Raw genomic sequence first — 288,358 nt, 5'->3', positions numbered from 1 at the left:
CAATCGAATACTATTCAGCCATACCCAGAGATAATTCTGTTATTTGTGACAACATGAATGTACCTGGAGGACATGATGCTAAGTAAAATAAGCCAAGCACAGACAAAGACTATATGATCTCACGTGTAGAATCTAAAAATGTTAAACCTAGAAGCAGAAAAGTAGAAAGATGGCTATCAGAGGCTAGAGCTAGGGTATTGGAAGTATTTGATAAAAAAAATAGAGAGATGTTGGTCAAAGTGTATCAAGTTTTAGTTAGAAGAAATAAATTCTAGAAATCTGCTACACAGCAAGGTGACCGGTTAATGATAACAGATTGCATATTTCAAAAGTATATATGGCACAGGCTTTTGGAGTCAGAATACATGCAGTTTGGAGAAGGCTTCTGAAGGCTGCTCAGAGGCTGCAGTCTCAGATTTAAGAACTCTCTGCCCATTGATTCTTATGGGTAAAACTCTTTGTATGTCAGTGCAGATCCATTTCTCTATACTCACTTGGAGGAGAAGACTCTGCAATAAAGAATAAATCATTTTTCAGTTTAATGGGAAAGTCCAAGTATTAAAGTAACTCTTAATTATTTGAAGAATTAGTAAAAGACTGTGTTACTTAAAACAACAGTAAGTCATAAAACACCATCAACTTAGTAAAGTTCAAAAGGGCACTTTGAAACCACATTTTGTGCAAACTTGTCACTCATCTCCTCCATCAGGATAAAGGAGAGAGTCAGCCTGTTAATTGGCAGATGTCCCTCCACCAAAGCAGCCAGGAACTGGCTGTGGAAAGCCATGCAGAGAGCTGCTCACAAAAAAAAAAAAAAAAAAAAAAAAAATTGGAACAAGCCCTTCAAATCCTTCAAATGCCTGAGCAGACGTGACATGCCTTCCTCCCCCTAATTAAAGAAATAAAGACCCAAAAACAAACTAATAAGCCCAGGGGCAAGTGGTCAATAATTAACAGAGCCATGGGAAAAAAAAGCATAATACTCGATAGGCTTTAGGGTGCACACATCCAAGAAATTGAGACTAATTCTCCCAGTGACTCTTAAAAAGCAAAAATTAATATAGTGTTTTGAACATCTAATTACAGAGAAAGTTCTAAATTATTCAAAACTTAAGACATGCTGATAATGGAGCAATTTCAAATTTTTTAGTTTGAATTTGACATTCTTTTTGAGAAATAAAGGGCTTTCTGAGAAGCAATCTTGAAGAAGACTGGCTGTTTATGTCAAAGACCAGCATTGTAGGACCATAACTGTTTGGATTCAGGAGACTAACATTGATATTATTTTTTATATTAAGTGTTTATTACCCTACATGGAATATCAAAATTTCTAATGAAAAAAAAATGTGAAGCCCCAGAAGTCATGGATTTTTCTTACATATTAGCTTTGCTTATATTTTCCTTATGTTTATCTGTAACCTTAATACTCCTGTGGTTTTGAAACATAATTTCTCAATTACTTATTTTCCATTATGAGATGCAACGTGAGATTAGAAAGTTGCCTGCTGCCACCCCAATTAATGAAAATCTGCAGGACATACCACTTGCCGGGTGCACCTCACCTTGAGCTTTCTCAGAGCCTTCAGGAGCCTCTGGATCCTGGGGTGTCTCTGTATCCTGGGACCCTTCTGGGTCCTGTGTGGACTGAGATGACACTGAGGACCTGGATGTCTTTGGTGTCTTCTTGTCGGAATCAGCTCGCTGCTGCTGTAACCATTCATCTTTATAGCCATTGCTAATAAGTTTGGAAAAGTTTGTTGGGGAACTGGTTTTTTGACCAGGCCTCAAAAAGAAAAATGAATGTTAAACTTAATTACAAAGGTTAATGAAAAAACCAGAAACAGTATTCAGGGAACACACTGATAATAAGTCAGCTGCCTAACTAGCTCTTGAGCGTTCTCTCTCCCATTCCTTCTCTCTCTCTCTCTCTTTTCTGACTCTCCCATCTATCTTTATCTCTCTGGGTCTGTCTCCCTTTGTCTTTCTCTCATCTCCTTCTTCATTTTTTAGGATAAAAATCGTATTTGAAAAATATCCCTTGTACATGGGTGAGAATATGTTTATTCCAGTTTCCAAAACTTTTCTTGCTGTTAGCCAATTACAAGTTAATAATCATTCAAACATTTGACAGGGAAATTTCAAAAACACCACTGTTAATCCACAATGGATTGCTCAGAATTATCACACCTTTAAATAATGATTTTTTTCTTAATTAGTTCTCTCTTGTCCTTATTAAAGATTATCTGCCACCATTTTGACATGGCTTTATCTCCTATCATTTGTCATTGTTCACTTAGACTTTCACCAGCTGCTGGAGCTCCATGGATCAGGGCAGTTGATGTGGTGGAGGCTGCGTGAGTGTTCAACTCAAGCAGGTGACAAGTGCAAAAATACCTGTTCCCTATGAGCCTCAAGTTTCTTACTTATAAATCACTTCATTGTCAAAAGAGTATTATTCTAATGGTTTTCTCCCTCTCCACGCCTTTCCATATTTACATATATATGTCTTTTTTTCTTTCTCTCCCTCCCAGTCTTATGGCATTTATTACAGTATAATTAATATAACTGGTTTTCCCCCCATTGGATGAGAGCTATTTGAAGAATTAGTCAGGCAATTAATGACATCTATTTTAGCTGTGTACCAGAATTCTGGGAAAGGGAGGAGACACAGAGGCCTCAGAGTTTCCCTTTCCAGCCGGAAGATCAACAGATGGCAGCATGCCTAATGTACCCTCCAGCTGAACACAGAGATGATCACAGGCACAAACCTCTGGGTTAAGGTCTTGGTGACAGAAAACATCAAGATAAGCAGCGTGAGTGTGCAAAGATGAGTGGCCCAAAATGCAAACTTGCACAGCAAACAATGCAGAAGGGAAGACATGCGCTCAAAGTTGCAAAATCAATGTCAGGAAGAAATGAAAGCACAGCTGTGGGGAGAAGGCGAGGCTGGGCCAGAGCCTTGAGGGCTGGACTGCAGGAAGTTGTCTGGATGTTGTCATTGTCATGCTTAGACAGAAGTGGGAAGAGCAACTCCAAATCTCATTTACAGATCTGTCAGCATAGTTTGAGCACTTACATGGGAGGGAAAGACAGTCTGCTTCCAGCAGTGTCTTTAGGGCCAAGCGGGGTCCCCGTTTTGCTTGGATATTTTGAGTTAATGGCTGGCAGCCTCACCTGTATGCAGAAACACAAATCCCCAAGTCAAGAGATGAAAATTCACCAAGAGTAGCAAACAAACAAACTGTATAGGACTAGCCTTTCAACGGGGTAACTATTTAATAGATTTAGTTACAATGAAATGTAACCCAACAATAATCCCATTCAATAAAAGGGCTTTGTAAAAGGGACAAGGCGTTTTGCATTCCAGTAAAGATGCCATCTACTCAAGAATGAAATGATTAACAACTTATTGGGAAATGCTGGAGGCTCTATGAGAGGTCCCATCCAGATGGAACTTCCAGAGGAAATTGGAACATATGTTCCCACAAAAGCCATGCATGCCAAGGTTCACAGCGGTTTTAGTAATAATCACCAAGAACTGCAAGTGACCTGAATGTCCATTGACAGGTCAATGGACAAACTGCACCATAATAGTACAAATGGCCCATAACGAAACACCTCTCCACAATACAGAGGAACCAGGCTCAGACACTCCTAACAGTTTGGCTGCATCGCAAATGCATAAGGCCACATGGCAGGTGGCAGAGCCAGGTGTCAAGGACTACATAACACTAAAAAAACGGATCATTGCCTGCCAGGGTTAGGAGTCATGACGTGTTGATGAAAAAGGGGCTGAGAAACTCGGGTGGTGACAGAACTGCTCTATAGCTCAATGGCTGTGGTGTTCACACAAAGCATACATTAGTCAAAACGTATCCAACAGTACTATACAAACAGGGACCTGTATTCAATTTGTATCTTATTTTTAAAAACAGACATAAATGGTAGTAGAAACAGAAAAAAAAAAAAAGCAAGCAAAACCCATGGAAGTATATCAGCATTTACAAGAAGAAAAGATGCTAACAAAACCCTTCTAATCTCCCAGCAAGTGAGCAGATCCTTTGAGTTCTGGCTAACAACCAGTAGCATATTTGCCCTAAATACTCTCAAGCATCTTCCACATGCTGAGGGAGGGGTCAGGGCATGGTTGTGGAAAGTGCTGCATCCCATAATCTTTCCTAGGACATAGATGACAGGCTTCAGAGTGGCAGGAGGAAATTCAAGTACAACCTGCTAGTTCAGTGTTGTGATACTTCTCAGGTTCAAGTTCTCACTGTACCTTTGCCAAAAGGACTTGCAAGATACAGGAAGAAAATCAAATCAAAGAACTCCCCCACCTTAGCCTAATAAATACACCTAGGTAATCTTTGTCCTAAGTGAGGATGATGTGATCTTGCTGAGGCAGTCTGGGCCCTTCTCCGATGTGGCTCATGCCTGAGTTACCCAATACCACATGCCTTCAGCTGTTACCTATTCAGTGTCAGTGTCTTGAACTCTTGGACATCGTAACTCCTCAGCATGCTAGGCAAGGGAAGACAGATTGGCTTCAGGCATTTGTGTAGCCCTCAGCACAATTTTTTAAAGGGGTTACTAAATAAATAACCCCATTTAATTTGTCAGTGATGCAGCATTTACTGTTTTAAAATTTCTCTAGCTCTGTACTTTAACCGTGGTTAACATCCATGTGCTCAAGATTGCAGCTCAGTGTAACTGGTCACTTAAATACCACTGAGTAACAGGCCTGATCCCTAAGAGTCCATTCCACTTTCATACACATGCTAATGGCCCCAAGCCAGAATGACAGTGGAACACTGGGGATGGCTTGAAGAATAAACAAGCAGCCCATTGCAGCCAACTCATGCTGTACTTTGTACTCAGCCACTCAAGTCTCCAAATAAACTGAGGGTCCTCTATATACCAGGATACTGATAAGTGAGGCCTGGGAATCAGTAGGATGTGCCTAAGATACACCTAGTTTCCCCGGTACTCAAATAACAATGGTGTTGGCTCTCATTCTCAGTATCAAAACAGTATTGCCATATTTAATACAAACTTTATCGTTTCACTCATAAATCCCAATGTCTCAAGCACTAAGACTAATTTCAGACCTTAATACTAATAGCAATGTCAAGCCCTCATTGGTGCTAGGGGCCTGACTGTGGTCCCTGGAGACCCTGGAGGCACCCAAGAGAAAGCCAGGAGACCAGACAGGCTTCTCTTAAGAGATCACAACCACCCATCAACCAACTCAGTCTCTCTGATATGCGGATGCTAACACATAATGGTGGGGTGGGGGATAGAAGTTCATTGGAGTAGACAAAGGGGAATAAGGGAAGGGAATAAGGGGAAGGGAATAGGAATGACAGTAGAATGAATCAGACATAATTTCATATGTTCATATATGAGTATGTGACCAGTGAAACTCCACATCACATAACAACCACAAAATGGGTTCCTAATTAGAATATTATACTCCATATATTATATGTATAATATGTCAAAATATACTCTATTGTCATGTATATCTAAAAGGAACAGATAAAAATACTAAGTATTGAATATAGAACATTAGGAGACAAGTCTCCAAAATTACTCTTTTATAAGACATCTAGCTTGGAAATTGTCTTGGAAATTGATTACCACTTTGTAAATATTTGCACATTCAAAAAATGCAAATTGCCTAAGAAGTCTTCTGTTCAGAGATCTGTCTCCCCTTTGTAATCAAATATACCCCTGGGAGTTTATACAGAAAAAAAGAATTCCTTTTCTCTTACTTTATTACTAGTGAGGAAATTCCAGGAAAAAAAATTCAACTTAAAGACTTAAAGTGCAAAGATATCAGAAGCAAGACATCCTTCCTACATGTACCAAATCATAGTGCTATGCCATATTTCCCCTACATATGTATTAACTGGTTGAAAAACACTTAGTAAAAAGTAACCTCACCTATAAAATCAACATTTACAAAAAGAAAACGACAACAGTGTCACGCTTGCCTTTTAGTAGAATGAAACTTAAAATTCTGAGTACAAGAACAATGTTATGGGCATCTTAAGACACACTGGCAGGAGCTAACAAGTTCATTCCTTAATTACTCAGGGAGACATGGAAACAAAGCAGATGCAGATGCCACCTATTTATGAGGGCACCTTTTTCTTCTCCTTTTCTAGTTCCTCGGCCTCTCTTTGCCAAACCGTTTTCATGTCAAAGTCAAAGGGCCCTCTTCTGGATTCATAGTTACTGTTGGCCTGACCAGGGTTGAATTCTTCATACACCATGTAGTCTGGCATGGAGACCACAGGAACTCTGCCGGAACAGAAGAGACAGTTATGGCCTGGTACCTAGCACCATTTCATTCCCTCTCTCTTCTCTTCCCAACCCCTTTCCCACTCTTTCTATAAGAATCATCCATCTTCCTCAAAGACACAGACGGCTTCCCTCCACTCTGCTCCTGCTGAATAAACCCATGCACCCTTCTCCAGGACAGCCCCCCAGGATCAGGAGGTCAACTCAGAAATCAGTCTCATGTGACTAAAAAAGGGTATATTAAAATACGAATTTATAAAGCAGATAACTTATAATTATTTCTTTTAGAATAGCATCTACTATTTTGTCCTTTTCAAAGAGCTGAACATCCCTAAACATTTACCACTTAACATTATAATTAAGATAATATTTTTTGTTGTTGGACAGTCATTTTTAATGTATGTATTTAAATTTAAATTTAAACTTAAACTGATCTTCCCTCACTGACACCATACCCGGAAGAGTCATCTCCAAAGTTCTCTGCACCCCTTTCTGTTTTACAGTGTCTCATTCATTTTTCCTACTGAACTTAGTACAGATTATTCTTGTATGTGTGTGGCAGGAGGGGGGGGGCATCAAACCCAGGACCTTATGCAAGTCAGGCAAACAGCATATTCATTTTTTAAAATGGGAGAAGTCTAATGTTCCCATGCCTTAGGCATGGCATAAATTTTATGTGTTCTTTTTACCTATCCAAACAAACAAAAACAAAACACAACAAAAACAGGAAAATCAGAATCCTGAACACAAAAATCACTCTGTGACCATGAACAGAACCCTCAGTCAGATGACATCAGATAATAGCTTAGAAGCATGTCTATGGTGGTCCTATCTTACAAGGAAAATAGAGACAAAAAACCAGAATGATTTTTCGTGTTTCCTCTCAGTCCAAGAGAGGTGGTTTGGAGGGTCAAGTTTACATAACACAAACAGGAATTCATTTCAAACATTGTGGGGGACGGACAACAGCTCCCTACAATTCTATAATCATTATAGAAACTTAGATGTACCTCCATTTCTAGCTGTATCTAGTGTATTTCATCTGTATCAGAAAGCTTTAGACAGGCTGCTGTTTCTGTAGCCAACAGACATGGGGATATCCCATGTGTCAGAAAATAGAAAATCTGAAGCTATTTACCAATAAGCAGCCAAAGACCCACACCTCAAAGGGGACACAAGATGCTCCATGTTTCCCCAACTTTGGTTTTCTGACAACTCTGCTATATTCCCTAAAGAGCTAGCTATTGAAAAATAGTACCTGGACCTGTGATATCACACACTTGCTCTCAGTATTAGATATTTATATTTTTAAAAATACAAATCGGACTGTTTTTTCAATTAAAAAAATGTGGGTGCTTCAAGATACTCACTCATGCTGGTGGGCTGTGGGTGGCTTGCTGTGGTGGATGTACCAGTCGGGTAGGGCATAGGCCACCGGGGAGCCTTGCCTCGTGCCAGGGGCAAAATGCTTCAGCAGATCTCAAAAAGAATGAGACAGGGTTGCGTGTGGGCCTGTTGCTCACACAATAGAAGGCACAACCAGTGGAAGTGTAACAAGAGGAACTGTGCCATCACCCTGAGGTTGCCTCAGGACTGGGGGCTACCAGAGCATTCCTGACCCCCCACCTGCCTCTGCATGGGCTAACTGGTGAAGGTCCAAAGGGTCCAGTTTCACATTCAGATAGGGATGACCCATGCGAACCCCTCACCCCCATCTCTCTTTTCCTCAAGGATCTGGAAAGATCTCCTGGTCCTGAGCGGGCACCTATGCCAATACCATCACTACTCTCCTTAGGTCCCCAGAAGCTGTGCTTGCTGCTCCCCTACCTCAGTTACTCCTAGGCCATTCTCTGAGCCTAGAACAATCCAAGCCTAGATGGCCTCTTTTATCATTGTCAGGCTGTCCTTGACTCCTCCCTCCACCCAATACAACTATTTCCAGAAGAACCCCTCCTCTTCAGGTTTCCAGGTGGGTAGTCCCTGGGGAATTTATCTTGGCTTTTCTAGCCAATCTTGAAGGGGAAAAATCTCAAGGCTCCTTCTCAGAGACTCAGGTTGGTTCCTGACTCACCAGCTGACTTTCTAGCTTGTATCACTCCCCTCTGCTGCTATGAAAAGGCTTCTGGTGGGAAGAACTGATTTTGCCAGATAATACCAACAGCAAAATGATAATAATAATACCCGTGACAGCAGAGAAAATGTATTAATTTAATAATCCCAGTAAGAAATTTTTAATCTCCCATTTTTCACTTTAAAAATTTTTATTGTTAAATATTTCAGACTTGTAGAAAAGTTGCAATAGTATGGGTTCCTCCTCTGACCTTCACTTCATTTTATCACATTTGCTTGATCATTTTCTTTCTCTATGTTTTAATCATCATCATCATTATTATCATTATGGGGCAATAACAAAATAAAAAACTTGCCTGTAATCCCAGAAACTCAGAAGACTGAGGCACAAGAATCACAAGTTCAAGGACAGTCTTAGCACCTTAGGAAGACTCTCAGCAATTCAGTGAGACTCTATCTTAAAGTCAAATATAAAAAGGACTTGTATGTAGCCTAGTGGTAAAGAATCTTTGGGTTTAACCTCCACTACCAAAAATGTCATTGTGATTACTGTTTTCAGAACTGTTGAGTAATCTGTTGCAGACAGCATTCCCCTTCATCCTCAGTTTCAGTGGATGTTTCAAAAAGACAGTCCTTACATAATCACAGCATGATGATCAAACTGAGAATATTGCTATTTGTTATAATTTGAATTTTAAATGTTCCCCAAAAACTCATGTGTTAAAGACTTGGACTCCAGCTCATGGTGCTACTGGGAGGCAATGAAAATTTTAGGAGGTAGGGCCTAGCTGGATAAAGTAGGTCATTGGTGGTGAGTTCCTAAAGGTAACATTGGGAAGCAGCCCCTTTTCTCTTTCTGCTTGGTGGCCACAATGAAATAAGCATCGTTTTCTACCATGTGCTTCCATCATGATGTACTGCCTCACAGTCCTCAAAACAACTGGGCCAAGTGACCATGCATGGCAACTCCTGAAACTGTGAGCTAAAATCCACCTTTCCTCCTCCCCAGTTGTTTATCTCAGGGATTTTGTCAGAGTGTTGCAAAGATGATTGAGGCAGTATTGATGCAATACTTTTATCTAATTTACAGAACTCATTCCAATTTTGCCAGTTATCCCACTAGTGTTCTGTCAACCAATGGCAGGGGAAGGCAGTGTCTAGGTCTTCTACCTACTTTAGGCGTAGTCAGGTAAATGGGTTGTTATGGACTTTTTAATGTTAAAGCAGCACAGATGTGGCCATTTTGTTTTTCATTATCCCTATGACATTCTCTGTAGGGATGATAGCAGGCAAAGGGGAAAAAAGAAAAGTTTAGTACTTGTCATTGCCACTTGTCCCAAAGGCTAGCAGTGAGACATTTGGGAGATGTTCCCTCAACCCTCTGATCAGTGATTTCTACTGAACTCAATATGCCTCAGTTTTCAAATATTCAATCAGAACTTTTTCAATTAAATCTTGCATTAAAATTGACTTTCATCAACATTACCATTGAAACATGTTGGTTGTCTTCATTATTTAAAATCTATTTATAATAAGGATAGAGGAAATGACAATAAGCAAGAAAAAAAAAACAAAAACTTTTCACAAATTAGCCAGGAATTGGTTGAATCAAACAAGGGACATTACAGGGCAAAAGTAGATCTCTTGAAATGCGCAACTTCCTGAGATTCTCCTGGCAATAACAAAATAAAAGGGGGTGGGGCGATGGAAATAATGATTCCAAAGGTAACACTCAGAAAAAATATCTTACATAACCAATTGTGTGAATCCAAAGTCTTTTCAGTCTAACATCACAAAAACCATTTCCCCCTGGAGATTATACACATCTTCAACCTACTCAGTGAGTCTAAACTTCTAAAGGCCTTGGGCAAAAGTTATGGATTTTATAGTAAATATATTTTATATATTTTTGTATGGATGAAATTATAACACCCCTACCCTGCTCACAAAGCCACTGAGCATGCAGAGGGCTTACCAGGTCTGCCACCTTGTTTTGCAAGCTTCACATATTCTGAATCCGTTTCTTTTATCCAGTACTTCCTAGTCCCAGGTATGTTCCCATTGTGTGATTCTTCCAGATTACTGAGTCCTGGGATCTGGGACGCTGGTGGGACATCCACAGCTTTCTCAGAGCGCTTTGTGGGCAGGTGGTAATACCAATCTAGACAGGAGGGAAGCAGAGCTTCACTGTTAAGTGTGGGTTGTAGGAGGATGCTGGCATCAGGGAAGGGCTCCAGTCCCCTCTGAGACTGTGCAGACCAAGCAGTCAGGGCAGCACACATGACAGAGCAGAGCACATGAGCCCTCTCTGAACACCTGGGACCAGGAGGACAATTAAATCCCCAGAGACGACAAGAATGTCAACCACCAGCCCAGGTGCAATAATCCCAGAGACTCAGGAGGCTGAGGCAGGAGGATTGGAAGTTTGAGATCAGCCTGGGCCTTTCTGTATCAAAATAGAAAATAAAAATATCAGTGGACATAGGTTAGTGGTAGAGCACCCCTGGGTTCAATACCCAGAACTGCAAAATAATGATAATAATAATAATATGCCAACCACTCTTGCCAAGAGAAGGAAAAGCACCTCCTACTCAGCCCTGCCAGTCCTGTTTCTCTGATGTGGTTTGACCTTCCTCCCAAAGAGCCCCAGTTTCTTCCACAGGTGTGCTAGCTTCCTAGACAGGTATCCAAGGCCGTCTGTCTGTCTCAATCTCTCACCTACATAAAATGAAGACTTAAGTGTATTCCTAGTTATGTTGGAAGTATGCAATCCTTAAAAATTTTAGTTCACACAAAACATTTCAGGTAAGTCTATGAAGTATGTGGTAAAATGTTGACCAACATTTGATAAACTTAATATGTTAAAAATACTGAAGTATAAATTCAGTCACAGGAACAACAGTCTGATTAAACATGTTTACCAATTTTATAAGAGCAGGAAGGCAAGCAAGGGGGTTAAAGAAGCCTCATGAAATGAACACCTGTGATGGCAGCTCCTGCCTGGCTCCCTTCCACCAGGGTGGCAGCAGACTGCAAACTGTTGTTTTGGAGTCAGCAACCCATTTCCACACAAGCCCCTCAGCTGGCTTCACTGTGCCAGAGGCCACAGTGGGCAGGAAAAGGTATCAGAGGCCTGGATGAGTATTAAAGAGGGAAAGGAGGCAATGAGGGAATCATTTCACCCGAACAAACACATATTCTAGAAAACCTTCTCAGGCCTGATATTCCTAAGGACTTTCCTTTGGGAAAGACTAAGTTGGATGAGTATAGATCATGTGGCTTTTACTGTGACATAGGCAAAATAGTGCAGGGAGCGGGAAGGACAGGAAAATGAGAGAGCTTGCCCTCTGTTTTTCCTCTGCACTGTGACATGAGTTCAACACAGAAAGGGACAGGAACTCTGTGGGCATGACCCAGAGAAGTAAGGAGGCTGCCTGAGCCTTGAGCTGATGGCATCCAGAGCAGACCCCATAGGCTTGCCTATAAGGCTCCATGGAGAATAGATGGAGGAGCTTCTGTAAATAGCTGGGGAGGTTGGCAAAATCTCAGGACCTGGGGTAGTTAGTGCTTATTTATGACCTTACAGAGAGAAGAGGTCTGGGGCATCAAGTCTGTAGGTGATTTTAGGTACTTCTTTGCATTCAAAGTTGATTATTCAGATGCCCAAATGTAAGAAAAAAATTCTCACAATTGATTAAAAAGTTTATAAACAAAATCTAGGAAAAATACTATATACAAAAGATCCAAATTCTTTGTGGCATAGTGACAGAGTATATGTGATAGCACTTATCAGATTGTACTGTGACAAAATTCATGACATTAAGACAATACCCAGTTCATGACAGATGTGAGGCAAACTTTTTGTATCAGTGTGACTGCAACACAGTACCCAGATATTGGTTCAGCATTATTCTAGATGTTTCAATTAAGGTATATTTTTAAATAAAAATAACATTTAAATCACTGGACAAGCCAGAGATGGTAGTGCACTTCTGTAATCCTAGAAACTCGGCAGCTGAGGCAGAAGTGACTGTGTGAGAGTTCAAAGCCAGCCTCAGCAACTTAGTGAGGCCCTAAGCAACTTAGTGAGACCTTGTCTCAAAATTTAAAAAACAAATAAATAAAAGGATGTTGACGTGGCTCAGTGGTCAAGTGCCTCTGGGTTTAATCCCTGGTACCAAAAAAAAAAAAAAAAACCCAAAAAATAAATCAGTGGACTTTGAGTAAAGCAGATGATCCTCCACAATATGGGTGAGCTCCATCCAATTATTTAAAAGTCTTAAGGAGAAGAATGAGATCCTCTGAGGAAGAGGCCTTTTGCCTCAGATGGATTTTTTAACTTGAACTGCAATCTACTCCCAGCCTGCCCTGCAGATTTCATCTTATTGCTGAATAATTGTTTGAGCCAGTTCCTTAAAATAAGACTCCCTTTCTCCATATATAGGTAGATATCCTATTGATTATGTCACTGGGACAAACCTTAACAGTCATACATTGGAAAATAGTACGAATCAATCAGTTCACTCAGGGCCTGGAAACAAGAAGTTATCATCCTTTAAAGCTTGATATCATCCTTTAAAGCTTGATAGCTTAGACATCCAATTTCTACTAAAGCTGGGTTCACTGCATAAAAATGAATGATATTTAACATGGAAAATCTTTTAAGTATCTAAAGGACATTAAACAGCTAAATCAATACTATAAGGTTTTGAAAATTGAAGAAACATTGGGAAAGCCTTAAAGAATTACACAAAAGATCACAGAAAATCAATCTAATAATTAAAAATAAGAAATTAGCAGCTTCATGCTCTGATCAGGTTCAGCTCAAAGATTTCCTCTCTTGGAGAGAGAATATTTGATTCTTGCTTTATTTTTCCTCTCTCTGTTTGATTACTAATTAATCCACAGAGAACAGTGTATCTTCTACCTTCTCATTACTGGAAGCTTGGGCAAGCACTGAACTATAATCCATTTATAAATATATGCAAAGGAGGAGCTCAGAGAGAAAGGGCTCAAATAAGTAAAGACCAAGAGTCACCACCTGTCCCACATACACAAAAGGATAGGGGGAGAAAGAGCTCCAGGAGAAGGCTGTCTAAGAATCCATGCCCTTCTCCTCCAACACACAGCATGGCCTGGGTTGCCAATAGTGGTAACAATCAGACCTAGAGGTTCTTTTATATGAAGGGCCTTTGTTTCCTTTCTGACCAATATAAGAACTGCTCCAACTTGTCTCATACATCTGAACACCTGTACTCTCTTCTCTATTCTCTTCCTTCCAAAATAAAGTAGAGTAAAAACAAAAAGAAGACAGCATCTCAAGACTTCTTCCTTCCCTTCTCAACTTCATCCCCTGGTACATAAGCCATGAACCTCCACTGAATACTTGTTTTCTGCATCCAGCCACTTAAAACAAGAAATATTTAATTTGGTTAGGGTTTTAGAAGTCAATAAAATACCTGGGAAATACAACTGGGGGGGCGGGGGAAGTTCCCTAGTCGACATTCAGGAAAACAACGTGAGATTTATACAGGGTTAACTATTACAAAGAAATGTTCAAGCATTATTTCTAGCTCCCGATCTCCACCATCTGAACAACTCACTCACCACAGGGAGCATAGCGGTGTGAGACACCCTGCACCTCCTTGCTGGTGTTCCTCATGGCCAGAAGCAGAGAGCGCTGCGGGAAGAGACAGATAACGCACTTGTGAGGCATCTTCAGGCATAAAAGGTGGAGGCGGGTAGAACTTGCTAGATGCGGGGTCGGGGTGGGGTGGGGGACAGGGGACACTCTACAGATGCAGCTCCCAGGGTTCGCTGCTGGCCTGACTCTCTGGGAGCTGCATCTGCAGAGTTGCCCACCCCACTCCATCTAGCAAGTCCTACCCATCTCCACCTCTTATGCCTGAAGATGCCTCACAACACACAAGTGCTTATACATCCATGCAGGATACACAGCAGGTACAAACGCACGCCAAACACCCAGCAAGGTTCAGTCCACACTGGATACACAACACAGCAGGGGCACATCATACAGGTTATACAGTCGGGACACAAGCAGCCAGGCACTTGAATGCATGCTGGGCGTACAGAAGGGGGCAGGTCGTGCGGATAAACAGCAAGATCAAGGAATCATCACAACTAGGAGAACTTGCACTCCCAGTACTCAGCAAGTACATATTGGGTATACCACAGATAATCAAAGGCTGCAAGACTTGGGACTGCACCAAGGTCCCGCGGTGGTCTCCGCCCCCGCCGGTCAGGCTCACCTGTCCGCCCAGGGTCTCCTTGGCTGCTGCCTACTGCACTCAGGACTAAATTTTGTGTGCGGCGGGCGGGTGGGCGGGAACCAACCCGAAACTCCCAGCGCGGCGGGAAACCACAACAGCCCCTCGTTGCCAGGACAACGTCCAGCAGCCAACCCACAGGTGCAGTAAGAGTGCCACCGGCCAATAGGGAAAACCTGAGGAGTGCCAGTAGGCCAATCAGGACCTGGGCAGAGCGCAGGCGCCACCTGTCAACCGTCTGGAGCTTGGGGAGGGGTCTCATTGGGGCTAGGGCGTGGTGTGACGAAGCGTGGTGGGGCGGGGCGGGGCCGGGCTTAGGACCTCCTCGTGTCACACCGCCCCACCCACCCACTGGAACCCCAGTTACTGCACAGTAGTCCAAAAACTGCACAGTGGTCCAGAAAAAGGAATTTCTGCCACGCTCGCCAAGCAAGGGTAACTGACCTTAAGAAAAAACCTTCAATAGATAAACCTTTACCAGGCAAATGAGAGAGTAATGTTGCATCTAACAAAAGAATTTAGAAAGAATTTGCTTACTAAGTCTCTTGCTTATTTAGTGCGTCAGAGAGAGAGAGAGAGAAATGCATACTTGGTAAAACTCAGCAAATAGACATGTCTGCCAGTTGCATATTAGTGGTAAAATTATCATGTAAATGTTCTTCCTTATACCTTCATTTTTGGGGAACTTTTTAAAAAAGTTCTTAACTATATTTCTACAGTATAGTGTTTACAGTTTCAAACCCTTGACTTTAATAGTGAACCTTTGCTGGATTAAGGTTCACAAAAACCCCAATAATTATATTAGGAATTATGTTTCACAAGAATGGGAATTATCTGGCAAGTGCTTGATGAAGTCAGTGGGCAACAATAGCTTTGGCAGAGGTAGGGAGGAGACACTTAGTCAGAAAGCTTCATGCCCACCTGGGCCAGATGGTGGGGTAATTTCCCAGGGTTAACCCCTTGGGAAAGTTAAGGATATACTATTAGAACCTTCATAGAAAGGTTACCACAGCTGAGGCAACTGTAAGTAGACTTGATTTTCTCTTATTGAATATTTTTTTTCTTTTGGTGCTGGGGATTGAACCCAGGGTCTTGTGCATGCTAGGCAAACACTCTACCAACTGAGCTATATCCCCAGCCCTTGAATTTTTTTTAAATCAAAGCATTTTATAATGGTGATTATTGAAACACTTGAACAAAACAAAGTACTGCTTCTGTTACTCAAGTGTAGCCTTTATAAATCTAGTAGAAGGCAGTAATATAGGAACTGGGTAAATAGAAGATAATTTTTGTGGAAGGAATTAATCCTAACTCTGACCTAATATATATTACTATATATGTAATAATAGAATAATTAATGATGTAGTAATTAATAATATTGTAATGATCATATTGTAATGAATGTACAATATTAATATTAATTATTAATATCATTATTGTATAAGAATTATATATTATTATATAACAATATTAATTAACATTGTGTACAATATTAATATTGCACATTAATTACAATATTAATCTGATATAATATTGTAATATAATATTGTAATGAATTCTAGGGAGCTTCAGCTGACTCCCTCATGTAGGTAATCAAGACTTCGTATTCATTGGATTAGACATAGGGGAATGAAGGGAAGGGAGAGGGGATGGGAATAGGAAAGACTAGAATGAATTGGACATAACTTTCCTATATTTATTTATGAATACACCACCAGTGTAACTCCATATCATGTTCTCAACCATAAGAGTTGAATCCTAGTTAGAATAAGTTATATTCATGTTTATATATTTCAAAATATATTATTCTGTCATGTACTTGAAAAAAAATCAATAAAAAACAAGAAATAATTAAAATGAAATTAGTAATACAAGATTTAAAAAAAGACTTCCTACTGCAATGATAAGTTTATTCCACTGCATAGAGAGGCACTCAAGTTATCACCAAGCATAACAAGTGCTTCCATTTCTGTAAATCAAACATTATCTGGATAAGGGTTATACAGACAAGAGAGCTTATTTTTAAAAATAACTGATTTTAGTAACTGGAACTGACATGACTATAGAGTATCTGTTTCTCACTTCGGTTAATAAGAGAGTGCAGCATTTATCCAACCTGACACACTTCTATTCTAGCTGAAATCATAGACTGAAGAAGAAAGCTTTGACCTTTGGAGTGTTATTGAAACTATAGGTATTTGTTGATGCCAGGCAAATAAGAATCTAGGTAATGATGCCAACCAGAAGAAAACATGAAACAAGGATAATCCATTTATAGTAAAAAAAAAATCTCTGTGTCTTTATTTCCTAAACTTTTTCATATGTCTTTCTATCACATAATATCCCTCAGGATTTAGAAGGATCTAACATACACACCCTCAAATATAGTCTCACTTCATGCTCAGTTTTATCCAATTTTATTCCCACATTGCTCCTTTGCTGGAAACTGGCATTCCATTCTGATTCTATAAATTTCTTCACCTCATTGATTGTTTCTTTTGCTGAGAAGATTTTTAATTTCACAATACCAGACCTTAAACTATACAAAGCTATAGTAACAAAACAGCATAGTATTGACAACAAAATAGATATGTAGACCAATGGTACAGAATAGAAAACACAGAGACAAACCCACATAAATATAGTTATCTCTTGTTGTTAATTTCTATTTCATACCATTGTGTTCAGAAAAATAACTTGATATGATTTCAATTTTAAATTTGTTACAGTTTGTTTTTTGGCCTGGCATATCACTTGTCCTGAAGACTGCTCTATCAAGGAATTTTCTTAAAAACTCGAGAGGACTTCTCAAGATTGTGTATTCTGCTACTATTGGATGGAGTGTTTATGTCTCTATATGTCTGTTTGATCCATAGTGTTATTCAAGTCCTCCATTTCCTTATGGATATTTTCTCTAAATAATCTGTTGCTGAAAGCATAGTTTTGAAGTTTCCTAATATTATTGCATTGTTATTTGTCTTTTCAAATCTATTAATATTTGCTTTATATATTTATATTTTTCTGACATTATGTGCGTATATATTTACATCTGTTATATCCAATTGAAGTATGCATGCCTTTATACAGTGACTTTATTTTTCACTAGTGGCTGATTTTTGACTGAAAGTCTGTTTTTTTTTTCTATGAGATGTGCATTAATACCTGCTCTTTGAGTTACCATTTCCATGAAATATCTTTTTTTTATTCTTTTTCTTTAATTCTATAAAAGTTAGAGTTTCTCATAGACAGCATTAAGTTGGACCTTGTAATATATTTTTCCCAATTAAACCATTCTGTATTTTGGAGATTTTAATCGATTTGTATTTATATCAGTTATTAAGATTTAAGGACTTATAATTGCCATTGTTGATTTGTTTCTTTGTTCCTGTCTTCTCATTGGTCTTGCTTTTTTATTTGTTGATTTTTTTTGTAATGGTGTGCTAAAGTTCCTTCTTCATTACCTTTTACATATCTATACAGTTTTTCTTATTTCTTATCCTATTGAAGAATTCTTCTTTTGCTCATTCATTATTTTTTTAATTTTGTGTGTGATTACCATGATGTCTACATAAAACATACTATAGTTTTAATGGTCTATCTTAAGCTGATAACTTCAACCACAAACAAAAGCTCCATTTTTTTTTTTTTTTTTTTTTTTTTTTTTGTGATGCTGGCAATTGAATCCAGGGAATTGTGCATGCCAGGCAAGCAGTCTACCAACTGAGCTATATCCCCATCCCAGAAGCTCCACTTTTACTTGTCCTCTTCACATCTTTTTTATGCTGTTAATATTATACTTTATACCTTTTAATATTGTGTATTCATTAACAAGTTATCATAGCTATATTTGTTTTTTATCTATCTTTTAACTTTTATAATAGAGTTAATAGTGATTTTCCCACTGTCTTTTCATTGCTGCTGAATTCTGAATTTGACTATGTATTTACTTTTACCAGTTTTATATTTTTATTTTGTTACTTACCTTTTATCTTAGTTTGAATATTTCCTTTTGCATTTCTTGCAAGGCAAGCCTTACACAGCATCACAAGCAGTGAAGACATTCTCAGCTCCTATTTGTCTGAAATGTCTTTATCTCATTTATTTCTGAATGAAAGCTTTGCCAAATAAAAATTCCTGGGTGACAGTTTTCTTTCTTCTTTAGGTCACCACTGTGAATAATCTTATGATGGCCATTGAATGTGACAAGTCACTTTTCTCTTGCTACTTCAAAATTCTATTTTTGTTTTAACTTTCGACAATTCAATTATAATGTGTGTCTAGGTAAGCTTCTTTGAATTTATCTTACTTAGCAACTTTTAAGCTTCATGAATCTGTTTATATCACTGCCAAAATTTGGGGAATTTCCTACAATTATTTCTTTAAATAATCTTTCTATATTTTTGTCACTCTCTTCTACTTTGGTATTCCCATAATGCAAATATTCATTCATTTTATGGCATATTACAGGTCCTACTTCTCCCTTTCTTCACTCTTTTTCTTTCCTTTTTCCCCTTCTAACTAACATCAAGTGACCTATTTTTGAGTTTACTGATTCTTTTTCCACATGATTGAGTCTGCTGTTGCAATTCTCTGTGGAACTTTTCAGTATGTCATGGTATTCTTTTGCTCAAGTGTTTCTGATTAGTTGTATATTTTTTTGTATATGTTACTTTATCAAGTTTCTTCTTTTGCTCATGCATTATTTTCTTAATTTTGTTTAGTTATCTGTGTTATCTTTCATCTCATTGAGCTTCTTTAAAATGATTATTTTGAATTCTCCATCTTCATTTATATCTCAATTTTTTAGAGTCAGTTATTGGAGTTTATTAATCTCCTCTGATGATGTTATGCTTGCCTACGTCTTTATCATCCTTTCAGAGGTGTCTGCATCATTAAGACAGCAAACAGCTTTTCCAGTTTTTACAGAATGGTTTCAGTAGGTAAAGACCTTATTCTGTCAGACCCTCAGCTAATGGGAATGCATCCAGTATTATGGCCAAGCAGGTTGCAATCAAATAACATGTCTACTCCCAAGTCTTCACTTGTCATACCTGTTATGAGTGGTGTGGGTACCTGGTTCCTGGGTGAATATGAATGCTTCTAGGACATTGTTAAATAGGGATTTTACTGGGACCAGGGTCCACATCAGGACCACAATTGTATCTGCAGATTCAGGTCTGTTACCAGGTTCTTGGGCAGATGTGACTCCTGCTGAGTGCCTGGGAGGGATTATGCTGGCTCACTGAACAGGTTCCTGAACAAGCATAACTGTCCCTAAGTCATGCCTGACTGGGCTGGAAGCAAGTCACAGAACTGCTTCAGGGTTTACAGCTGGAGCCAATATCAGCAGCTCAGCCTTTGGATGTACAGATGAGTTCATCTCCCATTGAATTATTAGGTGGACATAACTACCCTCAAAACTCAGCTGAGATAGACTGGAGCACAGTTGCATACCTTTGTTAGTATATTCTATGGGAATAAACTCAGTGGCCTGCCCCTGGGGACATGAGTGAGCATGTCTCTTTCTGGTTGTCTGGGCAACCTGAATGACTCCCAGATCATGGCTGAGGGGGTCTAGAGCTGGGTTGCATAGATACTTCAGGATCTGTATTTGAATGACTGCCATGCCTATGTCAGGCATGTAGGTAGGTGTGTCTACTGCATTGTTCTTGTGTGGGCAGAACTATGGGAGGTGCTATAAGTGGGTCATAAGCTACTTTGATGTCTACTTGTAGGACTGGAGTCAGCAGGTCTATGATTCTAGGCATGGGTGGGTGTGACTCTTCCCAGGTAGTAGACCAAGAGGCTATATCCAAACCAAGGGAGGAAGGGCTGTTTCTAGGTCTTTAACTGGGGCCATGTTCCATGATCTTGCCACCTGTGCATGGGTCTGCCTTTTCAGAATAACCCTCCTCAGTCTAAGGTTCCATTGGGATTTCACAGCTTCCCACTTGGATCTCAGAGCTCCCATATAAACCTTTCCCCCACAATATCTACCAAATTATTGTTGCTATGGGGAGATACAAGCAGGGGCCCTCTTCTGTCATCTTGTTGACATCACTCCAAAAAATTCACTGTAAAACAGATTAAGATGCCATTAACTACTGAGAGTAAAATAGCTATCACTCTAGAATTATATACCCCAAATAAGCTAACTAATCTTTTCATCTAGCAATTCCATTCCTAGGTATATACAAAACAATGTACTGAGCATTATAACCTAAGTGTAAATGATTAGTAGGAAAGGTGTAAATGAATTATGATTTATATGTGATGAAACACAAAGAACAGGTAAAAGGAATAACCTAGGCTAATATATCTCAAGATATATAATGTTGAAAAAAACAGAGTAGCATATTATATATTTTAAGTCCAACATGAAAAATTTTTATGATTTGTGGATATATATTTATGTTGTAAAATATCACAAAACACATGAGAGAGGAGTATATCAATTTTCAGGTTGGAGTTATCTGTGGGGAAAAAAAGGAAAGATGTGAGACTGGGGTATATTTGGGGGGGGGTCTTCCATTGTATTTCTTCTATATTTTTAAGTACTGAAGCAAATAGCAAAATATCCAGATTTGCTATAGCAAAATAGCAGGTACATGGGGGAACCTTTAGGTTTCTCAGTGGATTTCAAATATGGTACAATAAAAAATGGAAAGCAGAGAGGTGACTGTGTATATAGCACCTGGATGGGCGTGGTGGCCTGTCTATCTTTATGAGGTGTCACAGAGAATGATGCAATAGAAGAGTCACAGGCTTTTCAAAATTTGCTTACTCACAGTTTCCCCCTTGAAGGAGAAATACCTGTGAAGTAAGAAGACCTAAAAACAAACCAAAAACTATTATGGGTAGCTTCATGTTTTCCATAAAATAGGAAAGAGACAACAAATGGTATCTTTCATTCCATGAGCTCTATGCTACTTGGTGGGGGAAGATGAATGGCAGAACAAAAATGAGAAGGGGTGCACGGTTTTTTCGAGGTCATTCTGAAGAACCTGGCAGCAGTGCAAGTTTTAATGTTTTGCTTTCAGAGCATGAAAACCCTGATGGAAATGGGTATGTAACTTCCAGAATGGTTTCTGTAAGAGCTTATGTTGTACATGTCATGTGTGAAGTTTGGGTCCTGTTTACCTGGAAAATAACTGAACAGATGTTGTAACTTCCTTTTAGAGAAAATCATTTCCAGTTTCTATCAGTCACCATGTTTCCTGTGGCATGCTCTCTTCTTTCTATGTCAGTGGTATTTAGATTAATTATAGAAGTCTGGGGACAAGGACTATGAAAGAGAAGCCATATTTTATTTTATTTTTTATTTATTTTTTTTTATTGTTGGTCGTTCAAAACATTACATAGTTCCTCATACATCATATTTCACAGTTTGATTCAAATGAGTTATGAACTCCCAATTTTATCCCGTATACAGATTGCTGCATCACATCAGTTACCCTTCCATTGATTGACATATTGCCTTTCTAGTGTCTGATGTATTCTGCTGTCTATATTATTCTCTACTATCCCCCCTCCCCTCCCCTCCCCTCCCCTTTTCTCTCTCTACCCCTTCTACTGTAAATCACTTCTTCCATTTGAATTATCTTGTCTTACCCCTCCTTTCCTCTTATATGTCATTTTGTATAACCCTGAGGATCGCCTTCCATTTCCATGCGATTCCCCTTCTCGTTTCCTTTCCCTCCCACCTCTCAACCCTGTTAATGAAAATCTTCGTCTCAAGCTCTTCGTCCCTACCCTGTCCTTGTTTCCTCCCCTTATATCAGAGGAGTCATTTGGTATTTGTTTTAGTTCAATGCAATGCCAATCAAAATCCCAGCTGCATTTCTTGTAGAAATAGATAAAAGAATCATGAAATTCATATGGAATAATAAAAGACCCAGAATAGCAAAAACAATACTAAGCAGGAAGTGTGAATCAGGCGGTATAGCGATACCAGACTTCAAACTATACTACAGAGCAATAGTAACGAAAACAGCATGGTACTGGTACCAAAACAGGCGGGTGGACCAATGGTATAGAATAGAGGACACAGTAACCAATCCACAAAACTACAACTATCTTATATTTGATAAAGGGGCTAAAAGCATGCAATGGAGGAAGGATAGCATCTTCAACAAATGGTGCTGGGAAAACTGGAAATCCATTTGCATCAAAATGAATCTGAATCCCTATCTCTCGCCTTGCACAAAAGTTAACTCAAAATGGATCAAGGAGCTTGATATTAAATCAGAGACACGGCATCTGATAGAAGAAAAAGTTGGTTATGATCTACATACTGTGGGAGCAGGCTCCAAATTCCTCAATAGGACACCCATAGCGCAAGAGTTAACAACTAGAATCAACAAACGGGACTTACTCAAACTACAAAGTTTTTTCTCAGCAAAAGAAACAATAAGAGAGATAAACAGGGAGCCTACATCCTGGGAACAAATCTTTACTCCACACACTTCAGATAGAGCCCTAATAACCAGAATATATAAAGAACTCAAAAAATTAGACAATAAGACAACAAGTAACCCAATCAATAAATGGGCCAAGGACCTGAACAGACACTTCTCAGAAGAGGACATACAATCAATCAATAAGTACATGAAAAAATGCTCACCATCGCTAGCAGTCAGAGAAATGCAAATCAAAACTACCCTAAGATACCATCTCACTCCAGTAAGATTGGCAGCCATTAGGAAGTCAAACAACAATAAGTGCTGGAGAGGATGTGGGGAAAAGGACACTCTTGTTCATTGCTGGTGGGACTGCAAATTGGTGCAGCCAATTTGGAAAGCAGTATGGAGATTTCTTGGAAAGCTGGGAATGGAACCACCATTTGACCCAGCTATTCCCCTTCTCGGTCTATTCCCTAAAGACCTAATAAGAGCATGCTACAGGGACACTGCTACATCGATGTTCATAGCAGCACAATTCACGATAGCAAGATTGTGGAATCAGCCTAGATGCCCTTCAATAGATGAATGGATTAAAAAAATGTGGCATTTATACACAATGGAGTATTACTCTGCATTTAAAAATGACAAAATCATAGAATTTGGAGGGAAATGGATGGCATTAGAGCAGATTATGCTAAGTGAAGCTAGTCAATCTTTAAGAGAAGCCATATTTTAAAAAAATGAACCTCAGCAGCAGTAATTTAAACCTTAGAGATGACTCAATTTTCACTGAAGGCCTAACTATCCAGTCTCCGTGGTATACAGAGCTCAATGCTGGACAGAAAGTGCTGGCTATAGAGTGGCGTTTGTTACACTCTCAGATGAGAATTGACTAAACAGCTTGATAATGGATACACATTTTGAGCTAATAACTGAGTTTCCCTTGTAAACATTACATAGTGCCTGGACAGAGTTTGCAGGGAAGCCCTGTCCACTTGGATGGGCCAATTATGCTGCCTGATGGGACAAGAAAACTGAAAATAATGAAATAACCATCCCAATAGTACCAATAAAGCACTTGCATAGAAACAAAACTGTGTGTAAAAAATGTAAGAATTGCTACAGAGTTATAAGTACAAGAAAAACAGCATTTTAAAATCAGTCAATAATAAAGCATGCTTTGCTCAAATGGCAGAATCCCACAGGCTAGGTGAAGGCATAGAAGGACTTTTGCAAAGCAGAGCCTGGCAGCCAGGCTTAAAAAAAAAGCTGTATTAATCTTTGATAAATATTATAATATAATAATTTTAATCAAACCAGTCCTCCAGCAGAGACCATAATTAACCTTTGAATACCTTTCTTTAGATAGTGGGCTCTACCACTTCCTATATGACCAGTAATAATTAAAGGATTGAATGATTTCAAGAACATACTTTCTGGAAGTAAGAGTGAGGAAAACTCTCTTAGCTACTTTGGGGGAGGTGAGGCACATAGAACTTCTGTTAAGGAACTGGGTGACTCATTCTAAGTCTCCCTGTGTATTGAAGCTGTAGGTTTACAAAGCTCAACTGACATTATAACTCAAGAGCAGATCAGTAAAGAGTAAATTTGTACAACATTTCATCAACTAACTCAAAAAACATTAAGTAATCTATTTAATGATAGTTGAATACAATTAAGTAAAATTTAAGGAAATACTGGTATCTAAATATGAATCACATCATTTCCAGACTTTAAGGTTACCTTCTTAGACATTCCTTGTAGACCTGGGCAGGGAATTGTGCTTTTCAGTTGATGGAGACTAGTTCAGAGCCAGTAGGTGAACCAAAGTGCTGAGAAAATTGATGTTCTGGGAGCATGTCACCAGTCTTTCCTAAATTGCGACACAGATCTTCCCCTGTTGCTTCCAACTTACAGCCTTGTGTTCTAGCTCAAATTATTTAAGCAATCCCCTTTTCCTTTAGTGCTTTTTTAAAAGGTTGAGTGTGAGGGTTGGTGATGTCACTTATTGGTAGAGCATTTGCCTAGCATGCATGAGGCCCTGCATTTTTTCCTTAACCTCCACCAAAAAAAAAAAAAAAAAAAAAAAAGTTGAGTGTGAAAAGGTTATGACTACAACTGCTTTGTAAAACTGTTTGGCAAATCTGCTGCAGTTAAATATGCACATATCCTATGACCCAGCAATTCCTCTCTTGGGAATATACCTAAATGACATGCATACAGGTGTTCATCAACAAATCATGTATGAGAATGTCCATAGTAGCATTGCTTAAGAATATTTGTGAAATAATTGTCCTAGTCCCAAATGCCCATCGATTTTAGAATAGACACCAGGGTTATATCCACATGGTGGGAGACTAGAGAGTCATGAGAATGAATGAAGCACAACCACACACAACAGTGTAATGACTTACAAGCATATGCTGAGGAAAGGCAGACAGAGCACATACACACGGAGTTCCACCTAGGTACATGACAAAACTGAGCACACCTAGTTGGGATAGAGCTCAAGAGAGCTGTTACCTTCAGAGGAAGAAGACATAGATATGAGAGGGCTTTCTGATGGACTGGGTATATTCATCTGATTTTAAAATAGATGGAAGAGTTAAACAGAAGACATTTATTTTCTTAGAGTTTTGGAGGCAGAGATCAAGGTTCCAGTTGATTTAATCTCTGGTGAGGACTCCTTTCCTGCCTTGCAGACAGCCACCATGCTTATGTCCTCGTGTGGCCCTTCTTTTGTGTGCACAGAGACAAAGTGCTCTGGACTCGTCCTCTTCCCCTTCTTCTAAGGACATCAGCCCTATCCATTTAGGGCTCACTCCCATGAACTCATTTAACCTTAATTAGCCTCTAAAGATCCTGCACATTCCCTATGACATTTACAGATTCTGTCTTCAAATATAGTCACACGGTGGGGGAAGTGCTTCAACATCTGTATGCAGGGGGGCAGGAGTGCAATTTAGAGTCCACAGCACTGAGGATGCTCTACTTCACACAATGATGTGCTATACAATTATTATTTGTGTACTTCTGTGTGCATGCTCTCTATATCTTAATGCAAAGTGGAAAGAGGCTTATGATGACTTAACATTTATTAAATAATTTTTATCATTGTACTTAAGTTTAATACCTAATTCCTGCAAAATCAAAGCCATACTTGACACTTTCAGGATACCTGTCTTCATTTTTTTTTCTCATCAGCATTTAAAGAATATAGATAGGCATATAATATGACCACAGTTATATATGTGTGAATAAGGACCATGTAAGTATGGAAGTGTATACCTTAAGAAAATTATTTTCTCTCTATTTCAAGAATAATGGATTAGGGATTAAGTTAACTCACAGAATCTATGTAGAATAAGCATGAATGTGAATAGCAAGCGTGTTTACTTGGGAGTAGTGGCTAAAGTCCAAGTTAAAGCTTAATAGTAATGGATTACACTGTAAATTTCTTCTTCTCTTTTATTTTTTACTGGCTTTTTTTTGTAGGTTAACTCGATCATGGAAGATTATCTTAAGTACAATATTTATATTTACTTTTCTTCTTGTGGGTAAGTTTTAACTAATGATCCTTAAAGCAGTTTCACAGGATATATCTGTACAGTAAGAGAGATCTCAGAGGAATGGCTTGTATTTGTAATTAAGTGCCACAGAAAACACTGTAAGGGAACTGCACATTTTGGAAGCATTTTTTTTTGTCTCTCATTGTAAAAGAAATATGTTTCTTTATAGAAAAATTTAAAAAGTTTTTTCTCTTAGAATTGTAGTTTAAAATAACAGAAGTTGTAAAATTTAGAGTCCTTAATATATATAGTGCAAATACATTTTACATTTTCTAAAATTGAATGGCTCAGTTTGGACAGCCAAAGACTTAGTCATCACATGGTTCCAAAGATATTGCTGTTTTACATGCAGTTTTTGGCTTTTGACTGACCAATATTACAAATCACAACCCCTGGACATTAGAAAGTTTCTCTTGAATATGTTGACAACTTAAGATATGGAATTCCTACTGAAACCAGGGTTTCAATTTGGTTAATTCCACAAAATGTTATTTATAATATAGCAGTATTGTGTGTGCTGTTATTGTTTTTGTTGTTGTTGCATATGTATACCTGAACTGCTGCCTTAGCCTGACCCTACATCAGCTCAAAGTGAGCATGGCTGCATCCTCTATCTGTAGCTTTAGTGAACTGAAAGCACCCCTCCCAACTCAGGGGATCTCCACTAGGTCTTGAATGTTCTTGTTTCTGGTAAGAACTGCACACTTCTTGACTTGCTTTGTTTCCTGGCTGTTTTTTCTTCATCTCAGTTAACCTTGAAACTGTTACCTTCATCTTTTCTTCCCCCTCTGGTTGCTGCTACCACTGTCTTGTCATCCCTGTGGATGAAATATCCTCACAGCTCTGGCCCAGGCTCATATGTAGTGATATAAACCTGTTTTATTCTGGCTCCACTTCAGTGCCTGAGTTAGGTGCACACAGTGTGGGAAGTAGAGCTTTTTAGGTTCAGAATATTTCTCACTCTAGAAATTAGATTTTATATTCCTCTGACATCTGTGTTGGTCAGTTTTATATTACCATGACAATATATCTGAGATAATCAACTTAAAAGAAGAAAGGTTTGTTTTAAGCTTATTAATTTCAAAAGTTTCAGACAATGACCAGTTTGCCCATTGCTTTTGGGCTGATGACAAGGCAGAACATCATGGTGGGAGCATGTGATAGAAGAAACTGATGATCTCATGGTGTCCAGGAAGTGAAAGAGAGAGAAAACATAGGCCTTAGTCCAGGATCCCCTTTGGCCTTTGGGGAACACTTATACAAACTGTAGCAACATCTTGTAAGATACACATATATCTTGGATACAAACTGTTTATTTTTATTTTCTTAATTTCAAGCTGGCTAATTTACCAACAAATGTGCTAGATCCATTTTAGATCCTACTGATGCATTAATGATTTCAGTAGGATTAAGTTGGATTCTGATACTCTTGTTCTGTACTGAGATGAAATTACATAATAAAAAATTAACTATTTTTTAAAGGGAATACCATGCTCCAAACATTTTTTATTTTCATTTATTTGTTTTTATGTGATGCTGAGGATCGAACCCAGTGTCTCACACATGCCGGGCAAGCACTCCATCACACCACTGAGCTACAACCCTAGCCAAATTAACTATTTTTGAATGAATAATTCAGAGGCATTTAGTACACTCACAATGTTGTGTAATCACTTTCTCTCTGTACTCACTAAACATTTTCATCCGTCCCAAAGGAATTACCCTGTACCCAATGAGCAGTTTGCTTCCCATTTCCCCTCTACTCAGACCCTGGTAGTCACCAATCTGTATTCTGTCTCTACACACTTACTTCTTTTGGAATCATACAACATGTGTCCTTTCTTGTCTCGTTTCTTTGGCTTAGCATAATATTTTGAAGGGTCATGCATATTGTAGGGTGTATCAGTCAGTCCTTCATTCATTTTCATATCTAAATAATACTTTGTTATATGTATGTACTGCATTTTATTTATCCTTCTATCTACTGATGGACACTTGGACTACTTCCACCTTTTGGTTATTGTGGATAGTGGTGCTATTGTGGATAGTGGTGTTTGTTTGAATATCTGCTTTCAATTATTTTGAGTGCATACGAAACAGTGGAGTTGCCAAGAAAGAACTGGCAGACTGTTTTTCACAGTGGCTGCACCACTATGAATTTCCACCAGCATTATATGATGAGCCTGATTGTTCCACATCTCTCCAACTCATTTTATTTTCCATGTATTTTTCGTGATATCCATCCTGGTAGATATGCAAAGGTATCTCACTGTGGTTATGATTTGCATTTCCCTAATGACTAATGCTAGACATCTTTTCTTTTTTTATTTGTTCTTTTTAGATATACATGACAGTAGAGTGTATCTTGACAATATTATGCATACATGGAATATAACTTATTCTAATTAGGATCTCATTTTTATGGTTATTACTGATGTGGAGTTGCACTGGTGATGTATTCACATATGAACATAGGAAAGTTATGTCTAATTCCTTTAATTGTCTTTCCTATTCCCATTTCCCCTCCCTTCCCTTCATTCCCCTTTGTCTAATTCACTGAACTTTTCTTCCATCCCCCCTCCTTGTTGTGTGTTAGTATCCACATATCAGAGAACATTTAGCCTTTGTACTCACTAAACATTTTCATCCCTCCCAAAGGAATCACCCTATACCCAATGAGCAGTTTGCTGAATTCATTTATGACTTCTGGAAGTTTTCTAGTGGAGGTTTTTGGGTCTTCTAAACATAGAATCATGTCATCAGCAAATAGGGATAGTTTGAGCTCTTCTTTTCCTCTTCATATCCTTTTACTTTCTTCTGTATAATTTGCTCTGGCTAGAGTTTTAATGACTGTGTTGAATAGAAGTGACGAAAGAGGGCATCCCTGTCTTGTTCTAGTTTTTAAAGGGAATGTGTTCTTTATCTTTATTTAGAATGTTGTTGGCCTGGGTTTAGCATATATGGCTTTTACAATGATGCTTTTTCTGCATCTATTGTGATGATCATATGATTCTTATCTTTAAGTCTATTGATATGATAAATTACATTTATTGATTTCCTTATGTTGAACCAAACTTGCATCCCTGGGATGAACCCCACTTGATCATAGTGCACTATCTTTTTAATATGCTTTTGTATGTAATTTGCCAGTATTTTATTAAGAATTTTTGCATCTGTGTTTATCAGCGATATTGGTCTGCAGTTTTCTTTCCTTGGTGTGTCTGTGTCTGGTTTTGGTATTAAGGTGATACTAGCTCATAGAATGAGTTGGAAGGGTTCCTTCCTTTTCTATTTCATAGAATATTTTGAGGAAAATTGGTGTTAGTTCTTCTTCAAGGGTCTGGTAGAAATGTGATGATCATTACTATCCAAAGTACATGTATGAAGACACGAATTGATGTGAATATACTATGTATACAACCAGAGATATGAAAAATTGTGGTCTATATATGTAATAAGAATCGTAATGCATTCTGCTGTCATATATAAATTTTAAAAAATTTACATTATTAAAAAAGGTCTGGTAGAACTCAGCTGAGAATCCTTTTGATCCTGAGCTTTTCTTTGTTGGTAGGTTATTTTGTTGTTATTTTTAGTTGTTTAGTTGTAGATAGATGATACCTTTAATTTGTCTATTTATTTATTTTTATATGGTACTGGGGAAGAAATCCAGTGTCTCACACGTGCGAGGCAATCACTCTGTGGCTGAGCCACAACCCAGCCCCCATTAGTAGGTTTTTTTTTTTTTTTAAAGAGAGAGTGAGAGAGGAGAGAGAGAGAGAGAGAGAGAGAGAGAGAGAGAGAGAGAGAGAGAATTTTTAATATATTTTTTTTTAGTTCTCGGCGGACACATCTTTGTTGGTATGTGGTGCTGAGGATCGAACCCGGGCCGAACGCATGCCAGGCGAGCGCGCTACCGCTGAGCCACATCCCCAGCCCCCATTAGTAGGTTTTTGATGGCGTTTTCAGTTTCATTGTTAAGCATCTTCTCATGAGCTTGTTGGCCATTTTTAAATGTCCTTGAAGGCCTGTCTATTATCTTTGGCTCATTTTTGAATTTTTTGGTCCTTCCATTGTTGAGTAGTAAGAGTTCTTTATATTCTTTGTATATTAAAAACCTTCCTAGACATACAATTTGAAAATATATTTTTTTCATTCTGTGAGTTGTCTTTTCACTTTTTTATAATGTCCTCGAGGCACAAAAGTTTATAATTTTGCTGCTGTCTTGTTGAAGAATTGCCAAATCCCAAATCTGAATATTTAATATGTTTTAGTAGTAATCTTGTAGTTCTAGCCTTTATATTAGGTAATTTATCTCTTTTGAGTTTGTTTTTGTGTTTGGTGCAAGGTAACGGCCCAACTCCCATTATTTTGCATGTGAATATTCAGTCAACCCAGCATTATTTGTTAAAACAGATAATTCTTTCCTCATAGAAATCTTTGAATAGTATTTGCACCTTTGCCCAAAATTCACTTGGCCATAGATGTATAGATTTATTTTGGGATTCATAATTCTATCCAATTTTTCTGAACATCTATTATTTATACCAGTATTACATTGGTAGGATTTCAATGGGATTGCTTTGATAGCTTTGGATATTATTGCCATCTTAACCATAGTAAATCTTCCAGCTCATGAACATGGATTGATGGATTCCCTTTCTATTTATGTAGTTCTTTGATTTCTTTCAACAAATTGTTTTAAGACTGGGTTCTAAAATGAGTCTCATATGAGCAGTTGAATCGTGTTTTTAAGTCCATTTTCACAGTCTCTACTTTTTACTTGGAGAGTTTAATTAATTTACATTTAAATTACCAATAAAGAAAGTTTTTTTCTGCCTTCTTTAAAATTTTATTTTTAATTTTAGTTTTTATTTTGGAAGTAATAGTGATTAAACCCAGGGGTGCTCTACCACTGGGTTATATCCTTGGCCCCTCTTAGACAGGGTCTCACTAATTGCCAAGGCTGACCTCCAATTTTCCATCCTTCTGCTTTGGCCTCCCAAGTCACTGGCATTACAGACATGTACCACTGAGCCTCACTTTTTATTTTTTTTCTATGTTATATATTATTTTTTGTTCCTCATTTCCTCTGTTATTGCCTTTATCTGTGTTTAATTGATTTGTTGTGGTATACTGTTTTATCTTCTATTACATGAGTAGACAATTTCTTAGTGTTTACCATGGGAGTTATGAATGAACATGCTCAGTTCATAACAATATAGTTTGAGTTGATAGCAACAAGTTTTAATAGTATCAAAATAATTCTGTTTCTCTACAACTCTGCGCTTCTTTATATACTGTGTATGAATTAATATGGATTTATAATTATGTTTTGTACATTTGTCTTTTAAATCATGTAGGAAATTTTAAAAGGAGTTACCAACCGAAAATACAATAATGCTGTTCTTCCTATGTTGTTACCTTTACAGAAAAATCTTGAGTTCTTTATATGGAACTGAATTACTCTTTTGAACATCCTTTCACTTCTGCCTGAAGGACTCCCCTTAGCATTTTTTAATAGGATAGGTCTAATGATAATGATGCTCTCAGATTTTTTTCTGGGAATGTCTTAAATTTTTATTTTCATTTATAAGGATAGTTTTGCTGGATATATAATTTCTATTGTTTTGGCACCCATGTCATTATTTTTTATTTTTGGCACTTTAAATATTATCTCACTGCTTTCTGTCCTCCATGACTTCTAAAGAGAAAGCAAGTGATAATCCTACTGAGAAGGCATTTCTCTCTTGCCGTTTTCAGGTTTCTTTTTATGTCTTTGTCTTTTAACAGTCTGAGTGTAAAGTGTTGTCATGTGGATATCTTTGAAGTTTGTCTACTTGGAGTTTAATGAACTTCTTGAATGTGCAGATCATGTTTTCCATAAAATTTGGAAAGTTTTCAGCCATTATTCCTTTACATATTCTTTCTGTCCCTTTCACATTCCTCCTTCAGGGACTGCCACAGTGCCTGTGTTGATCTTTTTGTTCCTTAGACTACAGAATTTCAATAGTCCCAGCTTCAAGTTCACTGGTTGTTTTTTTTTTTCCTCTCCCATCTCAAATCTGCTGTAGATCAGGATTCTAGAGTTAATCCTTTTAGTCTTTTTGTGCTCTGATTGTTTCTGTGGATGACTGATTCTTTGAATGTCCTGTTCTGCCATTTTCTATGTTGTTACCCAAGGACCTTATAGAGTATCTATTTGCCTTATCTATCTATGTCCTCCTGCTTAGAAAAAATACTGTTAATGCATGTGAAATATTTACAGATAAATTCTTTAACCAGAATTGTCTTTTCTGTAACAGGACTTCTAAACCATCAGTGGCTTAAACAAACAGAGTTTCATCAGAAATCCAGTCAATTATATGCCATGATTGCAGAATATGGTTCAAGACTTTATAATTACCAGGTGATGTTTTTTTAAGCTATTGTTGTATGTCACTCATTTAAAACTTAATATGCTACAGGACGGGTCTAGCTTGCAGTATGTGATTTGGTTTTGTGTGAGACTATCTTATAGAAATAATACATGAAGAAGAGTTCTTTTAAGTGGCCCTTTCCAAAGAGGCCCTAAAAATTCTCCACAGCTTCTGATCCTTACAAGTTCCCCACTAGAAGCTCCAGCATAAAGAAAAATGGCAGATCAATGTTTATTGTTAAATTTTCTGATACTCTGAGCAGTATAGTATTTTCTTTCACCCTGAAGTTAGTTTGATCTCAGTGGGTTTAGATGGAGGCGAGTCCTTGACTATCTATCCTCTTCTGCTCCACCCCAGCCCAAGCACACCTCCCTAACATTTCACACTGAGCTTTATCCATTCTGTACTTAGACCTCAGAAAAAGAGAGGGAAAAAGTTGATGGAACCATGGCCTGGTCTCCACTGCACCATGGGAAGAGGCAGGCGAATTGACTTGCGTCAACTCATGTGCTGACCTTTTAACACAGAGGTGGCTCCATCCTGATCCTGGACCTGAGTGCTTAGATATACTTCTTGCCCTTTTCCCTAAGGCAGGTCTTCTGACATCCTCTACTTCCCAGTTCATCCAGAAATGGTTATATTCCAATGTGTTTTGCCATGTGGAAACCCTAAAGAAAGGCAATCGAACAGGATGGTTCCTGCAGGATTCAAGGCCAGTGAAACATTTCCCTGGAAGTTCATGGGTTGACACCTGTAATCACTCCAAATCATAAAAATGTTTCTCTTTGTATATTCTGAGAATCTCTGAGCCCAAGTCCTGGACAAAAGTACAGTCTTGTGGAAACTCCACAGGGAGTCAGCCTCTGACAGATGGGCATCCTCACAGCAAAGACCAGAACCCAAGCCATTGGGAGCTGGGCCAGATAGTTAGCTCATTCCCAATAAAACAGTTATGAACATTCAGGATGGACAGTAGAGGATCCAGTTATTGTCTGTTTATGACTTACCCTCATTGTGAAGGTTAATTTTATATGTCTTCTTGGCTAAGCCACAGTGCCTCAATATTTGCTCAAGCCCAATGTAAATGTTACTATGAAGGAGTTTTTCAGATCTGATCAGCATGTAATCAATAGGCTTTAAATAAAGGAGATTACCCTCTCTAATATGGGTGGGATTTATCCAGCCAGTTGAGTAGCTCAAAAGAAAAAAATAAAAAATGAGATCTCCTAGGGAAGAGGGAATTCTGCCCCCATATGATATTTTTAAAATTTTATTTATTTTATTCATTTTAGTTGTTGATGGACTTTTATTATTTATTTATATGTGGTTCTGAGAATCGAACCCAGTGCCTCACACATTTGAGGCAAGCACTCTACTACTGAACCACAACCCCAGCTCTCTCCATATGATCTTTAAATTTGAACTACAGCATCAACTCTTCCTTGGATCTCCATCCTGCCAATTTTCCCTAACAATTTCAGACTTGCAAACCCCACAATTGCATGACCAGTTCCTTAAAAGAAAATCACACACATACACCCCAGATTAATTCTGTTTTTCTGAAATCCCCTAATACATTCATAAATATGTCTGGCAGGTTAAATATGTCTGGCAGGTGCTGCTAGGGCCTGAGTATTGGGTAACCCCTCTGATCAGCATCCTCAACAGTGTTCTCCCTTTAAAAAGTGCCTAAGGCTCTAAGGGCAGTATTTTTATGAGACTGAATTTGAGGATTAGTTACAATCATTTCACTTTTGCCCAGTGTTTTGCTGGTTTTCACACACACAAAAGCCATCAGAAATCACTGGGGACTGATTGTGATTTAGTTCTATGTGAGCACTTTATAGATCCCAAGCTACATGCAGTAGATACTGTTCCATAGCTTGCTTTGGTCAGCTTAATAACAATAGATTACACATGTTCCCTGTCTTTAGATATTATTTTATAATATCATTTTAAGGCTTATAAATAATATTTTCAGTTAATACTTATATCTGAACAATTGAACTGTTTCTAATTTTTCAGTATTATAAACATGAACATCTTGTGGCTAAATGTCTTCAATCATCTTTGATTATTTACTTAGGATATGCTTCTTTTTTTGTTCAAATTACTTACACATGATAGCAGAATGTATTTAGATTCATTGTATACAAATGAAGAACAACTTTTAATTTCTCTGGTTGTACACGATGTAGAGTTGCCCCATATGTGCAGTCATACATGTACCTAGAGTAATGATGTTCATCTCATTCCACCATTTTTCCTGTCCCCTGTCCCCTCCCCATCCCTCCCTCCCCTTTGCCCAATCAAAGTTCCTCCATTCTCCCCATGCACCACCCCCCACCACCATTATGGATCAGCATCCACTTATCTGAGAGAACATTCAGCTTTTGGTTTTTTTGTTTGTTTCTTTCTTTCTTTTTTGGAATGACTTACTTTGCTTAGCATGATATTCTCCACCTCCATCCATGAACCTGATAATACCATAATTTTATTCTCTTTTAATCCTGAGTAATATTTCATTGGGTATATATACCACAGTTTCTTTTTCCATTCATCTATTGAAGGACATCTAGGTTGGTTCCACAGTTTAGGTATTGTAAATTGAGCTGCTATGAACATTGTTGTGGCTGTGTCACTATAATATACACTTCTTAAAAAAGGATAAACATGGAGTATTTGCAATCCTGAGGTAATATTTTTATGTTAATGACTTAATTCACCTTTTCAAAAAAAGCTAGATATGCTTCCTACTCTCCCACCATGAAGAACAGGATAACATCATGCATCCGAACCAGTCCTAAGCACATCAAATACATGTTTCACTTTAGCCTCAAAACAACCCTTTAAGAAAAGTCTTACTAGATCCATGAATAAATTAGGAAGCTTGTATCAGAGCAAGGAAATGCAGCAGCCTGAGGTTGTACAGCTACAAATCCTGAAGCTGAAATCTAAACACAAGACTTGGCTGCGACTCAACCTGCCAACTGCTCCCTGCTTACATGAAGGATGAAATCTTATTGTCACAAACAGTGTAGCCTCAGAAACCGTCTATTTACTGGATGAATTTAAGACCATTATTTCAAATTATTTGCTCCAGCATTTAACTGGTTTATATCTAAAGTCCCACATTAAGCAGCAAGCTTAATTATTTACTCAGGGACACAGACTGCAATCATTATGTCTTCTAGTATTCACCTGGAAGTTATACAGTTTAAAATTAAACATCTTAATGAATTTTGTAGTGAGAATAAAATTAACAGCCATATGGCCAAATTTCATACACCTTACTGAATTTGTCCAAGCTAAATTATCAGAGCTATAGGTTTTAAGGCATAAAATGTTGGGTTAGCAGTCAACATTATCTTAATAAAACAAAACAGTACTGGGGCTATAGTTTAGTAGCAGAGCGGTTGCCTAGCATTACCCAATACTAGGGAAGATTTTTAAAAAGGCTAAGCAAATAAAGCTGAGGCTCTCTCTGCCTGTAGCCTTCTCTTGGCTGCCTCCACTTGCTGCCTTTATACCCCAGGAGGCTGTAAATCCTCTATCTGCTCAATTGGCTGCACATGCAGACAGATTCTCTCTTAATTCATGATTAGAATTAACTACAGGAGTTCTGCCAGGAGTCCATCTTTGTTGCAGAAACAGTTTTCCTGCAGGCTGTGCACCTTGGATGCTGTGGCTGTCTTACACTCTTGGGGATTTGCCTGCCTGCAGCTTTGTGGTGAGGCTGCCTATCCGCAGGGAGGGACGGAAAGGACAGGTTCTTAGAAAGCTGAATATCAGTCCTATTTCCAGAAGTGTTGCAGAGGGATTACAAACTGTACACAAAGCAGCCTCTGCAGTATTTTTCTTTTTAAAAAATTTTTTGCGGTACTGGGAATAGTACCCAAAGCCTTGGGCATCTTAGGCAAGTGCTCTGTCATGGAGCTACACCTTCAGTCCTGAATCTGTTTCTGTTTTATACACTGTGGATGCTGTGAATTTTGATCATTCCTATTCCCACTCGAGTTAGTTGCCATGATTCTCAAAAACAAATTTATGACCCATAGCTAATGACTTCTGAGAATTTAAGACCCATGTATGTTCAAACATGCTTCTAGCACCATTTTACTTTTCCAACCTTTATTTTTTCTTTGCTTTTATGTCCTTGTTTATTTTTTGTCCTGCATGTTTTTATTCTACACACACACACACACACACACACACACACATATATACATACACCTTCCTATAATGGATCAAACCTGAAAAGCTTTTGGGAATGGAGCAAAATACAAATGTTTTAAAAACTGTAGAAAGTTTTATTGTTTAAGGAGCTCTCAAATTCATTTATCAGCAAATTAATTAAGGAGTCTTTTCTATAGTTCTTTTAAGGCCAGAACAGAAGAAAGAAACATTGAAAACACAGCCCCTACTGATAGGGAACTTACTCAAACAAACTGAAAAGCTAGAAATGAGAATTTCTACCTAGCTATAATTAGCTCCCAAATCCACATCCCTGCCAAAAGAAAAATATTGAGGAGAGCCTATAAAAGATTGTATTGTTCAGCAGGGGAGAACATGCCAGGTAGTTTTTTTCCTGGGTGCCACCCTGCATTCCTTCCTGATGCTGTTATCACACATTGCACAACAGCATTTGTAAAATGTCCCTCTGTGTTGCTTGGAGTAAACTGAGAAAAAATGATGGGAACTGAGATTCTTTGTAACAAAAAAGCAAATTAATCAGAGAAGAAAGATGGAGCAATATTTCCCAGATAACATTGTGTGTGTTAGGGGAGAAGGGGGCTGGTGATTAAACCCAGGGTTTTGTGCATGATAGGCAAGTGCTTTACACTAAGCCAAAACTCCCAGGCCCAGATAACATTGATGTTTTCTGCAGGGAGTTGAAAGGTGACCCCCTCAAAAGATAAGTCTACATCCTAACCCTCAGAATCTGCGCGACCTTAATTTGGAAAAAGGGATCTTTGCAGATGTAATTAATATTCAATCAATCTGGATAATGGGCCTTGAATCCAACAAGTGTCCCTATAAAAGACACATGGAGGAGAGAAACATGGAGAATAGAGGCTGAGATTGGAGTGATGTAGCCACAATCAAGAATGACAAGAGCCCTCAGAAGTTGGAGGAAATAAGAAACAACTCTCCCTGAGGGCCTTTCAAAGGTACCCTGTTGGCACCTTAATGTCTAACTCCTGGCCTTCAGAAAGAACTGTGAGAGAATACATTTTTGGTGTTTCAAGCAATCCCATTTGCAACCATTTGTTATAGCAGCCCCAGAGACCTCATTGTGAGTTTTCTTTGGAACTCCTGAAAGGTGGGCTTTGTTACCAAAAGGAAATGACCAATAAGTACATGGATGCCTCTTTCAGACTGACAGGAGAAATTTTCACTTAGGACAGAAGTTCAGGAAAAAACTGATGGAATCCTACACAATGGAAGCTATAATTTATCCAATGGAGTTATTGCTTGAGTCAGACCTGGTTTTTATTCCTCCACTCTGGTTTGTGCTATTTTCCTAACATAGTGAAATGTACCATACTCCTGAACCAACAATAAACATGTTCAGTAAATATATATGTCAGTGAAAGTGAGTTCTGAACCAGAAAGAAAGAATGGAGGCCATGAGTGCTGCTGACCATTTGTATCAGGATCCTCTTTTTACATGTCTCCTCTGTCTGCTACTAACTGCTCTTGTTGGCTCCCACACAGACCCTCTCTGAGCATTCTGTGTTAGAGTAGGTGCTAGGCGTGCATGCATGTGTGTGTGTGAGTGTATATGTATGCTTTTAAATGGGTGTATATGTGTGCTAAGAGCACGTGTGTATGTGTAAAAGTGTGTATATGAATGTGCATAATTGTGTTTGAGTATGCCTGTGTGAGTACGTAGATGTGTGTGTGCTAATCCCACGCTTGAGTACAGGTGGATGGGAAGGATGTAGGGAGCTTCAGGTTGCTCCCAGGTCTGTAATCTTACGGTGTCTGAAATGGGAGCATCCAGTCACCATCACACATGGGAGAGCCTGGAAAAGACAGAACAGGATGAGCTCATGGGAACAGAGGCACTGGCTGCCCTGCTGAGGTCTTTTCAGAGGGGGGAAATGGCAACTGGGCTACATCCTGGACAGAGGCACAGGGTGTGCAGCAGCCCTTTGTGCACTTCCAGAGTGCAGACCCCACAATCCTACACCATCTCTCCATTGTTTGTCTCCTTACAGATGCTTCATAATGCCTCCCTCCCACGCACATCAAGTGTGTCCAACCACCAAATTCATTTCCCCTGATCTCATCTTGGCTAGGGCACCACCTGCCCAATCCTTACCCAGATGCCTTGTCAAGATTAGACACGACTGCTGTTCTGATTTTTATTGCTGACCTAACCCAAAGTTAATCACATCCTTTTTTTTTTTTTTTTTTTTTTTTAGAAATGGAGGATTCCAGGGCTCCCTGTTTACAGGGATAAGCCAAAGGGCTCAGCATGATACTCTAGGCTCTAAATCATCCTAGACTCTTACCCTTCCTCTCCCTCCTTCCCCCTGTCCTTCTCTTCCTCTCCCACTCTTATACCCTGTTTAGCACTTTCATCATTTTAAAAAACAGGAAAGGATAACACCATCTTAGAGTTTCAGTTGGATGCCCCTCTTGATTAAGTAGATCTCTGTGTCACTCTTCTTCTCCTAGAATAATAACCATGCACAGGTGAGACTGAGAAAGATGTGGACACTTTGGAGGATACTCCTATGTCTCCCATCATCTCATGTTCTGAGCCCCAAGGGTTCAAGTGTGATTTCAAAAGAAAACTCAGTCAAATAGGCAGGATTCCTAATGACTTACCATTTATCTATCTACCTATCTACTTATTTATTTATTTCAGATCAGACTTCGTATGCCTAAAGAGCAACTGGAACTCTTAAAGTAAGTAAGATATTTGTCACTCTGGTGTGGTTCCAATGCTGAAATGTTTTTGTACAATGATAAAACTAAAGTCATTTCCCCATATTGTCAAGCCATATTTCTTCATGCCAGTCAAGAACATATTTTCCTGGCCATTTCCTCTTTTCTCCCATAAAAAAAGCAGTTTGCTTTAAAATAACATATATGCATGAGTGAGGGAGAGCAATTTTCTTGGGTTATTTCCTTATATAAATTCAAATAAAATTAAACATACTAATTGTAAATTAGAAATGATACACACAGACCAATTTACTTCTAACCCTCTAGTTGTTTTCATTTTTTTCTTTCTCTTCTTCTTTCCTTTCCATCTGTAATGTGTGCACAGAGAAATGCTAGGCATAGTGTCACGAAATATGAATGATGATAAATTCTAGGAGTGAAGTTTTGGGAAATATTATTTCTTATATTTCTCTGTTGTGTTTTTTTTCTTTATAGTAAGTATGTTTCTGTAAACCAAAAAAATAGCATTTTTATTGCTTTAGGAAATTACTTGCCCTTTGATATGTCTCTACTTCCATGGATCATTCCTTAAGAAAAATATATATTTGATGTGCTTCCAATATTATTTTTGATTATAAAAAATGGAAGACAACCTAGATGAGAAAAATAGGCCATTATTTAAATACACTAGAGTCTACTCATGTAATGGGGAATTATGAAGCCATTAAAATAATTCTAAAATATATTTAGTGATTTTAGAATGTTTTAGAACACACAATTACAAATATGGTCTCTATTTTGTTACTGATTTTTTTGCATGGAATAAAAATGATTAAAAGCCCACCAAAATTTAAAATTTGTTTGCTTCTTTGAAATATTTGTATTTTCCCAATTTTAAACATGTATTTAACAATTTTGGGAAAAATACTAGAGATATAGTGCTTATATTTATATCAATATCAAGAAATACCTGTTCACTTGACATTTTCTTATTCTCTTTATGAGTAATTTTCAAGCTGTAAAAGTAGTACAAAAAGTTCTTGGAAACAACATCTTGCACATTTGGACTGTAAAACCAGCGAAAGCACTTCTAAGAACTTCCACAGAACTCTAGGCCACAGTTTGAAAATCGGTGCTTTGTACTGCTCTTGAAATGCAAGGTGTCTCAATTTGAAGGAGTATGACATTTGTGATTTAGGATTCACATGTGTAAAGTCACCCAACTGAAGGACAATCAAAGTTGAGCCTTGCCTGCCCCAAGTGGAGCACAGTGAAGCATCAGGACACCCTCAAGACATGTCTTCTGAATGCCTTTGCTTATTTTACGTAGTGAAATATAATGCTTTTGACAAATGTGCCTTCCCTTCTCTGTCCTTCCTCATATGATTATGTTTCCCATTGCTGGCATGGAAGCCCAGCACCCTCAGATGACAGGGACTTTAAGTCTCACTTCTTTACCTTATAATTCTCCATGTACAGGAAGGAAAGCCAGACTTTGGAAAACAATTTTCGTGAAATTCTATTTTTAATTGAACAAATAGATGTTCTGAAAGCATTACTTAGAGATATGAAGGCCGGCACATACAATTACAGCTGGAACGTCCAAGGAGACACTGCCCAGGACCAGGACAGCTCAGAGATGCTGGATGAGGCAAGGCGGGCTGGAGGCATGGGAGGCTGGGGTGATATTAAACAGGATTTCCCATTGCTAATCCCACTGCTCCTCTGCCCTGAGACCCTACTTCCGACTGTTTAGCTTGTGTCCTTTTTGACATTCTCCCCTGATACTTTCTTTCACTAGAGCTTGCCCTGGGAAATTCACTTTTTCACCAGTGCTGTGTCACAAGAAGATGCTGGATTGCAGTATGACTTAATTGCCACAAAAATCAATTGATTCAGTTTCATTTTCCAAAATGTTGTTTAGAATTAAAATATCTGTACAAAATATATTTCCACAAAAACAAAGTATTTAGAATTAAATATTTGTACACAAATATTTAGATAGTAAGAAATTTTTATTTCCCATCCTGTTAAGCTAGTAATTTAGGTCAGATTTTGACAAAAGCTTGACTTTGCTTCTCTTCTGCTGACACCAGCACAACCATCTTTCTCTTCCTCACTGTTTTGAAATTCGTTGAGATCTGACACTGACCTTCTGCTGTGTCCTGGGCCCATTTTATCCTTGTCACTGTGACAAAGTATTACAGTGAGAACTAGAACTGCTATACCTGCTCAGGATACTTGTGTATTTTAAAAGCAGAACATCCTTCAGAATTCAGTAAATTAATTCAAGTAGATGGAAATTTTCTAATGTAAGCAATCATCCATTCTTTGTAAACTGCCTGAGTACCAAATAAGTACAGAATGTTCAAGTCTTTATTGTTACCAAATAAGGACAGAATGTTCAAGTCTTTATTGTTAAACATCAGGACACCAATGAACAGCTCACATAGCACAACCCTATCTCACACTCCACAGGGGAATGCTATGGTGTGCTGGACAGGGATTCAGATGGGGCCCTGGTCAACCTTGCTGTGTGGCTATGGGGAGTCCCTGAAAATATCGTAGCTTTAGTTACTTCATGTGTCTGAGAAGGGCCATTTCCACAGAATTGTGAAAGTGTCATTCCAAATGCATATACCATGCCTAGATCATAAGCAGTTTGAGAGCTGTTCAAACTGTTATTATTTTACAGAATTGGGAACTTAGGTTCAGATCAATAGTAAATAGCCAAAACTCAAGCAGTTGATAGATATTGTTAAAAAGAAAATTTTTTACAATTTTTACAGGAAATGTCAAACTTGGTACATTATGTACTCAAAAAGTTGAGAGGGGACATGGTACAAATGGCTGATTATGCCCTGAAGTCAGCTGGTGAGTACAGAAAATGTGGAAAGCTAATTATAAAAAAAATAAGGAATCCTTTAAGTAGGATCTCTCTATTCTTTAAATGTCTTTATTAGTAAAATGTATTTATCCACATGTAACTTACAAGAGGGCAAGCCTAATCAAACCAGGTAATAAAAAAGAGATTAGAAATGATTGTCTTTTATGTTTTCTGAATGCAAATCTTAAAGGTCATGAAAACTGTGCATCTTCATTAGCATGCAACTAAAAGGACCATAAGGAAAGTAAAGATACGGGCTGGAGTTGTGGCTCAGCCGTAGAGCGCTCACCTAGCACATTCGAAGCCCTGGGTTCGATCCTCAGCACCACATAAAAATAAATATGCAAAATAAAGGTATTGTGTACAACTAAAAAATAAATATTTAGAGGAAAAAAAGTTGAGAGGCCACAAAGAAATTAGGGAAGGCACAAAATATTTTAAGCATAGCAAACAGAAAAATATTTTATATTATTATATACTAAAATGACTTGTACATGTAATAAATCTAAATGGATTATTAGTGACTAAGTACCAGTGTTTAAATGTCATTTACTTTGAACAACCAACAATAAAAATTAAAGAAAAAAATACACCTGAAGCTGGACAGTTAATTAAAAAGAGGTAAATTTGCCAGGCATAGTGGGACACATGTGTAATCCCAGTGACTCCAGAGGCTGGGGCAGGGAGATTCCAAGTTTGAAAGCAGTTTTAGTAATTTAGACGAGGTAACTTAGTGAGGCCCTGTATCAAAAAAAAAAAAAAAAAAAAAAAAAGACTAGGGATATAGCTTATGGTAAAGTGCCTCTGGGTTCAGTTTCCCAGTAATCTCCTTACCTCTCAAAAAGAGGCTTATTGAGCCTATAATTCTGAAGGTTCAAGAGTATGGCCCTCTACTGAGTGCCTCATGGTAGATGGCATCGAAGTTATGGTTGCTCATAAAGAGTTTACACGGCTATACTGAAAGGGGTAGAGCCAGTCTTGCTTTTTTTTTTTTTCTTTTTTAATAAGGGCTGCTTTTGCATGAACTCATTCCTGAGGACCTTCATCCCTTCTAAGGGCAATGCCCCTAGTGACCTAATTACCTTCCATTTCTCCTTACCTTTTAAAGTGTCTACCACCTTTCCCTACCACTACACTGAGGACCAAGCCTTCAATACATGAACCCTTGGAAGACAAACTGCATTCAAACAATAGCAGGTGTTGTTTACATGCCATAAAATTCACCTATATTAAGTGTACAGTTCAAAGACTTTCAACAAATTTTCTGATTATGTGCAAAATATATCACAGTCCAATTTTAGGAAGATATTCATCATCTCAGTAAAGATCCCTCATACTCTTTTATACTTAATTCTTATTTTCATCTCTAGCCTTAGGTAACCAATCAGTTAACTTTTTATGTTTGTACATTTTCCTTCTGGATATTTTATGTAAATTGAATCAGACAGTGTATAGTCTTTTGTGTCTGACCTGTTCGACTTAGTAAAATATATTTAAAGTTCATTCATGTTGCTGAATTTGTTCATCAGCTTGTGTATATTTGAATTCTTTCAGGTTGGAGGATATTATTATAAATAAATAATGTTTACATGACATTTGCATTCAAAAAAATAAAATAAATGTCATTTACAAAATAATATTCTTAATATCTTCCAGTTGAAATTAATTCTTAAGAGCTAAAGCTATGAGTCATTAACCTTAGTAATCTCTACAATGTCCTGCCTATTAACAATCTATCAGCAGTATGTGTTCAATGAGCAATGGATAAGGAAAGAGAGGAGGGGAAGAAAAAGTACAAGAAACAATTTAGAGGAAGTGGCCTAATTCTTGAAATATGCAAACTATCAAAGGTCACTTAAGAAGAAGTAGATAATGATAATGTACATTTATTAGAGGAATAGTTAAAAACTCTTTTTAAAAAAAAACAACAACTCTGGGAGTAGGAATGTAATGCAGTAGTAGAGTGCTTACACAGCATATGCAAAGTCTTGGGTTGATGTCCAACACTGCAAATAAATAAATAAAATGAGAATAGAAAACACTTAAGCCTAAAAGTTTCACTTTTGCCACTTTTATCAACATGTAATATCCTTCAATAAATATTATCAAATTGAGTCCAATAATACATAAGAATGATAATACAGCATGACTAAGCAGGGTTTCTCCTAGAACTACAAGTCCAGTTTATCCTTTGAAAAATAAATCCATTTACTTGCTACACCAACAGATTAAAAATATAGTCATCAGATCATCAAATTAGATCCACTGAAGTACCTTAACAAAGCTCACTGCATCAACAACTTATCTATTCAACTAAAAAGAAACTTCCCTCAGCTTGACAAAGGATACCTGAAAAATTCCTTCAGCTAGTAACACACTTATTTTTGAAACAGATAAGTGTGAATGTTTTTCCCCTGAGATTTAAAACAAAGTAATATTATCTACTCTCACCATTTTTTTAATTTCCTTTTTTTATTAGCTACACATGACATTACAATGATCTTGGTATCTACTCTCACCATTTCTAATCAACATTGTAATTAAAGTTCTAAACAGTAAGATGAGGCAGGAAGCAAGATAGGTACAGAGAGGAAGAGATAGGGAAAGAAAAGGCAAATTGGAAAGAAAGTAATAAAAACCTCTCTACTCATAGATAACATGATTGTTTACAGAGAAAATTACAAAATAAAATCTAGAATAAGTGAGGCTTGAACCAGTGTGTATGTGTGTGCGAAATATGAAATACTTAAGTGTAAGTCTTAACAAAATACGTGGGGGATCTGTGTGCTAAAAACTAAAAACATTTATAAAACAAAAGAAGACCTAAGTAAATGGATAGATATACCATGTTCATGAGTTAGAAGACTCAATGCCATGAAGATCTCAATACTCTTGAAGTTTGTAGAAATTGACAAACTATTTCTAAAATGTATATGCAGTGGCAAAGGAATTGCAATATCCAAGACAGTTTTGAAAAAACAATGTTGGAACTCATACTACCTGATTTTAAAACTTATTATAAAGTTACAGTAATCAAGAGATCATGGAGTTAATTTTGAAATAAGCCTGTAGGACACCTATAGGACAGACAAAATATAAGGCTGACTTCTAGTACTAATACTGACCCCAATTAAGTGGAAGGAATAAGTAACTGTAAAGTTATAGACATTAAAGTTTAAACCCAGTACTCCCACTTTAAGACTGATGAAACTGACCTGCTGGATGTTTAAAACCAAAACAATCAAAAAAGGTAAAGGGCTAAAAAAAAAAAAAAAAAAGTCAATATTTTGGCTCTTGCCCTCTGAGGTCAGCTAGTTCCTAGGGAGCTTGAGACTTCTCTAAGGGCTGAACCCTACCACTTTGGTGTGTCAACTGATCTACCAATTAGGGGGATTCTGCAGAGAAGAAGGTCATTGGAGAGGGAAATGTCCCTGATGCTTCCAAGGGAAGTCACATGTGGTCAGCAAGACTCCGACCCATCCTGGAAGATGCCACTAAAAAAGCTAAGAGGCAAGTTCCCAAAGTGACCCTAAGGAATCTCAGCTGACTTTTAGTAATAGATAGAAGGAACAAGCTCAATTTTTACCAACTTGGTCTTAACTAGCTGGCATAAGAGTTTAACCAAAGCATAGTCCATTACATGGGCATTTAAATGAAAAGATAATGGTTCTTTTAATGTAACTAGAGATGTACATTTGTGTGAGGCCTCCCCAAAATAAGTAAAACTGTGAAGTTATCTTAAAAAAAAAAAAGGCTTTTTTTTGTACAGGAGTGCCTGATGCACAATGCACAAGTTTGTTTTGAGTCAGCTTGAGACCTGTCTTTTCTTTTTTTCCTGGTATGATTACTACCAACTGTTACTCAGATTCCCCTCTAGAATTTACAGTTCATCACTTCCTGCCTGGGACTTGATTTTAATCAAGACCTGGAGAAAAGACAGGGTTGATGTCCAACACTGCAAATAAATAAATAAAATGAGAATAGAAAACACTTAAGCCTAAAAGTTTCACTTTTGCCCCTTTTATCATCATGTAATATCCTTCAATAAATATTATCAAATTGAGTCCAATAATACATAAGAATGATAATACAGCATGACTAAGCAGGGTTTCTCCTAGAACTACAAGTCCAGTTTCAACCAAGCTGGAAAGGACCTTACCAAGTGCTCCTGATCACCAAGATTGCTATCTGAATTGCTAAAAAAAAAAAAAAAAAAAAAAAAGGAATTAAGAAGAAGGAAGAACTCATTACCAGGGGTGATTTTCACCTCAAAAAGTTAATATGTCTAGGATGGTTGGCAATACCAGAAGGTGTAATGAAAATGAAACCAAAAGGTGTAAAAAGAAAAAAGGGAGGATTTGTGAGAAGTAAAAAGTCTGGTGGTCCAATTTCAGAATATAGTGTTCAGGCTTAATTGGATCCAATTGTAGCCATTTTAATTACAGTCCTTCCCTTTTGCCCATCCCAATTTTAAAATTAGCCAATCATGTAGACTGTACCCCTGAGTCCTCCAGTCAGGGCAAAGGGTAGTCCACATTAGGTATATAAACCAGCAGATTGCCTGCCCAGGGTGCTTGCTAGCTAGGTTCAGGTAGCACACCCTTCTGGCAGAAGTAAAGGTGTGCCTTGCTTACCCACTTTGACCACATCTTTGATTTCTTGTAGCACCTCATTATTTCTAACAATGAATTCAATGGAATAATAGAAAGTCCAGAAATAATTTACCATACATGTGGTAAATTGATTTTTGACAAAGTAGAAAAGTCAAAAGACATTTATTTGCAAAAAAAAAATAAAATAAAATAAAAATAAACCTTCATTCACATTTACAAAATAGCTCACATTTTATAAAAATGAACCCCAAATGGGTCACTGGTCTAAATGCACAGGTTAAAGATATGAAACTTATAGAAAAAAGAGAATATTTTTAGTCTTGTATTAGAGAAAAAATTCTTAAACATGACACCAAAAAACATGATCCATAAAAAGAAAATAATGGATGATTAGGGGCCCCTCAAAATTAACTTCTACTCTGCAAAAGACAAACAAGAATTAAAAGACAAGTCACAGGCTTAGAGAGAACATTTGCAAACCACACAGAACAAACATGACTTCTCAAAAGACAGACTTTCAGTGGTAATAAAAAATGTCATTTTTCCTACCTATTCCTGAGAATGAGTTTTATCTCCATTATAATTTGCCCAGTAATAATTTTCCAAGGTCATCATTAAAATGATATATTTTGAATTATGTATTTAATTTTTTATTTTAAAAATATTTTATAATTTTAGGAGCCTCTATCATTGAAGCTGGGACCTCAGCAAGTTACAAAAATAATAAAGCAAAACTGTACTGGCATGGGATAGGATTCCTAAATTATGAAATGCCTCCAGATATTATTCTTCAGGTAAAAGTGAAATTAAGAAGAACCAAGTTCCATTTGATTTTATGATAATTTATCATGAAAATGTTAACATTTAAAATGGAGGCAGTGTGACATTGTTCAAACTCATTACACACCTGAAATCTTCTTACATTTTAAGTAATTATACTGCATTAATCCCTTCTTGTTTTATAGTCATTAAATTATCATTGATGACCATATGTGATTTAGAGACAAGTGAACTAGATTATTTGATTCTCAAATAGAAAATATAAATTCCATATCTTTTAAAAGTTGATTCTGTGGCCTCTTTTCCATTGAAAATTTCAGTTGTTCAGACAACATTTATCAAAAGTGCTTGTGTTCTCAATTCTAGTGTTTTGATAAATGCTATTCACATCATATGTTCTTAAGTCCATTTACAACTAAAGCAATAACTAAGTAAGATTTCCACTGAAACTTTCAGATACATCCCAAAGGCAGTAGATGTTAACAGACTGTAGGGCATGTCTTAACTATAATCCACATATCTGAAGTTGGTTTCAGATTCAGAAATACCTCCAGGGACAACTCTGAATCTTATTCCAAGTCTTATTTTGGATTTAGACAGTGAAACACACCTCATTTTCCTTTACCATCATCATCCCCTCAACCACCACAATCATTACTGCCACCATTGTCTTTAGCACAACCGTCTCCATCACTACCATTACCACCATCATGTCACTTCCACCCATGCATCACTGACTTCTCATTCACTACCATCACCATGATCTCTACCACATCACTTCTGTTGCTACCATTATTAACCACCATCGCCATCACCACTATTACCACGATCATTTCCACTATTGTCACTGTGGTCATTCCCAAATTTACCACCACCACCATCACCATCACCATCACCATCACCACCTCCACCACCATCACTTCCACTGCTATTATTATTACCACCATCATCACTACCACCACCACTACTGTCTTCATTAGTGTCATCAGCACTACCACCATTCATCTCCTTCAGCTGCCTTTTCGTATTTCAAGGTCCAACTAGAGCAGTGAAAGAAACATACTCGTATGATAAAGAGCTCTGATTAATAGAAAAATAAAGTACTCTGGAAAAACAATCAAACCTAAGGGGTATCTTAGAAATTTTTCTTTTGATATATATCTTGAACAAAGGATCTGCAGTCAATAGTGATTGGTTCCCCTGTATTCCAGGGTAGATTTACATACCCAAAGAAGAGATTAATTTGATGTTTTCTTTCCAGCCAGATGTCCATCCTGGAAAATGCTGGGCCTTTCCAGGTTCCCAGGGTCATATTCTAATCAAGCTTGCCAGGAAAATCACACCAACGGCTGTTACCATGGAGCACATTTCAGAGAAGGTGTCACCCTCAGGAAACATCTCCAGTGCACCCAAGGAATTTTCTGTCTATGTGAGAAACTATCTAAATATGTCATTAAAAGCTGGATTATCATATTAATGATACAACTAATTAGTTGTATTACTTACTTCCTGGGCCTTGGCCTTATTATCCTCAAAGTGACAGGGTTAAACCAGATGATTTCTATTGCTTAGTTTTACTTTTTACTTTTATCAGTTATATGTGTACAAAAAGTTATACATGTCCATAAAGTTTATATTATCTCACTTCTCCTTGTTCCCAATTCTTTCCCACAGTTTTAGCTGTTTTGGAGGGTCCTTGTCTTCATATTTGCTTGTCCATTATTTCTTCATTTTTCAGTTTTGGTTCTTAACTATTCAGTTTTGCTGACATCCTCCAGTAGAAAATGAATGATTAACTCTCTTCCGTGGGTTCCCCATCATCCTCCCAGGATCTTTTTGTTAAATTCACATAACATTTAGTTTACTCATTTGAAGTGCACACTTAGGAGCCTTTGGTATATATACAAAATCACGTACCTATCACCACAATCAACTTTAGAACATTTTCATTGCCCCCCAAAAAAATCTCCACATGACTTAGCTGTCACCTCTAATTCCCTCATCACAAGCCTAGTCCTGACAACCACTAATCTACTTTGTCTCCATAATTTTACCTATTTTGGACATTTTATATAAACAAAATCATATTAAATGTGGTCTTTAGTGAATAATGTTTTAAGGCTCATCCATGCTGTAATGTGTCAATATTTGATTTCTTTTTAAATTGCTGAATAATATTTCATTGTATAAATAAACCACATTTTGTTTATTCTTCAATTGGTGAACATTTGAATTATTTACAGTTTTTTTTTTTTTGCTATTATGAATGACGCTGTTGTCAACATTTGTGTAAGAATTTGTGTGTGGACATTGTTCTTTGTTTCTTTAGAGTATATACCGAAGATTGAAATTGCTAGATTTCACGTGGTAGATTTATATTTAATGTTTGAGGTACTGCCAAGATGTATATCTTACTTTTTGTTTGAATCAATATTCAGTGGTAATGAATTTCATGGTAACTGTGTGAACAATATTGTTCTCAGTTGAGTTGTATTAGGTACTTGAATACTATTCTCTTTTTTGCATGATTTTTGATGTGCCTTATTTTTTATTTAATTTGCTTGGTTTGCTATAGTTCTATCAGTAACATTACCAGTCTCTTAAGCAGAAGTATAAATATTCTCCCTTTATTTAATTCATGTCATATAATTTGTTTCCTCTTCCCTTCCCTTCCCTGACCTTCCTCTTTCCTTCCAGGATATTCCTTATGTAGCTCTGCCATTCTGCCGGTGGTTGCTAGGTGGGCCTGATGCTTACCTATTCTTATGGGATTTCATTTCTGCCAACTGAGGCTTTAACTTATATAACCTATTTTTTGTTTTTATTTGTTTCTCTCTTATTTTCCCTCTCTGTTTTTGTTCTACTTCTGAGTGACTATCCATTTGCATCTTAATCCCCATGTTGAATATTTAATTTCTGCTATCACATTGTACTTGTTAAGACATTGGTTGCCATAAATATTCCCTTTCTTAGGCTCTGAGTTTTTCTTTCATGGATGAAATATCTTCTCTTAATGCTTCTGAAGAAATTAATTGATAATAGTTATAGTTTTATTTAATTTTTTCCTGCTCCCTCCTATTTTTATTTCCAGGTATCCTTTGTCCTGCTTGTTTATAGGATCTCTATTCTTTTTGAAAAAGTCCTTCCTCAAATGTCTGTGAGGCTTTTCTATCACATTAAGAGTTTGCTAATAGCCAGGCGTGGTGGTGCGCACTTGTAATCCCAGCAGCTCAGGAGGATCAAGAGGTCAGAGCCAGTTTTAGCAAAAGTGAGGTGCTAAGCAACTCAGTGAGACACTGTCTCTAAATAAAATACAAAATAGGGCTGGGGATGTGTCTCAGTGGTCAAGTGCCTCTGAGTTCAATTCCTGGTAGCCTCCTCTCCAAAAAATTTTCTGATAAAAATTTGGCCACAAGCTCTGTGCTCATGGTGGGGCTTATGAACAGCAAGTTCCATAGGTGGAATGTCTGGTTAGCTATTTCTTCTGGAGCCCCAGAATGTGGAATCGGGCAAGTTGACCCTGAGAGGAGTCCTGCAACAGGAGGTACAGGCTTGGCTGAGAACACACTGGAGCTGCTGGGGAGGAAGGGGAGGTACAATACCAATTCAGGACATAGGACAGGATCAGCCCTTTTATTTTAGCTGTATTAGGGCTGTGCCTGTCAGAGCTGGAGATAGACCAGAGATCCTGCAGAGCCAGGTAAGAGCAGAAACCTACCATGGACTAGGAGTCTAACCTCTTTTTTAAAAAACTATCCCAGGCCTCAGATCTTCGTCTCTCTTCTCAACCCATAGCCCCAATCCCTGGGCTTTTCTGGGACTAGCACTGTAAGTCCATGTGCTGCTGATTTCATCTCTTAACAAGAGAAGTTTATGTTTCCTTCAGATCCCATTTAGCCATTTCCACACTTTTTTTTTTGTCTGAGAGTGTAATCACCCCTCACCCCACCACCCACCATTGGGTTCATGCTTTTTCAATCCTGTGATATTACTTGCTAGAGGTGGCCTCAGTGTTAAACAGCTTGCCTCCTGTGTCCTCTGAAGGCATCTAGCTTCTGGGGCTCTGAGGCTGCTAGGCAGAAGACCATTGTGTTCTTATGCCAGCCTATACCCCAATCGCAGGTGTACCCTAGAAGTTGAGTTAGGGTGAAGTTGAACAGATCCAGTCCTGTCTCAGACCATGCACATAGCTGCTCATTGTGTAGGGGAATTTGAGTGGATTCTGCAGGCAGGAATCTTCAGGTAGTCAAGATTACTTCTTGTCATTTTTATTATATATTAGAGAATTTATTGACCATGTGAAATTTAAAAACAGGTCTTATAAATGTGAATATAAAATTAGCACTCCTCTATTAGCAAGCTAAAGGAACTCTATGAGGCTTAAACCGTATCTACGTATATGTAATGTATATATGTAACTGTGAGTACATTATGCAATCATGATGTCCCTAATTATTTTAATAAAATGGTGCTGTTTTAATATTAATACTTTCACTATAAAATGATTAAACTTCCATAATTTAAGGAGTCTAGTAATAATCTTCAAGTTCTCAAAATAAATTCATTTGCACCAGTTCATTCTCCTCTCACAGATCTTCAATTTGAGGGGTAGAAAAAGAAGGGAAAAGACACAGAGGAATTGCATACAAAGACCAAAATTTCTGTTCAGTAACAAAAGCTGGATATAGAAGGGTCAACAAGGATGTTCTTGTCTAAATTTTATTCAAACTATGTTGACTTCAAATTGTCAGTGTGGATGCTGGGATTCATTTTACATCTATCTGTCTTATCTATCATCCATCTTCTCCCTAGCCATCTCATTATCATCTGTCTTTCATCTATCTCCCTTTCTATCTTTCTGTCATGCTCTGTCATGTATCTACCTATCTTATTTATTTATTTTTTTTAGCACTGGGGCTTGAACCCAAGGTTAGGTAGATGCTAGCAAGCACTCTACCATTGATCCACACTCCACCCCACCACATCTTCCTATCAGTCATCTACCTATCATCTGTCACTCTACCTATCAGCAATCTTTGATCTGTCTCCTTACACACACACACACACACACACACACACACGTAGCTCTCATCTACTTTCATCGATCTCTTTCTATTTATATATCAGCCTACCTACCTTCCTGTCCAGCTCTGTAATCAGCCTCTGGCCTCATTAACCCTCAAGGTTAAGGTTCTTTGGGTGTATAAGCCAATCCTGACTCTAGCACAGCACTCAGCCCTTCACAGAAAAACACAAAGTGCCTAGTACATTGTTGCTATTTGAACAACTACATCCATTTGTTTTAACCAAGTTTGTAACTTCCAAATCCATTGGTTTCTTTATAGGGCATCGCAAAAAAATGTGAAGGAGAAGAAATTTTCCTAGGTCAATTTATATACAACAAGACAGAAAACACCATTCAAACATTTGAACTCCAGGTAATGTCTGCTCTGGGAAAATAAGATATGTTTGTTTTCATCACTGGGAGAGTTCTGCTGGAATTGCTGCATGGTGTGCAATAATAAGTATGACAAAACATGAGCTAGGCAAGGCTTATCAGAATTTCACTTCTTTGCTCAGGTTTTACATTGATTTTAATGCAAAAGAAGAGAAATTACAAAAGCAATTTCTAAGCAAAACTCTTCCTCATCTGCTGTCTTTATGTTAGGTTTCTTAGTCCTTTCTCTCATTTATTTATTTACTTATTTATTCATTTATTTATTTTGGGGACACTGGGCATCAAACCCAGGGATCCCACATATAGGAGGTAAACACAACCACTGTGCTTCATCCCCAGCCCCTCAATCCTTCTTTTAACTCTTGAACCCTTGAAACTGCTACATTTGATATTCACTATTTTATCTTTCTTGGAGAAAGGGACTGGGATGATGGTGCAGAATGAGGTAGATAGGGGCAGGAGGAACTTAGAGGAAGAGAGGATATTTAATACTAGTGGAAAGGAAGAATGCCAGCTATTAACTTTATAACTCCCCTGAAACTCACTATGGTATATGAAAACTATTTTCATTATTTCTCATTATCCATAGGAAGTAACTGAAGAGATGTAGAAATTCAACTCATACCATGTAAAAATAAACCTTTTATGAAACTTTGTGGCCAATGGTGAGAAAAATCTAAGCCAAAAATAATATATAGTCAGCCCATCATATCCATGGGTTCTGTGTCCATGGGTTCAGTGAACTACAGATCAAAAATATTTGACGTAGGTGCCCTTCAACAAATGAATGGATTAAAAACTGTGATATATATATACATATATATATATGTATGTATGTGTGTGTGTGTGTGTGTGTGTGTGTGTGTGTATATATATATATATATATATATATATATATATATATATTAGCCTTAAAGAAGAAGAATGAAATCATGGTAAATGGATGGAGCTGGAGAATATCATGCTAAGCAAAATAAGCCAACCCCCCCCAAACCAAAATCTGAATGTTTTCTCTATTATGTGGATGATAATTCACAATGGGGATGGCTTGAGAAGAATAGAGTTACTTTAGATTAGGTAGAGGGGAGTGAAGGGGAGGGGAGGGCCTATAGGGGGTAGGAAGGATAGTAAAATGAATCAGACATTATTACCCTATGTACATATATAACTATATGACCAGTGTATTCAATATCATGTACAAGCAGAATGAGAAATGATACTCCATTATATATGATGAATCAAAGGGCATTCTACTGTCATTGTATAACTAAAACAAATTTTAAAAATTAAAAAATAAACAAATCCTACCTTAGTTGTAACTAAAGCTTTTTAAAAAATTGAAAAATTAATTGCATTTGAATCGAACATGTAAAGGCTTTTTTTTTTCTTATCTCACTGTAACCTAAACAATACAGTATAACAACTATTTACATAGTGTTCACATTAAATTAGATGTTATAAGTACTTTAGAGGTTTTAAAGTACATGGGATGATGTGCATAGGCTATATATTGACCATATATTTTATACAAGGAACTTGAGCCTCCACAGATTTTGGTATTAGCAGGGGGTCCCAGAGCCATTCTCTCTCAGATACCAAGTAACGGTCATAAGCATTAGAAATTAAGGTGTTTGTACAGTTTTATATTTGATTGCATAATCACATGCATTTGGGCTCATACACTCACATTCACTTTTATAGTTGACTTCATAGATCTGTTTTCATACAACCAACACTCTGTGTTCCTTGTGAAGCCAGTAGGAGCACTCAAGAGACAGCACAGTAGTGACAGACACTTGACATCAGACCACCTTATTATCTTTCTCCCCCTAATTGTCTTTTCTTTCCTTTCAGAAGCTCTTTCTCTTGTCCATTTGACAGTATCTGAAAATACTTATGTTAGGGAGAAAAGAAAATTTTAATTTTCCATTACGTAAGCATTCATTGAGATTCAATGGGATTTCTTTACAAGGCATTAATTTTTTTTCTTTTCTTTATTTGCAGCATGAAGTTTCTGAACCTTTATTATGTGTGAATCTTAAAATCCTTAGCAACTGGGGACACCCGAAGTATACTTGTTTGTATCGATTCAGGGTTCATGGTGTCCCCACTGATCACACCTAGAGAACTGGCACAGAAGGCCAAGACCACATGTCCAGAATATTTTAGGATTCTCATTCCCTGAGATTAGACTGCACCCCTAGAAGTCAAAAATTGGGAGTGGGAAAGAAACCTCAAAGTAGTTCCTACTTGCCAGTGAAAAGTGAATGAATTTTACTAATAAAAATATAAAAAATTCAACATCCTTGTACTATATTTCTGTTTAGGTTGTATCGTGTTGTTAGAGCACTGAAAGGTGATTTTTATACTTAGACTGTTATATATATTTAACAGCCAGGCTCATAATAGCACCTTCTGTTATTCATTATCTATACCAGGTATGAATGTTCACTGTTACCACTAATATTAACACTGGTTAAGGTAATAAGAGAAAAGACATTTTTAAATTAGTAAAGAGTTCTGGCCATGACTTATTTGCAGATTATGTGATCAATTCCATGAAATACAATGAAGTCTATTAAAAAAAACATAAACAGGGCTGGGGATGTGGCTCAAGCGGTAGCGCACTCGCCTGGCATGGGTGCGGCCCGGGTTCGATCCTCAGCACCACATACCAACAAAGATGTTGTGTCCGCCGAGAACTAAAAAAAAATAATAATAAATATTAAAAATTCTCTCTCTCTCTCTCTCTCTCTCTCTCTCTCTCTCTCTCTCTCCTCTCTCACTCTCTCTTTAAAAAAAAAACAAACAAGTAAAAACTGCAATAAGTTGGTATATACAACATTCTCACATATAAATCAAGATCATTCATAAGTAAAACAAGAAGAAGTATAATTTACAAAAACCACAACAAAGATAAACATCAAGTAAAAAAGGTAGTAAAATTCCTATGGGAAGAAAACTCCCAAACAGCAGTAAATTACCAAATTTTGGTAAATGAAAGACATGTCATATTCTTGACAAGAAAACTCAATTATCAGGATATTACTACTTCCTAAGTTAATCTATAAATGTATCTTACTAATCTTGATATTAAAAATGGGGAAACTACATTTTGGAGGCAGTTATGAAACATAAAAGAATTGTTTAAAAACAATTTTAGATGTCTATGTAATTGTATTATAATTTTGTTTTAAAAAGAATTCTTGGACTAGAGACATGCAAGAGCCTGATTTCTATTCCTAGTGCCACCAAAAGAAAAAAAAAGACTTATCTTTGTTTTGATTTATATATTTAAATATTTTCAGATGAAATTATATATCTGGGATCTTTTTCAAAGAAAAATAAATGGATAAGAAGATGGATGATAAAGATTGGCCATGAAATTATCCCAAAGCTTTATGTTGCCTCTCCATGGGGGCTCATTAAGCTATTCTGTCTAAATTTTTATGTTTTGATTTTTCAGTTTCAAAAGGAGTTGGAAGATAAAACACATATTTGTATTTTTAAAACCTCAAAGGAGTGTGTTTTAAACTAACTTGATTCTGAACTTCAGATGGAAATAATAAGCCTAGTATAAAGCTAGGAAACCTCTAAAAAATAAAAAAAGAGAAACAGCTCTGTGACATAGGTATGATAATTAAAAACCATGTGGTGCTAGCACATTGATAGATTAATGGAACAAAGTGTAAAAAAATTACATCTGGGAATTTGGTATATGATAAAAATGGCATCTCAAAAGGGTATGGTGTTTTAGCTCATTTCTCTTGCTAATAATAGCATGGACTGGATAAGTTACAAATAAAAGAAGTTTATCTTGGCTGGCAGTTCTGATCTTCCTGATTGAGAAGATGCATTTATTTGTTAATAGCCTTCTTGCTGGCAGAGGGCAAGACACTGGCTGTCTCATGGTGAAACACAGAGAGCTATAGAGACCTAGCCAAACCGGCTTTTATAGCAAATCTACTCTTAATCCATGGTTCATCACACAGATGGGTTACTCAATCCATGAGGGAGGAGTTCTAATCACCTTTTAAAAGCTCCATTTCTTACAGCTCTTAGTAGGAGTAGGGATTAAATTTCAACATGAGTTTGAGAAGGATATTCAAATCATAGCTTATGGTAAAAAGGAAATACAAATGAGTTAGGAAAATTATCTGTTCATTAAGAAAATAAATTTGCATCGTTACTTCTTACTTCACAACATGAAAAATTCCAAATTCAACATGGTAAAAGATTCACAAGTGAATGAAACTAACAAATTTTAAGATAATTCCTATATAGTACTGGATAGAAGAAGGCCTTTCTAAGTACGATTCAAAATTTAGAAGCCACAAAGAATAAAACTAAAGTCTATTACATAAAAAAATCAAGAACTTCTGCATGACAAAAAGAAAAAAATAACAAGTTAAAGAAAGTGTTTAAGTAGTAATATTACAAAACTAAATCTTTCTAGTAAAACTTCAAAAAAGCAACAACATCATTAACCCTTTAGAAAAATGGCCAAAGAGTATGAACACTATTCAAATTTATTCATTGAAGAAAAATGACAAAAATTAAATTGCAGTATAATTTTATACCAATGAAATCAGAAAACTCCAGAAATCTGGTAATTTATTCTGAGATGCAAGAGAAGTAAGATCTCTAACACATTGTTGGCACAGATGCAAATAAGTACAACTTTATGGAGAGAACTTGGCAATATCTTTCAAAATTAAATATGCATACACCCTTTGACTCAAAAAATTATCACATATAACAAACATAAAAAGTTATTCATCAGCAATGCTTCCCAGGAGAAAAGGGAGTAAGAGATGGGGATGGGGTAGGTGGACCCCAAATAGATAGGACCAAAGTATTTCATTGTATATTTATAGTAGTTTTAAACTATGTGAATATATTACCTATTTAGACATTAAACAAGTTTTATTAGACCTCTCTCTCTCTCTCTCTCTCTCTCTCTCTCTCTCTCTCTCTGTCTGTCTCATAGTGGTCAAGAGAGGAAAGTTACATAAAGAGTGAGTGATGTAAAGGAAAAAAAAAATGGACATAGGAAGGCAGGGGCCTTAGCCAGGAAAGTGAGCAAGATCCTGCAGGAGAAAAGATTTGTGAAAGTGTTCTCAGGCTGTGCTCAGTGTCAACCCAGGGGGGTATATGAGGGAAATTCACTGTATATTTTGAAACAACAAAGAGCTAGAAAGATGGGAAATGGAGAAAACAGACACTGAGGTGCTGTCTGTGCATATTCTGGGAGCTTCAAGATGTGGCTATGATGCAATGATATGAAAACAGAAAAATCCCATATACCTTTCATGAAGCATAATCATAGTAACCCTCCCTTTTTATTATAGAAAAGCAGTGCTTCAGCTCAAAATTCCAGTCCTCAGTTCCACCTGAAACCCTCCCTTGAGCACAGGGTCTTAGTCACCTAACTATATTTTAGTTCCTGCTGAATGAATTGAAAGCATTAGTGAACACTTCCTTATACCCGCCCTCTCCTTGGACCACTGTCCTTGTAAACAAGGTGGGTTAGCCAGCTGAATGATGAGAGGCCATAGTGAATGAGATGCCAAGGAAACACCCAGCACCAGTTTTCAGACAGGTAAAGTGAATCTCCCAGATTAGCTGATCCTCACCTGAATGCAGCCTCCCGAAGAAGCCCAGGGGAAGCAGTGGAGGGACCACTCAGCCCAAAACATAAGTCCTTGTTGAAGTCATGTGCTTTGGGGTAGTGTCTTATACATTAATAGGTAACGGATAAACTCCTCATTTTCCCACTGCTACAATTTCCTAGAATCTTATTCCCAGTCCCTAAAAGAAGATTACAAATTGGCTGAGTTCCATCTCTACTTTTTTATTTTTATAGGTAAGGACCAGACCATACATAATAATAGAACTCTGTCACACAATCTGTGGCAAAGAGCTCAGGAAACCAATCCATTTTCTACAGTAACCTGTCCTGGACTTCAGTCTTCTTTCTTACAAATTAGACTTGTGGGAAGTCAGAACACTGAGCCAAGAAGCCAAACAACAGCTTCTATAATAATTGGTCCCAAATGGCCAGCACTTGATTAGTAACTGACAGCTTCCTTAATATTTGGTCTCATTTCCAACTTAGGATCAATTAGGGATGCTTAAATATGCTCCCTTAGCCAAATCACATGAAAGGACCCTACTCTAGCCTTTATCAGGGCATGCCTGGAACCCTCTCTTCCCAAAGTGAGCTGAATCACTCCTCTGCCTGCCTGTGAATCTCAGCCCTGTGTCACAAGGATGGCCAACTGCAAATAAACAGGTTTTTCCTTATTCTCATTTGGGTGGTCTCTCTGTTTAATTCTGTGCTATCAATCGTCTTCCTGAAGGTCAAATGTAAATAAACCTGGTTCAATGAGCAGAAACTTGTGGGTCTCTGTCCATTTACAACCTGCTGATTCAAATTCTCATAAAGGGGGGCATTTATGTTTCTGCTGATGTTATCAGCATACTGTACTATAAAATAATCTAGAAATCACCAATTAAAAATATTTAAATGAGTGGAAAATAGACCAGTAGGGTAGAAGAAGGACGATGGGGGAGAGAAGAGGAGGGGGTGAGGGAGGGCACCGGGGACTGAAATGGAATAAATTAAATTCCATGCATGTACAATTACCTTGCTGATAGACAATATACTTTTTAAAAATTCAGCATCCATTCTTTTTTTAAGTTATTTTTATACCTTATTTATTTTTATGTGGTGCTGAGGTTTGAACCCAGTGCCTCACACATGCTAGGCAAGCACTCTACCACTGAACTATAGCCTCAGCCTATGATGGACATATTTTTAAAATTTTTTTAATGAAACATACTCAACAAATGCTGGGCTTTCTCCTTCTGCATATGGGTTAGTCCCCCTCCTCAGATGCTCCTCCTTCCCGACTATGGCTGGTACTTCGTATGTACTCCACAGACATAAATTTAAAAATAGACTGAATTTCAGAAGTATTTTTTCTTTGAGTGTCAAAGATGAGCCGAGTCTGTGAAGAGTTGCTTAAGCAAAACTGCATCCTTTAAGTGAGGGCAGCTTTTATAAAATGATCATTAGGGCCATCTCTGGAGTTCCCTCCCTTTACATTTTTCTCATGTTAAAAAAAATAAATATCTCCTTTAGGTTTGATGTAGAACCTCTGAGCAATGCCAGTTTCTTTCCCTGGGGGCAGGGGGGTAATTTTTCCTACAATACCTACTAACAACAGGGCTGCAAATAGTCACTCCTTCCTCAGGGACTAGTGAAGATGAGCAAGCATCTGAAGGACAGCAGCCAAACACAGCTTTGGCTTACAGCTGTAAAAACACACTGCTTATCCAGTTGGAGTTTACTTTTTCTGCAGCTCTAAAGAAGTAACTTTCCTTACTTCCAATCATACATCTAGACACTTTACATCCACCTACAGGTTAGGCAAGTGGTACATCCCCCACCAGATATATTTTTTTAAGTCCTTTGCAATAGGAGCATAGAATATTGTATTTGGGTTCCTAAGACAGGAATAAGATAAACAAATATAACTAACAACATCAACACTATTCTCCAGATTCATGCATGATGAATTGCTAAACCCTGAGGTTAGAACTTTTTTATTTTTTTTTTTTTAAACCAGAAAGCTGGTTCCTAGCTAGACCAAAAACAACATGAACATAATATTGTTTTAAAAAACAGGCACATGGGGATTAGAGAGCTCTCTCGAGACTCATTTCTGGACTCAAAACCATTTGGAAAGAAAATAGGAAAGCAGTGTCCATGTTGAATTAATTTGCTAAACTTATTTAGTTAAGAAAACTGCAAGAGCACACAGAAGATGCCCCCCCCCCTTTTTTTTTCCTAAGGGGGGAAAAATATATTATAGCCCAATTTTAAACTCATTGAGTAAAAAATCCTATATTATTTGGGTTTTGGCAATAAAGAATGCATAATCAGACACCTTTTAGGAAGTTTAAAAAATGTCTTATTTTTATGGCATAATAATAAGCCGTTTTACATAAAGTTCAGATGCAATGAAACATTACTTACAAAGCTGACTTAATCATATCTGTGCTCTACTTAGCAATCACATTATTTCATAAGGGATAGTTTTTATTTCAAATTAATTTGTAAGTTAACTTTTAAAAGCACATTTTGTTGGGTGCTTGAAGTCCTTTACAAATAGAAATTTAGGACATTTAGTGACTCGGGAGTTTCCTATCCCCAGATGTGGGGAAATGCTTCTAAGAATTCACATTTTGAAAAAACTTTGACATCTAGCTCAAGTTTTGTGTTAAAATACTTGAATAAAAGCAAACTTTAAGAATTAAATAAAGTATATTTTAGATACAATTTTTTAAGGCAGCTTTAAATCCTTTCCAACTGATAGTACTGCTATCTCTGCAGACTGGTATCTTAAGGTTTTGAAAATTGTTTTAAATATTTATAATTTCAAACATAATACTGAATAGTTGTTAAAGACAGGATGGTTAAAGAACAATGATGTTAAATGATAATTCTGCATCTTTTTCTCAATAGGAACTTCACCAAATTCGAAAAAAAGTTATTTTAAGTAATTAGAATTTTTTTAAGAGGAATTTTAAAGGGGTAACGGAAAAATTGCATCCAATAAAGTTTGGTAGATAATCAAACTTTATTGATTATCTATGTAAAGATTTTCTTTTCTTTTTATGCTGGGGATGAAACATGCCAGGCCTCCTACAGGCTAGGCAAGTGGTACATCCCCGACCCAAGATATTTTTTTTAAAGTCCTTTGCAAATAGGAGCATAGAATACTCTATGCAGTTCAGCACCGCAAAAAAGACAAAAGGCAGACCTTTTTTTGTAGGTGGAGTGGGGATGGGGATGGAGGTCAGGAGACTAGGAACCCTGTTTCGCCCGGAGCATGACTCGGCAAAAATCGCGGAACGGCTCTCCGGCGGAACCTCTGTGAACGCCGCCGCGTTTCCGAGAAGGGAGGCTCTGGGAGGGACACGTATCCGTCGCCCGTCAGACGCCCCCGCCAGGGCTTGGTGCGGCAATGAAGTTTCGTGCCAAAATCGTGGACGCTGCCTGCCTGAATCAGTTCACGCGTGAGCTGGGAGGGCTGCGGGGAGTCGGGGAGAACCGGAAGTAGGCCGACTTGGCGAGCAGCAGCCTTGCGGGACGTTGGGGGTGGGGCTCGGAGTGCTGGACGTTGGCCGTGGATTGCAGGCGGGTACTGTGGGAAGAAGGACAGTTACAGGACCTATTTCTGATCACATGGTCCTTCTTTTGTACTACTGCTCCCATCGACGTCTGGCATAGACATCCCTTTGCGTTAGGCCCCATTCCTCCTTCCACCCGACTGTGGCCAACATTGCTTTGAACGGTGTGCTGCAGCACCCGGCGGTCCATAAGTTTGTGTTGAATGTATGAATGGCCCTTACGTGCCAATTAGCCTCCGAACCTCAGTTTCCGTATTGAACATGAGTGGTGTGTGCTGCAAGCCTTGCCGGGTTATTGTAAGACTGGCATGACATGCGTGGTACTGAAATATTTTCCATCGTGATCCCAACATACACTGTTTTTCCACCTGCAATTTGCACTTCGATGAACTAGAAGTTCCGCAAGGCAAGGTGACTTCTAGGAAACATGATGTGTGTCTTAGTTACACCTTAGTTTACTCCCTGTTACAGGAGTCAGTAACATGATAGCCAAGCTTTCGAAAACCTGCACCCTCCGAATCAGCCCCAATAAGCTGAACTTCATCCTTTCTGATAAACTGGCCAGTGGAGGGGTGAGCATGTGGTGTGAGCTGGAGCAGGTAAGCAGAAGTTCCCAAAAGGCCCCAGACTTCACCTAATGCCATTGGAAAACCCACAAATACCCATTTTCTTTCCTTAGGAGAACTTTTTCAGCGAATTTCAAATGGAGGGTGTTTCGGCAGAAAACAATGAGATTTATTTAGAGCTAACATCGGAAAACTTATCTCGAGCTTTGAAAACTACCCAGAATGCCAGATCCTTGAAAATCAAGCTGACTAATAAACACTTTCCCTGCCTCACAATCTCTGTAGAGCTGGTGAGTAGGAAGAACAGGGTTTCACAAGCTTTCCACAAAGGTCTTGGCCCCTAAAGGATACAAGTAGTTAAAAACCCAGGCTTTTCTTTTTCTTTTTCTTTTTTTTTTAATTGGTTGTTCAAACATTACAAAGCTCTTGACATATCATATTTCATACATTTGATTCAAGTGGGTTATAAATAGTATGGTTGAAAGATAATTGGTTTGTTTTATAAAGATCTGTTGCATTCCTATTTTTTCTCTCACTTACACTCAGTTCTTCTTTGTTATGTTAATGTTCTGATCACACAGTATTCAACTAGGATGCTGCCTTTTCCAAACAGTGAAACTTCCACATCTCTTGTTTCTTTTAGTGGTATCATTAGCTACTCTAGAAATCATGATTTTTATTCATTTTCACCTTTGGTGTGCTCTCCTCCCCCATCACCACCTTTGTTGTAGTACCTTTCAGTAACAGTCATTCTTTAGTAAACATACTGTCTCACATACTGCCAGATGGGTTTAGTGCATAGTTATCAGAACACACACATGATGAAGTTTGGTTTCTTAACATGATATTCAAAGCTTTTGACATAGCCCAAGCCATCTTGGAACTATATTCCAAATTACCACCCTCTGGTTCTCTGGATGTGTCCAGTTCATTCCCAACTCACAGAACAGTGACATTGGCCCTTCTACTTGGAGTCTTTCTCCTCTCTTAAACTTTCTCTTTCTTTGGCACACAGCATCAGTACTGCCTCCTCCACAGTCTCCCTTGTCCTTACAGTTCTCTCCTTGTTTTGTTTGTGCTTGGTAATCTATATGAGTATTATTTACAATTTCAAATGTTCTATGGAAGAAGATTTTTTTTTTTAATAACTGTTTCTCAGCTCTTTGCAGTTAGGCAGATCTTAGAGCTCATCAGTATATTTCCATGTCACAATATTAAGTATGGAGTTTTCTTCCACTTCTTAAGGGAAAGCGGGGTAATAAAATATAATAGTTTTTCTATTTCAAAATGCAAGATACTTTTATCTGAGTCTCACAAAAGCCCCTAGAAATAAACATAGTTTATTCTTTTAGCAGTGTAGAAACTGCAGCACTCTGAACATCCTGTGCTCAAAGAATGGTCTCTGGGTTGCTTCAACATAGTAAGCTTGCTTGTTTCTGTCTCAGAACTAGGTATTTTGTTCTGTGCCTGAAACCATGTCTCCTCATCCCCATCTTCCCATAGTCATCTTCCTCTAGTTTTTGTGTCACCTCCTAAGAGAGGCCTACGTGGGCCCCCCAGTCTAGGAACCTCCTTCATGCTTAGCCTGGTCATTGCTCTGTTTTCTTGAAGGCTTTAATGAGTATCTCTTATGATATTTTTTTTTTCTTATTGATCCATTCATTCCACTGGAGCATCAGGGAACCTGTTGTTTGTTCACCACATTTGCCAGCTACTCCTAGAACCCAGAGCAGAACTGATAATGCCAGTATAGGTTGAATGGATTTTAAGTGAATGAATTGAGAACATTCCACTTAGATTTGATATTTTCAGTTTTCTTATGCTTAATCCTTTGCTTTTGATTTTGTTTTTAATATTGACAACATAAAATATATTTTGAATTCTTTTCTTGGCAGTTATCTGTGTCAAGCAGTAGTCGCATTGTGACCCATGACATCCCCATAACGATTATTCCTAGAAGATTGTGGAAGGACTTACAAGAACCCTCAGTCCCAGATTCTGATGTGAGTGAGGCCTGCAGTCTTGTTGCTCATTGCATATTAAAGGGTGTGTGTGTGTGTGTGTGTGTGTGTGTGTGTGTGTGTAAGTGAATGAATTCTTTTAATTTTAATTGTCTTGCAGTACATTTTATTTGAAGGTTGTGTAGTACCTGAAATGAAAGTGGTATTATTTATTTTTAAAGGAAAAAAAATTAGAATGTTTTCTTTGATTTATTTAAGCCATCTTAAATCACTGTTGCATATAATAGAAATGCGATCCTCTCTACATATAAGAGGTAGAATATCTTGCTCAGATAATTTATATTTATTAGAATTCTTGGTCTTAGGCACCAAGTTGAGTTTTACAGGACTTGAGGGCCAAATATGTGTTAAAAAGCCACAAGGATAGACATTTGCATGACCTGGAACTTGATAGGAACCCTGGAGCTACTGAGAACAATGATGAAGCCAAAGAGTCCTTTGCTTTTTGCTCACAATTACAAACATATACTGGAAATTATAATTATACTGGATAGAACATGTACTTGTTTTTTCACTAGGAAACAACTACACAAACTAGGAAAAAGCCAACCTGTTGTAAAGCACTGCTAATGACAGCCCCAGGTGAGAAGCAGTGGCTGCTGCACTGTATTTTTGTGCAGAGTGCACAAAAGGCCCCTGAGACCTGGCTGTGTACATCCCTCAGGGCAAGTCTTCTGCTCAGTGCTTGAATTTTATTCCCTTGGGCTCATATACAGGCATCTCAGTTGCGGCACTCTGGTCCTCAAACCAAAGGAATGCCCATAGGGATATAGTCGCTGAGGTAACCAGAGGCAGGCATTCATTTCTTTAATTTTACTCAAATGCCTGTGAGTTAATGAAATTATACAGTTGTTTTCCTTTTGGTATTTAAAAAAGAACTCTATTCAGAAAATTAAAAACCAGGAATTCGGAGTTCTTAAGCATGTGTGCAATCCCAAATTAGTTATTGAGTAACTTTTTGTAACTAGAATGTATTAATTTTTTTTATACTTGTGATTGCTGTTATTGGTTTTGTAGGTGAGTATTTATTTACCAGTCTTGAAGACTATGAGGAGTGTTGTAGAAAAAATGAAAAACATCAGCAATCATCTTGTAAGTAATAACTTTTTTTTTTTCCTATAATGTTAGCCTTCTTTTGGGAGGACAGCCTACCATGGACCTGGGTATGGTGCTCCTGTGCCACTATGAGACTTCTGAGGCATCTCACTAAAATCCTTGTGAGGCCTCGCCTGGTGCTAAGAACAAGCAGTTTTACAGTTGCCTTTAGAAACCTCTTCTAGTGTGTTTCAACTATCATTCACTGGTGAAGGCTTTCTTTTTATTCTTAATCCCTCATGTCTATGGGTATAGTTTATTATGAATATGTTTAACAGTTCTTCTTTTTCTTTATTTTAGACAGCAACTTCCATCTTTTATCTGCTAATGTGTATATGTTTTTAAAAATGAATCATGGATTCCATTGACAGTATAAAATGTTCTATCTGCTTGCCAAATGTCTTTCAGTAAACCATAAAGATCCCTCACACCTCAGCAGTTTTTTAATTCCAAAAGATCTCACACCAAACCAATGGATGCTTGTATTTTTCTATTTATTCTGTGAAGGTCTCCTTCTGCCATGCTCAAAATACTACAATATGCGGCAGTGATGAAGAATTGTGTGGATAGTCCTCCTACACAGCAGGGCTTATCCTGAATTTTACTTTCACATCCCCACCCCCAAAAAAGGAAAAAAAAAAAAAACACATTTATATCCTTCTATCTTTAAAAGCCACATTTCACTTTATAAACTTAAACCTCTGATCTTCCCAGTCTCATGGAGATGTGGCTGGGCCATATCTCTATATCTCTATGGGACCAGGCTACACTGGGTTCTGTGGGTTCTGTGGGCTATAGGTCCACACTGGGCTCTACCACATCTAACAGTTCCTCTCTTCTTTTTGGGTTTTGTTTCTTAGCCATTTCACACTCAGTTTCTTATGTCTGTCATTTCCTGGGAAGCGCTTAAACATTCTCACTGTTCACCCCAGACCCTTTCCCACTGTTTGGCATAAAGCCCCTCCTCCACTGAACTCCTTTCTTCAGTGTACACCATAAACCTGCCAGTATCAGAACTTCAACTGCCATCTTCTAGAAAGGAGAGAACCTGTCTTATTCTGTGTTCCAGGACCCAGGGTACAATTGTCACTTGGTGTGCAGTAATTAATATTGCTGCATGGATCTGGTGTGAAATTTAGCTTGGAGTTTTAAAAAAAGAAAAGTTTCTTTTGAAGCCTAGAAAATGTTCATGGGCCGTTTTATCTCTTTGAGTTCTGCTCACTTAAAAACAGTGCTGACATTAGGCTTATCCAGCTGAAAGCTTTCTCATGTAATTTAATCTTCACAGAACCCATTTGAGGCTAAAATCTGTTTCCCATGAAGCAATGCATTGTGCTTACAATGGTGTCCACCATGGTGCTGATCCAGATGTCAGGCTGGGTTTCTCTAGGATCTCCTGGGATTTCCAGAGAGTTTCAGAGAGACCCAGGGGAGAAGATGTGGCAATTATCAGAAGGGCATATTTGTTCTTTCTGTTCCATGGAAATGAGTCAGCAAAATAGAGAGGTGGAAAGTGGCTTAGATAAAACCAGAGATGTTAGTTTTCCTTTTCAGGAGTGTTTAAAAATGTCTATAAGTTTTTTTGGAGTGACTATTATAATGTGAAATTGCTAAATGGAAGCTTACCAAGTTAGATTAGCTGAGTGCTTAATGAGATTAACCTGGATAACCAGAAGTCTGTGTCTGAAAATAGGTAGTAGAATTAAGGAAAATGAATGAGACTCAACACACTAAAATTGTCTACCCTCCCCTAAGAGATGCTTGATCCCTACCTTCCTTCATTTAAGGCAAGAAGGCTGATAGGATTGGGTTGTATATGTGAATCACGTAGAAAAAGGAGCAAATACCACCAGGAGTCCATGCCATCTTCTGACACATTGCTTCTAAGCCACCTGTGCACAAGAATCCCTGAGATCTGGTTAGAATCTGGTTTGAATTTGGGAGGAATGGGCTTGGGCAAGGCTCTGCACTTCTGACCAGCTCACGGTGCTGATGCTGCCTGTCTTTGAATCACTCCCAGCAGCAATATTTAGTGATGCATGCCATGCTATAGGTCATTTGAGAGAAAGGGCCTTCACAAGATCAACTTAATGATTAAAATACCTTTGTAGAAATCTAATAACAAATGATACCCTATCTAATATGCCCCACATTAGCAATAAAACAAAGTAGTACCTGCAAAAAAAAAAAAAGGGTAGGAAGCACAGTGATATGTGGTGGAGGAGGGGTGGCATTGTGAACCTTAGTGCAGAGTATTATTACCCTAAATTGGACAATAGTAGAGCTATAATGGGTTTTGTCACTTATTGTCGCGACCCCTCGCCAGCAAGGGAAACACGACACAGGATTCTTCTTTCGGCAGTTAACTCAGGACCTTTGAATCATGATGAGAAAACAGGAACAAGAGAGCGAGCGGTTGGTCTGCCCTAGCTTAAGTACCCAGCCTCGCCAATGAACTAGCACCACGTGGAGGAGTCTAGTAGGTACAGCGCAGCGGAAGCAGGCCAGAGCCCAGCCCACAGCCTTACAAGGAGTTGTTTACTTCTAACAACTCTAACCGCTAAGTCATCAGAAGCAGGAAGCCAGCGCCATTTTCAGGGTGCGGTCGCCGGCTCCCAACAATTTATTATAAATTGAGAGATAATAATTTGTAGAAGGTGTCCAGGATAGTTCATTGGCGTTCAATGAATGGAAGGTAACAATTATTAAGGAAATCATTGAAAGAAGTAAGATCCTGTCCTCATAATTAAGAAATTGATTATGTTGATGCACATAGTAGTTCAGATAACTGAATCATAAAAATCAGTGATTGATGTTCAGAGAATTGGCTGTTAATTCCTTCAGAGTGTTAATTGAATGCTACCATGTGCCAGACTGGGTGGTATCAGAAACAAATTTGAATCTAATGTTCCATTACACATATTTTAGGAATTGGAAAAAGGCATAAGAGCCTGAATGTAATTTAGAACCAATGCAAGTTGCTTTTTTGACCAAGAATTTGTTTCTAAAACCACTCTCCTTCAAAAGCAATGGGAATTTACAGATCTCCGGTATGTGGTTGTTTGAAACAAATAGGTATATGTCATGTGCTAGCTCTAAAGAGCCCCACTGAGTGATCCAGAACATTCACAAGGATGGTTTTATTTATTTTATTTTATTAAATATTGTTCCAGATTAGAGGACAGTAGGTAAATAAATATACCAGTATATTTCTGTGCTAATGAAAGACTTACGATGAATGTTTTTTATTCAAAAGTAAATTTACAAGATTATACAAAAAGTGAGTTTAAGGGGGATTATTCTGATGTCAAAAGCTCAGAAATAAGAGTTCACTCAAGTTCATAAAAACTTTTTGTTTCTGGAATCTGAATGATTTAGATTTTGGCAGTTTTAAGGCATGAGAATGAGAAACACTAAGTGATATTCCCTAAACATGGGTGCTCTAGCAGAGTTGTGCAGAAGGGTACTCTTCCGCTCCTCCAAAGATCTCTCTGCCCCTCTCCCAATAGCACTTTCAAGGATGTGTGGGGCCTACTAAATCAAAGGCCTGTACTCACCTGTACTCTAAACTCTAGTTTAGCTGGCACATTTCACTACTGGTTGGCAGAGTGCTGACAGCAAACTCTATACAGGCTTTAACAATAGGCAGATGCCAACATCCAAAATAGAAATACAGTGTCCCTGTGGTCATGGTGGTGCATACCTGTAATCCCAGTGCCTCGGGAGACTGAGGCAGGAATTTGAGGCCAGCCTCAGCAATTTAGCAAGGCCCTTAGCAACTTAGTGAGAACCCTATCTCAAAAGGGGCTCAGGATGTAGCTTCCCTGGGTTCAATCTCCAGTACCAAAAAAAGAAAACGAAAGACAGTGTCCTATGAGCAGGTTAGCAAGACTCAACGCACATTGTGCTTGTATTTCACTTCAGTTACAATAACCAGTAAGTTGGTGGAGTGAAGGGAAGAACTTGAAAGGAAAGGAACCCCCTGTAACCTTTGTGGCCAGTCCCAGGATGGGAAGAGCAGGAGTGAGCTGGGTGTGCCTATAATCCCAGAGGCTCAGGAGGCTGGACAGGAGAATTCGCAAATTCAAAGCCAGCCTCAGCAACCTAACGAGCTCCTGAGCAACTTGATGGGATTCTGTCTAAAAATAAAATATAAAAAGGGCTGGGGATGTAGCTCCATGTTTAAGCACCCGTGGGTTCAATCCTTGGTACCAAAGCAGGGGAAAAAGATCAGAAGTTGCAGAGAGGCCTGTGATAGAGGAGAAGGGAGGGACAAAGGTCTTAGTCCTCTCCCCAAGCTGTGCTATGGGTGCAGAGACTAGCCACCAGCAATATTGTGTCTTGCTCAGTACTCGTTACATGACAGCAGCCCCCTACCTTTTTGAATCTGGAAATCTCATTTGCCAATATCTAAAGAATTTTCAGGATAAATTATTCTCATAAAACTCTGAATGTCTCTATGGTCATACTAAATTTGTAATTATGCCAGATAGTTTGGTCCATTTATAGAAATAAGGCACTAATTTCTATGTTCCCTTCCCAATCTCCCTGCTCCTGCTTTTTAGTAATTGTGTTTAAGTCTACATTGTCATAGAGTACAATGATTGTACCTTATTATCTTCCCTTATTATTAATTTTGGCTTTACAGATAAAAGCAGCCATATCTGTCTTTGTGTTGTAACTGCAATAATTTTTTGTTATCTGAAGCTTATTCTCTAGCATCTCATTCTGGAAGGACTTGAAGGCCGAAGAATTTCATTAGCTGGCCCATGTTCATGATGTCATTTTGTTCATGATGTTCATTTGTCACTTCTTGGCTTACTGTACTTTATTGTCTTTGTTATATAATGCTGCTGTCAGAGAGACTGATGTCATTCTGATTTTGTTTCATTTTTTAATAAGTTGGATTATTAATCTGAGGTGAGGGGACATGAATACCCAAGTTTGTTTTGTTTTTGATGTGTGTGTTGCTTTTATTTTCTTTGAATCCCATTGTCTTGACACCTGGTCCACTTCATCAGGTGTAGGGAGTGTACCTTCTGTGTGTTAGCCAGCCTTCCTTCACATCAGGAACGTTTTGAACTATGACTGTTAGCCCCCCCCCCCTTTTTTTTTTGGATTGAACCTAGGGGTGCTTAACCACTGAGCCACATCCCAGCCCTTTTTATATTTTATTTAGAGTCAGGGTCTCGGTGAATTGTAAAGCGCCTCACTAAATTGCTGAGGCTGGCTTTGAAATCACAATCCCCCTGCCTCAGCCTCCAGAGCTGCTGGGATTTCAGGAGTGCACCACTGTGCTAGCTAGCATTTCTTTGTACCCAATCCTTTGATTTTCTTCTTCTGGGACTCATTGGACTTGGATCTTCTTCACTTCCATATCTGTTTTCTTTCAGATTCTTTTTAGCCCTTTATTTCTCTTTGGTAATTTTTACATTTTTACCTTTCTATTACAGCTTTACTTACTGTGATCTTTGGTGCTTATTTGTTCTTCTCTTTCTTCAAGTTTAGTTTACTTTTGGAAATTTTCTTATATTTCTAACCATTTCCTGAGCTCTGCCAGCTCTTTTTTTTTTTTTTTTTAATGGATTTGCTATGTGGTCTTCTCATTTCTAATCTTCCCTAATTCTGATTTACTGCTATTCTTTCCTTGCTTCTATTGTTTGTTTATTCAAGTCCATTTTCTGCATTTGCTTGTGGAGTATTTTCAGGTCTTTTCATATGCTATTTGGGTATTATTATTTCTGTTTCTCTTTTTTCTTCGAATACATATAGAATTCAGTCACAGTCTGAATTTTTATTGATTTTTTAAAAATAAATGACAGTGGAATGCATTGCAATTTCTATTACACATTTAGAGCACAATTTTTCATATCTCTGGCTTATGAAAAATTGTGCTCTAAATGTGTAATAGAAATTATAATATACAATTGTAATAGAAATTGTATATACAGTATATTCACACCAATTCATGTCTTTATACATGCAATTTGGATAATGATGTCCATCACATTCCACCATCATTGCCAACCCCATGCTCCCTTCCCCTCCCACCCGTCTGCCGTATCTAGAGTTCATCTATTCCTCCCATGCTCCTCCTACTACCCCACTATGAATCAGTCTCCTTATATCAGAGATAACATTCAGCATTTGTTTTTTTGGTATTAGCTAACTTCATTTAGCATTATCCTCTCCAAGTCCATCCATTTACCTGCAAATGCCATGATTTTATTCTCTCTTATTGCTGAGTAACATTCCATTGTGTATATATGCCACATTTTAAAAATCCATTCTACTATTCAGCTATTGTGAATTGTGCTGCTATAAACATTGATGTGGCTGTGTCCTGTAGTATGCTGTTTTTAAGTCCTTTGGGTATAGACCAAGGGGAGGGATAGCTGAGTCAAATGGTGGTTCCATTCCCAGTTGTCCAAGGAATCTCCATACTGCTTTCAATATTGGCTGCACCAATTTGCAGTCCCGCCAGCAATGTATGAGTGTATCCTTTTCCCCACATCCTCGCCAACTCTTATTGTTGTTGTCACCAAACAATAAAAAGTTGTTGTTGTGTTTTTGGTTCTTTTAAGAAGTTTCATTGTAGATGTGTGAATGAAGACAGTTTTCTAACTTCACAGCTTCTTTATTCTTTAAAATATTAAGGCATACAGACTGGGACCATCTCCCTAGGACTTTGAGACTTGTCCCTCTTTTCCTCCCCTTATAAAACCTTCCTTCACTTTACTTCCAAGAGTGTGCCTCCTGTTAATTGTGTTTTTACTTTTCTCTGTTCCTTTTCAGTGTAGGGCTTCCTTATCCTGTAAGGGAGCCCTCTGCCCAGGCTTCCAGAGCCAGGTCCCACAGTCATTGTTTCCAGCAAGGCCCCTCCCACTACCCCTGTTTTCATGTCTCCCACTGAGTTCTCCACTAAGGGAACCTTTCTTTTGGTGTCTTAGGGGAATATCTGAGTTCTGGGCTCTGAGGACTTATTTCCTCTCTTGTCCTTGACATCACCATGATCTAAGTGCCTGAGGTGTTCTGAGGTTTAACGGGTTGCCTGGTCACCTGACTTTGTGGAAGCTAATATCCGTGGGGTTCTTTTCTTTTGCCTTCCTTGTTTTTTTAAGACAATTTTACATTATTCAATTTGTAGATTATTGAAGCAAACCTAAATGGAGATTTGAACTTGAAGATAGAAACTGAATTAGTATGTATTACAACTCATTTTAAAGATCTTGGAAATCCTTCATTAGGTAAGTTTTCTTGTGGATTATATTTTTCTGTTGATAAGTTATTTCAGGTAACATGAGGTCTCAATGCAGAAAAGTTGAAATTCAGTTTATTCAGTTTCATGCTTGAGAAGTCCAAGCATTTCCTGCTATCTGTTCCTACCCTGTAGTGGGACATTAGCCATTGGGGGAAGGGGCTGAGACACCAGGCAGCTGAGGGAACTGCACAGGGGATTCTTCCACCTCTCTAGAACTCAGATCATACTAAATGGGCTCCAAGATCCTTTCTAGCTTGTCAGTCCATTCTGCTCTGAGAGATTTCAGTTTCCGTACTGGAATATGCTCAGAAAGGCAGGTATATTTCTTATTTTCTCCTTCTTTAGTCACTTCAATATTTATAAAATTAGATTAGCAGATATAAAATGTGATACAGATATACTTAGTCACGTAATGAAGGACTGTGGAGTTGGTTCAGCAAGCAGTGAAGGAGGAGATTGAACAGCATGCTGAGCAGTGAGGCTAGAGGAGCTGGCACATGTGGCTCAAGCAGACAAGCAAAAGACCAAAGAAAAAGTATCTGCAAACAATGTGAAAATATTTCCTGACATATATATTTATTTGGAAACAGGTGAAATAGTTCCCAGTCACCTTTGAAATTAAAATTTATTACTACATTTGCTTATCTATACATAGATAAGCAATTTTAGCATAACACTGCAAAGGATTTTTACTTTGTAGTGAAGTGTATACTACTCTAGCAGAGTAAAATCTGTATGATTAAAGTTGAACAGTACTGCATGGAATGACTTATTTTGGCATTATTTTATTTATTTATTTTTTAGTACAAGGGATTAAAGCCAGGGGCTTAAACTTAACCATTGAGTCACATTCCAAGCCCTTTTTATTTTTTATTTTGAGACAGAGTGTCACTAAGTTGGTAAAGGTCTCGCTAAGTTGTTGAGACTGGCTTTGAACTTGTGATCCTCCTGCCTTAGGGACTCTGGGATTACAGATGAGCACCACCACACCTGGCTATTTTGTTTATTTTAATAAATACAAAACAGAACTACTTTTGGTACTTTCCCAGAAGTTGAAAGACTCTTTTATTGCATTCTACTTTAGAATAAGAGGTTTTGTATTAGCTATCTACATTTCAGCTTTTAAATACATAGTAAGGAGCTAAGTGTGGTGGTGCATACCTGTAATCCAAGGTATTCAGAAGACTGAGGCAGGAGGATCAACAAGTTCAAGGTCAGCCTGGGTAACTTAGCAAGACTCCTTCTCAAAATAAAATAAGATGAATTTTCTAAAGAGAAGGAGATGGAGAAGTGGCTCAGTGGGAAAGGGCTCATGCAAGAGATCCTGGGTTCAGTACACAACACCAAAAATAAATAAATAGTGAATATCAAATATAATTTTCTTTCACATAAAGGGGAGGTTGAACCATATTTCAAGTTCTTGTAAATGAAGATGCCCTGGAAATTATCACAGTACTATTTATTTATTTATTTATTTATTTATTGGTTCCAGGTATTGAACCCAGAGGCACATAAGTACTGAGCCATATCCCCAGCCCTTTTTATATTTAGAGAAGATAGGGTCTCATTGAGTTGCTAAGGAGCTCACTAAATTGCTGAGGCCGGCTCTGAACTTGAAATCCTCCTGAATCAGCCTCCTGAGCTGCTGGGATTACAGGCGTGCACCACTGTATTTGGCTTATTACAGTATTTTAAATAGTTAGGACCAAATAAATACTCATGCAATGAGTGACAACATTTACAAGTTGTTATATTTCTCTAGGGTACTAAAATCAATTGCAAGATGAAACATTTATTTAAGTAAGCATGTTTTGCATATTTCTGGATTCTGTTACTTCCAAGGATGTTATACTTTAAAACATTTGTGTCATTTTAGCCTCTGAAAATACTTCTCAGAACAGAAACCCAGAAGAGATGGCTGAGGTGCAAATAGATATCAAGAAGCTCCTCCAATTTCTTGCTGGACAGCAGGTGAATCCTACAAAGGCCATATGCAGTGAGTTTGCTTCTCTGTTTTTTGTTTTTGGGTTTTTTTTTGTTTTTTGTTTTTTGTTTTTATCTTAGGCAGTTTAGTCACTCTAGTCCAACAGATTGCATGCCATCTTATAAATGCAAAATTATCTCAAGTATATGGATTTAAGCTTTCTAGGACAGTCAAGTTCTTAAAATTTGCCTGGATTTAGAAGCATCTAGAGGAAAGCCTACAGACACACTGGGTAGGCATGTGGCCTGCCTCATGTGGCCACCACGCAGCAGGTCATTCTTGCAGAGACACTGTCAGGAGGACCACACAGATGACTTCTGTTCACCAGGTTCCTCAGATTTTACACATTCAGAGTCCCCTGTATGCTGTGCTTGGATCTGAATTTTCATTCACAGTGTTTTGCTTCCTTTTTTTGTCCACCTTACCTGTGCTCACCACCAGAATCTCCTTCTCAGATGCTGGTTATTACTGATTACCTCTCAATTCTGGCTTAATCCCGACTCTGAGGTCACACACCTACCCTGGCTCTTCTTATCTACTGGCCACATGTAGGCAGGACATTCTTGTCAAGGGCTTCTCAGGGTGTTTTCTGCCTCCTTGCAGCAATCTAAAAGAAATTGTGGCCTGGATATGAAGCTCCTCCTTTTGTGGAATAGCTCCAAGGCTGACCCTTCAGACACTAGTGGATAAAGCTGAGGAGAATGGCCCAGAACAGTACCTTAGAACATTTGGATCTTCACTACACTATAGAGAAAAAATAGAAAATTCTGGGTGACTCTGTCAAAGAGAGACACAGAGAAAGCACTAAGAATAGAAAAGAGGGACTCTGGAAGGGGTGGTGGCGTCAGGTACTCAGGGAAGGTGGCAGATGGAGTATGTAGCACAGTTTGCCCAGTGTAAGGGGAATGTGGGCACTTGGGCCTTCTCTACATTGTGTCACTCACTGGCGAGCAGCAGCTTTTCCATGGAAGGGTGTGATTGACTCTGTGTGGTTTACTGGGAAGCCTGCCTTTTGGGTTTGAACCTAAGACCTGGGAAGCTGTGTTCTTCTCTCATTTTTTTCCCCTGAGAGATGACAGTTGCCTGTGTTGTGACCTCTTAAGGGACCTGCTGAGAAGACAGAGACCTTCCATAGGAGGTGTTCAGTGTGGAAAAACTGCTCTGATGGGGGGCATGTGTGTTTTGTGATGAGTCTTTAAAATAGTGGCTCTTCTCTCCCCAGATATTGTGAATAATAGGATTGTTCATTTTGATTTGCTTCATGAAGACGTCTCCCTACAGTATTTCATCCCAGCATTGTCCTAGCACCACCTTGCCAGATTTGAAAGCCCAGAGGCCTTTGTCCTGATGGGAGAGGCAGTGGGGCAATGTGTTCTGAGTCACTTGTCTGTCCTCACAACACCACAAATCTCCACACCATGCTTATTCTTCCTCTATAATATTTTAACTAAAAATGAAATCAGTGCAACATAGTTGGATAAGCATATTACTTTATATTATTTATGTCTGTTTTGTTTTTTTATTTTTTATTTGCTTTTAAGACATTGAGAAGAAGAGCTAAAATTTATCCAGTTTTTATTTATTTTGTGGTGCTGGGAATGGACCCTAGCACTCTACTGCTGAGCTACACCTGGCACTCTCCTCTTTAAACAGCAGTTTCTCATTGAAGTTATAAAAATCCTCACACATGTGGAATCAGTGTCATAGAATTCATAAGAGTGTTGCCCACAGAGCTTGGAGTTTTCCCTCAAGTACAACCTCTAGTTCAGCACACTGTTGGCCACTCTCAAATTTTAGCATGTTTCTCTCTCCTTGCTCCCATCCCCAAGAGCCCAGTGATAGAAAAGATGGTCCTTCTGTCCCCCACAGCACCTGTGGTTATTTAGTGCTCAATAACTGCAGCATAGGACCCTCTGTCCAACTTGCAAAGAACTCGAGCCCACTTGCCTCTCTGCACCCCGAGAGCTGGCCCAGACAACATGGTTCTCAGCTGCAAGCTTGTCCCTTCCTTCTGCTGCTCTCACTGTCTCCCTGGGGCCAATTTTGCTCTTAAGTTGTTTTTTGCAGTGCCAGGAGTTGAACCAAGGGCCTTGCATGTGCTACACTGAGCTACATCCCCAGTCCTTTGGTTTATAATTCTTTATAGTGTTTTTTTCTCTGTGGTATATCAGATCTTTCATTTTGAGAAGAATTTGCATTTAGAGTAGAAAAAAGGAATTTCTAAGTTAGCTTTTGTGTTAAATGATGAGACCTTGTTTCTGTTTATGTATCAAAGCTGATGCAGTTATGATGGATGTGCTTCCTCATTCTCCCTGAAGCACATTCCATCATATTTCCTATTTTAATTAAATCTCATGTGACCTATGGAGGTGGACATAATACATAGAGTATTGTAATGTCTCATTACAAAGTCAAGACCTATTTTGTTTAGGATAAGATGAAGAAATGGAACATCAGCAAAAATGAAAATCTCTTTTGGCTTTATTATTTGATAAAACCAATGTATGTGAATGACTTTTCTGGTTTTTAGTAATGTTAGTTTCAGTAGGATGTTCTATTTTGTGAGGCTAACGTTTTAAAATCAGACATTTTAGTTTTGAAATGCTGTCTCCCTTCTTGGCTTGTAATAAAATCAATTCCCACTATAGTCATAAAACCTAAAAATCATGATGCAAAATAGAATGATATCTGAAAATTATTTTATAAAAAATTATGTTTGTGAAAATGTGTTATGACTTACCAGTTGTATAACATTTATTATCAGTGTATCTGAACTGTATGATTTTATGGATAGTTCAGGATTTCCTGTCCTTGGAATGTGGCTAAAGAAGTCCTCATTGGCAGTGGGGAGGCTACAGTCTTTCTGATTTTTGTCACAACTTGCTTTTTTTTGTTCATCAAGTCTCCTACTCTTTGCTTCTCACAGACCTAGGGAGGGAACTAGTAGAAAACCACAAACTTAGGAAGTGTATGGGGTTGCTTTATTGAACAGTGTGCCAAGATAAGATTATATGAACAAGAAATAGCAACTTAGTTCATTTAGAGGACCAAAGATAACTTCTGGATTTTGGAAACACACTTTTACTGGCTGTGCATGTGTAAGAATTTAGGTTTGAGGAGCACTGTCCTAAATGTCAGAGCCAGTAAGGCATCCTCTTGCCTTGCCTGCATGGGCTCAGAGCCCAACTTACTTTTGGTAGCCCCATCTTTTGTTGTTGTTGAACTGGGCATTGGACTTAGGGGCACTTTACCACTGAGTTACATCCTCAGTGGATTTTATTTTTAATTTTGAGACAGCATCTTGCTAAGTTACTGGGGTATCCCTAAGTTAACTGAGGCTGGCTTCAGACGTTTAATCCTCCTGCCTCAGCTTCCTGAGTTGCTGGAATTACAGGGTGCTTCACCATGTGCAACTGATAGCCACATCTTGAACTGAGTTTTGAGACCATCCTGAGTAGATCAGGGAGACATAAGAATTGCTGATCCAGGTACTCAAGCTCACATCCAAGTGGCTTTGCCATCTTCCAGCAGCCTTTCCTTAGTTCAGCAGGGAATTGCTTACCCATCAGGTCTCAGATATAGTTTATTGGATAATGCTTCCCTAGCACAAAGGACCCTGCTCTTGCCCTGAAAAGTGGCATCAGCATTAGTTCTGGAGCAGGAATTCTGGTTCTGTCTCAGTGAAATTTCTTAATGATGTTCATATTCTTGGTATATGCTGCCAAATGGATAGAGTATTCATTTTTTTGAAGAGAGATACAATTCTATACATTTTTATTTTAAAAACTTTATTGAAAGTCACTGATCATACAGTTAATCCATTAAAGTATTCAATCTGGTGGGGTTTAGTTTGTTCACAGGCCTTGTGCAGCCACCACCACAATTTTAGAACTTTGTCATTACCCAATAAGGAAAATCCCAAACCACTCAGTCATTCCCGTTTCCCACCCCTGCTCCACTTTTCCTTGCAGGCAACCCAGTTGACTACTTTTCTGCCTCTGTACATTTGTCTTTTCTGGACATCTTTTTAAAGCTCCTCCTTTCTAACTGTAATTAGATATACTTCGATCAGTATTTCCACATACCTACCTTCGCTACAGCCACACAACCCCTGGTGAACACTATTCTACTCTCTACTTCTACGATTCCACATACGAATCACATGAGCAAAAACATACAATGTTTGTCTTTCCATGCCTGATTTATTTTACTTCACATAACTTCTCCAGGTTCATTCATTCATGTTGCTGCAAATAATTATAAAAGGTTATTTTAAACTGAACTTTGGTCACTAAAAAAATCTTTTAAATAATGTAAGTCTTCTTATCCTCACATTATTATTGTTGTTGTTGTTATTGTGTGTGATACTAAAGGCCTCACATATGTTAGGTAAGTGCTTTACTGCTGAACTACAACTCCAACCCTTTTTTAAAAATTTATTTTGGGTTTCACTAGGTAGTCCAGCCTGGCCTTAAGCTTGTGATCTTCTTGCCTCAGCCTCCTGAGTAGCTGGGATTACAGGTGTGCACCACTGAGTCTGGCACATTTTGAATTTTTGATGTCACAGTGTATAACTTTTTATATTACATAACCCTTAACCATTTGTAATTGGTGGGGAATACAAATGCCATCTCCCGCTTACTTTTTCTACAGTAGAAATCATCAATTCAGGGAAATTTGCTGCAGGTGGCACTCCATTGCCTTGATGGGGAGGAGCCTCACAGAGAACTTTCTCTTAACATATGATTGCAGTTTTTCTCATATCTGTGATTCAAGGGGCAACACAGCTTCACTGAGTTCTGGAGTACTCAGGGTGGTAATCTTGCCACTGAATAGTTGCTGGTAGAAATTCTGTGGGCATGAAAAGAAGCTGAGAACTCCACCATTTTGCTGACATTACTCTTTAATTCTGAACTTTGTAAGGATTCCGATAGGGAAAGTCTGAAAGGAAGCTCAAATTTTTTGGACTTTCAGAGCTACTTCTAAATACAGTTGTTGAACTAAGACAAAATCATTTTTTATAACTGGTAATACCCTGAGATTACAGAGAAATCAATTAATCCCACTTGGACATTGCTGATGGTATTGTGAATTGATATCACTTGTTGGAGTCCAGTTTGGTGTTTATTATATATGAAAAGCCTTAAAAAAATGTGTGATTTCCTTTGATAATACTTCTTCCTATAAGAATTTACATAAAGATTATAATCAAAGATATTCTAGTACTGTTATATGAAAACCACAAAATGTCTTAAATATAAATCAATGGGTAATTGGTTTTATGATCCATGCTTTGATATGTTTCATACTGTGAAAATAATGTTACAGAAAAAAGTATACCAAGATGACAAAATGTTTATGACTTGATAGTCAAGTTTAAAAAGCAGTTTAGGGCTGGGGATATAGCTCAGTGGTTGAGTGCTTGCCTAGCATGTGTGAGATCCTAGATTCAATCCCCAGTACTGAAAAAGAAAAAAAGTGGATTAGATGTTAGTATGAACCAGGTGTGTTAGAAAAAGACTGGGAAGATACATATATACCAACATCCAAACCTGGCTATTTCTGGGTGATTCTGATTTCAATCTTTGTATAATTATGTATTTTCTAACAATTTTATAACCAATTGTAACAAAAAATACTTTCATTGGACTGAATAATAAATATTTATTATTTGAATATTTGTTATTTGAATATTTATTATTTGTACATATTTAGCTGTCATTTTCAGTTTCCTGAACTTCAGGCTTAATTTCCTGAACTTCTGCACATATTCATTCTCATGAGTAGAAAATTAAAACTTATATGTCATATTGAAATTATACCAAGTTCAGAATGCTGGAGCATGGACCAATAAAATGGTATTACATTGAAGAATGGCCTCATTTTATCCCATGTGAATGTGTTAGCTTTCTGTCACTGTGACAGAATACTGAGATAACAAGAGAAAGGTGTATTTGGCTCACAATTTGGGGAGTTTCAGTCTACAGTCTTTGACGTAATGCTTTTATGCCTGTGGTGAGGCAGTAGTTTTAGTCTGAAAAATTCTGAGAGAGACCAGCTAGGTCAGAGGGCTTAAAAAAAAAAAATCACTGAATGATAACAATAAGATAACCCCAATGGTAACATGAGGAAATAAAGCACCTGTTTCTGGTCTAGGTCCTGTACATATAGCATTACCCAGCTGAGCCAGTTTGGTAATCACATGCAACATGCATGGCTCTGAAAGATGCTGAATCCCACGTCTGAATACCCAGTGATAGATCCTGCTTCTTCCCAGCCTCCTAATATTAGGTAAGTCAGTTAACATCTTAGAGAGGTGGCTTCTCTAACAGTGATTAATAATGTTCACCACCTGTGTGGTTGGAATATCAAGGAATTAAATTCCTCAGAGACACAGTTCTCAATTGGGAAGTATAAGATGTCAGCATTTGTAAGCCTTACCAAAAAAAGAAAAGAAAAAGTAAACCAGTGGATCCATGCTGCTTTATAGCAACCAGCAGGGCAGACCCAGTGCTTCCACTATTTCTCTGAAGCTCACAGAGACTTGGTCAGCACTGCCCAGAACACTGACATCATCCAGTGACCTTAGGGCTGACAATCTGTGTTCCCAGCCTAGAGTTATTTTAAAATTTAGGCTCTTAAAAAGTCTACATGTAAATATCATAACCATTGAATTTCCCATTTGAAATGTCTGTGTGATCCACTTTCTTAGAAAATCCTACTTGGGTCACCTGGGCGAGGTACTTCCCCTCAAGGGGATAAAAAGCAGGCCACCAAACAGATGCAGGAACCAGCATTGGGTCTTGAGCTTCTTCCTGGTGTTTTTGTGCTTTGTTCACTGTTTTCACTCTTTGCAAATAAATCCTGCTGAGGAGTCAGCAGGTGTAAGGAAGGAGCCCTCATAAGAGGGCAAGGCTTGGCAGCAGCTTCTCCTAGTTAACACTTCACTGTTCATATACAGGTTTCCCAAAGCAGCTTCACTAACTGGGACTTCACCAATTTCTGGAGCATGCAATCTTGTCAAATCAGGAATGTGATGCTAAGTATGACTCTTGGATGTTATTTGTCCTCAAAGACAAAAGGTGGACCTAAAATAACCAAGAGAAACAGTGGCCACTTCACCCCAGCTCTGTGGGGGAAGCTTAAAGGAACCATGCCCAACCAGGGGTGTTTACCGTGAGTCTGTTTTGCATATTCTCACATTATATACGTGATCTAGTAGCATAGGTTTCTCAAGAAGACTTTAATCAGAATTTATGATATGTTGGACCAAATAATACTTATTTACTCGATGTGGAAAAAACACTCTAGACAAAAAGAAAAAAAAAGTGGGGAAGCAAGGCTGGCAGGTGGGGGGTGAGCACAGGAATCATGAGGATAAAGAGAGTTGTTCACAAATCAAATTGAAAATATGTGCTTCAGATGAAATTATGGCATTTGCAGGTACATGGATCTAGCTGGAGAATATCATGCTAAGTGAAATAAGCCAAACCCCAAAACCAAAGGCTGAATATTTTCTCTGATCAGTGGATACTGATCCATAATGGGGGCAGGGGTGGGTAGGGAAGAATGAAGAAACTTTGGATTGGGCAGAGGGAAACTCGGGGAGGTGAGAGGGTGTGGGAATGGGAAGGATGATGGAATGAGATGGACATTATTACCCTATATACATGTATGATTATATTACCGGTGTGATTCTTTCTGTACTATGTTCAGCCAGAGGAATATGAAGTTGTGTTCCATTTGTGTACAATGTTTGAAAATGCATTCTACTATCCTATAACTACTTAGAACAATTTTTTAAAAATAAAAAATAATGTGCTTCAGAACCTAATAAATTCCCATAGAGAGTGTGTGTGTATGTGTGTGTTGGTTGGTTTCTTTTTCTTTTTCTTTTTTTTAGCAAATGTATTGGACAACATAGGTGGTTATTTAATTACCCACTCAAAATAAATCAAAGTGATAAAGTGATCACTGAACCCTGCAATCCTAAGAGATGATCCCTACTGTGATAACTGCAGCCCTCCTGTGGAGTTGCAGCATGTGATTTTGCAGAGAGAACAGGACATTGATGTCCTCCCTACATTCCAAATGGCTGAAAGACCAAAAGCATCTGGGGGAAACTTATCAAGGTGTTAGTTATGTGATAGACTGAGTTATAGACATATTTATTTTGAAGCCAATGGGAAGCATGCATGATTATAGATGAAATGGGCATCCTTTGTAATCCAACAAGTATTTATGATTTGTGTAAGACAAAATTACCATTTTTATCCCTGTTTATTGGTGCAGGGGATTGAACCTAAGATCTTGAGCATGTTAGACACATGTTCTACCACTGAGTCACAGCCCACAGCCTCTGAACGCTCACTTTTAGTCCCTGCTGTACAAAATTGTGCTTTTACTAACTTGAAAATGGCCTTCAAAGTGCTCTGGTGTCTCTCCATTACAAATTACAAGGCACCCAGCTATTTTTTCACAAAATCATGTTATAACCATGTTTAATGGAGCTACTGTTGAGCCTCAAAGATGGTTAACACCCTTTTCCCTGAAAATTAGCACCTTTTGGGACATATTTATGTTAGGGAAAACAGCCCAGAAAATGTTGGGAGGGCATAAGATCCCAGACCCCCGCTGGGGAGGATGTTTGTTTCCCAGGACCATCTCATGATTGGCTGATTGTTCCAGTTGCTGGGTGGGGTGGGGACTGGGAAGGCTCCCTGCTCTGGCCATGGACAAGGGAAGCCCAGTTCCCTTCTGTGCTTCAGAACCCCCTTCTAGCCATTCTCCTGCTTGCACTCATTTACCCAAAGCCATCTGTGATTTTGATGCTGAACCAGAGGACCCATGGGAGCATTTTGCTTGAGACCGGGGTGGAGGGTGCTAATTGGAGCATTATCCCTATTCTCTTTGGTGCAATCCACTCCAGGGATTGGCTCAGCAAGTGGTAAGTTGCACATTCTACCAAGATCTTTCCCTTATTTATTTATTTATGCCACAATTTCATTACCAAAAATTGGCCTTGGTGCTGTGTTTGGTACTCTGTGTGTTGGGACCTCAAGTGCTTCTGAAGGTGGGGTGGCTGCTGTGCAGGATTCAGAGTATCTAGAGATAGACAATAGTGTCCTCATTGGACAAGGTGCTTCTAGGAATGTTACAGAAATGTAGTGACTGCCAATTTGCTAAGACCCTTATGGAGTGAAAGTCATTGCCATCCCAGGAAACACCATTTGAAGGTAAGAAACTGAGGCATGAAGGTCATGAGGTAATAATAATCAGAGCCTGGGCTTATGACCTGAGAAGCAAGGTTGATTACTCATGAGAAACATCATTCTAAAATTAATTTCCCCCTGTATGTTTTACATATGCACTTGTCTAAGTTGCAAATATACTCGCCCAAATCATTAAATGCCATCCATGACATGGGAGAACAGTTCCTCACCTTTTCATTTTAGCAAGAACCCTATTCAGTTGAAACAGCAGCTACCTTTTTATTATTATTATTATTATTACACTGAATCCTCTAAACAATCCTGTTTGCTTTTTTCTTAGATGTTGAAACTCTTCAGGTGACATTACCCACCTTCTAGTATCCATTTATCTTTTAAATTATGAACATCTAAATACCCTAAGTTTTGTGTGCAGTAAGTCACAGTGTGATTGGATAAATTATTATTCAAGAAGCAGGATAAAAAAATTGAGTATTAAATTTGAAATAATCCTAAGCTTTTGTTCCAAGCTTACCCATGGTGAAGGGGAGAGGATAGTTCTATTCCATTCTCTGCCTTCCAGAAGGATCTCCCAAAGCTCCTTCTTGCTTTCACCAAGGTGGGGGAATCGAAGTGGGGGAGCTGGTATCTGTCCTTGCACATGAATTTTGTGCAAAAAAAGAACTTCTTTTCTTGTCCCTTTTTCTCCCTTTATCAAAGTCATTTCTAGAACTCCACATGATGTTTTCCAGCTCACTTGATCATGTCCAGGTCTAACCTTAAGTGATATGTCTCTCTGTCCTCAAGAGTGACACAGTATGACTTTGGCTTTGTATTGGGCTCCATGTTGTACTAACAAAGTGTCCAGCAGACCCTAGGTCACAGGGAAAAAGCAGAGGGTGTGGATGACTGGGTAACTCCATTCCCTGGCTTCACCCTTTCTGAGGATGGGATGCCCACAGCACTGCTAGGAAAGGGAGGAGCTGCCCAGCCTAGAATAGGCTACCAGGATGTTCTGTGATGATGGAAATGCTCTGTACCATTGCTGTTGATTCCTTTCATTTGACTACGGTGACTGGCCATTGATGGGGAAGCTAATTCTCAATTTACTTCATTTAAGCTCCAATAGCTCCAAGTGCCTGGGGCTCTTACTCAGGACAGGGCAGTCACATTTCTTCTCCCAATTATGTTACTTTTTTTGCTCTTCACCATTTCCCAGTGTCTTTGATTAGCAATGTTGGCTTCACGCACTGAATTTAGGTCATGGTTCTCATTACATCCAGCCCCAAGACTGGGTGGGGGTGGGGAGGCAACAGAGCAAGGTGGGCTATTGATATCTGATCTGCAGATGTGGGTGCCAACCCAGCAGGCCCAGAGGCAGGTGTCTTTACTTAGGAACTCTCTTTGGACATGAGCCTTTAGATTTGACAGGAAGGTGTCAGAGCAAACAGCAGGGCTTTTTAGAGGTTTTGTTTGCTTACAAACAAATTGCAATTGGCAACTTGTCCATCCTTGGGCCCAAGTACATTTGAAAGTATGCCACTAACAATACATGTCCCCAGATCTCTGGGATTTATGCTCAGCAAACATAGTGGGGAGAAAACTAGAGGGGCTGATATGGCAAGGAGAGGAGATAAGAAGGCAGTCTCCTGGGAAGTGTGGCCCATGGGGCTTCTGGGCTGTTCTGAGGAGCTGCAGTAAATTTCTAGCAAATATAGGATTTAGACAAATTTGCCCAGGGCCAAATCCTACAGGCTTTTTCCTCATCCTCCCGGGGTGTTCTTCCCTTTTCCATCTGAAAAGGAAGGGGTTATGTCCCCAACTTGTTCCCATTCTTCTGGGTATCACTCTCTTTTCCTATTAAATACAAATTCACAAACAATTCTAGAATGGAGAGAAATCTAATTTCCTAGGTAAAACACAAAACTAAGTTTTGTAAACTTTCTATGAAATGTTGATGTAAAGAATTAAAGAACTAACAAATACCTTATAAAAAGAAATAAAAAGAATGTTTTATAACCAATAGGACATAATCCCACCCTTTGAACTGCAAATGAGGAAATGGGCTGAGGGCTACAGAGAGCAGCTCGGTCCTAGGGTCCATGTAGAGGGAGAGGCAAGCTGTGGGAGTAGACAGCTCCTTCCCTGCAAGTCTGCCCTGTGAATACTCTTCTGTAAGGTGTCCTATTTTTATTATCAGATTTCTCTCAGATTTCATGTACAGCCTCTCCTGTAAGGAGTGATCTGTTTCAGGCAGCCACACAAAGATCCCTATCTAAATCATGCCTCAGAAGAAGTTGTCTAAAAGGATTGGGAGAACAAAAGCTGTTTCAGATTATAGGAAAATAGTATTGAAGTGTATTTTTTTCTCCATGTATGACATGTGTCCTGATGTGAGGTTCCAGTGAAGAAGCTCGAAGCATTGAAGCCCCCCATTTCACTGTCTTCCAGGAAATGTTGGAGAAAGCTGGTGTCCTTACCGCTGTATCCAAGACAGGCCAACACAAGGCATGGGTGAGGTGAAGGCCAAGGGCATTTGTGATGGCCAGGAAAGGTGAGCCAGGGCAGTTCTCTAGGGGCTTGATAATCTGGACTACACAGTATGCCCTCAAAAATGTTACTTTCAAAAGAAATGTTTTACTTTAAAAAAAAAATGTGTGTGTGTGGGGGGTGGTTTTAAAGCAGTTGCCCAGATTGAAGAATTGTACATATCTAGAATTAAAGTTTAGCTGTCTTTGTGATGTTCTAAGTAGGACACCTGTGATTGGCCTATGATATCACAAAGATTGACTCCAAAGAAAACAGACACTTGGTATGTTAATTAGGCAAATCCAGATTCTTTCTACCTTCCCACCTCTCTGCCACAAGAGGGTCTGTGCTCTGATGTGGCATTCTGGTCCTCAAAACTCTTAGGGTTGTTCCTGGGAAAATGATCTAAAGGACATTCTGGGCTCACTCTGGTGGGGAGGTGGGGGATGAGGGCTGCTGTAGCAGCAGGTGCGCTGGGAATGCATACATCCCTGAAGGCATCTGAGAGGACTCTTCTAAGGCTGCCTTCATCACTGAGCAGTGCCAACTACTCTTCCTGTCAAAGATGCCCACCACATTCCCAGGCCCACCTGCTGCCAGAAGAGGACACTGTTAGTGTCACATCATGTCACCAGCAGGCAGCTGGCGGCAGAGTTTGTAATGTCACAGGCTTCAACACAGCATTCTGTACACACAGGGTGTGGGCAAGAGGGTTAAGATATAAGACATATGGGCTGAATCCCTGTGACCTCACACCATACTCTACCATCAGCTCTCTGCTGGTGGCAAGATGTGGAATTAATGTCTTCCACAATCCCTTCCCCAGGTCTGGGACAGTGTTGTGACCTGGCTGTGGGACCTGGCGTGAGGGAGAGATACCTGTTCCATAGACTCTGTCCAGGTGGGCAGGTACCCCAATGCTGTGAGTTCAGAGTCAGAACACTGGTCCTGAGTGTACCCCACATCCTAGCAGGGGACCTTAGCAGGATGCTTCACCTCTTTTTCCCCAGGGTTCTCACCCTGAGAATCTGAACAGCTGTCCCATCTGTACTCTCCATGGGGTCCTTACAGACAACAGTGAAGCAATAACCTTAGGAAATGTTTGCCTTCCTGCCTTATTTACTTTACTGTTTGCTTCTGCATCCCCTACATCATTTTTCTAAAGAAACCAAGGCAACCTGTGATCAGGACAATTAGGCTGCCCAGATTGTTGGGTTGGCCACATATATGCTTGGAAATTTCTTTATATTGTGTTGTTTCTGCCAAAGATTGGTCAATTTTATCTACAGGGTTTTTTCCTTGACTTTTTTTTTTTAAATTATCTTTCCTTTTATCCCAAATTCACTTCTTCTTGCCAATTCCCCAAGCCTTGGTTGGCATATTTGACATTCACTGTTATCAGCCAAGGAATTAGAAGAGATTATCCCTTTATTCATAGTAGTATATGAAGGGTCCTTCATCTGTGGCCTGTAGGATCCACAGAATGGATAAAAGTTAGGTTGGCTTTTCCCTTAGTTTTATCTGCTTTCCAAATCTTTGCAGAAATCCTTCAGATTTGGTAGTATGATTTGCATGTTTCCAAAGTTTTCCCATTTTTTTCATTTTCATTTTCCCATTTTCCTGGCCTTTGGAACTTAAGCATGCTTAAAGTAAGACAAGAAAATCCTTGGAATTATTCAGTAGCTTATAGAGTTCTTTTACTTAGTGACCATCTTCATCTTCAAAGTTTAGCTTTACGCTTCTCTTTAAATATGCAAGGTGCTCGTCTGCCCTCTAGTGGCGGCTTCTTGGTTACTGCATCAAGAACCAAGCTTGTAGAAGCCTTGACGAAATTAAAATATATGTCTTCTAGATTTCATAGACATCCTAGAGAGAGATTAAAAATACTGCAAAACTGAAAGCATCTTCATGGGAGAGGGAACCTAGGATGTTAAAATGAGGATAACACTTACCTGTATTGAACACTTAGCACAAGCAGCTTTCTAGAATGACAATCCTGGCAGCAGCCTCATGAAATAATTTCCTGTCGTTCCCATCCTACGGAGTAGGATGAGGAGGACAAGGAGAAGGAGGCTGTCAGAGAGGTGGAGTAACTGCTCTGTCTAGGAAGAGGCAGATGTGGGGCCTGTTCTTTACATGGGCACAATAGCCCATGTGGAAACTGGAGGCCAGTAGAGGTTTCCATTACTCCATTGCAGCCCTGCTCTGCAGCTGGGAGCTGACATGGACAAGAAACCCAAATCACACCATCGGTTTCTGTCTACGACCAGAACCCAGGGTACCTGCATCAGGGATATTTCATTTGCTGTACACGGATCTTCTTAATGTTGTTGACTAGGTGTCAGATACAGATTATCCAGGTTTTGAGGAGCCAGAGCCTGGAGGGCAAGGACCAGGCGCCTGGTGCTAACAACTATCTGATAAACTGAGAGTGGATGAAGTCTTCCAGGCCTAAGGAATCCTAGAGAAGTCAGCACCACTGTGCCAAGGCAGATAACACCCGGAGGCTGACTGTGCACTGCAACTTGAACTCTGGAAGAACCTGCAGGAAACATAGGTAGAAGATGGCATGGACCTGAAATTGGCTTTGGGTGCTTAAGGACTAGTGTAAATGTTGGTGCTGCCACTTACAAATTGGTATGAACTTGGATAAATTAACTCAACCACCTGGTCCTCCACAATCCCCTCTTACAAAGTAATTGCTCTTAACTCTGTGTTAATTTTCTGTTGCCTTCAGTAAGGCTTTGAAATAACCAACTTATAAAGAGAAAATTTTGTTTTGCTCCCAGTTTTGGAGGTCCAGTCCCTGATGGGTTGACCCTGTCACTTTTAGGCAGCACAGCCCTCAGGGAACACGTTGCAGAGCAAAACTCCTAATCTCGTGATCAGGAAGTAGGAAGCCAGAAAGACCTGGGTCTCACAGTCCCCTTTGAGGACTCACCCCCAATGACCCAAAGACCTCCCAGTAGGCCCCACCTCTCAAAGGTTCCATTGCTTCCCCATTGTGCCACTCTGGGGACCACGACTTCATCTCACTGGGCTTTGGGAGACACCGAAGATCCAAACTGCAGCATCCTCTCCAATTTTCTGTAAAGATTAAGGAGGATGTCAGGGTGTACCCCGTTGTGTTGGCAGTGTTGCACATTCACGTGACCACGAACTGGCATTGCTACTGTCTACAGCCTGCCCAATCCACACAGGGCTAGAAGAATGTGGCCTCAGCCTGAGAGTGAACTGCAAGATCCACAGAAGGTGAAGCATGAGATGGGAGTGTCACCGGATGAGGTCTGAGGAGGTCCCAGAAGGGAAAAGAACACTTCAGTTCAGCTTTGGCAGGTTTTTACTTACACTATAGAAAGGAATTTCAGGGTGCACCAAAAGAGGCACAAATAGAGACTTGTTCAGGGAAGCAAGGAGATTTATTCAGCAATAGAGCAGGATTTGCACTAAAAGGGAGGAGTGCTTTGGGGCAGCAAAACAACTTCACCTCCATCCTCTTAGGGACTTACCAGCGGGTGAGGTATTGGGGGTCCCTGGCTTCTTTTAAAGGAAAGGAAACCTTGTAAAAGGCAAACATGAGAAATGTAAGGGGATGCCATCAGGCTAATGAACTCGATTCCTTGGATTGTGGAGCACAGAGCAGGCCGTGGTGGTCTGGTTCTTCTCAGAATCTTCTGGTTGACACTGTCTCGTTAATACGTAGCACTTGGAGGGGCACCATATCATGGGTCTTTAATGATGTCTCTCTAGTCTTTTAAAAATCCGTCTAAAAATACATTTTGTAAACAACGATATGTAGGCACTAATTAACTGGACTTGTGGTACTATAAAATTTATTGACCCTTTTAAGAATTTAGACCTGGAGCAAAATAGGCCTGAGGGGTGAAAGTGAAGGTGTTCATGGAGCTTCCATACTTAAAGTTTGAGTCCCTGTTTTCTTCTGTCTCCTTTCTACTTAGCCTCATTTTTCCATCCTATTTCAGAAGCAAGTGGAGTCCTGGAAAGGTGGCAGCTTCGGGGCTTAGCATGAGGGCCAGCTCTTTGCATCTGAGCAGTCCAGGCCTGGGGACAGCTGGGAAATAGAAAATAGAATACAATTGAACCCATAGGCAAAATTCTTCCTTTTTATTTTTTTAATTAAAAAAAATTAAATTCTTTACTGAGTTGCTGAGTCTGATCTCAAACTTGTGATCCTCCTTTGCCTCAGCCTCCCAACATTACAGGTGTGCACAATCATGCTGGCTTGAGCATGGTTTTAACAGATGGGAACCGACTGATTTTAACAGTCAGATGGGAACTGAATTTCAGTGAACTCTGGCAAACAACCCTCAAATTTGGAAGACCCAAGTGCACCTAGAAGCAGTTGCTCCTTGCATGTGTGGCAGCCAATTTTGTGCTTAAGTAATCTGTGACAGAAATATAGATGGCTACAGGATGGTTGTGATTAAACAATGGTGATTAAATTAATGGCCTTCTATTTATTTCCACCCCTTCAGGTGTCTCCAGGACGCTTGCTACCTTTCTTGGTACTGCCAGACCCCTATAGAGGCTCAGAAGAATAGAAGTCTTCGACTGTGCAGCTACAGCCTTTGCCTTCCTTATAGCCAAGGGCCAGTGGGTGAGGTGTTGGGAAAGGGACATGGCTACCAAATCCTGGCCAAGGGCACCCACAAGCTGGAGGGTTTCAACCCTTTCCCACAGGAGGAGACAAGGACTCTGTGCAGCACCACCCGTGGTGGGAGGCGGCCTTGGGGTTTAGAACACATGTCTGAACCTAAGCCTGTGGGCTCAGCTCTTCCCCTGAGGATTCCCTTCACTGGGAAGTGGGGTGGGATCTTAGTAACATATTACACCTGTAATCCCACTGGCTCAGGAGGCTGAAGCAGGAGGATCGTGAGTTCAAAGCCAGCCTCAGCAATGGTGAGGCGCTAAGCAACTCAGTGAGACCCTGTCTCTAAATAATAAATACAAAACAGGGCTGGGGATGTGACTCAGTGGCTAGTGCCCCTGAGTTCAATCCACAGTACTCCTCACCCCTACCCCCACCCAAAAATATATATATATATATAAGTTACTGTTATAGGGGCAGCAAAACAACTGCACCTCCATCCTTTTAGGGACTTATCTGGGCCTGCAAATAAACTGGTCTAAGAAGATTAAAGGGGGAAAACTTAAAAATTTATTTTATACAAGTTTTATGTGTCCTGGGAACCCTCATAAGAAAATGAAGACCTGAAGAAGAGTTAGTCAGTGACTTCCATATTCAGTTGGACAGAGATTGGCAAATTTTGGAAATGTCATAAGGCCAAGGCTATTGAGGAAGACCAGGAAGATAAGGGTTAGTTTAACAAGCCTGTTTATATAGGATTCTCTTGGCCTTAACATTGGTGATAAGAATGTTGCTTTTATTGCTTGCATAGGAAGGGCATCTTTCACATGGGAATTTCATCTACTGCTTTTGAGAAAGAGATGAAGGTCACAGTGATCTTGCACTTGTGGTTTTCAGAGCTTTTAACTTAACAATCAATAGGCCAGGGTTGTATATTTTAACTCCTTCTCTGGGGCATACCACAGACCTTCTGTTCCAGGAAGGATACAGAGGCCAACCCTGAGAACCCCTATGTCTATAGTGGGGCCTCCAGAGGCCAGTAAGGGGAATGCTAATGTTCTAAGAAGTTCCATTTGTATTGGGGTAGAGGCTAGAGGGCATTCTTGTTCCTCCTTCACCCAGGGAATATTTCCAGTTTTTTTGTTTTGTTTTGTTTTTGTTTTTCAGTATTGAGGATAGAACCCAGAGCCTTCAGCATGCCAGGCAAGTACCCTTCCACAGAACTACATTCCCAGACCCAAGTGTTAATTTTTTAGATAATAGTAATAAAATAGTTGACTGAAATTTAATTCCCCATATTCCTTTAAGTAGAAATAACTTTTTCAACTTCGATTATGCATTTCATAGATAAGAGGAGCTAAAAAAATACTGACTTTAAATTTTTAAAGAAAATGTCAAGGACACATCAGTTTGTTTTAACAGGTCAGACTTTTCTTCACATCACTGAAACACAGTAGCTTTGAAGACTGATGACTTTAGAAGACACAAAAGGAACTTACTATTCTGATTAATTCCCAAAAAATTCTAAATATTTTCCCCCACAGGTATATCCAGTTCAAGAAATGATTTCATACCTGAGTGGTTACATCCATCCTGTGGTTGACAGCTGAATCAAACTCCTAAATTACTTTTAAAGAACAGGATCATAGCCTTAAGTTTTTATCTCCAGTGTTTATTATCACAAGATATTAATACACTGGATTCTTGATAGTAAATTGTAATGCTGACTCCAAATGTTTAAACTGGATTCAACATTGTTCTAGAAAGTTGAGTGAGTGTTCTGGAAAACTAGGGGAAGCTGACAGCCTGTGATACTGCCCAAGTGGAACCCTGAAATTAACAAATACCACTTTGAAGCATTACCCTCTATTGGCCAGGGCCTGCCCTGCCCTGGTGCAGCTCCAAAACTTGCCACTCAAAGTGTAGCATGGGACCTGGGACTGGGTTCTTTGTATTGCAAATTTCAAGAATGGAATCCACAGATACAAGGGTGAGAGCAAAGTAACAGGATTTATTAGAGTAACCAAAGGAAAGAAAGCAGAGCTCCCAAAGGGGAGAGGTCCCAAGGGAGGGATGCCACAGTGTGGCTGTTGTCTAGGGTTTATGTAGATCTCTAGGGTTAAGCTAACCTCCTCCCCAGTCCTGGGTAAGGCACTCAGTGTCCACAAGCTCTTCACATACCCTTTCTCCAATCAGGTTACTGTGCCTTTTTTGGTGATGGTGGTGGAGTCTGGGTACTAGGCAGCAAGTGCCTCACTATCAGCTACTTTTTCTGCATACACAGGAGTTTGCATGACTTTGATGAGGTCTGGCTTGTGTCTGTAGTTTCTCAGTCCTGCAACACAGAAAACTGACCTTGAAGGAGCCCCGGTTTCCTGCTTGCTCATTTTAACTTTTCTCCTGCCTCAAAAGCAGCCTGCAGAGCTTCAGTTTCTTCCCCCTGTGAGTGCCTCTGGTCCATGTAAGAGGCTGGGGTTAAAGGAGCATAGACCTATGGGTTCTCTTATAGGATTGGAGGTCAAACAGAACAGCAGCACTGTGCTCCCCTCCCCTCTGCAGCCCTCCAGTCCCACCTCCCACCCTCCTGCTCTGGGGACAAGGACTCTGTGAGGGGAGAAACAGGCTGCAAAAAGGGCAGCTCTTGCACGAGGAACACTGCCTGGCTTCTCACTCAGGGTGGCTCTGTGCAGGGCCAACTGAAGCAGAAACATTTTTCTTTGATTATGAACAAATTCAAATACTCACACAAGTAGGAAGAATGGTATCATGAATACCTTTGAACATGGGTCAAGATCTTCCTACATCTGTTCTCCACAGACATGGAAGGCAACATCGCCCTTCTTCCCTTGCCAGGTGGAGGCTGGCCCCTGTGCCTTCTGCTTGCCTGTGGTCACAGCCAGATTGCCTGTGTGTACTCCTAGCTGTAACTTTAGGACATCCTCATTGCTCTTCCTTTTTTCTTTTCCACAGTTCCTCTGGACTGTGGTTTCCTCCCCTTTGCTACACACCCCTGAGTTGTGACCCCTTTACCCCCATCATTTTAGAGTTGGTCTATCAATGTATTTCTGCCAGAGACATTCTTCCTGGTGTGGCCAGTAGTAGAGCCTTCCCGACATTGCCTACTACGTTACACCTGATGTCACCATACATCCCAAGGAGTCCAGTCTTCTTAATTAGCCTATAGTCCAGGGCAGCCTTGACCTGGCATAGAGACCAAGTCTTTGTCTCTGCTTTTATCTCCCTGCCCATTGCCGCCTTCCAAATATGCTTTTCTCTTTCTATAGATACCCATGCTCATTCCATGCTCTTGGTGAGCAATGAGCAGTGTAGCTGTCCTTCCTGTGCTCTGAAAGGGATGACAGGAAACTTCAAGTTCCAGAAGCTGCCACCATGGGCTCCCAGGGAGAAGGTGTGCCTTACACCAAGCTGCTCCTATGTCCGGGGAAATGTAGCTTTTCTTCCGGAGAACACTACGTGTGCACCATGCTGCTTGGAAAGCTTGTGTATTCCAGCAGTTTGTCAGGTACTGTGTTCCCATCATGCAAATTTGTGCACAAGAGACAAGCCTAAGTTATAGAGCTTTCATTCTGTAGTGACAACCAGAACGTAGCTCCACAGTTAAGAAATGTGGAGAAGGCAGCCTTGGCCCAGGGGAGGGGGACTACAGCTCAGGTGGAGAGTGGGGCTGACCCTCAGGTAGGAGGTGGGACAGTTCCCCAGGTTGGGAATGGAGTTGTTCCCCAAATGGGGAGTGGACTGTCCCCCAGGTGGAGAATGGGGCTGTGCCTCAGGTAGAGAGAGGGGCTATCATGGGAGAAGAGATGTCTCTGAAGAATGATCCTAGGAGTTCCAGAAAGAAAGGAGAATTTGACTCAGGACCAATGGGTATCTTAGCATAGATGTTAGATCAGAATTTCAGCATGTACCAGTTAAAGGCATAGAGAGAAGTTTATTTGGAAAAGTAATTATGTTTTCAAGGGACAATGGGGGCAAACTCAAGAGAAAGAGAGGCCAGTGACTCAGGGGGTGGCTGAGGGAAGAGGATAACAAGCTCGAGGCCAGCCTCAGCAACTTAGCAATGCTTTGTCTCAAAATAAAAAATAAGGATGAGATATAGCACCCTTGGGTTCATTCCACAAAGATGTGGGGAAGGGAAAGGGAGTGGGAGGGAAAGGAGGAGGAAGAGAGACTCTCTACTCTCCAGATATAAAATATATACCCTATAGCCACATACCCAATGAATCACTTCTTCCAGCCACAGCCCTACTGCCTCCAGTTACCACTCAGTTAAACCCATGAGGGATTAATTCACTGATTAGGTTAAGGCTACAACCCAATTAGTTCTCTGATTCTTCTTGTATTGTCTCACATGTGAGCTTTTGGGGGATACCTCACTTCAAAACCATAACAGTTTCTCAGAAGTTGCAATTATTCATGGGCACTTTCTGTATTTCAGTGTTTCATGTGTGTTTCCTACATTTTAATAGTTCAAGGATGCTTTCTTTGGGACTCAGTATCTCTCCCTGTATTACCAAATTTCTTTCTCAGGGCTGTTCCCCAAGTAGGAAAGGAGGTCATCCTTCAGGCAAGGTGGGGTCCAGTCTCACAGATGGGGGTGGTACTCCCTCTCAGAATGCTCCAACTAGAAAAGGCTGCTAGCAGCTGAGAGCACAGGAAGCATGTTTTCTTTGAGGGGTGTGGGGAAGCTCTTTGAAGTCCCTATTAATAAAGTTCTGATTACCTGGAAGTACAGGAGTTCATTGATACCTGTTTGTCAGAGGACTGACAGAGATGGGGTCTAAAAGCTGGGATAAGGGGGCAGGCACTGGCAGTCAATAGAAATGAGAACACAGGGGGATATCCTAAGGATGGGGAAGGTGGAGGGTGGTTGCCATACTGGGGGTGGGGCAGGAAGAAGAACAAAAACTACCTGGACTGATATGCTTTTAACCAATGCTTTTGACTCCAGTTACACAAAATCAACCCAGAATTGGTGCTTCTGTGTTTCAAATTCCAGGAGCCAGTTCTCTGGGGAAGCTCCCCGATTGTCTGCTGGCCTTGGGAAAAATTACTCTGGAGTTAATTTTTTTTCAAATTCTTTATGGAGGCAACATTACAAGACTTTCCCTGTCTTATGTGTAGTACATCCAACAGCATTTGTGTTGAAAATGAACTTGAATTCAATCTGCATTGTTCATATTTGGAAGCCCTTCTATTCTAAGATATCACTTCTGGCTAGGAATAAAGTTCAAAAAGGTATTTTGGAGGTTCTCAAGAAAGAATGTTTAAGCAAAGGTGAATGTTAAATGATAGTCTTATGAGTCCAATGGTGGAAGAAGAAGGACCTGCATTTCTCATGTTACACAATGCCAATAGCTCCATCTGATGACTCTTACTGGTCCTCAGCACCACCCCACCCCTAGTCCCCACCTGCAATTTACACACAAGGGGCAAACAGACCTCATGCCTCTTGAGCACTTGGTGAAGATCTATTATGCAGGGTAACCTGTGGAGCTTCAAAATCAACAGACTGTTAGAAATACCCAGGTGCTGCAAATCAAACACCTGCTGGGAAGTGGTCCAAAATGAGTGGGCAAGGCAAATTTTACTTGTGTTGGGATACCTGGCTAGTAAGTGTTCCAGGAGGGCAGTCAGCCTGCTTTCATTCCTAATGCATTGCTTCCCTTTGTCCTGATAGGAGGATCTCAGGGTTACAATCTATGCAATTATCTAATTTTAAAATTGGGGAGGACAAAGGGAAGGGACATAATTAAAATGGCTACTATTCAAGTGGATCTTACATCCCAATTAAAACTAAATACTATCTTCTGCTACTTCTTATATAAGACCAAGTCAATCAGGCCCAACCCCTACCTGTACATATTCTAACAGGATAAGTCTGGCATGGTTCTGTGCCTTGATGCATCCCTCTCCCTCCCCACCACCACCTGGACCTCAGCTGTCAGCACAGATGGATGCCTTCAGAATTTGACCATCAGAGTTCTGGGAGTCTCCATACTGAAATGTGCACCAAGGGGCTCTCTAGTTCTTGCTATGAGACCACCCTCTTCACTGTTCTCTGGCAGTTTCCTCTCCATAGCCTCAGCAGATTGCCAGTTCATGCTCAAGTGAAGGCCACAGGAAGTCATGATCCAGGGCAACTTGTTGATGGGGCTTAGTTACAGGCTCATTCATGTCCTGCAAAATTAAGATTCTGCATGGAGTTTTAAAAATCCTTCTGCTGCAAGAGAAAATCAAATATGTCTTTTTAACTTCCAGAGGATTTGAAGAGTTTTTTTTTATTGGTGGAACTGATTACAATGAATTAAAGTCATAGTTGGTAGGTTAAATGTTATAAGGTTAAGAAACATTCAATTTTCTAGTTCCAACATAAAAGGAGTAAATACCTCTCATCAGGTCTACTATCTCAGTAGAACCTTATGGATTATGGAAGACTAAGAGAAAGGGAAAGTGGAATTTCTCCAGCAGGCTTGAACCCCAGCAGTTTGAAGGTGCCTGTATGTGGTTTTCCTAGCCGTACTGCTCTTGTTCATACTTTGGGACACTCTGTACTTGCCTCAGGCATGGTGATAACCCCTGCAGATGCTTGATCAGCATGACCTCTTTGTCATAGCACCTTCAGGTATGTTGAGTGCATGGGTTTTGGAGTTTGTCACTTTCTGAATTCTGTTGGAGATGTGAGCATCTCGATTGTGTTCTTGAAGGAAGCAGATTCAGGACTTCTGAGCCTAGCACTGCACTGATTCAGACCACAGCCACTCTGGGTATTGCACCTCTCCCCATGCTCAGTGGAGGACCCAAGGATCCTGAGAATGAACTGGAAAAGGCCCTGCCCTCAAGAAACTCATGGCCAAGAAAGGAAGAGAAACACCATGCCCATGAAAAATATCACCAAAGAACTCTGTCCAGAGGCTACAAGGAGCCCAAGAGGGTAACACCTCCTCTTGGAGACTGGGGGTAATGAATACTAAGGCTGAACTTTGATGGATGAACAAGGGTTAGATGAAAGTAGAATTTGGAAGAGGCACTGACTGCAAAGAGCAACATGATATTTTTGGAGGAATATTTGAAGTAAAATATGTGGAGAAGAGCTGTGATAAAAAAATTAAGCTAAAAAGATAATCAGAGTAGATCCAGAGATTTCTTATACTAAATTTAGGAGGCTATCATCTAATTTTAGAACTTCAATAGTTATCAGAGAGTTTATCAATATTTTCATAGCTGTGTTTTTAACAATGTTTTTGGAGAGCAGGTACTGGGAATTGAACTCAGAGTTGCTTTACCACTGAGCTACATCTCCAGCCTTTTTATTGTTTACTGTGCCACAGGGCCTCACCAAGTTGCAAAGGCTGGTCTCAAACTTGCCATCCTCCTGCCTCAGGTTCCCAAGAACCATTAAACAATTCTAAAATGTGTAATTTGGTGGCATTTAGTACATTCACAATGTTGTGCTACAGTTATCACTGTCTGTTTCAGAGCACTTCATCACCCCAAAAGGAGGCCTGATACTCATTAAGCAGTCACTCCTGGCCTCTCCTCCCCTCCCTCTGGAAACCACTAACCTGCCTTCTGTGTCTGTATATTTGCTTTTTCTGGATATTTCATGCAAATGGTTAGAGTTGGAAGATAAATCTAGGCCTTAAAATTGTCTTAGACACAAGCTTCTGTGAAAAAAATAAAATCTGTAGAAAAGACTCTCTGTTCTGGGAACTACAGAGAGAAACAATAGCTAGAAGGGGGATTTGGAGGCTTCTGGGGCTCTCTGGATCCCTCTCCTTTGCTGACCAGCTCCTCTTGCCTGTTAGCATTTGCAGACAGGTGGAGCTGCCTTGGTTTCTGGGTTGGATATTTTCAGAAAGGGTCAGAATCAGCCCAGGCCCTGCACCAGGTGGGGTATTCCTGTTCTTGCTGTAGAAGAGATGAGACAGGAGCTGTCATGTAACCAGGTGTGAGTTGGCATCTCAGCCTCCACCGTGGCTTTCCTGAATTTTCTCCTGGGAGCTGAAGCATCTGGAAGCTGGCAGTTACAGATCTGTAAAATACTTGGAAAGTCAGTGCTTGTACAGTTCCATGTGCATGTTCCAGAGAGGGGAAGGGCCAACTTCTATACCAATGTTAATTTCCTGGAAATGCTGGTTTAAAAAAAAAATGTCAAGAAGCAAAAATGAAGTTCTGGGCCCTCAATCTGAGGCATGGTGACTGCTTTCCATATGTAAGTTCACAATGGGTATTGTTTGGGGACAGAGCTTTCAGTGTGGGAGCAAATGAGTGGCCAGCTTTGACTCCTTCCCATGTAGGCACCTCCCTGCCTACAGCATGGGAATTGTAGTTTTATTACAAGGAGAGCTGCAGGGATCAAAGCAGAGGTGTCAAATCCTCATGGCCTGATGGGTTCCAGGCATACCAACCCCCACTCCCAGGCCCAAGTTCTGACTATGCTTAGGTCAAGCACATTGTTATCCTGGCATTCTCTCAGTCTAGCAACCAGTCCATCTGTCCTAGCTTCACAGGCATCTGTCCAACACTGTCTCCTTGGCTACTCTAGGTGGGCTGCTATCAGCTCCCATCCAAATGGGTCCCCTGCCTTCCACTCCCCATTGTTTTTTTTCATACAGCAGCCAGACTGATGCTTCTGTAGCACAGGTTGATGAGGACACATGTACCCAGAGCCCTCCACCTCTTTCAGAATGAAACTCTGTGTCCTCCATCTGTCCACTCCCATCCTCCACTTATTCTGAGGTCAACTTCTGTTACCCTCAGGTCACTGCAGCCCACCACACTCTCTGACACTCCTCCAATGGGACAGGCATCCTCCTGCAGCTTCAGCTTTCTTCAGCTCCATTCAGATGTCTCACCACAGAGTAGCCTTTTGGTAACAGCCCCCCAAACCAACTGACTCTAACCCTCGCCCTCTGTGCTCTCTGGCAGCACTGGGGAACAGAGCCCATCTGTCCTCCTTGCTGCCTTTTCTAGAGTCCAGGGCAGTACCTGGCATGCATCAGAGATCAGTGCTATTTTGTGAGTGGAGATTGTTACTTTCCCAGATGTTGTCATAAGCAACTCTGACACTATTTTATTTTTTTTCTCACAGAGCTTTTTGAAAACAACTAGGAAAGAAGCATTAAGTGCTATTAACAAAAGAACACAAGCTCTTTGTGGTTGTGAGACCAGTGCTGACAGGTACGTCCATGAACCATAGCTAAGTCAGGTTTTCCTGAACATTGCACATGGCATGGGACTTGCAAAGAACCAGTCTTATGTCAAAGTCAAAGCTGGCTTCACAAGCCAAGAGTGGATTAGAAAATGTACCCCTTAGCTCCAATGGGAAAAAAAAAGAATGGAACTTTGAACTAGTATGCAAAATTGGACCAAGTAGCATGATGAATTTAACCTTGAGTGTTGGGGGTTACACAAGGTGATTTCAGATAAGATTCCTCCTGTCACTGTAGGGAACTCTGGGAACTACACAGTGAGCCTTAGCTGGGTGCAAGTACTAGATTTCATGGGTGCAGAGCATGTGGACCTGAAAAGAGTAGAATTAGGTGAATCTCACAAGTGCTATGATTTGTGAAATAGCCAGTCATTTAAAAAGACAAATATTTTAGTTGCTTCTCTTTATGAGATGCTTAGAGAGGTCTAATTCATACAGACAGAAAGCAGAATGATGGTGTCAGGGGAAGGGCATTGGAAGGACAGTGGGTAAATAGGTGCCTGCTACAGCCCCAGTTTCGAAGTTTGGGCCGAGCAGTCTTCCCCAACGGTAGGTTCAAGAGCTGAAGCATTTCAGTTTATCTTAAAAAGTTGTTTAGGAATTAACCAAAGTGTAACTCTGTTCAATTAAAGAGAAATCTTCAACTAGAATTAGTGTTCCCTCTGGGCTGCCTTGGGAAATGTCTTTCTTGTCTCTGCCACCCATGTGTGACCTGAGAATGAGCAGTCAACCAGGGCAGCGGTGACATTCTCCCTGTGCTGAGCTTCTGGGCTCCATTTCCCACCCACCATTTGGCTGGCACAGTCCTTCCTTGGCCTGCAGTGGTGGTTGGGTGAGCTAACCTCTGGACAGTGTGCTTGGTTGGCCTTCCTTTCTGGAAACAGAAGGCCTCTTAGCTTTGAGCAGAGTGAGGGTGTCTGTGGGGTACCTGTTGTCTGCCTCCTGCTGTCTATGAGGACACTCCCCATGTCAGCCCCTTGCTCAGAGGCCATCACACTTACACAAACAGGCACACGTACCTTTTTCCTTCTTTCCTGGAGCTCAACTAAGACAGCAGGATTTTTCCTTTTTTAAAGAACCTTACTACATTAAGAACTAAAAAAAGTAAATATAAATATAGAAAGCAAGTTAGCAGGCTGATGAACAGATTAGAAAATATGTCACATTCCTAAGAAGGGCAAAACTAACTTGAGATATTCCTTCTGGAAAAGAGAAGGGTCAGGAGGACTGGCCATCAAAAGTTCCCGAGATCAGGTTTCAGATGAAGGAGAGAACAGCGCATGTGTTCTGCACCTTAAGCTCCAAAGTTCAAGGAAGGCCATGATGGAGAAGGGCATAGGGAGGCAGATGCTGAGAGTTCAGGAACCAGTGCTACCTTCTGATTTTAACCAATAATAACAGTTCACTCTCTTCACTGGGCAAGTCTGTTCCCCTGCAGAGCTCTGGCATGTTGCAAACACTGATAGTAAACAGAGTTAAGGCCCCAGAGGCTGACTAATGTGGATGGTGGCTTGAGGCGCCAGCTAATCCCACCCACCCACCCAGGGCTCAAACCTGCCACCCTTAACCTCAAAACTCTAGGCCTGTGTCCCTTGCCTATGGCCATATACTTCAGTGCTTTTCAGTCAACCCAGGCCAACGTCCAGACCCCACAGGACAGACAGGGCATGTATAGAAAGTGATTTGCTCATTTCATGAAACTTCCAAAGCAGCGTTTTAGGTGGGCACAAATTTTTGTAAATGGCTCTAAATGTGCTCCCCTCTATCATGAGAACTTCTCCTGGAGCACCTGACCCAGCACTGTCTATTTTACTTTCTAAGCAGATCATATCTCTGTTGGTCCTTTGGGAAGGACTCCTGGAAATAGACCTCAGGTCACAGTGAGGGTCTTTCCAGCAGACTGGGATGATTAGAATCAGGTACCAAATGCATGACAGAAACAACACCAGATTTCCTTCTCATTCTGCCTTTTCTTTCATGATCAGAGCCCCTCACAAGCTTTCTGCCGTGATCAGGAACCTCCGGAACAGCTGTGGCCCCAGCTTCTGTTGTCAGCAGCTGCATGCCCCTAGGAAAGCAGATGGCACATTCTCTGGTCTGTGGGAGGTTGGTGTCTGATCCCTGCCACACTGAACTTTATCAGAAAGCTACTGGTGAGAGTCTGGGAAACTGTCCTTGGAGTTTGTCAGTGACCCCTTTTTTGCTTTTCTAAGTTCTTTGGACACTGCACAAGCAGTTTTAAGGTATGAATAAAATTTGTCACTGCAATAAGGGAAAATCTACAATTTTATTGTCTGAAAGAGTGTCATTTCTGAGCTATTGGCTTCAATTATAGAAGGTCATGTAAAATACCTGAATTCCTATCAGCTTAGCATGAATGGATAAGAAATGATCCTGAAATTCCTGATAAGACCTGCCTCCTATGTAGTGTGAGCCAGTCCCTGCTGGGTGCACTATCCTGTCATCTTTATTAAGCTGGCTTTTGACTATGGAGAATATCCAGTGCTGGGGCCAGGCCAGGCTATTGGAGAAGCCCTCCCTTCTCATTGAACTTTTAAGTTTCAGGGCACCTCTTCTGCAACAGTCCCTGGCAACTTGAAGACAGAGATTTACTGCTGTGATACGGGACTGCTGTGCTTTGCAGAGGATACAGCCAAGGCACCACCTTCTGGGACTGTCACCATGGGGACCCCCACCAAGGCAGCTGGGTCCCCACAGATCACCAGCGCTCAGCCAGCTCTTCTGAGATGGCTTTCCTGTCTCTCCACTATCCCTAGAAGGTAGGGTGAGGTTGGTGGAGGTGTGCACTTTCCCACCCACTGTCACTACCCAGGCAGTTGGTGACTTTAGCGTCTTTTTGAGTCACCATGCAGGGATGACAGGCCTGGCTACCCTTTGCCATCAGTGTCCCTTGTCCCATGGTTCCCTTTGTTTTTTCAGATCAGTCAGTTATCCAGACTGAATCTGATCATCTGAACTTGTTTCTAACGGGACACACACAGCACTTGTGAGACAAGGGAAGTGCCAGGAACATGAAAATTGCCCGTTAAGATACTCAGGCCATTTCTCCTCTCTTCTCTGGGGGCTTTACATTTTGCCTGTGCTGCCAGCTATCTAATTGTACCAACACCATGGGCTTCACCTGTAACTGCTTTTAATCGTTAATCGAAGTCCTTTAATATTGAAAGCTGAAGGTTGAGTAGTCTAGACTGTTTCCAAACCCCAACTTACTTATAGCACCAGGGACTGCATGTGGGAATGTGAAAATGATGGCACTCGTGTACAGAACCATAGCAAGTCGTGACTTGTGGAAGACACCATCTTTTAATTCCACTCATTGAGTGAAGAGAGAAAATATTTATATTTTACTCTTATTTCTGCAGCTAGAACAGTAGTTCTCAGATTTCTGCTGACCTCAGAGTCTCTTAGGAGCTTCCTGACCCAGCCTAGTCTGTGACTCAGTGGGTCTGGGGTGCCTGTCTCACAAGAGTCCAGTGATGCTGGTGCTGTTGGCCTAGAGGGCACTGTGAGGACCAGCTAATGAAGTCATTCCTTGGCTTGTCCACACCTTGCTTCCTACTTCCAAGAGGCTCATTCCTACCCTCCTTGGGGCATGTTCCTGTGACCCTATCAGACTGTTCTGAGATCTGAAGTCTCTGCCTCTCTTCCACAGCTCCCTGGGCCCTCTACCTGAAGATTCCTGCACCCCCAGCTTCCCCAAGTCCATGTCTGTTCCAGAGATGCCCTGTCCCCTCACACAGTGTCCTCCAGGGACCATCCCAGCGAGAGGACTGGACAATGCCATGACCTCTGCCATCTGTTGCTTACTTGAAAGGGATGCTCAGGCACCTCCAACTCTGGGATTTCGAGTCCACATGGCTTCTGGAATGGCTGTTTGTCTGCTGATGGAATTTGGTGATGGTTCTGGAGTTGAAATGAGCCTCTATAACATGTCCACAACAACAGAGGTGACTGCCTACCACCAGTACAGGAAAGGTATGTTACCAGTGTCCTCCAGAGTCTGGCGATATAGAAGCAGTGTTGGCACATTAGCCAGAAATGAAGCCCTACTCTATTCTTCTGGACCCCTCCCAGCAGGTCTGGTGGTAGCCTGTGCATGAGTCAGTCTGTGCCCTGCGTGCAAGGCTTTGCAAGCATCATCTCATTTAATTTTTCCATCAGCCCTCTGGGATAGGTGGGTGGGTTGAAGACTAGCCCTGGAGATTGCACAGCTAAAATAGTAGGGCTTCCTACATAAGGCAAAATTCTAGAAAGGTACTACTAATGAAAATCACTTAAATTGTCCTTCATGGACAGATATATAATATCACAATTTTTCATGCTTAAATTTTCAACATCCTTTGTTTTGATCAAAGTAAGGAAAAAATAAAAACTTTATACGAACATTCTAAAGTTGGACTTATTCTAAAGCTCTAGAGTGAATGGGAATCGGGGTGAGTGGAGAATTCTGACACTTTTCTTCCTTTCTGGTAGGACTTAATATTTTCCTTTTTTAAAATTAGTTTTTGAACATGGTCCATTTTCATGGTGCAAGCCCATGCATTCTAGAAAGATGTACAGTGAAAGAACCTCTTCCCATTAACCCACTGTTTGCTATTTCTTGTATCTTATGCACATTTAAGCAAGCATAAATATTATTTTCCCTCTTTTCCACAACTGGCAGTATACTATACATGGTGTCTGGCTCTTTGCCCTCTTAAATGCAAACTTACATCTTGGAAAAACTTCAGGGTCTGCACAGAAAGAGAATCCCTGTCTTACTTTGTGACTGACTAGTAGGGCATTAATTTAATTTAGTTATTGCTAAATTGCTCTTAGGGTTGCCTGGTCTATACTCCTGTGAGCAGTATAGACATAAATACAATAGGTGGAAGCAGTCTGTTTATAACATTTTAATTTGCATGTTACTAGGTACATCCACATTAAAGTGCCAATATTTGACCATATTTACCCAAGAAAAGAACTTTCATGGTTCTACTTAATGTGGTACTTTGTATGAATTCTTTTCATCACTGAGAAAATTAGTCCTTTCAGTATGATATAAGTTGCAAATATTTCTCAGTTTGTTGTATGTGTTTTGGCTTTGCTTATAGGTTTTTTCTGTTCATGTGGAATATTTAATTTTTATCAAATTTCATCAACTTCTTCTTTTCTAGTGTCTGAATTCTATGTCATAGTTAGAAATGCTTTCCATACTATGTGAAACTGTCTTTCCTGTTTTGTGAAACTATCTTCTCTTGGTTTCTTCTAGTATTTTTTTATAATCTTATTTTGCACATTTAAATATTTAATACATTTGGATGTATATTTGTACATGAAATCTGAGGCATAGATTGTATTTTCTTGATTCCTTAGTGTCCTCTGTTTGCCAATGATCCCTCTCCTGCACGATCCAGAATGCTCCCTTCATTACATATTAGCTTCCTGCAGCTCTCAGGCCACTTTCATGCTTTCTGTCTAGTCCAGCTGACCCATCTGTATGCTGCATCGTTGCCATGAAGCTTTGTTTCTCACAGTCATAGGGCTAGTTCCCCTGGTCACCCTTTTCTCTAGGACTAGTTTGACCATTTTTACTGGTGATTTTTCCAAATGAACTTTAGACTCACACTGACTGGTATAAACATATCTTATTAATTCTATTAGCAAAATATTTAATTTATAAGTTAATATATGAAGAATCTTTGTATTTGAGAGTCTCTCTTTGTTAGAATACATCCTGCACCTTTCAATCCTTCCTTATATCTTTAGAAGCATTCAAAAAAATTCTTCATGTGGAACTTATTTACTTCTTGTATGACATTTTATTTTTGTGCTGTTAAAAGTGATCTATTTTCCTCCATTTTATCTTCAAACAAGTCATCATTGGGATATAGAAAAGTTGCTCATATTTGCTTTCATTTTGTGGCTTTTCCATCTTACTGAATTCTCATATGGTTTGTAGTTATCCTAAAATATATTCTTTGTTATTTTTTCCAACTGCATGAGGATATCACTTACAAATGGTGATATATCAACCTCTCATTTCCATTGCAACACTCTAGTTCCTTTCTCTTGTTTAATTACATTGGCTGGCACTGAGGCATAGATTGCATTTTGGCTCATTAAATTAACGCCCTACTAGTCAGTCACAAAGTAAAATAGGGGTGTTTTTTCTGTGTACACCTTGGAGTTTCTCCAAGATGTCAGTTTGCATTTAAGTGGGCAAAGAGTCAGATACCATGTATTAGACATATATTCATCCAAATATATATCCAAATGTATTAAATATTTAAATGAGATTAATAAATGATGGTGGGCATGTTCCTCTCCATATCCTTCTACTGTTTTCCATTAAATTGGAAACTGGACTACAGCAGATATAATTTATTATAACAAGTAAATGTTTTAGTTATCGTTTTTTGCTGCTGTGACTAAAAGACCTAACAAGAACAACTTTAGAAGAGGAAAATTTATTGGGGGACTCACAGTTTCAGAAGTCTCAATCTATAGGCTGTCTCCACTCCTTGGGGCTCGAGGTGAGGCAAGACATCATGGCAGAAGAGTATGGTAGGGGAAGTGGCTCACATGGTGATCAGAAAGCCTAGAGAGACTCTGCTCGCCAGATGCAAAATACATACCCCAAAGGCACACCCCCAATGACCCACCTCCTCCATTCACACTGTACCTGTCTTCACCCCCCACCCAGTTAATCCCATTGGGTATTAATTCACTGATTAGGTTAAGGCTGTCATAACCCAATCATTTCTCCTCTAAACCTTCTTGCATTGTCTCACAAATAAGCTTTTGTGGGTCACCTAACATCCAAACCACAATAGTAAGTTTCATCTTTTCCTCTTTTATTAGGGGCTTTTTTTAAAAAAGTGAGAGTTTTGAATTTTTTTAAATACTCAGCATTTGTGGAATGATCTTAAATTTTTTTTTCTTTTTTGCTTAAGACAATGCATGTCATGAGCTTTATTACTGATATCTTAATATTGAATCATTCTTAAATTTCTAGGGGGAGGGCAACCTTTTTTGAATGTGCTGCTGAATTCAGTTTCTTAACATTGTCTTCATGGTCCACTGGTACTCATGAATAGGATTGGTCTTTAGTCACTGATTATTTTAAATATAGAATATAGAAGTGTAGAATATATTTGTATATCAAAATATGAAATATAGAATAATATATATGATATATGTATAATATAGAACATTTCATACATCAACAACTAGATTCACTTTCCTCTCAGTGACACATGGAGCATTTTATATAGATCATAGTTTAGGTCCCAAAGCAAATCTCTACAAACACAAAAATTGAGATAATACCCTGCATACTATCAGATCACAATAGCATGAAACCAGAAATTGGCAACAAGATAAAAAACAGAAACCATTACCACACTTGAAGACCAAATAATATAATTTTTTAAGAGAGAGAGAGAAAGAGAATTTTTTAATATTTATTTTTTAGTTTTCCCCAGACACAACATCTTTGTTTATATGTGGTGCTGAGGATTGAACCAGGGCCACACGCATGCCAGGCGAGCGCGCTACGGCTTGAGCCACATCCCCACCCCCAAATAATATAATTTTTAAAAAAATTTTATTTATTTGTTCTAATTAGGTATATATGATAGCAGAATCTTTTTGTGTACAAATGGAGTGCAATTTTTCATTTCTCTGGTTGAACATGATGTAGGGTTGCACCACATGTGCAGCCATACATGTACCTAGTATAATGATGTCTGTCTCATTCCATCATCTTTCTTGCCCCCATGGTCCCTCCCTTCCAATCAAAGTTCCTGCATTCTTCCCATGCCTCCACCCCCCATTATAGATCAGCATCCACTTATCAGAGAAAACATTCAGTCTTTGTTTTTTTGGGATTGGCTTACTTCGCTCAGCATGATATTTTCCAACTCCATCCATTTACCTGCAAATGCCATAATTTTATTCTCTTTTAATATCTCTTTCAGTAATATTCCATTGGGTATATATACCACAGTTTCTTTATCCATCTATTGAAGGGCATCTAGGTTGCTTTCACAATTTAGCTATTGTGAATTGAGCTGCTATAAACATTGATGTGGCTGTGTCACTAGAGTATGCTGATTTCAAATCCTTTGGGTAAAGACCAAGGTGTGGGATAGCTGGATCAAATGGTGGTTCCATTCCATACTGTTTTCCAGAGTGGTTGCACTAATTTACAGTGCAATCAGCAATGTATGAGTTGTACCTTTTCCCCCACATCCTCACCAACATTTATTATTGCCTGTATTCTTGATAATTGCCATTCTGACTGGAGTGAGATGAAATCATAGAGTAGTTTTGATTGCATTTCTCTAATTACTAGAGAAGTGAACATTTTTTCATGTATTTGTTGATCGAATGTATATCTTCTTCTGAGAAGTGACTGCTCAGTTCCTTAGCCCATTTATTGATTGCGTTATTTAATTTTTTGGTGTTAAGTTTTTTGAGTTCTTTATATATCCTGGAAATTAGTGCTCTACATGATGTGCATATAGTAAAGATGTTCTCCCACTTTGTGGGCTCTCTCTTTACATTATTGTTTCCTTTGCTGAGAAGAAGCTTTTTAGTTTGAATCCATCCTATTTATTAATTAATTTATTAATTCTTGATTTTATTTCTGTGCTTTAGGAATCTGGTTAGGGAAGTCAGGACCTAATCCAACATAATGAAGATTTGGGCCCACTTTTTCTTCTATTAGGCACAGGGTCTCTGGTCTAATTCCAAGTTCCTTGATCCACTTTGAGTTGAGTTTTGTGCCTGGTCTAATTCCAAGGTCCTTGATCCACTTTGAGTTGAGTTTTGTGCATGGTGAGAGATAGTGATTTAATTTCATTTTGCTGTGTATGGATTTCCAGTTCTCCTAGCACCATGTTTTCACCAATATATGTTACCAGTGCCTTTGTCTAGTATGAGATAACTATATTTATGTGGTATTGTCTCTGTGCCCTCTATTCTGTGCCATTGGTCTACATGCTGTTTTGGTGCCAATACCTTGCTATTTTTGTTATTATGGCTCTGTAGTATAGTTTAAGGTCTGGTATTGTGATGCCTCCTGATTTACTCTTCTTGCTAAGGATTGCTGTGGCTATTCTAGATTTCTTATTTTTCCAAATAAATTTCATGATTGCTTTTTCTATTTCTATGAGGAGTGTTGTTGGGATTTTAAGTGAAATTGTGTAACACTTTTGGTAGTATGGCCATTTTGACAATATTAATTCTTTCTATCCAAGAACAAGTCACTGATTTTTTTTTAAATAGTTTTGGACTTTGGTATTAATGTTATACAGGGGTTTTCTTTTCTTTTCTTTGTCCCAAAACCGTTTAAATAGCATTAAAATAATTATTGTCTTTTGAAGAATTTCCTTATCAGCCCTCTGAGACTGGTTGTTTTCTTCATTGTCTTGGTATGGCTCTACACCTTCCTCTATTTCATTTGTTGAGATTTTCCTATTTCTCTGGTAGTTAGTTCTTCTAAGTTATTTGTTCTTAGAAAAGTAACTCTTTAATCAAGGTTTTCTAATTTATTGGCCTAGAGGTCAATAAAGTTAGCTCATTGTTTTCATTAGTATCTATAGTTATTTCCTTCCATCATTTTTATTTGTGAGCTTTATTCTTTCTCCTATTTTTCTTAATCAAGTTGACTACATTTTTATTAGTCTATGTAGAAAACTAGCTTTGGAATTTTGTTTATTCTATATTTCCCTAATTTATTAGTTTCTGCTTTGAAATTAGGGGTTTTTTTTCCTTTCTTCCTGCTTTTTGTTTTCCATTTTGAGTTGGATGCTTAAATTTAACATTCCTACATCTTGTTTGGCTTTTTATTGTTGTGGTTCTGGTTCTGCTATTAATTTCCACTCCTATCCACCATGATAAGCAAATATTTTTCTCTACTATTTTGATTTTATTAAAAATTCTGTGATATTTGTGATTTAAAATACAGTCAGTGTTAAAAATGAAAATTCATGATTGTCCAGCAGCTTCTGGTGAGTCACAACCCCCTTATCCAGTTCCCTACTGTTCAGCCAAGGTGTGTGGGCTGAACAACATTAAGTAAGATGGGGCCAGAGGATCAGCAATGGTGGGATGTAACTCTCCTATGTGCTTAGCACCCTGTCTTAAGTAGGATGACCAAGCCCTCTCCTTACCCTTTCTCCTCACCCCTTATTTATTTATTACTGGGGATTGAACCCAGAGGCATTTTACCACTGAACTACATTCCCAGCCCTTTTTAAACTGAGACAATAAATAACTGAGGCTGGCCCCAAACTTACAATCCTCCTGCCTTAGCCTCCTGAGTTGATGGAATTACAGGTGTGCACTACAATGCCTGGGTTTCTCCCTTTTTAAAATCTTTGTGTGTGTGTGTGTGTGTGTGCATTGTAGAGGGATACTCTTCCTTTTATTGTGCATTCTAATTCCTTGAATAAACCCAGGTGGCCTAGGAATCTTACTTTTTTGTGTCACATATGGGCAGGCTCTGGCTACATGGATCAATTCCCATCTCACTACACAGCCTACCATAATTCTGGACATCCTTGTAGTCACTGTCATAATGTTTCTCTTGGAAGCCAGCTTTGTTGTGTGAGCCCTTCTGGTAATGCTAAATTTTCATAGATGAGATGAGTGCATTTGTCTTTACTGACATAACAGGTGTTCAGCCTTAGATCTGTCATATTTTACATTATGGGCTCTGCGAATTTTAAAATATGCTTCATTGAATGACTTCCCCTGCCCCTTTTGCATGTTTGTCCAAGTTAGTGTTCTGTTATATGGAAGGCTTGTGGCCTTGTCTTAGTTGATCTCTTTTATTTATAAAGAGGTTTTTATAAAGTGTCCTTTTTTAAAAAAAATATTTATTCTTAAGTTTTAGGTGGACACAATATCTTTATTTTACATTTATGTGGTGCTGAGGATCAAACCCAGTACCTCGTGCATGCTAGGCAAGCGCTCTACCACTGAGCCACAACCCCAGCCCCTATAAAGTGCCCTTTTTGCTCTACTTCTTTAGAGCACCCATTCATTATCCACTATGAGCAATAACAAAATTTAGTATGGTCTGCTTTCTCTCTCCACATCACCAATTTTCATCAATTAAATGATCTTCATGAGTATTTTTATTTTTGCTCTTATATATGCTTACATACTTCTTAATTGTTTGGTTACGTTTTCATGCTTTTATTTTATTTTTATTTTTTATATATTTATTTAATTTATTTATTTATATGTGGTACTGAGGATCGAACCCAGGACCTCACTCATGCTAGGCAAGTGCTCTACTGCTGAGCCACAACCCCAGTCCCTCATGCTTTTAAATTTCTAGCAATTACTTACAAGCAAGCTGTGTTATTTTACAACTCCACCTTCTCTTTCCACCCAACTGTGTCTTGCTGTATCATTTCCCACTGTCAAGGTATACATTTATATGTTTTTCTGTCACCTGTTCTTCCACCTGTAGTTTAATCCTAGATCCAGAGTTAGATACATTTTCTCACTCTTAGTCCTGCCATGCTGTTCTCACCTGACTCACTGAAGTTTGTCCCCAGTAGACCCTTTAATGTTTCAGGAAAAATTTCTTCAATTATATCTCTATTTTTCTGTTCCAATATTTAAGCTTTCTTTTTGGAAGATTCTGGTCATACATATGTTGGGTCTATTTTGTCTTTTTCTAATTTTTTTTTGTTCTTTATTTTTAATTCATCTCTCCTGCCTTTATCATTATTTCCTTTATGTTTCTTCTTTTGCATTTGCAGTTTCTATTCTCTGTTATGCTCTTTGAAATGCTGCCTTCATTTTTTGCACTTCCTGTCTGTCTTATATCATAGAAGCTAATGATTTCCCAAGTAGTTATATCCTTTTATCTTCTTGTGAACAATGGCTTTCTGGCAAATGATCTTACTCTGTTATGAGAATCTCTTGAATTTGTCCTCTTAACTCTTGTAGTATCTTCTGAATGGTCTTTCCTTCTTCCTTCCTTACTTTTGTCCCTTTCCCTTTTCTCTTCATCAGTATTACTCATAATTAAAAGAGTTGCTGTTTTCTAAAATGGCTGTCTGAAAGTGCTATGCATGTGCGCTATATGTGTTCATGACATTCACAGTCACTGAGTCCTTTTGCCTCTGGGTTCTCACTTCAGGATACTTTCCCTGTGCTTCCCCCAGCATGGTTCTTGCTCATTCATGCTTAATTTTTGCTTAATTTTAGCAACTCTTGCATCTATTTTATATCTCAAACATATTAGCTAACTTCTGTTTATCAAAAAAAAAAGTTTTCATTTTTCATTGCTGTTTTCCTTATCACCTTTGGATAATGCCTAGAAGAGTTGATTGGAAGCTGGCTGTAGTTATATTCAAATCAGCAATTGCTCTATTAATGTTAAATATCTACAACTTTAATACATATGCATTGATTTTTTTGTTGTGGTTGCTTTAAAACTAAAATGAGAAGTTGATTTTTTTATCTCCTACTAGAGGTCAAGTCTAAAGCCAACTTTTAGGTAAAGGATACCTAAGATCTGACTACATAATATTCTAGCACCTAACAAGCCTGTGGAGGGGTCTCCTAACTACTAGACAAATTGCCTTTCTGACCTGGTAGACATGAAATTCTTCTTTTAAAATGAAGCAGGAACAATATATTGGTTCACACAAAGCACAGCTCTTAATTAAATGAGATGATTAGCACAAATGTACTTTAAATGTAATGATCAGCACAAATGTCCCTTTCACTTTCTATTTATTAAAATCCACATGCAGATTTTCTTTTTGACACAGATGTGAGAGGAAGTGTTATAAGATATTTGGGGTAAAACTATCAATGATGTTTCAGCATTTAATATGTAGCTTCCAAGTGAGATTACAATTTGGGAAAGTGTACCTATTCTTGCACATGTAATGTGACCAGATGCCTTCCCTCTGGCCTTCACTCAGTACAGTATCCCCCAGGCCCTGGTACTCCACAACCACATTCATTACTCTTCCCCATAGATGTTTAATTCCTTAAAGTACTTCCCTCCTTTTTACATATTCTGCTGTTATTTGCAACCTTCTGGGAAAGTGAAGAGAGGAAAGACCATCTGAATTCCTAAGAAATAATTGCATACTCTGTGCCTAGAAAAAATGATTTAACATTTGGGCTTCCCATCCTGAAAAACTTGACTGGTCATTTCATAAGCATTTATTGTGTATCTATTGATTGATTACTTTCCTGACTAGATAGTTAAGTCTGAAAGTGAAGCATAACCCAAATTCTGCAGACAAATGACAGATGTAGCCACCATTCTTCCTGGGTCATTAAAAGAGGGTCATAGTAGGGGTAAGTTGGCCAGATAAAGGCATAAAGAAGGAATCTGTGGCCCAGAGAAGATCATGCACAAGGCCGAATTTCAACAGATATCAGCAGAGCACTAAACCACACACAGAGCCAAGTTGAGTGTGGGGCTCTGTGAACTGTGTGAGTGCATGCTTAAATGGATATGCTGCTGCTGCAAGATTTCCCAGACTAGTCCCCCCATTGTGACCAGTCTGCAGATGTTAACTATTATGCTTATCTTTAAAAGTTCACCAAGTTCTTCCTCTGTCTTCTTTTTCCAGAAGGAGTCTATATGCTCAGGACTGTTATTTATGAGTTTCATGGAACCAAAGTGGAGCTTGGACCTTATTATGTGGAAATAGGTTGTGAGGCTGTGTCTGTGTTCATGAATTCCAGCAGTGTCCACCAGGGTGAAGTCCTTGTTTTTGCTGGCTCCCGCCTGAAGCAGAAAAGTAAGACCCATGTCTGGAGGCTGAGCAACCAGACCTCAGCTCTAAATACAGGATGACTCTCTGAGTTATTTACCATCCAAGTTTTAACAGTACAACATTTGACATCACTTTCATGTTGTAATCTTCCCTTATTCAGAACATAGTTATTACAGAACATTGTGTGCTGGGGGAATATGACAATGAAATCTCACAAGGTCTTGGACTCAAGGAATTTATAATCTAGAAAAGATATTAAGACAAATACATGAAAATAAGGAGATGGAACAGAAAAGTTTCTTAAGAATGGCTATGAACGTTCAGAAGAGGAGGATTATGTGTAACTGTGGGAACTGGGACTGCCTGAGGTATTGTTGTCACATATGATGAGCCATGAAGGACAGGTGTGCGGGGACATTCCAGGAAGATGGTGCAGCCATAGCCACTGCCCAGGCTGAGGAGCAATGCTGAGTCCTCACAGTATATCAGGAGCTTTCTAATTTCCTTCCTGTCTACTTACATTCTCCTCACACCCAGCTGTAACGTAGATGATCTGTCCCTTTATGTCAATGTTATAGAGGAGGAACCCCAAGGTCAGAGGAGGAACCCCAAGCTGGTAGGAGGACTCCAGCCATGTGTTATAGAGGGAAGAGTGCAGAGTGGTCCAAGTAGATGGAATTATGGAATTATAGAATTTCCCAGAAATAATAAAAGGAGAACCCAGAGGGGCATGCATCTCAGTGAACTTATTCATGACAAATTCTTATAATTTGTCCTGCACTTTTTCCATACAGGTAGCCTAGTGAGAAACTCTCCATCCAAGAGTTGTAGAAAATATAGAGAATAATTGTTTTTAACCTATTAGCACACTCTAACCAGCCATGATCGTTCATTTGACTTGTCTCACCTAAACTCTGAATAAATAAGTAGCCTGTCAGGATCTAGAATTGGGAGATCTGAGTTTTAATCCAGCCCAACTGATCAATGACTGGATAATCTTTGCTAAATCCATTAATTGTACTTTCCTTACTTTTGGACTGACAGATTGTGGTCAGGATTAATTTTTAGTTGTTGTTAATTAGAATATCACTGTTATTTACGGGTTTTTTAAAAAAAATTCTAGTGTATTAATGAAGAACGAAAAATAGAAGTTTTCTCTTTATAAACTAAAAAGCCATGCAAAGTAACAGCAACATAATGTATAACATCATATAATATCCCTTTATTATAATGAGTTGTTTCAAATCATAGCCCTCTTCTGAATCTGATTCAGTGTTTGGTATCTGCCTCTTAATATACACTATGTGTGTGTGATGCATGTGTGTGTGCATATGCAAAATATGCATTGCATTTTAGAGGACTAGAATGCATGAGACTTGTCTTTGGATCTCCATTTATCCTTGTGATGTGAAGGCTTTTCAGAGTATACACTGGAGAAACACTTTTAAAACAAGATCATCTAGCAAAGCAATGAATATATTTTAAAAGAATTAACTTACTCACTACCATGAAGGGAGTTCTCTGGAGAGAGAGAAAACATTTACGGAAAATTTTAATGAAAGAAATTCTGTGACATGGTTTATATTTTCCAAGCCTGTTTGATTCCAGAGCACTTGCTTCAAATTTTGAAATGCATTGGAACTCAAAGAGGGAAAACTGAAAATGGATAATATTGATGTGTGTTGCATGAGAAAACTGAACTAATTGTAAGCCTGTTTTTCTTTCACTATGCTTTTTCTTGTTTCAGGCACTGTTGTGATACATCATATCCCATCTACCTCTTCATATAAAGTGTCCTTTGTTTCTCAAACCCTAGTGGGTGACTGTCAGACTTGGACCAGCATGACTGTTTGGTACAAGATGCAACGTATGTTTTCACTTTAATTCCAGATTTAACAAAATCTCCCTCATGTGTCAGTTGGGGTTTTTGGAGCCACTGGCAGCACAGGCTCTGGTATCAGCTCTACCTGAGGCCCATCACCTTTGCCCTTAAGCAGGTTCTTGGTTCCCCTGCAGTTTGTTCTAGAAATTTTCTAGAAACCATGGCACAAGGGTCCCATTGAAAGGTATAAAAAGGTGGGCTATCATCACTCACAGCTCTCATCCCATACCCTGGAGTCAGCCATCTTGCCTGGTGAGCTATTACCAGGCTTTCAAATTCAGTTTCCTACCAGAAAAGTTCCTACCAGGCCCCTGCAGCTGTACCCTTGGTGTAGCCCTGCACTCACATTAGCTCACTGCCCTCACACAGTCTTTGACTTTAAGTGGGAAAGTAGAGACGATGACTCTCTGGATGGATTCCAGTCCTCCATGTTGATGTCCCTGCACCTCTCCTTCTTTGCCATAGCTGTCTCTGTTTACACAAATGGAACAGTGTTTGCTACAGATTCAGACATCACCTTCATAGCTGTTACCAAGGAAACCATACCCCTAGAGTTTGCATGGTATTTTGGAGATGATCCACCAGTGAGGACAACTTCAAGAAGCATTCGGAGAAAGCTCCACATCCCCCAGTGGTTCGTAAACATGGTGGTCATGATGGGTGTGGCTGATGGTGATGCAGCTGGTACTCGGGTGGAACATTATCCTGGTGCTACCAAAATAATTTTAAGGGTGTCATGTTTGTGTTTTAACAAGCCAATGAGTGCTTTTGTAAATTGAGCTCAAGCATAAGATTTAAAAGGAGAGAGACTCGCTTTCCTTCAATGGGCACTATGAAAGAGTGCTGGGCTTTGAAATCAAGCAATCCCAAGTTCAAGTTCCATCTCAGCCACCAGTGTGACCTAAGACTGTGCTCACCCCGCCCCCCCCCCCCCGCTTGAAGAAACTAACTAATAAGAAGGGGAGGCCAAAAATATTACTCCCCTTTTCCCATAAGGCAGATATCACTGGGTACTCTGATAACTATACAAATTAAGTCCCCGATCCTTCTGCCTTTATTTTTTTATTATTATTATTTTTTATTTTTTGGTATCAGGGATTTAACCCAGGGATGCTTTACTACTGAGCTACATCCCCAGCCCTTTCTATTTTGTTAAAATTTTGAGACAGGGTCCCACTAAATTGCTGAGGCTAACCTCGAACTTGCAATCCTCCTGCCTTGGCCTCCCAAGTCATTAGTATTATAGGCACGTGCCACCTCACCCAGCTCCCCCTGCCTTTCTGTTGAAATGACATAATTTCTCTCCTGCCCTACTCTCCTATCCCATAGGTACCATGTGAAGGTCAAGGCCTCCAGCAGGATTAGCAGTGTAGTCTCCAAGCCCCACATCATCAGGGTGCAGAAGAGAATTGTAGCCAACCGGCTCATGTCTACCACCTCAGCCCTAGTAAACACCAGCATGGCCTTTGAGTGCAGAATCAACTTTGGCACGGATGTTGCCTTCCTGTGGAATTTTGGGGATGGCACTATCAGCATGGGGAGTGGCTCCAATAGTCACATCTATAGCAGGTAAATCATGTGGGGGCAGGTGGCAGCTTGCTGCAGATAGCAACTGGACTCAGGGTTTCAGGGATCAGCTCTAAGGTTCCTCCCAGCTCTCCTGGCTTTCAGGTGATGTAGAGACAAATGCGATCTGGCTATGACTCTGCATAAGCTTGAAATCCAGGAAAAAGATGGAGAGAAAGAGCTGTCTTCAGAGTGGGGGTGGGGGTGGGGGTGGAGTTCCTGTTCCAAAAGAGGTACAAGGTGTGGTGGTGACAACTCATTTTGCTTCAGAAAACAGGGAACCACACATATGAGCATTTACACATGAGCCCAAGGGGGAATCCTGAGCAGGAGCTTGCCAGAGGGAAAGTGGGGAGGGGGAGTGCTTTCCAACAGACAGCAGCGCAGGTGAGACCCAAGGAGAGGGCACCAGTGGGAGAGGTCTGAATGTAAGAGCAAATGGAGAGGTGGCAGATAAAAGTTTAAGGTGTCTGGGACAGATTGTAGAAGGCCTTCAGTGTCGCTCAGAGGAGCATGCATTCTGTCCTTTAGTTTAGTCTTTACTGAATACCTACTGTTTATCTGCAACAAAGCATTATGGAGATAGTCATGAGTCACTTAATGAGGAGGATATACTCTGAGAAACATGTTTCTATCTGATTTTGTCATTGTGCAAACCTTACAGACCATGTTTGCACAAACCTAGATATATAAGTCAGGCACTTGCTGTCAAGAAACGAAATAAATGAGATGTACAGGACCAGTGCTGGGGAAGACAGCTTAGTGTTCACAGAGTACTTTTCTAAGTAGAAGGAGTGCACTCTGAAATAATAATGAAAGTATTATATACTGATTACATAAACCAATAACATAGTCATTTGCTATCTTTATTAAGTGTTCTAGGCCATGTAATTCCTTCTGCTATACTTTTATATAAAAGCAGCACAGTAGTTGTGTTTTCACCAGCATCACTACAGACATGTGAGTGATATGCTGCACTACTGCATTGTGACAGCTATGACATCATGAGGAGATAGGAATTCTTTCTGCCCATTATAATCTTGTGGGACCACTCCTGTGTATGTGGTCACTATACAGTGCATGACCAGATGAAAAAGTGGCACCAATGCTTCCATCCAAAATAAATGTAGCGTTTCTTAGAGAAGATGGACAAGGCCATGGGAACCAAAGATACAAACCATAGGATTGCACATCTCAAGATTAGGAGTGTAATCAAGTGGTTCCCGAGTCTCTGGCTAGTGTGAGTTCTGAGTTGAGACCTCCCAGTGAGCATCCAGCCATGAAACAAGTATGGCCAAGGTTGAACATGGAGGCTTCATGCTGGTGCAGGGGCATATTGGAATATGCACAAGCATCCAGAAATCAAGCCTTGTATAAGCAGTAGCACCAGAGAAATGTTGCAAAATTCCTCTAATGCAAGGTTACTACGAGAACACAAGCCACCTCTGCTGCTTTGATGGGCCTCCTGAATAGTCTATTGCTTCACCACTGGAAAAAGATTCTCATGTGTGGAAGGAAGGAATTGAGCAAGAGTATCTGGTGGACAGGTGCATAGTGAGGCAGGTATCTAGGGCCTACACCCCTAGCAGCGTGCTCTTCTGCTCCAGGACATGCCCTCTGGAAGGTGGTGTTTGGTGCCATCTCTAGTGTTTTCCCCGGGCTTACCAACAATCTGAGACCAATCTGCAGCCTTATTGCCTCAGTAGGACTTGCCTTTCTTTTGAATCTCCAGGGTAGTAAGTGACATTCTGGTCCCTGGAAACTCAAATTTGTGATCTTATGATGGGACTATTTTTCTGTTTCCAATTCAAAAGTTTTGAATGATAATCCCTTTTGCATCATTCCCAAATCAACATACTTTTCCTTAGTGAAACGCAACCTGCTGGGTCCAGTGTTGCCTGTTCACATACTCCTCCTGTGCCGCATCCTTCATAGCTGAGACCCTCCAGCCTCTCCTGGAACTGGATTCTGGTCCATGTTGAGGACCTATTCTGTTTTCAGGACTCTAGGAGTTTGTTCAGGAAACCTGACCCCTGAAATAGACTAAAACAGAAAGACCCTGCTGATTAGGTCAGTTGCACTCGTCACACAAGGAATAACCTTGTGTGTCTCTCTGGTCAACAGAAAAGGCTGCTTGGAGCAGCAGGTCCTCACCTGGCTGTGCTGTTTTGTTTGGAATGTGTGACAGCAGTTTGGGGTTGGGCACTAGGCTTGACCACTAGGTGGACAACTGATCCATCACATTAGATAATGAATAACCTCTGTGAATTATCAACCTGTGTCTCTTCTGTCCCTACTCCTTGGGATGACTTGCCATCAAATACTGTAACTATGAAGATCTAGGATGGTTGTGAACAGTGAATGAGCTTAATGTATGGCAACTTTGATCTTCTTTATTTACTTTCTGCCCTTCCAGGGAAGGAGAATTTATAGTGGAGGTTCTTGTCTTCAACAATGTCAGCTCTGCCACCCTAAGAAAGCAGCTTTTCATTGTGCGTGAACCCTGCCAGCCACCCCCAGTGAAGAACATGGGACCTGGGCGGGTCCAGGTAGGACCAGGGTCTGAGGAGTCCTTCCCAGCTGTGCTGCCACACTCCCAGCACCGCTCCACACTGTTGGAGCGGTGTCAGGATCAGCCAGCCCTTTGCAGAATGAAGGAGGCTTTGTGGAGTCTAGACTGCTACATTTTACACAAAAGAACCCCTGTCAGGACTTGGAGAGGGTGGGCCAGTCCTACGGGGGACAAGGCCCACCCCTAGCCTGACGGGAAGGGAAAGCCTGATTTCTGGTATGTGAATAAGTCCTTTATTTGCCTATATGATACTGGCATTCAGCACAGCTTGCTTTGAGGAGCTTTTTTTTTTTTTTCTTTTTCTTTCTTTCTTTTGTTGATTATGCAGAGAACTGTAGCATTTTCAGGAGAAAGGAAAATTTAACACCAAAATGAAAAAAAAAATGATCAATTGTTGAGCACCACCTACAGGTTAGGAAAAATTGTGGGATTTTTTCCTTTTTTTTTTTTTTTAATTTCTTGCATTCCTTTGAGGTCTTTGATTTAAAGCAGATTTTACATCTTGGGGCAAAGGTGCTCAGATGACATGTGGGAATTAAAATCCATGACTGAGCATTTGCCAAAACGTTTTCTGTGACAAGCAGAAAGGCCTGTCGCAGCTTAGGCCTCAGCATTCCCAGAGGGTGCAGTAGAGTCAGCAGCACTTGCCATTGCCTGGGGCAGGCCTGAGTCTGCTCAGGAAATCCAGAGCTTTCCAGGCTAGACCCCTGCCCACCCTCCAGGCCAGCACACACCAATGCTGTCAGGCAGCTTTATGTACTGGGTGCTCATATTATCTGGGGTGGGAGACAGACCAAAAGTCCAGGGGTCTTGAGTAAATTAATATAATTCATAGTAGAAGCAACAAAAAATAACTGAGAAGTAATTTAAATAATAACTAAATAACGCCTAGGCAGAGCACAAGTCCCAGGCCAGAGGCTCTGGAGTGAACCCTGGCTCTGGTCTGAAGCCAAGCCATGGGACACTGCTTTTTTTTTTTTTTTTTTTTTTTTTTTAATTTATGACCTGCACATTAAAAAAAATTGTACATATTAATGATTCTGGTTTTTCAAATCTTTTAAAACATTTTCTTATCTGTAAAACAAAGAAAACAATTCTAACAACTCTGTTTTCTTTATAGTTTATTTTGTACATTTAAAGTATAAAGAAAAAATGAAATCACCTTAATTCCATCCTGCAGGACATAGCTACCATTCATCATCATCTGATGTATTTATATTTATATTCAGTATTTTTCTAAGGTTTTTTTATATGTGGAGAGTGTCCAGGTTCACATGGGCTATAGCAAATTTATGTGGAGCTTTTTATATGTGTTTGTGAGTGTGTGTGATTATGATAAAATTGGGTTCACTGGTGGGTTATCATGTGATTACTTTCTCTTTTTAAGGAATCTTGAGCTGGGCATGATGGCACACACCTGTAATCCCAGCAATTCAGGAGGCTGAGGCAAGAGGATCTCAAGTTCAAAGCCAGCCTCAGAAAAAGCAAGGCACTAAGCAATTCAATGAGACCTTATTTCAAAATTCAATACAAAATAGGGCTGGGAATGGCTCATGGTCAAGTGCCCCTGAGTTAAATCCCCAGTACAGGGCTGAGGCTGTAGCTCAGTGGTAGAGTGCTCACCTCACATGTGGAAGACACTGGGTTCAATCCTCAGCACTACATAAAAATAAAATAAAGGTACTGTGTCTACCTACAACTAAAAAAAATTTTAAAAAATCCCTAGTACAAAAAAAAAGCATCTTGATTACATGATTTTAAAGGCAGCATAATGTTAAGTCCTTCACATAAATTATATATCATTAACAGTATCTTCATTATGAAATATTGGTTATTTCCATCTTCTATCAGTACACATGCCTTGACAACGATGTTCTGTGCCAACCTCCTTCTGTCTGTCCATGGCATTTCCATAGCAATAATCCCTACATGTCTCAGAGCTGAAAGACAGAGCACCTTCAGAAGGACCATGGCCAACCAGCTAGCATCCTCCCATGCTCTCACATGTTGATGCATAGGGACTTGCTCATAGCTCCATAAGGATTATATGTTTTTAATGTTTGTTATTAATATGTTGAAAATTGGCATCTAAGTATTAAAATTTGCTATAGCCTATGTGAACCTGGACAGTTTTGTGGCAAATTCTAGAATGACACCATAATTCGTAGTAGAAGCAACAAAAAAATAATTGAGAAGTAATTTAAATAATAACTAAAGCCATTAGATAATGCTAAAGATAAAATCCCATTTATAATGATCACCAATATTTCTTAAATTCCCATTTCTCGACTCTCTATATAAAAGTTTTTAACTTTTCCAATTTTCATGGAATATTCAGGTAAAAATTATCCTCTTGGGGGAGCCCTTACATCCAGCATGGACTTCCCATGTCAAGGTCCCCTAGCCTGGATTGCTTCTCCACACTCTGGGAGTAAGGAATAAGGTTAGGCCCACAGTGTCCAGAAAGGGCCAGGCTGGCGGGGTGGGGGTGGGGGGTTACTTGGGAAGGACAGATCCAGCAAGATCTGAAAGGCAAGATCCGGACTATGGATCCATAGTCACTAAGATTCCTTCTGTATTATTGGTGTTTTTAGCTTATTAATGTTACCAAATATGTTTTTATATTTTTATTAACTACTGTTTACATTAAAATTTTTATTATAGAAATGTTTAAGCATGAATAAAAGTAGAAATAATAGTGCAACAAACCCATCACTTTCAAAGACCAGTGGGATCATATCAAAAGGCCACCAGAGCCAGTCCAAAGAGAGTCCCCCAGGTCCCAAATATGCTACTGCCAGCATCTAAAAGATGTCCACAATTGAATTAATAATATTAATGTTTTTTTTAAAAAATCAATGATGTTAAAAGAGAGAGAGCAGCTTTTCCTGTCTCCCTGAAACAGCAGATACACAGCTCACGACTCACCATTAGAAGTAGCCAGTGACCCAGTCTCTTATTCTGAATGTAATAAATAAAATAAAGAATTAGGCATTTATTCTTGCTTTCCTTAACAAACTATAGTTTAAGAAACCTCATAGTTCTAGCAGATGAAAAAAAAAACGTTTTTTTCTCCTCCCCCTACTTTTTTTTTTTAATAAAAGAATGTCTGTACCTCCCCAAACAGTTGCAAAACAATGTGTTTTAGAAATAATAAGAAATATTTGATTATGGACTAGGTTTTAAATTGTTTAAAAAATTCATTCTTAATTGTTAAGGTGAGATACTAGCTTTGTGTCTGAGAAAACGCAGCACTAAAAAATGACAAAATCATGGAATTTGCAGGGAAATGGATGGCATTAGAGCAGATTATGCTAAGTGAAGCTAGCCAATCCTAAAGAACAAATGCCAAATGTCTTCTTTGATATAATGAGAGCAACTAAGAACAGAGCAGGGAGGAAGAGCAGGAGGAAAAGATTAACATTGAACAGAGATATGAGGTGGGAGGGAAAGGGAGAGAAAAGGGAAATTGCATGGAAATGGAAGGAGACCCTCATTGTTATACAAAATTACATATAAGAGGTTGTGAGGGGAAAGGGAAAAAAAAAAACAAGGGAGAGAATTAAATTACAGCAGATGGGATATAGAGAGAAGATGGGAGGGGAGGGGGGATAGTAGAGGATAGGAAAGGTAGCAGAATACAACAGTTACTAATATGGCATTATGTAAAAATGTGGATGAGTAGCCGATGTGATTCTGCAATCTGTATACGGAGTAAAAATGGGAGTTCATAACCTACTTCAATCTAAAGTATGAAATATGATATGTCAAGAGCTATGTAATGTTTTGAACAACCAATTAAAAAAATAAATAAAAGAAAAGAAAAAACTCTTAGGTTTTAGAGATATATATTGAGTACTTAAAGGTTTAAATGTCATAATTTCTGGTAATGACTTTAGAATGTTTCAGCAAAGTAAAAAATAGAGAAAACAAATACCTCTCAAAAAATTGCAAACAATTTTCTTTTTTATTCTATTGTTTTTCTGAATTTTTTATTTTTGACATTCAGAAGTTCAGAATTTTTATGTAATGAAATCTAGTTACCTTCTCCTTTTATATTTTCCCCTTAATTTCATGCTTCAAAAGTTCTCTTTTTTTTTCCAGTAGGAATATGTAAGAAAAAATACTTATTATTCTTATTTTTCCATTTGTACTTTTTACTTTTTTCTATGAAATAGAGGCAGTATTTGCTCTGTTACTGTCTCAAGTCCAGCCCTAGATTCCACCCTGTGATTCATAAACAAAATAATTGGGGATTTGAGAGAATGAGTTTCTAGAATTTACTGTGTCATTAGATATGATGGACATCTTCTCTTGTCAATACTTAGATATGGAGGTCTCAGCCCCTGAGACTGGGAGTCACATTTGAAGCTGCTGTCCTCTGTGACATTTCTCAAGGTCTTTCTTACACCTGGAGCTTTATGGACTCTGATGGGTCCCCCGTCCTCCTCCCTGCTGCCATCAATGTCCACAGACAAACTATCATTCTCCCAAGCTACACGCTGTCGTGCGGGAACTACACTGCCATCGCCAAGGTGAGCTCACTGCCTGGTGCCATTGCCAGTTCACTGAAACCAATGCTTTCCACCCTGTGTTGGAGTAAGAGCTCAGCATTTGTAATCCTAAATCTGTTCTACCAACAAATAGGGGTTGTTAAGAGTGTGGGTAGGATTTTAGAAGAAATGTTTCAATTCTCCCCAAAGAATGTATGTTCAAATGCTAACGTAATCGATGAAAAACTCCTTCTAGTTTATTTAATTAAACCTTCCTGTGCACCAGAAGAATATATGACTTGACCATGTAGGAGCTTGTCACCCACAAAAGGCGGAAGGACTACCACCAGAGGGCAGGGCCATGAGAACAGTATCCACAGTGACCACCTGGCACTTTGGCCCTCTGCCAGCTTTTAGTGTATTTTTGCTAGAAAAAAATAGTGAAAATGTGTGGATTAGAAGAAGGAATCATTGCCATTACAAGAGTGGGCTCCATGAAAGAGGGGTCTTGAAAACAGTTGGTGCACAGGCATAGAAAGTGGGGTGTGGGGAGCAGCTTGGCCAGGCATAGTGCGCAATAGCTGTCAGACTATAGTTAGGTGGGAAGGCAAGACTGAGGAGATGCTCCTTGAGACTAGACTGGGAACCCAAAAATCTCTGCAGTAGAGGAATGGTGTTCTTTTACTCTGTGGGGTGCATAGTCCTGTTGAGCCTTGGTCCCAGCTCAGGCCACAGACAGCTCACCATAGGGTCCCTGGACTCACACACTAGCCTCAAGGACAATCAAGGAAGGGAGCCCACTGGATCTGTGCTGGATGTCATGAACGGAGCCCTCACATGCTTCCTCTTGATCCTGTACTTAGTGAGAACTAGACACACCATGGATTAGCCGAGTGACAGAAGGCCACAGACCACACTGTGAGGAACTCTGTTAGCTACAGGTCATAAGAAAAAACAATGCTTCTGAACATGATGCATGTTCTTCTCTAGAAGTATTAACGAGAAAGAATCGGAAACTGATTGAAGGATGGGTTTCTGGGTGAGTGTTCTAAAAGCCAAGTCAAGAAATACTTAGGGGCTGAAACAGGTAATGACGATGGAATAAAGAGAAAAGCAGGATAGATAGGAGCAGTTGATTTGCCATGATAACTAATTGTGAGAGTTCAAGGGAAAATTCAAAGAGAATCTGTAAGACCTGGTGAGTGGAGCTGAGTAATGGAAACCAAGTACCTATGAGTGTGCTGGGAAGGGATGCAAAGAGAAATAAGGTCTTTGCTTACTTGGGCACATGACGTATTGGGGGAGATAGACGGACCCCAACAAGCTACAGAAGATATGATTCATGTCTAAACAGTGATGGGAAACTCTGAGGGAGGAGCGGCCCTGAACCCTCAGCCACATCTTTGTTGACCAGGATCAACAATTATCGGAAAATGCCCCCTAATGTGAGTCACATGCATGGGGAGGGGGATGATCATGCTGAAGCAGTTGGGGCTTATAGGCAGAATGGTGGGAAATGGTCTGAAAATGGGCTTCAGTGGGGGGTCTTCTGAAGATGACCAGAGACCTGGGGTGGATTGTGACTTCAATGTTAAGAGGTTGAGCTTGACAGTTCTGGAGAGTATTCAGGCGCCATGTCTGTCAAGACAACAGAATAGAAAGTGGGTGGTAGCTAAAGTGGATCGGATACAGCCATCTAGCCAGAGGAGAGCCAGCAGAGGACAGGGAGCACAGCCCCCAACTGGCAAGGAGTGCAGATGGAGAGAGCTATGCCAGAAAGCCACATCTTCAGGGGGAGGGAGAAAAGAGGCTCAAAAAGGAGGCAAGGTTTTTGGTATTTCTGTGCAATATAAAAAGCACCATGAGTATTCATGTTATTTCTTTTTCTTAAGCTTAATTTTCAAATACTGGAAATGTTTTAGTAGGTATATTCTAGAAAATGGTATGTGCTCCTGATTCAAGCTGCTTGGTTTATCTCAATTTGTAATCTGTACTGTTCATTGTCGCACACAAGAACAAGAAGATTTTCTGTGCCTGTGGCTAAACGTGGGGTATCTTAGGCACTGGCCTTGGTGGAAGCAGATTCTTGGTGGAAGATTGAGGTCAACATGAAGTAGTCCAGAGGCAGGGTCCTGTGAGGTCACTGAGGGAGCTGTCCTCTAGCAATTTTGGTGCCCTGGTGGAGGCATGAGTGGGTGGGAGGATGCTCCCTAGATGGGCTATGATCAGCCTCCAGAAGATACCTCATACTGCTGTTCATCTACTCTGCAGACCTTAAGTACCAGTGTCATCACCATTCTTTAGGTCTATTTGTGACCAGGAAATCAGGAGGATTTTGGAAAAATCCTCCTTCCAACCGGGAAATCAGTTGGCAGTGTAGCCAAGGGATTCTCTTTCCATCCACCAGCTTCATGAGAGTAGGGGTACAGCAAGGGAGATGGGATGAAACAGCTAATAAGGCAGGCATTGAAGCCTGGCATGTCCAGCTCAGGGTTCTGACCAACTGGCTTAAGAACCCTGCTGGCCATGTGAGGGGTCAGGGCTGGGTCCATGCTCTGACATCAACATCTATTGGTACATTTGTTCCTTAGCTATGTCCTACCCTCCAGCAGCCTCCTGTCCTGCCTCTGCCTTCTAATTGATTGCTTTTCCATCTCTGCTCTCATCTGGATGTTATATTTGTGATCAGACCCTCGGGCTCTGAGCTTTTCCCATCTCTTCACCTTCCAGCACCTCCCACATTGAGCTCACAGGCTTGGAGCCTTCTCAGGGCTTCCTTGGTGCTGGAGGAACTGAGTAAATACAGGTTGGGGGTGTAAATCATAGTTTTGATCATGCGGTCATTATGCTATCTCTGGTTATACTCAGGCGCCTGACCAGCAGGGTGCATTTGTAGGAGGAAAATCCAGAAGGGATGAGCCCAAGTCCAGGGAAAAGTACAGCAAGGGTTAGACTATATCTTTTCAAACACTGCTCACAGCTTACCATCAAAATTTTAAAAGAATGTTTTGAATGCCTTATTTATAAATTGTTTTATGTTTTCTAAATTTAGAAGTATTTGTCTGACACAGGCATGGTGGCACATGCCTGTAATTCCAGTGGCTAGAGAGTCTAAGGCAGGAGAATCACAAGTTCAAAGTCAGCCTCAACCACTTATTGAGGCCCTAAACAACTTAGCAAGACCCTGTTTCAAAATAAAAAATAAAAAGAATTGGAGATGTAACTCGGTGGTAAAGCATTCTTGGGTTTAATCCCTAGTACCAAAACAAACAAAAAAAGCACTTGTCTGAAATTTCATTTACAGTTCTTAAAGTGCATTACACATTTGGATGAAAGTCAGAAAAATGTTAACAGAAGAGGTTTGAGAATTGTCACAAAATGGCATACATGGAATATTGCTATTTGAGGTTCTATGTTCACAAGCCCAGGCAACTTTGCAGATTAAACCTGACTTGATAGGAAAATGCTCATATTCTCGCTTCAGCCATGTCTCCAATGGGTGCACAGTAGGTGGTTTATTTTGACAATAGGGACTGGTTTAGTTGAACCCAAGAATGCATATATACACACCCCTATTCCCTTTCTAGTGTCATGTGTATAGATCCAGCGAGCACCTGCTTTGACCCTGTGTGATACGCCCCTGTCGTTGACCCTTTAGGTTCAGATCCAGGGCAGTGTGGTGCACAGCAACTACTGCGTGGGTGTGGAAGTGCAAAGCAGGGCACCTGTCAGTGTGATCTCGGAGGGCACACACCTCTTCATCCCCAGGGCTACCTTGACCCCCATCATCCTCCAAGGATCCCAGTCCTATGACCCAGACTATCCGGGGGCTGCTCTCAGGTGAGATGGGGAGCTTTGCTCCTCTCAGACTCTGACTCCTTCAACCTCAGGAATGTTGGGAAAAAAATCATTTGAGAATTCTGTATAACATTTTTAAGAAATGAAAGTCCATCTGCTTTCATAAGCCAAACTGTTTTATTTAGATCAAAACATAAGATAATTTAGAAAAGAGGGGAGAGAAATGTGAATAGCTTTTAAAGGTGGTATTTAAAATATGATTTTGGAAGGTGATGTCTAACCATTACCCTTTCATTAAAATTTCTGGGTGGTGAGAGGCCTTGTGTGGGAGAGGAGAGTACTACATGTCCCTGTGGGAGTTTCTTGCTATTGGAGGCTCCGACACAGGCCTTGTCCCCATAGCCATCTGCAGCCTGACTTGGGGACCTACTCAGTCTCCTACTTGAGTCCGTCCATGATCCTTGTACATGCATCCTCCCTGGACCCATCCCTGCCCAGTAGCCACAGACATGCATCCTCAGTAGGGAGCACTCCAGGCTATATGTCCCTGTCCCATTTCAGCACTCCCTTTTCTGTGCCTTGAGAACTCTCAGCCACAGTTCCTACTTCCTCACATTCAGTCTCCCCCATCTCCACTTGAGGAACAATTCTCCCTGCTAATGGTTTTGGCTGAGTGATTCCTCTTTGTCTCTCTGACTTCTCTCTCACACACACTTCATGTTCCCTCTGTCAAGATCTTGTCAGCCTTACCTGAAACACCAGCTCCACATATCTTCTCTGCTTCATTGTGCTGAACCCCCAGGGCCTTAGCTCATCTTCGAGACAGCCTCTCCTTAGAGACCTCCATGGCTCCATCCTCCCCTTGCAGCCGATTCTCCAAGGCAGAGGATGGATTCTTCTAGAACAAGTTAGGTGCTCTCACTTCACTGTTCTAATCTTCCAGAACTCTCTTTTTACTCCAAGTAGAAATCAACATCCTCAGCTGAGGCCGACATGCCCTTTTAGCTCCAGTTGCAACTGTCCCCGACTCCTACGCTGTTCACTCCTAGCCAGAGTAATCTTCCCTGAGCTCCTGGCAGTCAGGTTCCTTCTGTAGTTCTTCTCTCAGTGGTGAGTCTGTCACCACCTCCTTCCTTTGATTCAATGAATGCTCAAGCATCACTTTCCCAGTGAGGCCCATTTAAAATGATGAATCCTGGCTTTCTTTGTTATGGTTTCACTTATGTGGCCACTGTTCACTATCATCCTGCATTGAGTATGAGCTCCAGAGGACAGGGCTCTCCCTTAATATATCCCTTGTGCATGGCACACAGTGCCTACTTTACTAATACTTTATAAATAATTAGAAGAATCGCTTTGTTGTCTTAACCCCTGAGATACCATATGTGTTTGCTGCTCTACAGTGGTGGGATTCGGTGTTCTTTTAATCCAAAAGAGGAGAGAGATTACTATCTCCCACCCCACCCCATTCCCCCAACTTCCATATCCTCTTGAGTACCCCACCATTTGAAAATTCCATCTGTGTACATGCTCCAGGCAAAGAGACAAAGCTATCTCTACTCTGGGCCTAAGAGACCAACTGGGTCTTGTTTATCATTATACCTCTCAGCACCCAGGTTCATGTCTGAAAACAAGATATCAGTGCATGGCTGCTGAAAAGTGCTGAATTTGCTTCCAGGGAATGCAGAATAGCCCAGCTGATCCCAGGTTCACTTGCTCTTCCCAGCATGTAAGTCAGAGGATGCTGCCACCCTGTGGGGTGATTAAAGGGCTATCATAATGCCGCCTCATATGGTTTGGAAACAGGTCTAGAATGTGGTACCTTCACACCATGTAGGGAGAGCCACCTTTAAAGCACAATGATGGCTCAGACTTAAGTAGCACCTGAAGAAACGGCTCTACTGTCAGATTGGTCCTGGACCCTCCAGCCATGCATTTCTAAGCCAGCAATTCTTCCCTGCCAAACTGCTTGTTTAGCTGTCCCTCAGGAATGAGACTGCTCAGGGTTAGGGATGACGCTGTCTGTCTGCTTGCTTGATCTTGATAAAGCAAACACATTTGTCTTGCTGAATATGACAGTTTCCTTGCAGGAAGATAGTGAGATTAGAGCAGAGATATCTAGAGTCATCCATCTGCTTATCCCATCTTTCACCAGCTCTGAAATAGGGCAGCTCTCTGAGGCCTCTGGAAATGCATTTTCTTCCTAAATTTGGGTCAATATGGCATTCCTGTATGTCGTGAAATTGTCACAAAGATGAGATACAGTGTTGGCAGACTGCTTGAGGCGAGCATGCTGTGTAGTAGAAGCATGTTGAGGTAGCAGAAGTGTGAGCAGAGGGAGTCACTGTGTGCAGGAAGGGTGGCAGCAGCTACCAGGTTGGTATGGAAAGTGAGGGTCCCCAGGGATGAAGTTGGGGTTACACATCAGTGAGTGGGAGGAGCTAGTCTGAGAATCCAATGATTGACACCTCACTGATGGAAAAGAACAAGGGGACATCATCTCTTCCCCATGCCCACATCCCTTTGACATCAGAGGTGCCATGACTGTCCGTTCAACAGGTATCATTGGACCTGCACTGCTGCCAACTCACCTGGACAGCCCTGCTTTGACAATTCCACTCCACACCAACTGGACACTGGGGCTCCCACCATTTCCTTCACAGCAAAATGGCTTAGCAAATGCTGTGACCAGTTTCTCGTGACACTCATGGTTTCCAGCTCTGGCAGGAATTCTTCCAAGGCTGAGGTGTTCCTTTCCATCAGTCTTGCTTTTGCCTTCAGGTATGTGACTTGGAGCTGAGCTGAGCTGAGCTGAGTGGTCCTGGCTGGTGTTGGTAACCAGGAAAGTAATCCATGCATATGGAAGGCAGTTTGGGGTTTGGTCATGTGGGATCATGCTGCTAAAGAGGAGGAAGGCATTGTCAAGAAGGGGCTAGGGACTGATCTCTGGGAAGCTCCTGATAGGCTAAGCATGCCAGCACAGCGGGAATCTCTGAGTAGGGTCTCAGAGGGTTCCCTCTGTTTCAGAATATGCCTCTAAGACAGGAGACTGTCCCAGTTCTTGGGGCTGATGGCAGAGGAGGCAAAGCCATCTGAGTCCCAAGGTAGGCATTTGGGGAGCCCAGTTTAACCCTTCTATACATCTCAGGTTCATCCCAAGAATGAACCCAGTTGTTCCATCTGAGACTATGAGAGGTTGCAGAAGAAATGAAATGTTATGACCAAAACCCAAAAGCCCTGCATCACCCTTAGTCCATGTGTAGCTCCCAAACATCAGTACCAGGATCAAGTCGAGTAGCCAGGGTGGGCATGGGCACAGCAGTTCACTGACCTCCCCCTCTGGAGATAAGAGTCATTAGACCTAAGTGAGAAGGAGGTGTTGCCCAGGGCCCACCACTTTGAGATGATACAAAATTTTACTACACCACTCAGAATGGCACAATTTAATCCTTATGAATTTATCCTGGAATTTTCCATTTGCTTCAGTGGCCATAGGTATCTGAAAAGGTAGAAAGTGAAACTGTGGATGGGGGGGAACCACTGTGTACAAGTATACACAGAGATACACAGGCACACAAACACACACATGGACAAGCTGGACATGGTTCCCTGCAAGGAAGCTGTGCGGCCCTTTGTACCGTGACACCTCTCATCTCCTGCACAGGGAGCTGCATGTTGAGGCTGTGGTCTGAGAAATGGGGCACAGTGCATGGGGTGTTTGCATGGGAAACACTGCAAACCACTTAGTCTTTATCATTCCTGGACCTTTAGAGGCTCGCCAAGTCCTACAGAAAAGAAAGCTGTTTGACAGGGCCTGACAGTCTCCAGCCATATGGTAACATTTGGAAGAACCCCTGTCCACAAAATGTGCTTTCCAAAGTGCTGGTCATCAGAGAGACTAGAGAAATTGTCAGGAGGTGGCTGTGGTGGCACTGGGCTGTGTGGAGGGTAGAGTTACATATGGAGTTGTGTGTGGTAAGGGGCGGTGGTGGGGTGGGGGATCCCACCACCATTGACCCTGCACAGAGAGGAGGTAAAGCCAAGGCAGATGGCAGCATCTTTCTTTGTGAGCTCCTGAGACTAGGTGAGAATCACAAAGGTGCACGGTTTGGCAGGTCTGCATGAGGGTGGTTTTGAAGACTGAGCTGAGGAGATGAGAAGATTACTTAGGCATCAGCTGTTCTCTATAGAGGGCTTGGCCAGAGCCCAAGCTGAAGGCCATGAGTCTCAAAAAAGTCACATAGCCTCTCTGAACTGAGCCAGGTTATAGTGTGCTTGCTGGTCTGTTAGATCAAATCATGTGTCCAGTATGGCGCAGCTGGTCACATGCCATGTGCTCCATCATACGGACTTGAGTTCCCATGATGAAGAGACAGCTTGGGCAGTTTGGGCATGCCCAGCATGAACACATGCAGCCAAGGACCCATACATTTTCCTAAAATATCAAACTGATTTGTATATTTCAGATTCATCCACATCTCCTGGGTCAATTTTAAAGACATCTATGTCAATTGGAATGAAGAACTGTCTCTCCAAGCTGTGTGTGAAGACTGTGGAGAAATACAAAATCTCTCTTATTCCTGGGATCTTTTTTTAGTCAATGCAACAGAAAAGAACAGAATTGAAGGTGAAATGTTTGCTTTATTTTACTGACTGAGGAGAAAGCTCGGGGTTGTCTTGCATTTGCCAAGAGTTTGGTCTGACCCAGTATGTCTGATTTGCCTGGTTGATGGCTTCTGCTTCCCTAGTACCTCTTGTTTTCACCCTCCAAAAGATAGGAAGGAATCAACTGCTACTCTCAAGCACCCTGTGGAAGTGACAGAAGGCTATGTGCAGCATTCACTGAGACAGTTTTATTTTTTTAAAGCCACAGTGATCTATTGAAAAGGACACATGATGTGACTCACCTTTCAGAGGACTGTGTCCCTATGATATTGTGAAGTATATATTCGGTCTACATCCCTGGCATATAACTCATCCCTGGCATAATCCCCAAATCCTTGGAATCCTCAAAGTAATAGTGCCTTTTTGTATGCTAATGAGGTGACTGATGACTGGCAGTTCTCAGGTAGCTTCAGGATGAGAGTTGGTCTTCAGAAAGACCAAGGTGGGATGGCCAAGGTTGGGAGTTTCAGCCCCAGTTGGTCACCAAGGGCCAATGATTTAATCAGTCATGCTTGTGTAATGAGGTTGTCATGGGAACCCCTGATTTATAGCTGATTAGTCAGAAGCACAGGTAAAACCATCAGGGGCTCGCAATTGGCACCCAAAATAGGCACAGTCTTGAGGCTTAACCTGTGAGGTCTGAGGTTACCTCCAGTAACATAATGTGAGAATTGAACTGAATTGAGGAATACAAGTGGATGTCTTCTGCAGAACTGCTTGCTTTCTTGTTAGTGGGGAGAACTCACACCATTTAGGATCACTGAAGTGATCTGTGTTGTAAGAGTATAGTACGAGAAACTGAGTCTGATTTTTCTACACAGTCTGCATGGTGAGGGCTGGTTCTGAGCCTCTTTCCTGCACTGCCAGCTGGTGATTATAACCTCTTCTCCAAGATTCACTGAAAGATGGGTACCCTTCTTGTCAGCCCAAAAGACAAGTTGAGGCATGCCGAGTATGGGAACAAAGAGTTTATGCAAGGCAGAATGAGGATGGCCACTAAGGTAGAGCACACAACTTTAGTTGCCCAGAGTAAGGGCTCATAAAATGATATCCAAGAGACTGGGTTTTATAGGTTAAAACAGAAGAAAGAAATTGCAATTGATGAGAAAGACACAGCATGTGGATTAATGGTCAGTCACTGATTAATGGTCAGTCCAAGTAGGAATTGCAGTAAACAGGAAGGGGCTTTTACCTGGGTTATTGATTATCATTGTGGTGTTGGGAAATCTGCAGAAATGAGCTGTGTGCTGGGTCAGAATGACCTAGGAAACTATGGTCTAATGCCCCAGGATTAAAGAATTTTTTAACATCATTCTTGACACATTTAAGTCCTTTCTCATACTGTTCCACAGAGTGGTGATAAGACTAAGTAAAATAATGTGTACGAACATGCTGGGTGTGTGGGCTGGTTGGCTCGAAGTTCCGGTGGGACACTTAGGTGTGAACCAGGATCAAGACTGAGTTCTCATGTGGTGATGACTGTGATAAGGGGGACAGTTCCCATGGCAAACAGAGCAGCTTTGTTTGTGAGCTGGCAGCCAGTTCTTTCAGCACAGCTCCTGCCAAACCCCTATTGGCCTTCTGCCATTTAAAAACAATCTGTTCAATGGGGCGATACAAAGCTCCTGAAAGTAGAACTCTGAGTACAGCTAGTCTCAGTGGCTAAGGGGACATGAAGACATTGATGCAGTCATGCCCTGCATTGCAGGAGATGAATTCTTTAATTCTTTTGGGGTATGTTGAATTTTCTGGAATCAAAGCCAGAGGGTGTCCAGAGGTTAAATTTCCAGGAAAAGAAACATTGCCCTAGATGGATGAATCTCAAGATCCTGGCTCCCCCATAGTCAAAAGCAACAGCATGATTGACAGTTCATTTATATGCCCATGGCTATTTTTTTTCTTTGCTCCTGATTCTTCATCATAAATTTGATGTTTTTTGGAATTGTAATATTCTGTCCTTACTGTCAGGTAGGGAAGTGAGGATTGGGAGAAATTCCATGTTCCCCAAATTGTTTCTATAATACATGAAAAACCAATACAGAGGGTGTGGAGAATCTGGCAGGCTCCCCTTCAGTCTCTATGGATCCTGGGGAAAGCAAATCCCCCCCTACATGTTTGCTGCAATTGATCTCCAGACTATCTGATGAAAACCACGTTCCATGGGTTTATCTCTCAAGTGCGGGTTTTGAATTCACATCAGACTTGTTGAAAGCAGAGCAGTCTTACAAAATTTACAGACTTTTAAAAAGCTAATTTTTCCTATTTGGTCCAGAATTTTAACACTGTCATATGTGTGTTTAAGTTCCCTTTTGTAGCACTGTGGGGCTGCTGGGTGCCTCAGCACTCGGAACGACTTTGAAGTCATCAGAGTCAAATCTTCTGACCACTGAGCCAAATATGACAGATTCCAGTGGATCACCCACGCTGTCTTCACGAGAGCCTTCACCCATGATCCACGGTCGGCTTGCCCTTTTAGTCACTAGGAGCACCTCTACAGAGTCCACTGTGGGTGGCCACCAGATTCCTGCTTCTGGTGACAACACAGCCCTGGAGGATCCTTCTGAGGATGAGCCACTGGGCCCAGAGCTGGGGTCCCTTGGTGAAGGAGCCTCAACTGTGAGCCTCTCTGAGAGAAGCTGGTCTCAACCCAGCTTCTCACCTGCCCTTGATGGCAAGTACCTCCATCTCTGCAGGTTGTCCCCTTATTTGGGCACCAGGTTTATCTTGGGAAGGGTGCATCTGGTGGGTCAGGTTTGAAGTCACATGCACAATGACCTTGAATCACAGAGTGCTGGATTCACACCCACTATTTGTTAATTGTGGCTTTAAGTGAAACATTGTGATTTTGTCTCATAGATTTTGAAGCCTATTACAGTGATATCCAAGAAGCAATGCCATCTAGAGGAAGACAGAGAGGTAACTGCTTCTATGATTGTTCCATGTAGGCCCTGCATCCTGGCCCACTGTTCTCCATCTCTTCTCCACACCCTTCGCTGAAGGCTAGATTCATGTGCTTCTCCCTTACATCAAGGCCACCTGGAGCTCCCAGAGTCAGAGGGAAAGTTTAAACTCCTCTGCCTGGAACTGGTTGGCCCAAAACTTTGATTCTAGCTTACCTCCTTCTGCACTTCTTGTACTCTGCTCCAAAAATCTCTCAGTACCCTCAGGCCTGATGATGAGCGTTCCAGCTCTCCCAGACCCTGTCAGGGGGTTCCTCTGCCTAAAATGCCTCCCCCACACTCTCCCAAGTTGCCTACTTACCAAGCATCTTCCCTGAAGATCTGCTCTATTTACCAGTCTCTGAAGCATTTCTCAGTCTGATGATGACCCCCCACCAGCCAAGGGTATTTCCTCCTAACCGTTTAATGCAGAGGGCACTGGCCTAATCATCTCTTTGTCAGTCTCTTTTACCCTGAGATCTTCAGAGAAAGCTTCCGTGACTAGCTTCTGCTAGTGTCCCCAGAGCTATTGCAGTGCTTGGCACATTAGCATCCAGTAAGGGTATTATCCAATGATGACCAGAAAATGATTTATTTATCTATCAAGTGAATGGATGACCCATTAGTAGATGATTTATCTGTCAGGAGAATAAACGGATCAAGTGAACACTTGATTAGTCTGTCTAATGAGTAGATGGAGGATTCAAGAATGATTTATCTGTCAATGAATAGGTGGACAATTTATTTGTTGACAGAACAGATAGATGGATGGTGAGTGAGTGATTTATTTCTGGAGTGAATGGCTGGATGAGTGAGATCATGTGGCCTGGTGTCACTCTGCTTCTGTTCCTGCTGCATGTTGTCATTTCACTGCATAGCAGACAGAGTTCTTTCCCCACCACAAGCCACACTGTCACCTCCAGACAGTACCTCCAGTGGCTTCCCATCACACACAGGACAGAGGCTGTGGGCTGTGTCCCCTAGCATGACCCCCAACCTCGTAGGCCACCATCCCACTTTATTGACTCCCTCTGACTGCCCTTGGAAGACCCTCCCCGTGGCAATTAACAAACCACACCATAACAGTGTGGTTTTAACTCAGTATGGAAACTTCCTCCTCCAGATTTTCAAAGAGCTTCTTCCATCCTGTGTTCTGAAGCCACTCTAGAGAGGAGCTCCCCACCACTTTTCCACTCCCTGCACTCTCTTTCTCTGCAAATCCTGTTTTATTTTTCTTTATCACACTTATCATTAGGTGATTTGCATTATCTATGTATTTACTTGTTTGTTTTTCTGACTCTTTTGCTCTATTGGTTTGGTTCACTCTATCTCTAGTTCTTAGACCTGGACCTGGTAGACCATAATAAATATTTGTTGAATAAATAAAGGAAGGAAGGAACATGTGATTAGGTCAATAATTACATAATAACAAAGTGCATTGCTTGAATATGTTTTTTTTTTTTGCTGAAGACATTATTTTAGACATGTGGTATTCAGCAATTGTAGAAATAGTCACTAATGTCAACATTGAGTCATTCGTGCTTTAAGGAGATCATGACTTTTTCTCTTGTTAAATATTTTTATTAGTGAATATAATTATACATAATAATATGGTTCATTGTGACCTCTTCATACCTGCATATAACATAATGTGTTCCATTTAACTCTATAGTATTTCCACTTTTCCTCCCCTCCTTCCTCCCCCGATCCCCTTCCTTTACCCCATTGCACTATCTTTTATTTATTTGTTTATTTTACTTGTTGAAATAATTGTATATAAAAGTGGGATTAATTGTGCAATATTTATGCATGCATGGAGCATAACATCCATGGACTTGGTTGATCTTCTTAGGGAACTACACAGGCCTCCCAGGACTGAGCACGAGTGCTGAGGAAGAGAGCCCTGGTGAGGGGGACAACCTAGTGGGCCCCTTTCTCCTCGCTGGCAGAGCTGAGCCTGCCCTTGTGATCGACTGGCCCAAGGCCCTGATCAGCAGAGCTGTTTTCCAAGGCTACACCTCATCGGGTATGAATGTGCTCTTTGTGTCCTGATTTCCTAGCTGCTTCAGAAAACTCTGGATATCAGCCCTCAATTTCTTATAAAACTTTCCTTTTAGTAGATAAGTATTTGGAGCTGTCCTCCCTCTCCTACTTGTGTCTGTCCACAGCCCAGGGCTCCTTTACCCAGGCTAGAGCTACCTTCTTCTGTACACATGCATCCCCCGTCTACAGACTGACAGGGGGATGCATATCTGCATGCGCCCAAATGCCTTGGTGTCCACCTTGGTGTGGCTTTTCACAGGTTAGACGAGCCACTTGATGAGCCATTTACATGGATGGTTCAAAATGAAGCTGCCCCTCTACAGCAGTTGGGTTTTTGTCCAGTTTTCCCCAGCACAGGCATGAGGATTTTTCCCTATCTGTTGGGTGACTGCCTTTTCTAGTAATAGGTATCCTTAGGCCACTCCCTAAGCTCTGAATCTCACACTATTCTTCAGTAATTTCCTCCTCACTTCTTCTTAAAAAACATTTTTGGAAATACCATTGCAAAATTACAATGTTTAAAAACTATCCCTGTTTATATCATCAACCTTGTTTTCTAGGTCTCTCTTGATTCAAAGGTACATGGTGTGGGGATCAACCTGTGTCTGCTGAGGAACAAACCTGAACAGTAGGACAATAGTTATACCCAGATTGAGAATTTCTCATAACTAATATTCCACAAAGACTTAAAAATTGCTTTGATATTCCTTAATCATACTTTATAATTTCATAAAATAGCAAAATTGAAAACTGAATATATTGTAAACATATAACATAAAATCTTACCAGCATTCTCTTGTTTCTTGGGAAACTAGTACTGTTTCTGAGCCAGGATGAAAGATCCAACCTCAGTATTGCTTCTACTGGGCAGGAGAGACCTAGAAATAGGATTTCATCTCTTTAGAGAAGGTAGTAACAATCTAATGGCATTTCCAAATACAACTTATTTAACTTCATCCCTGGAGCAAGAGCAGAACTTGATGCCTAGGCTCTGCTTGACCCCTGTCCTGCAGGCCACTGACCTTTGCTTCCTTGTGGCTGCCTTCTCTTCTGTAGGTATCACAGAACCTATTGTGACAATAAAACCATACTCACTGAGCAGTGGAGAGACATATGTTCTACAAGCATCTGTGGGTATGTTATGTTGCCAGTTGGATCTGGTGTGGGGTAACCATAAGTGTTTGGGCTGTATTTTCATCTTTTCTTGGAAAGGACAATCACTTGTCACTCCTGCAGACATTTGCACCAGGGTCCTGACTCCCCTTCTCTCCAGATGTCAGTTCCCTGCTCCTTTATGTTAGAGAACAAGAGCAGGAAGTGGTTGTGTTTCTGTGATTTACTCTTCCTTGTGGAATCAGGCACATGTTTAAAACAGGGTAAAGGATTGCTATTTTCCCCCAATGCTTTTGAGTCCAGGACTCACATATTCTAGGCAAGCACACTATATCCCCAGCCCTTTTTATTTTATTTTGAAACAGGCTTCACCCACGTGCATATCATTTCCCAGTGCCCAACATCCCTTCCCACATATATATGACTCATTCTGAGATCATACTTGTAGGTAACTTCTTGATATTTTCCTTTTTAACAAGTAGGGAGGATTCAACAATATTTATCTAGAGACGATGTCCACATTTTTGCATTCATTAAAACCCGCCATGCATTTTCAATCTTGTATCATGCATTAACTCTCACATCACCTGAGGAAAAAACTTGAGGTTCACTTTCTTCTGAAACTTGGTAGATGGGGCAAAGATCCCTACAGATCTTCTGGATTCTTACTACCACTGTGAGCCTCTTCCTGCCCCAAAACTAAGCCAAGTCCCTGCTGTTTTTGAAGAGGGACAATGCCTGCTTTTGTTTAACAATCCCTCTTGTCCTTCTGCTGGGCCTCTCTCTTGCTTCTGAAATTTGTCTTAGTGACAAGCTTATAGCCATTCTTTTTGATAGGCCACATATATTATCAGCGCAGGAGACCCCTGGGAGCTTGTCCATGGGCTTGTTCATGGGCTTATTCAGTGTCCCTGGATGGCAGGGAACAGTGAGCTGGGGGCCCAGATGTCCTGTCTTGTTTCCTTTTCCTCTGCCCCACACTCTCCCTGACAGCTTCCTTCACCTGCTATGCTCTTCCCAACACATTGGGCCACTGTGTGACTCTGTCCTTCCCATCAGAGTTATTTTAGCTGAGATGCCCATTCTTATCCTCAGGTCTTTTTCCTAACCAGTATATAACTTGTACCTTAGGGCTACTTGCTCAAATGCCTTCTTTCATAGAGATTTTCCTGGTCAGCCAGGTGGAATTAGTCACTTTTTCCTCTTGGATTTTACCTGTATTGAAGGAGCTGCCTTAGATAATAAAACACATAAACAGTGTTAACCCAGCCCTTAATATGTAGCACAGGTTCTCTAGGTCCCTATTGTGACACTTGATGATGATCATTGGCATCAAGATTTTAGAGTTTGACATGCAAATTTCCATCTTATAATTCATATCAAGAAAAATACATTGAAAGATTAAAAAGTTTATGCATGAGAGGGCTGGTGGCTCCAGAGGTAGAGTGATCCCCTAGCATGTATGAGGCACTGAGTTCGATCATCAGCACCACATAAAAATAAAATAAATATATTTATTGGGCTGGGGATGTGGCTCAAGCGGTAATGTGCTCGCCTGGGTTCGATCCTCAGCACCACATAAAAATAAAAAATAAAGTTGTTGTGTCCACCGAAAACTGAAAAAAATAAAAATAAAAAATTCTCTCTCTCTCTCTCTCTCTCTAAAAAAAAGATATTTGTCCACCTATAACTAAAAAGCAAATTTTTTTAAAAAAGTTTATATATGAGAATAGTCATTATAATGTGACTAATAATAGTAGAATGTGGAAAATAAAATGTTTAATCATTGGGAACTAATAATTATGTATACTGGGATAGCTACTCAACAAATACTTATGATATTAATACAGTTAATGAAATGAGAAGATAAAATTGTATCAGTTAATAAATTCAACTTAGATGTCTTTATGTACATGGCTGAGGCTTAAAGAGAATAGGGGAATGGAACAGGTTTGATTTGTGGGGTGATGTGTCTGTCAGTGTCCTCTCCCCCCAGGTTTTGGTCTCTATTGGTGGGTGTTGTGTGGTTTCTGGGTAGAGAATTGGTCTGTCTCATTTACTTTCATTGCCCAGGGTCTGGGAACGTACCTTCCCCACCTAGTAAGCACCCAGTAAATGCTTTTTCTATGAATGCATGCTTTAAGGCAGTGTTTTCAAACTCCAGCTTTTGTCAGAAACTCCTAAAAGTCTGTTGAACTATAGACTGTTGCATCTCAGTCTTTGATTCAGCAGGTCTGAGGAGAGGCTCAAGAATCTGCCTTTCAATTCCCAGATGATGCAAATGCTACTGGTCTGAGGACTTCCTTTGAGAACCACTGCTCTAAGTTTTTTTTGCTATAAAAACTTCTGTTACTGTTGTTTTCCATCCTGGCTCAAAACTCTATCCCATTTTTCTCTTAGCTTCAAAGCAAGACTTACTAGGCAAAGCCCAGCTGTACTTGACAATCAACCCAGCTCCACAGGACATGGCCTGTCATGTGCAGCCCCACCATGGTCTGGAGGCCCACACCATCTTCAGTGTGTTCTGCATGTCAGGAAAACCGGTAGGTGGCAGCCCCTTTTCTGTACTGAGACCAAAGGTAATAGCAGCTTTTGGAAGTTATGGTGAGCTCTGCATGGCATGCAGTAGGAACTAAGGCCTCTTCTTCCCTTCTGTAAAGGACTTGGGCCTGCAGTCAAATGTTGGAAAGTTGCTCAAGCATGAATGGGACCTTCCCTCTCTCTAATGGAAACAAGGTCAGAATGGCCCCCCAGTTTTGAAGGAGAGAGAGACTTTCTTACTAGGAACCACAGTGGGATACTCAGGGCCTCTACCATATGATCAGAGCAGGAGTCCCCATTACTGCTGTGCACACAAGCAGGCAGTGAGTAACTCAGAGGAATCTGACCCTGACCCTGGGGCATGTCTCTAATTTGGACTTCATTTTACTCTCCTGATTTGGGCAATGGAGAAGGTCACTATGGATATTTTTCTTTCTTTTATTTTCTTTTCTTATAGAAAGTTTGTGATGATTAGAGAGCTATATGTGAAGGAATAAATGCTTCCTTCTGAGATTGGGTTAGCAAGCTTCCTTTTGAGATTGGGTTGCAGGCTACAACATTGCAATCTTGGTACCATCCTCCCTGTCTTCTTGCTCTATACACTGCCTGTCTCTTCCCTTTTGTTCTGCCTCTGTCACTTCTCAAGAAGCCCACACATGTCCTCAGGAAAGACCAGGCCCAGGTCTTTCCTCAAAGTCTAGTTCCAAAGACCTCTGCTCCTAACAGAGTGTGTGTCCCATCTCCTTTCTCTGTTGTCACTCATGTTTACATGTGCCTAGCTACTGCAGGGGGCAGCAGGATCCTCTTCACCTGGAGGAACACTTGTCAGTCTGATTCATGACTGACAGGACCTTCAGGCTGGAGAGCTAGCAGACCCTGAGTGAGGAATCTTGTTTTATTCCTGCTTTGGGTCCTTTGGAAGAGAGCTCTGTAGGGAAGAATTGTGCAAGTGGGAACCAGGAGAACTCTGCACATGTGTTGTGCAGCCGGAGACCGTGTTTGGCTCTCATTCATTCTGTTTCTGGCTGCAGCATATGTCCTTGGGTGCAATGAAGGTTGCAGATGTATATTTATAGATGATGCCATTCAAATGAAGTATCCCATATTTTTTCTCCCCATAGGACTTTCATTATGAATTTAGTTACCAGATAGGAAACACCTCCAAACATACCCTGTACTATGGGAGAGATACCCAGTATTATTTTGCATTGCCAGCTGGTCAGCCCTCAGACAATTACAAAGGTACGTAACAGTGCGAGTTGGATCACTAAGCTCCAGACATTTTCTCCTGATTTACAAAAGCTAAAAAATTTTTAAAACTATGTGTGTAGAAATTAAAATTATTTATTCATTTTGATGAGTTTAATGTTTTTTAGGTTAGTTTGATTACCTACCTTTTGGTGCAGGAAGAACATTAGAATAAATATCAGTAAATACACACACACACACATACACACACCACACGTTTTAAATTTTAAATGACATATAATGTAGATAATAAAATGCCAAAGAATTTTTTATATGAATTAAATAATTAACACCAATCTATTTCTTATTTACTAATGAAATATGCCATATCTGGTGAATCTTGCATTTAGTATAAGTGAAACCAAATCAAGGTATGCAGACCAAAAAAATAATGTGAGATAAAGTACTAAAATAATATGGAGTAAAGTAATGTTGAGTTAGCAAATTAATTGTAAATCCTTTGTTAGTCCACTTCTCACTACTATCACAAATATCTGAGATGAATCAAATTAAAAAGAGGAAAAGTTTATTTGGGCTCACAGTTTTGGAGGTTTCAGTCCATAATTCATTGACACCATTGCCTTGTACCTGTGGCAGCACGGTATATAATGGCAGGAGCAAGTGATGTGGAGGCTCATTTACTTCAAGTCTGGGTATGAAAGAGGAAGGAGTGCCCTATGAGAGCACACCCCCAATGACAGGAAGACTTTCCTCTAGGCCCCACTTCTTAAAGGTTCTACTACCTCTGAGTAGCACCAAGCAAGGGACTAAGCCTTGAATGCATGAACTTTTGTGATGAATTTCATATATAAACTCTAACCCCCAAGCAAAATGAATCCCATAGTGTGGGAAACTTTCTACTCCTACCCCTGCCCCTGAGGTCCTGTCCATTTCTAAATCACCACTTGGGAATGGACCTCACCTGAACATATAAGGGATTCCATCATTTAACACAGTACCTGGGTGGGCACAACCCAGTGTGGTTAAATTAGACTCTCCGGGGTGACTGAAGTTTTTTGTTTGTTTTTTAACTTTTGGACAATTGCTCTGTGCAGGCAAGGTTGAGAGTCACTAATCTAGAAGATTCTTTGAACTGAGTTGGTATGACTTTTTCATCCCAAGTTCTGAACTAGGTCATGTCCCTGATGTATTGAAATCTCACCTCTCCTTTGAGTCTAGTGAAAGTACTTTCTCTATGAAATCTTTCCTGTCACCTCCAATTAAAACATTTGTACTTTCTTCTAGATTCTAGTCAAATTGAGCAAAACTTTCCTGAGCATGGTGCAGTTGTGAGCTTTCTAATCATGTTCCACTTTGTATGTGATGCCTTTGTACTTCCATCTGAGCTTGAGGTTTAGTGAAGTCAAGCAACAAAAGGCTAGCACAGTAGATGTTGACTGAATGGTTCATTTTGACTTTCATGAGCTTGCCCTGATAAATCATTAAATGCTAAAATTGCATTTAACTTCTGTCCTTTGGAAAGTATTCTCATGATGGATGCTCATCCCAAGCTCCCCCAAGTCTCAGTAGAGGGTCCGAAGCCAGAGGTGTATGTTAAGAGCTTGGTCAGAGCAGAATGTGTCCTTCAGACAAGGAGGCCCAACATCCATAGGCAACCTTCTTATATGAAGACCTGGCATGTCCCTCCCCTGAGAGCTGCATGTGGGGTATGAGGGGCCTCTGTCCACAAGGCCTGCCACAGACCATAGAGCTAGGCAGATATCCAAACAGAAGAACTTGGAGCAGGGCCTGAGCACCATGTTGACAAAAATTTTTAGAATCAGATTTCAGGTCACAGTCCCAGAGTAGTGTCAGGGTTAGTGATGGTACTCAGGTCCTTCACAAGTGTGATTTTGTTTCTAATGTTCATGATTATCATAATCAATTTCTATGAATATCTGCATTCAATATTAGATACATAATTAGATACAAAATTAGATACATAATGCATACCTTTTTATGTTCCATCTTTAGCAAAAATTAATATGGCACCTACTAAGTGTGTAAAATTGAACAGTCTTACCCAAAACCTACTTTTTTCTCTCATATTCTGTATCATGATTCATAGGACCAACATTTTATGCAGTGGGGGATTTATAATATTGGAGCTTTGCCAGACACTGTAGTGCACATTTATAATCCCAGTAGCTCAGGAGGCTGAGACAGGAGGATCACAACAAGTTCAAAGCCAGCCTCAGCAACTTAGGGAGACCCTAAACACTCAGTGAGACCCTGTCTCTAAACAAAATACACACAAAAAGGCTGAGGATATGGTTAAGTGGTTAAGTGTCTCCCTGAGTTCAATCCTTGGTACCAAAAGAACCCAAAAAACAAAATTGGAGCTTCCAGGGGCTCACATAATATTTACTGACTCAGAAATATTACTGGGGAAAAAGCAGAACCTAGAATTTTCTTGTAGACAAGCTTTCCAGTGATGCAGGTGTCTGGGACCACATCTGGAGAACAAGTGACCTCTAAAATTAAGTTCCCAAACCCTTAGCATTGGGATTCAAATTGAAGATGTTATGAAGACACCAGGGTGCATAGATCAACACACCATGTATCTTCCTATATAAGTCACACATCTGCACCTATGGCCCTCACCACTTGATCACCACGTATACTCTGAGCTCATCTGCAGGTCTCCTCAGCATACCTGGAGCTGTTACCACATGGAGGGATTCCTAAGACCCAGTAGAGCCATTTCCTGCCACATTCCTATGTCTTCATGCAAACTTCCTTCAGTTAGACTTTGTCTTCACCTTTCTTCTATACCTGTTAGATCTATACATGTCATTTAGGAACTGATTAAAATATTACCCCAGCCCTTGATGGACCATCAGGGAGACTATATTTCACTCTGTGAGCTCCCCGTGGCCCTGGCATTCACCCTGTTTCAGCACTCCTCACGTTGCTAGTGGACAGGATTACTTGTAGGGCACAGACAATCCTTTTTGGTCATAACCTCCTATCCTGCCACAGGCTCACCTTTTGTGGATCAAATGAGTGAATGGGGAAGCACGTGAATAAATGAGTCATTCCCTGACACCCACAGCACACAATGGTGCCTTCTGCCTACCAACTCTCTGTGACACCTCTTGGCTTCCCTATCTGATTGGCACTCAGTGCCTTGTACTGATGCTCAGATTTTATGTTGGGGTGTGAGATCTTCCCAGAAGTGGAGAACCTGAAGTACCACTCCCATGCCTTGCCTTATTTTAGTAGCCCTTGAAGTAACCGTCATCATTCCATCATATGGATCTGCTCAAAGGAGATTCTATTTGCTGGTTTGTTGGTAACCACAGTGTAAGCACCTTGAGAGGGCAAACAGCCTGCAATTTCTTCTCATCCTGCGCTTTGCCAGGACTAAGCTCATCCACCTGGTGCTGCTCAGTTGCTGTCAGGGTGTGAAGAGGCATCTCTGTAGCCACCTATTCAGGATGACCTTCCTGTCATGTTCTCTCATAGTCATGGTTTCTACTGAGATCACAGACAGCAAAGGCTCCAAGGCACTGGCGTGCTCTGTGGCGGTGACCGTGCTGCCCCGTTTCCATGGGAAAGACTGCCTCAGCGAGGACCTGTGAGTATCACACCACACAGACATCCGAAGCAGTGTCCATATTTCCTCAGGGGACAGCAGCAAGGCAGAGTGGCAGGAACTGATTTCAGGATGGGCAAAGGGAGAAGCTGGGGTTCTGTCACTATAGTCCTGTTGACTCACCTTTCTGTGGCATCTGTGCCAGTGCTTCAGAACCCATGACACACTTTTTTCTTTCTTTAGAACTGTTTTATGAAGGTATCATTTACCTGTTATATAGTTCACTCACTAAAGGTGTGCGATTCCTTGGTTCTTAGTACTCTTACAGAATTGTACAATCTTCAGCACAATCTAGTTTTAGACAATTTTCACGACCATAAAATGTATGTATTATAATGTGCTCATTAGTTGCCACTCCTCTACCCACACCACTATCTTTAGTTTCCTCCTCCCAGCCCCAGCCCCAGCCCCAAGTAGTCACTAATTTTACATCATGTCTACCAATTTGCCTATTCTTGGAATTTCAATGGGATGATATGAAATGTGATTTTTAATAACTGTTTTTCTTCATGAATGTTTCTGAGTTTTATCTAGATGATCATATATTAGTACCTCGTTCCTTTTTATTTTTGAATATTATTTATTGTATAGATATATCACATTTTGTTTTTTTTATTTTTAAATTAATGGACATGTGGGTTTTTCCCCCACACTTTGGTTCTATAAGAAACCATTCTGTTCTAGGCATTCTTGTGTGAGATTTTGTGTGCAGGGATGCTGTCAGTTTTCTTGAGTAGATAACTAGAAGTGGAACCACTGGTAACTCTTATAACCATGCATAACTTCTGATAACACTGACAACCATGATAAGTCTAGTTTTAGCATTTGGAAAAATGCCAAATGTTTTCCAAAATGGCTGCACCCTTTTGTATTCCCACCAACACTGGATGAGGGTACATCCTAACAAACACTGGTTGTTGTCTGCTTTTTGATTATGGCTATTCTAATGAGTGTCATTGAAGTTTGGATTTTCATTTCCCTATGCTCTATGATGCTGAGCATCTTTTCATGTGCTTTGGGTATCTTCCTTCTAGATGCTTATTCATCCACTTTGCCCATTTTTGATTTGAATTATTTTTGTTCTTATGATTAATTTGTGGGAGTTTTTTTTGTAGGCATTGCATACAAATTCCTTTAAAGATATGATCTACAAATGTATTCTCTCAGTCTCTTTTCATTTCACTTTCTTGATTGTCCATTGAAGAATGAAAGTTTTTGAAGACCCTACTTAATTTTGAGTAGTCCAATTTAATTATCTTCTCTTTTATTCCTTGTGTTTTTTATGTCAATCTATGAAATTACTGCCTAGTGAAATAACACAAAGACTACATCTGTATTTTTTCTTAAGAGTTTTTGTATTTTTAGGTCTTACATTTAAGTTTATGATCCACTTAGAGTAAATTTGTGTGTGTATGTATGTATATGTGTGTGTGAGTTTGTGTGTGTGTGTGTGTGTGTGTGTGTGTGTGTTTAGGGCTCCACCTGCATTCTTTAGCATATGAATATCCAAACTTCTAAGCACAGGTTGTTGAAAACTGTTTCCTCCACAGAATTGTCTTTGGCTTTCTGTCAAAAATCAACATCACATGTTGGGGTTTATTTCTGGATTCTCCATTCTGTTCAATTTTCTAGATATCTCTTTTACACCAATGCTATGTTTTTTGATTACTGTAGTTTTGTAGTAAACTTTGGAACGGAGAAGCCTGAACCCAATTTTGTTATTTCTTCATAAGATCGGCTATCCCAAATTCCTTGAAGTTCCACATGACTTTTTAGAAGCATCTTGTTAGTTTCTGCAGAAGCAAAACAGAGCATAGATGCCACAGTGACTGGTGTTGGCCACCCTCTCGCTTGCTCCAACTTAGCCTGCCCTTCCTAATACTATGGGCTAGGGCTACTAACACCTATGAAGGTGTTAAAAAAAACAAAACAAAGCAAAAGCTAACTAGGATTTTCATAGGGATTTTCTAGAATATATAGATCAGTTTCAGAAGTATCACTATCTTAACATTAAGTCTTCCGATTCACGGACATGGGATGTCTCCTATTTTTTAGACCTTTAATTTCTTTCAACAATGTTTCATAGTTTTCAGTAGGCACATCTTGTATTTCTTTTTTAGAGTTTATGAGTATTTCACTATTATTGATGTCATTATAAGTGGAATTATTTTCTTAGTTACATTTTTGAATTTTTATTGTAGTAGATAAATAATTGATTTTGCATATTGATCATGTATCCTATAACTCTGCTAAATATGTTTATTTCAGTAGTTTCTTTAGCATTTCCTTTGGGGCTTTCCATATATAAGATTGTTTCATCTATAAATAGAGACTGCAACACTTTGATCTTTCCAGTCTGATGCCTTTTATTCCTTTTTTCTTGCCTGATCAGTTCTTGCTAGAACCTCCAGTTTAATGATTAGGGGGAAGCATTCAGTGTTTCACTTTGTGTTTAGTATGGTGTTAGCTATAAGTTTTTCGTAGGTGTTTGTTATTGGGTTGAAGATGTTCCCATCTATTCCTAGTTTATTGGGTGTTTTTAATCATGAAAGTATGTTGAAGTTTTTCAAATGCTCTTGCTAGGCCTATTGATGTGATTATATGGTTTTGGTCCTTTATTCTAATTAACAAGTTGATAAGGTTTGAATACTTGGGTTCGTGCTGACACTTTATTTCCAGTGTAACAGTATCAAGGTGGGGGGGGCGGGTAGGGGGCTTTGACCATCATGAATGGGATTAGTATCCTTTTAAAAGGGCTGGAATGACCCATCTAGGCCCTTGTTGCCCTTGCATCTTCCACATGAGAATGCAGTGTTCTTGCCCTCTTGAGGAAGCAACAGGGTGCCATCTTGGAAGCAGAGAGCATCCCTTACCAGACACTCATCCTGTCAGTACACTGATTCTGAACTTCCCAATCTCCAGAACTGTGAGAAATAAATTTCTGTTCTTCCCATTTCATCCAGTTTCAAGACTTTTGGGGGCTGGGGCTGGGGCTCAGTGGCAGAGTGCTTGCCTTACACATGTGAAGCACTGGGTTCGATCCTCAGCACCACATTAAAAAAATAAATAACTAAAGATTTGTGTCCATCTATAACTAAAAAATATTTTTTAAAAAAGAATTTTGTCATAACTTCCCAAACAGATTAAGACACAAGTTATATTTATATATGATCATTTTTCACATGTTGAATCACTTTTACATTTCAGGAATATATCCCATTGGTCCTAGCATATAATTCTCTTTCTGTGTGGGTGGATTTGGTTTTGCTAATATTATACTTCGGAGTTTTGTGTCTACATTCATAAGCACTATTGGCTGGTAGTTTTCTTTTCAGCTTTGCCTTTGTCTGGCTTTAGTGTCAGGGTAATACTGCCCTCAGTCTATTTACAAGTGTTCTTTTGTATTATTTGGAACATTTTGTGAGGATGAGTATCAATTCTTCTGTGAACATTTGATAAAAATTATGAGTGAAATTATCTACATCTGTATTTTCTTTTTGGAAAGTTTTAAAATTACTAATGTAGTCTCATAGTTTTAGTCATTTGTTTCTTTCTAGAAATTTTCTCATTTCATGTACATTCTGTAATATTTTGGTACACAGGATTTTTTAAAAGAATAGAATTGCATTGTAGTCTTTTTTATCTCTATATGGTCAGTAGTGATATTCATTTTATTCATTATTTTAATAATTTCATTATTTTCATTTTGTGTCTTTGTCAGTCTAGCTAAAGATTTGTCAGCTTGGATGATCTGTTCAAAGAACTACTTGGGGTTTCACTGATTTTTTTTTTCAATTTCATTCATTCCTGAACTGATCTTTAACATTCCTTTTCTTCTGCTTGTCTGGGTTTAGTTTGCTTTTCTTTTTCTTGTTCTCTATATAGGCTAATGATTTGATATCTTTTTTCAGACATTTGTAGCTATAAATTTCACCCCAAGCACTACTTTAACTGTATCCCAGTTACTTTCCTTCATTAATTTCAAAGTGTTTTGTCATTTTCCTTTCTGCTGCTTCTTGAACCATTGATTCTTTATGAATACATCATTTAATTTTCACATATTCATGAATTTGCCAAATTTCTTTTTGTCTTTGATTTCTAATTTAATTCCATCATGGTCAGAGGATGTACTTTGTATTATTACAATAATTTAAATTTTATTGAGTTTTTTAATGCCTACATATATGGTATATTCCAAAAAAATCTATTACTTGAGAAAAATGTGTATTCTGCTTTTGGGGGGTAAAATGTTCTGTGGATATCTGTTTGGCCTATTTCCTTCATGTTATTGTTTTACTCTTACAAAGCTTTATTGATTTTCTTCCTTGTTTTTCTACCCATTATTGACAGTATAATTTCAATTTTTTTCCTTTCCCTATAGGTCTGTTGGTTTTTGCTTCATGTGTACAGCATCTGTTGTTAGGTCCCTATATATTCATATATTTTTTAATCTTCCTAATATTTTATCATTGGGAAATGTTCTTTATCACTAATACTTGTTTTTGTCTTAATTTATTTTTAGTCTGATATAAATATAACCTTTCTAGGTGCCTTATAGTATCTGTTTGTATTTATGTCTTTTTCAACCTACATTTATCCTTTAGTTGGATCTTATTTTCATAGCCAGCCTTTTATTCCCTATCTTTTGTCTGGATTGTGTGACACATTCACAGTTTTTGCTATTATTAGAATCATTGAATGTAGGGTATACTATTTTACTTTTGTTTTCTACATGTCCCATGATAATTTTGTTCCTCTCTTCTTCCTTTATCACCTCCTTTTTTCTTAAAAGAATATTTTGTATTGTACCATTTTAACTCCCTTAATGATTTTTTTACAAATATTTGTTGTAGATGGACACAATACCTTTATTTTATTAATTAATTGCTATGTGGTGCTGAGGATTGAACCCAGTGCCTCATACATGCTAAGCAAGCCATGTGCTCTACCAGTAAGCCACAACTCCAGCCCTCCCTTAATGATTTTTAAGTATATTTTTCAGATACTTGTTTAGTTGTTGCTCTAGAGCTTACAATTTACATCTTAGCTTATTAGAAACTTCTACAAACTAATATTAAATTGCTTCCAGTTAGATATAGAAACTTATACCTATATAGCTCCATTTTCTCTTATTTTTGTGAAGTTATTATTATGTAAACAACTTATATTATGCTATAATACAATGTTATGATTATTCTTTTATATAATCTATTTTTAGAGAAACTAGAAAAGAAAAAAGGATACAATCTATTTTAATAAGTGTTTTTAAAGTATATTAATCTTCTTATTAGTTGTCTTCGAGTATCCCTGTAAGTTCAAGTTGCCATTTAGTGTCACTTCACTATTCAATATAGCTTCATCCCCACCCCCATTCTTAATGTTGTTATTGTTATATTACCTTTCTCTGCATTATGAGCCCAACAATAACATTTTATAGATATTATCTCATGCAATGGCTTTTAAAATAAGTTAAGAATGAAAAATGTGATCTATGGATTTAATGATGCCCAGCATTTTCATGAGTCTGTTCATTTTTTTTCCTACTGTTTTATTTCTGTGGCTCATCGTCTTTATTGTTCTATCCTCAAATTTGTAAATTCTTTCTTTTCTCAAATCTACTTTTGAACCTTTATAGTGAATTTTTCATTTTGATTATTGTACATGCAACTCTAAAATTTCCATTTGGTTCTTTCTATATCATAAATGTATTGTTTTATCTCTTTATTAATGTTCTCTGTTTAATTCTTTATTGTTATGCCTTTCTTTAATTTTTTTTTGGGGGGGTGGGTACCAGGGATTGAACTCAGGGGCACTCGACCACTGAATCACATCCCCTGCCCTATTTTATATTTTATTTAGAGACAGGGTGTGACTGAATTGCTTAGGGCTTTGCTAAATTGCTGAAGCAGGCTTTGGACTCATGATCCTCCTGCCTGGCTCTTTAATTTTTAAACTATGGTCTTCTTTAGTTCTTTGAACATATTTATAAAAGCTGCTTTGAAGTCTTTGCTAAGTCCAACATTCAGGTCTTCCCAAAGACAATTTCTATTGTTTGCTTATCTTTCATGTGTTTTGGCTATACTTTAAGTGTCTTTGGGTATCTCATAATTTTTCATTGAGAATTGGACATTTTAGATAAATATATCATGATCACTGTGGGTATTGACCCATTCCTTTTCTCTGGGCTTGTTTTTGTTCATTTGGCTTGTTTATTGACTTAGCAAGACTACTACTGTGAAGTGTATTTCCCTCTTTGTGTAGCCCATGGTCTTTCTGCTCAGATTTATTTGTGTGTTTTTATCTTCAGTCTGGATTCCTACAGTCTTGGTCTCCATTAATTAGTCATTGCTCCATTGGTCAAATGTGTCTTTAAGCATACATGCTAAGTGTTCACACAACATTTTTTAATAAATTGGAATTTCTATTTACACCTTTGGAAACTGATGCTCATTTATTCTGGTTAATGTTGCTCTGAAAGTGATACAACAAAGAAATTGCAGGGCAAGGGCTGGAACTGACCATTGACCTTGTACACTAGACTATTTTCAGGGCTTCGTGTTGTCTTTCCAAGTGCAAATAACTGAAATATACCATTTTTAAATAAATAAACTAGTACCCAGTTGTTGAAATCTGAAGTCATTAACTTGTAATTTTTACCAGAAACCACAAGTACAGTATGCATATCCACTCCGTTGTGCATCTGAACATTAATTACCAACTCTGAATTATTAGGATGCTGTGAAACTTCATCCAGCTCTAGCCTCTGTGGTATCTCTGGACTACATTTCCTCACCTGACATGATGTTTCCATATCAGTACCTGTGTGACTTCTTGAGCCCTTTTCAGTTCTAAACAAAGGGTTTTATGGGAGTTTGACAGGATGTCTTGTCTCTGCACAGACCAATTCTCCTTTGTGTCATACTCTTTCTTTCGGGAATCACCCAAGACTAAATTCCATTCCACCCTTAGTCAGCAAGATGAATAGTTTTACAGTGTGTCTGATCATGATAGTTCTGTGTTTTCTTCAGATATAATTCCAGTCTGAAAAACCTGTCCACCCTCCAGCTGATGGGGAGTTACATGGAAATGAAGAACTATGTCACCATGATCACTGGGATCCTGAGTCGTTTGGTTAAGGAGAAGAGAAATGCATCGTGTGGTCAATGGTCACAAATACAGGATGCATTGATTTCTTCTGTATGCAAATTAGCTTTTGCAGATCAGGTATGGCCTAGAGCATGGTGAGGGCAGGGTCTGTAAACTTGTGTCAGGTAGTGGGTTCGTGGCTGTTTGACTCCCAGGAAGTAGTCCTACTGATGAAACACAAGCAAGAAAGGTGACCAGGTAGGCAGCCAGCTTGGCTCCCATACAAGGGTTTGATCTCTCTTGCCTTCTGACATGTCTTATAAATGAACACTGCAAGTCAATCATCATAATAGATAATTCCTCTAGTGTAAGTTAAAATTCTGTAAATCCAATCTGATTTTATCTTGTTGACTATAATATCCTTGATAGTCATTATTTTATGCAACTTCTTATGAAATGATGATATAATCAAAGGTTACCATCTTTGTTCACATTTCTGCACCTCTGTCTTATAATGGGCACTAGAGATCATTCACATCTACAAATAAACTATCTTGTTTCATTGTAAGATTCTTCACTTGAACTACTGTTTTTCTTCCTTCATCATTCTCTCTGAACTTTTCTCAAAGTTTCAATTAGTTCTGTCCCTTAATTTCCTTCTCTTTCATGTCAGTTTTCTGATGAGATATGTGAGACTGGCCAGAGGCACATAGGAAGAGGCATGTTAGACTAAAAAGAAAACTCAAACCGGGGTCCTGGTCTTACTGGAGAAGGGCTGGCTCCAGGTCATCTCTTAGTTGAAAGCATAAATTCTGCTCTACTTTTACATAAGCAGGCTGGAACTGAACTAATACACTAATTTCTTTTTTCTTCTTTGTTTGTTTGTTGTTTACTTGATTTTGCTGTTCAGGAAGAAATAATTCATTCTGTTCTTATGTTGAGAAATCTTATAAGCTTCTCTAATAAGGTAAGTGCTATTTCTTTCCATGTTTTATTTTCCTGTTTTTTTTTGCATAATTATGAGGCCATGATCATTTTTTTTTTTAATTTTTAACGTTTTGGTACTGGAGATTGAACCCAGGGATGCTGTACTGCTCAGATACATCCCCAACTTTTATTTTTTAGTTTGAGTGACCACAAACTTGCAATCCTCCTGCCTCAGCCTTCTGAGCCACTGATATTGCCAGCCTGTGCCATGTTGCCCCACCATTATCAGTTCTTGAAAAATATTCTGTTTAGAGTTATATTTTTTTTTTCTTCTTTTTTTTTTTTATTGGTCGTTCATAACATTACATAGTTCTTAATACATCATATCACACGGTTTGATTCAAGTGGATTATGAACTCCCGCTTTTACCCCGTATACAGATTGCTGTATCACATCAGTTTCCCTTCCATTGATTGACATATTGCCTTTCTAGATTCTGATGTATTCTGCTGTCTGTCCTATTCTCTACTATCCCCCCTCCCCTCCCCTCCCCTCCCCTTTTCTCTCTCTACCCCTTCTACTGTAAATCATTTCTTCAATTTGTATTAACTTGTCTTACCCCTCCTTTCCTCTTATATGATATTTTGTATAACCCTGAGGATCGCCTTCCATTTCCATGCAATTTCCCTTCTCACTCCCTTTCCCTCCCACCTCTCATCCCTGTTTAATGTAAATCTTCTTCTCAAGCTCTTCGTCCCTACCCTGTCCTTGTTTACTCCCCTTATATCAAAGGAGTCATTTGGTATTTGTTTTTTAAAGATTGACTAGCTTCACTTAGCATAATCTGCTCTAATGCCATCCATTTCCCTCCAAATTCTATGATTTTGTCATTTTTTAATGCAGAATAATACTCCATAGTATATAAATGCCACATTTTTTTTATCCATTCATCTATTGAAGGGCATCTAGGCTGGTTCCACAGTCTTGCTATCGTGAATTGAGCTGCTATGAACATCGATGTAGCAGTGTCCCTGTAGCATGCTCTTGTTAGGGCTTTAGGGAATAGACCGAGAAGGGGAATAGCTGGGTCAAATGGTGGTTCCATTCCCAGCTTTCCGAGAAATCTCCATACTGCTTTCCAGATTGGCTGCACCAATTTGCAGTCCCACCAGCAATGAACAAGAGTGCCTTTTTCCCCGCATCCTCTCCAGCACTTATTGTTGTTTGACTTCCTAATGGCTGCCAGTCTTACTGGAGTGAGATGGTATCTTAGGGTAGTTTTGATTTGCATTTCTCTGACTGCTAGCGATGGTGAGCATTTTTTCATGTACTTGTTGATTGATTGTATGTCCTCCTCTGAGAAGTGTCTGTTCAGGTCCTTGGCCCATTTATTGATTGGGTTATTTGTTATCTTATTGTCTAATTTTTTGAGTTCTTTGTATATTCTGGTTATTAGGGCTCTATCTGAAGTGTGTGGAGTAAAGATTTGTTCCCAGGATGTAGGCTCCCTGTTTATCTCTCTTATTGTTTCTTTTGCTGAGAAAAAACTTTTTAGTTTGAGTAAGTCCCATTTGTTGATTCTATTTGTTAATTCTAGCGCTATGGGTGTCCTATTGAGGAATTTGGAGCCCGATCCCACAGCGTGTATATCATAACCAACTTTTTCTTCTATCAGATGCCGTGTCTCTGATTTAATATCAAGCTCCTTGATCCATTTTGAGTTAACTTTTGTGCACGGCGAGAGATATGGATTCAGATTCATTTTGATGCAAATGGATTTCCAGTTTTCCCAGCACCATTTGTTGAAGATGCTATCCTTCCTCCATTGCATGCTTTTAGCCCCTTTATCAAAAATAAGATAGTTGTAGTTTTGTGGATTGGTTACTGTGTCCTCTATTCTGTACCATTGGTCCACCCTCCTGTTTTGGTACCAGTACCATGCTGTTTTTGTTACTATTGCTCTGTAGTATAGTTTGAAGTCTGGTATCGCTATACCACCTGATTCACACTTCCTGCTTAGTATTGTTTTTGCTATTCTGGGTCTTTTATTATTCCATATGAATTTCATGATTGTTTTATCAATTTTTACAAGATATGCTGTTGGGATTTTGATTGGCATTGCATTGAACTTATATAGGACTTTTGGTAATATCGCCATTTTGATGATGTTAGTTCTGCCTATCCATGAGCAGGGTATATTTTTCCATCTTCTAAGGTCTTCTTCTATGTCTTTCTTTAGGGTTCTGTAATTTTCATTGTATAAGTCTTTCACCTCTTTTGTTAGGTTGATTCCCAAGTATTTTATTTTTGGGGGGATATTGTGAATGGAGTAGTTGTCCTCATTTCCGTTTCAGAGGATTTGTCGCTGATATACAGGAATGCCTTAGATTTATGCGTGTTGATCTTATATCCTGCCACTTTGCTGAATTCATTTATTAGCTCTAATAGCATCTTTGTAGACCCTTTTGGATCTGCTAGGTATAGAATCATATCATCTGCAAATAGTGATAATTTAAGTTCTTCTTTTCCTATTTTTATGCCTTTAATTTCTTTCGTCTGCCTAATTGCTCTGGCTAGTGTTTCGAGGACTACGTTGAACAGAAGTGGTGAGAGAGGGCATCCCTGTCTTGTACCAGATCTTAGAGGGAATGCCTTCAATTTTTCTCCATTCAGAATGATGCTGGCCTGTGGCTTATCATAGATTGCTTTTACAATGTTGAGGTATGATCCCATTATCCCTAATTTTTCTAGAGTTTTGAACATAAAGGGATGCTGTACTTTGTCGAATGCTTTTTCTGCATCTATCGAGATGATCATATGGTTCTTATTTTTAAGTCTATTGATGTGGTGGATAACATTTATTGATTTCCGTATATTGAACCAACCTTGCATACCAGGGATGAATCCTACTTGATCATGGTGTATAATTTTTTTGATATGTATTTGAATCCGATTCGCCAGAATTTTATTGAGGATTTTTGCATCAAGGTTCATTAGAGATATTGGTCTGTAGTTTTCTTTCTTTGAGGTGTCTTTGTCTGGTTTCGGAATCAGGGTGATGTTGGCCTCGTAGAATGAATTTGGAAGTTCTCCCTCTTTTTCTATTTCCTGAAATAGCTTGAAAAGTATTGGTGTTAGTTCCTCTTTAAAGGTTTTGTAAAACTCTGCTGTATACCCGTCCGGTCCTGGGCTTTTCTTAGTTGGTAATCTTTTGATGGTTTCTTCTATTTCCTCTATTGTTATTGGTCTGTTTAGGTTGTCTATATCCTCCTGACTCAATCTGGGCAGTTCATAAGACTTAAGGAATTTATCTATGCCTTCACTATCTTCTATTTTATTGGAGTATAAGGATTCAAAATAATTTCTGATTATCTTCTGTATTTCTGAAGTGTCTGTTGTGATATTGCCTTTTTCATCCCGTATGCTAGTAATTTGGGTACTCTCTCTTCTTCTCTTTGTTAGCATGGCCAAGGGTCTGTCAATTTTATTTATTTTTTCAAAGAACCAACTTTTAGTTTTGTCAATTTTTTCAATTGTTTCTTTTGTTTCAATTTCATTAATTTCAGCTCTGATTTTAATAATTTCTTGCCTTCTACTTCTTTTGCTGTTGTTTTGCTCTTCTTTTTCTAGGATTTTGAGATGAAGTATGAGATCATTTATTTGTTGGTTTTTTCTTTTTTTGAGGAATGAACTCCAAGCAATGAATTTTCCTCTTAGAACTACTTTTAATGTGTCCCATAGGTTCCGATATGTTGTGTCTGTGTTTTCATTTAACTCTAGGAAGTTTTTAATTTCCTCCTTGATGTCTTCTAAAACCCATTGATCATTCAGCAACCTATTGTTCATTCTCCAAGTGATGCTTGATTTTTCCTTCCTACTTTTATCATTGAATTTCAGTTTCATTCCATTGTGATCAGATAAGATGCATGGTGTTATCTCTACCCCTTTATATTGTCTAAGAGTTGCCCTGTGACATAATATATGGTCTATTTTTGAGAAGGTTCCATGTGCTGCTGAGAAAAAAGTGTAACTATTTGATGTTGGGTGGTATAGTCTATATATGTCAATTAAGTCTAGATTGTTAATTGTGTTATTGAGTTCTATAGTTTCCTTATTTAACTTTTGTTTGGAAGATCTGTCCAGTGGTGAGAGAGGTGTGTTGAAGTCTCCCATGATTATTGTATGGTGATCTATTAGACTCTTAAACTTGAGAAGAGTTTGCTTGATGAACACAGCTGCGCCATTATTTGGGGCATATATATTTATGATTGTTATGTCTTGTTGGTGTATGGTTCCCTTGAGCAGTATGACGTGTCCTTCTTTATCCCTTTTGATTAACTTTGGTTTGAAATCTATTTTATTAGATATGAGTATGGCCACTCCTGCTTGTTTCCGAAGTCCATATGAGTGGTATGATTTTTCCCAACCTTTCACCTTCAGTCTATGAATATCTTTTCCTATCAGATGCGTCTCCTGTAGGCAGCATATTGTTGGGTCTTGTTTTGTGATCCATTCTGCTAGCCTGTGTCTCTTGATTGGTGAGTTTAAGCCATTAACATTTAGGGTTATTATTGAGATATGGTTTGTTCTTCTAGCCATATTTATTTATTGATGTTACTAAACCTGATTTGTTATCCTCTTTGACTACTTTCCCCCCTTTACTGTCCTACCTCCCAATGTTGGTTTTCAATGTTATTTTCCATTTCCTCTTCCTGTAATGTTTTGCCAAGGATTTTTTGAAGAGATGGTTTTCTAGCTGCGAATTCTTTTAACTTTTGTTTATCGTGGAAGGTTTTAATTTCATCTTCTATCCTGAAGCTTAATTTCGCCGGATACACGATTCTTGGTTGGAACCCATTTTCTTTCAGTGTTTGAAATATGTTATTCCAGGATCTTCTAGCTTTCAGAGTCTGTGTCGAGAGATCAGCTGTTATCCTGATTGGTTTACCCCTAAATGTAATCTGCTTTCTTTCTCTTGCAGCTTTTAAAATTCTCTCCTTATTCTGTATGTTGGACATCTTCATTATAATGTGTCTAGGTGTGGATCTCTTATGATTTTGCATATTCGGCGTCCTGTAGGCTTCTAGGATTTGGGATTCTGTCTCATTCTTCAATTCTGGGAAGTTTTCTCGTATTATTTCACTGAATAGACTGTTTATTCCTTTGGTTTGGAGCTCTGTGCCTTCTTGTATCCCAATGACTCTTAAATTTGGTCTTTTGATATTGTCCCATATTTCTTGGATGTTCTGCTCATGGTTTCTTAGCAGACTTGCTGAGCTGTCTATGTTCTTTTCCAGTTGAAATACTTTGTCTTCATTGTCTGATGTTCTCTCTTCTAAGTGATCTACTCTGCTGGTAGTATTCTCAATTGAGTTTTTAAGTTGGTTTATTGTTTCCTGCATTTCTAGGATTTCTATTTGTTTGTTTTTTATTACCTCTATCTCCCTGTGAAATTGATCTTTTACTTCCTGGATTTGTTTGTCAATGTGATCTTTCATTGTCTGATTTTGCTGTCTCATGTCTTCCTTGAGACTCCAGATCATCTGAAGCATGTATATCCTGAACTCTTTATCTGACATTCCATCAGTTGCAGCTATTACCTCTTCTAATGTTGAGTTGACCTTCATAGCTTGTGGTCCTTTCTTTCCTTGTCTTTTCATACTGCTCGCGTTTCTTTCTGCTTGGTGCAACTGTTGTGTTTTTGAAATTTACCCCCTGGCCTGTCTTTCCAGTGGGCCGCAGGTATCTTTGCTCCCCCCGCTCCAGCACCTTGTAGCTCCCCAGTGCGCGCCACAGACTCCAGCCGCAGGGCGATTGCCTATCAGGCTATGCGCCCTCCGTGCGGAGAAAAGGAGCTCCCGCAGTCGAACTTTGCACGATGGAAATCTGTCTGGAGCCCCTCGATTTCGCTGGAAATTGGCGGCGGTCTACTACGGGTTCGGGCGGGGCGGCCCAAGCCGCTCAGGGTGAACGCCGATTGCAAAAGCAATTGCTGGCTCCGGGACTTGACTTCAGCACCCGCCGCGTTGCCACCTGTGGAGCCAGTTAGCTGTGGCCGCGTGGTTAGGGACCGGGATGGAGAAACAGCTGCTCCCAGAGCGAGCACTATGCCTTCCGGGGGAGCCCGGATGGCAGAGGCCCACTGCGGGTTCGGGCGGGGCGGCCCAAGCCGCTCAGGGTAACCGCCGCTTGCAAAAGCGATTGCTGGCTCCGGGACTTGACTTCTGCACCCGCCGCGTTGCCACCTGTGGAGCCGGTTATCTGTGGCCGCGTGGTTAGGGACCGGGATGGAGAAACAGCTGCTCCCAGAGCGAGCGCTATGCCTTCCGGGGAAGCCCGGATGGCAGAGGCCCACTGCGGGTTCGGGCGGGGCGGCCCAAGCCGCTCAGGGTAACCGCCGCTTTCAAAAGCGATTGCTGGCTCCGGGACTTGACTTCAGCACCCGCCGCAGAGCCACCTGAGGAGCCGGTTATCTGTGGTCGCGTGGTTAGGGACCGGGATGGAGAAACAGCTGCTCCCACAGCGAGCGCTATGCCTTCCGGGGAAGCCCGGATGGCGGAGGCCGACTGCGGGTTCGGGCGGGGCGGTCCAAGCCACTCAGGGTAACCGCCGCTTTCAAAAACGATTGCTGGCTCCGTGTCTTGACTTCTGCACCCGCTGCGTTGCCACTTGTGGAGCCGGTTATCTGTGGCCGCGTGGTTAGGGACCGGGATGGAGAAACAGCTGCTCCCAGAGTGAGCGCTATGCCTTCCGTGAGAGCCCGGATGGCGGAGGCCGACTGCGGGTAGGCCCACTGCGGTTTCGGGCGGGGCGGCCCAAGCCGCTCAGGGTAGCCGCCGCTGCAAAAAGGATTGCTGGCTCCAGGACTTGACTTCTGCACCCGCCGAATTGCCACCTGTGGAGCCAGTTAGCTGTGGCCGCGTGGTTAGGGACCGGGATGGAGAAACAGCTGCTCCCAGAGCGAGCGCTATGCCTTCTGGGGAAGCCCGGATGGCAGAGGCCCACTGCGGGTTCGGGCGGGGCGGCCCAAGCTGCTCAGGGTAACTGCCGCTTGCAAAAGCGATTGCTGGCTCCGGGACTTGACTTCTGCACCCGCCGAGTTGCCACCTGTGGAGCCGGTTATCTGTGGCCGCGTGGTTAGGGACCCGGGGGGAGAAGCAGCTGCTCCCAGAGCGAGCGCTATGCCTTCCGGGAGAGCCCGGATGGCGGAGGCCGACTGCGGGTTCAGGCGGGGCGGTCCAAGCTGCTCAGGGTAACCGCCGCTGCAAAAACGATTGCTGGCTCCGTGTCTTGACTTCTGCACCCGCCGCGTTGCCACCTGTGGAGCCGGTTATCTGTGGCCGCGTGGTTAGGGACCGGGATGGAGAAACAGCTGCTCCCAGAGCGAGCGCTATGCCTTCCGGGGAAGCCCGGATGGCGGAGGCCGACTGCGGGTAGGCCCACTGCGGGTTCGGGCGGGGCGGCCCAAGCCGCTCAGGGTAACCGCCGCTTTCAAAAACGATTGCTGGCTCCGTGTCTTGACTTCTGCACCCGCCGCGTTGCCACCTGTGGAGCCGGTTATCTGTGGCCGCGTGGTTAGGGACCGGGATGGAGAAACAGCTGCTCCCAGAGCGAGCGCTATGCCTTCCGGGGGAGCCCGGATGGCGGAGGCCCACTGCGGGTTTGGGCGGGGCGGCCCAAGCCGCTCAGGGTAACCACCGCTGCAAAAACGATTGCTGGCTCCGGGACTTGACTTCAGCACCCGCCGCAGAGCCACCTGAGGAGCCGGTTATCTGTGGCCGCGTGTTTAGGGACCCGGGGGGAGAAGCAGCTGCTCCCAGAGCGAGCGCTATGCCTTCCGGGAGAGCCCGGATGGCGGAGGCCGACTGCGGGTTCAGGCGGGGCGGTCCAAGCTGCTCAGGGTAACCGCCGCTGCAAAAACGATTGCTGGCTCCGTGTCTTGACTTCTGCACCCGCCGCGTTGCCACCTGTGGAGCCGGTTATCTGTGGCCGCGTGGTTAGGGACCGGGATGGAGAAACAGCTGCTCCCAGAGCGAGCGCTATGCCTTCCGGGGGAGCCCGGATGGCGGAGGCCCACTGCGGGTTTGGGCGGGGCGGCCCAAGCCGCTCAGGGTAACCACCGCTGCAAAAACGATTGCTGGCTCCGGGACTTGACTTCAGCACCCGCCGCAGAGCCACCTGAGGAGCCGGTTATCTGTGGCCGCGTGTTTAGGGACCCGGAGGGAGAAGCAGCTGCTCCCAGAGTGAGCGCTATGCCTTCCGGGAGAGCCCGGATGGCGGAGGCCGACTGCGGGTTCGGGCGGGGTGGCCCAAGCCGCTCAGGGTAACCGCCGCTGCAAAAATGATTGCTGGCTCCGTGACTTGACTTCTGCACCCGCCGCGTTGCCACCTGTGGAGCCGGTTATCTGTGGCCACGTGGTTAGGAACCAGATAGGTGGGGTGGCTGCTTGCAAAGCGAGAGCTAGGTCTCCCGGGGGAGCCCCTTGCCGGAGTGGCTAATGTCTGCGGACTAGACCTCTGTGCCCGAGTGGCCGCCCAAGATCCACTTCTCTGGGACAAACTGTCACTTCCAATAAACCTACCAGATCACGGCTGCTCTCCTCTAAAGGGAATTATGCTAGGAGTTCCTCCGTATGTAGGCTGCAGCTGTCCAGGTGGGTCTTTCTTATCCTGTTAAAGCGGAGACGTTGGAGTCGCTGCTTCCTCGCCGGCCGCCATCTTCTTCCCCCCTAGAGTTATATTTTGACACTTAGATTAGAAACATGACTTTCTCCTAAGAATTCATGTGAATGGGATTGTGCATCTCTAATCATAGCTGAAGAATCTCTTTATTTCTATAGAAATTTGGAAACCCAAAGTAGAATTGATTAAACATAAGAGCTATCGATGCTAGGAATCATTTGTTGAAAGAGACATTATTTATTATTAATGCATGTTTTGGATTTTCCTATCTCCCTGCATTCTTTTTTCTTCTTCTTCAAATCTCTGATGCTCTGCTGTGCCCCCTTCAACAGATGTTCTAACTCTGCCACACTTTAGAGAGCCCATGGGAGTTTCTCATTGCCACCAGTCTACAAGACGGGTGAAACCACACCCACCTCCCACACTCAGTCACCATAGCAATGATTCCCTACCTCCAGCAAGCATCCGTCTGTTAGGAGCCACAGCAAAAATATTGATACAGGCACCTTTGGATTTTATTGACTGCCAGCCAGCAATTCACATTCATATGGTATTTGGACTCATGCTGTCCAGCTGGGCCCATTTTCAGGACTCAGGTTACTCATGTCACTCTTGTAATGGGAGAGTTCCCATTGGTTGGGAAAGGATGGTAGGAGGGTGTTCCGGGGGAAGGGGAAACCGCCCGGCTCAGGTAGAACGCACACGTGTGGACCCACTTGTTAGGGGACGCACATGGCCTCTCTCTAAATAAAACTTTGTCTCAGTTTGACTGGCTTGTGTTTTTGTGCCCAACCGGGCTGTAAGATTGCAAGCCGGCGTGCACTGATAGCTCAGCAGGGGATCGCTCAGCAGGGGTGCCACAGGCAGTGATCGGCGAGTGGCAGGAACGGGGCTCAGCCAGCTCGCTCGACCCGGCCCGGGCAGCCTGCGGCATCCGTCCCTTGTTTTATGTTCAGAACCCCATTCAGGGCCACCTCATAGTGCCTTATTTCAGCCTGGGTGACAAATGCTTCTTATGGTCAAGCTGTGCCTAGCCTGAGTGCCTGCTGCTGGTGGTCCTGCCTCCCTCCCATTTTGCATTTTTGGGATTTTTCACCTTGGGTTAAGCTTTCCCTTTGTGGCTTTTTTCCATTTTTCCCTCTGCCAAATGATACCCAATATGCTTAATAATCTCATTTTTTTTAAATCACTGTCTTCCATCTGGTCCCTCATTTCTAGGCACCTCTTTATAGCACAGCATTCAGAAAGTGAGTTCTGAGCTTGCTGTGGCCTATACTAGTTGTCCATCCTGCATTTTTAAACTGTCAAATTTGCGCTTCCATCTTCTTATCATCACTGCTAGTGCTTTCATCAAAGTCACTGTGGATCCTCTCGATACCAAGTTCACTGGACTCTTCTCCTCACCATCCTCTCCCTCAGAGGACATTCTGTGGGGGTCTTGCCTTTCATTGGGACTCACTTATCTTGGTTTCATGACACGTTTTCTTGATTGGTCACAATTGCCACCAGTCTGCAAGATGGGTGAAATCACACCCACCTCCCACACTCAGTCACCATAGCAATGATTCCCTACCTCCAGCAAGCATCCATCCCTCGTTTTATGTTCAGAACATAGTAGGATGACCCTATCCCCTTCTCTACCCATCCATGTTGATGTGGTCAGTGTTCAGGGTTCTGGCTCATGACTACTAGACCTCTCTGTCCACACCTTCTGTCTGGGTGCTCTCATCTAGTCCTTTAACCCTAGATGGAGATGATAATTACTCCACATCTTATGTCTTCTACCCACACTCTCTCAAGTGCTCCAGTCCCATGCATATAACTACTCACCTCACATTTCCATGAAGGCAAACACTGTGCTCACGCCCAACATGACAAGGTGGAGCTCCCCTGATCCACTCCTCACCTCACCCTCCCCAGCTCTGGACAAGGTAGCACTATACACCTGAACTGCTGTGAAAACCCCAGTGTCACCTCAGTGTCCTCCCTTTTCCTCATCCAATAACTTACAATTGAGTCTTGGTAGTTCCTCTTCAAAAACATAGCCAGACTCTTCCTGCCTCTTCCATCTCTACTGCCCACCTCTCTAACCTAAGGTCAGAGCCTGTTTCCCCCAGGCTAAGCATCTCTCTCACTGTTCTCTCTGCCTCCTCTCTTGCCACCTTATAACGCATGTCATAGAGCAGCCAGAGGATCATTGTGCAAGCCTGACCCAGTTGATGCCACTCTCCTGCTGAACACTCTTCCATGTCTTCTCATAGCACGTTGGCTCCTCCTTACCTGTCACTTCTCCTCTCATGTTCTTTCTGTTCTCCCACCATCCTTGAGACTTGTTCTGGCTCAGAGTCAGTATGGTAATCCCTCTTACTGCCATGCCGACTCCTTTGTTCATCAAATAGCTGAAACCTTTCCTTTGACTCTCAGCTCAAATATAACTTCCTCAAGAGAATCATCCTTCACCTTCTCTTCTTGTTACTTGGGTTATCTCCTTCAGTATTTTTACAGTCAACATCCATCTCACTTCTTTATTACCCCTCTTTACTCACTGGAAAACTTCCATTGTAAACTCCACAATGGCAGGAACACAGGTGTGAAATAAATAAATAAATGAGTCATAGTAGGATGGCCCTATCCCCTTCCCTACCCCTCTTGCTCATCTCATCCTCCTCATCTTAAATTGCTCTACTACAAGTATCACCATTCTGGGAAGGAAGGCTGGGTTCCCTTGGCAAAGACCCTCCTCTCTTCTGACAGGCTGTCTTCCTAAGGCATATCTGGCCTATCTCCTATTTAATGTAAAATAGATGGTTCCTGGTCCTCTGAGGATAAAATTTAATCCTTCTGCATATCGTTTAAGGACTCTACCTGGTTTCAACTCACTTTGCACCTCATATTCAATATCTCCTGATGTAACCACCTTTCACCTTCATTCACTCTTGATTTTCCTAATGTCCCTGAAATAATAAGTTTTTTATTAACACAGAAAATGTTATTTCCTATCCTGGGAAATTATTACTTTCTCTTGAAGGCTAGATTCAAATGCCACAATGTCCATGAAATCTTCAGAGCTCCAAAAGCAGGTTTCATTTTATTCTAGATAAATTTTGCACATGACTTTATTATAGCACTTTAACACTTGATTTGTAATATTTATTTATTTATTTATTTATTTATTTTGGTACATCTGTCTTCTGACTTGACTAAGCCTCCTAAGATACAAACTGAATTAGTTGAAGTAATGTCAGCTGCTGTAACAAATAACCCTGACATCTCAGTAACAGAATACATAGAAGTTTATTCACTCACACATGTTCAGTGTTCAGTAGGTATTCAGTACAGATCTTTCCCATGAGGACTCAGTGGCTCCAGCTCTTTTCCTCTTGTGCTCCAAATATCCCAATATTTCCCCAGTCAAGGAAATAGAAAGTGGAGAAGGTCCACCATTTGTGGATAATGATGTCCTGGAAGTGGCATGCCTCATTCCATTCACATTCTTTTGGTGAGCAATGGTCACACAGCCTCACCTGAACTCCAGGGACCTGGGACATGGAATTACTGCCCAGCAATGACCCTGCACAGAGCTCACAAGGATGAATCTGGTGGAGATCAAACCACCTCTGCCACAGTCCCTCTCTCTTATGTCTCTGAACACTACAGTCTGTTGCAAGCAGTTTTGGGCTTTAAGTGATAAATAAAATTGAACATGATTGACATTTCTAAAGTAACTATTTCTGAAATTTTTGGTTTAAAAGTGGGAAGCGTGAAAGTGGGCATAATATGTTCTCTGAGGCATTTTTTGAATTTCTGATGAAAAATGATTTATATTTTAAGTCCTATTTTGATGGTAAGTAACCTTTTGGGTGGGGCCCTTATTAAGTAGTTTAAATATACTTCCAAACTAATTTTATTGTTGTTAGGAGAATTTGATTTTAAAAGGTATTTTTAAGCTATATTTTAGTTAAATAAGTATGACTATAAAAAAATAGAATGGTAATTTCACATCATTGCACACACATTTGTTTATCAACTTCTGGGAGCTGCTAAGGAACAAAAAAGAAAAGATAGAGTCCTTATCTTTTAGGCATTAATGAATCAAATTAAACATGTAAACATATACTTCAATAAATATGCTGAGTCCCATACATAGGATAACCACAGAATTCAGCAGAAATAGGCAACGGTGAAGCTAACTCCAGTACACATTTAGAGTTGGTTTCAAAACATAAGTAGGAAAAACTCATAATTTTTTTAGATGTAAAAATGGCATTGTGAACCAGCTTTTAGAGAGTTCTTACCTATCAGCAAAACATGTTAAAAATTCATGGGTAAACATATGTGAGATTTACTTTTAAATATTTGTAAAAAAAAAAAAACTGAGTAAGGAATAAAAGAAAAAATATTGCCAGTTGAAGGATAATTTTTGAAGGTGGGTGACAGGTGACTGTATGACTCTACTATTCATTCTCTCAACCTTTTGTATATTTGAAAGTGGTTTAGAAAGAGAGAGACAGAAAATGAGGATTTTGCTGGGTAACAAGAGGTTAAAAGTATTGCAGATAGGAGGACTTATGTATTTCATAAGATGCTAGGAGAAAGCCTTCATTATTTGGGAGAAATTAAGAGTTTAGCATGACTCAACATAGAACATATGTGGGTGATAGGAAAAGAGAAGAGGTTGGGACCATTTCGTAAAAGGATTTGTGAGCGAATTTTAGGGTTCAACCTAAGTAACATTTTAAAGCATAAAGGTCTGTAAGAACAATCTGATTTCCTTAGTCATTTTATGTGTGGAAAAACTAAATGACAGAGAACAAACTGTTATTAAGGAAGCTGACCAGTAGAGATGAAATGTGAGCTTGATTTAGTTCTTCTGACCCCAAATTCAATAATTTTAATTCTCGATAATAATGAAAGAGGCAGAAGCATATGTATCGTATGCTTGGAAAGATTTTATTTACCTCTCTTCTTTCCACGAAGTTAAGCTTTTTGAGTGCAATGCACATTCTCAAGTACACGCGGTCACTCCTTGCTCAAGGACAGCTCTTGGGAAGGTTTGTGGTTGACAGACAACTCAGGCTAGAACTTATCCTTCTCATCTCTGGAGTCTGGGAAGCCTCTGCACAGGAAAAATTTAGAAATGAGAACTATCTACAAGAAGAAGGAATGAAGATTATCTCAGATGTATTACTGGTAAGTTAGATTTTTTTTCCTCTACTCATCTGCTGTCATATATAACAAATTAGAATAAATAAAAAAAGAATGCTAAGAGAAACATAATGGGTTGGTATGTTATCAGTAGAAGAATTTAATTATTTAGAAATTAAAAATGCAAATGTTTTAATTTAACAATAAAACATTTTATAATGTCAAAAACAAACAACAATAGAAACAGCTTCTGGGCTAAGAATGTAGCTTACTGGTAGGGTACTAAGAAACAACAACAGTGAAGCAGCTGTTCCCCTCTCCCAGATTTAACCTGCATTTGTAATTGCTTCTCACAATTGAAAGTAGAATCGTTTTCTGAAGAACTGTGATTACAATTCTAGGTAGTAGATTGGTATTTGGAAATTTTTTTTAAAGGCGATGATTTCATATTTTTTAACCTTCATTTTATTTATTTATTTTTTGTGGTACTGAGGATCAAACCCATTGCATCACAATGCTAGGCAAGCGCTCTACCGCTGAGCCACAACACCAGTCCAAATTTTTTATTTTGAATTTTAAGAGTTTTGTGGTACTTGTGTAATGTTCTCAATGTTTGATAATTTACATTTGGAATACTTGGAAAGATTTTGGACTTAGAAACATCATTCCTTGGGGTACCTTCAATTTTTTTGAGGAATGATATGAAGTAATGCAAACAATTATACACGTTAACTTAAAAAGTAGCCCTGCTTATCAATAACTGCTTTAAAAAATTCCACAGTTCATTTCACTTATTTCTGCTTCAGGAGCTTTGGAAAATTATAAAAGACAGTTTGTTTGTTTGTTTGTTTCATCTTATGAAATGGCCAGTGCTTTCAGGAAGGAGTGAGTTAGTGAATGGGGCTTTGGTCTCTATTCTCCTACAATCTATCATCCCTGTCACCCAGGTCTCCTTGTTTATGTAACTGGTAACTGCTGGAATTAAATAAATACTCTACTTGAATCTGATAATAATTGTCATTACACATTAGCATGCTGTGTTACAGCTTTTTATCACTGTGATCAAAATACCTGGCAAGAACAACTTAAGGGAGGAAAAGTTTATTTGAGGCTCATGTTTCAGAGTTTAGTCCCTGGCCATCTGACTCTATTGCTTTGGACCTGAGTGAGGCAGAACATCATGCGGAAGGCATGGCAAAGGAAAGCTGCTCAGCTCATAGCAGCAGAGAAGCAGAAAAAGAGTCAGGAACAAAATATACTCTCAGGTCATATCCCCAGTGGCCCATTTCCTCCAGCCTCATCCCACCTGCCTACAGTTTCCACCCAGTAGTTCATTCAAATTATTAATCCAGTTGATGTATTAATCAACTGATATGATTACATAATCCAATCTTCACTGGATTATTGCTATGTTGTATAACACATGAGCTCTTTGGGGAACACTTGTAGATCCAAACCACAACACATATTTAAAAATAGGTAATAAGTCCTAGGGCCCTATGGTCAGGTTAACTATCAAGTCTCCAAGTTTTAAAAATGATCATGTATAGCTGGGTGCAGTGGCACATGCCTGTAATCCCAGTAACTTGGGAGGCTGAGACAGTAAGATAGCAAGTTCAAACCTAACCTCAGCAACTTAGTGAAGCCCTAAGCAACTCAGTGAGATCCTCTCTCTAATAAAATATGAAAAAGATCTGGGATATGATTCAGTGGTTAAGCACCCCTGGATTCAATCCCTGGTACCAAAAAAAAAAAAAATGAGCATGGTATTAAAACATTTTTGATGGGCTAGGATCCTCTAAGAACATAGAAATCATTTAAAGAATGAATAAAAGTCACAAAAAGGGTTTACTTAAACAAAAGATATCAGTTTGTCTTTTATTATTTGCCATTTTAGTTCCTGAGCAAATATTTACTCAGGCAAATGAATCCAATCTACCTTTAGACAGGTTATCCTGGAATGACTTTTCACCTCTCCCTGGTCTGCATTCAGGTCAGTTTGCTTATTTGCATGCAAGTGTGTGACTCTCTGTGTTTCAGGGCTGTCTTTCCTTGAGCCATCAGAATCATCTCATTGTGAATGCTGGGCAGATGGAGTTCCAGACCCTTCTTCATCACAACCTTCAGCTCTCCATCCAGAACCTGGGCTCTGTCCAGGTGTACTTACCTGGTGACCTGACAGGGCACAGTTCTGCTCAAGAGGGATTGCAGAGCCTATGCTACATAAGCCAGCTCATGTTCTTCAAGAAAAGCCCTTATCCAGAAGCAGGAGCACCTGGGAAGGTACAGGACAGTGGCAAACTGCCATTTTTAATGATCATTTCAAATTTTCAGTGATGGCTTCCATAGTAAAGAGACTTGATTAGCACATTTGCACCTGTTTAGCTCCTAAATCGGACACCTAGAACATGTTGTTGACTTTACTCCTCTTGGAAGAACAGTTTCTTGAGAAAAATCTTAGCAAAACTTGGTGTTCCTGATAGCTGGGTAATTGGACCCATTCAGAATTCCCTGTGGGATTTTAAATATATTGTCAGAGAATACGAGATTCCAGTAGGTTAGAACATGAGGTACAGTGATTATGAGTTGGGCAGGTTTGCTTGTTCCTAAAATCAAATGCACATTTCCACTAGAATGAAATCTGAGGAGGGGCTGCCCAGGGTCTATCAGAACTTTCTTTTCTTTTTCTCTCACCTGAGAGGCACGTCTGGCCTAAACGCAATTAGGATGGGGAAGTCAGGAGGATTGTTCCAGCCACCTGGAAATTTTGTGAATATTCACATCAACTTCTGCATTTAGAAACCCAGTGAGTTCTCCTAAAAGAGAGATAATGTTCACTGTGTTCTCTCTGTTCACAGCCTCCTGGCCCTGCTCCAGTACTTGGCTCATTTGAGCATCCAGTGAAATCTAATGAGTGAATGTACTAATTATGATGTGCATCTTATTTTGATAAAAAAATATACTTTTTTTTAAAGAATTTGCTTCTTTTTTTAGGGAACTGTAAATAGCTAATCAGCATATGAAAATAATTCATACTAGCGAGAAATAAAGAAATAGCAATTAAAATGATGTTTTAACTTACAAAAATGCAAGTATCTAAAAATACTACTTGTGGAAATGTCATGGGAGAACTAAGATGTTGGTTGGTATAAACTTTGTGAAAGTGCTAGGCACCAGGAGTTTCAAAACAACCAGACCCTGTTAAAGAAATTTTAACCCAGTTGTAGAAATTCACACCAAGGAAACGAGGAAAGATTTCAAAGCAAGATGTTTTGTTTTGTTTATTTAAAACATCATTTATGATAACCCAAATAGACAGGAACCTAACTATTCACTGGTCATTTAAGTAAATTGTAATTTACATTTAACTAATTAAAATTATGTCCATAAGGGAATGAACTTTAGATTTTTTGAACTTTAGATTTTATGCAAAAAAATATGGAAGACCGAATTTTTTTTTCTGCCCAGTGTATACTCCATGCATGGAAAAGGTTTGAAATGCATCACCCCCAAAGTTACTTTCTCTGAGTAATGGGCAAGCTGTTCTTCACTCTTTTAAATCCCTCTGTGCCTTCCTGATTATCTCTAATAAGCAGATATGTCTTTTTGTATGAGCACTTCAAAAATTAAAAATATTTTAAAACAAATAATTTTAATAAAGGTAACATAAATGAAGCATTAAGCTCATCCCCAATCCTGCCATTCTAACTAGTAAAACTAGTTTGGGTTTCTATATGATTCTCTAATATCTGGCACATAATTTTGCAGTACTGTGATGGTACCATCACTCACTATACCTTGGTTTCCTTCTTTTCTTGTTTGAGTCAACTCTGGGCTTTTTTTTCTGAGATGGTCTTTGCTTCCTAAGGTTGGCGAAGTCGTGGGGCTCACCCTCTACAGCTGCTCCAGCAGGAGACCCATCCACAGAGGACGGCTGAACACACCTGTAACTGTGGAGTTTGGGGAGGAAGACAGTCCAGTAAGGAGAGCCTTGCCCCATGCCTGCTTCCGACTGTGTGGGCTAGTTTTTCATGCACTCACTTTTCCACATACAACTTTCATTTAATTTGTTTTCTTCTCAATTACAGGATAATAAGAGAAATAAAACAAAGTTTATATTGCTTCGGGAAAAGGTGAATTTCCATCAGTTCACTGGGATATCCCCAAAACCCCAGGAGTCTCTACAGATACGAATCGAGTTTTCTAAGCCCATTACCAGAGCATTTCCTGTCATGCTGCTAGTAAGGTGTGTTGAGGGTGACTGCAAAAGTGCCCATGAGATCGTGGCAAGACTCACTGACCTTAAGAATTTTTTGTGAAAGATTAGTGAATTAAAATGTTTTCAAAGCAATGAAGAGGCTCATTGTCTAAAGAAATTATTTATTTTACTATTTAGACAATAAGCTTCCATAGTTTGTTTTTCAGGTTAGATTCTGCCTATTAATTGGCGTGAGAAACATCTGAATAGATAGTAATGATATGTATCATCTTATTTGGGAATCCATTTGATCTTCCTTCCTTCCTTCCTTTCTTCCTTCCTTCCTTCCTTCCTTCCTTCCTTCTTTCCTTCCTTCCTTCTCTTCCTTTCTTTCTTCTTCCTATTCCTCTTCTTCCTCCTCTTCCTCCTCCTCTTCCTCCTCCCCTGCTCCTCCTCCTCCTTCTTCTTCCTTTCTTTCAATAAGGAAAAAATGTTCTCAAATATATATATATAGATATATCTAAGGAGATTTATAAATTATCTTTCTCAGTAATATTTAGTCTGTGAAATTGGATGGCCATTTTAATCACTAAATTGCATAAGAAGGATAAATAAATGAACATTAAAAGATTCTTTGGAATCTTACTTTGAAATTGCTAATGGAAACCTTGAGTTTGTGGGGTGATGCTATTCCACTGCACCTGTTTGATTGAGAGAGTAGCTTGACTGAACCAAAGGGGACTCCCAAGCAAGGGCTGTCTCTTAGGCAGACACTGCCTGCTAGCCCTGGCACAGTGCCATCCTGCCCACTGACTTAACCCTCATTCTGCCAAATGAGCCAAGCCATCAAATGTCTGAAATTGTCTATTTCCTCAAAGAGTTCAGGTTTTAACTTACTTCTTCAACACACAGAAGAAGTAAATTTTCAACTCCCAGAAAATTCTTAGTCTGACCACTCTGTGTTTATTGTCCTTTATCTGCCAATTTCTAGCTCTACCAACAGGTGCAGTGAAGCATTAAGACAGCTGTGTATGTGCTGCAGGTCCCTCCTAACATGGAGCCAGCACTGTATGTTTTATTCCTATATACTGTGCTGGTTATTCTTGTTTTTCTCTTTTACTGAAGTTTTAGAGCTTTTGCGTTCTATTTTTTTAATGAAATGAAGGATGAAAGTGTCATCCATTTATTAAAAGTCCAACTGGTGCCATGGGATTAGCATATCAGATCGTTTTAGCCCATGCTACTTCTTGTGGCAAGAAGGTTGTTTTTCACAAATTATGTGACTAAAGAGTTGAAAGAGGAAAAAAAAAACTAGACATCACTACTTCATTTCTATTTTCTAGATTCTCCAAGAAACCTACTCCCTCTGATTTTCTTGTGAAACAAATCTACTCCTGGGATGAGCAAATTGTCCAAATTTACATACCTGCTGTTCCACAAAAAGGTCAGTGGACAAGATGCTTTTTAATTTTTCAATTCTTTTCAGGCTACAACTTGAGTTTGCATAGCAGTGTTTTTCTTTCTCATGACATAACCATCCTCATGACACAACCATCCAAGTCATCTCTTTGCCTGCTAATAAACAAACCATTTCTCAATACTCTTGTGAAAACTATACTATAACCAAGTACAGTCCTTGTCATCCAGTGGTGTGGGGGACACATGCACTTTTCACAGGACCCTGCCCACCTCTCCATCTCTCCTTGCCTCAAGCTATGACTCTCCTGCTTCTCAGGGTTCTGGGTTTGTTCCACTGGTAGCTGTCTGCAGTTCCTTCCATTTTCTTTCCTTGAACTCCCCTCTGTGGAGCTGCTTTGACCCTAGAAGTTCATTTGCCTCCACTGCCCAAGTGCCTTGACTTTGCTTTCTAGCCTGCTGCCCCTTGCCTCCCAGCTAGACACCAGGGACCATGACTTCCAAGGTGAGGCTTCTCAGTATGTCACATAAAAGCAGATAACAGGCCCTTTCTGATGATCCTTGCAGAATATTGACCTTGGGGCTCACCCTTTCACAGCAGTCTGACCTGTTTACTCAGAATCCTGAGCGCCAGTGTCTTCCCCTGAAGATCAAGAAACTGGAGCTCTGTGTGCTTAAATGGATCAAACAAGACTAATAGATACATACTTTAGACCCATGTCCAGCATGACATGTGGTCCTTGAAAGAGAAGTTGGCTTCTGACCCTCAGGTGAATGGGTGAATCCTTTCATCTCTAAATTTTTCTATACTGAGATATAGTCACTTTCCTCTGAGACCCAGTCACTTCTCTTCTCTTTTGAAATGAATCCAACTGTATTGCTAATCAAATTCAATTAAATAAGCCAAACTCAGAAAGTCTAAGGTTGAAAGTTTTCTCTTAGATGCAGAAGCTAGAGAGAAGTCAGGAATTAAAAAGAGAGGTGGTCCCATGAAAATGGAAGGGGGAACAGTGGAAGAGAGGGAGAGGATCCGGGAGGGAGGGGATCCAGGAGGAAGGAGAAGGGAAGAAGGATGGGAAAGGGGAGAAACTTCAGGATAAAATTTTCAAAATTTCATGTGCAGTGTGCATGCATGAATATATCACAATGAATGCCACTTTTATGCACCAATTTAAAAATAAATAAATAGAAGGAAGACCGATAAAGTAGAATAAAGAAAGCAGCGGGGAGGGGGAAAAGAAGTACTGGAAATTGAAAGGAAGCAAATAATGGCATACACGTGTTAGAATATGTCAAAATGAACCCCACTGCTATGTATAACTATAAAGTATGAATAAAAACTTTTAAATTCTGAATTTTTAAACTTCATGGCAATTTTTTAAAATTTTACATTTCACATTTCTTTTCTACAATATTGTGTTATAAAAAAATTTTAAACTGACAGAAAAGTTTTAAAAAGTAAAACAAACACCTATATTATTCCATCTGGATTTACCACCCAGCTCACATTTTGCTACACAAAATTTATCTTGGTGTAAGTCTGAATGTGCATGAATGTGTGGGGGTGTGCATGCTTGTGTGCTTTTGGGTGAGCTCTTAGGAGGAGGGGAAGGCCGATGGGGAGGAGGAGGATCCAGTGGAAAGAAAGTTTCAGACTCATGACATTCCAATTTAAAATACTTTGACAGACATCTCATTTAAAAAGGGGGCTCTCCTACTGAACTCAGGAAAATTATAACCCCAAACAATCAACATTAACTTAATATCTACCCTGTAGCCCCTAGTTAAAATTTTGAAATTTCCCCTAATGTCTTTAAACCTTTATATTTCTTATTCAGAATTAAATCAGACTTCATGAGTGCATTTCATTACCATGTTTTCATAGTCCCTTTAAAATCTAGAACACTTCCCCCATTTTTAAAAATAACAATGACTTTTTAAATTATTCCAGCCCAGTCATTTCTTTTGCTGTCTCACATTCTAAAATTGTATGATATTTTATGATTAAATTCAGTTTGTAGGCGTTTGGTGCATACTCAACAGGTAATGCCCAGCATGGTAGTTAGCTTGAGGAGAGCCCCTCCAGTCTAACAGGCCACTTTTCCCTGCATAGTCACTGTGAGGTGAAGCTCCTGAACCAGCTGAGTGTTCTCTTGCCTGCAGCCTCTCACTCCATGGTTTTAAGTTAGCACTGGTGATATACAGTGGTCCACAGAATGATGACTTTCTAGCTCCACCATAAATCAGGTGGCATTCTTCAGTAAAGGAGCACTTCTCTCTCCCTTACCCTTGTTCTTTTGTCTCTTGGTGCCTAGAGTGTCTCAAAAATATAATATGTTCAGTTCATTTCCATCATTTTTCTTTCTGATGCTCAACTTGGTCAAAGAGAGTTCCTTCATGATGCTTCTTGAATTTTTTTGACAGGGTAAACCTTTGAGTGCTTGCTTGCTTCCTGGGGTGCAGGATGCTCTGCCTTGTCATGCACTTGACCTGCCCTTCCTTGGAATCAGCTCTTTGTCATGGGGACTTTTAGAATTCCAGACCTGGGCACCAAATGTGCTCATTAAATATTGGGGTGTCATTGATTTAGTTAGTAACTGTGTGTGTGTGTGTGTGTGTGTGTGTGTGTGTGTGTGTGTGAGAGAGAGAGAGAGAGAGAGAGAGAGAGAGAGAGAGAGAGAGAGAGAGATGAGCTCATGCTAACGTCTTCAATTCAAATCCAACACCCTGGGTTCCTTCTTACTTTCTCCCATTGCACCTTTGTATCTCCATTTTCAAAGATATCTCTAGTATTGCCCAAAAAGCACACAGTCAAAATTATTCAAATTAATTATTTTCTCTGGGTAGAGTTTTGACATCAATATTACGTAAGATTAAGTTCACTTTTTTCTTCATGTATTTAATAGTAGAGTTTAATTTATTCATATGTTTTTATTTTTTTAATATGGGAGATATTTACATCATTCACTTGTCTAAACCATACTTGGAGCTAAATCCTGCTTCCAAAAATATCACCCACTCTGCTTGTTCTGAAGTGTCCCTTATGTTTGAATTAGTTCATTTTTTTTTCCCCAGTGTTTCAGTTTGGAAAACTGAGCATTCTTTCTTATACTCTCTCATATTTTGCTTTCTTGGTTAAATTAGATATTTAGAAGTCACTTCATCAGTTTTCATCAATCAGTTTTTTCAGTCTTCTGTGTGTACGTAAGAGGTTTGCACATATACTATATTGAATCTGGGGGAGGGGTGTATCCTCAAGTTAATTCCTTTAGGTATGTTTTTTTGTGGGTCAAAAATAAAATTCATTTATGGCTTTATAAGTATTCCAAATTTCCCTTGCTGCAATGAATGAAAATACCTGCTTTCCCACAGCTTTGTCAAGAGAAGATATTTTTGATCTATTGAATTTTATCAGATAAGTGAAAATGATAGTTTTAATATGAATTTTTATATGAACTGAGCATTTCATGTGTTTAAAGGCAGTCACCAACTTTTTCATGTAAACTTTCATATATACCTATTTTTCTATTGAGCTTGCTTTTTCTTGTTTGTTTTTTTTTTTTTTTTTTTTTTTTTTTTTTTAGAGCTCTTTCTATGTTAGGATGATTTGTGATGTTCCAAGTCCCTCTTGAGATCCTGAACAAACTAATCACCTCATCTTAGTGGGGATAGAGAGAGTTCAGTGTCTTCAGTTGCCATTCAAACCACTTTCTATTTCTCCAAGGCTGTCAGCCAACCTGTCAAACATCAGCATGTCGGAGTCTGCATCCTTTTCTGTAATATAGATTGCATATATTTTCTTACAGCACACCATTGATTTATTTTACTGTTTTGAAAAAAAATTAATAGTGAAATTTACCAGCATTTTCTAACATGAGTCTTAAATTTTGAACTATTGTTAGAAATTAATTTCTTATATTCAGATTCTAGAAGAAATCATTCATGTGCTATTTTAGTGTTTGTAAAGTTTTTTTTTTCCATTTGTACCTCTAATCAATTGGTGCTTATTATTGTGAGTGGGATGAGGAATGGACCTAATTCCATATTTATACAAATAGTTCATATCTAATGAATGATGACCAGGTTTCTACCTGGTCATCATGCCCACCCCTCCCCGTGGTGACTGCCCTGGTATTTGTTAAAAGTATTAGGAGAAAATTTTTAAATAAGTGACAGATTAAAATGCTTTTGCTTTTAAACATAAAAATTATCTAAAAATGATAGCTTAAAACCAAATGGGTCACTGGGTGCAGTGGTGCACACTTGTAATCCTAGTGGTTTAGGAGGCTGAGGCACAAGGATGGCAAGTTCAAGGCCAACATAGCAACTTAGCAAGGCACCAAGCAACTTAGTAAGTCCCTGTCTCAAAATTTAAAAAAAAAAAAAAGTTTAAAAGGGCTGGGGATGTGGTTCAGTGGTTAAGTGCCCCTGGGTTCAATCCCCTATACCAAAAAACAAACAAACACATACCCAAAACACCACACGAATCACTGTACTGCCCTTAAACAAGAAGGATGCAGACTCTGATATGCTGATGTTTGACAGGTTGGCCCACAGGCTGGGGAGAAATAGAAAGTGGCTTGAATGACATCTGAAGACTGAACTCTCTCCATCTCCACTAAAATGAGGTGACTGGTTTGTTCAGGGTCTCAGGAAGGACTTGGAACATCACAAGCCCTGGAAATACTGTTTTCCTTCCTAGCACTTTGCCATAGTCAAATGAAAGTTTGAGTGGGTGTAATTCACCATTTAAATGCTCTGGAAACAAAAAAGGCCAGAATTTAATGTCCCCTTTCAATCTCTGCCCATCTCTTTCTACTTTCCCCACCTGCCAGCTCCTCTGTCTGGAATGGAGTATGCCTTTTGCAAACTTCAGACTGTTTGCCTTTTCCCTGTGTAGGTGCCAATGTGGGATATTTATCCTTGTTAGATGCTGACTATGACAGAAGACCTCCAAACAAATACTTTGCTAAGGCAGTGAACTACACAGTACATTTCCAGTGGATCCAATGCCTGTTTTGGGATAAGAGAGAATGGAAATCTGAAAGTTTCTCTCCACAACCAGGAACTTCTCCAGAAAAAGTTAATTGCAGGTATGAGCATACTGTTGGGAAAGAGTCCGGGAATTTTAGCAAGTGACTACATTGGCTTCTTCATTTGGTCAGGCCCTGGAACCTCTTCTGAATCATGTCCTCCCATGAATAGCTGGAAAAGTCTTGGATGGCGCAACCCTAACAGGATGAGCCTTTTATACCCATTCTCATGTCAGTCTTAATTCTCCCTTGCTGCCCTGTGGCTCTGAAGGGAGGGGACTGGTTTCTACCTGGTCATCATGCCCACCCCTCCCTGTGGTGACTGCAGTGCAGTAGCTATTTATTGAGCTTCTTTCTACTCAGAAATGAGTCAACAGAGAAGTGGCACAGGGGTCCAGTTTTATTATAATGGAAATGCTGGCACCCCTTGGGTGTGCAGTTTGAAGTCAGACAGGGTCCTCTGCTCTCACTGCCCCTCTGTCCCTCTTCTTCCTGTGCAGAGGAGTCCTCACCCCACACCCCCAGGCCTGGCTCAAGGATGAACATCATGAGACTCTGAACAGACATGAGCTCCCTTCTCAGGAATTTCTGGGTATCTGAATCATGTTACTAAATTGGAAATTCTTTTTTTTCTAGCCACAAAATTTACAATTGTATGAGAAGCTTAGTCCTTTCATTTTGGTTGTCCTTACCCTCTTGTTAAGGTAGAGATCAACAATAATTTAGGCATATTTAGAAGAAGAAATAGTCATTTCCTCCTTAGGAAAAATTAAACCATAAGAAACTATATATTATGGTTGCCAGTTAGGAGGCAAATATGTCCTGATTGGAGCATCTCAATGACATTCATCTTTGTTTTTGACTTTATTGTGTTGCACCCTTTTGTGGTTGTGCCATTTGAATTTCCAGGTAACGGCCCAATATTCCACTTTTATATTTAATTATAAATTAATGCCATCATTCATTCTCTATTACATACCAGTAACTAGCAGGGACTGGTATGTAATAGAGAATGAATGATGGCATTAATATACACTGTGAACTGGTCACACATGGTAGCAGTATGTTGAGGACCTGTTTTCTTTTTCACTCTGGTTATCTTACCACTACCCTGTGAACAGCTGCTCCTATTACACATTCGGTATGGTAATGTGCATTTCCCTCCTAGCTATGACCACCTCGCGGTGTTCTCTGTCCTGAGAAGAAAGCTGAAGGCCAGTTTTGAAGTGAACGACATATCCAGTTTACAGCAGTAAGTTCCATCTTCTAAATCAAGATTTCATTTTGTTGTTGCCACTGCCCACTCAGCATGCTCATGTATAATTAAGCAGATGCTTGAAATCTGTTTTAAAAAAATTTTATTTATTTATTTTTGCATTACAATTCTTAATACACCATTATACCTAATTTATCTTATCTCTGATTATATATAAGGTATGTTGACACCAAATTCACATTTTCATACATGTATTTTGTATAATGATGAGGGTCTTATTGTGTTTTCTTGATTATGAATATTAGGAGATAATTGTCTTTAAATACTATATCCAACTGTATGTCTGAGCTTTTTTGCTGCTATGACTAAAAGATCAGATCAGAATGACTTTATGGAGAAGTTTACTTGGGGACTTGCAGTTTCAGAGGTCTCAGTCCATAGACAGCTGGCTGCATTCCTTTGGGTTCCAGGCAAAGCAGGACATCATGGTGAAAGAGTGTGGCAGAGGGAAGTGGCTCACATGATGATCAGAAAGCAGAGAGAGACACTCCACTTGCCAGATATAAAATACATACCCCAAAGCCGCACCCCCAGTGCTCTACCTCCTCCAGCCTCACCCCACATGTCTTCAGTTACCAAACAATGCCACCAGGTGATTAATTCACTGATTGGGTTAAGGCTATCCTAACCCAATCCTTTCTCTGCTAAACCTTCTTGCATTGTCTCACATATGAGCTTTTGGCAGACACCTCACATCCAAACCATAATACTGTCTATACTTACATTCACTGACAAGAGATTTATAAACACAAGAGAGTCAACATAATTTTTTTTTAATTTTTAGGTTAGATTTAGTTCAATGTGAATTTGGCTAATTATAATTGATTATGTTAATATCTATTGTGTTGTCACCTCTAGATTTGTCTGACCTGGTTTATACTTATAGTCACAGCCTAGTTGTTAATAGCTCTCTTTGTCTCTGAGATGTGTCCATTTTAAACAGTAAGTTTAAAATTCACCCTATTTTAATAGCCACTGTTTCATATGAAACAACTTATATTTAGAGTCTGAAACAGGGGCACATCAAGGGCAAGCTTCTGTAGGCAGCAACCTTCTCTAATTTGTCAGGCTGACCTATGTTTAATACAGAGCTTGTCCCTAGTAGGTGTTCAGTAAACATTTGCTGAGTGAATATTAAGGGCAGATCTGTACTTCCTTGGGTGTTGAGTTTTTCAGTTTTCCTACCTTGATATTCTTATAATAGGAAACTCTGCCTTTATTACTTAATCAACCATAGTATTTCCAAGACTAATTGGTGAATAAGAGAATTTGTAAATAAGATATTAATTACTAATGTAATTCTTGCTGACCTCAGAGAAGGTCACCAGTCATCCAGTGATCAGGGCTCTAAGTGCAGCAGCCTCAGCCCTGGTTTCCGCAGCACTGACACCATTGGGGAGGGGGCTGTAAACAAAGAGGTTTGGGGAAAGCTCAGGAGAAGTCCAGATAGAAGACAATACCTGAAGTCACACAGAGGCAGTAACACCAGGGACATCTGGCCAGAATCCAGGAGGTTCCAAGCCACAGCTCAGGTGTAGTAAGGACAAACTAGAGCCAGGTGGTTGTGAGCTGATGAGATGTGGCTTATAACAAGTTTGTCCTGGTCTTGCTGGGAAAGAAGGAAGAAGAGTCCAGGCAAGACCAGAAGCACAGCCCGATCCTAGATACAGTCAAAGAGCAGTGAGCAGGGGACTTAGCACTGAGTCTCCAAGCAGTATGGACTCCAGGCCCTACCTCTGAATCTTACAAAAGATCCATAAGGCTAAGCCCAGCCAGAATACCTTATTAGGTTAAGAGCCCAACACAGGGGATTCTATATGGATACTATTCTGTGGGTCTACAGGGGCTAGAGGATCTCTCTCCCCAAGCCAGGATTGGTGCCCGGTGAGTGTGACCTACAGGTGGGGAGCAAGCAGTGCCACCCACAGACAGGTACAGGTGGGATGTAGATGAGTCTACCTGTTTGGGTCGCTGCGTCTGAAAGACCTGACCAGAACAATTGTAGAGGAGGAAAGGTTTATTTGAGAGCTCACAGTTTCAGAGGTCTCAGTCCATAGACAGCTGGCTCCATTCCTTGGGGCTTGAAGTGAGGCAGAACATCATGGTGGGAGAGTAGGGCAAAGGGAAGCATAGAGGGAAAGTCTACTCTTCAGATTCAAATGTATACCCCATAGCCACGCCCCCAGTGAACCACTTCCTCCAGCTACACCCCACCTGCATTCTGTCACCATCCAGTTAATACCATCTGGAATTAATTCACTGATTGGGTTAAGGCTAGAATCCAATCATTTCTCCTCCAAACCTTTTGCATTGTTTCACATGTGAGCTTTTGCAGACATCACATCTAAACCATAACACTACCTGAAACCCCTCCAACATCTCCTAGCCTTGCCCTGGAGGCAGAAGAGGGAAGGGGGAAGAATGTTGCATCTGCATGTTTGAAGTACACATCTGCATGCCTTAATCTTCATAATAGCATGAGATTGGCATTTTTCTCATTTCCCGACAAAAGTTCCTCAGGCCCAGCGGGTGTAGCTTCCCACCTCAAAGGTAGGTTCAGCACAGGCCTTGTTCTGGAGTTTCTGCCATGGTAGTCCTGTCTTCAGAAGCTCCTTGCACTGGGACTCCAGGACATGTTTGAAAACAACCTGCAGACCATCGTGTGGGGTGTGTGTGTGTGTGTGTGTGTGTGTGTGTGTGTGATCAGTTTTCTAAGTGTCTATTTCTATGTGTAATTCTCATTATATCTTTTCCTTTTTTTTTTACTCACAGTCACCCTCAAAACCTACTTCCCAGTATTTTTATTGTGATTTTTATGATTCTTTATGGATTTTTGGTTACTAAAAGCAGATGTATAGATAATCATGAAAAAAAGAAAATGGGATACATTTTTCTGCAAGAATATACCCCACCTGGCCACAAGTTGTATGCTGTTGTCATTGACACTGGCTTCCGGGCACCAGCTCGATTTACCTCAAAGGTAACATAAGGCCCTGGGGATACCTCGCTGGAGTCTAAGTGTGTAGCCTTCAATGCATGAGAAGTGATGATTTGATGATTTAACTGAACTGTCAATCACCTGTCACCACCAGCCCCATCCAATTCCCTCTGCCGTCCTGCAACCTGTACATGTGTAAGAGCAGAAGGTGGGACCCCCCCTCACCTTCTCCCAGCTCAAATCCCTTCCCCTCTTTCTGCCTTTACCATGGAAAACAGATCAAAGAGATTGGTTCTGTCTCTGGATTAGTCTCTGAGACTTTGAGAGACAACTCAGTTCTTCTGAGTTGACAGGAATCTATTACCCACCACCCAGATATAGATCTAGGGAGAAAGGAATGAGAATTGATCAGACAAACCTTGGAGATAGGTGGGGACATACCTGGATTGGAAGCTTGGGGTTAAAAAGAGTCTTCCCAAGCAGATGGAGGATGATATAGAAGGGTGGGGAGTGAGAGGAAATGGTAGGAGGCTGAAGGAAGTGATGCAGCATAGGGGAGCATCCATGCCAAGTGGGCGGTGAGAGTAAGGTCTGAGAGATGAACACCAGAGCCATGAGCAGAACCACAAGTCACAGAGACAAGAAGGGAGGTTCCATCTGCATTCAAAATTCACTCCCATTTCCTGAGGGAACTATGGCTGCTTTATGGAAACCTGTAGGACTGAGGGCATTGAGAAGAAAATGGGTCAGTGAATGTTAGAAAAGAGGTGTGTGTGATGGGAATGCCATGGTATAGCTAGGCACGAAATCTAACATGATCTCTACTCACTACAAGCCCTAGACTATCAACTATATATTTATAGTAATTCATAAACAGTGAACATCACATAGAAGGAAATTCTCTTAACTAAATTCTCTTAACTAGGACTACTTACAGCAGTCCTAGTATCTTTGAATTTAAAAAAAATATCTTTCTTAAGTGATAAACACAGTACTCATTCCTGGGTAGCAATACACCAGTGAGGAACAACAAGCCCAGCCCCACTGGAAACAGGCCTCCCCAGGGTGCACCTGCACAGGTGGAAGCCCCTGCCACCTGACCCTGGTGCCACTCCAGGGCCTAGCAGGCCTCCCCCAGTGTTCCTGCCAAGCCAGAGGGAGGAAGATGCTGCCCCCACCATGTGTTCTTTTACCCTGAAAAAGATTAGTGCCCCAGTAAATCCCAGGTGGGAACTAACATTTCTAGATCAAGGATGTGAAAAACGATCCAGCCACCCCAGGCTCCATTTCCAGGGTCCAATTCCAGGCCCTAATCCCCATCCTCCAATCCTCCCTAGTCTAGGAGGACTGTGCAGGCCATGCGGGCACCCCCTTCTCCCCTCAGCTCCATGCTGGGCCCTGTAGCTGTCCTGCAGCTTGTCAGGTAGTTTCCAGAAGGATGGAAAGTAGGGAAGATCAGGGAAGCCCTACCCCAGGGGTGCTGGCATCTTCTATGAAACATCTGGAGCTCTCACCCTGTGTCTGTGTTTTAAGGTTTTCATTGTTTTATGTGGTGAAAATGGACTTTCAGAAACCAAAGAGCTCTGCAGTCCTGAGAAGACCCTGTTTGAAAGGAATTCCAGACACACATTTATCCTGAGGTATTTGGAGATATTTCAACCACACGATTTGGAAAAGATAGGCCAATCAGAATCAGAGTGTTCTCATCATAAGCCCAAAAAAGTAGCATAGAGAACATTGGGAACATCAGTGTACATAAAATTTTATGAAGTATTTTTATAGTTTATTATTTGGAGTAGACTAAAGGTAGGTTATATGAGGGGGGAAAGGAGGGAAGGAGAAAGAGAAAGAAGGAAATCAACTAATTTTGCATGCTAAAATCACAATCACAATTCTAGGCCACTAAACCTGCCTAAATTAATTAGTATCATTCCAAACCTGGAAGAGTAAGGACATGTGGTCTTGCAAAGTTGGTGGTGTTGGAAGAGGCAGGATCATTTATCAAGATAGAAGGCCAGCTCCTGCCACTTTTAGAAATGTGAAAGTACTGAACTAAATTATGTTTTCTACTGGAAAATTTTATTAATAGTATTTTTCCATTTGGAGTAGTTCTTTATTAAGAGAAAAAAAGTTAAATTCTGACTAATTCACTCCAGGCAAAAATACATTAATGAGATTTGCATGACTTGGATTTAGGAAAACTATAGTCACCAATCCCCCTTGTTCTCAGGGGATATATTCCAGGACCCAGATAGATTCCAGAAACAGCAAATAATACCAACCCTGCATACCTCTGTTTGTTCCTATATATACATACCTAGGATACAGTTTCATTTATTAGTTTTTGCACGCTAAAATCACAATCACAATTCTAGGCCACTAAACCTGCCTAAATTAATTAGTATCATTCCAAACCTGGAAGAGTAAGGACATGTAAGAGTAAGGACATGAGTGAGTATAAGAGTAAGAAGTAAATGACTTCTTATAGTCATTTATTTAAACTTTTCTTAGCAAAAGAGTAAAGATAACTAATAATAAAGTAGAGTAATTATAATATACTATAACAAAATGTATTTAAAACTTATGAATTGTTCACTTCTGGAATTCACCAGTTAATATTTTTGGACTCATGCTTGATGGTGGGGAACTGAAGTCATGGAAAGCAGAACTGAGGTTCAGGGGATAAGTGTGATAGATGCTGAACCCCTGTGTGCTGGGTGGGATTCACTATCCACTGGCCAGCTCTGGGGCTTCCACCTGTCACTCTGCATGGCAGTTATTTGTTGGCATATCTGCCCCTCATGGATCATTAGTGTCCTGAGTGCCAGCATCAGATTTGGTGAGGTGCCATGCCCACGCCATCCTGCACACAGGGCTGATGTGATGCTGCTGTGTGTCATTAGTGCTCCTGCGCAGTTGGGCCCACTCCGGAAGATCCGCCTCTGGCATGACAGCCGTGGGCCTTCCCCGAGCTGGTTCATTAGCCACGTGATGGTGAAAGAGCTGCACTCAGGACAGAGCTGGTTCTTCCCTGCCCAGTGCTGGCTGGCTGCGGACCAATGGGATGGCCACGTGGAGCGAGAGCTCACCCGCCTGTGCCATGGGTTGGGTTTCCAGAAAGTAAGTCCCATGCCAGTGCCAAACTGCCCACCTGGTGATTGGCACACCTTAGCACCTAGCTCTGCTTCTCTTCTTATAGTCATTTATTTAAACTTTTCTCAAGTTTGGCATATTATCTCTTTTCTTAGTCAACTATCAGGATATTCATATCTTCAACGATGCTTGCAGTAAGTGGCCATGTAAGCATAAACTGATGGCCTTTGCCAACTTTAATCGCTACAGTAATGTTTCTTCTTTTAACAATTACTGCAATACCACCTATGGAATTTCTGGTTACTGGTGGTTTGCAATGTTCAGCAAACCCCTAATTAAAGTCTTTCCAGCACCTTGTGTATATATACAAAACAACTTAGATTACTATCACACAATATAGATGTGATTAGGGCCAGATGGCAGGAGATGGTGAAAAGTGACAGTCACCCATGATCTCACAGACCAACTGTGAAAGTTTTGATTTTTACAAGTTCTCTTCCAATCTTTCCCTATTTCCAATGTTCCCTATTCATTTTGTATAGTTGTAATAAAAAGACTTATGTGTTTTGTGCTTCCTAATTCAACATTTTAGAGTAAATTTCTTTATGAATGCTCTTTATGAACAATTTAAGGACTTTATAATATCTGATATTCACTCTTATTTGCTTAAGTATCCACCTACTGGGTACTCTTGATTTTCTTTTATTTACTTCCATGATAGAAAACTGTAGGTTTGAGTGTGTCTTTGGGTTTCTGGCAAATGATTTCCTAAGATGGTTCTCAAGCAGGAGTCAGGGCCCATGAAAGCTGATATTTCCCCAGACACTGGATCTCACCAGTCCACTGGGCTCTCCTTCCAGCATGTCCCTTTGTCATGGTGGTGAGGAGAACCAGGCTTACAACTGTTATAGTTTCTGGCTTGACATTGCTAATTTATTAGGAAGCACAATCATCATGAATTTGAAACAAGGGTTTCCAATCAGCCATAGCATATGGAAATTCTTCAGCACCTGAAACCAAGGGACAGATTCAACTGGGACTTTCCTTCAGACAATTATTCCATGTAAGAATGACCACTTAGCTGACTGAACACAGTTAACAATAGGAGATGTGCATTGTTTCTCCTCCAGCTATTTTGCTTGAGAACTTTGTGTAAGAAATTCACACTAAGTTAGCCACTTATGAGTCCATGTAGCTATATTCCATGAATCCACTGTAACTCATTGGACAATCAGTTGACATATAAAATACATAGTCTTATTCTGTTTCGATTGTTTTGCTGGTATTTGCTCATTATTCTACTTGTATTTCATATATCAGTCCTCTGTATAAGTAATTCTGTTTTTTCTACAATGTTGAGCACTAAATAATGTTTGAATTGCATTGAAACATTAAAAATTTAGTATAATTCCATGGGCAACATAGTGCCTGCTACATGGTGGACCATGTGGGTTACAGTATGGGTGGCACCAGCTTTTGGTGTACTCAGAGCCCAGTGAAAATGAACTGTCTGTTGGGGAAAGTACTGAGAACATTTCCTAAATAGTCTATTAGGAACACATGGAGAAGTGTGTTCAGAGACTCTAGAGAGAAGGGGTTTCTGAGCCAATGTTAAAAATTCAGAAGCCAGACAAGTGAGAGGGAGGAATGATTGGTACCAAGGCTCAGGGGCCTCCAGTAGGAGGCTGGACTAGGCCAAAGTCCAGGGTGGTGGGGGTGTGTGGTTGCAGCAAGATGCTGGTAATGAGGTGAGAGGAAAGAAGCCAGAGCAAGGGGCTGTGTGGATCATCCACCTGCACCCAGTGGTTATATAGCATCCAGCTAACCAGCCCAGGTAGAAAAGCCAAAAAATTTTGGAGTCTCAGCTTAGGAAATTGTTGGTTATCAGTCAGGATCTCACTTTGTTCACACAAATGTCTGACATCAGGAAATTGTTGTCTTGTGGTTTTCCCTTTCAGCTGTTCTATTCCAAGTTCACAGAGTACCTGGAGGATTTCCATGTCTGGCTCTCCGTGTACAGTCGGCCCTCTTCCAGTGGCTACCTACACACACAACGACTCACGGTGTCCTTCTGTCTGCTGTGTGTCTATGCATTCCTTGCAGTCCTGGTCACTGCAGGAGAACATGAGCAGGTGGGAGGCAGCTGATTTTCCCACAGTGGCTGCCAATTCTCAAGACCTAAAGCATGGCTCCCTCTTAACCAGGAAATTAACAAGACTCACTGTACTTGAAGAAGAGTTTAAACCAGGGGAATCAGGCTGTGTACCTGGAGGGACCCCAGGTGACATGGCCAGAGATGTAGCTGGGAAGGGTCTGAAAGATGAAAGGTCTGGGTGAGGAGCTGCTGTGGTTGGCTGACCACTGCTGTATGAGACCTCAAACCCCAGGGGCCACAGAGCATGATATCCCCAGAGGTATTGGTAGCCTGGGTTGTCTCATGGGAACACTCCCAAGTTTTTTTTAAGGTTGACATTTATTCACATTTTAAACAAATGCTTTGGCTGAGAGAACAGGGAAAAGTTAGCATAGCCACATTAGCATTTGGAATGCCAGTTTACACTGCAAACATGGTCTAATTATTCCTCATGAAATGTAGAAAATTTATTTTGAAACAGTTCAAGCAGTTAAAATGGAGAACCTGTCTCTCCTGAGTGAGGGGAAACAGAATGATTTTGGAGGGTATGGCAAAACAGTGGGATTAGTTTCTTACAACTCAGGGCCACTTATAAGCCCAACCCACTACATCCATATGGTCCCAACCATGCAGCTGGGGATGGTGGCCTTCTTACATGGCACCAGATATCAGAGAGGTATGGTAAGAGTTATAGATTTATAATTTTTTAAAGGAGTGCCATGTGCAAATAATTAATTTTTAAAAAATATTTCAAAAAATCTATCACTAATTGGCAAGAAGGGAACCACCATATCTACCTGGGATGTACTCAGGACCTGTAGTCAGAAAACCTATGTTGGGTCACTCCTGTGAGATCAACTAGTTGTCTAATCTGAGGCCTTGACCATTTTTCTCTGTTGGGTGGCACATTGAAGACATTGATGCCTTCTTGTCAGATTATAGCAAGGATTAAGTCCATTGAGAATCCCCTTCATGAAAAATGAGTGTCCACAGGGACTTCTACAGGAGAAAAACAAATGACTTTTTTTGTGATTTTTTAACCTGGATTGAGAGAGCAAAGATTAAGTCTTCGGAACTACAAATGCCCCTGAGTTTTAAGTTGGAATCACTTGAGGAGTTATAACTTCTACTGTTGACTGTCGCAGCTCCCTCTGGATGTCGGCCCCACAGACATCACTCTCCGATCCTTTAGTCTGGGTTTCCTGTGCACCCTCCTGGCCTCCCCAGGGTCACAGCTCTTGGCACTGCTCTTCAGGCTCAGCAAGGTACCTGTAGACTATCTGCATGGCCCTATGCTCCTGAGTGGCACCTCCATTGCTGGGGGATATCCTCTCTAACCAGCCTCTACTTCTGCAGGAAGCGATGGAGTATCCCAGGACTGAGGCATGCAGACCGCTAAGAGGAGTGCAGACAGAGGCCCCTCTGGGTAAGCATGCACTAGAAACTCAAACTCTCCCCTCAAGCTGATCCCCTGGGCCAATCTTCTAGGTAGGAATGGAATCCCCTACTTCCAGTTTGCATTATGTTTCATATATATATTTAAAAGCCATCTTATTTTCTGTGGGTTGTCCCTTTCATTTGCCCCTCTTCATTGACTTCATAGAATCCTTTCTTTTTCTAAACAAGATTTAAGTGATTGCGACTCAGTTATGTAAATGGGTCTTTGTCCAATGGAGACTGAATACTTTTTCCCAGTTGCTATTGTTGTTTCAGTTTTATTATTTTAAAATTTTTATATAGTACCATTTATCACTATTTTCTTTTAAGGCTCTTTTTACTATTTAAAACGTTTTTTTAATACTGCTGTATTTCCTGAGGGCAGCCCTGGGTGACTGAGGAGGTATCAATTCCACACTGGGATGGCAACATTAAAAAGTCCTCATCTTAGCTTTGTCCCATATCTCAGAAAGGCTAATTATGATAGGTCAGGAAGGAGAACTGGAGGTAGGTAGTGTACCAGATAGCTTTAAGATGTCCCTGGGTTGACATCATACATTTGCCTTTTTTTCAATCAGATCCTACTTCCTGTAGAGGTACCCAAGACACCCAGGAGCCATGTAAGGTATGTGGACAACTACATGCATTAACTAATTCTCTAGCATAGCAGGCTAATAATGGGATTTCTCTGGCATTCTTCTTTGGCTGCATGTGGTATGACCATGGGAAGGTCACACATCGTGCTGGCTGGGATCCATTATATGGAAAAGTAGGGCTGATTCTCAAGCCCCGGTGAGGGGGGATGGGCATCCAGGTAGTATCAAGAAGAAGGAGTTTCTGCAGAGGCCAGAAAAATGGGAGAGGAGCAGCCCTGCAGAACCTAGAAAGCCTCATGTATATGTTCAGTGAAAACTGCCAAGGCCCCTGTGAAGAAGAAAGGCCTGGATGTCTGCTTGGCCTGCTCCTTTCAGACTACCACGAGGAGCAGGGGCTTGGAGGAGCTGTTGCAGTGATGTGAGCTCCAGGTCTCAAATAGGCCTCTGACTAAAGGCAAGTGAAGGGCAGTTTCTAATGGTGTGACCACAGTAACCCATTGGGATTTTGCTTGTGGGATCTAGGTGACTATGCCCTTAGCTTAAGGCTGATCCTTTGTGGGATTCCTGTGCTTCTTAGTCTCTCACCCCTGCCTGGCAGCTCCAGGGCCTTTGCTTGGAGCATTGTATGCCCTATCCCTAAATGCTGTGCTGGGATTCTGTCTCTCCCACCTTGGAGCCTTTTATCAACCATTGCTCTTGACTGAAACCCTCCTTGGGCAGGTAGTGCCTCCTAGGAATCAGGGTGCAATTACCTGAAAAATGGAGCTGCTACCAAGCCACAGGCATTGCTTCATGGTCACCCCACAGGTCCTAAGGAGCCAGTTCCCAAGGCTGACTGTGGTTCCCCCTCAGAATTCAAGGACTGCACTTGACCATGTGCCATGCCTGTCCTGTGAGAAGGCTCAGATGGCACCATTGTTGAGGAGTTTACTATCTGTGGGAACATTGACCTTGGCCTGTCCTTGTCATTCCAGCATTCTGTATCAGCCATTCCTTCTGGGAGTGATGGGAGCAGAAGAAAGGCAGAAGGCAATGGCAAAGCCTGCCCATCCATGGACTTGGAGGCCTGCAGGCCTGACCACCAGGGGACTTTGCAAAGGGAAAAGAGCCTCCACTCCCCTCCTGGCTTACAAGGTGACATTGCCATGTGGTTGCAACAGGCAGCCCTCTTTTCTGCAGGCCCAACATCAGCCTTAGCCATGGGAGAGGCAGGATGAACAGAGTTGGAGTTGAGACACATGTCACTAGACACTTGAGTCTTATCTAAAAACAGGCTTGGACCCATTTGAAATGGTGGCTTCTAACTTTGTCCCAAATCCTGATTGATTTCTTATTTATATTCAGTATAAGTTACATCAGATCTTTTTAAAAGCCAGTAATAGTGTCTTCACACTTCTTTAGATATTCTGAAATTTGAAGCTTTGTGTTTTAAATTTTTTCCACATTTTTTTTGCTGGTGCATTATAGTTGTACATAATGGTAGGATTTGTTGTACATATTCATACACGCACACAATATAACAGTTAATCTACCAATATTATTCCTTAGTCTTTCCCCTTTCCCTTCCCTCCTCCTCCCTCCTGATCCCTTTCTTCTGTTCTCCAAATCTCCCTTCATTAGATTTTCCTTAGATGTGCCCTGCCCATATTTCTTTTCTTTTTTTCTCTGTAGTGAAGCTTTGCTTTTATAAAATGTAAATTAGAGTGAATAGCAGCCCCTCCTTCAGTTATGCTGCGGGCTCAGCAATGAGCTGGAAAAGCAGAAAATGACCTGGAAAACAAGGGCTGCACCCAGGGAGGGCAGGTCATCCTGCGCTTGGGTCTCAAGAGGAGACCAAGCTGTCCCCTGTCAGTCTCATCCAAGCGGGAGCTAGCTGCTGGGCCTGGTCTAGTTGCATGTGTGCAACCATGAGGGCCTACTCAACACAGGGCCTAGAGCATTGGTTTTGGGTAGCAGGTGGACCCTGCTCTGCATACTCACCATAGGAGCAGAAAAAGGTCTTTTCTGTAGGTCCTGAATGAGACCTCAGGTAGGTGAGCCTATAGTACAGGCACCAGTATTGCTAAAAGTATGGCTACCCTCCATGGCAAGCTGGACACATGCACTCTGGGAAGTGAAAGCTCAGAAGTGGAAAGTTCGCACTGGTGGACCAGACGCCAAGGAGGCGGTGGGGAAGGTGTGGCTTAGGAAGACACTGCCATCCCATCCTGGTCATACATCTGCATTCCTATTGCATGTTCAGCAAGTGTCCTTTGGTGTGCCCAATGCCAGCTTCCTGGTCTATTGAAATGGGCTGGGTTTAGTTGCCCTTGATTGACACTGCCTCCTGCCCCTAGATGTTCCCCCATTGGGATTTATCTCTAAGAACCATCTCTTGAGAAAAGGAGCTCTACAACTCTCTTCCAAGGAGAGGGATTGTGTGGGGTGACCTCTGGTTATGTGCATGGCTCTGGAGGAATTGCATACCTAAGAGGAAATGATGAAGGCTGTGGGGACAAGTCACAGCTCTGTGTCCAAATGGTGTGAGTCTTAATCCAATCAGAGCGGATCCTGTAGATCTAAGTCAGCCTACTTAGTCATTTGGGATCTGAGATGGAAACTAGTCCCTCTGCCTTTAATGTTGGGGACCTCTCCGTCATTTTAAGAGGCATTTTAGTAAAGCCCCTGAGGTGCTATCCTGGACCTTCAAGCAAAGATCAATGTTCTAGCTCAAAGTCCATCAGGAAAGATGAGTTCCTTCTTAACCCATTTGTTCTATTCAGGCCTTCCACTGATTGGGTGAAGGCCCATCTACCCTCACAAGGCCTCTGCTTTATTCAGTCCACAACACAAATGCTAATGTCATCTGGAAACTCCCTCATAGACACACCCACAATGATCTTTGGCCCAATTTCTAAACACCCTACAACCCAGTCAAGGTGACACTAAGCTCACCATCACACTGTGGGTGAGGATATTGGGTCTGTTAACCACCTTGTCTCTATCTTACTCTTCTGTAGCTCCAAAAGGTGGTTTTGAAGGGCTCATGCCCCAGTGGTCAAGAGCTGGCATGCCTTGGTCAAACTCTGCAGCGTGGGCCATTTGTGGATCAGCTTCCCTAGCCTGTGGACTGGGGACAGGACTCATAGGCTACAGGTGAGCTTTTGAGGCTTTCAAATATACTCAGGTCACTTGATGAAAGTCTAGCATTTGTAAAGGAGGCCCCTCTTTTCTAGGAACACATAAAATGCAGATATCAGATGTCACCATTGATATTTTCTCCCTCACCCCACTCCACCCCATGGGAGTGAGCAGAATCATATGCAAACCCCAGAGGATCACTTGGTTGGGCAAGCTCTGTAACAGCCACCCAGCCCGGATGGCATTCTGGGTGTTAAATAAGAAGCCCTAGGGTCCTCATTAAGGAATGAAGGGCCAGTCATCAAGCTCCTGAGAGGGAGCTCAGACAAAGTGCTCATCATCTCCTGTTTGAAAAAGCCCAAGCACAGAGGAGGCTGAGGCAGGAAGATTGTAAGTTAAAGGCCAGCCTCAGCAATTTAGAAAGGCCTTGTCTCAAAACAACAACAAAAAAAAAAAATTAAAAGGACAGAGGATATAATTCATCGGTAGAGCTCGCCTGGGTTTAATCCCCAGTACAACAACAAATAAGCCTATGCGTGTGCAACGGTTACCATCCATGCACCACTCATTCGGGACTGCCCCCGGCACTCAGTGCCTCTTGGTCTGGCTGCTGTGTGTCTTTGGTCACCACTAGAGGCCCCAGAGTCATCTCATGGCTCCTGTGGGCCCACATGTTCCTAAACCATGGGAAGTAGGTCACAAAGCCAAGGCCTTTTCTTCCTTATGATCTCCCCTCACCCAGCTGCACACACTGAATCACTGTGAGGATGGATGAGGCACTAGAGCCCTCTGTGCCTCAGTTTACCCATCTGGAAAGTATGGATCCTCGGCCCTTAATTCTTGGGGTCCAAGGAGGCAGGTGAAGTCCCAAGTGCTCTCCTGCTCCCACTGCATCCACTTGTTGCAGCTGTCACCAGGTCACACCTGCCTTTTCCTCCTCTTTCCTCCCTCTGCTCTGTTGCTGTGTATTGAATTTCTTTTCTCTTACCACTGAGTAGCTTTAGAAAGGCAGATATTCTCTTAGCAAGGAATGACTCTCCTCTAATGGGCAGAAAGATACAGTGCCCACGTCCAGTAGCCCCAACCTGGCTGCAGCCCCACTTCCTGCTCAAGGTCTCAACCTGCAAAGGTGCTGACCTACTCCTGTGTCCCCATGCTCAGATGGTAGTGACCATGGTGGCTTGCTTCCACAAGGGTACTGACTGCATTCTCTCCTGGACAGGTTTGTTACGGCTCAGTGTATGAGGTGGCTGCACCTGTTGTCCCTTTCCGTGGTCTGCTGCGTGTTTGTCACCCAGCCACTCATGGTAAGACACACCTTCTGAGGCAGAGGTTCCTCTGTTCAGCAGGACACTGGAGAGGGGGATGTATTTTGGCAATGCATGTTGGCTGCATTTTGGCAATGCATTTCTTTTCTTTATAGTTTGATTTGAGATGTGGTGAGAAAAAAAAAAAAAAGAGGGAGCCAGGCCTTGTGCTAAGCTCCATAGGTGACCACCCATTTTTCAGTTGAGGAACCTGAGCCTGGAGAACTTAAGTCTCTCGGGCCAGGCCAGGCCTGGTAAGGGGTCAAGCCTCTGGTGAGTGGTTCAGAACCAAGAAATGGAGGCCTATTGGCAATTAGGTACCAGGAGGACAGTTCTGAGGAGGGAACACAGCCCAGTACTGATGATAGCCCCTGCTATCACATCTCTCCCTCCAGATATGCATCATGGCATTGGGCTTTGCTTGGAAAAAAAAAGATGACAACCAATTTTTTGCTGAGTCTTTATATGAAGCAACCAGGAATCTGGACTCGGAATTGGAAGAACGTTCCAGAACCCATGTTCCCCTTTCTCACAGCTACTGCATTTCTGACTGTGCAAGGGAAGTTGAAAAAGTAAGGGGATTATCAGTGCAGCATGAACTGGGCTTTGGAGAACCATGCTGTCTGTGTTCTTGTCATGTACTTCCCTTCTTCCCTCCATCCTTAATTTCCTTTCTTTCTCCTTTCCTTCCTATATTCAGTTTTGCTTGTTTGTACATATGGTATTGTCTTAGGTGTGGATGCTATGAAAAAGAGCAAGGTCTTTCAGCCACCACAAAGAAACTCACAGGCTTGTTGTTGACATGAATATACATAAAATAAAATGTGCTGTTCTATTCTGAGAAGTAATCACTGGTCCTTATGACCAAGGCTGCAGCCCCAGTTCATTCACAGTCAGATACCATCTCTCCCTCTGCTCAGCCCCACTCCCCTCCTCTCAGAAAGCCCAGAGAGCTCCGACAGGCTAAGCAACCTCATCAGGTGACTGATCCACAGCCTTCCTCCCTGGCACCTGGATGATGAGAATATATACTGAGCATCAATTATATAGTCCGTGGTCATTGTGTTGTTACAGTTTGGATGTGAGGTGTTAGGAGAGCCTTAACCCAATCAGTGAATTAATCCCCTGATGGGATTACCTGAGTGGGAATTGAAGGCAGGTGGGTGTGGCTGAAGGAGGTGGGACATTAGGGGTGTGGCTTTGGGGTATATATTTTGTATCTGGCAAGTGGAGTCTCTCTGCTTCCTGATCATAGTGTGAGCCACTTCCTTCTGCCACACTCTTCTAGCTTGATGTTCTGCCTCACTTCAAGCCCCAAGGAATGGAGTCAGCTGTCCAAGGATTGAGACTCTGAAACTATGAGCCCCCTAATAGACTTTTCCTCCTCTAAAATTTTTTTGTCATGTCTTGTATTCACAGCAGTGAAAAAGCTGACTAAAACATTCATGCTACATTTACATTCACTATATCAATTTGTTGCTTATAAGATTTTGTGAAGTAGGCAGGATTATTGCATCCCACTATAAAGATAAGGATTTTGGGGCTCAAAGAGGTGAAATAATAAAGGCCTTGGCCACACAGCAGTACGGTACACCCCAGCACCTCATCTGAGGAGCAGTATTGCTGTGGTTTTTCCTCACACCTGTTGGATCTCAACTTTCCTTTCTGCTTCAAGGCTTTCTTACCTTTTCCCCAGGTGCAGATACTCCACCTCCCTACTCTATCTCTGTTCTTTCTCTTTCTAAAGATTTTTCCTCAGGGGTAGATTCCTCTGGCAGATTCAGCCGTGATCCTAAGGGTCAGGTTGGCATCACTAGACCTGTGCCCATCCCATTAGCACCTTGAAGTCAAGATGCCTGTTTCAGTTAGTTTTGTGTCACTATGACCAAAATACCCAACAAGAACAACTTAGAGGAGGGAAAGTTTATTTGATGCTCTTGGCTTCAGAGGTCTCAGTCCAAGGGTGGCTGAGTCCATTGCACTGGGCCCAAGATGACGTAGCACACCACGGCAGAAAGGATGATGGTGGAGCATAGCTCCATTCATGGCAGTCAGGAAGTAGAGGAGAAAAGCAGAAAAAGGGCCACAGGGTAGATACACCCTTCCAGGGTAGGGCCCCAGTGACCCACCACATCTAGCAGCACTCCACCTGCCCACAGTTACCACCCAGTGCACAGCTCTCATAATCTCACAATTTTACCTCTGAACATTCCTGCATTAACAGAGGACCTTTTGGGGGAAACTTCACATCCAAACCACAACAGAGCTCCACCCACCAACCTTCCCCACATTCGGCTTCAGTGCTCACCCTTCTCATGATAACACATCCATCAGCTGAAAGGAATATCCCAACCACCAAGCTTCAATCCCCAGGTTCACTGTTATACCATTTGTACTGCCATGTATTTCTTAAAAGTACAACAGAGGAAGGAGAGCTTCTGAGTTTCCAGATCAATGTCTCTCATATCTGACCTAGGGTCTCCTCATTGAACATGTATTGAATGAACAAATGCGTGAATGAGAAAAAATGAATGAATATTTTCAATGGGTTATTTTAATAACCCATTGAAATACTCCATCCACTGTTATGTGTGTCTTGAACATAAACAGACATAATATGAAAGCAGTAATATTTTAAAAAAGAAAATCAAAGGTCATTTCTTGCTAAGACTGTACTTTAAAATGGTTTTTCCAGACTTTGAAGATTTCTAAAAGAAAATACCATGCAAATGCCAAAGATAATTGCTCCCATAATTTGACAGTAGCAGACATGCCTGTTGTGTAAAGCTATTCTTTATAGTGGCCCAGCTGCAGCTCCTGCCAAAAAAAGTTTGGCTGGGATATAAGCAGAGTTTCTTTTAAATGGAGCTACCCTGTCTCCAAGCCTCTCCCCAACAACCTGGTATACATTCTCTACATAAAGTAGCTCTTTGTTCCCAAATACCAGGCAAAGCTCAGTGATGACGTTGCTTTTGGCTGATGGTAAATGCCTCTCTCCTTTCACTGCCAGCCTGAGGGTCTTAGCATTTTCATCCCTGACAGGTCTTGGCTGCCCGACAACGAGAACGCAACCTGCGCTGGGTGCGTCCACCATCCAAGACTCAGCTCAGGGTCATCAGGGAGAAGATTAGGAAAAAGAGTCATACGGAGGCAGCCCTAAGGTGGGTGCAGATGTGCCTAGGATGGGTGCACTCTGGTCCAACTCCCCTTTCATTCTTAAAAGATTATTCTCATCAGGTATTGGGGAGTACAGGTGGGAAGATCCTTTTCCATATATCATTCTGTGCCCAGCACTGGGATGCAGGGAAATTAGAGTTAGAAAACTTGGTCCTGCAAGCTACCCCATGATAAGTTGGTTAACATCTTACTCCCTGGTCCTCAATTTCCTCCATCCATGCATGGACTCAGGAGTCGGGGGTGGGGCACAGAAAAGAAAAAGACCAGCAACTTTTTAGAGCAAAAATGTGCTTTCAAACATTTTTTAGAAAAAAAGAAACACTATGGCACTTCTACCTACAGTTAGAGAATTGCAAATTAAAACTGGGGGAAAAAATATATATATATATATATAAATATATATATCCATCCACAGGCTCTTTTGGTGAGCTATGATAAAGTACTCTCACACTGATAGGAATGTAAAAGGTACAGCCAGCCCCCATGGGGGAATTTGGAACTCTCTAGCACAAGCACAGATGTGCTTACCTTTTGCCCAGACTCCCCACTAGTAGGAATCACCCTTAAAGACACATTAGCAAAAATATGAGAAAACCAGTACATGAGACAATTAGTGCAACACCTTGTGTAATAGAAATAGCTTAGGGATAACCACATCTTCCCAGGAGGACAGGGACAGCATGGAGTTGTGTTTAGATGTAACAAAAGCATGAGGAGCCCAGCACAGTGGAGCATGCCTATAACCTCAGCTGCTTAGGAGGGGGAGGCAGAAGAATCCCAAGTTGATGGCCAGCCTCAGCAACTTAGCGAGACTCTTTCTCAAAATAAAAAAATAAAGACTTAGGCTATAGCTCAGCAGTAGAATGCTTATCTAGCATGCAAAAGCCCTTGCATTTTCAGCAGTGGCAGGCAGGGTTGGGGGGTGGTGAGGATGGCTTTTAGGGAAAGACCTTCAGGATCTTATGGGAGAAGCTCCAGATAAAGAACTTGCTTGGTGTGTTTCCCCCACTGCTTAACAGAAAGAATATGAATATATATGCCCATGAGTCTGCTTATCTTAAAACATAGGAAAGGAAATTACATAACTTTAGAAAATGAGTGTTATGGAGAGAAAATAATAAAATTTTAAAAAGATTTGTGTTAAGATTAAAATTTTGCCCTTATTGGTTAGATTCCACCTCAAAAATATTGGAAGCTTCTAGTCCTGGTTTTGAATTAAAAGTGTAGATATGAACTAATGTGGAATGTTAAAACAAAAGAATAATATTTTCCTAGCTCCATTCACTAAGAAAAGAACTAGAAACAATCCAAGAGCAATAAGCCCCAGCACCTAGATTCCAGTCTACAGATACCATTTTCCACCAAAATAATAATAATAATAATAATAATAATAATAAAAGCCAGGAATTATTGGGATTTCTGATTTAAAGTCTGTGACAGAAAATACACAAGCTGCTCCTGAAACATTGTTTAATCAAGAGATTAATAACAACTAGAACCATCACCAAAGGACTCAGAAGCCAATTTTAAGGGAGTTCATGTTGGTCAAAGATAGGATAATTTGACACTAGATTAAAAATTACAACTATAATGAATTAAAGGTTATGAAATATATTTAAAGCCATGAGTTTAGGATGTTGCCAAAAACTGTAATCATTGCAATTAACACTAGAAAACACTCAGAAATCCCCTTTTTAAAAACTAGGAAATACTGTTGCCTTTCCCAAGAAACTGCACCTCTGGGAAAATACAGGAAAGGAGAAGGGAACTTTTTTTTCACAAAGGTATTCCAGCTGCTAGGTGAAGGCTAATGATGGAATTAGAACTTGAACGTTTTTTGCAGTTTTTAATTAATTAACTAATCTAGCCACTACTCATCAACAAAGGGCAATATAGAAGAAAGAAGGAGAGAGACCTAAAAATAATCAGACATTGTGCGTTTTCTGACCATCACCCCTAAGCCAGTCTATCCTGAAGAATTCAATCTTAATTTAATGAAGGTTGTTTTTTCTTTTGCAATTTATAGTTTACAGTGAGAACACACTAAATAACACTATAAGGAAGCAAAGACATACAAATCTATAGCACACAGAACCAATTTGTTGAACAAGTAAGCTACAAAGCAACCAAAAAGAGTTCCAGTAGGTACATAATATTAAGAGATATAACAGAAAAGTGGTTAGTGTATTACTTCATATTAACATCATAAATAAGGAAAACCATATGATTCTCCCAGTAGATGTCCAGAATGCATGAGACAAAATCGAACATTAATTCATGAAAGAAGGAAACCCCAAAACTCAGCAAACTAGAAATAGAAAAGAAATATTCTAAGCTAATACAAAGGGTATCTATAAAAAAACGCTTAGTCTAACATCATACTTGATGGTGAGACACTTTTAGATCAGGAACAAAGCAGAAATGTCTGTTCTCTCTCCCATTGGCAGTTACAATAGAAATCCTAGCAATTGTAACAGGAAAGAAAAAACCATGAAAACAATATAGATTTGAATGAAAAATAAAACCATCTACTAGCAGATGACAGGAATAGTCTTTTTTTAATGTTAAAATTTATTTATTTATTTATTTATTTATTTATTTTTATTGGTTGTTCAAAACATTACAAAGCTCTTAACATATGACAGGAATAGTCTTACAGAAATTCCCAAATAATCTACAAAAATGACTGCTAGAACTGATAAGTGAATTTAGCAAGCTGGTAGGATACAGGTCAATGTAAAAACATAAATCATGTTTCTATTACACAAGCACAAAATAATCAGAATTTAAGAGGCAATACCGTTTACCATAGCCCCAAAGAAATGAAGTATTTAGACATACATCTAAGAAAGCATTCAAGATCTGTATGCTGAAACTCATGAAACTGTAATGAAAAAAATTCCTAAATAGAGAGAAATACTGTGTGCATCAATTGGGAGACTGACTTAATATTGTGTGAAGTCTTTCCAGTTTGATCTGTAGATTCAATGTAATTATAAACTAAAATCCCACAAGTCTTTTAAAATGGATACTGACAAACTGATTCTGACATGTATATGGAAAACAAAGAATTAGAATAGTCAAAAAATGTGAAAAAGGAACAGATTGAAGGATTGACACTATGCAATTTTAAGATATACTATAAGGCTGCAGAAACCAAGACTGTTGGTGTTTTGCAGCAGAATCAACACACAGCTCAATAAAAGAGACACATAGAACCACACAAATATGCTCAAGTGATTTTTTTTATAAACAAAGACCATTCAATGGAGAAAAATATATTCTTTTCAAAAATGGTGCTTAGAAAGTTGGATTTTGATGTGCAAGAAAAATAAATGTGAATCTCAACATATCTCATACTTTATACAAAAATTTCCTCTCAGGATTCCATTAAAAGTGTTTTGCAGAGGGAAAAACCTGGGTATATGCACAGAGGGTTATGAGGATGCTGACTTGAAAAATCTCTTCTTACAGAGACATTTCCATGTACATTCTCATGCTGCTTCTGCTTTTGTTTATAATATATGGGAAATTCTGCCCAGATGAATATTCTCTCAATCAAGCTATCCGGAAGGAATTTATAAGGTGAGAGATTTGAGGAATTCCTCTAGATCTGGGAATTGTTGTACTAGTTCATGACCAGTGCACACCAAGAGGGAGCACTTCCTTCACTTTGTTATGTGAGCAAGCCATATCACTTGTCACATCTTGGTCTTCTAGTACTGAAGGGGGAGCCCTAGAGAAGTCTAGTCTACTTCTTGGGTCCATTTTACCTGTGTATGACTGAGGATCAGTGAAAGGTTTTCACCACATCCCACACACAAAATTTGAGGAAGACTGTCAAATTGACTCACTGGACATTATTTCCCCAGTGTTAATACGGGGCCTCCATTTGCTGACTTTGAGCATGCTCTCAGCATCTCATTTTTGGTAAATAGTGAAACAAGGATATTCCAAGGCACTTTGAGGTCTAGGTCAAAACAGGGTCTAACAATTTCTTATTTATGCAAGACATTAGAGTTCTTCAACCACAAGCTATGGTTGCAATTCATAATATATGACACTCAATTTCAAACTATCTATAATACTTCCTCAAGTATTCTACCATTTCTCAAGTGTTCATTTACTTCTTCCTGCTTTTAAAAATGGTAGAGTTTCCTGGAGAGCAGTATAGAGATTCCTCAAAAAACTAGAAATGGAACCACCATATGACCTAACTATCCCACTTCTTGATATTTTCCCAAAAGATCTAAAATCGGCATACTATAGCAATGGAACCAACTCCACATTTACAGATAAATATTCTATAATAGCTAAATTATGGCATCAACCCAGTTGCCCATCAATAGAGGAATGGATTAAGAAATTGTTATACAAACACACACACACACACACACACACACACACACACACACAGTGGAGTTCTACTCAGCCATAAGAAGAATGAAACTATGGTATTCGCTGGTAAATGGATAGAAATGGAGACTATCATGCTATGTGAAATAAACCAAACTGAGAAACTCAAAGGTCTAGTGTGTTCTCTCATATACAGAAGCTAGATTAAAATAAAGAAAAGGAAGAGGTAAGGATAAGATAATATAAAGAACTAATCAAATATAAATTAATAGATGAACAAAAGGAAGTCGAATAAAGGAAGGAGAATGGGAGAGAGGAGAGAGAACAGGAAGGAAAAATGGGGGGGATCATGAACTGAAATTGATTTTCATACATGTTTTAGTTTGTTGGGATGAATCCAACTTCTATGTATAAATATATAGCTCTAATATAAAAATGAAAATAGTAGAATTTTGCTGGGTACAGTGGCACACTCCTGTAATCACAACAAATAGGGAGGCTAAGGCAGGAGAATCACAAGTTTCAGGCCAGTCTTGGCAACTTAGTGAGCCCCTAAGCAACTAAGCAAGACCCTGTCTCAAAATTAAAAAATAAAATAAAAAGGACTGGGGATGTGGTTAAGTGAGTTTCAATCCCCAGTACCAAAATAAATAAATAAATATAAAAATAAATTAAAACAGTAGAATTTCTTGTAATTCCAGCTACTTGGAAGGCTGAGGCAGAAGGATCACAAGTTGGAGGCCAGCCTCCACAACTTAGTGAGACCCTGACTCAAAATAAAAAAGAAAAAGAGTTGGGGATATGGTTCAGTAGTAAAGCTTCCCTGAGTTAAGTTCCCAGTACTGAAAATAAAATAAATAAACAAAGAGTTTCATGCAAGGTAAAAATGAAAGAACTTAAAAGTACAAAGTAGAAAAATTACCTTGATACCCCAAGGCAGAGTCATTTGTCAAGCTATTTTTCTTTTCCATGACTTAACATCTTTGAAATTGGGACACACATTGTAACCAACATATACATTTAAATCTACCATTCCTTTTTCATTGAAAGTTGTTATTAAATCCATAATTGGACTTTATTTCACCTGTTAAAAACATACTGTCTGATAGTTTTTTCAAGGAAGTGTGACTTTGAAATCTGAAGATCACAGAATGAGTTGGTATTCTCAATGGCTTCAGTAATAGGAAGTAAAATATTTCTCTGTGTTCTGGGGTTTTACATTCTCTTTCTCCAAAGAATATTTTTAAACAGATTTTTTATAGTATTTCTATGAGCGTGTTGCCTTTGACTAAGTAATTAAATTTGATAGAAATATTTTTTGCAGGAATGAATGGAAAATTCATATAATTTTATTTATTATTTAAGAACATTTATTTTTATCTTGTGCAAAAGGGAGGTTTATTGATACCCAGTCAGATAATGACTAGTAAATGTCAAGCCCCTTGTTAGTTTTATGACTCACTAATGGGGTAAGACCTGAAAGTTCCAGTTCATTGAATCTGGATTCTCCAGAGCTCAATTATCCAACATTTTACTGTAAAGCTCAGTGATATTTTCTGCCTCCTCACTTGCAAAAGCAGCAGTTATTTTTGTTGCTTTCTGACTTTTTAGGTCTCTCACCTGGGCAGGTGCACAAAATATGCCAGTAGGTGGCGATGTGAGCAAAACAAAATGACGATTTGCTGCGTTCTCTGGAAATGGAAATACAAACCCGAAAAACTGCTGACTTTGGCTAGTTTATTTTTTTAATCTTACATTTCATAAGTCAGCATTATCAGACATGTTTCTCATATGAATTGTTGCCACTTGGTATTCAAGTCAGAAATATCACAGCTGAGATAATATTTGTGAGATCTCGCACGCACTTGAGACCAATGTGCTTAGATGAACCGCTCAGATACTACCCCTGTGGTTTCTTAGAGACCTTATGATTTCACAAGGATGCAAAATCTCACTACCTCTGGATGGTCTAACCACAAGGCAGGGATACATTCTTATGTCCTGGTTCATATCGGAATGTTTAAAACTGGACCCTCTCTGCCTCACCTCACCACCCCTACCTCCCCCCACTATCCCAACACCTCACCTGCACCCCCATCCATCACTCCCTGATCCTGAAACATCAACAACTCCTGAAGGCTTGTTGTTTGTAGCATTCCAGAAAGAGGAGCTAAAGGCCAGGAGGGAAATGAATTACATGGAACTCGGGGACTAGGCTTCTGGCTTTCTTGTGGCTACCAGGTGACTGCCAGCCCTTTCTAGGCTATAGAATCTTCATCTGTAAAATGAAGGAGTTGGGCTCCTGGGTTTCTGTGTCTTCATATTTAAGGGGCATTTGAAGTGTTTTCTGAACTCAATAAGGTCTTCATAAAATTCCAAGTAAAATAAAACAAAAATAAAGTACCAGTAAATGAAAAGAGCACTCTGTCCAAGTGCCAGGCATGGAAAATGAGGCTGATTTTATCTCTCACATTGTTTAGCTAGTTTTGTAGGCCTGTTTTATATAATTGCTGTAATTAGTACAGACAGAGCCAGAGTATTCTTGGCTCATTTGGCTCACTACCTGCACTCCAGTGTGCCAGGAGTGCATGTGAGATGAATTCATTCTGGTGTGGGATGTCTCAGCTTGAGTTTTGCTCGGGTCTTTCTTGACGTAGCTTCTTTCATGTTATCTCAACAGGGGCCAGAGTCAGACAGTGAGAACATACCTTCAAAAGTCGTGCAAACTTGGTCTGGGGATGTATTCAGTGATAGAGCATTTGCGTGGCATGAGAGAAGCCCTGGGTTCAATTCCCATCCCTGGGAGGGAGGGAGTTATGCAAAAATCAATGTAGCCATAAAATTTATACTACTTTATTTGATAATAAAACAAGAGCATATTGGATTATAGGTGTATAGTCAGTTTATCTGTCAAATAATCTTTCTTCTAAGAACAGATGATTAACACTTCTCTGTTGAAAATTAAGGATCGTCCTCTTTCCCTCCTCCTGCCTTTTCTGTCATTGCCTCTCCATCTTTCATGTTTTCCTTCCCCAGGGGCTGTGAATATTTGCAGAGCTGTATCTTCTTGTTTTATGTTCCCATCTCTGGTACCTCTCTGTTTCTTCTTCCCATCCTCTTGAAGTTTTTGTAGGTCTCCAACTTGCTCTGTGCTTGACATATAATCTGACCAAAGTTTCAGAGAAGGGGAAAGTAGAGAATCAGCACCCAACAGGCAGCCTGCATAGGTTAGGCAAAACTAATGAAGCCCAAATATGTGAATGGAGAGGAGGTCCTCCATCTGTAGGAAAAATGAAATAAAACCAGTCAAATTAGCTAGCTGGAGTTTTATTCCCACATGTTATGGAAAATTTTGAACATATTAATAGTGTATATAAATTGTTCATTGAGACTCTTTGCATCTCTCTCTTAACTTCTATGTTAATAACTTTTCTCTTTTTCTTGGTTTCTTTTCCTTTTATATTGTCCAATTTTGTCATACCTCTAAAATTTTAAAACACTTTTTCTCAATTATCTCTAAAAGCTGCCCTCAATCACCAATGAAATATCTGCTCCAACACTTTCCTGAGAATGTGTTCTCTGTGCTGTGCTGGCCAACATTTAACTGTCCTGTTCTCTCTGGAAAACAAGGGCACTGGCTTATAGCATCTGCCTGCCAATTTCTGTGGTGTAAATGCTCCCACCATTGTCCATTTCATGCTACCAAGGTGATATCCCTGAACATGGAGTTGTCAGGCACCCCCATCTCTGTAGCATAACTTTGCTCAAGTCCACGACTACCATTTGAAGAACATATCTTGAGCTTGTACTTTGGAGGAATCTAGACTTGGTTGCTGGAATAGGCAGGACAATTAAACTTGTGTATACTTGAATGACTTCAGGTCATACCCTTCTCTATCTTCTTATCATTTTCAATAAAATCACTGTGTCCAATAAGTCTGCTCATCTCCTCTTTTCATGGAGAAAGATCTGGATGAAACTGCTACATTTCTGTTTGCCATGGATATTGCCATGACCTTATTCATGTCCCTACATGGGAAGCCAGGTGGGAGGACTCTGCTCTGAGGAACATTTGTTCCCTTCCTTATACTTTGGCTCTAGTGCAGAGCTAGACTCATGCTTCCAACAATAGCCTTGGGTGCACATGGTTCTTTCACATTGACTGAGCAAGCTGAGAATGGTACATTCTGTCAGGTTGAAATTAATTTAGTGCTTTCTTAAGTCCATCCCTTGGAGGAGAGTGAAGCAGACATCTAATGAATACAATAAAGAAGCTAACTGAATCAAATGGTAATTCCACTTCACATTTTCTAAGGAATCTCCATACTGCTTTCCAGATTGGTTGCACCAATTTGTAGTCCCACCAGCAATGTGTGAGTGTGCCTCCCCCACCACCAACACTCCTCACCAATCCATATGGTGGTTTGTATTCTTAATAACTGCCATTCTGACCGGCATGAGATGAAATCTTGGAGTAGTTTCAATTTGCGTTTCTCTAATTACTAGAGATGTTGAACATTTTTCCATATATTTGTTGAGTAAATGTATATCTTCTTTTGAGAAGTGTCTAAAATAAGATGGACATCATTACCCTAGGTACATGTATGACTGCAAGTGTGCTGTGACACTACATCGTGTACAATCAGAGAAATGAAAAGTTGTACTGCACTTGTGTACAACGAATCAAAATGCATTCTACTATCATATATACCTAATTAAAATAGTACTAAGCTTGCCTAGCATGTATAAGGTTGCAGCCCCAAGTAATAAAAAAGGCAGTTAATTGGAAACTAGCATTTGCTGATGTCCTACTTTGTGCCAGGCTGCTCTTCAATTGTGCCTACTCATCCAACACTATGGGAGCAGGTTAAATACCGTGTCCTTCCACCAGTCAGTTGAGAGAGGACTGTGCCCTGGTCTGGGTGTCTGGCACCCTCTGCACCAGCCATACTGGCCACCCACTCCTAACTTCCCAAGCATATGGCTTCCTCTGCTGTCCTCTCCAGCCTGAAAACCTCTTCCTCAGATGACCATGTGACTCCTCCCTTGTGGCCTTCAGGCCTTTGCTGACTGGTCACCTCATATATTCCTTAGCCACTTGAACTAAATCCTTCAGCTTTCTCACCCTGCCACTTTCTGTCTGTCATTCCTGCTTAGATTTTCCCTCATTGGTATTTATCACTTACATAGTATGTTTTGCTTATGCAGATGATCCTTGATTTATGATGGGGTTAGGTCCTGATAAAGCCCTCATATACTGAGAGCACCCAACACCACCCGCCTAGTTCATCTTCCTCCTAACTTAGCCTGGCCTTCCTTGAACGTGCTAAGAACACTTACATTCACTTACTGTTGGTGTAGCATCTAACACAAAGCTTGTAATAAAGTGTGGAACATCTCATGGAATTTATTGAAAACTGTGCTGAAAGTGGACATTAGAGTGGTTGGATGGTATGCTTTTCGACCATTGCACAGCCAAAAAAAATTGCTGAGTTGAACCCACAGGGGACCACCTTATATCTTATTTGCTGTTTATATTTCCCCACAGGAGGGCAGGGATTTTATTTTTCATTGCCAGCGCCTAGAAGAGGGTCTGGCATTTAGTAGTTGCACAGGAACGTTTGTTGAGTGAATGTGTGAGTGAATGAACAAGTGCTTTGCCTGCTGTTCTCCTTTCTTTCCTGCCATGGAGGAGCAAAGGGAATTCCAGGATTTGTGCCTCACGCTATGGATGGCCTTGACTTAATTCCTGCAGAGAATCTAAAATTACAAATTGGCTAAGGAAAACCAGTTTTTGTTCTCAGTTTTGATTGTTCTCATGGATATAGAAATAACTTTTTTTGTTGTTTTTGTTCTTGAATTAAGAAATGCCAGACAATCCCTGGAGGGCCTGAGAAGCACTGATGACTGGTGGGACTGGTGTCTGACGACGCTTCTGGATGGGCTGCACCTGGGAGGCCCCTCCGCTGCTGCTGCTGCTGCTGCTCGGGGGACTCAGGTGGGCTTTCCTTTTCCTCTTCACTGCACATCACCCCAGAAGTCACTTGACAGTCAGGGGACCTGCAGCACTGTTTGGGTCCTGAATAACCACATGGCTGTAAGGTCTGTGACTCTGCTCTGTGGGTGCCTTGGCCAGCAGAGCACCCCACTACTTTCCCTGTCTGGAGCCCACTTACTCCTCCCATGTCACTCTCCTGGGCTCTGCAGGATGCTCCATGTTCTGTGCTTGCCGAGCTGAACCAGACACAGGGAGACTTCTGGGAGACATGGGGGCAGAGATGGAAGAATATAGTTCAGTATGTAAAATACCATGGCAAGGGACACAAGGAGCATCTCAGAGCAGGGAGGAGCAAATGGCTAAGACAGGGCATCAAGGAAGCTTCCGGAAAAAGGCAAGCCTGGTCCCAAGTTCAGAAGAAAAAGTGAATGTGCTTTTTGTATAATCCAATTCTTTGTTCATATTTTATTTTCTCCTCCCTCCCCCTTTTAAAGATAAAGTATGTTTATCCTGCAATCCTCAAACATTTTCTCATTTAGTTTATTCTTTATAGTTTTATAGAATGACAACAGTGTTAAAACTTGAGAAAAAGATAAAAATAGATCATTCCTATGAAGTGCAAATTATAAAGACATCTTTTGAATGATGTTAGTCCTTTTCCATAATGAGGCTGGGGAGGGAGTTGTGTCTTTCTTCGAATGTTGCTTGCATCCTTGGAGTGTTTTTTAGAAGGAAGGATTTGGGCCCTGATAGACTAGGCAGTTACCCAGTATCCCCATGATTCCTTAGCACTACTTGAAGGTGGTGTTTGAGGTTTACAACATGCGCCTTCCTCTGAGTCTTTCTGTTCTTTAGCCTGGAGCCCTTGGTGGAAAATGCTACCTAATAGGCACTTCAGTAATTAAGCAGCAAAAAGTTTCTCTTTGCAGAATACACAAGGTAAGATGTTCTCCTTCTTTTACTTCTAAAAATAAACTTAATTAGAAAAGTCTGGGAGACACTGGTGCTGGAAGCTGGCAGATCTATTAGCTTCTCAGAGCACTAAAGGGTGACTTGAACTTGTCAGGTGCCAGGGCTGGGAAGAGTGGGAGCCTGGCCTTCCTTCTCCCCTTATGAACCGTTTCCAAATGCCTCTCCTAGGCTCAGCATTCTGCAGTAGGTTTGTTTGGTTCAGTTTTTCCTTAGAGATCTAGTGTTCTAGGTGAAAGCAAGAATTTTAAAATCTAAAAGTCTAAAAATAAAATATTCACATATTCTTTGCTAGAAATATCCAAATTATGACATTTTACTTGTATCATCCCATAATGGGATCTGCATCTGTCCTAGCCTCAGACTGCTCATGTACTGACTTTCAATAGGTAGAGCCTTGATCCCTCTAGCTCATGCTAGATCCCAGAGACTATGAGACAGGCTGAAAAATGGTCCTGAGTAGAGCAGGGCACCTTGTTGTATTATATGCCTGCAGGGCTTGGAAACCCCAGAATACAATGAACCTGGGAACAGTGGTTAGTGGCTTCTTCTAATTGGTAGCTTGTCCTACAGCCTCCCAGGCCATTTTCAGCGCTCCTCGAGGACTCTCCTCCTACATGCAGCCCTGCAATTGGAGGTTTTGAGAACCAAAATGTGACCCCTGGTGGTCCCAGGGTCTGGGGGTTGAGAAAAGAGGACTTCGTGCTCAGCCTGGGCAGAACAAGGTCAGTGCAAGTCAGAAGCCAGCATTCATCTGAACCTGCTGGGCAGCTCCTGGCCCAGACACCACTGGATGTGCCCATCTGCACAGGTGCTGCAGGCTCCAGAGGCAGGCACAGCACTTCCATGGCCTGCACAGCACTTGTTATTGCTGTGATGTGATGAAGAGCTGTACTTTAGGCTGTGAGAGAACTCAGCCTTGGGCCTGAAGACTAAGCACATGGGGGAGAAGAGAGCAGAATGTTCTCCCAAAAAGTGGTTACTAGAGCCTCCCAAGGCTACAGAGGTTTTGTTCTATGCTGACTGTGCTGATCAGGGTGTTCACATGTCCCCAGATGTGGAGTAGGACTGTCACTTCTTCGTGTCACACCAGGAAGATGAGGAGCAGACATCGCCCACACTGTGGCCAGACCTGTGTTCAGGTGGCCTGCCCCATCCTGCCAGAACCCTTTGCCCATCCCCACCTCCTGGCTCCCTGAGCAGCCCTCATCCCATACCAGGATGGGGCTCTGCTTACAGCAGCAGGAAGTCTTTACAGTTGCAGTAATATGCATTTCGAACACTAGAAAATTTTAAAAGGAAATGATTTAGTTTTTACTAAACATGGATTAACAAAAAAATGTTAAAAATGAAGACCATTGCCAAAAGAGGAAAATGAATATTTTAGAGTGCTTGGGGTGGAATATTGGGCATCTCTGCCTCACATCACACAAGTGAGGCATGGAGAACCTCCCATGGCCTGGATTCCATCCTGCCTGTGCACCCCTTTGGCTGCTGCAGGGAAGAGAGTGGAACATAGGGAGAGGAACAGTGAGCTTCTAGGGAGAGTGTCCCTAATATAGAGAAAGGCCATTTGAAACCCAGGTGTTGCTTGTCCTTGTGAAGGCTTACACCAGGTGGTCCCAGCATGGGGCTGTGGCTGAATTTTTCTGTGGATTTCAAAGCTTGACTCCTGATCTTCCCTCTGAACTTGTGCTGCTTTGCAGGCCTGAAGCCCAGGAGGCCCTGAATGCACTCAGGGCCAGCAGATGGATCGACCAGAGCACCAGGGCTGTGTCTGTGCATTTCACCCTCTACAACCCTCCAACCAGACTTTTCACGAGTGTGACCCTGAGCGCGGAGGTCCTCCCCACTGGGGATCTTGTCCCCTCATCTCTGATAGAGTCCTTCCGAATCTTCCGCGGTGACTCAGCCCTTTGGTATTCCCTTGTGCTTCCTGAGGTGAGCTCACCTGCACTTGGCCTCCTGGACTAGCATGGGGGGAGGGGCCTCACTGAACAGAGTGTTCCCACCAAGCAGGACCAATACACTCTGTAGGCCCACCCCTCACCTACACCCTTGTTGTGTCTCTTACACATAGCAGAATTTGTGCTAGGTGTTGAGCACAAGTGGCTGGGGAGGCTGAGGCAGGAGGATCATGAGTTCAAAGCCAACTTCATCACTTAGTAGGCCCCAAGCAACTCAGTGAGATCCTGTCTCTAAATAAAATATCAAAAATGGCTGAGGATGTGGTTCAGTGGTTAATTGCCCATGGATGGATTCAATCCCTGGTACCAAAAAAAAAAAAAAAAAAGGAAAAAGAAAAAGAAAGCAATCATCATATACAAGGCAAGCACAAATACAGAGCTAGGTAGATGCACTAATTCTTCATAGGAGGATTGGGGCAAATATCTAGATCAGTCTTAGGTCCCTTAAGACTCCTAAGATGGGCATCAGTTACTGTGACACAGTTGACTGTGGTCTGACAATATTTAATTAAAAATTCCAGAAGTAAATAAGTCATGAGTTTTAAGCAACTTTATCATAGTATATGGCTATAATTATTCTATTTTATTATTAATTATTGATGTTAATTTCATATGTGCTGAATTTGTAAGTCAATTCATAGAAAAAACATAGACTATCTAGGAGTCAGTATTCTTTATAGCTTCAGACACTCACTGGGGGTCTTGAAATATATCCCCCTCAGATGAGAGAGGGACTACCATACAAAGTCTGAGAGGCTTAAATAACTGCCATTTGTTTAACACAGTTCTGGAGGCTAGAAGTTCAAGATCAAGACACCAGAAGGACGGGCTCTGAAGAGGTCTCTCTTCTTGGCTGATAGACAGCCAGCCACCTTCTCACTGTGTCCTCCCATAGCCCCTTCTGTGCTCAAGTGAATGAGAAGAGAGCTGGCTGCTCTGTGTGAGAGGACACGAATCCTATAGGATCGGGCCCCACCCTCTTGCCCTCAGTTAATCTCAGAAACTTCCTTTGAGGCCCCATCCTCAAACACAGACACACAGAAGGTTCCAGGTCCCAGACTTTTAGTCCACAAACTTTGGTCCCTTGCACCAGGGCTCTGGATGAGATGGAGTGGCTCAGTAGCTTCACTGATCTGTGAAAAGCATCAAAGTCATTCTGAGCCTTTTCTTAGAAACTTTTGCTAGAATGAGGCCTTATTTAATAACTTTTCTGCCTCAGAGAACCAAGTCCCATTCTCACTTCCAATTATGTTGGTAGCTTCTTAGAACAGGTCCATGGGGCATAGGCTCATGGCTCCAAAAAGGACAAAGAGAAATTTATGAAGGCCCTGCTAATGGGTTTCAATCCCACATAAATACATGAGTAATTTGGAACATTATTAACCTTTATTTTATTTATTTATTTTTATGTGTTGCTGAGGATAGAACCCAACCCAGTGTTTCACGTGTACTGGGCAAGCACTCCACCACTGAGTGCCCCAATAATTTAGAATTTGAACTAGTGCTGAATGAGGGTATGAATAAATGGGTAACATCACTGGTAAGAAAACTGCTATAAGAATCTTTATCAGGAGCTTTTAAAGACTTTATGTGGTCAAAAATATTTATATATAGATGTCATATTTCATACATATATGTATATGTGTGTATACACACACACACTCACACACACACACATTGTCTTGAGTGGTGCTGAGGAAGGCCTAGAGTGGCCAGCATAAAGGCTAGGAAGCCTGATTTTGGCAGTGGACACTCCCATGGTGGTTCTGATGCCTGCAGTGCCGACACCCAGCATAGTTGGGTTTCTATGAGAGCTTGACACATAAAGTGGTACCACCCTGCCCAAAAGCCATTGCAGGAAAAATTCATTATCAAATGCTACAGAGCAAGAATGTGGCTTGCATCATGTTTATTCAGAGGTGATTGGCAAGAAAGGTTCTTGGCAGCCAGAAAGTTAGACTTCTGAAAAACATTTGAATTTCCACTTATCTTGCATATTTGTATCACCCTCACCAGCTGGTCTTCCTGGTACTCAACCTGATTCACCTCTGCTTTCAACTCTGTAGAATGGTTGAGGAGGGTGTCCTCGACTATTGGCAAAAGCCAAGAAGCTGGCTGGAGGTAACTGTCTTAAGTCATTTTCTTTGTGAGAAAAAAAATGTCAATAATGTGTTTTTGTCTGAAAAGAACAAATCTTTTTAATGGGAAGTTGATTATGCACTAGCTAATTGCAACATCATTACAGTGTCTCCCTCTATCATGTTAATGCTGAAACAGCATTTGAAACCACATCTGCTGAGCACTCTTGCAGTTGATTCATGGACCAAATATGGTCAGATGCCAGGCAACCCCTTCTTAGGAGCTGGCTGAGCCTCCCCCTTTCTCCTCATTGCTGCAGCTCTCTGTTATTGGAGTGACCCTCACCTACTACACAGCCTCCAGCCACCTCACCACACTTGCTGGGGATGTCACTGACCAGTTCCACAAAGGATTTTGTCAGGTGTCTGTGGACCTCAGTCTTATGGCATTGTGGAATCAGGTATGGTGGGGGACTCAGGGCTACACAGATAGGTACCATGACTGATGCTGTCCAAAGGGCAAAGTTCACAAAAGTTCTAAAAGGTGTGATTGGTTTGTTCCATGTTGTATGACAATGCTCTGAGCTTGCAGATGATGGTGGCCAGAACAGTTAGGGGCCTGGGAAACTTAACTTTGCAAGCTGGGGTATGTGGATTCTGCATGGGGCAGAACTATATGGCTTCATACTCTTTGGGAAGCAGGTGTCCATGAAGTATGGAGAAAGGAGGCCAGTGCTGACACATGTAAGGTGCACTGTGTCTTTCTCCCTTTATCTGTGACAATCCTAGATACAGGTGATCTTTACCAGTGATAATCCTGAGGCTCAAGGAAAAGCCCAAATCTCACAATAGGGGGACATCCAGCTTTCAAGTCCCTGTACCTTAATCCCCTCTGAGGCTCCCATCTATAGGATGGAACATTTTGCCAGAAAGATCAGGCAAACATGTGCAGGACAGGACAGGTAAACCCTAGGGAGGGGTGCCACAGGACAAGGATCTCACCACCACCTGCAGGACCTTCTGCAGGTCCATTGCCTTATGCCGTGATGGGTTTGTGGAAGTTGAACCCACACATTTCTTGTCCTGTTACACCCACAGCTAATACTTCCCTCATCTAAAGACCTCCCTAGACCTCCATTTCTACACCTAGAGCCACATTTCTACACCTAGGGCCACCCCATAGCCTGAATTGACCTCATGTCCCAGGGCTGATTGGTCCCAGAGCAGCCTGGCAGACGGGACCAGTTCCCCTCCAGCCTCCACCTCCCCACCCAGCTTTGCCATTTCCCCTCCCTCTCCTCTTGCTCCTCCTGTGATCTTGCCCTGACCTGGCTCTCCAGTCTGCCATGTAGGGAGGCCTGCTGGTCTTCCTCCACTGAAGCTAATCCCTCCCTTCCTTGCCAAATGTTGTCCCTGTCTCCTTTCATAAGTCATTTTGTTGCAAGCCCCAGGAACTCACTAGCCCAGAGAAATAATATGTGCTCTAAAGTAGCCCACACAGGGGAATATGTGACTTTCTTCTTGAAGGAAAAGAATACAAATTGTCTTTCTTTGCAAATGTCACTAGAACTACAGAGCTTCTTGAATAGTCTTGAGCCCTCCTGGGCAAGAGAGAGTACCATGCATCCCCTAAAATCTCACTGCCCCCTCAGTAGTGCATGAGCTCAGCAAAGGTTCATGATTCCTGGGGCCGGGCACAAATTATGTAGTCAACTTCAGGTCTTTAAAAGGTAGAACCATGATATACAACCTAAGGGTTTTCCTAGCAGTTTAGCTGGGGGACGGAGTATGTGTTTTTACATATACATACATGTATGCATACCCCTCAAGCACAGAGCTTGGTGGTGGTATCCTGTAAGTGAAAGTTATAATAGTAATAACAACTAGGAACGCTTTATGATAACCCTCAAATAAAATGTAGGCCAGACAGGGGTCCTTTCCACTCTGCCCACAGGGAGTTCATAGATGTACTGTCCAATTTCATAACCATGAGTCACATGTGGCTGTTGAGAATTTGAAGTGTGGCTAGTCCAAACTGAGATGTGCTACAAATGTGAAATAATAGGTGGATTTTACAAATTTAGTATGAAAATATCTCAGTAATTCTTATACATGGGAATGATATTTTTTAGATATATTGGTTTAAATAAAATTTCTCTGTTTACTTTTACTTTTTAAAATGCAAGAACTAGAAAATTTGAAAGTCCACTGTAGCTTGCATTTTATTTCTCCTGGCAGGCACATGCTATAGTTCTGATCATGCCTGTTCTCTCCAAGCAGAGCCATGCCTGCTTGCTCTAAGGTGTGACAGTCACAGCTCGTCTAGGCCTTGGTTTTCAGAGGTCATTTTGATTTTCTCTAAAAAAAAAAAAAAAAAAAAAAAAAAATCAGAAAACTTTTCTCCTTTGCCCACATAGTTTTTTAAAATCCAACTTTTATTTCCTTCTCTTCAATTTATCATCTTGGTGAGAACAGATGATATCGTACATAAGAAAGCATCCTTTAGAAATGAGCCCCCTTTAAAAAGGTGAGCTATCTTCTTGGAGCATCTATGGATGTGAATGCCGGTGCTGGATGCAGGTCTGAGAGGCTGAGTTGGATCTGCCATGTCTCTTGCTGTGCTACTTTTGTTTGATCACTTCATTTATTGGATCTATAGTCTCTAGACTATAGAATGGAAATGCTTCTAATTTTTATAAGGATTAAAATGGAAAAATCTGCATGAAAAACATTATTAACTTGGAACGTATTCTGTACATATGAAGAGGAGAGGAAATTAGTCTGCACTGCACATTTTCTTTGTCACCTCCCACCCCATGGTGGTGGTTTTCTTACAATACAGTTCACCCCAGGCTCAGGTAGCAAAATGGCCAGACCTGCCCTGTCCTGATGTTTACAGAAATTCAAGGCCAGAACACAAACCTGGTCTTCCTGAAAATGTTCTAATTTGAACTTCCTCCTGGTTCTGGCTCATTCTCCTCTGCAGACATTGACATTCATATTCCTGGAAGATTCATGGTCTGTATAGCTCCATCAGATGAAGGGACCCTTCATGCATGACCCACAGGTGTGTGCGTGCCTCTGCACTGTCCTATGATTGGCATGACACACTGACCTGCTATGTTTTTCTGTTGCAGCGGACACGATGGCTCCAGGGGATCCTCTCATTCCTGTGGATATTGAAAGGCATTTACCTTCTTGGCTCCCTAAACACCACAGTGTCCTGCCCTTCCATGTTACGTTCCTCTCTCTCCAGAATCTTTGCACCAGTGGTAAGAATTGTCCCTCTTTACCCAGGGATTTCTCAGCTCAGCCATATGTTGGCATACTGTCATTGGTTAGGGAAAAACAAACCTCTCTCAAGATGATTCACCACCCTAAATTCCAGTCCTCTAATCCATTACAGTGTGGATTTAGATAACTGAAAGCAGTAGTTATATCATAAATTATGGTCATAACAATAACCATGATTTATTAAACACTTGCTATGTATTATACTTTCCTACAGCATATTATTTGTACTACTATTGTAAGTAGTTATTATCACTTACTGAGTTTTCTAAGTGTCCAGTGTGGTCAGCAGTGCCTCTTGTATGTTAACTCACTTAAAAATCACAATAAGCTATGGGCAGACCTAGCAGTTTTTCTTAGGAAGGTAGCAAAGGGCTAAGAAAGAGGATGAGGCTTACCTCCGAACCGTAACTCCTAGGAACTTAGTTACTACAACCATGCTCTGCTTCTGGGAAGACCTCTAACCTCACCCTGGCATCCATTTTTCACCTTAACCCTACACCTAAGGAATTCTCTACTAATATGCCAGAAATTATTTTCATATTATTTAATTCACTAGTGTATTCATACAACATCAGTGGAACACAATAGAAAGAAAACAAAAGCAGACAGGTAGTAGTTACCTCTCTGTATGAGTTCTCAGGAAAGCCTGGCTTAACCCCAGGAGATATTAGATCTTCATCCAGGGTGGACCTAAAGTCTAGATTAGAGGGTACAATCCAAGATCAGCAGGTCCGGGGTGCAATCTGTAGCCCTGATGAAGTTCGTGGGTGCTGGTAATTCTAATCTGGTTGCTCTAGCCATACTGGCTCTAGTATAATGTGGGTTCCCTAACCTGCACAGAATAAGTCAGGCTGAGGTAGAGTCTTGCCAGGAGACCTGAGTGAAGAGGCTCTGGCTCTCAGGTCCAGAACTCAAGAAACACACAAGGAATCAAGCATAAGTCTCCTGCTTCAGGGAACATGATCCCCAAACTCTGGTGGTCATGTGCATAGAGGGACAGATTCAGAATAGCAAGGCCAAGACAGCAGACCTTGGAGTCAGAAAGAACTGCTTTCCATCTTATCTGCTCCCTTCCTAGCTCACCATTGTGACCACAAACCAATAACCCAACCTCCACCTCTAGGAAATATATAAATGCTATTTACCTGGGAGGATAATCTCTACCCTTATATGTGGAATTTATCCAGAAACTCAGCTGGTCATTATTAACACCACTGAGCAAAAATTCTTCTATGGAGAGAAAAAAAAAGAATATAAACAGATGTCTATTTATTGTAGGACAAAGTATGAATGCACTGGAACCTAAGAAGTCCAGGTAGACCACTAGCTTAATTTTCTGAACTCACAGATTGAACTCACAGATTGCACTCTCTTCCTTCTGAGTTCTACTAAGTTTGTGTGATTCTACAAAGTAAATAATACTACACTTAGTTCCTGGGTAGGAGCAGGGGAGTTTGGGTGCAGGGCCAGAATGACAGGTGGAGTCAATGGTTCCTGCTCAAGTACAGGACACGGCTGTGGCTGCAGCTTGGGAGGCCCCCAGTGGCCAGGCCATGGTCCACTTACCCAGACCTGTGACAGATGACTAGCTGGTGATCTTTCATCCAGGCTGAAAACATGCTTGTCAGTACCAGAGGTGGATCGAGTGGATGGAGTAAGAAATAAACCATGATATAGATGCAGTCCCTGAGGCCCCAGACTAAGATCTCTGTCTAGTATAGCCCAGACAGTGTGCTTCACTGGAACCAAATTCACTCAGAATTGACTTTTCTATTGCTTCTTAATTGGCCTATTTTACTGAGTCCTTGCTGGATTCTGGGGACATAAAGAAGAAAGGTGCCCCCACATGGCCTCCTGTTGGAGTAGGAGTTGGGGGGGGGATTCCAGCATGGGTGGGGGAAGGGGACAGGCCGCCAATGTCAAAGGCAGACAGAAGGGTATCAACTGAGAGAGAACAGTGGCACCAGGTGGGAAGAGCAATTGGGATAGAGGGGAGCACCTTGCAGAGCTTCTTAGTATTGGAGGGTGAGGGTGCAGATGAGAACAGAGACTCCTGGGCAGAACAGAAGGGATGGAAACTTGCCTTTCAGGAATTGGTCTTAATCCAGGGTGGGCAAGAGCCTCACTCCACAAACTGCTTCTCCAAGATTTTCACTATTTAAAAGTATTTAAAACCCCCCAGAGGAGTCTTCTATCCCAAGAAGTGCTGCCAAGGTCATTGTCTCAGGCTTTTCTCTCTGCAGCTGATGGGGGCCCTACTGCTGGCCACTCATTCCCACCTGTACTGGTTTCTGCTCTTCACCTGGACACTGACATCGGTCACCTTCGCAGATTCCTTCCCCAGGCTGCTATTTCATTTTCCACTAAGAAGCCAAAAAGATTCATTCCACAGCCTTTCTGAATCTGACCAGGAAGACATGGCTCGTTACTGTGGGGCCCTCTTTCTGTTGACAGCCATGTGGTGTTTTGGAATGGTATGTAAACCTGTCCCACACCTTGAAATCAAAGACTGTCAAAGTTCCATCTGCTGTTGGGATGAAATAATCTTTGTCCATGTGGACAGAAAGTTCCAGGCTTTACAGACCAGATCTCATGGGAATGGATCCCAAGGCCCATATTATGGGAATGGGTCCAATGCAGTTAATTTGATTCTGTCTTTGCCTAGAACATTCCAGCAACCCAACACCCACCCCAGGAGGCTACCTCCTCCAGGAAGCCTTCCAGGACCCTCACCCTGCCCTGAATCATCACAACTCTTCTCACTCTGAACTTGACCTCAAGTTGTTACAGGAGTATCTGTTGCCTTGTTATCTCAATCTTTCCATCCTAACGAAGTTTCACTCTAATCATACAAGCTTCACATTACACTTCTCTGGGATGGAGGCCATTTGTGGAATGGGACTGTTTCGTGCCCGCCCACTGATCAGCAACTGGCAAATCTAGTCATGTCACTCAGCATAAACCCCTTTGACAGAGGAGGAGATTGTTTCTAACCATACAGCCCTCATGTAGGACTGACAGAGTTAGCAAATAAAAATACAGAACATCCGGTTACTTCAATTTCAGTAACAGTGAAATTGTTTCATATCAGTATGTCCCCTACAATAATTCAGATACATTTATTTTAAAAATCATTTGTTACTTACAGGAAATTAAAATGGAACTGGCTCTGTATTTTATGTGACCACCCCACTGCTCAGTTCTCATCTGCTCTGCCCAGCTCCTTCCCAGGGGCCACTCTAGGCCACAGTGTTCACATCATAAGGGGTGGGCCAGGGATGCAGTGGCTACAGGTGTTCCTGTTGAAGACTCAGGGTTGGAGTCTTATCACCTCAGCTTCTTTTGTCAATGGAGAACAGCTTACCTGTGAGGTTTCACAGGATACACAAAAACAGTCTTTAAGTGGCTTAAATTTTGCTACTTTGGGTTATTTTTAAGAAACCTGAAGGTATAAAATATTATTTGGTGCCATCAGAATTTTGAGCTAACAGGTATCAACGTGAACTAAGGAAATAAACAACCTAGGGATCCATAAGACGCGGAATCATTTAGATAACATACATGAGGACACAGCAGCCTGCCGAGTTTCTGGGTTCTTTCAATATCCCAGGCACAGGCAGATGCTCCCATGTAGGGCTTCCAGAGGTCACAGTGGCTCGCACAGAACATTGAAGCTGAGATGTAGACATGAAAACACATATCATATAAATAATATTAGCTCCAACTGTTAATTTCCATTGCCAAGTTCATATTGCTGCCATTTAATTTAATTCATGAAATACATTTTCTTAATTTTTTCTTTTTACCAAGCAGTTAATAAAAATTGATAGACTGGCATCATGGGACATAATCTCTATTTCATTGTTTATCAAATTAACAAAGTGTGCTAACAAAGAATTTTTCCATTTTATTCTCTTCTCCAGCTGAGAGGTTCCCTGGTGACTTATTTCCAAAAAAGAAAATCTTCTCACAGTAAATCTCTTGTGAGATTTAAAGATATCACTGCTTACATATGGGTGAAGGCCCTCACTTTTCTGGGTCTGGAAATGCCAAAGCCGGAAGAAGCTCAGGTGATTGCAGATCATGTAAGCTGTGGGAACCTAGTAGCACACTTAAATTGGTGATTTCACTGCAGAATTTTGCTTTGTTATCAAAGTATGATCATGATTCTTTGCCAGATATCAGTGTGAAGTGTCAAATTTTGGTCTCAGCCATAATGGAGCTCTTAGAATTCTCCCTTGAGATTCTAAAGCACTTTGCAATTTACCAAGCACATTCTCTACATTAACTCACTAAATCCTTATAATGACCCTGTATGGTTAGAAAGATGGAGTTTCTGCCCCAGGACACAAATTGTTTTATTCAGCATTTTTGTTGCTGTGACCACAAGACCTGGCAAGAACAATTAGAGGAGGAAAACTTTATTTGGACCACAGTTTCAGAGGTCTGAGTCCACAGATAGCTGACTCCATTGCTCTGTGTTCAAGATGAGGCAGAACATGATGGAAGAATGGTGTAGAGGAGGAAGACAGCTCAGGGCATGGCAATCGGAAACAGAGAGAGAGCTCTCTTCAGGAGGGACAAAATATAAACCCCAAGCCACACCTCCTGTGACCCAGCCAACCCTACCTGCCTACAGTTACCACCCAGTTAATCCTCATCAATGGGTAACAACTCTCATCATCTAATTATTTCCCCTCTAAACCTTCTTGCACTGTCTCACACATGAGCTTTTGGGGGCACCTCATAGATAAAACATAACACACATACACTATATTCTGTCTCCTTTAGTTAGTCATTCGCTTTTGGTATGTGTTACCAGACAAAAACTCCTACCTAAAACTTGGAACCCTAGGGACAGTTGGGTGTAGTCACCCCAGACATGAGTGCCAACAAAGCCAAACAGGTATTTATTTGCACAGTGAATATTCAACTGTCTTTCATGGCTTATATTTATGTATTACTTGGTGCAATTTTGAAGCTTGTCATATGTAAACATTATACTGTAGATTTACACAGGACTCTACTCTGTCTTGTGCTTCCCCACTTCCCTACTGAGTACAGCAATTATTCTTTATGCAAACATCATTAACCAAAGCATTTATGCAAATGTCAGCATATGCACAATATCAATGAAGAGAGAGAGACATAGAGACATGAAGAGACAGGTCTAGTTTCAAGGTCCTGTGACCCCATTGTTCAGTGCATTTTCTAACATAGCACAATCCCTCAAAGTTGGTACCTTTAAATGCTTCAGAAAATAAGAACAATTATATTCTTGAATGCATATACTTAACTTTCTTCCCTTCAGAATTATTACTGGGATGAATTTGCAAGTCTGTTAGATGAACTTCTGATGAAGATTGATGGGTTGTCTGAAAGCCTAGAACTCTCTCTTCCAGAAAAACAACACAGGAGCACAGTGGAGGCAAGAGCAGAAGAGAGTCCTTTAGTGGGTGTTTCAGGCTACCAAGCCATTGAGGTAAGATTTTGCAAAATTATTTTTGTCAGTTTTCTTTAGAGCAAAGGTTCTAAAGTTCTAAAATTGTTCTGAAATAGTTGCAAATAACAAGGTTGATTTGCATGAATATTCTCTAAAGATAATACCAACATAAAATATACTTTGGTCAGAACTACGAAACTGCCTAACAATTTAAAATGTATGGCAAGACTTCCAATTTAAAATGATGGCATTAGTATCCATCTGCCCTATCATTTTTTTTATTACAACTGGAATCAACTCAAAGAGACTGAAAAAAAAGAAAAAGTTCCATCCACCTCCCAACAAAGAAACTAAGAAATAGCTATGAACCAGAATATGACCAGCAATCTTATGAATGACTGCCAAGTACACTCAGAATTAAACTAGTGGGAGAAAGAACCACCACTTCCAAGACAGGACTAAAATCTCCAAATTAGTATTTTTGAAGGTTCCAGCTAAAGACCTTCTTTTGGAATAAAATTTTATAAAGCAAAATGGAATTAAAAGGATATTCCTGAACCTAAGACCACACAGATCTAGGGAGAGAGAGAACCAAAGAGAGAGTATGTGGGAAACCATCCTTTGTGAGATGCTGTCTGTTGATGTGGCAGCTTGGAGGAGGAACAACAACTGGTGGCTCACAGACCTGGAGCTGTACTACTTCAATAAAAGAAAAATCAGCACAGGTGTACACTTCGTGTGCTGGGTTACAATGTGGAAAAGAAAGGTATATCCTTAGCTCCAGTGGTACAGACATTCCAGTGGCAAATTCCCTGAGACCCAGAGAGATGCTCTGTCAGCCCAAGGCATTCATTTTCCATGTCTGAGTGGCAGTGAATGCTCCCTGAACACAGGAGAACAGAAGTGCCTGAAACCAGCTCTTTACCCCAACTATTCCCTGGTCCCAGTTGATAGCTCCTTGGGAAGATGAGCTCTCCAACGTAGACATGAGTAGTAACGATAAAAGTGGATCATTCCGGGGCTGGGGTGGTGGCTCAGTGGCAGAGTGCTTGCCTACCATTGTGTGAGACACTGGGTTCAATTCTCAACACCACATAAAATGAATAAATAAAAATAAAGGTATTGTGTCCATCTACAACTAAAAAAAAAAATAGATCATTCCTGGATCTATGCAAACAGCTACAGGAAAAAGTAAGAAATAAAAATGACCAAATGAGAAAAAGAGGAAGATCGTAACTTTAAAAACATTGCTGCAGATGGGTAAAAATTGTAACCAAGATGATCTTTTCTGTCTTCCTTCCTTCCTTCCTTCCTTCCTTCCTTCCTTCCTTCCTTCCTTCCTTCCTTCCTTCCTTATTAGTTCATTATAGTTAGACATAATAGTTGGGTTCATTTTAACATAATCATACATGCCATGAAATTTACTCCATTTCAGTACCCAGTGCCCTCCCCTACCCTCTCTTCCTCCCCCCCACCATTCCTCTTCTTCTACTTTACTGAAAATCAAGATGTTTTGTCATGAAAAATAACTTAGTGAAAAAAAATGCCTTTTAGAAAAAGGAATGCAAAACCAAGATTAAGGAGCTCAAAGTTGAAATAAAAAGAATAAAATGAAAGATGTGAGAAAAGAAATGGGGGAAACTATACACAAAGAAGAAAAACAAGAGTGATAGGTTCACAGAAAAGAAAGCAAAGGGTATGGATAAAGGTTTTAAAAATTCAATATAAATAAGTTTAACCCCTAGGTGTGGTGGTGCACTCCTATGATCCCAGTGGCTCAGGAGGCTGAGGCAGGAAGATAGTGAGTTCAAAGCCAGCCTCAGCAACATGAGATGCTAAAGCAACCCAGTAAGAACCTGTCTCTAAATAAAATACAAAACAGAACAGGGGATATGTCTCAGTGATAGAGTGCCCCTAAGTTCAATCTCCAGTACCCCAACTTTAAAAAATTAGTATATTTAACCAATAGTTAAAATTGATTTTAGGAATAAAATAGGCATAGAAATCAGTCAAAAGGGTGTAATTAGTGTTTACCCAACAAAAAGTTTACCAGGAAAAAGAATGTATTTAAAGAAAAATTTTTAAGATTTTCCTGGGACTGGGGTTATGGCTCAGTGGTAGAGTGCTTGTCTCGCGTGTGTGGAGTACTGGGTTTGATCCTTAGAACCACATAAATAAATAAATAAAATAAAGGCATTGTGTCCATTTACAGCTAAAATGTCTTTTAAAAAGACTTTCCTGAAATAAAGATATACACTTACACATATTTTCTAGATTAACAATAAGATCACACCCTGCTAAACCCATCATAAACTTTTAGCTCTGTAAGTTGAAATACATTTGATACATCTAAAGTACCAAACACTGTAGCTTAGCAACTTACAGGACACTGTAGAATATCAGCATTTTCCCCTTGAGATCTTGGGGCTGACTGGGAGCCACAGCTCTGGATACAGCTTCTACTGAATGCACTCTGCCTTTGCTTCACTTTAGAGCTGAAAAATCCTAAGTCTAATCATTGTAAGTCAGGAATAACCTGTGTATCTAAAAAGAAACCATATCCCAGGAAAGAAATGGGTTTAAATCAATTAAAACTAGAGAAAGTCCTAAAAAGTTTGTTATTGAACTTAAATAGTAATATATTTCTATTGATAACCAGATCCCTTCTTTCTCCCCCCAAATCAAACCACCTCCAAGTGATTTAGAATTATTTAAGTTACTTAACATTTTTCATTGCTTATCAGTTATTATTTTAGTTAAATCTATTTGAATGTACATGTGAGTTGGAAATCGAACAAATGACCAGACAAATGAAATTTTTAGAGAATAGGAAATACAATGACCAGTTGTGTAAAAACTCAGGGAGAACTCAGTTGTGTAACCGTCCAGTCCTGGGATTTTCTTGTTTGGAAGGCTTCTGATGGTGTCCTCAATTTCCTTACTTGAAATTGATTTGTTTAAATTGTGTATAGCATTCTGATTTAGTTTGGGCATATGATATGCCTCTAGAAATTTGTCAATGCCTTCAATTTTTTTCTATTTTATTGGAGTACAAATTTTCAAAATAATTTCTAATTATCTTCTGTATTTCAGTTCTATCCATCATAATATTTCCTTTTCATCACAGATGTTAGTATTTTGAGTTTTTTATCTCCTTCTCCTCATTAGCATGGCTAATGTTTAATAATTTTATTTATTTTTTATAATGAATCAACTTTTGACAAAATTTTTTCAATTGTTTCTTTATTTCAATTTCATTGATTTCAGCTCTGATTTCAAATGATTCCAAAACCAGACAAAAACACATCAAAGAAAGAAAACTTCAGACCAATATCTCTAATGAATATAGATGGAAAAATTCTCAATAAAATTCTGGCAAATCAAATACAAAAAGATAGTGCACCATGATCAAATAGGGTTCATCCCAGGGATGCAAGGTTGGTTCAACATATGGAAACCAATAAATTTAGTTCATCACATCAGTAGACTTAAAGATAAGAATCATATGGTCATCTCAATAGATGCAGAGAAAGCATTTTTAAAAAATGCATCACTTCATGTTCAAAACACTAAGAAAACTAGGGATATCAGGAACATACTTCAACATTGGAAAGACTATCTATGCTAAGCCCCAGGCCAACAGCATTCTAAATAGAGACAGGTTGAAAGCATTTCCTGTAAGAACTGGAATGAGACAGGGATGTCCTCTTTCACCTCTTCTATTTAACATAGTTCCTGAAACTCTATCCAGAGCAATCAGACAGATGAAAGAAATTAAAGGAATCCAAACAGGAAAAGAAGAGCCCAAATTATCACTCTTCGCAGATGATAAGAGTCTATACCTAGAAGACCCAAAAAATTCCACCAGAAATCTCCTAGAACTAATAAATGAATTCAGCAAAGCAGCTGGATATAAAATCAACACCCATAAATCAAAGGCATTTTTGTAAATCAGTGACAAATCCTCAGAAAGAGAAACTAGGAAAACCACCCCATTTACAATAGCCTCAAAAAAATAAAATACTTGGGAATCAACTGAACAAAAGTGGTGAAAGACCTCTACAATGAAAACTACAGCATGCTAAAGAAAGAAGACCTTAGAAGATGGGAAAATCTCCCTTGTTCTTGGATAGGCAGAATTAATATTGTCAAAATAACCATACTACCAAAAGCACTATACAGATTCAATGCAATCCCAATCAAAATCCTAGTGACATACCTCATAGATATAGAAAAAGCCATCATGAAATTCATCTGGAAAAATAAGAGACCCAGAATAACCAAAGCAATCCTTAGCAAGACAAGTGAAGCAGGTGGCATTACTGTTCCAGACCTTAAACTATACTACAGAGCAATGGTAACAAAAACAGCATGGTATTGGCACCAAGTTAGAACTGTAGACCAATGGTACAGAATAGAGGACACAGAGACTAATGCAGATAATTACAGTTGTCTTATATTAGACAAAGGCGCCAACAACCTGCGATGGAGAAAACATAGCCTCTTCAACAAATAATGCCGTGAAAACTGGAAATCCATATGTAACTAAATGAAATTAAACCTCTATCTCTTACTATGCACAAAGCTCAACTCAAAAGTTTATCAAGGACCTGGGAATTAAACCATAAACCTTGTTCCTAATGGAAGAAAAAGTAGGCCCAAATCTCTATCATGTAGGATTAGGCACCAACTTCCTTAATAAGACTCTTACAGCACAAGAATTAAAACCATGGATCAATAAATGGGATGAATTCAACCTCAAAAGCTTCTTCTCAACAAAAGAAACAATCAGTGAGGTAAAGAAAGAGCCTGCAGAATGGGAGCAAATCTTTACCACAAGCACATCAGATGGAGCACTAATCTCTAGGATACATAAAGCATTCAAAAATATTAACACCAAAAATACCCCAATCAATAAATGAGCCAAGGAACTAAACAGACACTTCTCAAAATAGGATATACATTCAATCAACAAATATATGGAAAAATGTTCAACAGCTCTAGCAATTCGAGAAATGCAAATCAAACCTACTCTAAGATTTCATCTCACTCCAGTCAGAATGGCAGCTATCAAGAATACAAACAACAATAAGTGTTGGCAAGGATGTGGGGGAAAGGCACACTCATACACTGCTGGTGGGACTGCAAATTGGTGCAGCCAATCTGGAAAGCAGTATGGAGATTCCTTGGAAAACTTGGAATGGAGCCACCATTTGACCCAGATATCCCACTACTCAGTCTATACCCAAAGGACTTAAAATCAGCATACTGTAGAAACACAGCCACATTAATATTTATAGCAGCTCAATTCACAATAACTAAAATGTAGAATAAAACTAGATGCCTTTCAATAGATGAATGGATAAAGAAACAATGGTATATATACACAACGGAATATTACTCAACATTAAAAGAGAATAAAATTATGGCAATTGCAGATAAATGGATGGAGTTGGATAATATGCTGAGCAAATTAAGCCAAACCCAAAAACCAAGGGACTGATATTCTGATAAGTGGGTGCTGATCTATAATGGGGGGGCTGTTGAGAATGGAGGAACTTTGATTGAGCCAAGGGTAGGGAGAGAAGGGGAGGGGAGATGGGAGGAGGAAAGTTATTGGAATGAGATGGACATCACTAGCCTAGGTACATGTATGACTGCACATGTGGTGTGATTCTACATAATGTACAACTGGAAAAACATAAAGTTGTGCTCCATTTGTGTACAATGAATTGAAAAGCTTTCTGCTTTTATATAACTGATTGGAACTAATAAACAATAAGCTAAAAAAGCCCTCCTCTCTTCTTTGTAAATTAGCCAGTCTGTGGTCTTCCATTGTAGCAATAAAAATCAGAAAAAGACAGAGCTCCTGAGGGAATCAGAGATCAGGAACTCAGGGTTGAGCACCAGAGCCAGACACATTATCTCCAATGGAGAGTTTGCTTCCCTCCAGACCCACGGAGAGAACAAACCAAGGCAATTCCTCCTGATGGCTGTTGGAAAGGAGGTCACTGGGAGGGAATTCTGCTGGTACACTGTCCTCTGGCTAACAGGTTCTTTACCTCCCATCTTGTTCCTTTAATTCCTTTGTTACTAATAATCATATCTTACTTTTCAAACTCCACAGAATATTATTGCAATAGATGCTGTCATTAAGCTGCAGTACAGAATGTTATTCAAATAGATGCTGTCATGAAGCTGCAGTATGAAGAAATAAATCCATGGCCTGACTCACTCGAGCAGCCGAGTAGGATCCAGGCTCCCCTGTCCAGGCTTCACATACTCCCCCAGGGGGCCAGGAAAGGCCCTGTCCCCAGCAAGAAATGGTATGTTTGGGAAAAATAAAACAAAACAAAAAATCCTTGCTGCACTAGGTTTCAACTCTGGAAGGACCAGCTCTATATGCCAGGGCAGTGGCATGCCACTCCACGCCAGAGCACACACTACATGCTGCCTGTAACCACAGAATGCATAGGACAGAGCAGAGAGCATCAGCACTCCACAAGTTAGCAGGAAAAGCAGACAGCCTGATATTTCAAAAAAAAAAAAAAAATAGGAGGAAAGCAACATTTCCTGTATAAACCTGCTTTTAAAATTATAGCTTAAAAGCTATGCTTCAAGTGAATAAGTAAATAAATAAGATTAGGACTATTTATAAGAAAAAAAGCTAGAAGTCCCAGTCTCATAAATAAGTCTAGGTCATATAAGTCCTAGTCTTAATAAATAAGTCAAGTCTAGTCTTGTAGCAAGAACATCTCATTACACAAATCAAAAAAGTACATTAGGTTTACAAGGCATACATGTGGAAAAGGAGTTTCCTATCTTCAATATCATCCTCCCCAGCCCAGTAGTAGTAATAAGCCCTTTCCCTGGTAATTGGTAAAAACTTGATTTGGGGACCTGCATTCACATTTTTCCTTCAGTGTGGTTTAGATTAATAGTGTCCAATACATTTCATAATTTATTTACAATCTATCTTTATGATACTATCTTTATGAAATTCTTCTTTCTAAAACAACAAAAAACAATCATCTTGTTTGGTGTTGGAGGGATTGAACTGAGGACTGCATACCTGGTAGGCAAGTGCTCTACCACTGAGATACACTCTCAACCAATTAAAAAAAATCAGTTTGGGTTGGGGCTGGGGCTCATTGGCAGAGCGCTCGCCTAGCATGCATGACAACCTGAGCTATATCCTCATCAACACATAAAAATAAAATAAAGGTCTGTCCATTTACAACCAAAAAATAAATATTAAAATAAACCAGTTTTGATAGCTTCCTAATGTGTCAAGATATGTGAGCTCAATATGGTAGAAAGGTGTCAAAGCTGATTTGACACCTGAAGTAGTTGGATGTAACCTGACTTTTGCTGTAAAGATATTAATTACCAACATAGAATAAGGTAAAAATTATAAGATGTTCCCTAAGTAGACGACACCTTACCAGTAAGGTTATCTTTCTTCCCAATCCTCTATTGGTCTTAAACTATAATTTCATTTTCTTAACTTACGACTTAGGCTAGGAACTCAGTAAGATATTAAAAAGGAGTAGCAGGAGAGGATACCCTTTACTGTTCATGATCTTAGTGGGAAAGTTTCAAGTTTATTATCATTTAAAAAGGAGGTAGGGGTGATATGGCAGCCAGTGCCCAGGTGGCAAGAGCATAACATAAGAAAATGAAGGATATACTCGCTGCCAAAGCAGCAGCCCTCATTCAACTTCAAGAAGAAAATAAAAAATTTCCCACCAAATTGAAAATACTGATCAAGATATGTTTAGAGAAACTCTGCAGAATTTATCTCATATCATTAGAGAAAAAGACATTGAAATAGATGCACTAAGTCAGAAATCTCAGACTTTATTGGAAGGTTTATGAACCTCTGGCACTGGACATGAGGTTCCAGGTGTTAGTAGTAATCAGTTTGAGGAGCTCCTACAACAATGTGATGAATTAAAACAGCAAGTGAAAAAAATGGAGGAATGGAAACTAGGGGTAATAACAAACCTCCAAAATCTGTATCATGAGTCAGCCGAACACTAGGAAGACCTTCTTCAACTTGAAGCCCAAGTTTTGGTTGACAGTGGTAATAGTTCTAAATTAGAAGCAGACTACACTGGCCTCATCCACTGTTATGAGCTGAACGAAATCAAACTCAAATATTTTGGGCACAAATTAGGCCAGGTGCAGCAGTGCCTAGGGCAACTTTGCAGCAGCAAAGATCTCTTTTTAGGAAAACTTGATATGATTACACCCCAGCTCTCGTCTACCTCATCACTTACTCCCAATCAGCAGAGGTTGAAGAGCTGAGAAAATCACTGCAAGAAAAAGAGGGCCACCATTAAGGAGCTCCAGGAGAATAACCACAGGTTGTCTGATGTAACTGCTGCCACCTCCAAGAGAGAAAAGAAAGAACATGAACAAACTGATTCCGAAATTAAACAGCTCAAGGAAAAGCAAGATCTGTTACAAAATTTACTGAAAGATAAAGACCTCTTAATCCAAACCAAAAGTGATCAGATACTTTCTTCAAATGCAAAGTTCACTAACAAAGTGAATAAAAATGAGTTGTTGAGGCAAGTAATAACAAACCTCAAGGAGAGAATATTAATTTTAGAAATGGACATTTCTCAAAAGGGAAAATGTAAAAAGAATAGAAACATCCAAAGAAAAGGAAATGGAGTATCAAGCATTACAAGAGATGAACTTGAAGTTCTATGTGATGCTGTGAGAACAAGAGTTGTAGTACCAGTTGATGAAGGAGAAAGCTCTTGCCTTTGAGAAACTTTAACAAGAAAAGGAACAGGGCAAGGATGAGGAATTCAAACAGCTTTTAAATGCAGTTAAATCCATGCAGGAGAAGGCCATTCTATGTCATCAGGAGACAGACCAACTCACCTTGTCCCTAAAGAACAAACAGATGGAAAAGAGTACCCTCTAGCAAGAGGTTCAACACCCATGTGACAAAGAATTACACTTAAATCAGGAGGTACAAAGACTGAGGAGCCATCTTTTAGAATCAGAAGATTCTTACACCCAGGAAACTTGGGCTGCAGAGAAGAGAGGAACCTGAGAGAGAAAAGTCACACTATTGGAGAAAAAGCTACTTTTCTCTTCTAATTCAAAGCATCAAGCCAGTGTGCAGATAGTAGAGTCCCTGCAGAAACAGGTGTGTTTACTCTCCCAAGAGAGAGATGAGAATGCAATGCAGCTTTTGCTCTACCAGGAACAAGGAAAGGAGTATGCCATGTCATTAACTCACCTGCACATGGTTCTAGAGCGTTTCCAACAAGAATAAAAAGCTATGTATTCAGCTGAATTAGAAAAGGAAAGACAACATATAACCAAATGGAAGGAAAAGGCAGAAAACCTAGAAAGAGAGGTATTATTATTACAGGAACATTTGGATGAAGCCAATGGTGTGTTGGATTCAGCAACCAGACTTTCACAACAGTTACATCTAAAGGAAGAACAGATTGAAGGACTTAAAAAGCAAAATGAGCTCCAACAAGAAATGTTGAATGATGCACAAAAGAAATTGATGAACTCAGAAAATGGCACAGAAGGAAAAGTGGACAAAGCCCTAATGAGAAACCTGTTCGTTGGGTTTTTCCATACACTGAAAAGTAAGCATCATGAAGTGTGACAGTTAATGGGAAGCATCCTGGACATTCAAAAGGAGGAAATGGAGCAGTTGTTGAATGGAGATGATGGTGGTGTTACTAAGTGGATGATGGGTTGGCTTGGAGGAGGATCAAAAAATGTCCCCAACACATCTTTGAGACCAATGAGCAATGTCTGTTTAATAGTTCTTTTTCAGAACTTTTTGTTAAATTTCTGGAAACAGAATCTCCTTCATGTGTTCCATCACCGAAACTTTCTGCTCCTGCCATGAAATGTCTAGACTCCAGAGGAAGGAGAAAGGAAGGTGAGGATGTACCAAGAAGTTTGAAAGATGCAGCAGAATTCAGAGCTGGTAAAAGAGCAGCTGTGAATCCATTCTTGGTACCACGTTCTGTGGCTGTGACACTGAATAGTTTAGCTGGACTTGGACCTGGTGGACCTGGGAATCTCCTTTTGAATCCCTTCTCAGACTTCATGCCCACCTTTACACCATTGCCAGTGTCTCCTGACAATAGCGCCAGGGTTGTACTAAAGGACCTTTTAAAGCAATAGGTGATTCTCAAGCCAGAGATGATTTAGCACTTTAAAGAAGCCATAATCACTTTTTACTTTTTCAAAGTGGCCTTTTTGAAAAGAAGTCGTGTATTTGCTGGGCAAAAGAAAAAGAAAAAAGTTGGTATATAGAGCTACAGGTATTTTGACTCCCCCTCCCCCCCATTTTTTTGGTGTGTGTGTTTTTGCTGTAGCAGTTAAAAAAAAATATTTGTGTTTGTTTGCTGTAGAATTTGTTTTATATAAAATTTTGTTCCTGTGCTATCAGGTAATCAATAGCAATAAAAACTATAGCTCCAACCTCTTTTTTTATGATTATATGTGTTAAATTTAATTATATTAAGATGAAAATAATTCATTTATAACAGAAAAGAAGAAAGATCCAACCCATATGAAAAAGATATATACCTCAGAATTTGGGCTATATGCAAACAAAATATGATGTAGCAAAGTTGTGAATTCTTTAGTTTATAAAAGAAAACATTGTATATCTACTAAAAGAAAATTACAGCAGTCTGTGAGCTGGAGCAAGTCTCCAACACTGGGGAAGAAGTCACTCAAGCCCAAGGGAGGAAAGTGGAGGGAAGGAGCCAAGGCCCCATGGAGTGACTGGGCCACTGGGGGCAAGTCCCTGGTGCAAGCCCAGGCCAGGCCCCTGCGTTTCCAGGCAAAACACAACAGTTGGCACGAGCCCCCCCCCCCTTTGCGGAATTCTGAGTGCTTGGGTCATAATTGACACCACAGCACTCTAGGAGGTTCAAAGTGGAGGTGGATACAGACGGAGGTGGCTCACTGAAATTGCTGAGATGTCTTCCTGGTTTGGAGGCCTAGGGTCTGGCTTGGGCCACTCCTTGGGTCACGTCAGGGGCAGCTTGGCTTCCCTCACTTTCCCCAACTGCTTTCAGTTGCCTGAAAGCAAGACAGTTTACACTGCAAGATGAGTTGTCCACACTGCAGTCAGTACATTCAGGAGCTGGTGGTATACCAGCAACCACTGAATGGTCTTTATATGTTTATGGGATCAGTCATCTTTGTTCACCTTTTCCTGATGATGACATGGACCTCGGTGATATCATTTCATCACAACAAGAAATCAACAGACTGTCAATTGAAGTTTCAAGACTTGAATCTCAAGTTGGCCATTAGAGGGATATGTATAGCTCAGGCAAAGGGAACACATAATTCTGATCAAAGTGAAATCTGCAAACTACAAAATGCTATTAAGGTACTTGAACAAAACCAAAGTCAAGACCTTGATAATCATCAAGAGGAAATGTCAGTTTTGTAGAATGCACATCAACAGAAACTGGCAGAGATAAGATGCCAGTATCAAGAGGAATTAAATGACAAGAAAGAATTGAAAATCTGTACATTCAGGTGACTCAGGAGTTACAGTAACTAATGAGTCTAAAATATGTGAGATGGAAAAAACTAATCAGGTTCTACAAACTTAAAATGTAGAGTCTGCAACAAAGATGGAAGAACTTGAGGATCAAATAAAAAACATAAATAAAAAGTTATCTTTGGCAGAAAATGACAGAGACACTTTGAAGAGAGAGAACAGCTCAGTGTGGAAAAATGACAAATAATTAAACTGTGAAAACTTGAAACAGGAATGTAGTCAATTGCAGCCTTCTATAATGGAGCAGAAAGATGAGGAAATTAAGAATTTGCAGAAAACCATTGAACAATAAAAGCCCAGTTGCAGGAAGACATGCACAACACTCAGACAATTCTGATATTTTTCAAGAAACAAAAGTTAAAAGCCTTCCTATAGAAAATGGAAGTGAAAAACACGACCTGTATAACTATGAAACTGAAAAATTAGTGAAAGGAATCCAAGAATAAGAACTTGACACTCAATTTTTAAATGAAAAGAATATATCTTTAACCAAACAGATTGATCAGCTATCCAAAGATGAAGTTGGTAAACTGACTCAAGTTATCCAGCAGAAAGACGTGGAGAAACAAGCTCTTCAGGCTAAAATTTATTAAGGTTCCTACCCAGGATGTCATTTCCCTTCAGCAGCAACTGCAGACATTCACTATGGAAAGAGAACAAATATTAGCTGTTTTGAATGAGAAGACAAAAGAAAATATCCAACTGCAAGCAGAACATCAGAAAATGGAGGATATAGTTGCTGCCAAAGCAGCAGCCCTCATCCAACTTCAAGAAGAAAATAAAAAAATGTCCACCAAATTTGAAAATAGTGATCAAGATATGTTTAGAGAAACTCTGGATAATTTATCTCGTATATTAGAGAGGAAGACATTGAAATAGATGCACTAAGTCAGAAATCTCAGACTTTTTGGAAGTTTTACAAACCTCTGGCACTGGACATGAGGTTCCAGGTGTTAACAGTCATCAGTTCAAGGAGCTCCTACAAGAACTCGATGAATTAAACAGCAAGTGAAAAAAAAATGAAGGAATGGAAACAACAGGTAATGAAAACCGTCCAAAATCTGCCTCTTGAGTCAGCCCAACATGAGGAAGACCTTCTTCAACTTGAAGCCAATGTTTTGGTTGACAGTGATAATAGTTCTAAATTAGAAGCAGACTACACTGGCCTCATCCACTGTTATGAGCTGAACGAAATCAAACTCAAATATTTTGGGCACAAATTAGGCCAGGTGCAGCAGTGCCTAGGGCAACTTTGCAGCAGCAAAGATCTCTTTTTAGGAAAACTTGATATGATTACACCCCAGCTCTCGTCTACCTCATCACTTACTCCCAATCAGCAGAGGTTGAAGAGCTGAGAAAATCACTGCAAGAAAAAGAGGGCCACCATTAAGGAGCTCCAGGAGAATAACCACAGGTTGTCTGATGTAACTGCTGCCACCTCCAAGAGAGAAAAGAAAGAACATGAACAAACTGATTCCGAAATTAAACAGCTCAAGGAAAAGCAAGATCTGTTACAAAATTTACTGAAAGATAAAGACCTCTTAATCCAAACCAAAAGTGATCAGATACTTTCTTCAAATGCAAAGTTCACTAACAAAGTGAATAAAAATGAGTTGTTGAGGCAAGTAATAACAAACCTCAAGGAGAGAATATTAATTTTAGAAATGGACATTTCTCAAAAGGGAAAATGTAAAAAGAATAGAAACATCCAAAGAAAAGGAAATGGAGTATCAAGCATTACAAGAGATGAACTTGAAGTTCTATGTGATGCTGTGAGAACAAGAGTTGTAGTACCAGTTGATGAAGGAGAAAGCTCTTGCCTTTGAGAAACTTTAACAAGAAAAGGAACAGGGCAAGGATGAGGAATTCAAACAGCTTTTAAATGCAGTTAAATCCATGCAGGAGAAGGCCATTCTATGTCATCAGGAGACAGACCAACTCACCTTGTCCCTAAAGAACAAACAGATGGAAAAGAGTACCCTCTAGCAAGAGGTTCAACACCCATGTGACAAAGAATTACACTTAAATCAGGAGGTACAAAGACTGAGGAGCCATCTTTTAGAATCAGAAGATTCTTACACCCAGGAAACTTGGGCTGCAGAGAAGAGAGGAACCTGAGAGAGAAAAGTCACACTATTGGAGAAAAAGCTACTTTTCTCTTCTAATTCAAAGCATCAAGCCAGTGTGCAGATAGTAGAGTCCCTGCAGAAACAGGTGTGTTTACTCTCCCAAGAGAGAGATGAGAATGCAATGCAGCTTTTGCTCTACCAGGAACAAGGAAAGGAGTATGCCATGTCATTAACTCACCTGCACATGGTTCTAGAGCGTTTCCAACAAGAATAAAAAGCTATGTATTCAGCTGAATTAGAAAAGGAAAGACAACATATAACCAAATGGAAGGAAAAGGCAGAAAACCTAGAAAGAGAGGTATTATTATTACAGGAACATTTGGATGAAGCCAATGGTGTGTTGGATTCAGCAACCAGACTTTCACAACAGTTACATCTAAAGGAAGAACAGATTGAAGGACTTAAAAAGCAAAATGAGCTCCAACAAGAAATGTTGAATGATGCACAAAAGAAATTGATGAACTCAGAAAATGGCACAGAAGGAAAAGTGGACAAAGCCCTAATGAGAAACCTGTTCGTTGGGTTTTTCCATACACTGAAAAGTAAGCATCATGAAGTGTGACAGTTAATGGGAAGCATCCTGGACATTCAAAAGGAGGAAATGGAGCAGTTGTTGAATGGAGATGATGGTGGTGTTACTAAGTGGATGATGGGTTGGCTTGGAGGAGGATCAAAAAATGTCCCCAACACATCTTTGAGACCAATGAGCAATGTCTGTTTAATAGTTCTTTTTCAGAACTTTTTGTTAAATTTCTGGAAACAGAATCTCCTTCATGTGTTCCATCACCGAAACTTTCTGCTCCTGCCATGAAATGTCTAGACTCCAGAGGAAGGAGAAAGGAAGGTGAGGATGTACCAAGAAGTTTGAAAGATGCAGCAGAATTCAGAGCTGGTAAAAGAGCAGCTGTGAATCCATTCTTGGTACCACGTTCTGTGGCTGTGACACTGAATAGTTTAGCTGGACTTGGACCTGGTGGACCTGGGAATCTCCTTTTGAATCCCTTCTCAGACTTCATGCCCACCTTTACACCATTGCCAGTGTCTCCTGACAATAGCGCCAGGGTTGTACTAAAGGACCTTTTAAAGCAATAGGTGATTCTCAAGCCAGAGATGATTTAGCACTTTAAAGAAGCCATAATCACTTTTTACTTTTTCAAAGTGGCCTTTTTGAAAAGAAGTCGTGTATTTGCTGGGCAAAAGAAAAAGAAAAAAGTTGGTATATAGAGCTACAGGTATTTTGACTCCCCCTCCCCCCCATTTTTTTGGTGTGTGTGTTTTTGCTGTAGCAGTTAAAAAAAAATATTTGTGTTTGTTTGCTGTAGAATTTGTTTTATATAAAATTTTGTTCCTGTGCTATCAGGTAATCAATAGCAATAAAAACTATAGCTCCAACCTCTTTTTTTATGATTATATGTGTTAAATTTAATTATATTAAGATGAAAATAATTCATTTATAACAGAAAAGAAGAAAGATCCAACCCATATGAAAAAGATATATACCTCAGAATTTGGGCTATATGCAAACAAAATATGATGTAGCAAAGTTGTGAATTCTTTAGTTTATAAAAGAAAACATTGTATATCTACTAAAAGAAAATTACAGCAGTCTGTGAGCTGGAGCAAGTCTCCAACACTGGGGAAGAAGTCACTCAAGCCCAAGGGAGGAAAGTGGAGGGAAGGAGCCAAGGCCCCATGGAGTGACTGGGCCACTGGGGGCAAGTCCCTGGTGCAAGCCCAGGCCAGGCCCCTGCGTTTCCAGGCAAAACACAACAGTTGGCACGAGCCCCCCCCCCTTTGCGGAATTCTGAGTGCTTGGGTCATAATTGACACCACAGCACTCTAGGAGGTTCAAAGTGGAGGTGGATACAGACGGAGGTGGCTCACTGAAATTGCTGAGATGTCTTCCTGGTTTGGAGGCCTAGGGTCTGGCTTGGGCCACTCCTTGGGTCACGTCAGGGGCAGCTTGGCTTCCCTCACTTTCCCCAACTGCTTTCAGTTGCCTGAAAGCAAGACAGTTTACACTGCAAGATGAGTTGTCCACACTGCAGTCAGTACATTCAGGAGCTGGTGGTATACCAGCAACCACTGAATGGTCTTTATATGTTTATGGGATCAGTCATCTTTGTTCACCTTTTCCTGATGATGACATGGACCTCGGTGATATCATTTCATCACAACAAGAAATCAACAGACTGTCAATTGAAGTTTCAAGACTTGAATCTCAAGTTGGCCATTAGAGGGATATGTATAGCTCAGGCAAAGGGAACACATAATTCTGATCAAAGTGAAATCTGCAAACTACAAAATGCTATTAAGGTACTTGAACAAAACCAAAGTCAAGACCTTGATAATCATCAAGAGGAAATGTCAGTTTTGTAGAATGCACATCAACAGAAACTGGCAGAGATAAGATGCCAGTATCAAGAGGAATTAAATGACAAGAAAGAATTGAAAATCTGTACATTCAGGTGACTCAGGAGTTACAGTAACTAATGAGTCTAAAATATGTGAGATGGAAAAAACTAATCAGGTTCTACAAACTTAAAATGTAGAGTCTGCAACAAAGATGGAAGAACTTGAGGATCAAATAAAAAACATAAATAAAAAGTTATCTTTGGCAGAAAATGACAGAGACGCTTTGAAGAGAGAGAACAGCTCAGTGTGGAAAAATGACAAATAATTAAACTGTGAAAACTTGAAACAGGAATGTAGTCAATTGCAGCCTTCTATAATGGAGCAGAAAGATGAGGAAATTAAGAATTTGCAGAAAACCATTGAACAATAAAAGCCCAGTTGCAGGAAGACATGCACAACACTCAGACAATTCTGATATTTTTCAAGAAACAAAAGTTAAAAGCCTTCCTATAGAAAATGGAAGTGAAAAACACGACCTGTATAACTATGAAACTGAAAAATTAGTGAAAGGAATCCAAGAATAAGAACTTGACACTCAATTTTTAAATGAAAAGAATATATCTTTAACCAAACAGATTGATCAGCTATCCAAAGATGAAGTTGGTAAACTGACTCAAGTTATCCAGCAGAAAGACGTGGAGAAACAAGCTCTTCAGGCTAAAATTTATTAAGGTTCCTACCCAGGATGTCATTTCCCTTCAGCAGCAACTGCAGACATTCACTATGGAAAGAGAACAAATATTAGCTGTTTTGAATGAGAAGACAAAAGAAAATATCCAACTGCAAGCAGAACATCAGAAAATGGAGGATATAGTTGCTGCCAAAGCAGCAGCCCTCATCCAACTTCAAGAAGAAAATAAAAAAATGTCCACCAAATTTGAAAATAGTGATCAAGATATGTTTAGAGAAACTCTGGATAATTTATCTCGTATATTAGAGAGGAAGACATTGAAATAGATGCACTAAGTCAGAAATCTCAGACTTTTTGGAAGTTTTACAAACCTCTGGCACTGGACATGAGGTTCCAGGTGTTAACAGTCATCAGTTCAAGGAGCTCCTACAAGAACTCGATGAATTAAACAGCAAGTGAAAAAAAAATGAAGGAATGGAAACAACAGGTAATGAAAACCGTCCAAAATCTGCCTCTTGAGTCAGCCCAACATGAGGAAGACCTTCTTCAACTTGAAGCCAATGTTTTGGTTGACAGTGATAATAGTTCTAAATTAGAAGCAGACTACACTGGCCTCATCCACTGTTATGAGCTGAACGAAATCAAACTCAAATATTTTGGGCACAAATTAGGCCAGGTGCAGCAGTGCCTAGGGCAACTTTGCAGCAGCAAAGATCTCTTTTTAGGAAAACTTGATATGATTACACCCCAGCTCTCGTCTACCTCATCACTTACTCCCAATCAGCAGAGGTTGAAGAGCTGAGAAAATCACTGCAAGAAAAAGAGGGCCACCATTAAGGAGCTCCAGGAGAATAACCACAGGTTGTCTGATGTAACTGCTGCCACCTCCAAGAGAGAAAAGAAAGAACATGAACAAACTGATTCCGAAATTAAACAGCTCAAGGAAAAGCAAGATCTGTTACAAAATTTACTGAAAGATAAAGACCTCTTAATCCAAACCAAAAGTGATCAGATACTTTCTTCAAATGCAAAGTTCACTAACAAAGTGAATAAAAATGAGTTGTTGAGGCAAGTAATAACAAACCTCAAGGAGAGAATATTAATTTTAGAAATGGACATTTCTCAAAAGGGAAAATGTAAAAAGAATAGAAACATCCAAAGAAAAGGAAATGGAGTATCAAGCATTACAAGAGATGAACTTGAAGTTCTATGTGATGCTGTGAGAACAAGAGTTGTAGTACCAGTTGATGAAGGAGAAAGCTCTTGCCTTTGAGAAACTTTAACAAGAAAAGGAACAGGGCAAGGATGAGGAATTCAAACAGCTTTTAAATGCAGTTAAATCCATGCAGGAGAAGGCCATTCTATGTCATCAGGAGACAGACCAACTCACCTTGTCCCTAAAGAACAAACAGATGGAAAAGAGTACCCTCTAGCAAGAGGTTCAACACCCATGTGACAAAGAATTACACTTAAATCAGGAGGTACAAAGACTGAGGAGCCATCTTTTAGAATCAGAAGATTCTTACACCCAGGAAACTTGGGCTGCAGAGAAGAGAGGAACCTGAGAGAGAAAAGTCACACTATTGGAGAAAAAGCTACTTTTCTCTTCTAATTCAAAGCATCAAGCCAGTGTGCAGATAGTAGAGTCCCTGCAGAAACAGGTGTGTTTACTCTCCCAAGAGAGAGATGAGAATGCAATGCAGCTTTTGCTCTACCAGGAACAAGGAAAGGAGTATGCCATGTCATTAACTCACCTGCACATGGTTCTAGAGCGTTTCCAACAAGAATAAAAAGCTATGTATTCAGCTGAATTAGAAAAGGAAAGACAACATATAACCAAATGGAAGGAAAAGGCAGAAAACCTAGAAAGAGAGGTATTATTATTACAGGAACATTTGGATGAAGCCAATGGTGTGTTGGATTCAGCAACCAGACTTTCACAACAGTTACATCTAAAGGAAGAACAGATTGAAGGACTTAAAAAGCAAAATGAGCTCCAACAAGAAATGTTGAATGATGCACAAAAGAAATTGATGAACTCAGAAAATGGCACAGAAGGAAAAGTGGACAAAGCCCTAATGAGAAACCTGTTCGTTGGGTTTTTCCATACACTGAAAAGTAAGCATCATGAAGTGTGACAGTTAATGGGAAGCATCCTGGACATTCAAAAGGAGGAAATGGAGCAGTTGTTGAATGGAGATGATGGTGGTGTTACTAAGTGGATGATGGGTTGGCTTGGAGGAGGATCAAAAAATGTCCCCAACACATCTTTGAGACCAATGAGCAATGTCTGTTTAATAGTTCTTTTTCAGAACTTTTTGTTAAATTTCTGGAAACAGAATCTCCTTCATGTGTTCCATCACCGAAACTTTCTGCTCCTGCCATGAAATGTCTAGACTCCAGAGGAAGGAGAAAGGAAGGTGAGGATGTACCAAGAAGTTTGAAAGATGCAGCAGAATTCAGAGCTGGTAAAAGAGCAGCTGTGAATCCATTCTTGGTACCACGTTCTGTGGCTGTGACACTGAATAGTTTAGCTGGACTTGGACCTGGTGGACCTGGGAATCTCCTTTTGAATCCCTTCTCAGACTTCATGCCCACCTTTACACCATTGCCAGTGTCTCCTGACAATAGCGCCAGGGTTGTACTAAAGGACCTTTTAAAGCAATAGGTGATTCTCAAGCCAGAGATGATTTAGCACTTTAAAGAAGCCATAATCACTTTTTACTTTTTCAAAGTGGCCTTTTTGAAAAGAAGTCGTGTATTTGCTGGGCAAAAGAAAAAGAAAAAAGTTGGTATATAGAGCTACAGGTATTTTGACTCCCCCTCCCCCCCATTTTTTTGGTGTGTGTGTTTTTGCTGTAGCAGTTAAAAAAAAATATTTGTGTTTGTTTGCTGTAGAATTTGTTTTATATAAAATTTTGTTCCTGTGCTATCAGGTAATCAATAGCAATAAAAACTATAGCTCCAACCTCTTTTTTTATGATTATATGTGTTAAATTTAATTATATTAAGATGAAAATAATTCATTTATAACAGAAAAGAAGAAAGATCCAACCCATATGAAAAAGATATATACCTCAGAATTTGGGCTATATGCAAACAAAATATGATGTAGCAAAGTTGTGAATTCTTTAGTTTATAAAAGAAAACATTGTATATCTACTAAAAGAAAATTACAGCAGTCTGTGAGCTGGAGCAAGTCTCCAACACTGGGGAAGAAGTCACTCAAGCCCAAGGGAGGAAAGTGGAGGGAAGGAGCCAAGGCCCCATGGAGTGACTGGGCCACTGGGGGCAAGTCCCTGGTGCAAGCCCAGGCCAGGCCCCTGCGTTTCCAGGCAAAACACAACAGTTGGCACGAGCCCCCCCCCCCTTTGCGGAATTCTGAGTGCTTGGGTCATAATTGACACCACAGCACTCTAGGAGGTTCAAAGTGGAGGTGGATACAGACGGAGGTGGCTCACTGAAATTGCTGAGATGTCTTCCTGGTTTGGAGGCCTAGGGTCTGGCTTGGGCCACTCCTTGGGTCACGTCAGGGGCAGCTTGGCTTCCCTCACTTTCCCCAACTGCTTTCAGTTGCCTGAAAGCAAGACAGTTTACACTGCAAGATGAGTTGTCCACACTGCAGTCAGTACATTCAGGAGCTGGTGGTATACCAGCAACCACTGAATGGTCTTTATATGTTTATGGGATCAGTCATCTTTGTTCACCTTTTCCTGATGATGACATGGACCTCGGTGATATCATTTCATCACAACAAGAAATCAACAGACTGTCAATTGAAGTTTCAAGACTTGAATCTCAAGTTGGCCATTAGAGGGATATGTATAGCTCAGGCAAAGGGAACACATAATTCTGATCAAAGTGAAATCTGCAAACTACAAAATGCTATTAAGGTACTTGAACAAAACCAAAGTCAAGACCTTGATAATCATCAAGAGGAAATGTCAGTTTTGTAGAATGCACATCAACAGAAACTGGCAGAGATAAGATGCCAGTATCAAGAGGAATTAAATGACAAGAAAGAATTGAAAATCTGTACATTCAGGTGACTCAGGAGTTACAGTAACTAATGAGTCTAAAATATGTGAGATGGAAAAAACTAATCAGGTTCTACAAACTTAAAATGTAGAGTCTGCAACAAAGATGGAAGAACTTGAGGATCAAATAAAAAACATAAATAAAAAGTTATCTTTGGCAGAAAATGACAGAGACGCTTTGAAGAGAGAGAACAGCTCAGTGTGGAAAAATGACAAATAATTAAACTGTGAAAACTTGAAACAGGAATGTAGTCAATTGCAGCCTTCTATAATGGAGCAGAAAGATGAGGAAATTAAGAATTTGCAGAAAACCATTGAACAATAAAAGCCCAGTTGCAGGAAGACATGCACAACACTCAGACAATTCTGATATTTTTCAAGAAACAAAAGTTAAAAGCCTTCCTATAGAAAATGGAAGTGAAAAACACGACCTGTATAACTATGAAACTGAAAAATTAGTGAAAGGAATCCAAGAATAAGAACTTGACACTCAATTTTTAAATGAAAAGAATATATCTTTAACCAAACAGATTGATCAGCTATCCAAAGATGAAGTTGGTAAACTGACTCAAGTTATCCAGCAGAAAGACGTGGAGAAACAAGCTCTTCAGGCTAAAATTTATTAAGGTTCCTACCCAGGATGTCATTTCCCTTCAGCAGCAACTGCAGACATTCACTATGGAAAGAGAACAAATATTAGCTGTTTTGAATGAGAAGACAAAAGAAAATATCCAACTGCAAGCAGAACATCAGAAAATGGAGGATATAGTTGCTGCCAAAGCAGCAGCCCTCATCCAACTTCAAGAAGAAAATAAAAAAATGTCCACCAAATTTGAAAATAGTGATCAAGATATGTTTAGAGAAACTCTGGATAATTTATCTCGTATATTAGAGAGGAAGACATTGAAATAGATGCACTAAGTCAGAAATCTCAGACTTTTTGGAAGTTTTACAAACCTCTGGCACTGGACATGAGGTTCCAGGTGTTAACAGTCATCAGTTCAAGGAGCTCCTACAAGAACTCGATGAATTAAACAGCAAGTGAAAAAAAAATGAAGGAATGGAAACAACAGGTAATGAAAACCGTCCAAAATCTGCCTCTTGAGTCAGCCCAACATGAGGAAGACCTTCTTCAACTTGAAGCCAATGTTTTGGTTGACAGTGATAATAGTTCTAAATTAGAAGCAGACTACACTGGCCTCATCCACTGTTATGAGCTGAACGAAATCAAACTCAAATATTTTGGGCACAAATTAGGCCAGGTGCAGCAGTGCCTAGGGCAACTTTGCAGCAGCAAAGATCTCTTTTTAGGAAAACTTGATATGATTACACCCCAGCTCTCGTCTACCTCATCACTTACTCCCAATCAGCAGAGGTTGAAGAGCTGAGAAAATCACTGCAAGAAAAAGAGGGCCACCATTAAGGAGCTCCAGGAGAATAACCACAGGTTGTCTGATGTAACTGCTGCCACCTCCAAGAGAGAAAAGAAAGAACATGAACAAACTGATTCCGAAATTAAACAGCTCAAGGAAAAGCAAGATCTGTTACAAAATTTACTGAAAGATAAAGACCTCTTAATCCAAACCAAAAGTGATCAGATACTTTCTTCAAATGCAAAGTTCACTAACAAAGTGAATAAAAATGAGTTGTTGAGGCAAGTAATAACAAACCTCAAGGAGAGAATATTAATTTTAGAAATGGACATTTCTCAAAAGGGAAAATGTAAAAAGAATAGAAACATCCAAAGAAAAGGAAATGGAGTATCAAGCATTACAAGAGATGAACTTGAAGTTCTATGTGATGCTGTGAGAACAAGAGTTGTAGTACCAGTTGATGAAGGAGAAAGCTCTTGCCTTTGAGAAACTTTAACAAGAAAAGGAACAGGGCAAGGATGAGGAATTCAAACAGCTTTTAAATGCAGTTAAATCCATGCAGGAGAAGGCCATTCTATGTCATCAGGAGACAGACCAACTCACCTTGTCCCTAAAGAACAAACAGATGGAAAAGAGTACCCTCTAGCAAGAGGTTCAACACCCATGTGACAAAGAATTACACTTAAATCAGGAGGTACAAAGACTGAGGAGCCATCTTTTAGAATCAGAAGATTCTTACACCCAGGAAACTTGGGCTGCAGAGAAGAGAGGAACCTGAGAGAGAAAAGTCACACTATTGGAGAAAAAGCTACTTTTCTCTTCTAATTCAAAGCATCAAGCCAGTGTGCAGATAGTAGAGTCCCTGCAGAAACAGGTGTGTTTACTCTCCCAAGAGAGAGATGAGAATGCAATGCAGCTTTTGCTCTACCAGGAACAAGGAAAGGAGTATGCCATGTCATTAACTCACCTGCACATGGTTCTAGAGCGTTTCCAACAAGAATAAAAAGCTATGTATTCAGCTGAATTAGAAAAGGAAAGACAACATATAACCAAATGGAAGGAAAAGGCAGAAAACCTAGAAAGAGAGGTATTATTATTACAGGAACATTTGGATGAAGCCAATGGTGTGTTGGATTCAGCAACCAGACTTTCACAACAGTTACATCTAAAGGAAGAACAGATTGAAGGACTTAAAAAGCAAAATGAGCTCCAACAAGAAATGTTGAATGATGCACAAAAGAAATTGATGAACTCAGAAAATGGCACAGAAGGAAAAGTGGACAAAGCCCTAATGAGAAACCTGTTCGTTGGGTTTTTCCATACACTGAAAAGTAAGCATCATGAAGTGTGACAGTTAATGGGAAGCATCCTGGACATTCAAAAGGAGGAAATGGAGCAGTTGTTGAATGGAGATGATGGTGGTGTTACTAAGTGGATGATGGGTTGGCTTGGAGGAGGATCAAAAAATGTCCCCAACACATCTTTGAGACCAATGAGCAATGTCTGTTTAATAGTTCTTTTTCAGAACTTTTTGTTAAATTTCTGGAAACAGAATCTCCTTCATGTGTTCCATCACCGAAACTTTCTGCTCCTGCCATGAAATGTCTAGACTCCAGAGGAAGGAGAAAGGAAGGTGAGGATGTACCAAGAAGTTTGAAAGATGCAGCAGAATTCAGAGCTGGTAAAAGAGCAGCTGTGAATCCATTCTTGGTACCACGTTCTGTGGCTGTGACACTGAATAGTTTAGCTGGACTTGGACCTGGTGGACCTGGGAATCTCCTTTTGAATCCCTTCTCAGACTTCATGCCCACCTTTACACCATTGCCAGTGTCTCCTGACAATAGCGCCAGGGTTGTACTAAAGGACCTTTTAAAGCAATAGGTGATTCTCAAGCCAGAGATGATTTAGCACTTTAAAGAAGCCATAATCACTTTTTACTTTTTCAAAGTGGCCTTTTTGAAAAGAAGTCGTGTATTTGCTGGGCAAAAGAAAAAGAAAAAAGTTGGTATATAGAGCTACAGGTATTTTGACTCCCCCTCCCCCCCATTTTTTTGGTGTGTGTGTTTTTGCTGTAGCAGTTAAAAAAAAATATTTGTGTTTGTTTGCTGTAGAATTTGTTTTATATAAAATTTTGTTCCTGTGCTATCAGGTAATCAATAGCAATAAAAACTATAGCTCCAACCTCTTTTTTTATGATTATATGTGTTAAATTTAATTATATTAAGATGAAAATAATTCATTTATAACAGAAAAGAAGAAAGATCCAACCCATATGAAAAAGATATATACCTCAGAATTTGGGCTATATGCAAACAAAATATGATGTAGCAAAGTTGTGAATTCTTTAGTTTATAAAAGAAAACATTGTATATCTACTAAAAGAAAATTACAGCAGTCTGTGAGCTGGAGCAAGTCTCCAACACTGGGGAAGAAGTCACTCAAGCCCAAGGGAGGAAAGTGGAGGGAAGGAGCCAAGGCCCCATGGAGTGACTGGGCCACTGGGGGCAAGTCCCTGGTGCAAGCCCAGGCCAGGCCCCTGCGTTTCCAGGCAAAACACAACAGTTGGCACGAGCCCCCCCCCCCTTTGCGGAATTCTGAGTGCTTGGGTCATAATTGACACCACAGCACTCTAGGAGGTTCAAAGTGGAGGTGGATACAGACGGAGGTGGCTCACTGAAATTGCTGAGATGTCTTCCTGGTTTGGAGGCCTAGGGTCTGGCTTGGGCCACTCCTTGGGTCACGTCAGGGGCAGCTTGGCTTCCCTCACTTTCCCCAACTGCTTTCAGTTGCCTGAAAGCAAGACAGTTTACACTGCAAGATGAGTTGTCCACACTGCAGTCAGTACATTCAGGAGCTGGTGGTATACCAGCAACCACTGAATGGTCTTTATATGTTTATGGGATCAGTCATCTTTGTTCACCTTTTCCTGATGATGACATGGACCTCGGTGATATCATTTCATCACAACAAGAAATCAACAGACTGTCAATTGAAGTTTCAAGACTTGAATCTCAAGTTGGCCATTAGAGGGATATGTATAGCTCAGGCAAAGGGAACACATAATTCTGATCAAAGTGAAATCTGCAAACTACAAAATGCTATTAAGGTACTTGAACAAAACCAAAGTCAAGACCTTGATAATCATCAAGAGGAAATGTCAGTTTTGTAGAATGCACATCAACAGAAACTGGCAGAGATAAGATGCCAGTATCAAGAGGAATTAAATGACAAGAAAGAATTGAAAATCTGTACATTCAGGTGACTCAGGAGTTACAGTAACTAATGAGTCTAAAATATGTGAGATGGAAAAAACTAATCAGGTTCTACAAACTTAAAATGTAGAGTCTGCAACAAAGATGGAAGAACTTGAGGATCAAATAAAAAACATAAATAAAAAGTTATCTTTGGCAGAAAATGACAGAGACGCTTTGAAGAGAGAGAACAGCTCAGTGTGGAAAAATGACAAATAATTAAACTGTGAAAACTTGAAACAGGAATGTAGTCAATTGCAGCCTTCTATAATGGAGCAGAAAGATGAGGAAATTAAGAATTTGCAGAAAACCATTGAACAATAAAAGCCCAGTTGCAGGAAGACATGCACAACACTCAGACAATTCTGATATTTTTCAAGAAACAAAAGTTAAAAGCCTTCCTATAGAAAATGGAAGTGAAAAACACGACCTGTATAACTATGAAACTGAAAAATTAGTGAAAGGAATCCAAGAATAAGAACTTGACACTCAATTTTTAAATGAAAAGAATATATCTTTAACCAAACAGATTGATCAGCTATCCAAAGATGAAGTTGGTAAACTGACTCAAGTTATCCAGCAGAAAGACGTGGAGAAACAAGCTCTTCAGGCTAAAATTTATTAAGGTTCCTACCCAGGATGTCATTTCCCTTCAGCAGCAACTGCAGACATTCACTATGGAAAGAGAACAAATATTAGCTGTTTTGAATGAGAAGACAAAAGAAAATATCCAACTGCAAGCAGAACATCAGAAAATGGAGGATATAGTTGCTGCCAAAGCAGCAGCCCTCATCCAACTTCAAGAAGAAAATAAAAAAATGTCCACCAAATTTGAAAATAGTGATCAAGATATGTTTAGAGAAACTCTGGATAATTTATCTCGTATATTAGAGAGGAAGACATTGAAATAGATGCACTAAGTCAGAAATCTCAGACTTTTTGGAAGTTTTACAAACCTCTGGCACTGGACATGAGGTTCCAGGTGTTAACAGTCATCAGTTCAAGGAGCTCCTACAAGAACTCGATGAATTAAACAGCAAGTGAAAAAAAAATGAAGGAATGGAAACAACAGGTAATGAAAACCGTCCAAAATCTGCCTCTTGAGTCAGCCCAACATGAGGAAGACCTTCTTCAACTTGAAGCCAATGTTTTGGTTGACAGTGATAATAGTTCTAAATTAGAAGCAGACTACACTGGCCTCATCCACTGTTATGAGCTGAACGAAATCAAACTCAAATATTTTGGGCACAAATTAGGCCAGGTGCAGCAGTGCCTAGGGCAACTTTGCAGCAGCAAAGATCTCTTTTTAGGAAAACTTGATATGATTACACCCCAGCTCTCGTCTACCTCATCACTTACTCCCAATCAGCAGAGGTTGAAGAGCTGAGAAAATCACTGCAAGAAAAAGAGGGCCACCATTAAGGAGCTCCAGGAGAATAACCACAGGTTGTCTGATGTAACTGCTGCCACCTCCAAGAGAGAAAAGAAAGAACATGAACAAACTGATTCCGAAATTAAACAGCTCAAGGAAAAGCAAGATCTGTTACAAAATTTACTGAAAGATAAAGACCTCTTAATCCAAACCAAAAGTGATCAGATACTTTCTTCAAATGCAAAGTTCACTAACAAAGTGAATAAAAATGAGTTGTTGAGGCAAGTAATAACAAACCTCAAGGAGAGAATATTAATTTTAGAAATGGACATTTCTCAAAAGGGAAAATGTAAAAAGAATAGAAACATCCAAAGAAAAGGAAATGGAGTATCAAGCATTACAAGAGATGAACTTGAAGTTCTATGTGATGCTGTGAGAACAAGAGTTGTAGTACCAGTTGATGAAGGAGAAAGCTCTTGCCTTTGAGAAACTTTAACAAGAAAAGGAACAGGGCAAGGATGAGGAATTCAAACAGCTTTTAAATGCAGTTAAATCCATGCAGGAGAAGGCCATTCTATGTCATCAGGAGACAGACCAACTCACCTTGTCCCTAAAGAACAAACAGATGGAAAAGAGTACCCTCTAGCAAGAGGTTCAACACCCATGTGACAAAGAATTACACTTAAATCAGGAGGTACAAAGACTGAGGAGCCATCTTTTAGAATCAGAAGATTCTTACACCCAGGAAACTTGGGCTGCAGAGAAGAGAGGAACCTGAGAGAGAAAAGTCACACTATTGGAGAAAAAGCTACTTTTCTCTTCTAATTCAAAGCATCAAGCCAGTGTGCAGATAGTAGAGTCCCTGCAGAAACAGGTGTGTTTACTCTCCCAAGAGAGAGATGAGAATGCAATGCAGCTTTTGCTCTACCAGGAACAAGGAAAGGAGTATGCCATGTCATTAACTCACCTGCACATGGTTCTAGAGCGTTTCCAACAAGAATAAAAAGCTATGTATTCAGCTGAATTAGAAAAGGAAAGACAACATATAACCAAATGGAAGGAAAAGGCAGAAAACCTAGAAAGAGAGGTATTATTATTACAGGAACATTTGGATGAAGCCAATGGTGTGTTGGATTCAGCAACCAGACTTTCACAACAGTTACATCTAAAGGAAGAACAGATTGAAGGACTTAAAAAGCAAAATGAGCTCCAACAAGAAATGTTGAATGATGCACAAAAGAAATTGATGAACTCAGAAAATGGCACAGAAGGAAAAGTGGACAAAGCCCTAATGAGAAACCTGTTCGTTGGGTTTTTCCATACACTGAAAAGTAAGCATCATGAAGTGTGACAGTTAATGGGAAGCATCCTGGACTTTCAAAAGGAGGAAATGGAGCAGTTGTTGAATGGAGATGATGGTGGTGTTACTAAGTGGATGATGGGTTGGCTTGGAGGAGGATCAAAAAATGTCCCCAACACATCTTTGAGACCAATGAGCAATGTCTGTTTAATAGTTCTTTTTCAGAACTTTTTGTTAAATTTCTGGAAACAGAATCTCCTTCATGTGTTCCATCACCGAAACTTTCTGCTCCTGCCATGAAATGTCTAGACTCCAGAGGAAGGAGAAAGGAAGGTGAGAATGTACCAAGAAGTTTGAAAGATGCAGCAGAATTCAGAGCTGGTAAAAGAGCAGCTGTGAATCCATTCTTGGTACCACGTTCTGTGGCTGTGACACTGAATAGTTTAGCTGGACTTGGACCTGGTGGACCTGGGAATCTCCTTTTGAATCCCTTCTCAGACTTCATGCCCACCTTACACCATTGCCAGTGTCTCCTGACAATAGTGCCAGGATTGTACTAAAGGACCTTTTAAAGCAATAGGTGATTCTCAAGCCAGAGATGATTTAGCACTTTAAAGAAGCCATAAACACTGAACTTTTTACAAAGTGGACTTTTTGAAAAGAAGTCGTGTATTTGCAGCGAAAAAGAAAAAGAAAAAAATATATAGAGCTACAGGTATTTTGACTCCCCCTTCCCCTTTTTGATGTTTTCTTGCTGTAGCACTTATTAAAATTTTATTTGTGTTTGTTTGCTGTAGAATTTGTTTTATATAAAATTTTGTTCCTGTGCTATCAGGTAATCAACAGCAATAATAACTATAGCTCCATCCTTTTTTATGATTATATTTGTTAAATTTAATTATATTAATTAAGATAAAAATGATTCATTTATGTAACAGAAAAGAAGAAAGATCCAACCCATACAAAAAAAAAAAAAAAGGTATATACCTCAGAATTTGGGCTATATGTAAAAAAAATATGATGTAACAAAGTTGTGAATTCTTTAGTAAAAGAATATACTGTAAACTACTAAAACAAAATTACAGTGGGATGGGGCTGGGGATGTGGCTCAAGCGGTAGCGCGCTCGCCTGGCATGCGTGCGACCCGGGTTCGATCCTCAGCACCACATACCAACAAAGATGTTGTGTCCGCCGAGAACTAAAATAAATAAATAAATAAATATTAAGAGTTCTCTCTCTCTCTCTCTCCCCTCTCTCACTCTCTCTTTAAAAAAAAAAAAATTACAGTGGGAGGACCTGAATGAAGTTTATGGATAAATTCTAAGATTCTTTTAATCCAAATGCTATGACACCTATCCCTTTTACTTGTCTTCATTCTATAAAAAAGTCACTTGATGTTCATTCCCTTTTCTAGATGTTAAATATGTCCAGAAGGAAGATGACTTTTGTCAGTGAAATCAAAAGTATAATTACATATATCCTTTTTAATTTTAAGAATGTATCATTAAATGTCTGGACTCTTTACATACTTTTCTTGGCCCTACAGTAATTCTTATAAACACATTTTAAAAAACATTTGATCAAAAACAGAAAGTGGGGAAGAGAGACAAAATAATACATAGTTTTGAAAGATTAAAAAGTTAACAAAGGCATAGTTAAAAATTTTCATTTTTGTAAATTAAGATAAAAAATAAACCAAAGTTTCTAGCTTAAGTCAGTTGATATCAAAGAAGTGAAAAAGCAGATTATATAGCAAATGTTTCTCTGACACTTGTAATTTCTAAAACCATTGAGAACATTTTTATTAAAATTAATTCAAATAAAATTTAACATAAATTAAATTATTTTAAATAAATCATAATTTAATATGAATTAACTTCATTAATCTATTTTATTAATTTTATTTATAAATTTAATTTTATTAATTTATTTTATGTATGAATTTAATGAATAAATTTATATTATGATTTATATTTAAAATTTTAATGAATTAAAATTTAAATTAGTTTAGTAAAATTAGTTTAATTAAATTTTAATATAAATAAAATTATTTAATATAAATTATATAATTTAAAAGAATTTTAATAAAATTCAATTAATTTTGATAAAATGTTCTCAATGGTTTTAGAAATTGCAGGTGTCAGAGAAGTATTTGCTATATAATCTACTTTTTTTAAATTTCACCTAACTTGAATTGGAAACTTTTGATTTATCTTTTATCTTATTTTACAAAAATAAAAAGTGAAGACAAAATACCTAGTGACTATATAGATCAGCTTTTTCTTTCAATTTTAAATTTTCTCTCAGTTTCAGCTTCTTATTTCTTTATTTGATTTTCAAGTTCCTTTAGGATAGAGACATGTGATTTATCTTTTAAATCTCAATCAATTTACAAATAGAAAAGAAAGGACTACTCATGGGTTCTTAAGTAGCACAAAATGGACCTGAAGCAAATATGAATCATCTTTAGAAGAATTTGTATCAAAAGGCTGAAAACAAGATTTCCCACACAGTCCCCTACAACTCTGCGAATGTGGTTCTCTGTGATTTCATAATGCATATAGGTTGATGTGATGACCACCACAACAGCCACCAGACACACTTGCATCCTAAGGATCAGTGAAATCACCTCCTTGCACCAGCACCAGCTGTTTAGAACTTAAGAATTTTTTACCAGCCCATTATTAAAAAAAATCTTGACTTGAGGCTTAAGTGAATGAGGATGTTCATATTTATACCTTGAAGTTGTACATTGAAGAGCTTTTTCTTGAAGATTTTGTCAATGTAGCTATGCCTTAGAAAGAGAAACATTTGTATAGCAAGAAAATGTGAAAACAAGTCGAGTTCAAATATGTAAAGAGCTCTGGCTCCAACTAAATGAAATTTGATTGTCTATTTTGCTGTGATTAGTGTAATTTCTAATATATTTGGGATACTGGAAGTTTTGATTATGTGTTGTTGGTTAAAACTTGTTTTTCCAAAAAATTAACAGGTGACACTGTGAAATAGTGTCACCTCTCTTTTTAACTAACTTATTTATATAGCCGTTCTTCGGTGGATTGTTAAGGAAGTTCCCATAGCAGTCCATATGAGAAATGTTCAACTGCCTCCTGAGCTCTGCCTAGTGGGCATCATAGATGCTCCTCTACTTAACCCCACTATACACAATTTAAAAAGATCAATTTCAAGGAAATAGAGGACGCCATCAGTAGCCTACCAACTAAGAAAAGCCCAGTATTGGAGGGATGCCCAGCTGAGTTCTAAAATACATTTAAAGAAGAACTAACACCAATGCTTCTCAAACTATTTCATGAAATATAAAAAAAGGGAATACTTCCAAACACATTCTATGAGGTCAATATTACCCTGATTACAAAACCAGAAAAAAAAATACCAAAGAAAAAAAAAACTTCAGACAAATATCACTAATGAATATAGATGCAAAAAATTCTCAATAAAATTCTGGCAAATTGAATACAAAAACATATAAAAAAGATAGTGCACCACGATCAATTAGGGTTTATCCCAGGGATGCAAGGTTGATTCAACATACAGAAATCAATAAATGAAATTCATCACATCAATATACTTTAAAAAAAATCTAGGGATAAGAATCGAGAAAAACTAGGGATAAAGAAAACTAGAAAAACTAGGGATAAGAATCATAGGATCATCTTAATAGACACAGAGAAAGCATTTGACAAAATGCACCTCTTCATGTTCAAAACACTAGAAAAACTAGGGATATCAGGAACATACCCCAACATTGTAAATACTATCTATGCTAAGCCCCAGGCCAACATCATTCTAAATGGAGAAAAACTGAAAGCATTTCCTCTAATAACTGGAACAAGACAGGGATGCCCTCTTTCACTACTTTTATTAACATAGTTCTTGAAACTAGACATAGCAATTAGGTGAAAGAAATTAAAGGGATACACATAGGAAAAAAAGTACTCAAATGATCACTATTTGCAGATGACATGACTCTATACCTAGAAGACCCAAAACATTTCACCAGAAATCTTCTAGAACTAATAAATGAATTCAGAAAAGTAGCTGGATATAAAATCAACACCATAAATAAAAGGCATTTCTATTTCTGTACATCAGTGACAAATCTTCAGAAAGCAAAACTAGGAAAACCACCCCCATTTACAATAGCCTCAAAAAAAAAAAAACAACTTGGGAATCAACTGAATGAAAGAGGTGAAAGACTTCTACAAGAAAACTACAGTATGCCAAAGAAAGAAGAGACTACAATGGGAAGTCAAGCTAGGCGGCCCAGATACACCCACACTGGCTGCATGGAACCCAGGCTCACAGTAGGCCTGGCTCCACCCCTCAATCCACAGACACCCACTGGAGCCCAACCTCTGTCACAGGACCACTTCTTCAGACCAGCAGACTACTGCGGGAGCCCAGGCCTGGCCCAGATCCACCAATGCCAACTTACACAGAACCCAGATCCAGAATAGGTTCGAGTTTGCCCTACCACATACCTGGGAGCCTAAACCTAACCAACTTCCATCTTGGGACACTGCAGTCATCTCCATAGCCTTCCCCACACGGTATCCCCTAACTTTTTGAAAACAGACAGGGCCTAGAATCAGCTGCAACTAAAAGCAGGCATCCCAAAGAGAGTGTGGGGCCCACCCTTTCATCCCCATCTCTGTAAGACATTGCTTCCATCTTGGGGCTCCTCAATGATTATGTCAAGTTGCTGCCACCACCTTTAGATGCAGTAGCATACATTGAGGGACACCAGCAGGGTGTGGAAGCCCAACATCAAGATGTGGTACTGACAATCTGCACAGGTACTACAAGAATGTAGGGTAGAAACTGTAATATCTCAGATCCACGATGTAAGAAAGGAAGACACATAGACAACATAAAAAACAAGGGAGGAAAGTGCCCCAAACAAACCAGGATACTACTATAACAGAACCCATGAACAGCAAAATTGATGAAATGACAGAGAATGAGTTCAGAGGGTTCATAATTAAAATGATCTGTGAATTATAGAATGACCTAAGTGAGCAAATACTGGCAAAATTTTTTCACTCCAACAAAGAGATAAGAGAGGAAATATAGGTAGCAAAAGATTACTTGAAGAAAGAGATAGAAACTCTGAAGAAAAAACCAGTCAGAAATCCTTGAGATAAAGGATACAATAAACCAAATAAAAACTCAATATAAATCATAACCAACAGACTAGATCACTTGGAAGAAAGAAAATTAAATAATGAAGACAAAGTATATAATCTGGAAAATAAACTTGATCACACAGTGAAGATAGTAAGACTCCATGAACAGAACATCCAAGAATTATGGGACAGCATCAAAAGACCAAATCTAAGAGTTACTGGCATAGAGGAAGACACAGAGTTTCAATCCAAAGGAATGCACAATCTCTCCAATGAGATAATATCAGCAAATTTCTCAAGCATGAAGACAAATTGGAAGACCAAATACAAGAGGCTTACAGGACACCAAATGTACAAAATTACAACAGATGTACGCCAAAGCACATTATAATGAAAATTTCTCGAATACAGAATAAGAACAGAATCTTAAAAGTCGCAAGAGAGAGGAATCAGATCACATATAGAGGGAGACCAATTTGTATTTCAGCAGATTTTTCAACCCAGACCCTCAAAGCCAAAAGATGATGGAACAACATATACCAAGCTCTGAAAGAAAATGGATGCCAACCAAGAATCTTATATCCAGGAAAATTAAGCTTTAGATGTGATGAAGAAATAAAAACCATCCAGGATAAACAAAAGCTAAAAGAATTTACAACTAGAAAGCCTGCACTATAGAACATCCTCATCAAAATATTCCAAGAAGAGAAAATGAAAAAAAAATGATGGAAATCAACAGAGGGAGGTATTACACTTAAGGAAAATCTAATCAGAGGAGAAACCAAGTCATGTTAAATACCAAAAATAAACAAAAATGGCTGGGAATACAAATCATGTCTCAATAATAACCCTGAATGTTAATGGCCTAAAATCACCAATCAAAAGACATATACTAGCAGATTAAATTTAAAAAGACCCAATAATATATTGCCTCCATGCAACTCATCTCATAGGAAAAGACATCCTCAGACTGAAGGTGAAGGTTTGAGAAAAATTATATCACTCACATTGACTGTGGAAGCCAGCAGGGAATTCCATCCTCATATCAAATAACGTAGACATCAAGCTAAAATCAATCAAAAAGGATAAAGAAGGACATGACAAACTGCTCAAGGGAACCATACACCAACAAGACTTAAAACTTATAATGCCCCAAACACTGGAGCATCTACATTCATCAAACAAACTCTTCTCAAGTTGAAGTGTCAAACACAATGCAACACAATAATTTTGAGTGACTTTAACACATCTCTTTCATCACAAGATAGATCTTCCAAACAAAAGCTGAATAAATAAATTATAGAATTTAATAATACAATCAATAATGTAGACTTAACTCTCATATATAGAATATTTCATAATTAAATAAGAGAATGCACTTTCTTCTCACAGCGCATGGATCCTTCTCTACAAAAGACTATATTATGCCACAAAGCAACTCTTAGTGAATATAAAAAAAGAGAGATACTATCCTGTAATCTCTCTGTATTCTATCATATCATAATGGAAAAAAATTAGAAGTCCACGAAAAAATAAGAAATTAAAGCTACTCCAACACCTGGAGACTAAATAATATGCTACTGAATGAACAATGGGTTGCAGAAGACATCAAGGAGCAGATTAAAAAAAATTAGAGGTGAATGAGAACACAGATACATCATATTGAAATCTCTGGGACACTATGAAAGCAGTTCTAAGAGGAAAGTTCATTTCAGGAAGTTTATTCTTTAAAAAAGAAGAAAAAGTCAACAAATAAATGACTTAACATTACATCTCAAAGCCCTAAAAAAAGAAGAACAAATCAACACCAAAAGCAGTAGAAGATAATAATTAAAATCAGAGCTGAGATCAATGAAATTGAAACAAACAAAAAAAATTTAAAAATTGACAAAATGAAAAGTTGGTTCTTTGAAAAAATAAATAAAATTGATGACCATTAGCCATGCTAATGAAGAAATGGAGGGAGAAAACTCAAATTACTAACATCCATGATGAAAAAGGAAATATAACAATAGAAATACAGAAGATAATTAGAAATTATTTTGAAAATTTGTATTCCAATAAAATAGAAAATATTTAAGGCCTTCACAGATTTCTAGAGGCATATGACATGACCAATATAAATCAGGATAATAAACACAATTTAAACAGGTCAATTTCAAGCAAGGAAATGGAGGACGCCATAAGATGCCTACTAACCAAGAAAAGTCCAGGACCCGATGGATACACAGCTGAGTTCTATAAGACCTTTAAAGAAGAACTAATACCAATACTTCTCAAACTATTTCATGAAATAGGAAAAGAGGGAACACTTCCTGATATACTCAATGTGGCCAATACCACCCCGATTCCAAAACCAGGTAAAGACACATCTAAAAAAGAAAACTTCAGACCAATATCTCTAATGAATATAGATGCAAAAATTCTGAATAAAATTCTGGCAAATCAAATACAAAAACATATCAAAAATACACTGCACCATTATCAAGTAGGATTCATTCTACTTGATCCCAGGGATACAAGTTTGGTTCAACATATGGAAATCAATAAATGTAATTAATCACATCAACAGAATCAAAGATAAAAATCATATGATCACCTGAATAGAATGCAGAGAAAGCATTTGACAAAATGTTCCCCCTCATGTTCAAATAGAAAAACTAGGGATATCAGGAACATACCTCAACATTGCAAAGGCTATCTATGCTAAGCACCAGACCAACATCATTCTAAATGGAGAAAAATTCAAAGCATTCCCTCTAATAACTGGAACAAGACAGGGATGCCCTCTTTCACCACTTCTATTTAACATAGTTCTTGAAACTAGCCAGAGCAATCAGACGAAGGAAATCAAAGGGATGCATATAGGAAAACAAGAATTCAAATTATTACTATTTGCAGATGATAGGATTCTATACCTAGAAGATACAAAACATTCCACCAGAAATCTTCTAGAACTAATAAATGAATTCAGAAAAGTAGCTGGATATAAAGCCAATACCCATAAATCAAAGGCGTTTTTGTATATCAGTGACAAATCCTTAGAAAGTGAAATTTAGAAAACCACCCCATTTACAATAGCCTCAAAAAAAAAAAAAAAAACCTGGGAATCAACTGAATGAAATAGGTGAAAGACCTCTACAATGAAAACAATTGCAGGCTAAAGAAAGAAAGAAGACCTTAGAAGATGGAAAGATCTACCTTGTTCTTGGATAGGAAGAATTAATTTTGTCAAAATGTCCATACTACCAAAAGCACTATACAGATTCAATGCAATCCCAATCAAAATCCCAATGACATTCCTCATAGAAATAGAAAATGCAGTCATGAAATTCATTTGGAAAAGAGGCCCAGAATAGCCAAAGCAATCCTTAGCAACAAGAGTGAAGCTGGTGGCATTACTGTTCCAGACCTTAAACTATACTACAGAGCAATAGTAACAAAAACAGCATGGTATTGGCACCAAAATAGACCTGTAGACCAATGGTACAGAATAGAGGACACGAGACTAATCCACATAATTACAGTTATCTTATATTAGACAAAGGCACCAAAAATGTACATCAGAGAAAAGATAGCCTCTTCAAGAAATGATGTTGTGAAAACTAGAAATCCATATGTAATAAAATGAATTTAAACCTCTATCTCTAACCATGACAAAACTCAACTCAAAGTAGATCAAGGACCTAGGAATTAAACCAGAGACCTTGTGCCTAATGGAAGAAAAAATAGGCCCAATTTTCCATCATGTAGGATTAGGCTCCAACTTCCTTAATAAGAGTCCTATAGTGCAAGAATTAAAACCAAGAATCAACAAATGGGATGGATTCAAACTAAAAATCTTCTTCTCAGCAAGAAAAACAATCAGTGAGGTGAATAGAGAGCCTACAGAATGGAACCAAATCTTTTATCACAAGCACATCAGATAGAGTGCTAATCTGCAGGATACATAAAGCACTGAAAAATCTTAACACCAAAAAACAAACAGTTTAACAAACAAACAACAACAACAACAACAACAAAAAAGACCAATCAATGGGCCAAGGAACTGAACAGACACTTCTCAAAAGAGAATATATAATCAATCAACAAATATATGAAAAAGTGTTCAACATCTCTAGCAATTAGAGAAATTCAAATCAAAACTACTCTAAAATTTCATCTCACTGCAGTCAGAATGGCAGCTATCAAGAATACAAACAATATGTGTTGGTGAGGATGGGGGAAAAGGCACACTCATACACTGCTGGTGGGACTGCAAATTGGTGCAGCCAGTCTGGAAAGCAGCATAAAGATTCATTGGAAAACTTGGAATGGAACCACCATTTGACTCATCTATCCCACTCCTTGGCTTATACCCAAAGGACTTAAAAACAGCATACTACAGGGACACAGCCATATCAATATTTATAGCAGCACAATTCACAATAGCTAAAGTGTGGAAACAACCCAGATGCCCTTCAGTGGATAAATGGATAGGGAAACTTTGAGAGTTTGAGAGAGAGAGAGAGAGAGAGAGAGAGAGAGAGAGAGAGAGAGAGAGAGAGAGGGAGAGAGAATGTATAGATATCAATGTAAATATTTATATATTGTATTTAAAGGAATTGGTCCATTTCATTCATATATATACACACACACACACACACACACACACACACAATGAAACATTACTCAGCAATAAAAGAGCATAAAATCATGGTACTTGCAGGTAAATTGATGGAGTTGGAGAATATAATGCTAAGTAAGCCAATCCCCAAAAAACAAAGGCTTCTTTGGTATGAGGATGATGATTTATAATGGCAAGGAGAGGGAGCATGGGAAAGTGGAGGAATTTTAGATGGGGCAAAGGGGAGGGATGGAGAGGGAGGGGGCAAGGGGGTAGGAATAATGGTGAAATGAGTTAGACATCATTACCCTAAGTACATGTGTGAGACACAAATGGTGTGAAAATAATTTGTGTACAATCAGTGACTTGAAAAATTATGCTCTATATGTGTACTATGAAATGAAACACATTCTGCCATCATGTCTAACAAAGTAGAATACTTTAATAAAGAAAAATAAATAAATTTTTGAAAAAGAATGATATAGGGTTTTTGTAGATGTGTTTTCCAGGTTGAGAAAGTTACCTCTGTTCCTCGTTTACTAATAAATTTTGGCAAATACTTTTTCTGCATCTATTGATGTGATTGTGCTAATGTTCGTCTTTACCTTGTGGATGTGGTGGATTACACAGGTTGATTTTCAAAGGTTGAAACAGGCCTTGTAGACCTGGAATAAATCCCCCTTGGCCTTGGTGTATGAGTCTGTTTATACATTGTTGGATTCAAATCACTCATATTTTGTTGAGGACTTTTACTGGTCTTTTTATTTATAAATAAAATCCATTTTGATATAATTATAAAAGCATGGAATGTATGTTATTCTAATTCACTCCCTCATACCTTCCCTTCACCTCCCATTGCCTCACCTACTGCTTCCTTCTCTCTACTGATTTTTTCTGCCATTTTACATCTATGTTCATAAAAGATATTGGTCTATGTTTCTTGGAGTGTCTTCCCTTTGCTTCTGTCTTCTGACAGAGATTATAGAGTATTAAGCATAACTTCTTAAATTTGGGGTAGTATTCACTAGTGTTGTCATCTCAGCTGGTACTTTCTCTTTTGGAATGTTATTAATTCAGTTTTAAATATTTTTAACCTATTTGATTGACTATTTCCTTTTGTAGGAGTTTTCACAAATTGTATCTTTAAAGGAATTGGTCCATTTCATAAAAAGTTTCAAGTTTGTGGATAAAGATTTGTTCATAGTATTTCTTTTTATCTTTTTATTGTCCATGATATTCTTATTGATGCCTCCTCCCTTATTTCTGACTTTGGCAATATCTATCCTCTCTATTTTTTCTTAGTTAGCATGACTACAACCTTATCAATTTTGTGGATCATTTCAAAGAACCAGTTTTTGGTTTTGTTGATTTTTTTCAATGTATTTTCTGTCTTCAATTTCTCTGATTTCTGTTCTAGTTTTTATTATTTCTTTTTTGGGGGAGGTTTAGTTTGGTCTTCTTTTTCTAGTCTTTTAGGAAGGAAGGTTAGATCTTTCTTCTTTTCTAATGCACACATCCAATATTATAAATTTCTATTTAAACACTGCTTTACAGCATCCCACAAATTTAATAAGTTGAGTTTTCATTTTCATTTAGCTCAAAATATCTTTTCACCTTTGAACTTCTTCTTTCTTGTAACTTGTGGTATTTAGAAATGCATTGTTTAGTCTCTAAGAATTTTAAATGGTATTGTATTTTAATTTCCAATTCTACTTGTTTATTGTTACATGTAGGAAATTGATGAACTTCTATATATTGACCTTGTATCTTGTTACCTTGCTGCAATTGTTTATTAATTCTAGGGGTTTCTTTTTATCAATTATTTCAGATTTTCTACATATATGATCATATCATTGTCACCCAAAACCAATTTACTTCTTAGAAGCTCCTGAAACTATTCACACTGTATTGTGGTCAGATGTCATCAAGAGTCTCTTCCTCACTTATAAAGATAGGCATCACCCTAACCCTAACACTGCTAACCCCCAGTGGTTACTTAACTTAGAGCAAGTCAAGGATGGACTGTGCAGCCTGCATGCCACCACAATCCTCTCTGCCCCTGCCACCAAATTAGACATCACAAATCTCAGAACTTCCAATCACCAAGAACAATAAGATTCTCAAATCCTTCTCAGCATGGGGTTCCAGGCAGCACTATCATGATATTAAACAAATATGTTGCCCTATGTTAAGATCCTATTCTCACCCAAATGGTTCTGTTGGAAAAAAAAAAATTAAATGAGCTGTATCTTACGTAGAGGTAACTTGGTTTTGAGTTATCAGATGAAGAGAGAGATAACATTTTCATTGGATTTCAAGTTTTAATGGAGAATGAATAGGGATAGAATGTAGATATTAATTAAAATTAAGAGAAAAGCAAGAAAATACACAATAGGGAAAATGGTTAGAAAAAGGTAAGCTCAGAGGAGGTAAAGAAGTTATAGTTTGAATTGTATTCCCCCAAAAGATGTTGAAGTTTAATCTTCAGTATCTGCAAATATGACCCCTTTTGGAAATATGATCTTGTAGATAATTAAGTTAAAATAAGATCATTAAGGTGGACTGTGATCCAATATGGCAGGCATCCTATTTCAAAAGGGGAAATTTGGACACAGAGGCATTCACAGAGGGAAGATGATGGAAAGACACAGGTGGGGGATGGGTGGAATGATAGCAACCTTTAAGCCAAGGAAGGTCTGAAGCTACCAGAAGCTGGAAGAGGCAAAGAAAGACTCCTCTCCTATTGATGTCAAAGGTGGCAGTACTGTCAACACCTTGCTTTAATATTTCTAGTTTTTAGAACAGTAAGATAATATATTTCTGTTGTTCCAAATTACTCAGTTTTGTGGTACATTGTTGCTGCAGCCCTAGGAAACTAATACAGAAATTGATGTATAAGCCAGAGAATGCAAACTCACAGGTCAGCAGGATTCTGGCTGATAAAAATATAAATGATGAGAGTGTGTTGAGAGGTGAATGGCCACAGAACTTCAGTCTCAGTCCTGAAGTAACAGAAGAGAGACAAAGAGTTCCTGTAGGGATGTGCATAGGCTAAAGAAAAGGTCACTATTCAGAGTCAGCCAGTGGTTGATATATGAGAAGCTCAAAAATTAATATTTCTTTGTGATATTTTTTGCTAAAATGTAATATAAATTTAAAAATTGGAAATCCCAGAACAACATGGCCCAAGCCAAGAAAAGAACCTACGTATGAGCTTGATAAAACTTATGGACTGGATTTTGTCTTATGGACAAAAGTGTTTTGTTTGTCTTATACGAAGCCAAACTTAATCCTAATTGATATCATCTCGTTGTTTTAGTTTGGTCTTTAAAGTTAGAAACCATTATCCCACTGGCTGACTCATGTGGGAAAGAGATTGTGGTTTTGAGTAAGAAAGATGTGGATTCCCTCCTCTGACACAAAGGAGTATTCCATGAAGTAGAAATTCTAAAACTCCCTGGCATAGCATGTAGAGTGTGTATAAAGCTTTGGTTATCTTCTGGATATATTGGAATCATCTCTTACCTGTACATTTCTAAAATCAAAATAGCACTTTTCTTTCCACACACTAAAAATATGATCAGCTGCATGGCAGAGCACTATGCTAAGCAGGTGTGAATTCAGACTTTAAGGAATAAACTATGAAACTAACTCTCCACCATTCTTCTCTGCTTTATATTTGCCTCCTAATCCAGAGAAGCTATATTCTATTTCTACAAAAGTCATTGTTCACACACACACACAAAAAAAAACCCTGATATGTAGTTTGTGGTTTCTTTTTACTTATGAGCACAAAAAAAAGTAGGATCCGTGTTGGCAGCTAGTCTTTCAACTGTCTAGCTATACAGATGTGACATTTTCCTTAATCCTCATCTTGGCCATTGCACATGGCCTGGGAGTTCCCTGGAACTAGAGGAACAAGAAGATAGCCCATCATAACTGCTGGATTTCAGGCATTAGCTGAGTGACCTCATAATTGGTGGCAGTGCCTTCCAAATGTCTTACAACTTATTCTGAGTTGGAATGAGTCAAAGAACCTCCAGACCCAGATTTCTTGCTGTTGGTGACATTCAGGGCTTCAGGAAGATGGGTTAGTGAAGGTTGAATGTAGGAATTGGCATTCCCCTTGCAATAGGAAAGATTTTGAATGAGATGATGGCAGAGGTTTGGGTTTAACTAAAGCCTGCCATTGATCCAACAAAAAAAAAAACAGAATTAAGTGAAATAAGTTACTGAAAATGACCCCCGCCCCTCCCCCCAGGTTGCCTTCATATGGCACTGAAGGACTCTTTTTCAAGAAAGGCTTTGGTGGTGAGTCATGCCACAAAGCTATGTATGCTGGCCAACCTTCCTCCTGTAAACAAGCGAGAGATATGCATGTTTGGAAATACATTGATACATGCAAGACACCAAACCAACCTCTGTGTCATTCCTCCAGTTTGAAACTCTTGAAAATAAAGATATGGAGGGTGATAAAGCTGAAATGCCCCCATATTTGAAGCTGTGATTTTTCTTATGTCTGAGGATTTGTCATTCTTCCATTGGTAAATACCTGCTATGTATCACGTTTTGGACTAAATATTTTACATGTGCCATTTCTCATATTCAAAAAACTTTGAAAGAGCTTGTTTATTTTCCATCTTTTCAAGATGATACAAATGAAACCAAAAGGTTTAGTACCTATCTTATTTTTTTTTTCTGTTGTTTCAAGGAAATACCACATATTGGATAATTATAAAGAATAGTGTGTTTAGCTCATGTTTCTATGTGATGGGACATCCAAGACCATGGCATCTTGATGCGGTGTCCAAGAGCATGACATCTAGTGAGAATCTTTGGTGCATCATAACATGATGGAGGGTATCACAGAGTAAGACAGAGTAAGTGTGCCAGGGAGAGTCCCCTTTTCCTCTTTTTGTAAAACCACTAATGCCATGATGAAGGCTCCACCCCTATAACCTAATCTAACCTTTATTAACTCCCTGCGTCTCCACCTCAAATGCCATCAACATGTGAATTTGGGGATTAAGTTTTCAACATGTGAGTTTTGGGGAGACACAATTAAATGGCATCAATAACACACTTAAGTCAGTGGTATATTTGTAGCTGAAGTGAAAACAGAATGAGAGGAATCACCCTTTTTTGATCATCAAGATGAAAATGTCAGTTTTGCAGAATCCACATCAACAGAAACTGGCAGAAATAAGTCACCAGTATCGAAAGGATTTAAATGACTATGCAGAACGAATTGAAAAACTTGAAAATCAGTTACAACAAGGTGACTCAGGAGTTACAGTAACTGATGATTCTAAACTCCGTGAGATACCAAAAAACTATTTAGGTTCTAAAAACTGAAAAAGTAGAGTCTACAAGAAAGATGGAAGAACTTGAGGACCAAATAAAAAACATAAATAAAGAATTATCTTCTGCCGAAAATGACAGAGATGCCTTGAAGAGAGAACAAGAGCAGCTCAGTGTGAAAAAGTGACAAATAATTGAACAATGATGAGGAAATTTGCAGAAAACCACTGAGCAAATAAAAGCCCAGTTTCAGAAAGAAACACACAATACTCAAACAGACAATTCTGATATTTTTCCAAAAACAAAAGTTAAAAGCCTTCCTATAGAAAATGGAAGTGAAAAACACGACCTATATAACTATGAAACTGAAAAAGGAGTGAAAGGAATCCAAGAACAAGACCTTGAGATTCAACTCCTAAATGAAAAGAATATGTCTTAAACCAAATAGATTGATCAGCTATCCAAAGATGAAGTTGGTAAACTCACTCAAGTTATCCAGCAGAAGGACGTGGAGATACAAGCTCTTCAGGCTAAAATTTATTCAGGTTCCTACACCTAGGATGTCATTTCCCTTCAGCAGCAACTGCAGACATTCACTATGGAAAGAGAACAAATATTAGCTGTTTTGAATGAGAAGACAAAAGAAAATACCCAACTGCAAGCAGAACATCAGAAAATGAAGGATATACTCGCTGCCAAAGCAGCAGCCCTCATCCAATTTCAAGAAGAAAATAAAAAATTGTCCACCAAATTTGAAAATAGTGATCAAGATATGTTTAGAGAAACTCTGGAGAATTTATCTCATGTCATTAGAGAAAAAGACATTGAAATAGATGCACTAAGTCAGAAATCTCAGACTTTTTTGGAAGTTTTACGAACCTCTGGCACTGGTCATGAGGTTGGAGGTCAGTTTGAAGAGCTCCTACAAAAACGGGCTGAATTAAAACAGTACTGAAAAAAAATGGAGGAATGGGAATTTGATTTTTCAAGCTCATTTAGGATAGGGACATGTGGTTTATCTTTTAAACCTCAAGCAATTTACAAATAGAAAAGAAAATATAAGTTGTGGCTTCTTTAAATAGTGCAGATAATGGACCTGAAGCAAATATTAATCATCTTTAGAAGAATTTGCATCAAAAGGCTGAGAACAAAAGTTCAACAAAAGTTGTGAGGTCTCCAGTCCCCTGAAACTCTGCGTATGTGGTTCTCTGTGATTTCACCATGCATATAGGTAGATGTGACCACCACCACAGACACCAGACACTCTTGCATCCTAAGGATCAGTGAAATCACCGCCTTGTACTAGCACCAGCTGTTTAGAACTTAAGAATAAGAGTATTTCTTTAATTTTTTATAAGCCCATTATAAAAAAAATCCTGACTTGAAACTTAATTGTATGAGGATGTTCATATTTATACTTTGAAGTTGTACATTGAAGAGCTTTTTCTTGCAGATTTTGTCAATGTAGCTATGCCTTAGAAAGAGAAACATTTGTATAGCAAGAAAATGTGAAAACAAGTCGAGTTCAAATATGTAAAGAGCTCTGGCTTCAATTAGAGCGAAATTTGATTGTCAATTTTGCTGTGATTACTGTATATTTCTAATGTATTTAGGAGACTGGAAGTTTTGATTATGTGTTGATGGTTAAAACTTGTTTTTCTGAAAAATTAACAGGTGACATGGCTTCACTCAGTGTCTCCTCTCTTCTTAGCTAACTTATTTAAATTGCCATTCTTCTGTACATTGTAAAGAAAGTTCCCATAGCAATTCATATGAGAAATGTTCAACGTCTCCTGAGCTCTGCCTGGTTGGCATCATTGATGCTCCTCTACTTAACCCCACCATAAATTGAAAACATCTCAAATTGAAAATGAATGCACCACACCACGTGCCTAGAAGCACAGTGGTCTGCAGTGTGTTGCTTGCTTCCCCTGATGATCCTGTGGCTCATGGGGAGTTGCCACTCACTGATGCTGCCCCATCAAGAGGGTGCTGTGCTGCATATTGCTAGCCCGGGACAAATGAAAATTCAAAATCTGAAGTATGAATTCTATGGGACATGTCCTACGTTTGAACTAACATAAAATTGAAAAAAAAAATTTAAATAACAAGCATTTTTAGCTATTATTATAATTAAGTTAAAGCATTTATCTGTCCTCTGGCTTATTTAGCCATCTTCCTATAAGGATGAAAGAGTTATCCCAGTTGCTTTCACATTACATAAGAACTTAGAGATTTACATCCCTGTGTATGTGGTTCTCTGTGATTTAGTCATGTATATAGGCTTATGTGACGACCACCACAACAGCCTCAAGACATACTTGCATCCTAAGGATCAGTGAAATCACGTCCTTGAACCAGCACCAGCTGTTTAGAACTTAAGAATAAGAGTATTTCTGTAATTTTTTATAAGCACATTATAAAAAATCCTGACTTGAAGCTTAATTGTATGAGTATGTTCACATTTATACTTTGAAGTTGTACATTGGAAAGCATTTTCTTGCAGATTTTGTCAACGTATATGCCTTAGAAATAAAATCATTTGTCTTTTTATACTATGCCATATTTCTTGAATTTTCGGCTCATAGTTTCTTATCATTTATTTTCACTGTGTGGTCTACATTCTTTTCAGGGTTATATATTTTGTCTCCATTTTTTGAGGTCCTATCTTTCAAGTGGTCTAATCTGTTGGTGGTGCTTTCAATTGAACTTTTAATTTGGTTTATTGTTTCTTGCATTTTAAGAATTTCTGTTAAGGATCTTCTGCTATGCTGGCCATGGATTCTAATAATGTATCTTGATTTATTTGGGGCACTTTCTTCCCTTGTCTTTTCATATTGCTTGTGTGTCTTCCCTTCTAGCACTGTGGATCCTAGGCATTACTATTTTTACCCTACAGGCTTAAAGTGCCCCTGTAGGAATCCAATCCCTCTCCTTTGAGGTGAAGGTCAATGTTATCAGATCCCAATATAAACAATATACACCCTAAAAACAAATGTTTGCTATTAAGACATTTACATTTTTATCACAATGTACAGAAATGCTGAATTCAATTATTATCTACAATATACCCAGTAGGTTTGTAAAAGGGTTTACAGTTTCTAATAGTAGACAAATAACTGGGGGTGAGGAGTAGGATGATATGCTGAGGAGGTAGGAGATGAAGATATAGAGTTGTTATATCTTAGGAAGTGTGAAAGAGAAATCTAAAGAGGAAGATTAGTAGCAGGAGAAAGGAGAGAAAGTAAATTTGGGTAGACAAGTGGGAAAACAATAGAGTACAAAAACCAAACACATATGTATCAAGAAAAATTTTTTTAAAAAATGTTAAAATAGTAGAAGTTGGTGGGATAAAAGAAAAAAATTAAGACATAAAAAAAGAAGAAAAATAATGTACAATACAACTGTAATACACTATTCAGACATCTCAGGCCTCAAAATCACAATTCATGCAAAATACTTGATTTTCCATATGTTGGGGATGTGAGGGCAGCAGAGAGGAGAGGGAGAGGGAAAAAAAAGAAAAAAAAATCTCGAAGGAAGACACAGGGCTTGTTTTGGTTGGAGATCAGTATCTTTCCTGCTTCCCTTCTCATCCAATAGGTGGGGTCATCTGTTGTTAGCTGGTATCTGTGCCCTCAGGATGGTGAAGGAAACGAGGGTGCCACTGTGCCAGGTTAGCAGCTGCTGGGGAGAAGGGGGAATTAGAAACTGGGTACCTGGAAGATGGTGATGAAGGTGACCCAAGATGGAGGTTCCTACTTTCAGTGGTAGGGTGTCCAGTCTGGTGGGGGAATCCTGGTGATGGTGTTGGATGCTGAGTTTAGCTACCAGCTCTATGGCTTGCAGTATGGGCTGACTTCAGAGCCTGTGTGAAGTTTCCAGGTGCAGGCAGGTAGGGGGCTATGTCCCACTGCTGCAGAGTCCCAAGATGGCGGCTACTGGGGTGCTCCATGTTGGTAGATGGGGGTCCACACTGGGGTGGTGGCCGGAGTTCCTACTCATGGGAAGCTGCTGGGTGTCTTCTATAAGAGCAGCATCCGTGACTTCTGCTCAGTGGGTGGCCGAACATCCTTTGCAGGTGTTACTGCAGCTGCCTATGATCTCCCTTGGGTACCCAGTAGTCCTGTGTGGGTGAGTAGTTGGGAGACCTATTCTGATGCTGTGGCCTGGAGTCCTGGAGGAGCTCAGTGCTTCCTATTCTGGTGGGGACAGGAATATAGCTCGCAGAGAAGCAGTATTCTCACTACTTTGCATCCTAGGTCAGGGAGCAATGCAGAATACTGCCTCCCTCTGCTCTGCCATCTTAAATCTCCTCGCTTGTATTTTTTGAGACAAGGGCTCACTGAGTCCCTTAGGGCTTTGCTGATTTGCTAAGGCTGGCTTTGAACTCATGATCCTTCTGCCTTAGCCTCTTAAGCCACTGGGATTTTAGGCATGAGCCACCATGCCTGGATGAGTATTTTTTACTTTTGGTGAAAGAAAAAAATTAAAATGAATGGAAAAGCATTGAATTTTTATTAATGTCTTAATATTTAAAAAGAAGCTCAGGGCTGAGGAATCTAGCTCATTGGTAAAGTTCTCATGTGCATGAGAGAGGCCCACTATTTGATTCAGCACTGCAAACAAATAAATATCAATATAAATAAGCCTAAGATGTGCCTTTAGCCACCCCCAGGGACCATGGAGTCTATAATCATGGCCCACAACTCACAGGAGTAAAATGGCAACTCTGGAAAACATCGTTTGCATTTCTACATTCTGAGCAACCGGTCACTAAAATAGATGAAAATTATAGGACTTGAGTGAAATTGTAGGACTGTTCAGGTTCCCACAGGATCCCATCCCTGGCCTCAGGGAATGTTCAAGTGTGAGAACTCACAGGCCCCTCCCTGGGGAATCCAGTATTTGCTCTGTTGGGAAACAGTGGTGCAGTTCACCTGAAGCCTGTGGCAGGGCTCCTGTCCCTAGTGTCCTGCACCCCAGGAAGGTTACCCAAGGGACCCTGAGGAAGCCCAGCTGTATGGCCCAAGCCTCACCTCTGGGCTGGGAGCTGGGCTGAGTTGTACTATTCTGATCTCCCATTCAAGAGGGTTCAGTTCCTGGGTATGGCAGGATGGGTGGTCCAGGCAGAGGGATGTGAGAACACTGACCAAATCACAGCAGGAAGGCTGCTTAGCCAGGCCTTTGGAGGGAGATGGCGGTTAGGAGATGGTCATTTGTGGGGACTGGGAGGGGTGGACAGAAGGGCTGTAGGGTGGTCCTGGGCAGTTGTTGATGTTCCTGGTGTTCCTTCTGGAACTGGGAGGTGGTTACATGGGTGTGACCACTTCATGAAAATTTATGATTTTTTTGGTGCCCCTTTCAGTATGTTTGTTATCATCAAGGTTTGGAAACACTCCCAGGACCTTAATGTAGCCCAGGAGGATTGAGGGAGCCACCAGAATGGCAAGATGGATTTTCTCACCAACCTAGAAGCAGGGTTCAGCATTTATATCTAATTTGTAAGGGGAAGTGAAAAAAACTGGACATGTCTTCTTACAAGAGGGAAAAGAAGACTCATTTGCCCAACATCCCCATCATCCATGGTTTCACAGTAGGTTTTCTGTTTCTCTTGGCTGCCTGGGTCACTCTGGCTGGTTTCTGTGTCTCCCTGGCCAAGGGCCTGGGCAATAGGACAGCTAATGCTGACTTGCATTAAAAATTGCCTGCTCTGAGGAACTCTGTCCTGCCTTTAACACCCATGGAGGAAGGAGAGGTGGTTATTCAATTAAGCTGAGTTACTATGGATATAAATTTTATTGAACATTTATCATGTGGTCAGCTAAAGTGGAGTTGGGAGATAAAAAAGAAAAAAAAAACCTGTGAGGAAGGTTTTTATTAGCCACATATTACAGAAAATAAAACCATATGCAAACGAGAACTTGGCCCAGGTTGGGGGCTACATGGGTTTGATAGTTGCCCTCCTTCTTCCTATTTCTCTTCTTTTCTTTTTTCTTCTTCTCCGACCCCACCCCCTCCCCGACCTGTGGTACTAGGGATTGAGCCCAGGGACACTCTACCACTGAGCTATATCCCCAGACCTTTTTTATTTTGACATAACATCTTGCTAAATTGTTAAGGCTGGCCTTGAACTTATGATCCTCCTGCCTCAGTTTCCTGAGTTGCTGGGATTACAAGTATGCACCAACGCACTGGCTCTCTTTCCCTTTCTTAGATACTGTCAAGACCAGAACAAAGGGAAATGCTATGGAGGCCATCTGGAAGGGCCTTCAGTGATGCCCATTATGGCTGGTACCTCCTCACCTGGTGACATGTGCATTGGCTTCTCAAGGTTCAGCCTGCATGAATGGATGCAGTGCCCGCATAAAGGAGACCCAGGAGAGCTCCCTTGTCACTTCCACCATATGAGGACACAGAGTTCTGTCCTTCTTTGAACCAGGAAGTGGCCCTCACCAGACACTAAGTCAGCCAACTTTGAACTTGGACTCTACCCTACAGAATCATGGGAAATGTCTGTTGTTTACAAGCCACTTGGGCTATGGTATGTTGTCCAGCGGCCTGAATGAACTAGGACATTGTAAGAAAAATAAGAAACCAGTAAACATGTCTCCCTAATGGAACTGCTGACACCCTCCTGACATCATTCTGTGCACATGCACATGAGTGCAGAGGTACACACACCCACATATGAGCACACATATGAACACATAGCACACATGAACGTGAGCACTTATGAGCACCCACACACACACATTTTCATAACAGGTTGGCTATGCATGCTGTTTTCCACACACTTGTGTCGGTCTTTGGTGTCAAAGACTTCCCATGACCTGTAAGATAAAGGTCCTTGGGTCACTCACTCACTTCTTTTCTCGATGCCTCTCCTAGGTTGTCCTTCACCAGCTACCTGGACACTCCCTGTCTTGGATGTCTGGAAAGCCTCACAGATATGCAGACTTTACCCTGTATCTCTTTCCTTCCTTTGAAGCTGCCCCTCCCCTGCCTGGTAGGCCTTTTCCCTGTCTTCTAATAGATTTCAATCCATAATACATCTCTTTCAGGGCTGAGTTCAATTGCAGTGTCTCTCAGACCTCTCTCACTCCAGAGGGAAGACAGGGTATCCTCCCATTCTGAGTCCTCCCTGGCCACATTCCCTTTACACACTTCCCACCAGGTGGGATTTTGCCTGTGGCTACCACATTACTTTGTTCATTCTTGGGGGAATGAGACTCTCAGGCTTTTTGAATGAAAGTAATAATTATAATAAGATAGAAACATTGTTATTTATTGAGCTTTTAGAATATGTTATTTTCTGGTTGGTTGGTTGGTTTCTCTTTTGGTGGTACTGGGGATTGACCCCAGACCTCATACATGCTAGCTCTACCACTGAGCTATATCCCTAGATCTTTTAAAATTCAATTTTGAGGGCTGGGGCTATAGTTCAGTGGTAGAGGGCTTGCCTCCAATGTGTGAGGCACTGGGTTTGATCCTCAGCACCACATAAAAATAAATACATAAAAATATTGTGTCCATCTACAAATATACATATATATATATATATATATATATATATATATATATATATATATAATTTGATTTTTATTTTTAATACAGGATCTTTCTAAATTGCTTAGGCTGGTCTTGAACTTATGATCCTTCTGTTTTAGCCTTCTATGTAGCTGATATCAAAGGCATGTGCCATTCTTGGCCAGAATGTGCTATTTTGAAACCAAAAGCTGGTAGTTTGGGTGAGTTAACTGAAGCTATTTAACTTGGATCTGTAGACAGCTGAGCCCTGGAACTGTCTTTTCCTGCTGGGCCCTCTACACTCTGCCTCACTCAGACATGGGTTACCTTCCCTGGAATGATCCTTCTCTACTCTCTGTGTCTTCCCTCTCTCAGAGGAAGAGGCCATGGAAGAGATGGTGGGAATATATAAACCAATAGCTAACATCACACTTAATGGTGAAAGGCTGAATGCTTTCCCCTAACATTTCACACTTAATGGTGAAAGGCTGAATGCTTTCCCCTAACATTGGGTACAGGCAAGAATATCTGCTCTAAAAGTTCTTATTCATCATGGTGCTGGGAGCTGAAGCCTGTGCAATAAGGCAAGAAAAGGAAACAGAAGTCATAGATCTGGAAAGAAGAAATAAAACTGTTTATATCTGTTTAAGATAACATGTGTATCTATGTAGAAAATCTCAAGATATCCACAAAACATCTAGAACCAATGAGTTTAATAAACTTGTAAGATATAAAATCAATTAAAAATATTTTATTTCTATGTAATAGCAACAAACACATGGAAACTAACATTACATTTTTAATAGCAGTTATAAATGCTCAAAAAAAGAAGAATATTTACAATATAGCTTTAACAAAACATGCACAGGGCTATATGCTAAAATGTTCATGGATTAGAGAATTCAACAGAGTAAAGATGTAGATACAGACTTACTGCAATCCCTGTCCCAGAAAGATATTTTGTTGATGTAGACAAAAATAACTCTAAATTGTACATGGAAAGGGGTAAATTTTAAAAAGGACAATAAAGTTGGAGGCATCAGCCTACTCAATTTTGCAACTTATTACTTACTACATTCAAGATGGTGTGGTAGCAGTGAAAGTACAGACACATAGATCAATGGAACAGAATAGAGAACCCACAAACAGACCTACTCAAATATGCCCAACTGATTGTTGACAAAGTGCAAAGGCAAGTCAATGGAAGAAACACAGCTTTTCCACAAATGGTAGAGAAACAGTATATCCAGAGGCAAGAAAATGAACCTCAACTAAAGTCTCACATCTTAATTTTGTATTGCTCTAACAAAATACCTAATGCTGTGTAACTTATAAAGTAAAGATGCTTATTTGGCTACAATTTTAGTTGTATAATACTAGCATCCTGGCAAGGGCTGCCTAGCTGTGTCACAACATGGTGGAGAAGCAAAATGGCCGCATACAGAAGGGACCAAGCATTTGGGGTGACCTCACTTTATAGCAACCTTCCCTCACAGGAACTAACACTGTGGAAGACCAGTGTGAATCCCTCCTGAGGACAGTGCCCCATGATTAACTCACTGAGCCCTAGCCCCACCTAGTTTCCTCCTAAACACTGTATCCCTGGAGACCAAGCTTACAGCATTTGGATGTCTGGGGCGGGGGGGGGACACAGAAAAACCACATTCAAACCTCAGCATACTTTATACAAAGGTTAACACATAATATATCATGGACTTGAACATGAAATGTGACACTATGAACCTTTTAAGAAAAAGTAGGAGAAAATCTTCAGAGTACAGGGCTAGGCAAATAGTTCTTAGACTGGATGATAAAAGTGTGATCTACAGAAGAAAACACTGATAAATTTGACTTCATCAAAATTTAAAAACCCCTGCTAAGGGGATGAAAAGAGAAACTACAGATTGGGAAAAAAATAGTTGTAAACCCAAAATCCAAAAAAGAACTAGTATCTAAAATATATAAAGAACTCTCAAATCTTGACAGTGAAAAAAAACAAAACAAACAACAACAACAAAAAACAACAATACTCTGAGCAGCCATTGAAGGGGAAGGAACTGCTGATGAAGGGGAAGGAACTGCTGATGAAGGGGAAGGAACTGCTGATGAAGGGGAAGGAACTGCTGATGAAAGGGAAGGAACTGCTGGTGTGTGTGCATGTGTGTGTGTGTGTGTGTGTGTGTACAAGGAGGTGGGGGCAGTCAAGTTAGAGTCCCAACTCCTTGGACTCCATTTGCTATTCTTTTCTTTCTCCCCCACATCTATCTGGTGGTAGTGGGTGTTTAAATTTGCATTTCTTTTCATTCATTTCCAAATCTTTTAAAATTTCAGGGTTCAGAGGTAGTGAGAAAAGCAGGAAAGGGGAAAGGAGGAGAGTAGGAGCAGAAGAGCAGGAGGAGGACGTGGAGGTGAAGAAGAGGATTATCATGGAGTTAAGGAACTGAGCTCCAGAGTTAGTTCTTGTGTATCAATGGGGAAACTGAAGGCCTAAATGACACTTTTAAAGAACTAGAGTATCTGAGTATGGCTAATGTGGAATTAAATTCATTGGCCCAACTTCCCAGCTTAAACAAACTTGGAAAGTTGGAACTTAGTGACAATATAATTTCTGGTGGCTTGGAAGTCCTGGCAGAAAAATATCCAAATCTTACCTACCTCAATCTGCGTGGAAACAAAATCAAAGATCTCAGGACGGTAGAAGTGCTGCAAAATTTTAAAAATTTGAAAAGTCTTGACTTGTTTAACTGTGAGATCCCAAATCTGGAAGATGACAGAGAAATTATTTTTGAATTGCTGCAACAAATCACATACTTAGATGGATTTGATCAGGAGGATAATGAAGCACCTGACTCTGAAGAGGAAGAAGAGGAGGATGGAAATGAAGATGATGGAGATGAAGTGAAAGATGAAGCTGGTCCACCTGAAGGATATGAGAAGAGAAGGAGGAAGGAGGAGGAGGAGAAGAAGGAGGAGGAGGAGGAGGAGGAGGAGGAGGAGGAGGAGGAGGAGGAGAAGGAGGAGGAGGAGGAGGAGGAGGAGAGGAGGAGGAGGAGGAGGAGGAGGGAGATGAAACAGGGTCAGAATTGGGAGAGGGAGAAGAAGAAGTGGGCCTTTCTTACTTGATGAAAGGAGAAATTCAGGATGAAGATGATGATGATGTGGAAGAAGGGGAAGAGGAGGAGGAAGAGGAAGAAGGTCTCAATGGGGGCAGAAGAGGAAGGAGATGCTGATGATGATGGAGAGGAAGACGATGACCAGGTCATTCTAAGAGCAGATTCCCCAGTGTTCCTGGGTGTGCAGTTGAGTGGCCACATCTTTTGTTTTTTCTTGTTCAATAGCTGTCCTTACAGAAGGTTATATGTAACTTATTAGAGAAAAGACTGCTTTTACTATTTTTGCCTTATCATTCCAGTAAAGACTTATTAGTCTGTTAATGATCATGTTGTATGTAGAGAAAAAATTTCATTGACACTCCCCCCATTAAGACATTCTCCAGCAATTATATTTAGAAGCTTAATTTTTCTAATTCAAGTGCAAGTTCGTTGTATTAGTGATTTTTAGTCTGTAATTAAAACACAATTGCTTTTACACAGGTGAAATTTGGTGCTTTTCATTCATAAGATTTTAAAGCTATTTATAAATTAACTGAAATTACAGTCATCTGTAATATGAAATGACAGTAGTCTCTTGAATAAGTTGATTATTTTTTTTCTTAGAGATGATCCAGGGATCTTTATTTTGAAGGCATTGACTTTTTTTTTTAATAGCTAAGGATATTCAGGTGTTTTTTTTCCCCATGAATTACGTTGGAAAGTAGAAGCAGAATAATAAAGGTTCTTATTTATCAATATAGTTTGTGGATTAGGGGGAGGTTCTAGTCAGTAATATAATTCATGGATTTTGTGGTGATTGATAAGATTTTATTTTTTGAAGGAAAAATTGCCTGTACTAAGTGAGACACACAGGTGAGCCCTCTCTTTAGGCTGCAGATCATGACATGCCAATGGTGGTTTATTTTGTTTTGTTTTAGGTATGCATTTTTTTCTCCTCTCATCAATTTCTTTATGATCACCATCCCTTCTTGTTGACTCCCCTCTCTCTATCCCAAAAGAAAGCTGGGAACTTCTGGATACCCAGAAAATCTTTAGTCTTATACCTCAACCACCTTTTCAGATCTGTCTGGGTTTTAAACAGAGTGTAAAAAAGTGAGAATTTTCTGAGATACAAATATTGTTATTGATATACAATTTTAGGCAGCAAGCTCTGCTTATTGTAAATCTTTCTGACAACACATAAGACCATATAAGTAGGATGAAGAAAGTAAAGAAGCAGTGGAGGGTTTTTGAAGCAGCATCAGTGTTCATTACCTGTTGATAATTAATGAGACATTTAAGTCAGTTTTTAAGTTGGCATCCCAAATTACTTGGATACCAACCCTGTGAAGTATTTATATTTTTTCTGAGTAGAACCTTTAGTTGTTCCTTTAGTTTTAAAGCATTACCAGATGTAGCATTTTACTGGAATATTGTAAGCAGTTGGAAAAATATTTGGGATTAAATATTAAAATTAAGATTTCTTTTCAAGTGAATGACCATTAAAATAGAAGAATATTTGGGGTAAGTATGTGTGTGTGTGCTTACTTACATGGTTACTAAATAAATTATAATGAATAGACAAGTACATCTCCATTTTTGTCATGGAGGCTCCAAGTTCACGGTAATTGCTTTAGTCATCTTGACTATCTAAAATTTTTTTCCTTTGTTTTGAATATTTGTAAGGTTTTTAAAAGTTAGTATCAGTAAACTAATTGAAGCTATTCTACTGGGACACATTGGAATTACTGAGTGTAGTACTTCTGCTGCTTGTTTTTTTGTTTTGTTTTGTTTTTAGTTTAAAATGTATGGCTTGGCATTTTAAAGGTTATTTGTGGAGAAACTAAAACAGCTGCACAACAACTGACTGAAATAAAACACTTGGAATAAATTTAGTAGGGGGATCATAAAGTACAAAATATTAACATTTTTCTCCTAATTTTTAACAATTGATATGCCCTGCTTTAGTCTCTAAGAATTCTCATTACATCCTATGCCAGATTATAAAATACTTATTTTTAAAATGAAATCTCGATATTGACTTTCTTATCAATCATCTTATTGTGCCATCAAAATTAGAGTTCTTTGGTTTGAAAACAACACATAGTGAACCTCCAGATAACTTCTAAGAACTTATTTAGCTTTGTGGGTGGTATTTTCATGCAAATAAGTAAGGGGGGTGCTTTATATCTTGTAGAAGTTTGGGGTCCTATTTTAATGCTCTTTGTATTGCAGTATGTATATAATGTGTTAAGTTCTTTAAGAATCTCTCCTTAAACTATGAGGTGAATACTTTTGTGCAACTGTGTTTTCGAATAAAGCCATGATAGTGTTAAAAACAAAAATAAAAACAAAATGGGCAAAAGATATGAAAAGATGCATTAGTAAAGAAGATGTGCAAACCTCACATAAGCATTTGAAAGATGTCCAAAGTCATTAGCCATGGGTGAAATGAAAATTAAAACCACAATGAGATATCACTGCACACCTACCACAATGGCCACTGTTAAACAAAAATACTGACTATATCAGGTGCTGATGAGCATATGGACAAACTAGACCCTCACACTGGTGGAAATGTTAAACAGTACAGGAAATGTGGGAAAACAATTGGGCTGTTTCTTTTAATGCTAAACATGTCACTACTATATGACTCAGCAATTGCATTCTGAGATATTTATCTCATAGAAATGAAGAACTATTTCACACAAAACCTTATACTTCATTGCTTATAGCAGCTTTATTTTTTTCTTTGTAAAAGTCAAAAAAATGGAAACAACACAGATGTTCTTCAATAGGTAGATGGTTAAATAAATTGATGCATCTATATCATGGAAGTCTGCTCCCCAGTTAAAAATAACAAATGTCTTCTTGAAAAGTCCTTCTTTTGCTGTCGTGAAATATACATAACTTAACATTTGCCACTTTAACCATTTTTAAATGTACAGTTCAGTGGCACTAAGTATATTCACACTGTTGAGCAACCATCACCAACATCCATCTCTAGAACATCTTCATCTTCATAAGTTAAAACCTGTCAGCCAGACACAGTGGTTCACACCTGTAATCCCAGTGGCTTGGGAGGCTGAGGCAGGAGGATTGCGAGTTCAAAGCCAGTCTGGGCAATTTAGTGACGCCCTAAGCAACTCAGTCTCTAAATAAAATATAAGAAAGTGCTGAGGATGTGGCTCAGTGGTTAAGCACCTCTGGGTTCAATCCCTGGTAGCCACACCCCCCTCAAAAAAAGAAAGAAAGAAAGAAAGAAAGAAAGAAAGAAAGAAAGAAAGAAAGAAAGAAAGAAAGAAAGAAAACCTGCCCTCATTGACTAAGAACTCTCCATTCTCCTTCTCCCAGCCCCTGACAACCACCATTTCTACTTTCTGTCCTAGGAATCTGACCACTCTAAGGATGTCATATAAGTGGAATCATACAATACTTGTCCTTTCATGTCTGGTTTCTTTCCCTTACCACAATGTCTTCAAGATACATCCATGCTATAGTATGTGTCAGAATTTCAGTTTTCTTTAAGGCTGAATAATATTCCCTTGTACAGATACCACTTTTTTTCTCTTAATCTGTTTATTAATGGACATTGGGGTTGTTCCCATCAGTAATACACAAGGGGGTCCAGTTTCTCCACGTCCTTGCCAGTTTCTCCACGTCCCCACACATTACTATAATTATAACAGTAGATGGCCTAATGAGTGTGGTAGTATCTTACCATGGTTTCAAGTTGTATTTTTCTAATGATTAGTGATGTTGAAATCATCTTTTCATGCACTTATTGGTTATTTGTGTATCTTCTTTGGGTAGTTCCTTATTAGTGTATAGAAATGCAACTGATTTTTGTGTGTTGATTTTGTGTCCTGCAACTTTGCTGAATTTATTAGATCTGCTGTGTGTGTGTGTGTGTGTGTGTGTGTGTGTGTGTGTGTAATCTTTAGGGATCTCCACAGACAAGAACATGTCATATGCAAACAGATTTTTCTTTATCTCTTCCTTTTCAATTTGGATGCTTATTTATATTTTTTTTCTTTCCACATTTTCAGGCAAGTATATAAAACTTATGTAATGACACACAGATTTGTGGTTGCCAGGGCTTAGGTGAAGAGGAAAGGAGGGTGGTGAGTGTGCCTAGAAAAGAGGAACAGCAAGGATCCTGTGGTGAGGGAACTTCTGCATCTTGACTATACCACTGTCAATCCCCCAACTGGCACATTATGCAATCATTTTGCAAGATGTTACCATTTATATGCAGTTCCCACACTTGCATATAGGCAGTTCTTGCTCTTATATGCAGTTCTCACAACTACAATTGTCTGAAAAAGTGGAAATTCAGTTTAAAACACTGGACTTTGGATTATTCATGTTTTTCTTTTAAAATTTTTTGAATTAATTTTATTGGTGTATTACAATTAGACACAATAGTGGGGTTCATTGTGTCATTTTGTCTATGCACATCATTTGGTCAATTTCATTCCTCAGTACCTCTCCTTTCCCTCCCTCCATCCCTCCCCTCGGTTCCCTTCCTCTATTATAAATCTACATTCCTTTCTAATTTCATGAGATCCCCCACTATTTTCTTTCTAGCTTCCCCCATATAAGAAAAAAAATATACAACCCTTGACTTTCTGAGATGATTCACTCTATTTGTCTAAATTTTTTAAAAATTTTATTTTATTTTATCTAAGACTATTGTAGGTGAACTGAAAATTTTAAGAAAAGGTGATTGACCCCCTCTGCGTAGGTGGCTTAGCTGCTCTGCCTCAGACTAGTGCTCAATGACGGGAAATGAGTGGCAGCTTGGGAGTGGGGGTAGGACAGAGGTAAAGGGGTTGCTGGGAACTGGCTTCTGGCTACCTGACCTCAGGAGAGGAAGAGAAATGGGTCTGGGGCTGGGTTGGTTTAGCTATCTTCCTCATTCTCCTGGGATTTTAAATATACCCCCCCCCCCACACACACACACACACACCTCCTTAGGAGAGGACAACAGGTGCCCTGGACAGAATCTGGGTCCCATACTTCTAATTCCTGCTCAGCACCTAGTTATTTAGCTGCTCATAACTCTGATCCCTTCATCAAAGTTTCCTCCATGATTGCCTGCTGTGCAGGAATGTTGTGGGCATTAAAAGCTATGTGCCTGGCTCCCTAAAACCTCCAGCTCAATAAACTTGTGCAAGGTTCCTGCTCTGCAAGGCAAAGGTGGGGACCCTGGAGGTTCATTTGGTCAAAATTATGCATACTGGATTTTTTCTTTAATAACTTTACTGGCTGTGGAAATCACACTTACCTGAAAGGTTGGAAGGGCATTATACCAACATTTTCTTTCAATGCTTCTTTTGCTTGACGTCCAAAAATATTCTTGGAAGGCACTGAAGCAGTTCTGTCCCTTGTATTCTTATCTTCATTCCCAATTTTCTGTGAGACTACAAATAAATTAGTTTCCCTCTCTGGGCTTCCCTATCTCTTGTTGGCTAAACTGCCTTTCAACTACAGACATTAAACTGATCCCAGTAAATTCATTTCATGAGCTCAAGATAAGTCTAGGGAATTCTTGGCAAACACTGGCTTTTCTGCTAGACAGAGTGTGGGAACTTGGGGCTGAACTCCGACGCCAGAGGGAACTAACTGGCTTCCCAGAAATGTGCATTTTCAAGTGAACATTTTCTACTTTCCCATTCTTTCTCCATCATGAAGCCCCTTAGAAATCTGAAGAACTTATTCCCATTTCACCCTTGTCGTGATTTTTTCCCCATTATCCCCAGAGAGAGTCCTTAGGCCTTTAAGTTTCTCCCTACTACACCTTTGTCCACTCTGTGCCTTTTGTCAGAAATGCCTCTCTGTGTACCACGATCCTTTTCATTTTCTTGAGCACAGTCTACAGGATAGAATTAAGCCTTCCTCCTCTGGAGGCTGATGGGCTGGTCACTGAAATGGTAAAGTGCTTTCATAGAAACCAAATATAGTATGTGCTGGGTTCAAGGTAGCCTGGTCTGTGGCTGTCTTTGCTGCTCAGTTGCTATTGAATCTGAGACATCTCTGTGCCTTACTTTCCTCATCTGTAAGATGGGATCAATAATTGTGAATTTCTCAAAGGTCTGTCGCGGATAATTATTTGGGACAATATAGTGAAAGTATGGCAGCCTTCCCCCTTTTGTCTGCCACTACTCATTTGTAAATCCCGTGGGGTGGGGGGTGGGGGGTAGAGAACATTGGGAGTAGCAGGTGGTCAGTGATTTACTAAAACCCCTCTTGCCTCATACATAACTGATAGTGAATCACCTGAGAGAAATTCAGGCAGCATTTCAAAAACACCAGGAAAGGCTCAGAGCCTGGTGGGGAACCCGGGAGCCCAGTTACTCTTGTTGCTCTGGTTGAGCCTGGCCAGCGTCACGTGGGCAGAATCACCTAGAGAAAGTAGGTGAATGAAAAATACTGGATCTCTCAGTCCAGAGGTGGTGTACCAAAGGGCTCTTGGCAGAAGCCCCGGTTGCAACTTCAAGAGAGTGGGCTCAGATGTCACACACACTTGGCTGGGGACAGCCTTCTAGCTGAGCTGGGCCAGGGTGAACACAGTCCCAGTCCTAGCTGGGCCTTCAGGTCCTGATCTCAGGTGTAGGTGGAGACTGCAGCTGCAGCTCCTCAAGGACCCCTCCCACGTCCACAGAAGATGTCCTTGCTCAGCGTGAAGCTCTGGAAGACCAAACCTTCGCACCCTGCCTCCCAGAGCTTCCCAGGTGGCCTGAGAACTGGCTCGGGGTCAGCAACTTTTCCAACTTTTCCCTTACAACTCAGCAAGAGAGGAGTCCTTGGAGGACTTGATCCTAGGGCTGCTGCGGCAGCGCGCAGGCAACGCCCCTCCTCCAGCCGCCACCTCGCCCCGCCCACTAGGCAGGTGTCTCTGGCTTAGCCGGGTGGTGGCTCTAGCAGCCGGTGGAGTCAAATCCTCCAAGCGCCGCCCGAGTTCCATATAGTCACGCTCACCGTGCAGCTCACGGAGGGGCTCATGAGGGACTTGCGCGTTCTTCCACCTGGATTTCCTCCCCAGTGCCCCGCACCCCGGTAGCATCTTCCCTTGGGTTCCACTTCCAGACCCAGCGGCATCCCCACCCCCAGTCGCGCCTCTTCAGCGATTCTCCTCCTTGCGCCTTCGTCCTTCGTCCCATTTCGCGCGGACCGCGGCCAACAGTCGCTTGGGTGGACCGCGTGCCACCCTCTGAGGGCCCTGCTAACCAGCAAAAAAAAAAAAAAAAAAAAAAAGGGAACCACAGATTTCGCCGCTCGATGACCTCAGCGGCAAGCGGGGAACTGGAAAGCTGTGTCCCTAGAAAGGGCCAGTCCCGGGAGGGAGAGGGGGCGTGGGTTTCCTGCCCCTTCCAGGGTCCAGGGGCGGCCCCGATTGACCCTGAAGTAGCCTGGCACTAGAGGACTGCAAAGTGAGCCCTTAGTGGTAGCTAAGGGTGAAGGGGACCAGGGGTTGGTTAGCGGGTGTGTGGGGGCTGCACAATGAAAAAACGCTACAGAGAAAATGATTTTAGAGGGATTTAAAGAAAGTTCCTATATATCTTTCCAGGTAGACATACAAAACACAATTCACATTTTAATCTATAAAGGAGGCCCACTTTTAATCTGCTGTTATTTTCCTGTGACGTCAGTAGTGTAAAGGCAGCGCTCTATACAGACACCCACCACCATCTCCATCAAAGGGAAGACCAACTTAGTAGTTGGGCTCAAAGCTTAGGTGAGACAAAGTTCATCCAGAATCCAGCTCCATATGCTTCCCTGGGAATCCACTTGACTATCTTTCCTCCCAAGGCAATTCATAGGCATGCTCATCGTTCATCTGCAGTCCAGGCATCACATCCTGGGTGTGTCCCTCTATTGTAGGTGGCATTATTATTATTATTGTAGGTGACCATTTTTGGTTAAGACTTAGCCTTTCATTAGCAAGAATTGCCACATTTACTTATTTCTCTTCCCCGTTGTTGATATGTAGCTTGTTTCCAAAATTTTACCATTATGCTGTTACAGAGAAAGCATGCTGGAAATCCTTGTCCAGGAGTACCATCACTCCTGTGAGGTTTGTATCAAACTTCACATCATTTTACTACTTTTCCAGGCATTGGTGTCTATCTTGTCTGAAAGGGAGAAGTTTCTGGGCAAAACTGCAATCACCAGGAAACAAACAGCTAGAACAGGCCATGTGCCTAGCCTAAAGCCATCCACTCAGGGCTGAGACGTTCTACTTGCTGGTGTGGAAAAGGCAGTTCCCATCCCCCAGCATTCCCAGCTTGTTTGCTTGTGGCATTCTGAGAGGGGCTTTTTGCACTTCCTTGACCCCTAACTGTGAGAGGAGGGATAATAGTTGCTTGGGGGAAATTCAGCTCTTAAACTCAGAGATCAGCTCATAGGGATGATTCTGAAGCCTCAAAAAAAAGATAGGCATGCTTGCTTTCTTTCAGCACCACCAAAGGTAGATTTTTCAAATGTTCACAGCAATTTTAAATAGTCTTAAACTGGAAGAAGCCAAACGTCCATGTATAGGAGAATTTATAGAAAAAGGAAATAAATTGTTCTGTTCCCACAATAGAATACTACATAATAATGAAAAAGAACAAAGCTACTGATTCATGTAACAACATGGATGAAGCTCATGGGTGTTGCCATAAGAAAGCAAACAGACACAAAAGAGGACATATTGCTGTTTTCCATCTAGTGAAGTAAGTAGACCCTTCTCAAAGGGATAAATACAAGTGGCAAAAAAATAAAAAAGGAAAAATGTTTAACATTTTTAACAGTCAGGAAAATGCAAAACTAAACTACAAATGAGATTTCATCTCACTCCATTTATTATTATTGTATCAAGAATACAATAATAATAAATGTGGGGAAAATAAACTCTTTTACACTGTTGGTGGGATTGTAAATTATGCAACCACTATGGAAAGCAGTAAGAAGAGTCCTCAGAAGACCAGTAATAATAACACCATATGAGATGTGAGTTGCTTTATCTGGTGTCTGAAAAGACTGCACCATTAACTTGATGGGTTCAATTCCAAAGTTCGTTTTTCTGTCTTGTTTCCTTTTAATTATCAAGATGAAAAAAGTATGTCAAAGAACTTTTTTCTTGTCTTCTTCAGTTTTTTCAAAGTGCATTTTAGTTGTTAGAATTTATTTTATTTATGGAGAAATTCAAATTTATAATGGTACATAACCAATGACGATTCTGAAAACATTTTAGGAAGAGTGATACCTTGAAATCTCAAACTTCTGAGATACGTAAAAATAGTTTTCCTTTTGTTCTGCTCTTAATTCATTTCCTTCAAGAACATGTCTCTGTTTTTTTCAGGATGGACAGGGCCCCGCTGTCATTCCCTAAGACTTTATCACATCATAGTTCTTTTCCTATTAGAGGCCAGCAGGAGTTCATCTGGGGGAGTGCATATCCAGGCAAAAAGAAATCAAGTAAATGTGATTGCTTCAAACTAAAGTAATTGTCTAAACCTGTCTGCATTCAAATTGTGTTTGATTAAATGGACTTTGAGTTCGAATGTGCTGGGTGCTGGTAATGCAAACGTGAGTTTAGAGTTGGAGGGGGCTGAAGGACAAACTGGGTTCCTGCAGGTTCTGGACATGGGGAGGTGGTTGGGAGGGACTCAGTGTCACACCTGTATGTTCAGGTACTGGGTTCTTCCTGCAAGAGGACAGGAAGCAGGTGTGCTTGGTCCCCAGTTGGCTCTTTAGCATCTCACATCTAGTGTCTGATACCTAATAGTGCACTAACTAATTTTTGAATGAATGAAGAGATGAACTTATGAATGATGAGGAGCAGCTGTGCAAACTTCCAGTGTTCTCTTCTTGGGGCCTCAGTGTTCCCCAGCACCAGGAACACTCCTTCATGACTTGTAAGCTCTTCTCTCACTGCCAAGCCCTCTCCCTGGAGACTAGCATAAGAGCAGGGTTTTCCAAGGGAGAGCTGAACCCCCAGGAGAGAGAACCTCTAGGATTACCCAACCCAAGTCTTGCCACCGAACTGGGCTACATCTCTGAAGAATGAGAGTTCTTAATAAAAACTGATTATACCTCAAGTGTAGCCCACAATCCCATTTCATATGTCTGTATGCTTTACCAGACATGAAACAAAGCATAACTTCTCCTTTTATTTTTTTCTTTTATATATATATTTTAGTTGTAGTTGGACACAATACCTTTATTTTATTTTTATGTGGTGCTGAGGATCGAACCCAGTGCCCCGCACGTGCTAGGTGAGCGCTCTACCACTGAGCCGCAACCCCAGCCCCACTTCTCCTTTTCTTTTATTGAGCATTTTAATGACTTGTTGTTAGAACTGGATATAAATGGTTGAATTTTCAAAACACTTTCTGGTTCTCTGGGTAATGCCCAATTCAATGATTCTGATACAAAAGGCATGTTGTAATCCAGATAGTTTAACCACATTTTTTATCCTTTGTTATCTTTCTTTAAAGGAATTAATAGTTTATGGAATAGTAATTTTTAAAAAAGGTGGCAAAGTAAAATGTCTCTGTCATCAGCAAAGGTCTGGTAGGTTTCCACCTGCCCTAGCGTACTGAGTTCCCACTGTTTGCTTCCTTGAGGGTTTCTGTCTTCACACCTCTCCAGAGTAACATTTATCATGTCCTTATTCACATACTTCCCTTCAGTTATTGGTCCCAGGGTTTGCACCGGATGGACCACCAGAAACACTTGTTCAAAAATTTTGATTGCTGGCACTCTCTAACCCCTGTAATTCTTGATCTTGGGTTGTATTAGTTGTATTAGTTTTCTGTGGCTTCTGTAACAAATCACCATAGACTTAGTGGCTTAAAAAATCACACATTTATTCATTTATTTAATAATTTTATTTATTTTTATTCTTTTTCGGTATGCATGACTAGAATGTATTTTGACATATTATATGTACATAGAGTATAACTTATTCTAATTAGGATTCCATATCACATTTATTTTTTGATTTACTTATGATACTAGAGAACAAAGCCAGGGCTACACTCCCAGGCTTTCTTGTTTTATTTTATTTTGAGATAGGGTCTCATTAAGTTTCCTAGGCTGGACTTGAATTTGAGATCCTCCTGTCTTAGCCTCCCGAGTTGTTAAGATTAAAGATGTGCACCACTGTGCCTGGCTCACAGATTGAGTATTGACAAGATCTGGAGGTCGGAAGTCTGAAATGGGTCTCATGGGGCTCAAATCAAGGTTTCAGCATGGCTGTGTTCCTCCTGGGGTATCTGAGGGAGAATCCATTTCATTGTCCTTTTC

The 288,358-nt window shown here is 40.0% G+C and overlaps 5 protein-coding genes and 4 pseudogenes across 6 annotated transcripts in view; 8 read left to right on the top strand and 1 right to left on the bottom strand.

The window, feature by feature from the left end:
- C3H7orf57 (chromosome 3 C7orf57 homolog) overlaps positions 1 to 14,038 on the bottom strand; it is a 19,606-nt gene extending 5,568 nt beyond the window's left edge. Inside the window, exons 1-7 of the mRNA XM_026411619.2 lie at positions 13,984 to 14,038; positions 10,352 to 10,537; positions 7,677 to 7,785; positions 6,150 to 6,306; positions 3,077 to 3,174; positions 1,563 to 1,783; positions 495 to 509 (exon numbers count right to left, since the gene is read on the bottom strand). Of these exons, the coding sequence (XP_026267404.1) occupies positions 495 to 509; positions 1,563 to 1,783; positions 3,077 to 3,174; positions 6,150 to 6,306; positions 7,677 to 7,785; positions 10,352 to 10,537; positions 13,984 to 14,038 (841 nt within the window). The remainder of the gene's footprint in view (positions 1 to 494; positions 510 to 1,562; positions 1,784 to 3,076; positions 3,175 to 6,149; positions 6,307 to 7,676; positions 7,786 to 10,351; positions 10,538 to 13,983) is intronic.
- Positions 14,039 to 21,606: 7,568 nt separating this feature from the next.
- Positions 21,607 to 55,815, top strand: Sun3 (Sad1 and UNC84 domain containing 3). Its single transcript, XM_026411620.2, has 10 exons — positions 21,607 to 21,728; positions 26,561 to 26,622; positions 32,940 to 33,043; positions 39,934 to 39,974; positions 41,433 to 41,604; positions 42,743 to 42,827; positions 48,132 to 48,247; positions 49,495 to 49,662; positions 53,579 to 53,671; positions 55,696 to 55,815. The coding sequence occupies exons 1-10, from the start codon at positions 21,607 to 21,609 to the stop codon at positions 55,813 to 55,815; spliced, it is 1,083 nt and encodes a 360-aa protein (XP_026267405.2).
- A 6,816-nt stretch (positions 55,816 to 62,631) lies between these two features.
- Hus1 (HUS1 checkpoint clamp component) lies at positions 62,632 to 82,285 on the top strand. 2 transcript variants are annotated; one of them, XM_026411617.2, is made up of 8 exons: positions 62,632 to 62,778; positions 63,364 to 63,491; positions 63,572 to 63,748; positions 65,354 to 65,461; positions 66,497 to 66,571; positions 73,722 to 73,821; positions 75,712 to 75,806; positions 81,976 to 82,285. In XM_026411617.2, the coding sequence occupies exons 1-8, from the start codon at positions 62,727 to 62,729 to the stop codon at positions 81,988 to 81,990; spliced, it is 750 nt and encodes a 249-aa protein (XP_026267402.2). In that variant the 5' UTR covers positions 62,632 to 62,726; the 3' UTR covers positions 81,991 to 82,285. The 2 variants fall into 2 exon arrangements, with proteins under 2 accessions (XP_026267402.2, XP_026267401.2); XM_026411616.2 differs by lacking the exon at positions 81,976 to 82,285 and adding an exon at positions 77,042 to 77,649 and having other exon boundaries at positions 75,712 to 75,831.
- A 5,253-nt stretch (positions 82,286 to 87,538) lies between these two features.
- On the top strand, positions 87,539 to 232,596 carry Pkd1l1 (polycystin 1 like 1, transient receptor potential channel interacting). The gene is made up of 53 exons (XM_077796442.1): positions 87,539 to 87,582; positions 90,693 to 90,809; positions 92,054 to 92,292; positions 95,451 to 95,689; positions 103,958 to 104,178; positions 105,072 to 105,394; positions 115,024 to 115,194; positions 116,918 to 117,037; positions 117,518 to 117,686; positions 118,382 to 118,621; positions 121,035 to 121,167; positions 125,519 to 125,725; positions 129,342 to 129,523; positions 132,041 to 132,262; positions 133,948 to 134,108; positions 136,449 to 136,745; positions 137,003 to 137,062; positions 138,938 to 139,111; positions 140,185 to 140,262; positions 142,642 to 142,784; positions 143,904 to 144,024; positions 147,499 to 147,610; positions 154,657 to 154,852; positions 155,625 to 155,681; positions 169,301 to 169,513; positions 171,509 to 171,751; positions 173,337 to 173,447; positions 173,557 to 173,714; positions 175,010 to 175,110; positions 179,983 to 180,175; positions 181,284 to 181,367; positions 184,164 to 184,371; positions 185,863 to 185,969; positions 187,233 to 187,449; positions 189,381 to 189,554; positions 190,702 to 190,821; positions 192,564 to 192,723; positions 194,589 to 194,724; positions 195,932 to 196,016; positions 196,412 to 196,588; positions 199,059 to 199,177; positions 202,668 to 202,778; positions 209,415 to 209,547; positions 210,403 to 210,486; positions 211,090 to 211,241; positions 212,223 to 212,457; positions 214,500 to 214,604; positions 214,882 to 215,022; positions 217,699 to 217,833; positions 220,099 to 220,329; positions 221,779 to 221,940; positions 223,167 to 223,337; positions 232,426 to 232,596. The coding sequence occupies exons 1-53, from the start codon at positions 87,539 to 87,541 to the stop codon at positions 232,594 to 232,596; spliced, it is 8,463 nt and encodes a 2,820-aa protein (XP_077652568.1).
- A 2,518-nt stretch (positions 232,597 to 235,114) lies between these two features.
- LOC144253722 (thyroid receptor-interacting protein 11 pseudogene) lies at positions 235,115 to 238,129 on the top strand (annotated as a pseudogene).
- Positions 238,130 to 239,674: 1,545 nt separating this feature from the next.
- On the top strand, positions 239,675 to 242,751 carry LOC144254005 (thyroid receptor-interacting protein 11 pseudogene; annotated as a pseudogene).
- A 1,546-nt stretch (positions 242,752 to 244,297) lies between these two features.
- On the top strand, positions 244,298 to 247,374 carry LOC144254004 (thyroid receptor-interacting protein 11 pseudogene; annotated as a pseudogene).
- A 1,546-nt stretch (positions 247,375 to 248,920) lies between these two features.
- Positions 248,921 to 251,964, top strand: LOC144254003 (thyroid receptor-interacting protein 11 pseudogene; annotated as a pseudogene).
- Positions 251,965 to 276,491: 24,527 nt separating this feature from the next.
- LOC144254002 (acidic leucine-rich nuclear phosphoprotein 32 family member E-like) lies at positions 276,492 to 277,198 on the top strand. The gene is made up of 2 exons (XM_077796800.1): positions 276,492 to 276,967; positions 277,033 to 277,198. Exons 1-2 carry the CDS (start codon positions 276,492 to 276,494, stop codon positions 277,196 to 277,198), a joined length of 642 nt encoding a protein of 213 aa, XP_077652926.1.
- The last annotated feature ends 11,160 nt before the right edge of the window (positions 277,199 to 288,358 follow it).

Source organism: Urocitellus parryii, chromosome 3, assembly GCF_045843805.1.
Source record: "Urocitellus parryii isolate mUroPar1 chromosome 3, mUroPar1.hap1, whole genome shotgun sequence".
Classification (NCBI taxonomy): domain Eukaryota; kingdom Metazoa; phylum Chordata; class Mammalia; order Rodentia; family Sciuridae; genus Urocitellus; species Urocitellus parryii.
Note: the sequence above shows the minus strand (reverse complement) of the source record. Positions and strands in the feature narration are given on the sequence as shown.

Bases quoted from the DNA above. Each gene is read 5' to 3' on its own strand.
- LOC144254002 (XM_077796800.1), top strand. From the start codon at position 276,492: ATGGCTAATGTGGAATTAAATTCATTGGCCCAACTTCCCAGCTTAAAC. The intron at 276,968-277,032 runs GGAGGAGGAGGA...GGAGGAGGAGGG, and splicing joins GAGGAGGAGGAGGAGGAGGA to AGATGAAACAGGGTCAGAAT.
- Hus1 (XM_026411616.2), top strand. From the start codon at position 62,727: ATGAAGTTTCGTGCCAAAATCGTGGACGCTGCCTGCCTGAATCAGTTC. The intron at 63,492-63,571 runs GTAAGCAGAAGT...TTCTTTCCTTAG, and splicing joins TGTGGTGTGAGCTGGAGCAG to GAGAACTTTTTCAGCGAATT. The intron at 65,462-66,496 runs GTGAGTGAGGCC...TTGGTTTTGTAG, and splicing joins CCTCAGTCCCAGATTCTGAT to GTGAGTATTTATTTACCAGT.
- Sun3 (XM_026411620.2), top strand. From the start codon at position 21,607: ATGAATGGCAGAACAAAAATGAGAAGGGGTGCACGGTTTTTTCGAGGT. The intron at 41,605-42,742 runs GCAAGGCGGGCT...CAATTTTTACAG, and splicing joins GCTCAGAGATGCTGGATGAG to GAAATGTCAAACTTGGTACA. The intron at 48,248-49,494 runs GTAAAAGTGAAA...TTTTCTTTCCAG, and splicing joins CTCCAGATATTATTCTTCAG to CCAGATGTCCATCCTGGAAA.
- Pkd1l1 (XM_077796442.1), top strand. From the start codon at position 87,539: ATGGGTGAGGTGAAGGCCAAGGGCATTTGTGATGGCCAGGAAAG. The intron at 155,682-169,300 runs GTAAGTGCTATT...CTTTCCACGAAG, and splicing joins TTATAAGCTTCTCTAATAAG to TTAAGCTTTTTGAGTGCAAT. The intron at 180,176-181,283 runs GTATGAGCATAC...TTTCCCTCCTAG, and splicing joins CCAGAAAAAGTTAATTGCAG to CTATGACCACCTCGCGGTGT.